Source organism: Nyctibius grandis, chromosome 2, assembly GCF_013368605.1.
Source record: "Nyctibius grandis isolate bNycGra1 chromosome 2, bNycGra1.pri, whole genome shotgun sequence".
In the NCBI taxonomy this organism is placed as follows: domain Eukaryota; kingdom Metazoa; phylum Chordata; class Aves; order Nyctibiiformes; family Nyctibiidae; genus Nyctibius; species Nyctibius grandis.
Window position 1 is genome coordinate 54,713,920 of NC_090659.1, and position 284,971 is coordinate 54,998,890.

General features: G+C 42.7%; 2 protein-coding genes across 3 annotated transcripts; one reads left to right on the plus strand and one right to left on the minus strand.

Moving 5' to 3' along the window:
- Positions 1–44,086: 44,086 nt before the first annotated feature.
- On the plus strand, positions 44,087–66,028 carry ECRG4 (ECRG4 augurin precursor). The gene is made up of 5 exons (XM_068395186.1): positions 44,087–44,227; positions 60,423–60,537; positions 61,234–61,281; positions 63,570–63,727; positions 65,678–66,028. Exons 2-5 carry the CDS (start codon positions 60,441–60,443, stop codon positions 65,837–65,839), a joined length of 465 nt encoding a protein of 154 aa, XP_068251287.1. The 5' UTR covers positions 44,087–44,227; positions 60,423–60,440; the 3' UTR covers positions 65,840–66,028.
- Positions 66,029–73,989: 7,961 nt separating this feature from the next.
- On the minus strand, positions 73,990–143,340 carry UXS1 (UDP-glucuronate decarboxylase 1). 2 transcript variants are annotated; one of them, XM_068425377.1, is made up of 15 exons: positions 143,190–143,340; positions 128,420–128,447; positions 125,604–125,652; positions 123,459–123,502; positions 119,026–119,086; positions 113,960–114,140; positions 98,907–99,011; positions 97,509–97,568; positions 95,225–95,346; positions 85,819–85,938; positions 81,496–81,539; positions 80,214–80,274; positions 78,638–78,695; positions 76,913–77,016; positions 73,990–74,829 (listed from the first exon to the last, which is right to left on the minus strand). In XM_068425377.1, the coding sequence occupies exons 1-15, from the start codon at positions 143,284–143,286 to the stop codon at positions 74,698–74,700; spliced, it is 1,266 nt and encodes a 421-aa protein (XP_068281478.1). In that variant the 5' UTR covers positions 143,287–143,340; the 3' UTR covers positions 73,990–74,697. The 2 variants fall into 2 exon arrangements, with proteins under 2 accessions (XP_068281478.1, XP_068281479.1); XM_068425378.1 differs by lacking the exons at positions 123,459–123,502; positions 125,604–125,652; positions 128,420–128,447; positions 143,190–143,340 and adding an exon at positions 122,827–122,919.
- Between the last annotated feature and the right edge of the window lie 141,631 nt (positions 143,341–284,971).

Below are 284,971 nucleotides of genomic sequence, written 5' to 3' on the forward strand. Positions count from 1 at the left end.
CTCTACTCTTCTACCTTCCCCACCACGCTGATTGCTTGGGGACGCATATCCCTTTGGCTTCTGTAATCTGTTTTGCAGCCCTAATACTTGTTCGAATTTATTCCAACTTTAGGTCTGATACTTGAAAAAAAAAAACCTTGAGCCTGCTTCCCCTCACACCAGCCTTTCCCATTGAATATGAAAAATGGCTGCACTTGTGTAGTTATACACATGCCAACCAGGGAACCTGTCTGTCCACTGCCATAACCAGATGAACATGTTGCCTGCCATCAGAATCCAGAAAAAGGATTGCTCCATCACTGGTGGAAGAGCAGTATGAGGGTCTATGTCAAGCCTATGTCATTCTACATCCACATGAATATGAGTTGGTTTGGGAGCTGGTAGAGTGTAAAACTTGATGAGGAAAGGTAAAATATGGTGTGTGTCACTTCTGAATTGGCTCTTTTCAATGCAGAGGTCTTAACGGCTGTGCTGGCCCTCCTCTAACCGTACAGTTGTAATAGCAGACTTACCAGTACACATATGTTAGGGCAATGCAAGGCGTGAAAAGCACTGAAATCCACTGTGGTACTTCTGTTCCTGAAGTAGGAGAACATAATTGTTGCAATAGCACTGAATCTGGACTAAAATACACCTTTCTTCTTAGTGGTATTGACTGACCCAGTCACTTTGGTGGTTCCCCATCAGTTCTTGTGGGGCCCTCTGACTTCTGGACAGGACCCATCTCCTCCCAGGTGGGATGAGAAGAAGTGAGTTATGAAGGTTTAGCATGGTGCTCTGAACTAATCCTTCCCTGGGCTTTGAAGTGCTGTGCTTCGTGGTGATGAAAACCACATCTATCATTTACTGACCTGAAAAAGAAAGCTGAGATATTTTCCCAAAAGCTTAGATCTGTGTCAGCAGAAATTAGGAAGAACAATCTTTTGAAATTAAGCTGTGATAAATTGTGATCTAGACAGCTAGAGATTTTCATGCACATCTAAGATGGCAGATAGCCAGGTACTGCAAAAATAGGGATAGTTAATGAAGATGCTTCTTTCTCTGAATGTCATTCACCCTTCCTGTAAGCCTTGGCCTTTCCAGACCATAGGAAAGCTTAACAACGCTTCCTCCCCTCCTAATTTCTTGCCCTAGAACTCAGCAAACTGAACAGTCTTGGTACTGTCTTCTGGTAAATGCTTACAATTTACACTCGCCACATGTCTTGAATGTACAGGCTTATTAACATACTTCAGCAAGATTCTTGTGTAATTATGCAAGCACAGACACAAATTGCTAATCCTTAGTGATGCTGCCTATACTGGTACGTGCACATGTACCTCTGCATATATATATTTTTTTTAACATTTTTATTTTAGGTGTTGGAACATGATAGCACTTACTTAAATTTTTATGTGTTTTTGTAGACTTATAGCTGGTCTTTTGTGTACATGGCTGCTTTCCATAACTAGATACTTCATGCAGATTCATAACCTTGATCTGGCACCCTGATTGTTACTTTGACAGTGTTTGGTTTTTAATGGGCAGTGGCCATGAACTGAGATGCAGAAAAATAAAATCATTTGCAAAGAGCCTTGCAACGTTACGCAATAACCACAAAGAGCATCAACGTTTCCTTTGCATGTTTTCGAAGGGCTTACACCAAGGCAGGCTGAAATTTAATGGAAAGATCAAAGCGACTAGACTTGACTTTGGATCAAACTCTAATACAATTCATTTCTTACTGACTTTTGTTTGATATCAGAAAGTATTAAGGCACTTACCCTTATGATTTTAAGAGGTCTAATTTTAGATGATAGAGGGGATCAGAAATGTTAACTTCTGTTCCAGAGCAGCTGACTGAATTATACATCTGTGTTTTCTAAACTATCATAGGCGAAGCATATTTACTTCACAAATGTTGCAAAAAGGATAAAAAGTGGAGGTGGTGCCAAATCTGCAAAGAAAATGGCATATGAAAGAGGATTTCGTGCTTACTTTGGTATCAGCTATTTCACTGTTCTTTAACTGAACCTGACTTCCTTGGTTTTCTGCTATAGAATTGCTATGGCTTTTCACAGATTTTCTGGTTATTAAAATTCAGCCCTCCAACTCCAGAGCTCCCTCTCCTAATGTTATTTTATCCGAGCTAGAGGAAGGTGGTTTAAGTCATAGATCTATTTTTAATGGACAAAACCTTCTTACTATTAAGAATTTAAAGAATATTATACTTCTTCTGGACTTAGAAACCTCAGGTTGGAGAAGAAAAGGATGCTACTGCTTTCTTGTTTTATTTGTTTTGTTTCACCTTTTAAATAATGTTCCAGCTCTCCAAGGAACACTACGATATTACTGTGCCCGTGCTCTTCGACCTTACATTCCCATCCCATAAAGATTTTGCACATTTTGTTCATCTATATAAGACAGCATTAAAAAATAAACTCTGGATGTAGAAACATACTTTCCCTCAGTCTTCCGGAATTACAGAGCAGACAGTCCCCTGGCATATTCCTGGTTTTGGGACTTGTTTTCAAGATGGTCACTGGTTGCATCATTGTAGTGAGAACTTTATCAATATGTGGATGAGCTCAAGGGGTAGATTATGAGTGGTTGTTTTCAATTCGTTCATCTCTTGGGTTTTGATGTTTAGCTTTGGGATGGTATAGTGATATATACACAAACCTTAGCTAAAGTTTGGCAGTTTGTTCCTCTTGGGTTCTCTTTGTTTCAGCTTCTCAGTCCTTGCTGCTTAGTGATTTTCCTTTTCTCTACTGGCTGGAGCTGGCTGGATTCACAAGCTTAATATTGCAGTAATTACTCTGGAATTCATTATAAGATGTTTAGTATCAGAGCTTGGCTACCTAAAGAAAACAGCAGCGAGTTTCCAGGCAGGGATCAGGTTCTGACAACTGCTTGCAGAAGGATTTAGCAAGGTTACACCTGTTTGTCTGCTGCAAGCTGGTCTCTTTTTCTTTCTCTCGCTGCCATTTTCCCACGTCTTTGGTGATTCACAGCCTCCTACACTGCGGTCCACTGGGACTGCCAGAGATGACTTTGTTATTAGATGATGTTTCTTGGATGACCCAAGTTTTCCTTGTAATCTGATTCCATCAAGGCCTCTGGGACTTTCGGGAATGGCTTGCATTGCACGCACTTAAGGGAGGCTTGTTCAAAGTGACCTATAAGTTTAAAAGTCTCAAAGCAGTCACGAGTTTTCGGTTCTGGGCCCCAAAACATGAATTACTGAAGTGCCCGAGCTGTTTTGGGTGAGTCCGCTTGCTCCATGCTCAGCTCTCCTGCTCACCTCTCCTCTAGTCCTAAGCTCCTGTGCAGAAGCAGGGTCAGGATCCTGCGTGGACGCAGGGCACCCGTGTCAAATGACCCCCAATGCTTATACTGCCCTGATGCTTTCACTGTTGTGCCCTTCTGTATCTGTGTGCCTAGTATGTGAGATTTCTAGGTCACGCACAGAGCTGAAAGCACAACCTTGGGGCCCGCTTACGAGACACCATTAAAAAGCCTCTACAGACTTCTGCTTGTCTTGGGTGTGTGAGTGTCCACCTTCTTGACAGTGTGGTATGTTTCCATTTTCTATTTATGAGAACAATAACAAATCACAAAATATTACTTATGTAATATCACAAAAGATTACTTCTGTATACTCTATACAGTCTTTGTAGACCCCCCAAAACCAGAGGGAATTAAGGAAGTAGGAAAAAAAAAAAGGTACTGTGTATTTTCTGCCACTGGCTTGTTAGAGCTCCCATTTCTTCCACACGCTTTGCAGCACTAAGAAATATACACAGCTAGCCTCTTCCTTTTCCAGCACTGCTTAGACTGTGTATCTCTCTGCTACTCAAATTCCTCGCCAGAGTTGCCAAGTGGCGAATCTCACTAGTGAATGGATGTTCATTCACTTGAAATTGCATTGATGCTGCAGAACTGTTTCCTATAGGTCACTGATTTGCCGTAATTCAGGTGATTAGCGATGTTACTAATCATGTATTTTTGCTGTTGATCTGAGCCACACTTCAGTCTGTGAAGAAGGGTGCAGAAGATATTCAGTATAAATCTGAACTGTGCAATTCTCTCTTAAGGTACATGTCGTAAAGATGTCAGGGAATTCATTTCCTCACTGCTTCTGCCACAAATGGAATTTAATATGAGCCAAGAAACCTCAGCTGATGTTCAGTGTTTTATTGTGTGTCAGGCAAACCCGGAAACTTTCTCCTTGAGTGCTGTGCATGCTGTTGACTGGTGAAATATTTCACCGACTTCAACAGTGGGAGGTTGTTTAATTAAAGAGAACAGGTAGCATATACTATATCAAACACTTGCTTTAGTTCTGAAAACTTGGAAATGAGAATTAATAGATTCATGAAGAAGCATGCTTACAGGGGATTAATGACTTTTGTTAAGCTGGTGATTATTCATTTCCATTTGAATACATTGCTCTGAGAATACACTTGGGATCCAAAAAATTAAAAAATGGGAATGTGGGGGCTTGAAGGTGGGAAGGCCAGGGCTGAAATGTGTTTCCCTCCAGTGAAATGGAATTAAAACCCCTTGGCTGATGCTTCAGGTAACTGTGACTGTCGTTTCAGCCCTGCACGTAGCCCTGCGACTTTCTGCTCAGTTTTCAAGCATGCCATAATACCGAGGATAGGGCTTAAAGACAGCAGTAAAAATAAAGGTGTGAAATATTAAGAAAAGCCCTATTTCATGCCAGCGGCTGGGGGGAAACACAGTGAAGGTTTGCACGATGTTCACATGGGCTTCGGTGTGAGCCAGCTCTCACTGACATCCAGAGTCCTCCTACAGGTTTGGAGACTTGGATCAGACCTAATTTACCTGGATTACCAGCGCAACCTCTTTTCTCGTGTCTTGCTTCATCCAGGATAAAAGAAACTGCCCCTCAGTTGCAGGACTGGGATTTAAAACAAGTGGGCAGTAATAAGAGATGTAAGCAAGCCCTCTTTAAGGAGGTGCCCTGTAGAGTGGTATTTGAAGAAAAACTGAGCGTGGAGCAGAACAAGAGAAAGCCGAGGTACCCATGTGTGGGTTTTTGATGGAGCAAGAAGGATAGCGGGGCGACAGGAAAGATCAGGAGGAGGAGTAAGTCTACACTGATACTCACACAGAAAGGGAAGAGAATTAAGTCAGATCTGTTGATTGACATCCGTACAAAAGTGATACTTTTCCCTTAAGCACAACTCTGCTGTCACAGCTGTTTGGTTACTAATGTCTCCTACCAACAAAAGACATTACCTTAACGCAGAGAGGTTGCTGTAAGCTGCAAGCATAACTGAGACTGTGCCATATTCTCACCCACAGTTACGCAGATTATTTTTCCTAGTGCATTTTTATGTCTTTATATTTTTGTCTCCTGAATGCTTCTGTTGATATTCAGACTTCCTCAGTAGTGAACTGCTCACCTTAAATGGTAAGAGGAGGGAAGAGTAAAAACCTGAATGATTATGATGGGAGGCTCCTTTCCCCCACTCGTGCAAAATCGTTATTGGCAACAACCGAGATCACCACTGGGGATAAGAGAAGCACAAAAAAAGTACGTGAGGGGTTAAAAAGACAACGTAAGTGGCTGTAGGAAAATATCTTTCTCACTCAAATAAAATGCTCTCATCCACTAACCATCTATCTCAGTCCTCATTAAAGTTAGTGGGAGCCTTTCCATTAACTTAAAAGGATATTGGATCAGCCCCAGATCCTCCGTGCTGGGTGTAACGGGCACAGTCTTTAAGCTCAGAGGTGAGCAGAAGGAATTTTATGACTGAAGAGTCTGTGTGAAATCCCAACCCTCTTGAATCCAATGGTGAAACTCCCATTAACTTCATTAGTGCTGGGATTTTGCCACTAGACTCAGCGTGAAGTGAAATCAATGCGTCGAGAGACAGCGGGATGTTTGACAACAGAGATGCTAGCTGTGTTTTTTCTACGGCTGGAATGCCTAAGTGTAAACTATTTTCACTGTTAAAAGTTTCATGCTGCCATTTCAGTGGCAATAGGAGTGAACTGAGCCTAAAAGCAGCTGCCCGTCTTGTATGGAGAGAAATTCTGGCATGGCACCTGGCACGGGCTTTCCTTCCCAAAATGCTCCTTCTGGAGTTTTCCATTTTATCCGGAGGTGGCTGTATCTAATATGCAGTGGATAACTGGAATATAGTATGCTTCCATCCAGCAGCAGAGACCATGCCCATGATCTGTACCCAGGTGGAAGAAAGCACAAAGCAAGAGTTAAAATAAAAATAAGGAATTTGGAAGAAGTTTCTAAAAAAGTAATGAGCTGTACCCATCCAGCTGTGCTATCTGCAGGAAGATGATATATTTTTGAATTGGAGAGGTGTGTGTGTATAAGAAGGAGGAAAAAATGATTGAAAACACATGTGAATGGAAAGGATTTTCACCAAACTCTCCCTCAATCTGGAAAGAAAGCTGTCCATTATAGTAATTGCAATGTAAGCCCCAGAAATATGCTGCAGTGTGAGGCCAGATCCCTCCCTGGAGGGCCTGCAGGCAGAGATGAATGTAAAAAGCAGGCACAGGAGTTCAGGGGTAGGTCAATACAATGATTTCAGTTTTTAAGCAACTAGTACAGGATTTTCTAGAAAGGGCTGAAAATCTATTTCCCTGAAGCGGTTGGAGTTGAACTCTGAAACTCAAGGGCTCTTAAAACCCCAGCTGCTTTCAAAAATGTTTGTGGTTATCAATATCTAATCCTGGCCTGCTTCCCAACCTTGGGCTGCCTTTGAAGTACCGCTACCGAGAGATGCTCTGCGCTCCTCCTCTGCCCTAGCTTGCTCCTTAAGCAGGCTCCAGAATGGAAGGGTTTGTTGTAAGTAAGTGATTCATCTTTTATTTCTACATGTTGTCAACTGGTACTAGCAGTACCTTCCTCGAAAGAGGTGGGGATGATAACAAGGTGACGCTTAACTGAGATCCCTAAAATAAGAGGCCACTGGCTTTAGGCTCCCTCTGTAGCCACCAAAGATCTTTGTCCTTGGGGAGAGCACGTAGACCTAGATGCTCCATTGCAGTGCCTGTGTTTAGATGGGCTGCCTGTGAGTCTGACTTCTGGGGTTAAATGGTTCATCCCTTCAAGTACTGTTTTATTGGTAATGCCAGCGTGTCATTCATGTAGAGAATCATTAAAAGGGGAACATTTTTTCCCCTCCTTTTCTGTGTGGTAGTGCTAAATGTGGTCCTCTGTGTCCCGTCCTTCCCCCTCCCCGCCCCAATCCATTCCTCTTTCTGGAGCATCCGGAGTGCATGACTTCATCTGCTTGATTATCTTGAGCCTGGGGAATGCTGGCTTTGTCTCCGAAACCGCCAGAATGTGCTGAGCAAACACCGCTCCTAGTCGGGCTGCATCAGGGCTGGCGGTTAAAACCTCCTATGCAAGAAAACTTCCTAGGACCTGCTTTTCGATGAGATCATCTTTAATGATACGGGGTTGTCTTATTTGGTGAACTGGATTGGACACGAGGGCAGTATTACAGCCAAACAAAAGAGCTGTTGTTTCCGAATGTTTTCGTAGCTTTCTAGGATTGCATTTTTGCACAAAAGTGGGCATTCATTCTTTGTTACGTTGCAGTTTCATCTTTCATACTGACAGCGTGGTTTCTGTCTTTGGAAGCTGTTCCAGTAAATTCTACTATGGATTTTTAAAATGTTATTGGGGAGGGGGTGTTTTTTCTCTGAGAGGGATGAAGAGCTGTATCTCTGATGATGCAAACTTTTCCTGAAGCAGAACTACGTTGTTCACTCCAGTCTGTCAGGCTATAGACAATTGCTGTTCTTGTGCATTGAGCAGCTGGAGTAAGCTGAAGCAGTGGAAAGAGGATTGCTAACAGGCATCTAATGGGGGCCTTTCCACAAAAACTCCTGGATGTGAGTGCAGGGACATTCTGTGCAACATCTCCAGCTTGATGAATGGTGTATTTGCTGCCACAGCTGTTCTGACGTGCTGTCTCCTGAAAGAAACAACAGGAAATTAGGATGGGTTAGATATTACTGGGATACTAAGAAGAGGTATTATGTTTCTATATAGTATCTAGGCTGATAGTATCTAGGCTATGCAAATGCAGTCTTTATGGTCTGCAAATATCTCCTTCTGCCCTCCACGAGGAAGATGATGAGTTTTTACAACTTGCGCAAAACTTCGCAGAAGATCAAGCTGCAGCGTTACATTGTCAGAAGTGATCCAACAGAGCTGGGGGGCAGGGGGTGTGTGGGGAAAAAAAAAATAACTTGAGTTGTGTACCCTGACCCCCAGCCTGTGAGGGGGAGGCACGTATTAACATCTTGAATTTCCACCTTGAATACTCGAGAAATGCAGGCCTGCCACTGTTTGTACACGCGGAGGCAAATAATGCAGATGGCAATTACAACTGCTGTTCCAATCTTAGTCAAGCATGTGCTTATTAGTCTGAAGAGTGTCAAGGTCCCAGCTTTCTCCCTGCCAGGCAGTCCAGCCCCTGCAGGTTGCATGTGAGGACATTTGCCGGTTTCTGTCGCTGTTCTTGTGATGTGTGTGAAGTTGAGCGTTACCCTGGTGTTAGGGTGACCGCTTCCAGCGCGGCTTTTTGGGGACAATAGATCAGTCTGGTCAAATTAGGAAGTGATCTAAGGTCTTGCTCATAACCCAAATTAAGTAGAAGAAAACTTGTATTTTATTCTAGTTTAGAAGAGGTTTAACTCTCCTTGGTGTGAAGCCCTCCATACTCCCTCCTAGTCCATCACACAAGTGTCAAAGAAATTATTATAGCTCAGCCAGAAATGCTGAAAGATGTTCTAGAAAAGATGTTATTCTCCCGCAGCTGAGAGGATGAGCTTGTGCAGAGCTGAAACTGGCTTCCAGGAGCTTTTCAGGTGGGAGCTTTGAATGTTCAACCTGGAGACTGGCTCGGTTTTGATGGTTTCTATTGAGATTGGTGTTCAAACCAGTGCTAATGCACAGAGTTTTGCATGGCCTAGCAGATAGAAGATGTAGCTCTTTCACAGAAGATGAAATTGAAGTATTTTCCATTGAGACAGCAGCTAGAGAAGGTTACGCAGGACAGCTGCTGACTGAACATTTTAGAATCATTAAATCCAAGAAATTCATATCTGAGAATTTTTAAAGACCTGGAGAGAGGAGCTCTGTTGACCTCTGTATGTTGCTTTTTAGTCAGTGAGTGGAAAAAAAGCATATTGCTCACATGCTGTGAAAATTGAGTGCTGGTGGTAAGTATAGGTCTGTCAGCTTGACATTGATCCAAAGCAAAATAATGGAACAACTGAAATAGGACTCCTTTAATAACGAATTAAGGGAGGACCGCTTTGTTAGCGTCTATCTACGTGAGCCTAAGGAAAACAGATCTTGTCAAATCAGCTTGATATATTTTACTTTACCAAGATTACAAGCTTGCCTGATAAAAGATGCAGTAGTCTTCTGAGTGGGCCTCCTTCACATCTTGATCCAGAGACAAAATGAACAGTGTCCAACAGAAAATGGTTTTGATGCTGACAGATCTCCAAATGGAGATGGATGGAGGGAATAATCTCTGAGCTGGTGTGTGTATAGCGGGGTTCCTCGGGGATCGTTTGCTGGCCTTTTGCTATTAACACTTGTATCAGTAGCTTGCTAGAAAACATAAAATCATTACTGATAGTGTTTGCAGATGTGCATGCGGACTGGCGACTGCTGAGGTGATGAATAAGTCAGCTCACTGGAAGAACCATCTGTGTTATTTGATAAACTGGGAGAATGTAAGAAACTCTCATTTATTATTTGCCCAGTACAGGGGCTTGTATTTAGAGCTCAAGGCAGCAGGTCCTGTGGGGGCCCGAGGCTTCAGTCCTGCAGAGCAGTGACTGAGAGGCCCCGGCGGATGGAAAAGGGAGTATAAATCCCAACACTCTGCCAGGGTGTGGGGTTTGATAAGGCACCGTTGTGGATGTGGAAGGAAACGTTAGAAAACTAAACTCAGTATTGGTAAAAGGAAGTGGGTTGTTTACAAAGTCACTGTATGTTGGATAAAATCCACTTTTGTGCAGAGGGCTAGCACAGATGATATCTTGGAATGAGATTTTCATCTCAGGCCGCATTTCAGTGCAGGGGTGGAGTTTACCCTTTAAGCTTCTGTATGTAATTGTGCTACATCAGGATTTAAATTCTGTATTTACTGTTTTTCTGGCAAACATTTAGGTAAATGTTGCATTAAGTGGACATTTATTTTTAATAGCATTGACATTTGTCTTGCTTTTCTCCTGACATTTTTAGCATCTTCACAGATCTCTGCATAGCTATTTCTGTTCTAAAATTTGCACTAGTTAATTGCTTTTCTGTGTATCTATGGGAGCAGCTATCAGCAAAGAGAAAGGGAAGCACTGCAGTTACACATCTTTTGATTAAAGATAAATTGAAATAATTAAAGAAGTGGTATTTAATGTAGATGCTTTAGGGCTGAAAACCAACATCCTGATACCTGCTGAGAAATACCTTACTTCACAAATAATCTCTGTTCTTGGAACTTCTGCAGTGACTAAGGCTAGCATTGGAATGTGGCCCATGGTAATTACTGTTTTGAGACAAAGGGGACGCTTTCTGATCACCCAGAAATAAATCACTTTGATTGCTCTCCTCCTATGGCAGAGCACCGTATGTATAATCTAAGATGTACAATGCAGCAGTGGAACCTTTTAGAACTGGATCATCCCAACAGTCAGCGGTGAGAAAGCTAATGGAAGTGATGGGTGAGCAGATAACCACCAAGGATTTTGGGTGCTGGCTGGTGTCAGGGATGCTACACGGTACTTGCGCAGCCGGGAGCACCATACATCTTTCAGTCACCGGTATCAAGCCTGCCAGAGGTGAGACCCAGTTGCCCAGGTGTGGCGGAGCTACAGGAGCATTTTGGGATTGCTTTTGGAGGATTGACTGAGTGGAGGTGCAGTTGTGTTGAGAAAACCAGTCTGTCATGTCAAATGCTAATAACAGGAATTAAGTCATTCTGTGAGCATGTTTTGGAGGTATAAACATGCATAATCAGTTTGGTGTCCTTTAGCAGGCCAGTATGTGATGACTGGAGAGCCTCAGAAAAGCTTTGGAGAGTGAGGCAAGGGAGAGCGTGCCCTTTGAGAGCGGGTTTGCTGAAAGCACGGGGCTTTCTCGTAGCCGTGCGTGGAGCCTCTCTGTGCACAGCTGGGGGTGACCTCGCGAACTCAGAGCTGATTGTTGAGTTAGTAACCAGCCGCTTGGGAAGGGTTTCTAAAAACAGCTCTTCTTTCTTATTTGGCAAGCACTCAAAACATACAGTCTAAGGTAGAAATTGATGATGTGCTTGTATCAATTTTCTTTCAATGGTTGTCTCCTTTCTTTAGTCTGGGGTCTGAGATGCTTTGGGAAGTCTGGGATCTTCCTCCCTCCATTCCCTGACTCCAGCTCCTCCCCAGGCTACAAACTCAGCCTCAATCTCTGTCTCTTATCCTACTCTAAAGCCTTTAAACCTTTAACCAATGCTGAAGCTAAACTGCACTTTCTCATGGTGCAGCGAAAGCACATCTCGCTCTGCATGCCCCAAGTTTCTGTACCGGAGGTGTAGCAAGAACTGGAGGAACTGCCTCTGCTGGCAGCCCACCCACTTCTTCCAGGGCTTTCCAACTGAGCAGGCAGCTGCTGGTGCTCCGTATCGTCCCTGCTCTGGCTGAGAGGAGAGGTGGACAGCGAGCACCGAGGTTCTCGTGTCGCGGAGCATCTGGCGAGGTGGCATCAGCCAAAGTTCGTGAACCTGGACTTGATACCATGTTTTCTCTTCTGGCTCAGCTGAAAGCCTGACTTCGGAAGTTTTGGTAAAATGTGTTAACTAGGCATCCAGCACCTAGCACGGATGAGATTGCTTCATTGTCTCCCATGTGTTCGTCTGAAAAAGCGAATACGTGTAGTTTGCATGTATAATGCAACTAGAAGAGCCAGAAAAAGACCAAAAAAGGGTGTCTTTCTGTTTAATTTCTAGAGCCATTCTACTTTTGTGTAAAACCAGCATTGTGATTGAGGCATTCTTATTATAATTTTGCAGATATGTGTTTCTAATGTGAGGCATCACCATGTGGCATTCTTACACCCTTGGGGTTTTTTTCCTTCTTTATAAAATTTTATGCTCTCAGTTCTGAAGTAAATTAAGGGTTTTGGATTGACAGTTCCAGATGTAGATGCTGTCTGTTCATAGAGCAGGTGTTGTACAGTAGCAGAACTAAACTGCCAGCTTAATTTCTCTTCAGCACCTCTGCTCTGATCCAAAGAAACCTTCATGCCAGGAGAGAAAGTTAGCAGTTGTGTTCTCAGTGCAAGCATGAACTTTTACGATGCGGAAGTTATGTGGCTGACTGAAATGAACTTGGTGGTGTTGCTGCTCTTCAGTGCCTGTCCTCACTTGCTGGGTATAAAAACCCTTTAGCCCTGTTCATAGCAAGTTTCCTACTTTCTGGATCTGCTGGGCTTCAGTAACATGTCTAATTCTAATTCTTAAGCCTTGTTCATTTTATGCATTTTCTTGTCATTTGCATTTAAAAAAAAAGGAAAAGGGAGGGGGAAAAAAGCTTGGATCCTAACAGAGAGGCTATTTAAGCGGTGAGTGCAACTTGGAGCCTAGACCAAACTTTCCTTTTGAATCACTCCATGGGCAGTGCTGCTTCTGTACAAGCACAAGGTGCCATTAGTACGTTTGTAATTCAAAATTATTTCCAGCAGTATGAGTGCAGATGAAGCCAATAATCAGTGCTTATTTCTAGGCTTGTTCCATCTTCTCATGGAGGAAAAAAGTCTTTCTGATGCCCATTTGAAGCTGAGCATGATGCAAAAATCAGGCAGACCTTTCGTCTTCCTCTATCCTGATGCTCACCATCTTCTCTGTTGAAACATGGGGACAGTGGCATATGTCTAGCATATGGATCGACACTTGTATGCACATGGCTGGAGACAGACCATGGCTGTCTCTTCTGTGCAGGAGCCTGAGAAATGGCTCATCCCAGCCCCAGCATGTGGGATGAGCCATTTCCATGAGGGTCTGTGCCCAGCCGTATGGCAGGGCTGGATCCCCCTCTCACACCAGTCCGAAGTGGGAGCTGGTATGGGCTGCTCCTCACACGGGGACAACAACAGGCAGCGCTGGGGCGAACAGCCCTCACCTGCGCCTGTTGCTATCAAAACCCAGGGGAGGTTTCTTTTCCAGAAGCCTAACGGGAGATGTTTCGATCTCTTCTAATTGCGTATTACTCCGAAACAAAATGGCATTTAAAAATCAATGTTAATCTGTACGCGGCTCTTCTCTCTCACCTCTTTCACAGTGATCAAGGCATGAAGCTGAAATTACAAGCCCTGCAACAGCTGGGTAACGACTGGCAGCAGGGCACATTTGCAAGGGGCCAAAATGTGGTCTAGACCGGGGTGGGTGGGGAAACCCATCTCCTTTAAGGAAATCTGGCAGCTCGAACAGACCAGCGCAGTTTCTCTGCCCTCCATCCCGAGTGCGGTTAGCCACCAGGCTGGCACACCGGTGGGACGCTCTCCATACCCATCCTCTCCCTGCCAGGCACGATCTGTCCCTCTGTGCCAGCTTCTGGAAATGCGTGTAGGGGTTATTGAAGAGAGGTCTGCCTGGTGGAGTGAGAAGCACTCGCTCTCAGATGGAAAGGACAACAGCTTTTTTTTTTTTTTTTTAACCAAATCATTTATTTGAGTAGATTAGACGGTAACAGTGTGCTGTCTTCAGACTCATTTTAAACCAAATTAATGAAGTGCGCTTGTAAGCCGAGGCATAGGGAGGCAAGTAAATCCTTCTTCCCAAGTCTCAGGGGAGTTGCTTTTTCCCTGCAGCATGTGAGAAGGACTCATGTGTACTTAAAATGTCACGTATTGGTTACAGAGCCCATGCTGCTGTTCAGATGACACCACTGGTAAGCACACAGTTTTCTTCCCTCTTGACCTAGTAATGTGTGTGCCCTCTTGTCATCATCCCCCATTTTATTTTAATAGGGACCAGGCTACGCCAGCAGCATAACAATTTGTTTCACAGAGGTTTCTCCTCATCTAAGAATGATCTTTAGAAAAAAGCTGGGGTTGGATTGACACATGGGAAATCACTGGAGTAAGGCTGGAGTGCATGGGGAGTCTGGCCTAGCCCATCTGCATTCAAAGCTAATGCTGCTCTTGCTTTTTAGGATTAATATCTGGCAGAAATTCAGGCTGGGTGCAGCAATGCAGCTGGAGGTGCGGGGAGAAGCTTGCTGCTGGAGAAGCTGACAAGTTGCTTCAAAGAATTGCCTGGTATGGGGTATTTTTGAGTAACTGCTGCTGGGATTGCCCTCAACCCAAAAGCCTGTTAAAGTCTGTGGTAGTCTGCTAAACAGTGATCTCTGCTCATTGGCATAAAGTCTAAAATGACTGGACAGAAAAAGCTGTTGGTTTCCACTTCTCCTTGAGCAGATGTTTCTGCCCAGGATAACTTCCCCCTCTGGGGGTGGGGATGAATGGAAATTAGTTATATGGGGTTCCAAGGGAAGGCAAAAATAAAGTAAGTGTTTATGTTGCAGAAATAACTAATGGCTTTTGAGCAATAGTGATTTTAGGATATAAAATAGAGAAATGAAATATTTTATGCAGGGAAAAGATTTTTGGTAGATTCTGAATACTGGGTTTTATGCTGCAGTAAATTTGTACCATTAATTCTGTCTAGAAAAATGAGATTTTTGTAATGGAAACAGTAGCAGGGCATTGTGTCTTAGAGGGATGTGATGAAAGAGGGACTTTCTCTCACCCTGCATTTACACCCAGGAAATTTTGTTTTTTCCTGTTAGTATCTTGACTAAAACCCCAAACATTTTTAATGCATACTCTGAATGCTGCTTTGCACTGTACAGCACAGAGTAGGGGCAGCTGACTGAAATAGACTGATGGGGAAAGCATAAGAATTATTGTACAAAGAGAGATTGTTTAGATATCTTTATTTAGCAAGTGAAGTATGTTGCCAATAGGAAGGAGAAAAATGGAGGCTCAGCTGTGTTTACAAAGGCAACAGAAATTTTCCTGGAGTGAGGCCAACATTGATATGAGCTATTAAGTTTGCTTGATTTTTGCAGGGCTAATTCTGAATAAGATTTTGAATGTCATGATTTTGAGCAAGGCCATAAACAACTTACCTTCAGTTCACGTTAGCTTTGCATCCGTGCTTCTAAAAACTGACGCTTGGTCTGGCGCTTTCAGACCTGTAACGTGGCTGAGATTGCAGCGCGACCTGAAACGGGTTGTGCCCTGAGCCCTGTACACTTTTGGGAAGAGCTGGGATCCTTGTGGCACCAAAACAGGTTCTTGATACTAGTGCCAAGTGCATTGTTTTGATCTTGTATTTTTGTCCTTCTCTTCTTCCATCCCAGCAAATGTTTTCCTCGTGGCCTTGATCCAACAAGCCCTTTAACTGCGTGCAGGTGCAAGCACATGATGGGACCTACTAGCACATCTCACTGTGTGCTAAACTGTATTTTTAATTAAAAACAAACTACAAGACAACCTTTGTGCCCACCTGCCCCTGTCAGCCCCAGCCTTTGTTAGTGATGAGTACAAATATCTTTCCAGTACACCAAGCTCAGGGTGGCAAACTACCTCAGATTAAGGTACAAGTCCCTACATTGCTCTGTCTGACCTCCAAAGACGTGTATAGCTGCTGGGAATTACCTGTGGCACTTTGGCTTTATCCATGAGAGCAGTTTTTCTGGGTGCTCGATGTGGCAGCTGGGCAGCACAGCAGGCTGTTCCTGGGTCTCATTGCTCCATAAACGCAGTTGTCTGAGCACAGGTTGGCTGGTCAGGCAAGGCCACCCACAACATTTGCACCATTAGTGATCTGCATTGTGCAAGTTGTCAGTGACAGGCGCAGGTGCTGGTGTCCTGGAGATTGCCATCCATGAAACGCTAGAGGAGGGTGAACATTTTTCCACAGGGTTTCCTATGAATCTCATTTGTTCCTGTTACCTAGGCACAGCTATTAGCTGATGGCTTCAATACCTGCAAACCTATGTGAGATGTCAAGTCTACTTCTGCCTCCATCCTGCCTCAGACAAGTGCCAGGCATGAGTACCATTACATGAGTGTCCTCTCTGATCCCTTTACTGTTGCAGATGTAGGTGAGAAGTAGCTCTGAAGGCTTTTCTGTATCTCATGCCTGCTCTAATCACTACCTTTTCCCCTTAACAGGAGCCCTTGTCCTTCTCTTTCCCCAATGATTCCTTTCCTCATAATTTCACCCTTCCTATTATTCCTCTATTTCTCCCTAATCCAAATTTTTTTGCCAGGAAGAATTTATTTAGATTCAACTGCTGTTTTGATTTCTTGCTGTACTCAAATTGCAGCACCTCAAAATGAGCCCTGCCCCTCCCCATCACCTTCTTAGCAGGGCCAGGTTGCAAGAGCACACCATTACTTTACTTCCTTCCACTCCCTGGTTGAAGAACACATTTAGTAGGTATTGTTCAGGTTTTGGGGCTAGTGAACCCTCCCACTGATTCTGTTGAGCAAAAGAGAAAATTGAAAGCCAGAAATTTTCTTGACCTGCCCAAGCATGGGTACTGTGACCCATTTGGTTGAACCTCTTGCACGTATGACTGCCCACTGAAGAGCTCAATTGTTGTGGCAATACAGTGTTGAATTGGCCGTGTCCCAGGACGGGCTGACTTGGTGCTACTTAACTGGAAATGTCAACAGGCTTGCAAGTGTGATGTTATGACCAGAATCTGCTCATGAGCAAGTTTTGGTAGACTTCTATCCACCTTAAGAAAATGATGGATTTGTCTGAAGATCATATCCTCTTGTTTGCACAGCCAAGAAGCTTCAGTTCCATGGAGTTATTTATGGTGTCTACCTCACATCAATGATATTTTCCTCCTTTGGAGCACTGTGAGCAATCATTGGGTACAGCCAAATTCGTGAGATTTGGGTGGGAGTTTTATTTCAAGTGACTTCTACGTAACATCTAAATAAGGTTTGATTTGAACCCTGAGGAGGAACATACACAAATGGGCATGATCCAACTCCCACTGGCTTAGAGAGAAAAACATCTGCTGACATCCCTTGACAAATGGACTTGATGGAGGCTTAACCAAGGCCACTAAGCTATGGGCCCAGATGAAGAAGTTCCCAGAGAAGTCTTTTTGCAACTTGTCCTTTCCTTTGGCAGCCCCAAGCTGATGGAAGCTCTAAACTTTGTTCCTCTCCCAACCCAAACCTTAACCCTAGGCATGAACTAAGCCCTTTTCCAAGGACAGCAAGCTATAGCAGAAATCAAAAAGCTATCAGGGAAGAAATATTTTTGCAGCCTCCCTTTTCAGCCACAACCTGACCAGAGTTCGAGGATTTTCCCTCTCCTAACCCTAACTCTACACACTGGCCTTGGCTGGACTATCACCAAGTAGCACAAGCCACACCAATGATGAAGTTTTCAGAGGCAAAATCCTAATGAAGCCAGTCCCTTCATCTGAGGGAGCTCCTTGGCAGCTCCCCATCGCACGGAGCTCTAGGCTTTGACATTCTTCCGAACCTAACCCTAAACCCTGTATGTGAGCTGAGCATTTGCCAGAGACCAAGCCATGGCCAAGATAAAGAAGCTGTGAGGGGAGAAAGCTCTTTGCAGCCTCTCCTTTCCTTTGGCAGGCCACTAACAACCCCATTGCAGCTGGAGCTATAGGACCTGTAAGTGTCCTCACTATGACCCTAAGCTGAGGTGTGGGCTGCTCTGTAGATAAGAACACTCAGCCGTGGCTGAGATGAAAAATTTAGCAGGGGGGGTAAGTTTTGTGCTGTTCATTCCAGCCTTTTCCAAACCCTTTGCAGACTTGTGCCAGCTGGTACTGTAGGCTTTGTCCCTCTTCCATCCTTAGCCCTAAAGCCTGAACACAGCTGATCCTTAGCCAGGAACCCAGAGCAGCAGTCCAGATGAAAAAGCGATCAGAGGAGAAATCTTTCTGTGGCCCGCACTTTCCTTCCAAAGCCTCTTACCAGTGCCATGCTAACTGGAGCTTTAGGCTTTGTCCCTTTCTCAACACTAAACCCAGCTCTAACACTGTGCATGGGATGAAGCCTTTGCCAAGGACCCAAAGCCCAAATCAAGCTGTTGTCAAAGGAATGATCTTTTAGGAGACTGCTACTTCTTTTGGCAGCCTGTGGGAAACGCAACTTCAACTGAAGCTTCAGGGCTTCTCTCCCTTCTAAACCAAAAGCGTGACCTTCAGTTAACTATAGCTAGAGACAACCAGACATGGTCCCAATGAAGATAATGGAGGGAACAATCTTTCAGGTAACCCATACCTTAATCCTAACATTAAGCATGGAATGAGCCCTGGACCAAGACCCCCAGCCATCACTTAAATGAAAAAGTTATTGGGGAGGAACATTTTTGCTGCCTCCTCATTACTTTGGAAGCCCCTTGGCAGCCTCATGCCAACCAGAGCTCCTCTCCCAACTCTCTCCCTGTTCCTGTCCCAACCCTAACCCTACCCCAGACTGTTACCTTAGCTCATTTACAGCCAAAGGCATGCATCTGTGGCCCAGAGGAAAAACTTGTCAGGGAATAAATTTTTTTTCAGCCTACACATTGCTTTGGCAGTCCCGTGCCACCTGGAGCTTTAGGCTTTGTCCCATTCCCAACCATTAATGTTACTGTAACCTGAATTTTAACTTTAACCCTATACCTAAACTGGGATATTCAAGTGATAACTGGGTTATTCCAGTGCTGAGATGTTGGCAATCTCTAACCTTCCTTCTAGCTATAGTGACTCACTTTTACTCTTTAAGGCCTGTGTTCCTTTTGACTCTTTTTTTAGTGCCACAGCTAGGCACAACACAATTAAAGATTATTAACAGAGCCATGTGTTGCTAGTGTGTTTGTGAGCACTATTTAGGGTTCTTTCTCTCTAATTAAAAAAAAAAATCCTCTGCCAGGTAGCACTGTTGTGTATGTGATTAATTATGAGGAAGATGGAAGACCAAACAACATCCTTATGAAATGAGTGCATTTGTCCCCTAGCCTATGTGGACTGGTACGGCTGTGTGATGAAGTGGTGAGAACATGGACTCCAGACACCAAGTATCTTCATGCCTGTTCTGGTGTAGGCCAAGCACCGTTTCGCACCGCTCTCAAAGACTCTCCACTGGCATCCAGCTGGGCAGAACAGAAGGACCAAACCAGCTCCCTGTTCTTCTGCATCCGGCTCTTGCTATTCCTGCCAATGAGCTGAGAGGAAGACCACGTGTATATTTTCACAGAGTGTCTCCCATCCATCAGCTGGGGCAAGCCGTGGATCCCTGCCATCTGAATTCTACAAGCAATTTCCCTTTCCCCCTCTTCAAATCTGTGTGCCCATGCTGGAAAGTAACTTAATAATAATAGTAAAATAAAAGGCTTCCCATATTAGGAGAGATTATTTTCTGTAGCTACTGGTATAACATGTTCCAATATGCTCAAGTCACAGGAGTCCAGCTGGGGGCCTCTAGATCTCCTCTGTTGTGCTTTAGTGCTGGGAAGGCTGGGGCGTCCACCCCCAGGGCATGCACAGAAACCTCAGCACCCATCTGCCCCAGAACTATGGCCACCATGTCCACATGAGAGAGCTCATAGCAGGTGGCACTAGTGGGTCATTCTTAAACATACACCGAAATCACCTCCATGCCCGTAGCTAACTGGGCTGTAGAGGAGTTTGGGCCTTTTTGAGGTGGAGCACGCTAGTAGGCAGGAGCTGTCAGCCCCAGAAGGTCTCCTTATGAGTTGTCATCCCTGCCAGCTTGTGAGACTGCTGCTTTCCTCCACGCTGTCCCCCGCAACCAGAGTGCTCCTCTCCTGTGCAAGCAAATTGCAAAATCTTATGCATCTCTGCAAGCAATGTCATATATTCACAGGCTCAAACTCTGGGGCCGTGAGGGGATACCTATCATCCTGAATAAAGAGACCCAGGGAGATGATGTTGGGTAGCCAGAAGGAGAAATCAAGCATTAAGAAAAATATTTTCCACCAGGAAAAGGAATGAGTCACATGTCTGGAAAGTGGAACAGCAAATGTTAACAGATCCTCACCCTATGGTGTGCCCTCTGGTGATTAGTATTTCAGATGGCCCCAAATGGGGGTTATCTCCTGTAGCTTCTCAGATCCTTAGCAAAACAAGGAAACCTGCTTCTTGAGATCAGCCCAGCTGCATCCAAGGCTGTGAGTCCCTAGTCTGAGTCACAACACAAAGCTCTAGGATTGTATCTAGACTAGTGCAATGGAAATCAAGATAAACCGGCAGCATGTGCAATTACTTTTTCAGAAGGCTTGAGGGTGTCAGGCCAGGAAGGGAGAATGACTCTGAAAGTTGGAGCGAAAATGGAAGAAGTCACTGACATGAAAGAAAATGGCTGTATTAAGGATTTCCATAGGCAAATACGAGGTCAAGTGTTGATGAATGGTGACTCATGGGTTATTGTGAGGTGGAAAGTAATAGACTACACTGAGCATCCTCATTCATCAGGGAGAGAGAGCCCTGCTGTACTTTCACGTGATGCACAAGGGCTTACCTAGATGGTTTTGGGAGGGCTTTGACTCCATCTGTAACAATTAAATCAGGACAGCCCTCTGGCATGGATGCAGGTACACTGACGGGACCTGATTCCCACATGTCTAGCAGAGAAAGCTACACGGACGCGAACAGCTCCAAGCTGATACAGCCACGACCCACCCAAAGGCTTGTACTGTTGGGATAACACCGGCAGTAAATCACAACTCTCCACCCAAAGGTAGTGTAAATCGCTAAAACGAACAAAACCAATCCATGTACCATAATTTAAAATAAAGATAAGCTTTGTTTCACTGCATGTTCATCTTTCCAGCTCCTTGGAGCCAAGAGCCAGAGGGATACACAGATCTGCAGGTAGCAGAAGAGGGGAAAGGCAGGGTGAGCTAAGGGTGGAAGAGCTGTGCTTGGCATAGCACACCGAAGCCGTGCCATGCTCGCTGCGGGGCTGTTGTCATGCAGTTTAACAGGCAGCACAAAAGGAGCAGGGTCTAAGGGAGGGTTTGATGAGGCCGGAGTTGCCAAAGGGCTCTCCAATTGTAGGAGATGGCGATGGGGAAGGTGCAGAGGGGAAGGAATGAATGATGGAGCAGGCGCATGGGTAAAGCAGTAGGCAGGGTATTGGAAAGCCATAAATCTTCAGCCCTGGCACATATGTGACCATTTCATTTGCTTCCTAGGTCAGTGACGGAAGGCTTGTTCATCAAACTGTTGTATCCTGAAATGTGCTGCATTTTAGTAGAAATAACACTTTGGAGCAAGATATATGATTTATTCCCTATCTTTTCGCCACAGCCAGAACAATTTTTCATGTGGTTTAAGTGAATTAACAAGTAGGCTGTGATCTGATGAAGCAGTGAATTCTGCAGCGGTGCTACAGGACAGAGTTCCCCTGTCTCTGTGGATGGGGCTGTGCCACCAGGTCAGTCCTTGAAAGAAGCAGCTAGGGGAAAAAATAAAAAATAAAAAGAGCATTTTTTAATGGGCGTTGAGGTGGTGTGAATGGGCAGGCTGGAGTGAGGTCTTCAGCTGTCATCAAACCTGAGTCAGCGGTCCTGCAGAGCAGAGAGAAATAGATGAGGAAGCAGCAGAAATAACAGTTTGCCAATAGTTGTCATGACATACTTTGGTTAACAGTGTTCACAAAACCTTACAAAAGATCACAACCTGCTCACAGGACCAAATTGAGCTGAGGAACATTTTTTCTAGAATAGAAAAGAGGCTGAGTGTGTAGGATTATGTATCCACAACGAGCAACATGCCCATTCTCAGTACAGAACTCAGGTGTATGTCCAGAGGAGCTGTTGCCTTGCTGCATTGCATTTAATTGTTAGGAAGCTTCTGAAGTGCACTTTCTGCAGGAGGCATGAAGGACTTGTATGACCACCACTCACGCAACAAACTGAAAACGTGCTTTTAAATGATGGTCCTCTCTGGTCAAGGCATTTGGGGTAACATTCAGAAAGCCCACAGAAAACTCATAAGCGTGGGAAATGGCTGGCTCCGTGGAAGATTTTATTCTCCTAGGAGTAAATGACCATTGCTTCCCGTGGTTTCTCTGAGCAGGATTTATGCTCGGTGTATGGGCAGCACCTTGTTGTGTGCCCTGTTCCCCAGCAGGACCAGGTGCTGGGTTCTCAGGGTCCCTCTGTGATGCCTGAGGCAGGGGATGCACTGGGTTAAATGCATTTACCAAGCCTTTCTCAAAGAGTACAGCTGGGGGAAGAAGAGGGCCCCCTCACCTCAGAAAGCGCCAGCATTCATGCAGGATGCGGTAGGTACGGGTTAGCTTCTTCCTCTCTCCCTCGGGCTCCCTGGGCGCATCTCTCACACCTTCCTGTTGAAGCTGCTCCCCTTTGCTTTAGTAGTCGTTTGGTTAGAGAAAAAAAGAGCAAACATAAAGCAATAATAATAATAATAATTATTAATGAGTTACTGTTGACAGCTGCATGGATCGCATTGGGATCTGACCACTTTTCTGATCAGTTTTTCCTCTTGCACATCTGAGAGGGCAGGAGGTTTGCTGGCCCTACTCTCCGCAGGTGAGGCAGAAGGACGCTGAAGAAGCAAATCTGGATCACCGCAGTCGCAGCCTTCTGTCCCTGCAAGACTCTTCCTCTTGCTCTTTGTCAGAACCAGAAATGAAGGGTTACAGCCTGTTCAGCTCTGCCTGGGAGAGAACGTGGCTGATGCTCAGAAATCAGTGTGAATAATTCCTTTTGCACAAAATAAATCTAAAATGTAGGGAAATGACCAGAAGGAAAGAATATGCAAAAGTGCTGAAAATGATCAGCATTTGCAGATGCAGAATTTGCCTAATCAGGAAGGTAAATGGCTGGGGCAAGACAGAGGCTGAGCTGGGAAAGTGAGTGTTTTTCCAACTTCGCACATCACTGCTCTGAATTTAAGGAGGCAGCAGATGGGGAAGAACTGGCAGTAGTGACTGTCATGTCCACAAGCAAACCCAAAAGAAACCTCTTACAAAAGCTAAATCTTGATCCTCATCTCCCCTTCGCCCCCGCTCTCAGATCACTGACCGTCGGTCACAGCTACTCCAGGCTCAAAGGGGAAAATGCTGAACTAGGGCAACTCTTCCTCCTCTGGGAGATTTATTAAACTAATGCCTTTATTATTCAAAATATTTGAACAAGCGGTAGCGCCATTACCTCCCTCTTTCAGAGATCTGCTGACGCCGGCCATAACACAGAAGAACAAAGCGGCGACTTTTGCTCAGCACACCATTTCTCCTCTCTCCCGTTCCCCCTGCGCCGAGTGACCCCTGATGAAGGGCAGGCAGAGGCCTGAGCTTTAGAACTGATTATTTTGTTCATCCTTGGAACTGAAAGTAAACACTCCTGAGTCTCCTTTGATACCAGCTGACCTGAATCAAAGCTCGCACACCCCTAGCTGATAAAGTTTACCAGATGCGGTGGTGAAGAAGGGTTTCCAATCTAGCTTCTCACTAGGTAGGCATCTATACCTATAAAATCAAGTTCATGGGTGTGAGTTTGGCATCTGACTGCTGGGAAAAAAAGCTTGCAGGAGAGAAAAAGCAAATAGAAAATGAAGAGATGATCTTTCTGCATAGCCCAATACCTTGAGGTACTTGACTAATAGCTTGTAATAATCCGGGTAAGTGCAAAAGGCCCCGTTACAGGTTCTGCAGCGCTGGGATTTGCTTGCAGCTGGATCTGTACTAACCTAGTTTGCCGTTTGGGGGAGTGGGGGGAGTCCTGTGTGGCAAATACACATTGGCAGGAAGGCAGAGCTGAGCAAAGGGAAGGAGCAGCAAAAGCAACGTTAATGTTTTTGCTGACAGAAGCAGAAGAAAATGGAAAGTGTCACCTGAGGGACTCTCAGTGACGGATACAGACACTGGCAAGGTCTGAAGGTGCTGGGGACACAGATACCTCTGTCATCTGCCACAGGGAGAGCAAGAGAGACGGTGACAGCTACCCAATCACCACGTGTCAAATAAAACAATGATGTGGTGCAGATATTACTTCATAACCTGTGATCATCGTCTCGGAGAGTCCAGTTCTGCCTGCAGCTCTGTAACGACAAAGCAGAGGCGCCTCGGTACAGGGGGAGGAATGAAGTTGTCTTAGGAGAAAAGCAAAGAAAGGCCCACAAACACCTGACTTCCAGAGGCACAATCTGTTATGTGAGCACTTCAGCCAAGCCTGTTGAGAAGGGGACAAGGAGAAGGAAGAGGGGAAAATATATGCATTCATATTTCAGAGTCCCAGCTGCCCAGACCAAACCCAGACAAAAGGTGCTGTTGTCCCATTGCTGGAAATAGCGGCAAGATCAGGCTTTTGGGGCAGGAGGAGAGAGCTAAGCAGTGCATGACAGGACACGTCCACCCTTGCGAGGGCCATAGTGCTGTATGTACAGCTTTGTATAAGATGATACGGAAAAATACTAAACAAAAGAAAAAAATCCAAGCCCCACAACTCGCCACATGTCCTTGTGCCGTGGGGTTGTGCCCATACCCCCAGGACACGGCAGCTCACCAGCCAAGCAGTCACATCAATTCTCCCATGGTGCTGGGAACGTGCCGGCCATCCTGGGGGACGGGCCCTCCTTTCAGAAACTGCCTTCAAAAGCAGCAGCGGGCTGGGTGCAGGGAAAGCAGACAAAGGACATAACGTTGTGACAAAATCCTCCAGGCTCCTGCAGCGAGCTGGGGAGCAGGAGGGAGCTGCTCATGTGAAACAAAGGCTGGTGAGCGTGGCCAGCCCAGGGGAGCGCAGCCCCCAGCTTGACCGGGGTTCAGGGCAGCAGCAGGAGATCTGCTATGGCTGCAAGTCCTGCATCTGCGGAGGAGGAACGTAAAACAGGGCTAGATCTGATTCCGCAGGGATGATCTCCCATCCCCCTTCGCCTCTGGCCTTTTTGTGTGTGTGAGGGTGACAATTACTGATTAATTGCCATCCCCTAGAGACGGTGTTAGGATAGTTTGACCTGGGCTAAGACCTCTCATCTATCTTTGCTTTTTAAAAAACTGGGGCATAACAACTTTGTGCAGCCAGAGGGCTTCACGTCGCCCTCCTTCACCCCAGGCTTCGCTGTCTTTGAAAAATCATTAGCTTGTTCTCAGCTCCGTAAGCCTCTCTAGGCATGGCAGCCAGGAGGCCAAAGAACACTGCGCAGGAGGTGGGCAGCCCTTCCAGAGGCTGAAGCAGCTACTGCATGGTAGCTGGTCTCTCCATCAACAGCCAGACCTGCATCAGCTGTGTTACAGCTGCTGGGGTACTCCTACCCCCCCCCCTCACGTATCACTGGCATACAGGGGCTGTAGGCTCTTCCTCGGCACTAGTCCCAGTTCAGTCCTACAGCCTTCTCCTAAAGATGTTTTTCCCTCTGTTACTCTGCAGTCCCTTTGTCTGAGCAGGACCCTGACACTTCGGGATTCAAGCAATAAATGACATGTTAATTAAAAAGCATATGTGACCTTGTCCATCGCATGCTGTTAGCCCATTCTTTGCAAGGAGTGAGTGGCAGAACCCGTCTATCTCTTCTCCACAGGTCTCATCCTTTGTCTCCCAGGAGCCTGCCTTATCGTGGTGCTGATAAAACATCAGTGTGATGCCCAAGCCAAAAGACCATGCAGGTCTGTTTTTGTTCCTTCCAGCTCCCTCGGTGCGTCCTGCTGCAGCTCTCCACATCCAAGGTGCAAACCAAAGGATGGAGTAAAAGGGACCCCGTGCAGTCAATGTACTGCCTGATGCCCGGTGTGTAGGTGGGAGAGAAGGTCGAGGCTCTCCCTGTCTGATCCTGAATCCTGGGATGCAGCCTGCCTGGCCTGTCTGTATTTTACTGTAAGAATTTCAGTCTCAAGCTCACTATAAGCCTGGCCCAAATCCCACCCCCCAACCCTTCCCAGTCTGCCCAGTGCCTTTTGTTCAGTCTTGGACTGGAGTCAGAAGTGACTCAACAGCTTTCCCAGCCAGGAAACTCGGGCTGGGGGCTGGTACAGGTTTTAGGTTTGGGCAGTGCAGGTGTGAGTGGCTGCACCTGCCTGGCCCCCGCTCCATGCCTGAGCAGTACCTGCAGCCTTTCTCTCCCTCTTTCTTCCCAAAGCACCTCAGGGAGGTCACCCCAGCACAGAGCTGCCTCCCAGCAACAGGGCTGGAACTAGATGATCTTTAAGGTCCCTTCCAACCCAAACCATTCTGTGATTCTATGATAACAGGGATGCTAAAGAAGACACACATTTAATTATTATTTAGCATGTGGTTTGCATGCTGTCTAGTCTTTGCTTGAAAGAGCAGTGTATAGGAAGAGAACTGACAAGTCACTTTTTTTTGAAGTCCTTGAAGAGCTATAAACCCGACCACTGAAAAGTAAACCAAATCTCTGATGAAAGGAAGAGCTGTGTGTCGTTGCCACAGGTAAGCAGCCAGGCATCTGCTTTAACAAGGAGTGTTTAAAGGCCCCCAGTGAGCAGACCCTTGCTCAAGTTCCTATCAAAAGGAAATTCAGTCTCAGGAGGATTTTTTTTTCCCTGAGAAGTTTTCCAGCCATATGGTGCAAGTCTCAAAAATTCATGTCTGAATCATTTAATTTTTAATAGGTAAAATATCTTCCTTCTGTCTCTCCCTTATTCAGGCTTCCTTAGCGTGACCAGAAGAAAATGATAAAAATATATTTCTTTTAAATAGAGAAAAGGCCTCCCTGTCTTGCTCCCTTGGATATGTGGAAGTTTTTCCTTGAGAAGTCTCCCCAGAAGAGGAAGGCGGCCACGCTTGTCCTGTCCCTCAGGGCAGCTTGAGGAAGCACCGCTCCTCACCACCTCATATGTAGCACAGAGCTGCTGGCAAACTTCCCTGCTGAAGTGGGGGGAAGTCCCTCTGGAATTGCGTTTATGCAATAATATACTTATGTTACAATATGTGTGTCCAGCTCCTCTTACAGAGTTCAGCGTGGTTTTCTTTCTGCTGGCTGTATTGCAACACCTTTGGAAAACACACTTCATCACTTCAGCGCTGCTGTTGTTCTCCAAGGTATCTGCAATCATCTCTTGCAAGCTGAAAATGAAACCGCACTTTGTATCTCTCCTTTTATCTCATGGAAGCCAATAATAAGACCTGGATGGATGTTGTTTAAAAAGTGTTGCCTGTTTGGTTGCTAAAGACTCAGCAAGCAGCTGAGCAAGAAAACCAGCACTGTGGCTGTCCTCCCCCTGCTCCTCTAGCTGGGCTCTGCCATTTTAGTGCTGAAATATCGTCCCAACAGAGGCCTGAAAGCAATGGTGGGAAGATGCTCTGCGTTCAACCTGGTGTACTCAATCTGGGCTACAAAAGTATCTGAATTACGTGCTGCAATTGGGTTGTTACCTGCAGTGATTAGATGTGCACTGGCATATGTAAGCAAGTGGACGCATCCAACCGTGGGAAAGATTTTAAATAGGCAGCTTAGGCAGTCCTCTCGATTTCTCTCAACATGAGGATTTTCTGCTTCACTGGTTTATTTTTGGACATGCAGACTGCAGAAAAAGAAATTTTGTTAACAGAGGCATGCAGTCTCATTTGTGAAAGTAACTTTTCAGAAGTGCGAGAGAACATTGTGCTGTTATACTTAAATCTATACATGTTTTGCTGACTTGGAAGTTGGTACCGCATTTCAAAGACTAACTTGCTAAGCCTGATTGGTGTCCTTTATCTTTTGATGTTTAAGAAGCTTTTCTTTCCAAAGTCTCCTTTTCTTTCAAGCACTTCAATGAAAGTCTTCTCTTGCCCACCTTCAGAACTGTACATAACATCCTTCTATTCTCCCTGATTTATCTTATGCATTCTCTTGACTAGAGGCAGATCATAAATTTGCCCTAATTTCATAGCTGGTGTTTTTCTTTTTCCTTTTCTTTCAGTTCTGCTTCTTTCTGAGACATTTATTTCACCCTAATGAAATAATGTACCTACTGGGGTACGCTCTGAAAGTAAACTGTGGTGGTCTACCACCGCAGTAAGGACATTAAATGCATCAACTGGAAGCAGAATCAACTGATTCCTTGCTGACATTTCATCAAGCATCTGGACCTTTTCCCCTTCAAGTACTGCTACTTACATGTTCAAATGCAAAAAAAAAAAAAAAAAAAAAAAAAGTGTGTTTAAAAATAAAGTGAAGGGTCAAACTCTGACCTTGCCTTCTGTGGGAACTGCACTGATGTGGTGCTTAAGACCGTGTTCTGGTCAGAATTCCACAGTAGAAAGAGTAACACTTATTTTGTTTTGGCTTTTTTGGGGGCAGCGATAGCTACAGGGTAAAAGACCCACTTATGTCTTGTTTGGAGGCTTTAAAATAAACCATAGTCTTCAGTGACAGTTCTGGGACTTGTATATCACTTCATTTTTGTATTTCTCTTCTTCTAGCTTTTTGTCACCAAAGGTGTTTGCAGGAAAAGAGGATTATTATTATTAATTTTAAAGAGGTCATCTGCTCCTGTTTCATCTCTCTCTCTCCTGGAATCATTATTTTCTGTTTGTGACATCAAAATTGTTGCTGTGGAAGTGTTTATGATCTCAAAAATAGAAGAACATGACATCATGCAGGAAAATAACAGCAGAAGCTGAGGAACTTTTAAAGGTGCACTGGTTTTTATTTTTATTTTCTTAAACACTGATTTGAACTGTGTTTCCCTGAATTAATTAATTTGGCAGGCAATAGGCCTCCTACCTACCATGGCCCTTGCTGGCATATATGACTTCCCAGAGCTTTCATGTTTCAATATGAGATGATCAGAAATGGCTTAAGACTTAAACTTCCAAATCAGGGTTAATCATGAAAATGCAACTAGATCCTCAGTCACAGATTATCTGGCAAAATGCTCCATTGATTGTGACTCCTGCCAAGCTAGGATAAAGATTAATTAATTCCATGCTCCTGATGGTGCTTTTTTAGGACCCAGGGCACATCATGTCTTCCCTTGATGCTCAGTTTAGCTGTGGGAAACAGGGAAGGTTTGGACAAGGTGCCATGCTTTGTGTTTCTCTTTTTGGAGGTCAGAGACTGGCTACAGCAGGAGGGGAGAAGGTGGATAGGAGGCCAAGCTTCTCTGTGTAGGACCAAGCAACCTCATGAGTGGCTGGGTCATCTCTCTGGTCCTCAGACTCAGAACTGAGATGATCACCAGTTTAGAAATAAGAATCAAATCAAGAACCAATGGGGATTTTGCCTCCCGAGGTAACACAGGGTGCAGTCCACCCTGAAAGATCATCTGGGCTTTTTACCCTGACAGACTTCTTACTCTAGCATAGTCCTAGGACATTAGGACCCTTTTTGGTACCTTTCTGTGGTCCTTTGAGGTGACTGTTGTGTGCTTCATTTCTGCACCAAAGTTCTTAAGTTTGTCACGGTTTAATGAAGTGTTTTGTGGCAAAGCAAAGAAGGGGCGTGGATCCTTCCATTATATGGTTGCCTGGGATTGCCAAAGACTGGATTTAATAACTCAACAGGCTTCTTCCATTCTTGCATTACTGATACTAGTTGTTCAGGCTGAGCCTGTAGAATAGTCTGGACTATTGCCCTGACAACGCTTTACTTGCATTCAGGCTTGGGTTGGGAGTAGGACTCTTGTAATGGGCTCTGAAAGCCGGTAGTTACCCTGAGGAAGGAGCCGAGGGGAGCAGCCTACTGCCTGAAGTCTGCAGCCTTCAGTTATTTGAAGCATTTGACTTTGAATCCCGTACTCTTCTTCTGAATTTCCTTTTTAGAGAAAGGCTTTCTCATTCTCCATGTAGCAATGGCATCCCTTTGCGTATTACAGCCCTAAACTTGCCTGAGGCCTTTGGATGCTTTAATCATGAAACAATAGTTCAAGAACCAACAGGAAAGACTTTGGGCAGCCACCACAATCCTGCAGACCAAGTCCCCTCCTTGTTCAGTGTACTGATTAGCTGCAGAATTTGGCTGAACTTGTTGTGGGACAACTCCTTTGCACCTGTTTTAATTCTGGGGCTTTGGAGGCCTCTGCACAGTTCTTCTTTCTTATCTCCACCACCTCACGCCTGCTCATCTATTTGTCATGTCTGTTTCATTGGATGGGATCGCACAGTCTCTCAGACAGTGGATGTGTAGAAGATGTGTGAGTAGCATCCTCACCCCACAGACATTTAACGAATCTGCATGTCTGCATTACTGTCCTGGCCAGGAGGCATTACCCTGGCATGGGAACTGGAGAGCAAACGATCAGGGTACACGCAGAGGTACCCAAGTGGCTCTTCAAGGCTTCATATGACCAAAGGGTCTGAATGCAGCATTAATCATGATAGACCAGGTGTACCTGTCACACTGCACCCCCAGCGCCTGTGAGCATCCTGGTGGCTTTTCTGAAACCAAGAGCACAGGGGAATGTGGTGCAGGCTTCTCAAGGTAGCTCCATGGAGGGTCTAGGGGAGACAGAAAGATCCACACTGGTCCCATGGTGATCAGCCCTGCTTGGCTTCTGGAATGAGTTATAAGCAAGGAAGCCGCCCCTGCCTACCAAACAAGAGAAGAAAATATGAGGCAAAATGTTGCCACAGCAATTTTAGAGACTTGCCTTATAGAAATCTTGATAGAAAAAGCAGCAACTAAATACAGCAGGATAATGGGAAAAGAAGATTTAGAAAATAACAATTGTTATGTGGAGATAAGGAGATGCTGGTAGATGTGATTTAACAACAGGAACTTTATCCTCATTTTTTGTTTAATAGAAAAGCTGATTACATTGTCTTTCATATGAAAATTAAAGCAAACAACTGTAAAGGAGGGAATGGTAAATTGTTAGCTCCCTATTTAAAAACACAGAAGCTGCAAAGAGTTATTCCAAAGGCATTTTCTTTGTCTTGCTCACTAACGCGTAACTCAAGTGGAATAGCTAATGAATTTGAGACATTCTGAAACGTGCAACTGCATTTCCCAGCATCTTCTGTAATTGATCACTCCACAGGGAGACGATTAATTTATCAAAATTAGAAAATCTTGATAGGGCTGTTTCACAGTTCTTCTAGCATTAGAGAGGAAACAAAACAATGAATTAAACAAAAAGGAGAATTTCTCCGAAAGGATGGATCCCCAGCCAAATAAGATTGAGCCTATCATGGTAATGGTTTTATTCTGTCCTTGGTGAGGAAGTTGGTGAGCTCAGAAGGTAAGCACCGTACATAGACACTAGCACCCTGAAACTCTATAAGCTCTCAATCTAGCGCATTGCTAAATTACCGGTGCCAGGTGTCAGCACTTCCTCCTAAGCCGTTCAGCAGCACTTTGAAGCACCGGCTTAATTTTAAACTTGTTGGCTCACTGATTAACTGCTGAGGTGCAGTTTCACTGAACATGTGTCTGCAGGTGTTGGACATCTGACCACCTGCCCCCTCTGCAGGTTGGTGTCACCCTCAGGAGGTGCTGGTGGTCCTGGCTCCCACAGCAGTCTCTGCTGGGAGACATGACTTTTCTTCTTGGCCCTGGCAGAGTGGAAGACATCAGGTCTGAGGCCATTGCGGATGGCTGTGGGGCTCTGCCATTTTACAGGCTTCATCAGCCATTAGGTGCATGTTCACTTACAAAACCTAATGTCTTCATAGATGCTTACCTGGAGCTCAGCACGATGGGACCCCAAGTTTGGGGCTTTTGAGTGCTACTACAATGCAAACATTAGATAACAATTCATAAAAGTAAGAATGGGAAAATAAACTAAACAAAAGCTTAGTTCAAACTCTATTGAAATCAGTGAAGCCTTTCTTTTGAGCCCATTAGGTCTTTGATTTGGCTCTTGGGAAAAATTATTCTTTCCCATGAAAGAAACACTAAAAGTATGTATGTTTGTTGTTCCTGTGTTCAACTATGGGACTCCTCCACGTTTTCTCTGCATAATGAAGAATTATAGGCTTCCTAATCAGTTAACAGCAAGGAGTAAAGAACAGATCCTACACACTAGGTGTTATCAGAGAGATAATGAAAGCCAGATGACATTTCAGGAAGAGCTTTGAAATCCTTTCTCCTTAGATAAGCTATCATCTGCTCTGTAAGCAAAATTGCTGTGTCTATGTTTTTTTTCCCTTGGTTTTCATTAACACAACCATTTGCATAAAACCCAAGACTCTTGTTTCTGAAAAGTTCATATTCTCCTGCTGCTTGTTCCCCCCTCACGAAGTTTTCATTCTCTGCTAGCAACCTGATAAATCACTTCCACTAAACTCAATTATGGTATCACCAACATGGCTTTATCACTTTGGTTGATAAGGAATAAGCAGCAAGTACAGCCACAAAACCTGCAGGAATACAGATTATGTTTCCATGTCATTTGCTCCTTTAACAGCTTGTATGGCATGTTTGCAAAAAAAAAGGAACAAAAAGAAGACATGATAGAAAGAGATTATATTCTTTGTGTACTTCAGATGCTTACAGCTGAGGTAATGCATAGATTATGAGCCTCAAGTAGGGCCTTCTGAGACCAATGGAAGGACTTTCATCAGCTTCGGTGAGTTTCAATAGGGCTACTCATTTAGAGTGAAGCAGAGTGACACTATGTAATCAACACTGACAAAAACTGGGGGCGGGGGGGAAGGAGAAAAGCAAGTGAGAAGAGAAGAAAGGCTGCAGGCACTTTTGCTGACTTGGATATGAAGGTTCACAGCAGACTCCGTTGAAGCTGAAACAGATCCGTATCTAAATGGAAATAAGGAAACCACTACATCTGAATGAGATTTTGCTGATCCTGTCTAATTGACCTGGTAAATGTTCAGGTACTTTAGTCATTAAACTTTAACTTTAGAAGCTAAATTGCTTCTAAATAAACTGCTGGGATTTACTTTTGGTGTAGAGATCAACAGTCTTCTTGTTTTCTACAGCAGAAGAGCCTGGAGCATCGTTATGACAGCCAGCATTATAGTCTAAGCCACCACCAGAAACAGATTTGAAGAGGAAGAGACCTATATTTAACTATAGTCAAGAAGATCTGTGGAAGAAACCCCAAACATATTCAAGAATTTTAACCAGCAAAATTTCATCTAATATTTAAATCATTAAGTGTTACAATCAACTTGTACTGTAAAATAAAATGCACTGTGGGAAAGTTAGTGGATGAAACTACGGTGATAATGACAGGTTACTGAAAAAGGATAATGTCTGGTTAATAATCACCATCCGAAACATGTTTAAATATTTCTAAAATAGAGGCAAATTGCAGCTTGGAAAATATGAGTACCGGTAAGACAGGAGAGTGTCTCAGGAAGGCTGTGAGAGTAGTTATGAATAACCTCCTCGACATGACTTCCCAGGGCAATGCTGCACAAGAAGAGGAGCATCAAACAGAAGCAGGCACGTTGCTGTGCCTCTATGCAGCATGGGTGAGTCCACTTCTGGAGTGAGATGTCCAGTTATGGGGTCCATGCTGTAAAGAGGATGAGGAAATACTGGGGAGAGTCCACAGGAGGACAGTCAGGGTGACCCTCAGCCTGGAGACCAAGCTTTCCCCAGGTTTGTCTTCAGGTAGACAGGCTGGCTTTCTTACTGAGGAGGAAGCTGAGCGGTGACTTATGTTCTTACACATAGAAAAATCTATCTGATAAGGGAATGGTGGGGTGGTATAAAGTTGCAGACAAGGGTATAACAAGATCCGGCGGGGGTAGAAATTGAAGTCAGACGAATTCAACCTTGACACAAGATGTTACTTCCTACTGCTGAAGTTAATAGGATGTCGGAGTGCCTGAATGGGGTAGGAGGTGGGCTCCATTCATGGCTACACTAGGCACCTCTGTCAGTTTGTGATAACTCAAGCCTTTTACAAAACGCTGCTCTCTTAAAATCAACTGCACATAATCTGTACAAAGTCATGGAGGGGCAAATAGGCAAGAGAGAGCAAGCTACAGGGGATCAGGTGCAGAGGGGAAACAGGGGCAGAGGAGATTCTGGCACACACGTGCATATTATTTGCACTGCTGTGGATGGCTGGACATGTGAAAATGTGATGATTCCTGTTTGTTGTCTCCTTGCTCCATGGAGAGGCTGGGGAGCGCTCTGTGGCTGGGTAGTGCTATAGCATGTGCTGCTAAGGCCATTAGTGCAACAAACCTCCTTCCATCCAGGCTTTGTGCAGCTGCCCAAGGGGCTCTGGGGGGATATTTTTGTCCTGTCCATGTATGACTACTAGATATGTATTTCAGATGAAGGCAGAAAGAAGAAATGTAACTCCAACTGGGCAAAATAAATCCAAACATGACAGATCACAGCACACCAAGGCAATCATTTGGTGCTGGGAGATGGTATCGAGACCCTTTTACATTTTATTTAGCCCATTACCAGATATGGAAATAGACCAGAAGGAACCTTCAGGTAACATCTGCCAGTGTTCACCACGTCGAGCACAGACCACCTGCTAGCATGGTGTCCCCAGGCCCTGGGACACACTGTCTCCTGCTGCCCACCCCTGCCTGGCAGGAACACAGCCTCCTCAGCTGCTGGAGTCCAGGCTTTGCTTGTGTCTCCAAAGAGGAGACGGCTGACGCGATGCAGTGCCCTGGAGCGTGTCAGCGTGGGCCTCCTGGCCTTGGGCTGCCTCAATGCTGAGCAGAAATGAAAAGCTGTTGGTTGAGGAGTGAGCTCCTCTGGCTTCCTGCTGAGCCTGGCTGCAGCCCTTTAATTAGGGGAAGCTAATTACATTTGACAGAGGAAAAGAGGCTGTCAGGTATTATGGGAGAAATTCTTTTTAGTTCAGCAGAAAGCTTTTTAACCTGAGGTGTCCTGTAGGCAGTAGGCGCAGAGAGGAAGCCAGCGTGTCTGCGAGCGGGATGTGTTGTCTTTTCAGCAGCATTTCCTCTTCACTGGGGACGTGTCCTATTTGGACAGTGGCCAAAAGACAGGAGATAAAAGACTGCTGAGGCTGAGGTTTCATATCAGCCAGCAACACTCCACCTTCCTGCTGCCTCGGAGGGGTGGCAGCAGCCAGCAAGGTGGGGGGGCTGGGGCACATTTAGGCTGGTGATGGACCTGAAGAAAGCTTAGGATGTGCAAAACCTCTTGACTTATTTGCTTATCAAAGGATTTAGGCTGAGCTTTCTAGAAGAAGCTGGCATGGGCTGAGCACAGCTCAGCCCCACTGACATCCAGGAGGAACCGGGCTCCTTAGTTCCTGGACCTGTTCCTTTGAAAATCCCAAACTTCCTCTTCCCTCCTGGCCCTGGGGGGCTGGGACGGGCCAGGGGTGCTTGCTTGTGGTTTATTTCATAATGTAGTTAAATAATTGCGATATCACAGAACTTAAACTCGCTAAACTCCAACGACCAGCGTAATGTGGAGTTTGAAGAGCTGGCGATTGCAAATGGTTAACTAACAAGTGTTTACAGCGCCTCATGATAGTTGCTGGCTCTAAGACAAGGGCAGTAAAAAGTGGATTAGATGAAGATAAATGTGAGACACAGGCAGAAACAAGCACTCCAGCAGATGTGTGTGGAAATTAATGGGGTGGTGATAATAACAAATTCTGATTCGCCACACAGTAAATGTGTCTCTTGATAATCAGTTTCCAGTAGGATACCAACCGGGCATGCAGGAGACAGAAACCTAAATGGGGTGACATCTCTGCATTGCCAATGCATTGAATAGACACTGAATAGCTCAAAAAAGAAAGATAGCTGGAAAGGTTGAGTTTGCTTTATCCCCTGCAGCATCCCCTCCTCAACATTTTATTTTCTGGATCTGTGACCCAGTCTCTTGACAAATAAATCTGCAGGGAAAGATATCTCCCAACTCGAGCATAAGGCTGGTGGTCAGAAGATCTTGGTCACATTCCAACTGCTGCTACAGATATCCTGTCTGACATGGAGCAGTGGGTCACTACCGACCCCACATGTCTGCTCGTCTGGCGAGCTGGGATGTGAAGGCTCCCACACAGCACAATGCTTCGCCAGATGTGTTGTTGAACTTCATGTGTTTATGTTTGTGAAGAGAACATAGGATGAAAGGCACTACAGAAATGCAAGATATGATTTGTTATGATTTAAAAGCTATTCTGTTTCAGCAGTGCTACTTTAAAATGTTTGCACCCTGCGGGCACTTCCAGACAAGGACTCCAGACCAGCTTTTCTTTTCTGGTCGCATTTTTTTTTTAAAGAAGCACAGTGGTTTCCAAGCCTTTTGAAAAATGGGTCATTGAGCTTGCCCGCTGCAGCCTGTGTGACCACAGGGACCAGACTGTGGCTCTGCAGACATGGAGGCATGAAAAGCAGTTCCTGCGCTCACCTCTCTCCCCCGTACCTAAGGACACACTTCCTCCCCTGGCTTCTATAGGTACATCAGTGATAAAAGGAAGACTAGGGAAAATGTGGGCCCTCTCCAGAAGGAAACGGGAGACCTGATTACCCAGGATATGGAGAAGGCTGAGATACTCAACGACTTTTTTGCCTCAGTCTTCACTGGCAAGTGCTCTAGCCACGCCGCCCAAGTCACAGAAGGTAAAGGCAGGGATTGGGAGAATGAAGAACTGCCCACTGTAGGAGAAGATCAGGTCTGAGATCGTCTAAGGAACCTGAAGGTGCACAAGTCCATGGGACCTGATGCATTGCATCCATGGGTCCTGAGGGAACTGTCAGATGAAGTTGCTAAGCTGCTATCCATCATTTTTGAGAAGTCTGGTGAAGGCCCCACTGACTGGAAAAGGGGAAACATAACCCCCAAGAGAAAAAAAAAGAAGACCCGGGGAGCTACAGGCCAGTCAGTCTCACCTCTGTGCCTGGCAAGATCATGGAGCAGATCCTCCTGGAAACTATGCTAAGGCACATGGAAAATAAGGAGGTGATTCATGACAGCCAACATGGCTTCACTAAGGGCAAATCGTGCCTGACAAATTTGGTGGCCTTCTACGTCGGGGTTACAGCAGTGGTGGATAAGGGAAGCACAACTGATGTCATCTACCTGGACTTTTGGAAAGCATTTGATACTGTCCCGCACGACATCCTTGTCTCTAAATTGGAGAGACATGGACTTGATGGATGGACCACTCAGTGGATAAGGAATTGGCTAGATGGTCACACTCAAAGAGTTGCGGCCAATGGCTCGATGTCCACTGATGAGTGGTGTTCCTCAGTGGTCAGTATGGGGACCGGTCCTGTTTAACGTCTTTGTCGGTGACATGGACAGTGGGATTGAGTGTGCCCTCAGCAAGTTTGCCAACAACACCAAGCTGTGTGGTGTGGTCGACACACTGGAGGGAAGGGATGCCATCCAGAAGGACCTTGACAGGCTTGAGAGCTGGGCCCATGCAAACTGCATGAAGTTCAACAAGGCCAAGTGCAAGGTCCTGCATGTGGGTCAGGGCAATCCCAAGCACAAATACAGGCTGGGCAGAGAATGGATTGAGAGCAGCCCTGAGGAGAAGGACTTGGGGGTGATGGTTGACGAGAAGCTCAACATGAGCCGGCAATGTGCGCTTGCAGCCCAGAAGGCCAACTGTATCCTGGGCTGCATCAAAACCAGCGTGGCCAGCAGGTCGAGGGAGATGATTCTCCTCCTCTACTCTGCTCTTGTGAGACCCCACCTGGAGTACTGCATCCAGCTCTGGGGCCCCCAACATAAGAAGGACATGGAGCTGTTGGAACGAATCCAGAGGAGGGTCGTGAAGATGATCAGAGGGCTGGAGCACCTCTCCTATGAAGACAGGCTGAGAGAGTTGGGACTGTTCAGCCTGGAGAAGAGAAGGCTCTGGGAAGACCTTCTAACAGCCTTCCAGTGCCTGAAGGGGTCTACAGGAAAGCGGGAGAGGGACTTTTTACAAGGACGAGGGAGAATGGTTTTAAACTGAAAGAGGATACATTTAGATGAGATATTAGGAAGAAATTCTTTTCTGTGAGGGTAGTGAGACACTGGCACAAGTTTCCCAGAGAAGCTGTAGATGTCCCCTCCTGGCAGTGTTCAAGGCCCGGCTGGATGGGGCTCTGAGCAATGTGGTCTAGTGGAAGGTGTCCCTGCCAATGGCAGGGGGGGTTGGAACGAGATGATCTTTAAGGTCCCTTCCAACCCAAACCATTCTATGATTCATCCCACACATCCATCCTTGTGGATGCATACTATGAAGGCAGTGCAAACCTGGCCAGGGCTTCAGCTGTGTCCATTCCCTGCTGCCTGGGAGGAACCAGGAGAGATGGAATGAGTGGCAGGGGCAGTCAAAGGGAGGGGGCTGTTTTGCAGTTCCAACGCTAGAAGCATAAGCTGCGTTCCTAGCGTGCAGTGTCAGAGTGTAGGTCTGCAATGCAATTTTCTTGGCAGGGAAATCATTCAGAAGAGTCTCATTTTCCATCCTCTACATCACAGTTTGCTGCTGCCTGAATTGTGTGAATAAAACTGGGCAGCAGCTCTGTCCACTGAGGCCTTGGGAAGCTCCAGCTTAACAATAGCAAATGGAGGATTTTCTTTGCTTTGCGGAAGGGTTGGGGTTTTTTTAGCTGAGGTCACTTTGATGAAGCTTTTCACAGAGCAGTGCTGTAACCATGTTTCCCAGCACAGTGGAGGTTGTGGAGATGAAATTCAGCTTGCAAAGGACCTGACCGGCCAAGCCAGGACTGCCATGGTGCCAGTGTCGCCAATGTGCGTGGAGCTCAGGCTGTAGCAGGGGAGGGCGGGGAGGAGGACAGGAAGCCGTAAGGCTGGCGACACCACCGGGGTAACTGTAAGAAGGACCCACCTCATCACTGGTACTCGCTATTTCTGCCCAGGTGCCTGGAGTGAGCTTGGGTGAGGGCGAGAATAAATCCTGTGGGACCTCTCTGTGCACCTGCTAAAATCTAGCGTAGCAGCCAAAGCCCCTGATAGCAACAAGTAGGGACCTGCCAGCTCCAGACTACTGACTGTTTAGCCCAACCGAATGCATCTAATTTCTCAGCCACCGCTTCTTGTGCACATGACCTGTTAAAAGGATTAAATTAAAAGAATTCCCAGAGCTAATCTAGTGATGATATGATGAGAGACAGGAGCCCAAGTGTATCCCAGAGGTGGCTGATCAGGTTTCCTAGGATGTATTATTTGTGGGGCCATCTGCTTTAGACAAGTATTGAAGTCTGAAGGGGAGGAGGGTTTTGATGGAATTCATTCATTTAACTGGGACAGGGGGTGTTGCAGGTTTTTCTTCTCCCCCCCCAAAAAATGCTGCTGTAGTTATTTATGGATTAAAGCTGGCAGCAGAGTACCTGTGTGCTGATGCCTTCCACAAAATGCTGCTCAGCTGTGAGAGCTCGCCTGTATCCTCACAGAAGGGGCCATTCATAGCGTGGTCCATTAGTGTAAGGGAAAGGTATAAATGCGTTCCAGTCTGAGTTATTGGTACTGTGAGATACAGCCTTATAAACAGAGCCGCGGCTGGAATGTGAGGATGCAGGGGCAGCAGCCAAAAGACGCTGAGTCTGCAGGAGAACAGGAAGAATTTCCCCAAAATAGCTGGTTTAGTTACTGTATAGCTCAGTAACTGCAGGATTTGTTTACTGCTATTATAGGCAACATGAAGCAAAATCGCAAATGTAAAAAAAGAAACTGTCTCTCTTTCTGATCTGGGCTGACGTGCTATTTAAATAATATGGGTCAAGAAATCTGAAATAAAATATCTTAACGAACAGGATTTGTGTTCTTTCCCTTGTTGCCCTTCTCCCCTGGTGCTACAAGCAGCCGCCTTCTGCTGACATTTCCCCATCACAGTTGCATCAGCAGATTTCTAAATATCTAAGCTTACCCGGGCTAATGTCTAAGCCTTTCTTAGTGATCAGGAATTAAATTCCTCTCAAAGCTTTAGTTGGGAAGGTTCTTCTAAACCTTTATGTAGAAATTTGCTGGAAGCTACCTGTCAGTTTGCTGCCCATTTTCCAGTAATTCAGACTAATGACTCGTCAAACCCTCTCCCCCCCTTTTTTTTTTCTCCCCTTTGCATCTGTCTAGAAGTAGCTTTCTGCTCCAGTTACCAGTTTAATAACACAAGGCTATCTACCGAGGCAAAATTCTCACCCAGTCTAACTTGATTTGTCTCATGACTGTTTTCATAATCCTTATTTTGTTAGTTATTAAAAAAAAAATAATCTGGGCAACTGCTTGCAGATTTGCACCTCTGAATTGGGGTATTGCTTAAGAGCTGTTCTCCTGGACACTGGACCTATGCAGGAAAGTCCCTGTGCAGGGAATTAGGTTTCTGTCTGATATGTGACTTGTGATAATGATCCACGTGCCAAATGTTCAGGCAGGGAAATGCAGCCCATGGAAGGAGCCTGGATCATGCCATACACCCAGATTGTTCTCACTCACAAGCTTCGCTGCAGTATCTTTCTGATGTAGCTGCCCCCCACAAGCCATCCCACCACCACCCCCCTGGCCATGACACACCAAGACACAATCGGGCTCTTCTGGCTGGGGGACAGTGCCGTGGGACGTGGTGGCCAGGAGAAGGAAGTAGAGAAGCTCCCACACGAGTGGCCTTCAGGCACATCAGCATAACCAGTTACCCTAGGCGAAGGGCTGGGTGCCCTCAGCATCCCCTGCTCTGTGGCACCTGGGCAATAAGGGTCAGGGCACTACGAGGGTGGGAGTGTCGATCTGCTGGAGGGTAGGAAGGCCCTACAGAGGGATCTGGACAGGTTAGATGGGCCGAGACCAACGGCATGAGGTTCAACAAGAACAAGTGCCGGGTCTTACACTTCGGCCACAACAACCCCATGCAGCTCTACAGGCTGGGGGAAGAGTGGTTAGAAAGCGGCCCGGTGGAAAGAGACTTGGGGGTGCTGATTGACAGCCGGCTAAACATGAGCCAGCAGTGTGCCCAGGTGGCCAAGAAGGCCAATGGCATCCTGGCCTCTATTAGGAATAGTATAGCCAGCCGGTCTAGGGAAGTGATCGTCCCCCTGTACTCGGCACTGGTGAGGCCGCACCTTGAATACTGTGTCCAGTTCTGGGCCCCGCACTTCAAGAAAGATGTTGAGGTGTTGGAGCGAGTCCAGAGGAGGGCAACCAAGCTGGTGAAGTGTCTGGAGGGTATGACCTATGAGGAACGGCTGAGGGAGCTGGGGTTGTTTAGTCTGGAGAAGAGGAGGCTCAGAGGTGACCTTATTGCAGTCTACAACTACCCGAAAAGAGGTTGTAGTGGAGTGGGAGCTGGCCCCTTCTTCCAGGCAACTAGCGATAGGACAAGAGGACACAGCCTCAAGCTTCACCAGGGGAGGTTCAGGTTAGACATTAGGAAGCATTTCTTCTCAGAAAGGGTCATTAGACATTGGAATGGGCTGCCCAGGGAGGTGGTGGAGTCACCATCTCTGGATGTGTTTAAGAAAAGACTGGACATGGCACTTAGTGCCATGGTCTAGTTGACATGGTGGTGTCAGGGCAATGGTTGGACTCGATGGTCCCAGAGGTCTCTTCTAACCTGATCGATTCTGTGATTCTGAGTTGGGTGCACATAGTACAGGATAGTCGCATGAAGCCCCAGCTGTGGGGCCATGTGGGAGCTTCTCCGTGCATGCTGCTGTAAGGCACCATGCGAGTAACCCCATGGCACATGCTGCAGTCTCTAAAGACCCAGCAAGGTGTGTGCAGTGCAGACCAGACACAAACCTGCATGAAGATTAGTACCTGGGGACATGCACTATCTTCTTGTTGCAATAGTCTGAGTTAGCAAGATGATAAAAAGCAATCAAGCCACTGGAGTCCCTTTTTGTTCCCCTTGCTGTAAGACTGATACCAGTGGCAGATGTGCCTCTCCTTCTCCCTGCCCAAAAGCCTCCCAAGGACTGGATTTCTCTCCTGAAACTGCTCTGGTTGGCAGTTCTTCACCTACTGCAGGGAAACGCCTCGCACAAGGGACAAGACTTTTAGGCAGGACAGAGGGCCGGGGATTTTAAATCCCTTGCAGGACAAAATACTGGAGGGGCTGGCATCAAGTGGCTTTTGAACAGGTGTCTCTGCAGAGGCTTCTTCATTTTCCAGCAAAAGAGGCAGAAGAGTATTGAGAGCTTCTTAAGGAATACCTACTAGCAAGTGGCATTGTGCCTCCATGTGTGTTTGTACAGACATTATCACAAAGCGTTTGGCTGTTGCCACTCCACAATTAAATCAGGATGAAATCCAGTCTGCCTGATTTCACTGTTGTTAGCAGCTGACGTGGCTACACCGCCACGTTGGGTGGCAATGCTTCCTAAGTCACCTCTGTTGCTTGGGATAACGTTCTGCCAGGTGGCTGGAACAATCCCACCCCTCACTGCTGTTCAAAGGAGAGCCCCGTCACTCAAGTTCAGCTGTCATTTCCATCTCCTCCCTGGTCTCGTGTCATATGCTTGCTGGGTGCATCACTGTGCTCGGCTCACGAAGCCAGCTAGGAGAGCAGACCACCTCCATTGCTGCTGGGTTAGTCTTCTGCTGGCTTAGTGAGCTAAACCGTCTGGGTGAATGTACACGCCATCAGAGTCAAGGTGGCTCCAGTGAGAGTGGCTCCAGGAAGGGATGAGGGGAGAAGAGAGGGTGTTCATCGTGGTGAGCCATCAGGGTGGTTTAGTCTCATCTAACTTGGTCCTCATCCCTGCCTGGTGCCCTCCTGTCCGTTGTGCTGCAGGTCATTCAGTCAGTGACAGGGTGGATCTGGAGATCAGCTGAAGTGATGGGGAGGTTGTTTTTCTTTTTTCCCTTGGGGTACTTGCAGACAAAGCCACTTTCCCGATCTGGATCACTGCATGGCTCTACAAAGAGCTGGGAGGGGGGGGCAGACACAACAGTGTGGGAAAAGGCAGGGATTGCTTAACCCATCTCTGCTGTTAAAAAAATGTTTGCTGCATTGCAGCCTCAGTGAACAGATTTGAACCTAAATTTTAATTTTCTAAGAGGGCAGATCTCTTCAAGAAAGCGCTGATATTTCCTGTGGAGTCAGTGAAGGACAAAAAAAAAGCTTTTGGAGGCTTCCAGGTCCTGTTCCTTTAGGTTTAGATGCCTGCACTAGGTGGATTGGGTTTTGCACAGTAAACAGCAGGCTGCAGTAGGGATATTTTTGAGGTGTGCACAATCATGTTACTTCCAAGTGACAGCAGTAAATACAGCCCTGCTTCTCAGTACTCCTACATGAATGTGGATGTGTGGCTGCTTCCCTTCAGGCGAGCCCCGTGTGGAGTGTCTGAGCGCTTATGGACTGCATACAGCTGTTTCGCCACTGTATGTCCAGATATGTGCCATGGCCACAAATATTCAGCTACATGTGGCCAGACATCCTGAGGTATGATCCAAAGGGTACATCCATTTCCACTGAACGCCTGGATATGTATCTTCTCTTAGCTGTTCTGGTGCTAAAAATACATAACGTGCTTCCAAAATACAGCTGTAACTGCATCAAAAGCTTCTTTAAACCGATTGTGATTTCCTTGGGCCTTTTGCAAAGTTACTGGGATGTCCCACTGAAAACCAGAGCTTTTTAATATGCAGATGCCACGCTCGCTGTCTGTCCCTGCCTAGTTACAGATTCAGAGAAATTATTTTGATTTTACTGATGCCCATCCTGCTTATTCCTCCTGCACTATCCATAACAAGAGGTAAAAAACACTGCGCCTGGAGTAAAACATAGTTTTGCTGCTGCAGCCTTGCGAGGTTTTGAGCATGGCTGGCTTTTACCAGGAGCATGAGTCTTTACAAGACGGAGCCTTGTTTCCTGCAGTAAGGTGAGCCTGCTGGTCACGCCTTCTCCCTCTGGCCCTCCTGCTGACCCTAGGTGTGCCATCCCTCCACACACCTCCTGCGTGCTGGGTCTCAGCTCTGCCGCACCGTCGGGTACTGGCTCCCAACACCTGCAAGAAATTAAAGCACTGAAATACTCCCAGGTGCCGGTCACTCATCCTACGGCCTACACAAAAGCCCAAATTCTTTTCACATGAGAACACGGGTACATCTGCTTGCAATCATCTTTCTCCGGGCAGCCGGCCTGATTTGAGCAGAAATGTGATTCTCCACACTTGGTCCGGGAAGCGCTCGGCAGACGCCTGCGGCTGGGGGGCTGGGATTTGGGAGAGGCAGAATAAACGCGCCTTTCACGCCCGGCATCCCTGGCAGGCAGGACTCTTACCTGCCCTGCTCGCAGGAGGCGAGACACGCTGAAATAAAAAGAAACTTGTTCTGTGGCAGGAAAAGTCATTTCTTCTGGCCAGGCATTTGGGAAGGAGACAGGAAGCATATTATTTTAAAGGTAAACCGATAAAATATTTGTTTGCTGGAGGAAGGGGAGGAATGTCTAAAAACATGTTAGCGTTCTTTAGAAAAAAATATTGTGGTGTCTTACTCCTGCCCTGACAACAACTGCGAGGTGTCATAAAGAAAAGTTTCAGCCTTCAGCGGTCTGTAGCCTCATGCAGGGTATTTTCCTTGCTGGAAGGATGCTCTTTGTCCGTCTGTGCACGCGTGTGTGTTTGCAGAGGGGTGTGAATCCACACTCCGTAGCGGAGGAAATGTCTGAAAATATTAGGAGTAAAGGGCAGTGAGTGGACACAGAGGAATATTAGCAGAGTCTCTGGTAATGCTATTGTTTGTTTCTTAATATTTTCTTTATTGCAGCTGACCAACAAGGAAACAACTAAAAATCGCTGCTTTAGTGAGAGCTGAAGTTTGTAGCGCAGTTCCATTATGGTGTAGGTACTTATGTAGATTTGTCAGATTGCATTTCAAAACTTGCCTTTCAAGCTGCTATAGAAGAGGACTGAAAAAGTAATTTATAGGTGCAATTAAGAATGCCATGTTTGGGGAATAAAGGGAAAGTATTTTTAACAAAAGCAAGCTTGACAATTGAGTAGCTCAGCTTCACTGTGATTGCTGAAAGCAAGCTGAAGGCAGCGGCCGCAGTATGCTTTTAATCCTCAAATCTGTTCATCAGTTAATATGTCTGTAAAGGGTAGGTTGCTCCCCCTCCTAAGACTGGTTTTTACCAGCTCATACTCCAGATAGCCTGAGTACTTAAGCCAGGTCTGCAGAAGGTGTACTTGGCCAGCACAGTGACGCAGTGGTAGCCGCAGTGCCCCCAGGGCATGCGTGTCCCAGCCCAGCTGCAGCATCCCTCTGGTTGGACTCATAAAAATGGGCAGAAGTGACAATTCGCCGCAGCCCTGACTAACGCAGCCGTACAGGAAAGTGCTGTGCTGGAAGGCTGGGCAGGGGACCTGGGGCAAGGCAGCCTGCTTTGTGTTTGCTGTTTGGAGGCACGTGGTTAAATCAGGCATGGATTTCTTCTAAACTCTTTGAACTGAACACTTACCAAGACCTGCCAAAGTCTTTTTTTAGGCCAAGCTCCATTCTTGACTAATATGACTAAAATGACTAATAGAGAGGAGAGCTCTCCTGTCTAAGTCTGATTCTGGGCATTTTTAGGAATCTAGCTAGTTTAGGGAATTTTTTAATATAAAGATAGGGTGGAAGAACATTATCCCTTAACAAATGCACGGAATGGTGATGGACAGACACTGTTTTAGAAAAAATTGCCATGCAGGGGTCTATTCACTTGTCTGCATGTTTGAACATTGCCATTTATTCACCTGCATTCATGTACACATGCATAATTTTAAGGTGATGATAGAATGACCTATGCTAGTGCATGAAGATTCAAAGGGAAACATCTGTCATTAAAAAACAACAGGAAAAAACATTTATGTAGCACAGGCTGAAATACAGAAATGTTTGCGTGCTGTGCTTGGCTTCACTTACTATAGGCAAGACTTAATGATGTGCAGAAAGGTCGTCTGAAGGAAACTGTGCAGGTTCTGATATTTTCTGGGCTTTCTTTCCTGAATGTTCATTTGGATGTTGGAACATGCTGACACTCTGTAGTAAATCCATTTGGGTATTATTTAGGGGTCTCATACTCAATGCCTTTTTTTAATATGGTCTCATTCCTGTGAGTGCTAATGCAGATATACGGAGATGAGAAGCTTTCTGATGATAGACACAGACAGGATGCCTTTAAGGCTGTGTCAACAACCTTTGAAAATATTGATCACCAACTGTGGTTACTGAGAAAAGATGCTGAAGCCTTTGGAACCGAACAGTTAACAGAGAGTGGATCAAACCTGGATTTTCAGTTATGGGATGGATAAACCCTTATGTCAGTCCGTCCCTGTGGCAGGTCAGCCAGTCTGATGGTTGGGTCTCAATGTAGCGATGGGAAAATGCATATCTTTGTTACTCTGCTTTGTGAAGTCTGTGCTTGCGGAGAATATTCTTCCTACTCACCACGCAGCTTTCATCTTCAGCAGGAGGCACAAGCACAAGTCTTTGACTTCTGGGAGTGAATATAATTTGTCAAGGCCTTGCAAAATCAGGTCCCACTCTTGCCTCTTGGTCTTTCTGATCTGTTATGCTACCACCCTTTGCCTGCTCTGCTGCTTACCTGCAGCCCCTCTGCTCCTTGTAGCTCTGCCATCAGCAGTCATCCTTTTTCGGGTATTGCCTGAAGCTACTGCCACACCATTAGTGGGAAAATGGTAACGGGTAGGTTGAAGGGAAGTTGGCTTCAGCTGACTTTTTTGTATAAATTTGGAGCAATCAGTTTCATAGGGGATTTGCAAATGTACAAACTCTATGCCACCACCTGTCTTTTCCTTCCTTTCACATCCAAGAGGGATGCATTGATTTTAAGGCTGGAAGACATCACTCTGGGCTGACCACCTGCATAATTCAGATCCTCTGACATCCCTGTGTAAACTCATGTTTCAGGATCAAGAAGAGTACTTGTGACAGAGACTGTCTTTTAGCAAGAAAAAAAAAAATCCTTGTTTAAGAAAGAGCCACATAGTTCAAGACAATCCTTCTGAAGTTGTTCCAGTGTTGTCCAAGAAAAATGTCTTATACCTTCCTCGTGCTTGTTAACACTCATCTGATATTTTTCCTCAGAAATTAAACTCTGAGCCCATTACACATCCAATTAGATTATAAGCACTCCAGAAGGGAGGCTGCTTTGCTCTCCGCACATGCATCACCTGTGCACAGAATTCAAATATTAGTAAACAAAATATGCATTTCATAACTGCAATTGTTCTTGTCACAAACTCAGCCTCAGATCATTTTCGATAATTTATTCCTGAAGCTACTCACATAGTCTGGGAAGGGAAAAGGCAGATACATTTTCCAATATACTGCTATGAAGAGAATGTGCTTAGATCTTTGAATAATACTCCTGGTTTGTATTGTTTGTTTACATATAAGAGTTTGGTTCTCTGTGTGTGAGAGCTTATTTTTAAATGAAAACATGTTTAAGCAGAAACCAGAGACGAATATGGGAGAGAAACCTCTGATGAAATCAGAAGAGGTGGAATTTGTCCATAATGAAACCAAAATGAAGGTATTCTGTCAGCCTTTGTTTTACTTTGTTTCTCTTTCAGCTTAGCCTGGAGTTGTCTGTGCGCTCGCAGGGAAATCGATCTGTGCCTTGGGCAGTGGGATCTCTCCCTGACTGGGGGAGACTGATTGATTGCTTCACATGTTGAGACTGTAGGTTTTATGAGAACTGTAGAGGAATGGTGACAGTTGTGGAGATTTGAGGGTTTTGGCTTCTTTACTAAAATATGTATCTCACAACATATGCTCCTTTCTTTCAGACAAAAAATCCTGTATCTGCTATGTGTTCCTCTCTTCTCTCTGCTGTGTATTTCTCTTCTCTTTCTTCTGTGTATTGCTCTCCTTCCTCTCGAAATGTTTCAGTACGGCTTGTTTTAAGTACAAAATAGTAAGTCATGTAAAAGATTAGTACTATGGAAAAGCTTTTCCATAGGCATATTTAGTGACTTTGTAACTATTCAGTGATTTGGTTATATTGGGTTGAGGCTTTTTTTTTTTAAGTGTAACACTATTTCTCATACAATGGCCAACCCAAACCCCAGGACAAAAATTTCATATGAAATGATCAAGGATAAAGTGTTGACTTTACTAAACCCAAGGACAAGTGTTGCATTTGAATCAACAGGATCAGGATGATTCTTGTCCAGGTGCCTAAAATTTGCTCAGCAGCAGGCCAGGCTAGGTCTCTGAAAAATGTGCTCCCACATTCAGTACTTCATGCTTCAAAGTATGACTGATCTGTGCTCCCTGAGTTTACTCTTTGTTAAAAAAAAAAAAGCAGAAAGCGTCCTCAATAGAGGAGCCTACAGAGGGTGGAAGCAAGGGCAGGCAGCCTGGGAAGAATACAGAGAAACTGCCCGAGCAGCCAGGGATCAGGTTAGGAAAGCTAAAGCCCTTATGAAATTGAATCTGGACAGGGACATCAAGGGCAACGAGAAAACCTTCTATAGGTACTTCAATGATAAAAGGAAGACTAGGGAAAATGTGGGCCCTCTCCAGAAGGAAACAGGAGACCTGGTTACCTAGTATATGGAGAAGGCTGAGATACTCAACGACTTTTTTGCCTCAGTCTTCACCAGCAAGTGCTCTAGCCACACAGCCCAAGTCACAGAAAGCAGAGGCAGGGACTGGGAGAATGAAGAACCACCCACTGTAGGAGAAGATCAGGTTTGAGATCATCTAAGAAACCTGAAGGTGCACAAGTCCCTGGGACCTGATGAGTTGTATCCATGGGTCCTGAGGGAACTGTCAGATGAAGTTGCTAAGCTGCTATCCATCATTTTTGAGAAGTTGTGGCAGACTGGTGAAGTTCCCACTGACTGGAAAAGGGCAAACATAACCCCCAAGGGAAAAAAAAGAAGACCCGGGGAACTACAGGCCAGTCAGTCTCATCTCTGTGCCTGGCAAGATCATGGAGCAGATCCTCTTGGAAACTATACTGAGGCACATGGAAAATAAGGAGGTGATTCATGACAGCCAACATGGCTTCACTAAGGGCAAATCATGCCTGACAAACTACGACGGGATTACAATGTTGTTGGATAAGGGAAGAGCAACGGATGTCGTCTACCTGGAATTCTGCAAAGCATTTGACACTGTCCTGCACAACATCCTTGTCTCTAAATTGGAGAGACATGGACTTGATGGGTGGACCACTTGGTGGATAAGGAATTGGCTGGATGGTCACACTCAAAAAGTTGCAGTCAACGGCTTGATGTCCAAGTGGAGACCAGTGACGAGTGGTGACCCTCAGGGGTCGGTATTGGGACCAGTCCTGTTTAACATCTTTGTCGGTGACATGGACAGTGGGATTGAGTGCGCCCTCAGCAAGTTTGCAGATGACACCAAGCTGTGCAGTGTGGTCGACATGCTGGAGGGAACAGATGCCATCCAGAGGGACCTTGACAGGCTTGAGAGCTGGGCCTGTGTGAACTGCATGAAGTTCAACAAGGCCAAGTGCAAGGTCCTGAATGTGCGTCGGGGCAATCCCAAGCACAAATACAGGCTGGGCAGAGAATGGACTGTGAGCAGCCCTGAGGAGAAGGACTTGGGGGTGATGGTTGACGAGAAGCTCAACATGAGCTGGCAATGTGCGCTTGCAGCCCAGAAGGCCAACCAAATCCTGGGCTGCATCAAAAGCAGCGTGGCCAGCAGGTCGAGGGAGGTGATTCTGCCCCTCTACTCCGCCCTCGTGAGACTCCACCTGGAGTACTGCATCCAGCTCTGGGGGCCCCCAATAGAATAAAGACATGGAGCTGTTGGAGCGAGTCCAGAGGAGGGCCACGAAGATGATCAGAGGGCTGGAGCACCTCTCCTGTGAAGACAGGCTGAAAGAGTTGGGGTTGTTCAGCCTGGAGAAGAGAAGGCTCTGGGGAGACCTTCTAGCAGCCTTCCAGTACCTGAAGGGGGCCTACAGGAAAGCAGGAGAGGGACTTTTTACAAGGGCATGTAGTGATTGATAGGACAAGGGGGAACAGTTTTAAACTGAAAGAGGGTAGACCTAGATGAGATATTAGGAAGAAATTCTTTACTGTGAGGGTGGTGAGACACTGGAACATGTTGCCCAGAGAAGTCGTGGATGCCCCCTCCCTGGAAGTGCTCTAGGCCAGGTTGGATGGGGCTTTGAGCAACCTGGTCTAGTGGAAGGTGTCCCTGCTAATGGCAGGGGGGGTTGGAACTAGATGATCTTTAAGGTCCCTTCCAACCCAAACCATTCTATGATTCTATGAATAGGCAGCAAAAGAGGCAGCAAGCCTCCTCTAGAGCTCCTTTTCAAACTGGCAACCTGTTTCAAGTGGGCTCCCCCAGGTGTCGAAATTGGGCCCTATGTTGTTTAATATCTTCATAAGTGATCTGGATGATGGGGTCAAGTGTACCCTGGTGAAGTTTGCCAATGATGCCAAACTGAGTGGGGAAGTGGACGCTTCGGAAGGGAGAGCCACCCTGCAGGAAGTCCTGGATAGACTGGAAGAGTGGGCTAACAAGAGCATTATGAAGTTCAACAGGGCAAGCATTAGGTCTTGCACCTGGGAAAACATAATCCAGGAGTGCAGCACAGGCTGGGATCTACCTGGCTGGAGAAGAGCTCTGTGGAAAGGGACCTGGGGGTCCTGGTGGGCAACAAGCTCAATATGAGTGAAGAGTGTGCTGCTGTGACAAAGAAAGCCAACAGGATGCTGAGTTGCACCAACAAGGACATCACCAGTAGAGGTAAAGAAGTCATTATCCCACTTTACTCAGCGCCTGTCAGGCCACACCTGGGATACTGTGTTCAGTTTTGGTCCCCGCTATGCAAAAAAAGATGTGGACAGGCTGAAGAGGGTCCAGAGAAGGGCCACAAAGATGATCAAAGGACTGGGAAGCCTGCCATATGAGGAAAAGCTGAGAGAATTGGGTTTGTTCAGCCTTGAGAAAGGAAGGCTTAAGGGAGACCTCATCACCATGTTCCAGTACTTAAAGGGTGGCTACAAAGAAGATGAAGACTCCCTTTTTACAAGGAGTCATATGGAAAAGATGAGGGGTAATGGGTACAAATTACTCCTGGGGAGATTCCGATTGGACACAAGAGGAAAATTTTACACAATGAGAACAATCAGCCATTGGAATAATCTCCCCAGGGAAGTGGTGGATTCCCCAGCACTGGACGCTTTTAAGATTCAGTTGGACAGGGTGCTGGGCCATCTTGTCTAGACCATGGTTGGAACAGATGATCCTTGAGGTCCCTTCCAACCTGGTATTCTATGATTCTATGATTTTGTCTTACTATCTCTGATTAACAAGTGATTACCAACAGCAAAGTTCTATTGCATGTCGCATGCTGTCACAACATCTGTATTCATCAGCATGAAAAATAAAAATTTAAATTACCGTCTTTAAGAAGGCATTCCTAATCCAGTTATTAATTGAATGAAAAATAAATAATCTTATGCTACTGCGTGGCCTCTCCTGCTCTATCATATAGTCATTACTGTCCTTGTCCTGTTTCTGTAGGGTACAAGAAGTCCTCAAAGGTTTGCCTGTGTGTTAACTCACTCCTGTATAGTGAAACACTAACCTGGACACATACGGGAGAAAAAGAGATCAGTGTCACCAGAGCGTCACTGTACAATTACCCTGCCCAGGTCCTCCCCAGCTCCAAATATGTATTAGACTTATAGCCACTGTATCATTACTAATAATTACCAGGTGAAAGCATCTTTCCATTGTGGCCATTAGGTGGTAACATTACCTAATAGAAAGGCAGTCACCGTCCTTTGCTTAGGAAGAGTACTACAGGTCTGCTGTGCAGGGTGTGAAGAGATGTTAAACCAGGAAGATGGTTTTTAAAGCAAAAATAAACTGCAGTTTTGTGGAAGAGGCAGTCTTCATTAAAAAAAAATAAAGAGAAGATGACAAAGGTTTATATGGGCAGATCTAGAGCAAGAAGGAGGTGAAAGACTTTTGTGTTGGTTTTGGTAGCAAAGCGAATAAATTGCTCACCTGACCTTGAAGAAGTGCAGCCTCAGAATTCCCATTTCTGAAGCAAATTGGCTTTCTGGTTAGACTGTATATCTGGTCTGGCCCAAACCTGAGTGATCTGGCCTAAAACAGGGCTGTCTTGCCTACCAGGACGTTCTTGATGGAGAGGAAACAACATGCTGGAGATGGATGGCAGCATATTAGCTCTTCTGTGCCACAGCCATCCCCAATGGCAGGACCTCCAGGGTGTAAGAGCAATTATGCTGATGCCTAGAGGAGCTAGCAGGGACTTCAGAGGCCTGTCTACATGGATAAATGTTGGGAGATTCTTCTGCTTGGGTGAAGGAGAGCCAGCTTGAGTTCAGAAGTTGTGCAGCCCTGTTAGCACAGACAGAGCTAATGTGCCCTGCTGTGAGCTGGGTCAGGTCAGGCCCCGTGCTGGGCTTCAGGATCAGAGTCCAGTGGCATTCCCCTCTGCCACCCACCAAACACAACCCCAGGAGGGCAAAGAGCTGGGGATGAAATGCCTACCTTTCTGTGGGAGCCACGTTTCTGTGCAACGGCATTTTACAACACCCAGCCATAGAGCAGCAGACTGGGATTTAATCTTTCTGAGATAAATGGGATTCCATAGGGCTGTTATGATGAAAAATACATGTGTGCAGGATGAACACCTAAATGATGACAACCGGCAAAAAATCTCCCCTCAAATTTCCATACCCCACAGGGGTGCAGCGTTGCACTGCCGGGTGGGCACAGGCGCCCTTGGAAGTCGCTGGCATCCAAGTGCAGGCAGGTGAAGCAGGGCTTCACGCGGGAAGATTAAAGGTGTCACTATCTCTTACTCAGCAGCAGCACGGAGAGACCACAAAAAGTGCATTCTCCTGGAAACAAACCGAACTGTAAATCAGAAAGGTAACCTGACATCAGATGAACAGAGGCACAGGCTTGTTCACGGGCAGGGCTTGGGCAGGGCATTGAAACTGGAAAGTGCAGGTACAGAGCAAAGCCAGTGAAAATGGCCACAAAGCAGATCAAGAGAGGTGTGAAGTCACACGTGATAACGTCAGGAAGATAAAAGTGAGGTTTCTGCTCTGATAACCTGAGAATTGTGTTCTGAGCTGGGATGTGCTGCCTGTTATTAAGGCTCCCAAAGGCTTGTGTTTGACCTGAGGAGAGAGTGGTCACCTGTCCTCTGCTGCGGATGACTTTTTGCCATATTTTGACCATTTGTGCAGACATTTTCCATGCCGGGGGCCTGTCTCAGGTAGGCTGGTGATGCTGCTGAGAATTTCAGCCCATGTGATTCCTACCTGCCTGAGAAGGAAGGCAGGGGAAAGCAGATTGTATTGTTTATGCTAAAGCACTGGACCAGGCTGCCCAGGGAAGTGGTGGAGTCACCATCCTTGGAGGTATTTAAAAGACGAGTAGATGTGGTGCTGAGGGACATGGTTTAGTGGTGGACTGGGTAGTGCTAGGTTAATGGCTGGACTAGATGATTTTAAATGTCCTTTCCAACCAAAACGATTCTATGATTCTAAGAACACCTGGCAGGCTTCAGGGAATGTTCCAGCTCCTGTGCTTTGAAACAGAGGCTTCAAACTGAGCAAGGGGTGGCAGCAGCTGTCTGGGATGTGCCCCTTTTCCTTCCCCATGAAAATACACCCACTGTGTCCCATTTCAAATTAAAAAAAAATAGTTTTAAAGAACATGCTCAGTAGGCATGTGCTGCGTCCCTGCAGATCTCTGAGTCTTACGTCCACACTGGTGAGGTTGCAGTGGAGATGTGTAGGGCTTGCCCTGCCACCCAGCCTGTCGTGCATTGCTGCAGGCTATGGGGGCTGAGGGGACGGAGGCACAGGCGAGGAAGTCTTGGGTGGAGCTAACCCATCACTGTCTCAAGCCCTTTGCTCCTCAGCAAGTAAACTTGTTCTGCTACTAAACTTCCATTTGCAGGCAGAAATCCACTCGAGCGTGCCCAAATTTAACAGGCAAACAAGTCATAGCTAAGAGGTCACAAAGACACCAATTTGGCCTGCAGAGACCAGTTTTAGGCATTGCTAAAGGCTCAAACACAACACAGGAGGAGGAAGCAATCTGACTGGGGCACTCAGGTGGAATGGGATCAGTGTGGACTCAGATCACCCCCCTCTCCACAGTGACCTGCTCCTGGGCCAGCGCTTACCAAACATTGCGTGAGCCTGACCCCTGGCTCTTCCTCGGGGTGGGTTAGACATACTACCTGCCTCCAGCAACATGGAGAAGTTCTGTTTCATCACTTTCACCCCAGTCCCACTTCTGGCCATGCTCTCCCATCACTTGTTACTTGGCCCCAGCTCTTGCAAACCACCTACCTGAGCCATCACAGCTCACTAGTCCTGAAGGTAACTAACCCAGCCAAAATAAAGCGAGTCTGCTGGGTTAGCGCACTGAATGGACTCCAGAAAGTACTAGAGCTGGTGCTGCTAAGAGAGGGGAGGACCAGGTAGCAGGGGGCAGGGAGGCTTCTGTCTCTTGGTGGTAGCAAGCCACCACATTGACTTAAGCTCTTAAGGGTAAGGCAACTGCCTTGGGAAGCACAACCTGGTTTCCAGCCACCCTCCAGTTTGTGCTGGATTCATTATAAGGTAGTGAACTGTGTGTTGGAAAGGCTGGCTCCTCTGATGATGCTCTTTCTTTACAATGGAAGATACTCACGTGCACTGTTCTGCAAAGGGGTTTAGGGCTGCAGGTGGAGAGGGGAGGCATAGTCCTTCAGCCACAATGGAGGCATCCAAGTGTCTGAAGGTGGCTGGGCTTACAAGAAACTCGTCTTCTTGCAGCTTCCCTGGTCTTGCCATTGCTGACACAATGGTGCTGTGTCCCCAGACCAGCTTTCTGGTGATGCAAGAGGGAGGAAATAATGATTTTATGATGAGGATTTGGTTGGGGGCTGGGAAGACAGGGAAACTGTGGCAGCTGGGACAGGGCATCTGGCAGTGGTGTGGGGCACTCTTCAGGGAAAGGCTTGACCACTGTGAATAGTGCCTGGTCACTGGCAACATGATGTAGCACAATGTCAAATAGCTCTTTTTACATGGGTACCACCCACCCCATGAGTAAGTCCAGAGTTTTAGGGAAAGAATAGAAATGTGTACAAACCATCAAGACAGCAATAATGTGTAGGAAGAGGGATGCTAAAACCAAATTGCTAAAATTAAGATTTTTAAGACTTTGCATTTACTAATCTTTGCAGTATTTGCAGGGGTTTTTTGTTTTTTTTTTTTAAAGAGTGTGCGTGCATTCTGGATGTGAATAATAAAAAAGGGAATGAAAACAAGTCAAAAATAGCTCAGAAATAAGTTCAGAAAAAATGTTTTGAAGTATAAAAAGAAGAGACCCTAGAGACAGCAGTGAAAGAAAGATGAGTCAAATGAAATCAAGCTGTGGTAAAAAGAGACATCTTAATGTACTACTGTTCCTCTCTGTCTCCCTTCCTGTGAGACCTGACTCACAGACTTGCCATATACTTCCAGGCTTATCCTAAAAATACAGTGGAGGCAGTGGAAGAGAAAAGGGAAAAGGATTTCTTAGAGAGAGAATTTTTTGTATCCCTCTACAGAAAGGAAGCAGCCATGATCAGATAACGTTGCTGAACAAACCTGCTTCTCACTGTGCTTAGTGTGAGAGCAATAAGGTTAATTCTGTATTGAGGGCAGCAAAGTACTGTTAGTTAGTGAAGGGAGGAGGATGAACAGACCAACAGACACCATTTCTTATCTGAGAGGGTCAGCCAGAAGCTGCAACAAATATCAGCAGTAGCCAAGCACGGGAAAAAAAAATAAGGTATTTTAAGCTATTTTCCATGGAAAATATAAACACTAATGTTTATTAATAACATGGACCAAAGTAATGGTGCTACCAGGTGAAACACAATGGATGAAATGTTTCCCAAAGCATGCATTGAAGCCAATGAGACTCAGCCAGTGACAAATCAACATTCCCTAATGCAAAGGTGTTTGACCTGGGATTTGGGGCTGGTATGATCACTATCAATCAGGAGGACTCCGGAGCAGTGGAAAAATAGCATGAAACTCAAAATTTTTTGGAAGGAACTGACTGATGACTGAAATGTTCTTCTGTTTGGAAGAAAAATACGACTCCTGCGGTTTTCTTGGAACAGTCTGCAGAAAACAATCTGGAGTGCCAAGTGCCTCTGTCCTAAGGCTAGCAACCAGGGCAATATGGTTGGGAGACTTTGTAAAAACCTCATTAATAGAAAATAATGATTTTCTGGGTGTTGGGGACACTGATTTTCAATGCTGCCACATTCTTGATCAAATGGAAGGTTTTAGTGGATCATTAAAATCTTCATGGTGCTTCTTTGCAAAAGATCAAGTGGCATCTCTTGCAATCCCTGGACAATTTCCAACTTACCTATTTGCCTGCTAACTTAGTAAGCTGATGCCTGGCCTCACTATTTTATCATAAGTCTCGTTATAGTTGGTGGTGGTTTTTTTTATTGAAAATCCAGTTTTGGGAGTCCTGTGATTATATAAGCATTTAATCTACACTATAGTTAAGAACGTTATTGTGTTGAAATGCTTGAACACATGAAGTCTAATAAAGGAAGAAGCAAAGAAACCAAAATCAATCTTTTCAATAGGATTTTTTTGTGCTTTGAATTACTGAATATCCTTGAGTGGCCATTACTGATACTCTCTCTTACATTTTAACGACTGCAACACAGTTGTCTCAACAGCTACTGTGATGAGATGCAAAAGCAGAGGTGTCTCTCTGCTATTCAGGAATGTCTCTGTACTTCATTTTAGGCAAAATGTACAACAATAATAAAGGAATTCAGACACATAAAATTCAGTGATGCTTCAGGGCCAAGATTTTTCCCCTGGTTTAGTTCAGATCAGTTAAGCAGCCACACATGCCCATGCCACTTTAGTTAGTTTTAGAAGCCACTGGGCTTAAAACCACTATGTGTAAACACGGAGATCACACAGGGAAAATGGGGTCACCTGAGCAGTCGACAAACATGCAGCAAGTTGCAGAACTGTTTAAAAAAATCAGCTAGAAACTTATCTGCTTGCCTCAGAAAATCTACACAAAGTCCCACAGGCTCTGAAGACAACACTGGCCGGCAGCAGGCTCAGCGATGGGGATTTCTCTGCCTCCAGCAAGCTCCTTGCCTGGCTCCTGCCCATTGTTTCTCAAGGTCAGGCTCAGAGTGGCTTTCTGTTGGATTGCTCCCAAATTTCTGCCTCAATACGCAGGCTTGCAAGACCATAGCCCAGCCCTGTGCTGGAGAAGTGGCAGAACCCACCATCTTCACCCTGCTATCCTGCCGTGGGCATCCCTCCAATGAGTGGTCCCCATTACTCTGAGGGGCTTGACGGAGTTTTACACAGTGCGTGAAAGGGACCCTGCTCATTGCTTTTCATCCCGGAGCTGTCTGGGGAGCAGTCCTGCTGGCAACATTAATTATCATCTTTCAACAAAGTTTCCTCACCAAGAGTCTACCATTGCCACCAGCAGTGACGAAAGACATTTAACTGAATGATGTCATTAGTGCAGACTTGCTTACCTAGAGTCCTTGGGGATGCTGCACAACCGTGGCAGCAGAGAGGTCCCAGCACTGGCATGCCAGTGGAGGCAAACCAAGCCCTAAGACAAGCCTTAAACTTCTTCATGCTGAAGAAAGGGATGTTTTAAAGAGGGTGATGTCACTGCTGATGGAGAGATCCCAGGGAAACACTGCAGTGTCCAAGTTGCACGCACAGCGGTTGTGGTTTTACATGGCAAATGGCAGAAAGGGGTACCTCAGGCATGTCAATAAACATGGATACTGATTTGAAGGTCAATACTTCTAATAATGATGCAGTAATTGCAAGCTCAGCAGAAAAAAAAAAATGTGTCTTACTACAACACCTAGGCAACACTGCCTTAGTCCTTAAAACAACCTGGAACAGAAATAAAGATTGCTACTTGGAAAACACCAGTCACATTTCACCGCTGCCTTTGAAAAGAAGTGGTGTTATACATCTAAACAACTTTTTTACTTTATGTCAAGAACTTCTGTCCCCTGAACTGAGAAAGTGACCTCTTCTGGGAAGATACTGCACTCAGTTTAACCCGGAGCATTTTATTCTTCTGTCAATCACTTCTTCCACCACTAGAGCAATGACTTTCTACAATAACCTTGCACTTGAGTCAATCCATTCTCTGGGTTTCACCAGACACCATTTTATCTCAGCAGTTTCTTGAGTCATCGTGATTTATTTGGTATCCGGAGGAGGTTTTGTGCTTTGTATTCCCTTGGCCCAGAGGCACCAAGTACCTGAAGTTCTGCAGAGCCCCAGCTCCCATGCAAGGCTTGTTACAAACCCACCGGTTGAACAAAACATGCTTTGCCATTACCAATATAGCAGCAGGCCATAAATATTCATGAGTTATTGCCCTAGTTTTATAAATTATCTACATCACGGCTGTTTCATGTAGCCTTACACATGTACTCTTCACTACTGTCTCTTCTAGATGTGTTCTGCAACTAGCTATGCAAAAAGCTCAGGTGGTTTCAGTAAAGAGGCTGTCAGCGTTCAGCTCATGAAAGGGCACATTGATTCTGAAGAACAGGCGTTTGCTGCAACACACCGTGTTAAATCTGCTGACAGATGAAACATGGGGCTATAGGGAAAAAAACACTCAAAACAGTGACAGAAAGGACAAACTAATTTTGGTTCTCAGTTGCGTGGGAGCTGAGCTGCGACACTGGCCTCCTGTGGGAGTGCTTCCATCACAGGGGTGTGGAAGGTGCTGCTCCATCCTGCTCTGCCCCCTGAAGCCGTGGCTCCTGCAGAGAGCAAGGGGCTCTTTGACTGGAGTGACCACATGCTGCTGCCACTGCCCTTTCAATTGGGATGAGCAGATAGACCTGAGTGTTACCTTGAGGGCAGCTGGGGATGGAGGGAGGCAGGGGAAAGGCTTTGGGTGCAGCTCCAAGTACTTTTTTCACACATGGAAGGATGTGTGGGGCAATCAGAAGCAGTCACCTGAAGTGACAATTCAGGCCAGGGCTGAGGGACCAGCCTGTGCTGGTGCTGCTTCTGCATTTTACAGCGAGTGGTAAAGCCAGCCATAGGGCCTTGTCATCCCTCCCCTCTCCCCCCATTACCTGTGCCTGAAATAGCACTGACGGGTTCCACATCGCATCGCAGGGAGTTGCCGCACCACTGCATGGCTTCCTTGCCATACACATGTGTATATCTATATGTACACATATGTATTCACTATATATATATTTATATACAATATATACAGTGTGTGTGTATATATTCATCTCCAACCAATCTGGAAACAATCCTTGGATCGGGCAGATGAAGCCCTGGCGCTTGCCAGATTTCTCACAAATAGGTTACAGAGCGAGCCGGGCTCTCCCTTGCTCACCCCCGCCTCACCCTAAATCCCTCCTGCGCTCCTCGCTGTACCCTGGCACAGCTTCAGCAGGAGGCGAGATGCCTGTGATGGTCTCCTGAGTGTTGTGGGTCTGTGCTGCAAGGGAAGAGAGAGGTTTGTGCCAGAGGATGGGCAAGGATTTCACTGGCCTTCATCTGGGGCGTTTCTGGCGTTTGCAGGGGAAGAAGCTGAGAGCAGCTGAATTCACTGAGGGGAGCTTAAACACAAATTACGAAAAGGTATCAAAGTTTAAAAAAAAGTTTTAAAAGCTTTAAACTGAAGTTTAGGCACCATTACAGTTATGATTCTGCTGAGCAAGGACTTTTAGTTTGCGAGTTTGGCTTTTGGTTCCTGAGTTCTTGCTATAAGCTAAACCTGTCTATATGTAGAAACAGAAATCTGAATTCTTTTTTAAAGCTGATCGGTTAAAATGCATTGTGGTTTTCTGTGGACTTGGGGTGTAGGAGGGAGGGAGAGGGAGAAAAAAACCCCTGAATTAAGTCATTTTTGGTTGATTCTGATCTGTTTTTTCACCAAGACAATCCCTCAATTTCATAAAATCACAGAATGGTTTGGGTTGGAAGGGACCTTAAAGATCACCTAGTTCCAACCCCCCTGCCACAGGCAGGGACACCTTTCCACTAGACCAGGTTGCTCTAAGCCTCATCCAACCTCGCCTTAAACACAGCCAGGGAGGGGACATCCACAGCCTGTCTGGGCAACCTGTGCCAGTGTCTCACTACCCTCACAGGAAAGAATTTCTTCCTGATATCAAATCTAAATCTACCCTCTTTCAGTTTAAAACCGTTAACCCTCGTCCTGTCACTACTTGCCCTTGTAAAAAGTCCCTCTCCCGCTTTCCTGTAGGCAAAGGACATCTGCTCTTACAGACAATGGACAAAGTCCCACCCAAACGCATCTCATCGCTCCACGCTCCAGCCCCAAGGGCACAAGGCCAGGGAAGCCCACAGTTACCGGGGGGCACAGGGGCTGGGGTATCCCCCCCGGCCCCCAGCGCACCTCGCCTGCCCTCGCCCCCTCCCGCGGCGCCTCCCCGCCCCTCCCCGCGGCGGCGGGCCGGGCGCGCCCCTGCCCTCCCCTGCTCTCCCCTCCCCTCCCCTCCGTCTCCGTCTCCATCCTCTCCGTCTCCTCCCGCCCAGGTGGGTCTCCGCTCCGCCATGCCGCCGCCGTGCCCCCGCGGGGCCCTGCCCGGGGCCGCCCTCCTCCTCCTCCTCTTCCTCCTCCTCCTCCTCCCGCTGCTCTGCGCGGCCCCCGGTGAGTGAGCGCCCGGGACGGGGTGCGGGGTGGGGAAACCTGACAGCGGGCAACAGCCTTCCCCTGGCATCACGCGTGGGGGAACGCTTTTGGTCACTCCAAAACTTGCGCAAGTTGAGCATCTTTATTTTAACGAGCTTGTTTTGGAGCGAATGAAGCATTTGGGAGCAGCCAAGCGCTCGCAGGTCTGTTTCACTGCCTGGCCGTGAGCTAAAGCCTTGGATCCCTTCTGGGAAAGGGCTTCAGCAGGGCGACAGCTTTGATGTGCTTTGGGACAGGCTGCAAGGAAAAATCGTGAAGCTGCCCGGTTGTTAACGTGGCCCTTGCTCAGTGACAAGGGTTTTCTAAAGTTATCGTGCCACCCTGAGTGCTGTGTCATGATACTGGCACCAGCTGTGGTCTTCTGCTGCAAAATATTATAATTTAATTGGTGAAGAAGGCCAGTTTCAGGGTTCCCTTGCCAAGAAGAGCTGGGGAGAGGATGCTGGAGTGTCAAAAGCTTCCCTGTAGCGTATGTTGCGCTCGAGCGTGGAAACGGGAGCAAAGGGAGGCACTGGGAGAAACTTGCTGCAGAGTTTTGCCTAGTGGTCTGGAGCTGTGACAAAAATACTAATGGTATTGTGCAAGATACGATCTTTTTTGGTTTTTATTCTTTCCTTCTTAGTAAATGTATGTGTTTTATTTTTACTTGTCTAGATGTTTCAAGGGGAAATAAGCTTAAACTGATGCTGCAGAAACGTGAAGGTAAGTAAAGAGACAGCAATGTGCTTTCCCTTATTTTTCCTTTGAGTCAGTTGCTCTCAGTCACAGCTGCCAACGCGTTGTCACTCTGTCTCCAGCTCAAAAAGGGCAGGCAGAGGAGCAGCGTACCAAGCACATTGTTCAAAGCTGGGAGTGCGCAGCCACTCTCTCTCTGTACCATACCAAAACCTCCTGTGCATACGGAGCCTGTGCCTGCAGGTCCATTTGGAACTTGCTGCTGGCAAGGCTGGAGGCTCTGCTTATCACAGCCCCCTCTGAAAGCCACCGTGCCCAGCCTCAGGCAATATGCCTGCGTTTTGCTCCACACCATGTATAGCACCTACCTTTTCCAGTGTGTCCATGTCAGACGTGGCATTTATCTGGTTTATTCTGGGAAGTCACAAGGTTTTCCATGGAATTATAATGCATGGAAATACTGCTGGCTCAGGTGCAGAGGAAAACGTGCAAACCGGCTTGCTCGTGCTGCCTTGACTTGTTCCTTTTGTCCTCTTGGCCCCACGTGTGCTTCCTTCTTGGAAGACTGCTCTATCTAAGGGAGAGATGATGGCCGAGGGCCCAGCGGGCAGATGCACCAAATGGCTGGCTGGTTTGAGGGAAGGGGATGGAAATGGAGCTGGCCAGGGACAAGCAGTACTGCAGCAGATGGGGGGGCAGGCTGAAACACCCCAGAAATTTTGGTTGCCTTCCCTCAGCCTGCTCTATGGCTGAGGCAAAGAATTTACAGTCCCCACAGAGGGGATTCCCACTTTCTGCAAGCCTGCCTAACTTCCCACTAGGTTTTTTCTGGCGTCACGCACCACCTCTTGCCAGCCCTAAAATGTGTGCCCCATCCACGGCTGTTTCCTTGTGTGTGGGTTCCCTCCTTCACCATTCTGCAGCACTGCAATGTGATAGCAGTGACCACATGCACCAGCCACTCTCTCTGCACCCCAGCAGTGGTCAACATCTTTTTTCAGGTCCCCTGGTGAGAGGGGCCACCTGAGGGGAGGCTTCCTGAGCATGCAGACAATGTGGCCTAGACCAGGAAGAACTGCAAAGCCTTGAATTGATGACGGAGGGAATACGCTGCCCCTTAATTCCAGCCTCACTTCCCTTTTCCAGTTGTGTGCTACAGCGAGCAGGCTAAGTACACAGCACTGGTTCCCTTGCTGGCAGTGTCCCTTGTGCGAGGCTCATTCACGTGACACTTGCTCAGCTGTCCCGCTGCCCAGTAATAACACCCAGCTCGAGCGCAGGGTGGGTTATCAGTTTCCAGCTCATCACCACAGGGCAGCCTGCTGTTTTCTGCTCTTTTGCAACAACTCAGGTATCATTTTTACCTCTTGAATCTCCTTCCCGCTCCAGTCCTTTGCCTCCCCCTGCGAGTCTGTCCAGCTCCTGCTTCAAGGGTTTTCACCTTCTGCCCTCGCCTCTTCCCTCGCATCCTCCAAAAATCCCCATCCACACCCATGTTCCAGATCTCTCTCTCATTGCAATGAACCCTCTGAAGCCAAGACGTTCCTCCTACTCCTACACGTGCTTCTTGTTTCACAGGAAGACCCAACATCGTACCGTGTTGTATCATACAAGAGAAAATCATTTACGTGCCTAGCAGGGTGCTTGCCAGTCCTCCCAGCTGTATCTTTCGGAGGCACATGAATTCCTCTAGCAGCTGCAGCAAACTGCCTGCCTCTTAGGCACGGGACAGGCTGCGTGGCACATCTGGGTCTGGCAGGTCAAGGGCATTCCCCTGCACCCACCAAGCTGTGTGCTATAAAACCATGATAGGCTTTTGTTTTCAGGCATACACAGCATTTAGTAGTGCTCATTATTTAAAAGCTACATTTTTACGCAACAAATTAAAAAATCTGTCTTTTTATGTGTGCCTCCCCTCACCCTCGTAAGTTAGCAGTGTTTCTCCAGCTTCTTCAGGCTTTCTAACGTCACCTCTCATCTTCATTCCATTTCTGCAACAGCAGCACACAGAGGCCAGCCTCCTCTCCTCAAAGCACACAGTGTGTTTATTCTCTTTCAGTTTGGGTTTATTTATTTCAATTCCTTACTTAGCTTATGTCTTTAAGCTCAGAACAGCTTTTATAAAATCCAAGAGAATGAGGGAACTGAGAAATCCTATTACATCGATGGTTCCTGGTTTACTGCTGCGGCACACATCATGCCGCCAAGCACAACGGTAACGGCATGACGCGAGAAGCATTTTTCGGTGCGGTGTGCTTCAGGCTGACTAAATATTTCCTGGCATGCCTTTTGGGGCGGGGGGGAATTAATTTCAGCCCCTGTTGCCACGAAGCCCGAGGTGTCAGTGAAAGAAACGGCGGCCAAGGAGTTCCTGAGCAGCTTGAGACGCCAGAGGCGCCAGCTGTGGGACCGAAGCCAGCCCGACGTCCAGCAGTGGTACCAGCAGTTCCTGTACCTGGGATTCGATGAGGCGGTGAGTGTAAGGCTCCCGAGGGTTGGTAGGGCTTCAGCATGAGTGGCCGAGAGCGTGGATGCACAGCCACGGGTCACCCAGGGAGAAGCCGCCCTCCTTCTGTTCACAGAGGCTGTGATTTCTGTTTTTAAAGTAGCAAATGTTGCACAGAAATATAAGCTCCATATTTGTTAGAGATTTCTGCATTATTTTGTTCATAGAGAAAAATGACATTAAAATCTTGCGTGGAGCTCTTGCCTGCTACTGAACTTAAGCTTAATAAATTGCAACCAGACACAGTTTGCTTTGAGAAACAGGCAGCCAGACCCAAAGCAATCAATCATATTTCAGGAAATTAATTTGGCAGCTTCAACCTAATCAATTTGGTTTTTTTAACATGCTGAGAAATCCACACCAAGGTGGCTGGGCTTGGCATTCCTCAATGAAACTGCACTAACGTTACGTACCTAACGCATGCGTGTGCCTCCATGGTGCGGCAGCTCCTGACCATCGCGAGCGCCAGCAGCTGTGCCTCGACTCTAAATGTTGAAGAAAAACCATTTGATAGCGTGCAATGGACCTCCCTTCAAATGAGAAGGATACTTTTTTTTAAAAACAGTTAACGTGTAAAAACACTGGAGTGGAATCAAAAGAGTTCCCAGCTCTGCACAAAGCTCTACTAAATAAATGCTGAAATAGAGCGGAAAAAGTGTGTTTAGTTGCAGTCCCACATGTAGAATAATTTCTACATTAATAAGAGGTAAAAATAGTTATAGATGTTGAATTCTTGGCTTGTGTCAGCTGCATGAATACGTTTAATGAGATTGCATTGGCACAGGCAAGCTGGAGTACCTTTTGGACCTTCATGCTATGTGGATTGCTTAGAAGATGGATGCACTCATTTTCAAAGCTGGAACAATTAAAAAAATAATCCTTTGCTTGGACTGAAAGAATGAAGGATACATTTTTTTGTTGCTCCTGGACATTATGCAGATAAAAATGACTTTTTAACAGCATGGCTATATCCCCCTCCCTTCCCCCAGTAGCAATAGGAACAATAGGAAAAGTAGGTTTTTTGCATCAGAAACTGAAGGCTGGAGGCAAACACTAGGAGGTAACAAGGACAAACCCTGCAGATAAGATGAATTCTCCACTGAGTTCCTGTGTGCATTTCAAAAACTGAAACGAGGCCTGTTGGGGGATACAATGAATCCACTTAGTAGGTTTTCTTGAGTATAAGACACAGTTTTAACAATGAAACAACTGTTTGTTCCAGCAAAGGACTTGGGCCATACTTACCCATTGTGTATTTTGCAAAACTTTTTTTTTCAAATCTCAGCCAAAAGTATTTCCAAAGAGTCATTCAGATGGAAAGGCTTTGACTTGGCAAGTATTTGATACCCTTGCACACTGTTTTTCCTCTGCTGTTGTGAGCAGAATTGAACTGCTTACTGCATTTCCGTAGCTAGAAAGCTGTGCTGTACGTTCGTTTTTACCCACGCAAAATGGGAATGAAAGATCACAGGCATAAAGCAAAAGCCTGTGGCACCCACTTTGACTCAGGGACATCAGGGCACCGTAGAACCAAACCTTTAGATTTTTAAGTACAAAATGTTGAACTGGTCTTATAGCCCACCACTGAAAAGGTAATAGAAATATTAAAGGTACCCAAGTGCATGTTTCAGTTGCAGGCGCTCTCAGTTAAAGTACTTTACAGTGGGCAGAGCGTGCAGGGGTGGGTCCCAGGTGGGGCTGGGCAGGACAGTTCCTGCACTCGGGGCCCTGAAAATCCCATAGAGAAGGTAGGGACAGGTCACAAAACCCCTTAGATATAAAGATTTCGTTTTGACAAATACGCAAAGGATCTGAATCTCTGAAAGAGACAAAAGGTACCTCTGGCACCACTTCTATTTCACTCTCTTCGTTGTGAAGTTTCAGACTTGGAAAGCAAGTATTTCCTTTTTTCGGCAGAAATTTGAAGATGACATCTCCTACTGGACAAGCTTAGGGCGTGCTCGTAACGAATACTATGGTGGATACTACCAACACCACTACGATGAAGATTCACCAATTGGCCCACGAAATCCACACACCTTCAGGCACGGAGCAGGTGTCAACTATGATGATTACTAACGCCATTTATCCTGCTATAGCTGGTGCCTCTAGGGCTGCGCTGGGGGAGGCTGAGTCCTCCCTCTGTCAGAATGACCCTGCTTTCCTCCTGGTCATGTAAAACAGCAAGAGTAAAGGAACTGCCAGACTTTTAAGAAGGCAACATGTCTTTTTTTTTTTTTTTAACTATCATTACTTAGTAGTACACTATATAGAAAGTGTTATAGAAATAAAGCTTTTTTGATAAAATAAACGGGTTGCTATTATTTAGTAGAGTTTGTAGCAGCAAATTTCATTCCAATTACTACAGATTCCTTTTTAACGGGCTTTTTAATTTGCTTTCCTACAATCAATTTCGAAATTACATTGTATCATCTAGTTTGGCATATAGAATACATAATATAAGCCAATACCTTTCTGATGTGCCTGCTCATTCAGATTTGTGTCAACAAATAAATCCAATTATTCTCAGGGGAAAAGAAAAAAAAAACATTCCTCTCAACAGAAGTGCTGCCTTGTTGCCTCCTCTGCTGTTTCCATACCTGCTGTGCACAGCCCTCCAAACTTGCATGATATGGCACTTCTACAGTTCCTGTTCAGGCAAGAACACAGATGTTCACAACAGCTAAATTCAGTGCAGAGGAGCTCGCCTACCTGCAAATCCTGTAAAAGGAAAGGATTCTCCTGGGAAAGGGCTCAAAGCAGGAACCTGACTTCAGAAGTAATTGTTGAGACGCAGAGCATCTAACCCGAGTAGCCCCAACCCCTTCCAGGCACGATAACCCAAAGGTTATCTTTGATGAGTACTCCCCTTTGTGTCCTTTCCACTTAGCTGCAAGCTTTCAGTCTAGCTCGAAACAGGGAATAAAACAGGAAAATAAGCTATTTAAAATGAAGTTAGTATCAGATAGCATCCAACACAGTCCCTAGATGTATGTTCCTACCACGAAGTTGCCTCTATCCGCAGTTCAAACTGGCATCTATACACATCAGGCTAAGCACCAAAATATATCAGAGACTAGTTACTGTAAAGTCCTCACACAGACCTAAGCCGAGGAGGGAGATTTCAGCTGTCAGGGGCTTCAGAAGGAGCTTGGTGGGGAAGGCACTGCCTAAGCTTGACAAGTGTAGAGGATTGGGAAGGGGCAGGTGAGGAAGGCTGGCTGGCTCCATGACTTCAGGAGCTGAAGAATCAGGATAAAGAGAGATGAAATGTATACTGCAAACTATAGCAGTCAGAGAAGACAGCATGGATGCTTTTGGGATTGTTTAGTCTGGAGAAAAGCAGGCTGAGGGGAGACCTTATTGCTCTCTACCACTACCTGAAAGGAGGTTGTAGCGAGGCGGATGTTGGCCTCTTCTCCCAAGTAACAAGTGATAGGAGAAGAAACGACCTCAAGTTGTGCCAAGGGAGGTTTAGATTGGATATCAGGAAAAATGTCTTTACTGAAAGGGTTGTCAGGCATTGGAACAGGCTGTCCAGGGAAGTGGTGGAGTCACCATCCCTGGAGGTATTTAAAAGACAAATAGACGTGGTGCTTAGGGACATGGTTCAGTGGTGGACTTAGCAGTGCGAGGTTAACGGTTGGACTCGATGATCTTAAAGGTCCTTTCCAACCAAAACGACTGTATGATTCTTCAGCTGTCTTTCTAAAGCTTACAAAAAATTTCCAAGGCATGGATCATGGTAACACCATTCTTTACACTTCACTTACTTATTTCTTAACTCTGAGTGTATTTCCTAATCTTTCACTTAAAGCCACCGTTGCATGATGGATGGGTGTCTAGGAGAGGCAGCCCCGCACTATCCAGCTCCCTGCAGGAACGCTTCCAGGGAGACAGCTCTTTGCTGAGGGAGCCAAACTGAACAAACATGTTAGTCACTTCTCCTCTGCATGCACGGATATGCACTACCCTAACATGCTCCAAAAACGCAGCTGTCCCCTATGTGTTAGAGGGCTTGCTCTTAGCAGAACCCTTTCCAGTTTAATCAGTTTAAACTGGCGTGTTTCCTCAGTAGAAGACCCTTTATTCCAAATACAGAAGGATCATATTCTGAGTCAAGCACACGCTCTTTTGCACAGTTGGAAAACACCTATTCCTAGAAGAGTACTTCCATTTTGTGTCCTATCAAAAATGTGCACCGAATTTGGCAACGTTTCAACCATGCTGATAATTTCCATCATTTCCCAGAATTTACAACAACTGGGAATTCAGACCTGCTGAATAAGGAAGAATGAAAAAAGTGCTGTAAATAAATACCATCCCTCCCTAGGCCTTTGCAAGCTGTGTCCATTCCTACAGGCTGACTCAGTCCAGCGGCTCTCTGTGCCTTCCAGGCTCACAACCAAGACTACGATCTCTCTCTTCTGGATTCTCTAAGGAAAAAGAAAAAAAAAATATCTTTTCCATCACATTGTGTTGCATGCTGAAGTTTCCCACCACATACTGGGGTCTGGCTGGGACAGAGTTAGATTTCTTCATAACACATATGATGCCACGTTTCAGATTTGTGACTAAAGCAGTGTTGATAACACACCAATGTTTTTGCTATAGTTGAACAGTGCTTCTGCAGCATCAAGACCACCTGTTTTCCACGCTGTCCCCCAGCAGGTAGGCTAGGGGTGGGTGAGAAGTTGGGAGTGGACACAGGTGGGGCACCTGACCCAAACAGACCGATTCCATACCATATAATGACTTGCTCAACACTAAAAGCTGGGAATAGGAACAAGGGGGTGGGGGTTTTGTCTTCCAGGGCAGCCATTGCTCAAGAGACTGGTGGGGCAGCAGTCTTGCTTAGGGGAGATGGTGAGCGGCCTTTGCATCACTTGGGGTTTTTTCATTCTTTCCTTCACTTATTAAACTGCTCTTATCTCAACCTTCAAGTTTGCTCACTTCTGCTTTTCTTATTCTCCCCCCTGTCCCACTGGGGCAGGGGGAGTGAATGGCTGTGAGGGTACTTAGCTGCTGGCTGGGGTCAACCCGCTACAAGGCAATAGCTCTGAGGAGAGGGGACCCTCCAGAGGGGTGCACCTGCCTTGAACTGCAGCAGTTGCAATGATGCAAAAGTACATGCAATAAGCTACAAAGAAAGCAAGCAAGTATGAGCCATCACAGGTTTGGGCAAAAGGAGGAAGACTATTAAAAAAAGAAGTTCATTGGATACGCATGGAGTGCTTCAAAGGTAACTACATTAACAAAGTTAATTTCCTCTATTTCTGTCCCAAAACACAGACAAAAACTGTGCACCCCCTTCCAGCATTTCTCTTCTGCTGTGCAGACAGCACAGAGCACTTCACATCATCACCATCCCCAGCCACCCCGGCACTGACATCACGTCACCTCCCCACCAAGACAGAAGAGTGGCCATTGTTCATTGTGGATCCCTACAGAACAGGAACAGCTTGGCCGTGGTCCAGCGCTTCATGTTTCAAGACCCAATGCTGCCACATCCCCCAGTTTGTGGGTGTCAGCCAGGGAAGTCCCGTCAGTCGGACTGACAGGGCAGTCCCACCTCCTTTGCTGATAATCCCTGCCAGGTAACCCTTCTGTGAAAGCGTGGAAGTACTACTGCTGTGCCCCCACAGCCACCCTCACATACTCCCTGAAGTCTAGGCAGAGATCTTTCTCTCCAAATCCAGTGTCTTCACCACCAGCCTTAAATACATATTTTCTTTTTTTCTTGGGCCTTCATTCTCTTTAAGCTCCTACTTGTAACACAAACACGTTGGGGATGGGGGATTGGGCACTTTTATCCCAGGACTGTTTGTTTCCCAGGTAGAAGATGTAGGTTTCCTTGATCAAAACAGCTTTCCCTGCAGTGAGGTGGACAGAGCCCAGATTGCCATGCTTGGCTCTGATAGCACTTAAGGCCACCCCAGAGTTCCCTGTGGCTTCATCTTTCAGAACTTCCAGCTGCTTCAGCCACGGCAAGGACCAAAGCATTCAGAGCATCCCCCTCCTTGCTGAAGAGCATGTCTGAAACTAGGGAAAACACAGCAAGAATGAACTAGACGTTGCTTGTTCCAGGCTGTAAATGGCAACAAAACAAGGTGGACAAAAAAGTTGTTGCCATGTTTGCTATTATGGAATAGGCAAGTGAGAGAAGGAAAGGGACTGGGAAAAGGAACAGAGAACCAGAGACTGTTTTTTGCACGAAATATGAACTGTTATTTCAGCAAAACCTCCCTGTTGATATGGATGCGCATTCAGGAACCTCTTGCCATACAAAAGGAGCCTTGCTTTTCTCCAGATCTATTGCTGCTGTTCCTGGTAGCTCTAAGGAGTCAGAGCTGCAAATAAAGCACTCCCTTCTCCTGCCACTTGTGATCCAAGCACAGGAAGACGTTCACAACAGAGCAACTACGGATTTATGGTGGGTACACTCCCACTGGTGTCAGGGAAGGGTTGTACAGATGTTAGGGCCAGCCATGTTGAGTAAACACTTCCCTTGCTATTAACAAAGCATCTTCTTCCTGTGAACAGATCTTCTCTGGTCAGCCTCTAAAAACCTTCAAGGACTTCTTGGCCTCACGTAGCATTAAACTCAATCCTAATAAGGCTGGGGACTAGCTCAATCCATCACACTAATCAAAGCCCTGTTTTGCCCTCTGTAGCCTGTTCTCTAAAGCTAATGAAATTATGCAATTGTGTTTGTGTCTTCCCCCTCCTCCCTTGCCTCTTTTTCTCAACTTTGAAACTCAATTCCAACCCTATCTGACAAAAGTGGAAGTTTTTTCAAATACATTACATTTCTAAAAATTCATTGAAATAATAGATGACCGAGAGACATTCATAAATGCTCGGAGGGTGGTGAGCTCACTGGCTACTAAACCTGCCAGTCTATATAGGTTAAGAGAAGCTGCAAGCACCCTAGACACAGGAAAACTGTCAGATCATGATTTCCTCATGTAGCAAAAAATCTAACCTAAAGATAGATGTGAGGCTTCTCTAGACTATACATTCATGGAACTACTTAAAATAAATTAGGTCTGCAAGCCCCATTGTAGCTTATCTGTAGACCAGCAATGTGGTTTAAAAAGCTTCTGAGCAGCCTACATACAGAAATCAAGCAAAAGCACATCATGTTGGAACAAGTCCAGAGGAGGGCCACGAAGATGATCGGAGGGGCTGGAGCACCTCTCCTATGAAGACAGGCTGAGAGAGTGGGGCTGTTCAGCCTGGAAAAGAGAAGGTTCCGGGGACACCTTATAGCAGCCTTCCAGTAGCTGAAGGGGGCCTACAGGAAAGCGGGAGAGGGACTTTTTACAAGGGCATGTAGTGATAGGATGAGGGGGAACGGTTTTAAACTGAAAGAGAGATTTAGATGAGATATTAGGAAGAAATTCTTCACTGTGAGGGTGGTGAGACACTGGAACAGGTTGCCCACAGAAGCTGTGGATGCCCCCTCCCTGGCAGTGTTTAAGGCCAGGTTGGATGGGGCCTTGAGCAACCTGGTCTACTGGAATGGTGTCCCTGCCCATAGCAGGGGGGTTGGAACTAGATGATCTTTAAGGTCCCTTCCAACCCAAACCGTTATATGATTCTATAATTCTATGTTTAAAAAAAAAAATAAAATCCATCTGTGCATGTGATAACTTCCAGCTGCAGGAGTGGTCCTCCTTGTGAGGTTCAAGGAATCCAAAGCAGTGGATGCCCCGCACACCTCTCCTTCTAGAAGGCTGATCTCACTCACCAGCACCACACTGGCCAGTTCACCACAGACCTCTGCTACATTGCGTATTCCCTGCTGAGAGAGGAGGACTTGCATCCAACACCAGCTGAGCTGCCTCTTCGTGCAGATCACTGTGACTATATAGGCACCCTCAGGGCTCGTCACATGCCTGCCTGACCAGGTGACAGCAGAATATCCCAATTCTCAAATTTCCTGAAAAAAAAAAATTACAATACATTGTGTTTGGGCATGGAAATGAGAACACATCACTGCTTCACTGACTCCCAAGTCCTACGTTTCCAAGCTTACAGTGCGTATACCACTGCCCCCCATCAAAAGTGGCTCTTCTGGAGATGCGGCAGCCGTTTGTTACCTGTGGTTCCCTGTAAACTTGATGCTTCTTTCTCCTACTGAGATGTGTAACCCCAGATGGAAGCAGAGGGCACCAACATGCAAACCCTCATCTGCCTTCTCAAAGACTCAGTTCAGACAAGACCAAACCTGAAATTACCCCAGACTTTCAGTCTTAAGCACCAGCAGACTGTTTTAACACCCATGATTCATGACTTTCCAATCAGCTAGAAGGCCAATCACCAGCTTCAAACACAAAAGGCAACAGCTGCCTCGGCTGCTGTTTCTGGAAGGCACTGTTTAGAAAGAATATAGGAACTGAACCAGGAACCTCTGAAACAAAAGCTAGAAACAGTACAAGGAAAGTAGCAAATCAGTACAGTCTGTCACTCAGGCCCAGTGGGAGACATGCCACATACCCACAGACAGGTTGCATTGATACCAGCCATTTGCCCTCTCTCTGATTTGCTCAGAAATGAAAGAGGTCAGACTATGAAGTAACCTAAAAAGCTTTTAAATCCATATCTGTAGCATCCAAACATCCAGACTTCCTGAGGGATTTTTTTTTTTTTTTTTTTTTTTGGAAAATGCACATTTTGTGCTGGTCTCCATCAGCATGCTTGTTCCAGTACAGTTTACGTATTTTGCACTGAAGTCATTGGATTAAATGAAAAACAGCCCTGGAAGTAACAGCTGGCACCCACAGCTCCCATTTATTCTCAATGGCTACTCTAAATGCTGGACTAGGGTTGCACCCTTGTGCACTACCTCTTCATAGACACTTCGGCATCCAATGGCACAATTTGCATGAGAAGTAAAATGTAAGGAGAAAGAGCACGTTCCCCCAAACATAATCTAGAGCTCAATGGTCAAAAACATGGTGCTGGGAGCTGATTAACAGTTCTCACCGCAGAACTACTAACGCAGCGGACACTGCTTTCACATACATCCAGCTGTGGTTTTGAGTACAGAGAGGCGCTGTGCTTTGTGAGTGTATCAGTAATGACAGGTTACAGGCACATTCGGAGCACGCACACTACAGTACACTTTTCAGGCAACTTAATATGGAATAAATGTCCAGATCACATACCTAGAAAAACGCTTCAAACAAAAAGCAGACCTCAAGCTGCTCAGCTGTGAAAAGATGGAGGCAATGTGTAATACCTAAATTCTACCTCTGAGTCCAGACACGAAAATGCTCCCTGGCTACCCATCTTAGTTGCATGGCAGATTTCCACTGGAAGAAAACCTGTGCATGTGAGCAGGGAAGAAACCATTTTGTCTTCAAGGATCACTGCAGACCCTGGTCAGACAGGGCACACAAATGAGCACAGCAGCCCCATCACTGCTGGAGTCCAAGGGAACTTCACCCTCAGGTGTAAACTGGCCAGGTGGGACAGATGGGGTGGGACTCCAAGCCTTGCAAGCACCGTGAGGCTCTGGCAGATGGCATGCTCAGACAAGGGGGCCTAAATACCACACTGCTCCCAGAGTCATTCCCGGGTCCGGGCATCAAGTCATCACTACAGGTAACTCCCACTTTGCCCATCAACCTAAAGATACTTGAAAGCTAGTAAGACATCAAGCTTTAACGAGATAAAGTCAAATCACATTGCTTGATGAGATTTACGATTTTCAGTTTTTGGTGGCACTAAGGCAAAATACCTTTTAAAAACTCTCTGTTGATCTCCCCTCCTAGGTATCCAGTCTTAGGTATTAAAAATAAAGGGGAATTCTTAAAAATAAGGTGAATTTGATTTTTTTTGTTTGGTTGGTTGTTTTTGTTTTTGTTAAGATGACACACATAGTTATCAAAGTTGAAAGCATTTACTGGCCATTCAATAACTGCCTAAAATAGAAACATTTCCTCAGCTAGGGAGACTGAAGTTAAACTCTACAGCTGAAAGAAAATCTTACACTCCTGCATCACTGTCAACTACCTGAACTGGAATAAATCATGATGTTTTTGTCCAATCTATTTCAACAGACATTCTGCAGCCCTTCCTATATATCTATTGAGACAAGCAATGAAAGACCACAGTTACTGACTTTGAGCCAATTATTTAGACTGTTACCTTCTAATTAATATACAATAAATGTACAGATGCATAATGCCAGAGAAGTGCCCACAGTGAAACCCTGAAACTAGTAAACAGAAGTTTCAATATTTTATTAAAATAGCATATTCAACCACTGTAACCAATAATACATTAACTTTATTCCCAGAGTACGCACAACACAGTAGTGATTCAAAATACCCTTATCCATGATAATCAATGAAAATATCTCAAATTCAAGTGTACAACTAAAACTAAACCTTTGAAAAAAACTCTCCTTTAAAGAATACATAAAGCTCTCATACAGAATTCTTTTAAACTCCTCTATACTTAGATGTCAGTGTCTCTCACCTGACAATACCACTAGCTTTTTTTTTTATGCATAGTAGAACGTCTCATATTTTATAGTACCCATTTTATAAATAAATTGGCATTTTCCATCCCATTTGTGTTTATCTTCAGCTTCACAAAGAAACCAGTAAATAAAACTGTCAAGGACAGTCACAACAAAATGATCTCACAGCAAGATATAAAACTAGAAGATACTAAAAGATGCTTCTACTCTATTTTACATAAAAAGACAGATTTAAAAAGTGCAAGGCAAGATTTGCAGGGCAAAGGGAATATTTGTTATTTTTAGGCACATCCACTTCTTTAAAGCAAGCTTCAGAATGAAATTCCAGTTTGTTCTTCATGACACCTGTTTCAAAGTCTCTCTCAAAAAAAAAAACCAAGAAGAAAAAAAAATTACATCTGTCAAATGTCAAGCAGGGAACTTCCTGTCCAACTAACAGTCTTCAGTTATGTCTTGTTCTTCCTTTCTTCATCCTTGCGGGTTTTGGTTTGGGAATATACTGGTTGTTTGCCTGATACTCAAGTTCTTTATGGAAGTAATGAATTGCTTTATTCAAACCTTCTTCCAATGGGACCTGTTCCCAAAAGCAAGGAGAGAACCATATCACTCTTAAGTTCACATCAGCTCTTTTCATAACAGTATCTTTTTTAATACAGCTATCAGAAGACTGCTAGAAGTCTAATTCTTCGCCAATATAAGTATTAACAGCACCACATACTGGTTACATCTCTGCACTGCTAATGCATGTTAGCTTTTAAACATCAGATATGTTTTCTGACGTAGCAAAGTAAAAAAACCCAACAGATGTAAATCTCAGATGGTTATGATTGGTCTGCTTAGTGTCAAAAGATACTGACAATTTTATTTTAAATTCATAATACATTGAAAGAAATAAGCACACAGAAATTTAAGCCCCTTCTGTTTTTAATTATTCAAGATCCTCTTTTGCAGAATGTCACAGAATGGTACATACCATAGAAAGGTATAAAGGTGGTAGGGTTTGGTTTTTTTTTTAGCTTTTATGTCTTCGGTGCTCCACTGATATACAGAAAAATGGATTCAAATTATCATCCAGTATCTCATTTGATATTCTTAAATCCTATACAAATAATTGTAATTCTTCATATTCTATGCCTATATTTACACACTATGATTTGTAGACAGAAACAACAGAAATACTGCCCACTTTTCTCAGGAGCCATATGCTCTGACATGCTTGCTGATACCATCATCAATACAGGGGGATAAAATAGCAGCACAAAAACTACTTGCCTTGATGTACCAACACTGTATTGCTACTTCAGCGTACGTTTTGGTACTGACTGTGCCAAACAGAGATGGTCAGAAGTATAAAAGTTAACTCTTTTAAACCTTTTGTGATTGTAACACTTGCCATCGTCCTTATGCTTTCAGGCATAGTCTATTAATATCTGGTGCCTCTGTGAATCCTTTCAGAATTGTTTGGAGTTACCTTTTTCTACTAATAGGCTCACATTTACTAGACAGGTTACATGTTTCCTGGAAAGACTTTTCTCTGCAAATCTAAAAGAGCTTACAAACCACTGTGCTAGCTAGAATGGGGATCCGGCTAAGGAAGTCACACCCTTTCTGGGGATTAAGTGGACCTTACCTTGCCAAACCAACCAGCTCTTACCATCAGCTATGCCTGGTTATACACTTGCACAGTTAACTTCACCAAAAAGGCTGAGAAAGTTAAAAAACAGCAACCACAGACATTTTGCATTTCTTGCATATTACCTGTGCCAAACAAGCACAATCTTGACATCACCTCAGATGGCTGGTAACTAAGCTTTAGAGGTGGACAGACGTTATACTGTGGGTGGTGAGACGTTACACTAACTCTGAGCATGTTTCAAGCTTATCAACACACAGAACAAGCCCTGAACATCTCCACTTATGACACCTGTAGTCCAAAATAAGGGCTGCTTATTCTGGTTTACTTCAGTACACCAGAATTAAAAAAAAAAAAACAAAACAAAAAAAACCCCTGTCATCTCTCTCTGGCTAGCTTCCGTTTTGCCCGAGTTTCACATATTTCCCTTTAAACAAACTCTAAAAACCAGAACACTTGTCTGGTGCTCATATTTCTCCTTATTAATCCAAACAAACTTTTTGGTTACAATGATGTTACGGATAATCTTAAAAACAGTCTTACTGCAAAGATTTTCTAAAAATATTTTAATTAAATAAAAGCTATTTTTTCCTTCCATAATGCATGTTTACCACAGCAAAACAGGAATGAGGACTGCAGCAACAACACCAAACTCATTACCATAACCGTGTACCACATAATTCAAAGGATTCATCGGGCTTATAGAAAGGCAAACACTTCATAACAAGCATGTGAAAAAGTTAAAATGTCTATCCTAACAATGTTTTTTTCTACTTAAGTCTATTACAAATGCTAATGCTAATCTGCTCTTCTGCACAGCACAGGCCACACAGTCTTACCCAGCAGTTCTTGAACTGTAAGCTAGGGCAACATACGAGAGACAGCCTTTTAAACAACTGTCCTGGAGATCGTGTTAAGTAGATATTCAGGTAACTGAAACGTATTGTTATTATGTGGCCCTCCCTTATCCCCCTCTGCCTCCCTGTGTTTTTGCACACAGCAACAGTAACACAGCTGTACATACCACAGGTTCCCAGCCAAGCAATAACTTGGCTTTTCTGATGTCAGGTTTTCGTTTCTGAGGGTCATCCTGGGCTTCTGAGAGAAACTGGATTTCACTCTCACTGCCTGTTAAACAAGAGACTGTGCATTATCATCCGCAATTCACTATGCTTTGCATTTAAGTCTTTCTTACCTATTGTAGCATCAGGTCTTTCTGCAGCTTTCTGCTTCATATTTCTACCACTGAAATGCTTTCCACAGACAGAGCTGCACTGTGTGCAACAGCTGGGTCAACCAGCTGTCCCACAGCAACATGGATTGAGAAAGCATTTCACAAAGATTTCAGCACGGATTCACAAAAAGGAAGTTACGCTTGACCAGTCTAATAACCTCCTACGATGAAATGACTGCCTCAGTAGCCAAGGGCAGAGCAGTGGATATCATCTACCTCGACTTCAGTTAGGCTTTTCACACTGTCTCCTGTAACACCCTTATTGAGGGCTGGATGAGCAGTGAGGTGGATTGAAAACTGGCCAGGCCCAGAGGTGGTGATCACTGGCACAAAGTCCAGTAACTAGTGGCGAACCCCAGGGCTCAACACTGGGTCAATACTGAGTTGTTGATACATCAGATGGCTGTGCTGCCATCCAGAGGGACCTCAAGAAAGGAGGCTGGAGAAAAGGGCTGACAGGAACCTCAGGAAGTTCAACAAGGAGAAGTGTAAAGTCCTGCACCTGGAGATGAACAACCCCAAGGCACCCGTACAGGCTGGGGGCCAACCAGCTGGAAAGCAGCTTGGCAGGAAAGGACCTGGGGTCCTGGTGGACACCAAATTGAATATGAGCCAGCAATGTGCCTCTGCCACAAAGAAGGCAAGTGGCATCCTGGGCTGCAGTAGGAGGAATGCTGCCAGCAGGCTGAGGGAAATTATCTTTCCCTTCTCTTCACCACTGGTGAGATGTATCTGGAGGGCTAGGTCCAGTTCTGGGCTCCCCAGTGCAAGAGAAGCATGAAGAGAGTCCAACAAAGGGCCATGGAGATGATGAAGGGACTGGAACATCTCTCCTACAAGGACAGGCTGAGACAGCTGGGACTGTTTGGCCTGGAGAAGAGACGGCTCAGAGGGATTTCATCCATGTGTATAAATAGCTCATGGGGGGAGTAAAGAAGAGGGAGCCAGGCAAGTATCAGAGCAAGAATGAAAGCCAAGAGAAAGCTACAGTGTTTTCTTCCCAGGCACGTACAAGGGAGGTGCTGACAGCCCTTGCAAGAGTCACTGGTAGATGAGCGAAAAGCAGAGAAACACTGTCACCACAGCATGAGGTTTTTAATGGTAGCTGAATCGTGAAGAACCACCTTGCTGAAGTATCCGTATTTCAGCTAAAATGTTATGCAAGGCATTTTCATTCATGTGTTCTACATTTATGTATTGTCCTTGTGCCAAAACAAAGCTAAAAAAAAAGGCATAACATTATACAAAATAATGGGCATAGATTGCACAGATACACAGACAGAATGTATTCATTCTACTGTTCATGCAATACTTTACATACGATTGAGAGGATTTGAATTATCTTATTAATATTTAATTATATGATCAGGACACAATTAAAAGCCTTTGATAAGTTATTAAAAAATCCAAAGACCAATTAAATTATCCGAATATTACACACACTAATCAAGTAACAATCATCTAATGACAATAAGTACTTCATAAGCTTTACTAAGAATTACTTATCATACTCACCAACAAGTTTTTTAATTAACTGGGCAAACTCTAGGATAGTGTGCTCTTCTGGGTTTCCCTAGAAACAGAAGGGATATTCATTACAATAACAATTAAACACACTACAACATGCTAGTTTTCTGAGATGAGAGGATTCTAACAGGGTCATGTTAAACTCTGAAAAAGCTAAACATTTTTTTTTTTCATCAGAGTAGGAATGAGACATAAAGTAACTTTGACAAGCTCCATACTCATTAGAAAAGTTGCCCTCCATTACATCTGCCTTGGTAATTCAATGTATATAGGGGAATGCCCTCCCCACCTCCCCCCCCCCCCCCCCCAAAAAATCAGTCTGTAAAGAATGAGCAAATGCACCTCAATCACAGTAAAGGCATACGCCCCTCGGCAGCCCACATAACCACATCATCAGTTTGAAATCTGGATTCAAGGACTTTGCTGAGTTGAGGAGAGACAATATAATTAAGTAGTATGCTAAATTCTCAGTTCATCCAAAGTTAGGAAACCAAACTAATTGAGCTGCAAACAATTGCTTCTACATTTACTACAGCTCACATATCAATATGAGGAAGGGCTACTTGCTCTCCTATACAATATTCCTTTTCTTAACTCTCTTTTTTAACTAACTTGTATGTGAACTCCTGATCAACATTTCAGAACAAAATGCTGAAAGCTTCGTGTTAGCATTAGCTCACCTTCATCAGACTCAACTCCCTCCATCCCTGGCTTTCCTTGTTGCAAAACTCTTCTTTACTACATCTTGTTTGACCTAAAGCTGAACATTTAGCTACATATAGATTTAAACACTGAGTTTTCTGGAGATAGAACATGTCATGGGGTTTAAAAATACCAGCATTTGGACAGAAACATGGAAATGAATTCATGGTCACAGTAAAGAAAGGAAAATCTAGCGAACAACTGCCCTGCAGAGTTGAATCTCTGATTTGGCAAAAGTCTGCATACACAGAAATGACCTGGCATATGCATCCTTCTTCTATTCTTATATCCATTGCTGAGAATAAGGTGACAACAAACGGGACAGAACAAAAATCTTATTAGAAAAGTTCTAAGCAGCCTTAATCAATATTAGAAAATTATACAATCAAATACTATCCCATTTCCCTCTAATCAAGGCTAGCATGAAGTGATTTCTAATTATTTAAAGCTAAGTATTCCTTCAGTGCTTTTTCTCATTAAAGCCAGACTTCAATCATTTCCTTGGTGTGTTTTGCACGTCATTCCCCTCCCCTGCTCATATTTTATTTTTGGTTTTTTTTTTTCCCCCCATATTTTTTCATATTCTAATTACATAAAACTTTTTGCTAAAACAAATGAAAAACTCTATAGAAAATTTATCCTGTTCTTGGAACTACAAGATCTCAACAGCTAGGAGCTTAATCTTTTTACTTATAAAGCAAATACATGGAAGAATACATTATTCATAATGGAAAGAGCTTTTTTACTCCATTTATTTCTTCTACAAATCAGCATCAGTGACGAGGAGGAAAACAGAGGTGATGTTGGCCACTGCACAGTAAACACAGTGGAGTGTGCAGTAGAGTGGAGCTCTCATACTCACCAAGTTGACAGGACTGCTGACATTGCTGTTCATCAATGCCACCAAGCCATTCACAAGATCACTATAAAAAGAGAAGAACAGATTGAGGCAGTTTGCACTTCCCTATAAATAATATTCTTGTCTAAAGAGACCTGCCTCCTCAGAGCTCCAGTAAAGCAGATCAGGCAGCTGAGAAATGCTGAAATCAGATTTACAGTGTATACTTCAATGGCATTTTTTCTCGGCTGTTTGTTCCACAGTCAATATTGTCAGATATACTGAACAGGAGGTTAGTCTGAAAAGGTGATTATCTTTGTGATACACCGGCTATCATTCAGCTGAGCATATGTAAGAACATACAAAAATACCAAGTTACTAAAAAACAATTAGTAATTCCTCTTCCCTCTAGCACCCAAGCATATTTAGAGGCCCATTTTCAACACATTTCAAACAGAACAGAGTAAGTTGTAATACAGATGCACATGACACCACCACCACCTGCTTTGCAGTTCTTGTTTGAATTGTCTTCTCGCTTTCAGAAATTCTTAAACAAAGTTTGTTAAAAAACAGTATTTTGGTGTTACCACCCCCCCCAGTAAAATAACCCAAAGTTATTCTGGATTATCAGCAAACTTAGCAGCTTGGCCCTGGACATACAACCCAGATCCCTTTCATTATGACTCATAATCAGGAAAGGAGTGGCTAATTTGAACTGATGGGGTTTCCGTAGCATCTGTCACTGCTGTTATTACTTTCAGCAGAGGGAAAGAACATTTCCAAGCAGAGAATGATTAAAACAACCCTGAAGCCTGGCACAGAAGTTCAGCTAGCACAACAGAACAAAAGAGGAACAGACTCGCTTTTTCTTAGCGAAAGTACATTCTGGCCTTGCTTACACTGCAAATATTAGCTACAGCAATACCCCCTTCAACTGATTCCTTCCCCCTGCAGGGAACACAAGTATGTACAGTACACATGCTGACCACAGCAGCCCCAACGACACAAGGTGGCAGCATGGCATCAAAATACAAAGACTGACAAACTGCTCAGCATTAAAAACTTACCTACCCGTTACTTGCTGTCCCTTGAAGGGAAGAACACATTGATATCTCAGTGCAAAGTTCTAAATCAACTAACGTTTTGTTTCTTGGTACTTTTAAAACTTCAGCGTCTCCCTTTTGAAAGTAAAGCTCATCTAAGAATGAACATAATTTCTTTGACTAAAATGCACACACATACAGAGTTGGCCAAGCTCAAAGAACCATCAAGTGAATAAGTATCAGATGGTACAAACAAGGCTTACCTGACATACTGGAAAGCTCTCGTCTGAGTTCCAGGTCCATAGACCTAAAGACAGATGCAAATTAGAAAAGGTACATAAATATAAAAGTCCCAAGGAGAAACACCTGAGACGCAAGCTCAATGTTACAAGAATGGAAAAAGATGTGCTTGCAGAGCCTTTGGCAAAGTATCAGTTCTTTGAAGATCTTTTTCCTCTTGGACTTCTCTCCAGTAAACATATCCTTAGGCATTTTGTTAACCAGAACTCTGCATGCAGGAAACATTCTTGAGGATGCAGGACAGTGTGATGCTTTGTCCTCTCCTGGAACACTGAAAGAGGCTGCAGCATGCACTCAGCCAGAAAAGAGCACCAAATATTTAAAGCAAAGCACAGACTACTAAGATGTGGTCATGACAAGTAATTTTCATTTGCTTATTAACAAAAGCCAACTTCAAAGAGACCACCAAATGTTAGTGGTCTCTAAAAAAAAAAAAAAAAAAAGTCAAGAAAAATAGCACTAAGCATTGAAAGCAATCAGGACAAAAAAAAAAAAATTATGTGGCTCTAAATATCACTATCTTGCAAAATGGAAGGTAGGATAATTTCAAGAGGATATGACTCCCAAAGTCACCTGTACAGATTTGTATCAAAATCTTAAGAGGGGAAAAATAAAACGTTTTCTCAGGTTACGTGCTGTCACTTTGGAGCAAGTAAGTTGCTTAAGTTCAAACAGATGTTAAAGTATACTTAAAGTGTACGTAATAGTACCAGATAGCATTATTTTTTTCAGAGTTTAATTGCGCACAGTACTGAAGTCCCTAGAACATGAATACTTAGATTCTGAAAGCTATCAGTAGGCATATGTAAGTGGTGAAAACACTTAAGTTTAACTGGGGACACACACATCTCACCCTCAACCTGCTACAACAGAAAAGCTTTTTGGAGGACAGAACAGAAAGCACGTTTGTTTTCCTTGGGACACGAAAGACAATACAACTGGTATACGTGCCATCATCTGTCACTTGGTAAGCCTACTGCTCTCTGAGGCAGATTCAGCCAAAAGAGTTCACATTTCAGTAGGCATTGGGTAAGATCAGGGGTTTAAGAGTTTACCTATTAACTCATTCTGAGACGAATGCACCAAGAGAGCACACAACAGCCTGATGGACTCCCTAAGCAAACAGGAAGCAGATTTTATGTACATCTATAGAGCTTCCTGCTTGTTTTAGTTTAGCTTGTAGGATAAGTTTTACAGAACTAAGTCATTTGTGCATGATAACTCTGAAGTCATTCATGTGGCTACGTTTCCTACGTGCAGGCGGTGGCTGGAAAATACAATGTAGTTTCCTCCTCCCAATTTCTCTTAATACCTCCCAATTTCTCTTAATAAATCCTTCCTTTACAGTAATACAAAGCAACAACGGTCATGTTTGCATAGGCTATAATTTCTTCAAATTAAAGAGATTGTTTTCTCAAGAGATTATTTACTCCATTTGAACAACTACTTTGAACCAAGAAATTGAATACATTCAGTTCAACACTTGGTATTCCTGTCAGCCAAATTCTGTGAGGATATAAGGGTGAAATTTTGTTTGGTCTCAGCTACTGCTTAATGCTGATAATTCATTTTATTTGACCTGGTCAGCTAAACAACTCTCCGCTTAGTTCTTTTCTCATATTCAGTAATTTTCTATGTCAGACAGTTACTCCCTACAGAACAGTGATGTTGGGCAAAATGTTCCATTTTATCCTCTTTTACATTCTTGATAAAATCTAGACAGCATGGCAGTTACAAAAATTAAAAAAGAAAAAAAGCTTTCAATATTCCCTCCCACAGAATAGCACTGACTCCAGACTTCTCCTATTGATGCTCTGAAACATCCTATGGATTGTATGTTTTAAAACAAGACAACTGCTTCATATTTAGTAAGGCTTCACAAAACTTCCAGTTAGTGTTCTCACTCTGTTCTTGTTATAAAAGATTAAAGCACTACTTTCAACAGAACTTGAGAAACTAAGCATGAATGAAAAAAACATTCGAGAGGCCAAATATGGCAACAGCTCACTACATGCCCTGGGTAACAAACTTGAAAAATGGAAGTACCTTCTGACCCTCTGTAGGCTAGATAAGCTTTCTAAGGAGCATTTAGAGGCTCTGACTTTATGCCCCAGGATGCCATCCTGGGAACATACAATACTGAGAAACCAGTATATTGTTACACTCATATTTTGATACAAGTCCTACAATGATCTAAAGTCTCAAAGAAAGAAACTCCATCTTCTTGACTGCTTCTGTTTGCTTACTGTCTTGCAACAAATAGAACCAGCCTCAATCTGCAGCTTTGGGGAGATGGCTGGGAAAGAAAATGAAACTCTTTCTGCAGGAATTTGAGTGCTTTTTTTGTTTTGATGGTTTGAAAGGAAAGAAAGTACTGAACCCATGTGGCTGTGCAATTAGCCTGTTCAGTGCTGAAGAGACTCCTATCAGTAGAGACTAGGCAAGCTGGGCTCACTGGTTTTGTCAGCTACCCAAGGCTAAGCCCTGATATCTGCAGTCTTAACGTTGACTTATATGACACACTAAATGTCATATCTCCTAGTAAACACTGGCCATTAAGTCACAGTCAGCACCACACAATTGCTACCACACTCTGAGCTTTGACAGAGCTTTGCAGAAGAAAAGTAAATCTCTGGGGAAGAAGCAAATCTTTAGGAGTCGCAGTGAACATTGTATTCAAATTACTACAGGCTTGTTACTCCAAAATAACCACAAGCCTAAACCAGAAATTTAGCAATGATTGAGAACAACAGAGTAGCCAAGATGCATCACTGATAACATTAAAAAATATTAACAAATTGCCTAAGTTAACAATCACTGAAAAACAGCAAGCAAGTAAGCAAATGCTGACCTCCAGAGAAGACCAATCTTTCAAAAATTATCAGTGTACTTAAGTCAAGTGATGTGCATTGCTTTGCAGAACAAACACAATTTGAACTTTTTTAATTTTATTTTTTATAAGAGTTCTAGATTTCACCCTCTCAGTAGGGTAGTGTCTACTACCCAAGTTTTGCAGAGGGTACCCATATTTTGGCATATTATTTGAAAAAGATTAAAGTTAGGGGAGATCTATCACAGGACACCAAGCTTCATCTTGTCTGGGCATGACTTATTCCTTGGTCTAGACTCTTCAATGCTCTGTCCAGTTTCAGATTTTGCTCTATAAGAATCATGGTAGTGGGAGTTGCCACAATACTTTCATCCTTTTTCCCCTTGGATTGTCTGCTCCCTCCTAGAGGAATTTCTGGCTGAACTCTGGATTTTAGAGTCTCCAATAGAAGGAATGCTGCCTCAATCTCAAGACAGTTGTCCCGTGGAGATACTTAGCAACATTTTTAGTCATTTAGCAGAAGCCGTTGAGTGATTTCCTGCCACTCCACTCCTCTAATCTAGGTGATATTAAATATCTATATGAAACTTCTGTTGTATGTCACATAAACCATAAATGTTTCCATAAGCTCACAACTGATCTCAGATTCCAAACTGCTTATCCCTGTTTCAGGATGTCTCCTCATTTATTTTACATATCCTTATTATTTTGTAACAGTAAACTAAACAGGAGCAGGGCGTAGGTCAGGCACTGTCTGTATTGCTGTACCAGCAGCATCTTTGATGGAGTATTGGCCTGTGCCAGCTCTTGCCCTCCCAGACAATGTTGTGACATTGCTTAAGCATTATTAAGAACCAAGGACCATTCACAGCAAACAGTTTGTATGTGGCAACTTGTTTTGGCAGGAAAATCTACCTGTATAGATGTGGGTCATGTCACACCAGTTTATCAACAGTAACAAAAAGCAGTCCTGGCCGGCTTTATTTACTAATATGTGATGTAGCCTGAAGGCCTTTAATGTTAAATTATACATGGAAAATTAAGGTTGATCTCCAGGCTTGCAAAAAGACATGTAGATGCCTAAATCCCAAAAAGGGTTCAGAGAAAGCTCCTAAACAGGAATAAGTACCAAAACATGATTCTGTAAGCCTTGTCATTCTGTGTCCCCATAGAAGAGTTGTGACAGACAGAGATTCTGGTTCAGTATGACTAAAATACTTTCTCAGATCACAACTGGTAGCCTCCTTTCTCTCTGGGAAAGGAACCAATACCATCAACAGAGCACATCTTTGGATATATAATTCTATACATTTGAGCTTGATATACTGAAAGATTTGATTTTTAGAGGTAGGGGGAGAAACCTCAGTGTTTTCTAAAATTCATCCTCTTTTATAGCACATGGGGATAGGCTATAAAGACAAATGGTTCTTCACCTCACTAAGAGGTCATTACTTACTGTTAGTGGTTCTCCCTGGAGAGCTTGTAGGATAAAATTACTGACAACTCTACCGTCATTCATATGCATTCGAGGACCAAAGGTATTGAATATTCTGGCAACCCTCACTTCAACTCCTTCCTGTAGGCAAAGAAAAAATAATTGTTACTACCTTAATAAGAGTGTATTTCTTCCTAAAAGTGCAAATTAACTCTCCCCTGACCAAAAGCTTTCTTAAGACTCCCTCTTACAGCTTTAACAAGCATTGTTTTCTCACCATGAAATACCTCCCACCTTTCCTCAATGCTACTGGAAACTGTAGTGCATCCAACAAGGCAATTTATACTACTTCTCAGTATTTGTAATGCAAATTTTAAATTAGCGCTAGAACAGCTGATGATTTCAGCACACACATTTTCTTCCAACAAGGATTTTAAGATTTTTCAATATGTATCCTTCCAACAACAACTTATTTCACCTGGGACTTATTCACATTTTTTGCATGTAAGTGAAGCCTCACAATCATCAGATATACTACCAAGGTAGCATTTCCAAAGATTAGAAAAGTTGAACACTTGAGATAAGTATCTTTACTAATGCTATAAAGTAAGTGGCTTTGTAACCACAGCCACAATGTTTCTTAGCTCCCCGCTACTTATTAGGCTGTGTAAATTCATGCATTACAATACACGTCTCTTCAATGGCTTATTTTTTTCCAAGAAACATTTCTATCATTCCCAGAAGTACTTTCTGCAGGTCATTTCACAAATCTTCAAAGCAAAATGCAACAAATATGTGAAACTGGACAAAACATTTTAACACTGGGAGACTGCAGACTGAACTAATCTCTCTCTAGGTATTTTCTGTTTATTGATACTCATTTGGACAAGCCACAGTTCATGATAAAGCCTACAAGAAGGATGTTTGGCCTTTGTGAGCTGAGACATCCACTTGGCTCCTGAGGAGTTCAGAGAAGTGTGGTATGTTGTAAACAGATGTTACCATGTGACAGTGATAGCCACAAGGCAGGGAGGAAAGTGTCAACTTCAGCCCAGGCCTATCCACCCTCCTCATACTCCCTTGTCCTCCCCGCTTCCAGAAAAAGCCATCCCTGTATCAGTCACAAGAAACACTTTTAGTCTGAAGCAAACTTTGTGCTGCCGATTCAACTGAAGCAACTGAAGTCACAAGCACAATGTTCTCAAGTTGCAAACATTCAGTTACTCCTTCAGAGGATACACAGAACATCTTGTATTTTCAATGCCTTTTACTAAGGCTTAGACCAATGCTTGCTATTTTCTTGGAAGACAAGAATGTTTGTGGAAGAAGTGTACTGCAGGTACATCTGTGGCTGAAGGCTGCAGCTCACACACACTTCACTCAGGAGAGACCTGGAAACACATTTTTATTGGAAATAAAGGTAGCTTCATGTACAAGAGAAACTTGCAGGAAAATCTGATCTTCTCTCTTGGGTCTCCAAGTGATTCATAAACAAATGAATCCTCAAAGAAGTTTTGTGAAAGCAATAGCATTAGCTTTTTATGGATGAGAGAGAGAGGCAAAATGCACATTTAACATTTTAGCTATTACTTGGTGTTGAGAAATGGGAAACACCAAGTAGTATAGGTAAAGCCCAACACTCCCTGGTATGGAGAAGGCCAAACAACATCCACTTCTATTTAACTGCAGGTAAGGTTTCAGTCACCATGATCAAACATTGTTTATATTTGCAACTAAACTGTAAGCTAACAGTAAGCAGGGAGGTAACTATTGTGGCATAGGAAAAGCTATGGTCTTGGGTCTCTGTCACACAACAAGCTTGCATCCGCAACAGAGCCAAAAACATAACCTCACGACATCCACTTGGCCCTGCTCAGAGACCCTGGCAAGAGCAGAAGTCCCTTCCCATGCAAAATGCATCAGCTGGGAACATATTCTTTATTTCCTGTTAGCTAAAAAAGCACGGCAGTGTAACAGGTCAAACATATACTTCCAGCAGCATACTACAGAGACATTCCTAATGCCTTCACTGTAGCTGGAAATATATACTCTGATAGAGTTTCTCGTTCTTTTGTTTTGCCCAGCATTCTATCTTGAAAAGGACACTGACTCCTTCAGGGAGGGACTGTATTTCATGTGGGCTTTCCAGATACTGCCATTAATAGCAAGTACAGAAAGTAAGATGCTTGGAAGCTAGTACTCGAGGTAAAAATAATTCATTAAACAATGCTGACCAAAAAGCCTCTCTTGTACTGCACAAGCTACAGCAGCAGCCTTGTTTTCCAGTACTGGCTGGAAACTAGCAAGGGATGTAGAAAAAAAACCCAACACATTCTCTATAGGCACTTACTCATAGCCACGGTGAATCCAGTATTTTTTCTCCCTTCTATTTATTCACCTCCCCCCACTGCAATGTTGTCTGTTAAAACGAGTAGTTTTTTATTTAAAATGTCAACTAGCAAAGCTTTTCTCTGCAGCCTACTGCTTTGAAAATCTATTTTTTATGCAGTTGAATTTTCATTTGTGCCTGTAGAACTGGGATCTATCTTCTCAAAAGAAACTCTTCCACAGACAAAGATATTTTGGAGCCAGTAACTTAAAAATTGTCCTAAGTTTTCTTTCGCCATTTCATGAACATCTCCTTTGAAGTGATCCTTTTTGCATGTTGAGTAACTCTCTACTCCTTTTTGTATTAACTACCTACAAATACTTACGGTACACTCTCAGCTATGTCCTGTTACTTTGAATATCAACAAGAATGTGTAGATTATGATTGACTACCTCTGCTGTATTCCCACTAGCAAAGCCAATTACTTCCCCAGATTTGTGGCGGTAAGTCATGTACAATATTTTATTATATCCTAAAGAGAAAATCTTTGGCCCACATTTATACTGCTAAACAAAAGAGCTTGAGACTAATCCCTGACACTAAGGTCAAATGGGATCAACTGGCTTCTGTTCTCATGGTTTAAGACTATGTCTTCTCATAGCAGATTAATCAGAGAGAAAGTTCCTTGAGAAATCCAAAAAAGAGCCTGGAAGCAAGCTAATAAAATGCAGCATTGTGGGCTCACTCTATTATTTACCAGGTATGGACACGTTCACAGAGACCATGCCTGTACAGATGAAGAAGGAAGACAGAAAAGATGCAAGAAAAATTGTTACGGCTTACAGAGATACCTCCTCTGAATAAATACTCAGACAATTCTATAGCTGTCAGTCAAAAAGTAGCATTAGTTATCCAGCCTCCCCTGCAAAACAACCCTGTCCATGGTCTTCAGCACGTGTCTTTGCCACTTAGTTCTAGAGATCCTTGCTCCAGAAAGTATCAAGGTATCAAGGATGCTGTGATAACATCTTAATTTAAAAAGACATATTTTAGTTTTATAAGCTTTTAAAGAAAAGACATCTCCTTGTTTTGCCTGCCTCAGAAAATAGATCCAATACAGAATACAACTCAAATGTCAAGAGGTTCTTTTAACTGAAACAGCGTGAACATATGCTGTGGCTGTGATTCATAAGGATATCAGGCAAGCCTGTCGTACTAATTAACAGTGCTTCCTTCTTTGTGAAGTCTGTGGATCTACAGAACAGTAAGCATGAATTAGACTTCCCTGCATACAAAATGAGGAAAGGGAAAGCTGCTCTCCAGAAGATACCAACAAAACAAAAAATCTGCCAGGGAAAGCCCGGACAGTTGCATGGATATTACTGTGACCTGATACAAGTCTTTATCAATGTTTCAGCTAAAATTACTAAGATTTTTGCCTGCATCCCTTGCTTTATTAGTCACTTTCTTACTGATTCATATTCTTTTCCATGCGTTTCAGAGATCATTAACTAACTCTCAAAACTGTTCCCAAAACCCTGAATTGTAATCACAGCAGAATTACTATCACAGTGTTCACCAGGATCCGTGATGTCTTTAAGCTACAATACTCTACACTGAGGCTTTGCTAATCACTGAAATAGTCTTCTAACCTTGTCTACATCATAAAGTTATTTTGCAATTGTTAACAGCACAGAGCACATAGAAACAGTAAAGATACTAGAGCATTAGCAAAACCACTGTTTCTGACTATGGGCCAGAAGACCTCAGTTTTTTCCTGGTGTTGCTCCACTGACAGAAAACAGCCTCCTATTATATCCACGCTATGTGTGTATTAGGAAGTTCTGACAAGTCATATAAAAAAAATACAATTTAGAAACAGATACATAAATAATGAAATTCTCCACTTACAAATGGGCTCCTATTACTAATGACCCAGTGAAACAACAGGTTGCATTTTTATAGTACTGCCTCAGTTACTGCAGTGTTCTCCACTTTTCACCTCACTTCCTCCAATTCAATGTTAGCAACAGAACGCTTCAGAAAACTAAATGACACTTCTGCATTCGTACAGGAACAAACACAACATTTTGGTTCATGTGCAGAGCTCCTAAAGGGCAAAAAAAAAATTATTACAAACAGTTCTAACAACTCATTAGAAAATGTGCAGATCCATTAATCCAATAGTGCAGAGAATACATACCAGCAGGTTTTAGAAAATGGCAGGACTATCAGGACTGTACGAGGGTAACTGGAACAAACCAGTTTCAAAACCTTAGCATTATTTAATCTCTAAATTATTACAGTCTGCAGGACTTGACTTTATTGAACTATGAGGAAGGATTTTTATCTGTGGTTTCTCTTTTCCAAAGTATAAAAGCCCATTTGTGAACCATGCAGTTACAATGGTGGAAAGCAGCACTGTTTCCTCTTTTGAAGTGGCACCAGTTAATCAAGAAGATAAAAGTGACTAACAACAAACAGTACTTGAAATCTTCAATGGAACTGCCACATTTATTGAGAATATTAATATAACTTGGAGTGTGTGACCTCTCAGACTTTGCAGAGGAAAGGAATTGTGGATGATTTTTTTCTTTTCTTTCTGAGTTTCACTGACTTGGTACATAATAACTCAGATGGGACGCTAGTTGCGGTGCTGACACCTGCACTTCAGGGGTACCAATGTCCTCTCAGTCAGCAGTGAGAGGGGCTGTAGCATCTCACCTCAACCCTGCAGGCAGTGCCCAAGGTGGCTGCCTGCCTGTAGCATCTTACAGACTCCCCTCTCCAACCTTCACCTCGCTAATATTCCTGGATGTGAACTCCCCTGCATGGCTTCTAAAAAGCTAAAGGGATCCATGATAGCTCTTATGACTACAATTTAACTTTGGCCTGGTACATATTCAACAATAACCACTGTCTGAGTCATTAAAGGACTGTTGTCTGGGCTTTTGACTATTGCTCTGAGGAGATGCAATGCTGCTTCTTCTCCCCCTGTGCTGTCAGAACCACAAACAATTCAACTTCATTATTCCACAAAAAAGCATCAATTCTGCATCTTTCCCTAAGCAAACTGCTAGCAAACTTCATGTGACAACACCAAAAAAGAATGCTGCATGCTTAAAAATAATCTATATTGAATATCAAGGAAACAAAAACAACATGCAAGAATTAGAGAATACAGGATAAATTCCCAAAAGACAGTAAAGCAAACTGCTTTAATTTAAAATAGCTATTTCTTTTCTATCTAATTACTCAATAACTACCTGGTTATTCACTATTCAATGCCTTTTCAGTTGCAATTCAATCAACAGTTTTTATTACCTCTACATTTTACGTCAAGGCTGTTTATGATTACTGAAACCACCTCAATTTATGAATTAAAGATTAGGAGGAAAGTACAACTCAATATAAAACAGAAAATCACCTTCATGTTGCAATTGCAATATACTTCTATATTTAACAAATTTCAACATCAGTTTGCATGTGCTATTCTCTCACATTAATACAATAAACTTCACCTCTAGCATGTCTTCCCTTTCTTCTGTTATCTATTAAGATTTTTTGGCACCTTGAGTCTTCACAGCCCTGGTTAGAGAATATTCTATAATGCAGAGCATAACACTTGTCCACTTGAAGAAGGTTATACTTAATATTTGATTATGATAACTCAATTCACTCCTACATGCTTAGAAAGGCATCCAATGGAATTCTTAATCGGAAGATCTAAGCTATTCTAAGGCAATGTGAAAACTATTACATCATATCATGTACAGCTAAGCCCATTTGCTACCACTGAAACTTGCAGAGTCACAGAGTTGGTATGAAAAAAAGGATGAAGCAAGTGAAAGGAGACGAAAAATTTCCCTGCAGCATTCCATGGTGACCTGAAGTGTTGCTTCAGCTCTGGAGAATTTTCTTACAGACCACTGGTATAAGAGGAGAAATTAAATCTAGTTCACAAAATACCCTTAATATGCTAAGCATTTAAAATGCTGTGTATTTGTATTTATGACATGCCTATGCAAATGTACCAGATTCGTACCACAAAGGTAGTGTCAGATTCTGACTAGTATTTAAATTAACCCAGAGTCGAAGTGTACACGAATATTTGGATTTCCAGGTAGCTCTGTAATTCCAACTGCAATTTTTTTGAGAAGTTAAATGCATACTGAATGGCAACTCCTAAACAAAGCACAAAATTCACATTACAGTACTATGTGCTGAAATTTCCCTCCCACCTCATTATTCCCCTCCAGCACATATACGTTTTCTTCACCTATATATGCCCAGGAAGATCTTACTTGCATTTGGAAAATGCTGTTCATTTTGGAAAATGGTGGTATTACCTTATCTAGTAAAACAGAAGTTTTGTGGAGGAGGAAAATTACTGCTGTGCAATCATATCACATCTATAGCAAGTCACACACCTGTATATGAAGTTTATGCAAGAAAGCACTTTGGAAGGACAGGGAAGGATAGGCAGAATGGAGAAAGCAAACAGATCGACAAGCTGTTATTGTAAGAGAGTTTCAGAACTATGCCTTGCATCTTGTTACAGCAATTGAGTGAATGGGAAAAGGCTTTCCAGGAGGGAGTGCTAGCAAGCACTGAAAGAGATGAAAAGAAGGGAATTCTGAAGGAGTCTGAATCAGAACATGCAACTTAGTTCCCAGATGAACAGGGCAAGGAACTAAAGCTTCCTGTGGCTTGAGAAGAGTTCCAGAAGCGGGTACTTCCACTCACACTAAGAAGCATGGCTGACCTATGCTCCCACATGAATATATGGAGGGAGAGCTGCTCCCAGAAGCCTATAGCAAATATCTGCCCAAACCACACACTCAGGTACCTCACATAGGATGAGATGAACTGGTCTATGTGTTTTGAATTTGTGAGCCCTGCATTTCTCCAGCAAATATTTCACTCCTCACCTCCTTTCAAGCAGATGCTTATTTATTACTGAATGCTACTACTGCCCTTGGACTCTTTGATATGGAAGTACTGCTGGGCTTGTTTAAAGACAGTAGTTGTAAAGAGGAGATAAAGTCAAGAAATGCTTAACTCATAGGATCAAAATAAGTGAACAAAACAACGTTGCCAGCAGAAAAGAGTGTACCAAAAAGGTCTTGGTCAGGACGGGCTACTGAGGAACTCTGACAACTGTGAATAAAGAATCATCTTTGACTAGATTCAAGAACTGTTCTGATTCAAACAGCCTGTCTGGAAGTATAATGTAGAAGTTAATTTTTATTTTATATTTTTTGGAAATATGACTAGGTATTTAAGATACCTAACAGTGTGCATGATCATGGAAATCTTTGGAAGAAATGACAAAAAAATGCAGAAATAAGTTTGCTTGTTTCTTCTTTTTACTGAAGCTGAGAAGATTCTGGAAATATTTAGCCCGAAATCCTGTAAATCTAATTGTTTTGGGCTAGGTCACTCCTGTCTGAAAATCCTCTTAAAAGCATACTTAAATACTTATTTTCATAGCAGAAGTCAGACCTTTCCACTACCAAAAGATAATGTTTCCTCCACTAATAATAGCATATCATCTAAACTCTGAAAAAAACCCATCTGAACAGTGTTTCAGAATATACCTGAATGTGGGACAAGCTTGGGCAGACTTCACTAGCCCATAATAAACCACAAAAAATATCTCACAGAACTGCCCTTAGGACAGAGAGCTCATTTACATCATGAGTTTTCACTTAATGTATGTGTGCATTGCAGTTCCACCTTACAAACCTTTACTATCCTTTGTAAATCCTGCATAAAATTTATGGAATAGTATCACGACTCATCCTGTGGTTTTAAGATACAGTCCATGATTTTCAAAACGACCTACAGTCTTGCCCTTCTAAAAGAATACTGCAGTGTGTACCACGAACTTGCAAAAAAAATTCAATACCCTACAGCACAAGAATTTCTCATAAAAACTACAATATTCAACTGCAAATGGATTTCCAGACCCACAAGGAATATTTTGCTACAGTGAAGTATAGAATACATCATCCTGAACAACAGTAGTAGCCCCAACATGTTGTACCTTAAATGATTTAAAAGAGAACAAAGGAGACACAAACCTCTGCCTTCTCTGTCTGGCAGAAGAGATAAGAGAAAATTGCTACAACTTCTGTACAAAAATACCATCCCTAAAGTCTTACCACTTAAGTTTAATTCTGTTTTAAAGGTTTTTAAAAGCCCTTAGTATTTTACCATTTAAAGGTTTAAAATTCTACAGAATATATATTTGATTGATTTATACCTTTGTACATTAAGGCTGAAAACACCACGGAACAGTGATATGATTTTCTTTAGTGTGCCACGTTTTCTAATCGAATAGTCTCCCCAGAGACTAACTGAACAGCAATTAATAAGATACGATTCACATACAGGTAAAGAGTCGATGCTGGGTTAGTCAGTGATGAGTTTCTACTTGTTGATTATAAAACCCACAGAAAATGGCATGTATCATTTCATAAACATATTTTAAATTGCATTTTTATCCTCATGTCACTGTATTTGTCTGAAAAAGTGCATTACATAGCTGAGTATTTGTACCTTTTGTTAAGGGCTGTATTTATACCTACATAATTTTAAAACATTTCTGAAGTGATTTAAAATACACTGCTCGTATATGGGTACTTATTAAATAACTTCCTAATTTTTACTTGTGCATTCTGATTTCAATTACTTTCATTAAATATTCCACATTTATCAGTAATGGCCCCATTCAGCAAAGCACTTCTCAGCACACAACTTAAACCAACTCTGTTATCTGGCTCCCAAATTAGCAAGGTCACCTCAGTTTAATGTGTCTAAAAGCTATTTACGATACTGAAAGACATAATATGTCTATCAAGAAGACTAAAGCACATTTTCTGGAAGAACACTGCTCATCTGAAAAAACACAACAGATGGGAGCAATAAAACTTCTGTGTTAAAGAAAACAGATTTTGCAGCTACAGTATGAACATTCCTACTCAAGACATTCTCTTTTGCCCTCCTACCCCTAAATACACATATTCCAGTTTTGCCACACATTTGGCCTTCATAATTACAGAAAATCCATTTAATCTAATACAAGTTTAATACCTGCTTCATGTATGCATAGCACATGGTCTCTGCAACCCGCTTTCCTTCATCATAGCAGGCTCTTGGACCTATTGGATTCACATGGCCCCAGTAGTCTTCATTTTGAGGGTGAACTTCAGGATCTACAGGGGAAAAAAAAAACCACCTTAAATGATCTTCTATCAAAAATAGACTATACACAAGGAATCTTTCAGTAGATCACTGGCGTTACACAGTTTAACAGATTCTCTCTGAACTAGGCATTTAAAAGATACTAAGTTTCAACACTATTCCTTAAAAGCCTATTCACTAGAACCATGAAAATGACAAGTTACGGAAGATGTGAGACTCTAGTAAGGTAACTGAGTACAAGCGAAAAACAGCCATCATCTGCTTTCCCCTAAAAGTGTGTGAACAAAGAGTTAAATTCAACTCTTCTCTGCAAAGACAGACTACCTCAAGGGAACAAGTAAGACTCTCATCTAATGTAATTCAGAGGAAATATTATAGGTTAAGTAGGCAGCATTTTTACTGTATTTGGAAAAAAAGAAAGTAAAGCATCTTCAAGTTTTATAAAATAAGAAACAAGGAAATAAAAATGGACAAAATGGAGAAGTACTGCATTTCTCAAAGAAGAAAGAGTAGAGCGATGCACCACAATGTACTTGCTGTGTTTCTTCTGTTTTATCCTAAGCATTTTTACTAGCTATCACTGGGCACAAACAATCAGGTTAGACAATCCTTTGATTTGATCCAGTACAGAAGCTCTTGATTACAAAATAAACTAACCAACCAAAAATCTCTTAGGAAGCTCTGGGTGCATGTGTTTGCTCTAGATGCTTGAAACAATACAATCACTTTGGTACATTTCCCCAGTTTGCTATCTGTGCTGCCTTATCCTCCTTACTGCGTTTCAAGGTTGCATACATTAATACTAAACTTCCAAGTGTTACAGTTTAATTTTTGAAATAACGTTGATGGTCAGTTCTGATTAACCCTTCCCGTTTTCACGCTGCTCACTGACAGGACTACAGATTAATTCCTGACACATGAGAGCCACAGAGCACTGATAAATGCAGAGAGGTTTTACACCATTACAAAAGCCTATAGCATTCTTAAACGGGCTCCAGAAGGTGCTGTGATCTGGAAGGCTGCTTCAGTTTCTGTCTCCTTTCTGGCAGAGGCAGCCTTACAAAGCACTGGGTAGCTCTCTGTACAACACTGCTTTGGTAACTCCTGTGGAAACAGCTAACAGGTATTTTCTGTTTTCTGTCCTTTATTTTTCAGCAAAATGGTTATGTTTAGTCTGAGTATGATATGTGTAGACCCCCTCCACTGGCTTTACTGCCACAAGAAAGCCTGATAATGGGAGTTTCAAGTTTTCCACTTTAGCAGGCAGACTGCAGCAGAACAATGAAGCTCCAAAACTTGGGGTTTTTTTTTGCCTGTTTGTCCCCTGTTCCAGAATGGAGTTTCTTCAATTACAGAAAAGTCCTTGGGGCTACCTTTTTTCTCTGTGGAGCCTGCCTGTGGATAATCAAAGGCAAGGCAGGCAGCAGGAATGCTGCACATGCTCAAGCCGCTTATTTGGCCGCCTGGTCATCTTCGTGGATCTCGTGCTTGGGTATTTCCTTTGAATCTTCTTGACTGAATTATTCCACCAAAAGTGTACTCCTTGAGGTATGTTTCTTGCCCTTCCTCACAAAGCTTTGCATCTTGTTACAGAGATGAGCATTTTTTCATCCAGCTAGCAGTTCTATTAGTCATTCTCTCGCTACTTCATTTCTTAATAACAGCAAAAGTAAAAAAGGAGAGATATGGCACCACTGCTCAATACTATGTTTTAAGAGACACCACAATGGCATGCATACACAATCACTGTTTTCTTAGCTTGCAGGTTATGTCCTTCTCTTGCACTGTGCTGCATTAGGGCGATTGCTAAACCGTAACAATACAATTGGAGAAGACAGAAGCAGATTTGCTACTGAAATTATCTTTCTTCACAGGTTTTCATTATGGCACCTGGATTTTAAGAGTTCAACATGCAAAATTTCCCCACAAGCCTTTTTTCAAAGAGCCATAAACTAAGACACAGGAAAGTTACAAAGTCTGAGCCTCCTTCCACCACTCTACCTAGAGATTTAAAGCAAGTACTAATGCCAACATTTTAAGCTGTAAGAAGTACATCTGATAAAGAAATCAAGCTAAGTGCTGAAAATCTATCAATCATCCAACAAAAGGTTTGTAAATACTCTTTTACACAGTCACATCTTAAGAGCTCTAAACACTGTTTTATCCTTCTTACCTCCATATACCTCTGATGTAGAGGCCAGCAGCAGCCGTGCTCCAACACGTTTGGCTAACCCTAAATTTTGGGCAAGGAAAGAAGAATATAATTAGATCAAGTTCAAGAAACTTTCAGTTACATTAACTGCTTCAGTGTGATCCCATTTTAAATGTTTTTAGAGAAAATTCTATTTCTCTCACTAGATAAATCTACCTGTAAATGATATCCATAGCTGCCACTCCCAAGCTAGAAGACTTGAGAAACAGCAAAGCAGCACCCAACATGTGTGATGTGTTTACTTCTGGGACTAAAAGTTACACTGAACCAAGATCCAAGAACTTAACATATTACATCCTAAAAAAAAGCCAAGTAAGCATAAACCATTTCAGTTATGAAATCAGGATCTTGAAACAACACACCAAGCTACATAAAGAAACTGATACAGAATAACATGTTATAGGACAAAATCAATCATTTTCCCTTCATTATGCCCCTTTAAACAGCCTGGATGATCCTACCCATCACTCGAGACTATTCTCTAATCCACTTCAATGACTTTCTGGCCTTCAAGTTGGCACGGCCAATCAAAGAAACCTCTCATCTATGCCGTACAACCGTCTGGTACCTCAATAGCTTCTAAATCACTTCATTCTCTGAATTGTACTCACTAGAGTATCACTCAAATGAGAAACTCAGCTGAGCTAATGCCTGGTAGTTTTTTTGCCTCCTAATAACTCTTAGGATCACTGACACCCAGTTCAAGCTGCAGCATATGCCAAATGGATCAAAGATGAGAGGTAAAAGTAGTGAAGGCTTGAGGCCTTCTTTTCATAGGCCCATTCCCAGCACCAAAACCAATAGACAAAAGTGGAAAATGCTGCCTTGTAATTATCTAGCATGAGGCTAGATATTAAACATTCTTGCAGAATTTGCTAGCCAAGGCATGCACAAGAGGGTGCAGTGCTCTTGACGTTTGGGGTTTACAGAGCCAATGCAGTTCCACCTAGTTCAATGTTTGCTGCGGTGGAAAGGAACAGTCAAACGTGGGAATGTTCCACAGTCACCAAGGTGAGAAGTGCAGTCATGGACACAACTCTGCTATAAAAATCCCATGCTCTTAATTGTTCCTACAACTTCTATAATTACTGCATGGTTATTATTCCATAGCCAAGTTACAGGCATGAAGTTCCTGGGCTTTGATAGCTGAGCTTGCATGTTGTCAGAGTTCATCTACAGATACATTTAAAGTAAAAGTTAAAAAAAAAAAAAAAAAAAAAAATCTTCAAAGAGGGGAAAACAACCCTTATTTTTCTTAAAGAATCAACTGATCTGGTCCATCCTCCTCTCCCTCCAGTAACTCTGTCCAGGTTACATTATGTCTAAGAAAGTTAAGTAAGAAAAAAGATTTTCACTTACCCAGCATGTTTAATGTCCCAATAGTGTTGGTCTTTAATGTTTTTATAGGATTATACATGTAATTCGGAGGAGAAGCAGGAGATGCTAGATGATAGATCTGGTCCACTACAGAAAACCAGAAGGGGAGAAAGAAAGCATTACTATTTTCCCATGTAACATATTAAATGAGAAAACATTAGAGTCAAGAAACAAGTACTTCCTTCCACATTTCCTAACACTGGAACTCAGCACTTCTTATACTGCTACCAACAGGTAATATATATGCATGCAAACCTGTTGTAACCCAAAGCAAAACTTAATTTTTAATAAAACAAAAAATAAAGTATAGTATATATCAACACTACTGATATAGATCATAGAATCATAGAATGGTTTGTGTTGGAAGGGACCTTAAAGATCATCTAGTTCCAACCCCCCTGCCATGGACAGGGACACCTTTCCTCTAGACCAGGTTGCTCAAAGCCCCATCCAACCTGGCCTTAAACACGGCCAGGGAGGGGGCATCCACAACTTCTCTGGGCAACCTGTTTCAGTGTCTCACCACCCTCACAGGAAAGAATTTCTTCCTAATATCTAATCTAAATCCACCCTCTTTCAGTTTAAAACCATTCCCCCTTGTCCTGTCACTACTTGTCCTTGTAAAAAGTCCCTCTCCCGCTTTCCTGTAGGCCCCCTTCAGGTACTGGAAGGCTGCTAGAAGGTCTCCCCAGAGCCTTCTCTTCTCTGGGCTGAACAGCCACAACTCTCTCAGCCTGTATCCATAGGAGAGGGGCTCCAGCCCTCTCATCATCTTCATGGCCCTCCTCTGGACTTGCTCCAACAGCTCCATGTCCTTCTTATGTTGGGGGCCCCAGAGCTGAACGCAGTACTCCAGGTGGGGTCTAACGAGAGCGGAATAGAGGGGCAGAATCACCTCCCTCGACCTGCTGGCCACGCTGCTTTTGATGCAGCCCAGGATGTGGTTGGCCTTCTGGGCTGCAGGCGCACACTGCCAGCTCATGTTGAGCTTCTCATCAACCATCACAGAATCACAGAATCACAGAATGTTAGGGATTGGAAGGGACCTCGAAAGATCATCTAGTCCAATCCCCCTGCCGGAGCAGGATTGCCTAGACCACATCACACAGGAACGCGTCCAGGCGGGTTTTGAATGTCTCCAGAGAAGGAGACTCCACAACCTCTCTGGGCAGCCTGTTCCAGTGTTCGGTCACCCTCACTGTAAAGAAGTTTTTCCTCATATTTAAGTGGAACCTCCTGTGTTCCAGCTTGCACCCATTGCCCCTTGTCCTGTCAAGGGATGTCACTGAGAAGAGCCTGGCTCCATCCTCATGACACTTGCCCTTTCCATATTTATAAACATTAATGAGGTCACCCCTCAGTCTCCTCTTCTCTAAGCTAAAGAGACCCAGCTCCCTCAGCCTCTCCTCATAAGGGAGATGTTCCACTCCCTTAATCATCTTCGTGGCTCTGCGCTGGACTCTCTCTAGCAGTTCCCTGTCCTTCTTGAACTGAGGGGCCCAGAACTGGACACAATATTCCAGATGCGGCCTCACCAGGGCAGAGTAGAGGGGGAGGAGAACCTCTCTCGACCTGCTAACCACACCCCTTCTAATACACCCCAGGATGCCATTGGCCTTCTTGGCCACAAGGGCACACTGCTGGCTCATGGTCATCCTGTTGTCCACTAGGACCCCCAGGTCCCTTTCCCCTACGCTGCTCTCCAACAGGTCTGCCCCCAACTTGTACTGGTACATGGGGTTGTTCTTGCCCAGATGCAGGACTCTACACTTGCCCTTGTTATATCTCATTAAATTTCTCCCCGCCCAACTCTCCAGCCTGTCCAGGTCTCTCTGAATGGCTGCGCAGCCTTCCGGTGTGTCAGCCACTCCTCCCAGTTTTGTGTCATCAGCGAACTTGCTGACAGTGCACTCTATTCCCTCATCCAAGTCATTAATGAATATATTGAATAGTACTGGTCCCAGTACCGACCCTTGAGGGACTCCGCTAGACACAGGCCTCCAACTGGACTCAGTCCCATTGACCACCACTCTCTGGCTTCTTTCCTTCAGCCAGTTCACAATCCACCTCACTACCCGATCATCCAGACCACACTTCCTCAGTTTAGCTGCGAGGATGCTGTGGGAGACCGTGTCAAACGCTTTACTGAAATCGAGATAGACCACATCCACTGCTTTACCATCATCTATCCACCGGGTTACGTCCTCATAAAAGGCTATCAAGTTGGTTAAGCATGACTTCCCCTTGGTGAAGCCATGCTGAGTGCCCCTAATGATCCCCCTATCTTTGATGTGCCTAGAGACAGCACCAAGAACAAGTTGTTCCATCGCCTTTCCGGGGATGGAGGTGAGGCTGACCGGTCTATAGTTACCCAGGTCCTCCTTCTTGCCCTTTTTCAAGACTGGAGTGACATTCGCTTTCCTCCAGTCCTCAGGCACCTCTCCCGTTGCCCATGACTTAGCAAAGATGATGGAGAGTGGCCTAGCAATGACTTCCGCCAGCTCCCTCAGCACCCACGGGTGCATCCCATCAGGGCTCATGGATTTATGGATGTCCAGATTGCTTAATTGGTCCCTGACCCAGCCCTCATCTACCAAGACAGATTCCTCCTCTATCCTGACTTCTTCTGGGGCCTCAGGGGTCTGGGGCTCCTCAGGACAGCCTCCAGCAGTATAGACAGAGGCAAAGAAGGCATTCAGTAACTCCGCCTTCTTTTTATCCTCTGTCTCCAGGGCCCCCACCTCATTCATCAGTGGGCCTACATTGCCTCTAGTGTTGGCTTTACCTGCAATGTATTTGAAGAAGCCCTTTCTGTTGTCCATGACCTCTCTTGCAAGGTTTAATTCCAAGGAGGCCTTATCTTTCCTAGTTGCCTCCCTACATCCTCTGACAACAGACTTATATTCCTCCCAAGTGGCCAGCCCCTCCTTCCATGATCTGTACACCCTCTTCTTCCACTTGAGTTTGCCCAGCAGTTCCCTGTTTAACCATGCAGGTCTCCTGGTACCCTTCCTTGACTTCCTACCTGCTGGGATGCTCTGATCTTGAGCTCGGAAGAAGCAGTCCTTGAATGCTAACCAACTATCTTGGGCCCCCTTACCTTCTAGTACCCTGACCCATGGGATTTCCCCTAGCAATTGCTTGAAAAGGCCAAAGTTGGCCCTCCTGAAGTCCAGGGTTGCGATTCTGCTAGCTATTCTGGTCCTGCCACATGACATCCTGAACTCTACCATCTCATGGTCACTACAACCAAGGCTGCCCTCAACCTTCACCTCTTCAACCAGACCCTCCTTGTTAGTGAGGATCAGATCCAGCAGCACTCCTCTCCTAGTTGGCTCATCCACCATTTGCATCAGAAAGTTATCATCAATGCACTGGAGGAACCTCCTGGACTGAGGATGGCTGGCTGAGTAGGCCTCCCAGCAAATATCAGGGTAGTTCAAATCCCCCACGACAACCAGACCCTGTAATTGAGAGACTGCTCTCAGCTGCCTGTAGAAGGCCTCATCACCCTCCTCATCCTGATCCGGTGGCCTGTAATAGACACCCACAACAGTATCACCCCTGCCAGCCTGCCCCTTAATTCGCACCCACAAACTCTCAACTCGCTCCTGATCCGCCCCTGGACAGAACTCAATACATTCTAGCTGCTCACTCACATAAAGAGCAACTCCACCACCTCTCCTTAGTGGCCTGTCTTTCCTGAACAGGACATAGCCATCCATGACCACATTCCAGTCATGCGAGGCATCCCACCAAGTCTCTGTAATTGCCACTAGATCATAGCCCCCCGACCGAACACGGATTTCCAGCTCCTCCTGTTTATTCCCCATGCTGCGTGCATTGGTGTACAGGCATTTCAAGGAGCGAGCTGAGCACACCGATTTCACCCCAGGGGGATGGGAGGCCTCCTGCCCTCCAGACTAGTCCCTGCCCTCCAGTCCTTCTCCTCAGGGCTGCTCTCAATCCATTCTCCACCCAGGCTGTATAGATACAGAAGTCTGTCTGGGTGTACACATTGTTCACTTGTAAAAATTTTAGCTATGAGTACTTCAGAGATATTTAGAAGCTGCAAAAGTATATGCAACATTCTATTACCCTCAAGTTTTTAAGTGACTACCAGTTTCAGAATATTTTTCTCAAATGGAATGCCAAGCAAAGATGGCAGAAACATCTTTTAATAACAGGAGGAATCTTTTGGGAAAAACAAATATTGTATTTTTATTTATAAGCCACTTGTCAATGAAATATTAATGGGATCAGTACCTTATTTTAAATATATATGCCAAGATATGGGCATTCCACTTTTGTCCTTTCTCCACCTATTGATTGCCTTTATTCCACTGGTGTTCTATGCGTCACTTGGCATAATACAGCATTTTAGCTTTATTAAAAAAACCCAAAACCTCCCCAATACAAACATTCCAGCCTCCCCACTTACGAAATACAACTAACCAACACACTAGATAATACCTTGCAATCAATGAAGGTGTACTGATGCCTAACCTAGTTTAAAATAAGGTAGTTTGGGTAGTGGCAACAGAATGTACTGGCAACAGATTGCCCAGGTAATGCAAGTGCCAATCTTAAGTAATTAAATTTGCTGCATTTCTGTGATTGCAGTGAAAACAAATCTAAAGATTCAAATCACCCATAGGAAACACATATTCCACATAACAGAAAAATAGAGCCTAGTACAAAAAAACTCAATAGTTACACCACTGTCATGAGTATAGACCAGGGCCCATATGAACCTCATCAAATTCAACAAGGCCAAGTCCAAGGTCCTGTACCTGGGTTGAGGCAATCCCAAGCACAAATACAGGATCGGCAGAGAATGGACTGAGAGCAGCCCTGAGGAAAAGGACTTGGAGGTGATGGTTGACGAGAAGCTCAACATGAGCTGGCAATGTGCGCTTGCAGCCCAGAAGGCCAACTGTATCCTGGGCTGCATCAAAAGCAGCATGGCCAGCAGGTCAAGGGAGGTGATTCTGCCCCTCTACTCCGCTCTCGTTAGACCCCACCTGCAGTACTGCATTCAGATCTGGGGGCCCCCACCACAAGAAGGACATGGAGCTGTTCGAGCTAGTCCAGAGGAGGGCCACAAAGATGATGAGAGGGCTGGAGCACCTCTCCTATGGATACAGGATGAGAGTGTTGGGGCTGTTCAGCCTCGAGAAGAGAAGGCTCTGGGGAGACCTTATAGCAGCCTTCCAGTACCTGAAGGGGGCCTACAGGAAAGCGGGAGAGGGACTTTTTCAGGGAGTGTAGTGATAGGACAAGGGGTAATAGTTCCAAACTGAAAGAGGGTAGATTTAGATTAGATATTAGGAAGAAATTCTTTCCTGTGAGGGTGGTGAGACACTGGCACAGGTTGCCCAGAGAAGCTGTGGATGCCCCCTCCCTGGCAGTGTTCAAGGCCAGGTTGGATGGGGCTTTGAGCAACCTGGTCTAGTGGAAAGGTGTCCCTGTCCATGGCAGGGGGGGTTGGAACTAGATGATCTTTACAGTCCCTTCCAACCCAAACCATTCTATGATTCTACGATTCTGAATTTAACAACTACTCCTAGCACAACAGAATAGAGGAAGAAAAGAGAATAAAGGCTGTAACAGATTTTAAGTTCAAAGGCCAAATTATCATCAATCAGGACTTCCTTCTCTTTCCAACTTCTTCTACTCTGGCTTGTTTCTGTTTTGAACTAAAAAAATCATGCTTTGTTGTCTGTTCATCCAGTAGTAAGGCTTACTTGTTTATTTTCAACTATTTACCCATTTTCATAAAATGGTCTATTTCCAGAACAAGCATGGCAGTCATTTCTATCAAGGTAGTTCAGAAGACATGTATAGGTATCATAAATGGTATCCGATACAAGAAAAACAAGCACACAGGAACTTCACTCAACTTTTTGTTAAGAGGCCATCAGAAAAGTTGCTATCTCTGTACTTCAGAACCTCAAAGAGCTCAGCTCACCCCAGCAGATTTCAAGAACTAAAAAAAAACCTCAATAAGCTGTGCAGTACACTAGAATCAGTCTTAAATATGAAACCTAAAAGAATCCCAAGATACTAGTTGACTAACATTGGTAATCATTAAAATCTTAGGCAAATCCTAATTTGAGACCAGCTTCAGCACATAAGGGTTGCAAAATGCGTTGCATAAGGTAAGAATGCAAAGGAGGGAGGTACTACAGGGGAAAAAAAATTTTTTTTGTTAAATTATAATAAAAACAAACCAACAAAAACTGTACTCTTTCACAAGCAGTATCCAACACTCAAAGCTCAGCCTACAAGCCTTTCCTAATACAACTATTGTAAACATAAAAATGTCTTTCTGTCTTCTATGTAACATGAATCACAGTTAGTCAGAACTACTTAAAAAAAAAAAAGAACATGGATAAGTGAATGCCAAAAAAAAATAAACATAAGGTCAAATGAGAGACAGTGATGCTTAAGAAAGAAAAAGAACAAATCCCCTACCAAGGTCATCCAAGAAAAGTAGTCAAAAGGTGATGTAAGTATTAGAATGGCAGGATGGAAGAAGAGAAAGTAATTCCTTCCTTGTGTTACAAAAGGAAAGTTTGTTTTTTTAAGATGACTCGGCACTGAAACCTGATAGAACCTGGAAAAGTCAAGGCTAGCTGCTGTTGTGACAGAACACAATATTGCATGGTATAAGGTATAAGGCTGTCTTGCCCTAGAACAGAACACTTGGTTAAATGATACACTCAAACATTTTCTTTTAACTATTTTCTCAGGTGTTTTATAATTAACAAGTGGCAGCAAATGACAGCAACATAAAATAAAGCTGTATTTTGACAATGTATTAATTACCATTAGCCCTCTGTTGGGTTTAACCTCACAGTATCTGTGACATAATTAACATTTTCTCCAGTTTTAAATTAATTCTTTTACCAAAAACAGGGTAGAAGCATCCTTGACTTTCAAATTTAAAAAAAAAAAAATCCAAACTTGCCCCATTTTTTCTTTTTTTCCATCTGAATATAACCATACTTGCTTAAACAGCACAGGCTGTATATAAGGTACAACTAGTAGGAAAAAATATGAAATATGAAGTTATCACCTACTTTCAATTATCTGAGAACACTGAAATGTTAGAGGAATGTGTTTCCTGTTGAAGACTTCCTTTCTTCCCTGATTCTCAAATTTCATTTGACAAAGCAAGCACACAATCCTTTGTTTCCTGACCTCTCTCTCATGTAAAAAAGCAGAGAGGTCAGGGTGACAGTGTATGTAAGTGGCTTGATTTATGCATGTGGAATGCACCTATTACTTTTCAACAATCCTTTAAGGAATGAAAAAACTAAAAGCAGTTAAAAGCCTTCAAAACACAAGCATCTCTTCATAGTAAAACATTACCTCCTTTTTAAGATAAGCATGTGTTCTGATAATAAAACTTTAAAAATACTGGCAAAATTGTCAAGGTAAAATATTTAATCTGCTTTCTTTCCAAATCCTTAGTGGAGTGTGATTGCACATATAGTCACATTTTTCTAGATTAACTGTTGTTCTTAAGTCTACTGGGCAAGCTCATAGTTCCTGTGAGAGCATGCTGCCTCATCTGTAGGAGGCATGTCGAAGTCTACCCCGTGCTGCATCTTTGCATTACTGCCCCAACACAAGAAATCCTGCAAAACAATGTATGATTAATTTTTATTCACTGCTCAAGCTTACAATGTCAACAGTGACCAACATAAGGAGAAATACTCTAAAGATTCCTTGTAGGCAAGGGGGGAAGGTTCTGTAGCTGCATGACTGCCTGTCCCTTTGATCTAGAAGATGGCCATCTGACACTTGGCAAATGCTCCATCTTCCATCCATCTGCTAGTGCTGCTCTTGATGAACCTTTTCATCACAGGGGTCTATTTTTGCCTTTGTGCCTTTCCTCCCATATGCTACAGAACCTTCGCCCCTTGCCTAGGAAGGAATCTTTAGAGTATCAAGCTTTAGACCAATTTAAAACATCGCTTATTTTCCAAAACATTTAGAGAGCGTTGGACATTTCAGAAAGGTGGAAAGGCAAGTTTCTTCCCCAAACGGGTCACATTTGAGACATCAAACTGAGGATGTTGAGACAAGTACAGTTATCTGTCCTCCCACCTTCTCTTAACTGTCAGGTCTAAAACACGAATGTTTTTTTGTCTCACAATTTCAGCAGGCCAGCAAGACGTGTCAGACAAAGCCATCTACCTAGCTGTGCTGACAACCTTGTGTACTCTAGCATGAAGCTGGCAGTTATTTAATGCAGCAGGCAACTTAAACTCTCCTCAGGCCAGAACTGTGGAAAGCTATTCTAGAGGATTAACTGTTTGGGCAACTGGGACAGCATCTATTAGAGGATGGGAACAAATGCATCTTGCAATTGACCTCCACGCCTCTTCCTTTTGTATGAGGTAAAGAAAAAAAGTTTTATAACATTTAATTGTGCCTGCTAAGAAGCCTTGAGCTAGCTTTGCAACTAAGCCACAGTGCAATTAATTGAAAATGACTGTGTGAAAGGTTGTGCAAAGCTTTACGTATATAGGTAAGGACCATAAAAGAAGAACAAATGATAATGATAAAATTCTGCAAGTTTTGTATGGAACTCATATCAGGGGCTAGAACTCTGTAAGCCACTGTGAACACAGCAGCAAGAACTAGTTTACCAAGCACAGGATGGTAAGACTAGTGATAAAAGAAAGAAACATCAAATAAATTTTTCATGTTACAATTTTGCTGAGAAAAAAGCAAAAAATTAAATCCATTTCAAAATAGCACAGACATAGAAGTCGGCATAAACATTCAACCCATCAGGTACCCAGTGACAAATATAGAAATCTACAATCAATATAAATAAAGTTTTAGTAACATATTGCAAGGTCAACAGCAACTAAAATTTGTCAGTTGTGCCCTTTTCTATGTGAAAAGCTCAAAAAATCCCTATAATTTTGTATACCTGGACTCCGTAATACCCAAATCCAGACACAAACATTGGGTCTTGTTTTTCCTCCATGCTAAACAAGTATGATCAATATAACCACTCTTTTTTACAAAATATCGCAATAAAACTACCTTCCTTAATATAATCTATCTTTATTTTCCAGCCATATCACTCCATGTGTTCTGTGTGTTTCCTAACGGAACAGTAAGGGTAGAATCTACCACCTTTCCTATGATACGAAACAGCATTTCTTCCTATGAGGGATGACCTTCATCTTCAATTTCTGCCTTCAACATGTGTCACGGTACCAGAAAGGACTAAACGGGTCACTAACTCCACTAAGTGCCTGCATCCATCACTGTACTTGCTAGTCAGGAAGTACTAGGCAGAAAAGCTTTGATCAGAAGCATACAAACAAGCTTCTACAGCTTAAACATATGGACTTTTCTTGCAAAGAACAGCTACGCCAATTCCATTACTGTAGGTCAGGCCAGAGAAGCTGACACAGTGAAGCAAGACATTTCTATTGCACTTGACTAAAAAAGACTACAAATACTAATTCATTTTCCTAATGTTAAAAATGTTGCTTGTAACTTAAGGCAAACTAGAATAACTTTATAAATATTTGCTCGTACTGGAGCAGTTTTGGAGAGCTTCACCAGAGATCCAGGTGCCACTGCACTTGGCTCTGGACAAACAAAATCAAGTGGCATATGTTATCTTCTGCCTTGTCATGACTTTCCATAATTGTAAAATTTAAAACCATCAAGTTGAATGTACTAAGTATCTGGCAGAGGGAATGAAGACTATGGGGAGAAAAATCTGGGATGCAAGCACTGAAGCAAAAAAATGCAACGTATTGAAGGCACTCAGATAAAAAATTAAAAGCTGTATTTGTATGTGCCTTAAGTTATCTGTGAAATGACTTGGAGAGAGGACAACTCTGTGATACTGTAGAACAGTGTTTAGTAAAATGTTATCATCTTGCCTTCTGGAAGGCTGTTATTCACAAGAAGGCTATAGCCTGTTCTTTTGGCCAATTTTGTGAGACTTGGTTTTAGCCTTAAAGTCAACTCAGACCCCCAAGCCAGCAAAGTCCTTAAGAATAAAAGCATTTTTATTCCCAGTCAAGCCAATAATCTATTAAAGTCCTATAAATAATCTTATTTTATATACTTACATGCATGATACTAACACCTTCATATCTTCTGAAAACTCTAAAAGCCAATCTCTGTGTCACTATGTATGTTAAGTGCTTACAGTACTTCTCTCAACTTACAAAATGTTTTTATTCTATCATTTTGAAAGTTCTTCAGTGAAAGTCAGAAGAGCCCAATACAAGACCCAAACTACCTTTGCATTCACAACAGTCACTAAAAACAGAGCCGACATTTAAGAAACGTTTTGACAGAAACCAGATTGGTGGTATCAAGAATAATAAAACGAAAACAAAACAAAACAAAAAATCAGCTTTATTTAACTGATCTTCACATCAACTATTTCAATTAATCTCAGGAAGCAAGGGATGAAATAGTTCATCCTTACCTACCACTTACAAACTCCTCACTTCATGTTACATTAGTTAGGCAGTGCACTTGCATTTGTTTTAAAAGTCTGTCTTTGAGCATCAGAATGGAACTGCTCTTCACTACCCTGACCAAAAAGAAAGAACCTATTTCACCTTCAGCTGCCATAGACCTCAGTTTTAGAAGTATCATACCAACATTTTACCAAGAGCTCCTGTTTAAGCAGTGAAGCATTGGACGCCATCAGCAAAATTTCTACTCTGCAACTGTGCTCCTGTGGTTCAAAACCGAAGCGGGCAGTGTGCTCTGGATCAGAGTCCAAAGAAGGGCAATGAAGCTGGTGAAGGACCTAGAGAACAAGTTGTATGAAGAGCAGCTGAGGGAACTGGGGTTGTTTAGCCTGGAGAAAAGGAGGTTCAGGGGAGACCTTGTTGCTGTATAGAAGTACCTGAAAGGAGGTTGTAGCGAGGAGGATGTTAGTCTCTTCTCCCAGGTAACAAGTGACAGAATGAGAGGAAATGGCCTCATGTTGCGCCAGGGAAGGTTTAGATTGGATATTAGGAAAAATTTCTTCACCGAAAGGGTTGTCAAACATTGGAACAGGCTGCCCAGGGAAGTGGTGGAGTCGCCCTCCCTGGAGGTATTTAAAAGACGAGTAGATGTGGTGCTTAGGGATATTGTTTAGTGGTTGACTTGGTAGTGTTGGGTTGATGGTTGGACTCGATGATCCTAAAGGTCCTTTCCAACCAAGACAATTCCGTGATTCTGTGATCTAATTAAGTTAGAAAGAAATATCTCTAAAAAGCATAACCCTTGAGGACTACTGTGAACATCTTTCCATGAGAAGAGGATCTTTAAGCTACATCATTTTTTGATATAATGATAAAGCATTCAAAACATATTATGCATTTGTAATTAGGGAAATGAAATCAGTTCAACTGATTTCACTGTTAAAGCATTGGAAATCTGTGGCATTTTCAGGCCTGTTTTTGTTTCAAATTTGTGAAAGGAGTGGTGAAAACAAAAAACAAACCAAACAAAAAACCCCACAACCAACCAAAAAGAAACCAAAGGCCTAAATGTGTTCATGTGAACTGTGAAACAGTTCAGCTGAGGACATCTTTCAGATTCAAGAGGTGGCTGGGTGCAAAGGGAATGTGCATAGATCACCTTATAAAAGATTGTTTTAAGACTTCTAAAGGTTGCTGAAGAAGCAGGAAGAAGAAATGCCAGTGGGAGAAGGACAGGGGCTGTGCATACCTGTCTGACATTTTCTTCCAGTTTTATTCAACTGCTGTAGCTACTGTGGACAAGGACGTGTGCGCACCTAATGGCAGTTGATAACCAGACCTCAAGGCTGGAAGGTATTAACTTGCTTTTCAGGAGTCCAGTTTGTGGCTGGACACAAGACTGCCATCTTACGATGTCACCTTGAAATTGGCTTATCTTTTTTTCTGTGTGTTTTTTTGGGAGTTTGGTGGGGTGTACGGTTTGGGGTTATTTTAGGGGGTAGGTTGATTTCGTTGTGGGGTTTTCTTGGTTTTGGGGTTTTTTTTGGGGTTTTTTTCTTTTTTGTTTTTTGTTTTTTTTTCACACATATTCAAGTACAACAATAATTCACAGCAGACATACAGACTTTGGTGGCTTAGAAGTATTTAAAAACAAAAACTTTTTTTTCTGCACACGCATAGTCAACTCTATTGCAAAGGTGGGTATAAACAAGACTGCACGAATCCTCAAGTCACTATGCAAACTAAGTATGTTACCTCTGTCCTACATTTATTTAATCTAAAACTTCATTTGGTAGTTTTTAATGCAATTCTATCTATTACCACGAAGTGGGGTAGATCACAGTAGCACCAGATCAAGCATTCATTCTCATTTGTTCTCCAACTAATATCTCTGTGTCTTTACACTAAGGTTTGCAGGAACATGAGCCACAATGCTCTCAAGTAACCATCTTACGTTGCTTGTAATCTTAAAGAATGCAGAGAATGAGAGGCAGAAAATAAGCAGAGGCAGATTTCTATACTTTTTTACTGATAATACAGAAAAGAGTAATAAGAGATTCTTTTCTTTATACACCACCCTTCAGAAAAGAAAATTGTATTCCTGTACCAAAAAAAACCCCCATTTATTAGTGGATTAAAACTCAACATGAGGGATAGGCTGAAATGAAAATATCTTTAAAATTCCCAAGTACTTTAAAAACACAGAACTCAACTACAATAAAAAAAAACCTATTACGCAAAGTTCGGAAAATTTTCTTTTCAGACTTTTTTTTTTTTTTTTTAAACCATTTTCTGTCTTTCAAGATTCCTAAACTACTTTCATTCCATTAAAGAATTCAGGGTGTTTTTCTGCTTGAAAAAACCTAAGTGAAAGCTCTGTTCTTCTGAGTTTTCTACTGACATCTTCTCCAAATGCTAAAGCAAAGGAAATCCTAGTAGAAGAGGAGAAAGTCATTCAGCACTACAGTTAACTATAGGCATCTCAAATCTGAGAAATAACACGTGTGTTTAGGTGATTTGTTACTGTTTCTGGCCAATCCAGATCAAGCTCCAAGAATGCTGAGTGTCACTTCATGTCATGGAACAAAGATAATGACTCAGACGGGGCAGATTTTAGCTTCACAGAGATGCCTACGCACAAAAAAATGCATCAAGAGATTTAGTGAAAGCTACACATCTTGAGACTAAACCCACTTTCCATATCAAAAGTGCAAACACTGTTCTTTCTAGATCAGAAATGAGGTCGTCTTCAGAAATAAAGTACTGATTACTCTCTCTGGAATTTAAGTGTCAAACATTCTTCTATGACCTTGTTTAAACAGAACAGCAAATAATCAGGAATTCTTTAGATATGAAACTTCTTTTGTCATGACTTCACAGTCATTCCAATTTCTATTTACAAGTAAGAAGGAGAAACTGGGACTAAGAAAATAAGTATTGATCCATATGCCAAACTGTTAATCTGTTACAGTAACTATCCCTTATTGCCTCATCTGTCATTTTCTTTTTCCCCTTTCCTATGTTGGAATATAAACTCTGAACTGAAATGAAATTTTATCATATTCCTAAACCAGTATATTGAAGTTAATTTTATTTTAACATTTAGTCACACCAGTTTTAAATTATGCTGTTGGAGGATGAGAAGACATTCAATAAACTGCCCACTGAATAACACGTTATAATTTGTTGTCAGTACAAAATGGGGAATTGGTGACTTAATTACATATGGGAGAGGTAGCTGAAGGATCTCAGAACTCCCACTCATTAGTGCCTAGTAACTGGGCAAGAGTATTAGCAACGATGATAATTCTCTGAGAAGGTCTCAAGTGTAATCAGTCAGGAAGAAGGTAACGCAGTGGAAAGATCAGGAAAGCCGACAAACTGAACTGGGTGAGGTGTAAGCTACCAGGACCTGGAGTCAACAAGATGCTAGTCCCATTATCCTGTCAGTGGAAGCAGAAGTTTGAAGTAAAATAACAGGCAGTAACTGAACCAGTGCATTGTCTGAGCAGAGAAGGAGCATGTTTGCAGGACTGTTTCAGTAGTGTTGTTAGGAATTTACCACAAGCAATAATACAAGAGATGTAATTCCTAGAGATTATCCCTGTGAAATTCCATCCATGAGAATTCAGCAAGAATAAAAAATATAACCTCAGATTCATTTTTTTGTTTAAAAAAAGCCAACTACATTGCTACGAAGTTTTAAAGTGATGAAGCAAACCCACCAGAACTGCAGTGTCATTTGAGTAACATTTTCATAGATATACTATATACTTATACACTCCAAAGAAGTATATAAATGCATATATCTCTCAAATATGGCTATGTCAATACTGTCCCACAATTTGGCACATTAGTTTGAGGTTTATGATAGTTTAGATGTTGAGTTACTTCCACTTCTTTGAAGCGGATTGTTTTTTTTGTTTCGTTCTTTGTTAAGGGTTTTGTTTTGTTTTTTGTTGAAAACTTGGGAAATTCAGTCCTGCCATTTTCCTACTCTACAGGCTGTGGAATGCTTGTACCTAAAGTAGGAGCAATGTTTTCCACAGAAGACACATAAGGCAACTAAGGAAAGTGAGCTGACTTGCCCTCTGAAAGAGCTTACTCTCTTCTCACCTGACCACACACAGCTGCAGGATGTATTCTGTCTAGTGTAACTGCAGCCCTGAACTGAACTTCTCAGTTCATGACATATCTAGACCATGGACTCTGTGTGTGTAGTAAGCCTGTGCAGGCACACAGGGACATGAAACAACAGATGGGAAAGAGAGACTGGCCCATTGCCATCTTGCCTTCTCACAGAATCAGTCACATTAGGAAGTTTTTAAGATTTCCTTCCTCCTATCCACTCAGAAAGGAAGAATTGATTTAAAAGACAAAAGCGCTCTGAACCTCTCACTCCACACTGGTCACAGAAATTAGGCTAATAATAAACAAAGCATACAGCTATTAGATAGATCAATCCAGGAGACAGTGCATAAATTTAACTTCCTTACAGACATACATACTTACGAGGGTAAAGCACAATAAAGTGCAGATACCAAAGCAGAGACTACTCACCTTCAATGTACAGGGGTTCGACGACATCATGATTTATCAGTTCGAAGTTCTCATGACCAATCCAGTGCTCCACATTTCTTTTCCTGCCCGTAAAGAAGTTGTCCACAACTGTAACCTCATGGCCATCCATCATTAGTTTGTCAGTAAGATGAGAACCCACAAACCCTGCTCCTCCAGTTATCTGCGTTAGGACAGTTGGTATAAATTTCTTTTTCTTTTTACAGAAACACCAGACAAAGTCTACAAACATCAAGACAGAAGAACAGTAGCTTTCAGGTCTTTGCTTACCCCAGGGGAAACAACTCCATTTCCATGCTTATTTTTTTTTTCTCCAATATTCAGAGCATTTAAAATTTCAAGAGAGATGCTTGACATGTTTCATCACTATCAGGCTAGAAGTTCAGTTAACCATTCACATCAACAAAATCTCTTTTTCAGATTAGGATTTTTTTTCCTTTTTTCCTTCAAATTGGATTGTGCCCTTTTATGCGACAGCAAAGCCTAAAAAGACCCAAAAAGTAAGAGAAGTCTCTGCAATTCTCATTTCTCAGAAAAGAGACGACAGAATGCCAGGTTATTTTTGGGTTTTTTTTTGATTTATAATATCAGAAATGTCAAATCTAGGTTTTGTCCAGTTTAAATGGAAGACATGTTAGGTGTTCTAAGTAAGTACTACAAATTCTTTCAACCTTCATAGGAGGAAGGAAGTGTATTCTTAGACAAAAGCAAGTGTTTCAAGATCTCTCATTTGAAATATCTGCTAAAACCAAAATTATCCCTTTTGTGTTTTAATGCATCCATAACCCACATCCTATCATTCTGTTTTCAGCCTCTCATACCATTAGCTCCAACACCCAGCATTTGCCTGTCTTGGAACTTTATGATGTTTTACTGCAAAGAAACAAGCAGAAATGACATATTTAAAAACTTGTACTCTTGTTCCATTGAAGATGTAGAAGCAAGGAAGTTCTTTATTTTTTTTCCTTTTTGCACCTCAGTCTTTAACAGTAAACAAACAAAAAAATAAAATCACTAACTCAGTACTGAAGCAGTCAACACAGGAAGCAGCAGAACTGCAAGTTGTGTGACACAACCAGACAGACCTATCTATGGAAGTAATTCTTTTCTCAGCACTTCCTAAGCTGTTTTCAAGAACACAGAGACATGACAGATCACCACTCTCAAAGAATGAAGGGACTTGTAAAAGCCCCGTGTGGCATCAGCTATATTATACGACGGCATGATCAAATTCCCATTTTGAAAGTGATTCAGCTGTTGATCTCCATTCTTCAGCTGCAGTGACAACTAACCAAACAACAAAAGGACATGGTGAAACTGTCAATCAGGAATCTAATAAATGGATGATGTGCTGTAACAACAAAATGCTGCGTGGAGAAGGACGCAGATGCCTGACGTTCTTTCCCTTTGTGCTAGTCAAAGCCTAAACGTTTATCCTGCCCACACACTCCCCATCCACCATTGAAAAAAGCCAGACTAGCAGAAATCTTCTTTTTTTAAAAAAAAACCCAAAACCAAACACAAAAAAACAGGAAAGACACAAAGGCAAATAGAAAACTATCAAAAACTGAAAAGGAAAAAGATAACTACATCTGTTCTCTTCTGTAAAAACTTGAATGTCCACTTCTTGTATTCTCACACTTGCTTTTCTTCTTAAAAATTCAAGGCCATCAGTGTGTCATACACATCCTAAGTACCAGTTAATAAAATAATCACTTAGTTGGTCTATCTAGTATTCTTTTGGGTTTATCAGGGCTTCCTTGTAGCAGATTCAATTTGCAGTTCAGTTCCCTGACAAACTTGAAGGAGAAAGAGAATTTAGAAGCAGCCCTCTCTGGGAAAAAAAAAAAAAAAAACAACAACCAAAAAAAACCCCAAAACCTCTCAGGGCTCCCACTATCCCAGAACAGACAGAAGGGAAGACCAAGTTTCTGGCAGAATACTGTGAACAAGGAAAGAAGGGTACTAACTGAGGGAGAACAGCCCTGTGCCAGGTGTCACCACTTACCAAGGGAAAAACAATATGCATGGGAAACCTACTGCCATAAGCTTATCCTGACCTGGAAGCAAGCTGCAGCCTTGCTGAATGTTCCAAGGGTTTTGCCTTTTTCTGGTGACCAGGACAAAAGTTTTCTGTAGATGACCCGAACCTATTCATTCAACTGAGGGCCAAGGAAACCCCCTGCTGCTACTTCTATTTCCAGGATTCCAGAGAAGACAAACTCGATGCTCGCAGTATGTCTTTGGTGCAGTAAAAGAAGGTGTCTTCTTCCCCATCTCCCTTTTGGAAAACAATATAAACCAAACCAAGCACTGCTTCCAGCAGTCTTCTATGCTATATGCAAGCAAAAAAAAGAAAAAAAAAAGCACAAACCAATTTTGTCTGGAAAGAAGTTTCCAATCACTTTAAATCTGTAAGTAGTATTTATGATAAATCTATGCTAGCTTTATTATCATATCACTGCGCTAGGTATTAGATAAAGAACTACTTGGAAAAGGAGCTGAATTTCCCCTGGAAAAGTAAACAACTGTATAAGTTAATTTTATCATTACTTGAGGCTACATTAAAAAAAGAAAAAGATGATTTATCACTGAAGCTCTCTGTATAACCTTCCTGTAATCAGTCATAAAAGCAAGGTCAATATACTTCATTTCTAAATATGACTTCCCGCAAATCACAATGACGTATTGATCTACAAAATCATATACTGTATGTGAATCATTTTCATACCAGAATTGAAGCACCAGCACCTGGGCCTAAATAGGCATTCTTTAATAAGACATCATTAATAAAAATATTTAATTACTTGGTAATGTCAATATGTTTGGTAACTTCAGCGTCTACTAAAAGGCACAAATATTACTGGTAATTTCCTCCACTAGAGGCACTTAAAAGTTTGTGTATTTGCTAGACGGGTTCATTTCTGCTGTCTGCAGTCAGATTCAAAACATCTAATGTCCCACATGGAAACTGTGGGATTTTTTTTATTTTATGCTTTAATTGGTCTACCACATTCATTCAGAAAAAACCCACACAACAGATTGATTCAATGTCAACCCTATCATCCCTAATATTAACAGAATTCCTTCTCTTGTATATGAAAGCCTGCGGACTAGTCACTTCAAAGAACTGAGCAAGTAGATAAATCACGCACAACAGGACGAAGACTAAAGCTCTTTTGAATGAAAGCGTCAGAGTATCGCGTCTCAGCTGAAATACCACCCCTACTAGCAATCACCTCCAAATAGATGTAGTATAATAAAAAATAACTAATAGAACTGTTGTCTGATCAGGTCAGCGCTGTGGAGACTGCGTTCAGAGAAAAATCAGAACTTAGAACAGATTCCAGAGAAGATGCAGTATCAACAAACTATGAAGCAAACCATCTACCAAAGTTCACTTGGCTTGCTGATTCTTGTGTTTACTCCTGAGAAACTTCCAAGTGTCATGCAAGGTCCACACGAGTCCTCAATAAGCTGACTTCAGCTACTCAAAAGAACATTTTTCCTGTAGGATTACGACAGCAACATTCTAACAGAATGAAACTGCCCACATGGGCAGAAGGCTTGTGAAAACCCATCTGAGTTACCACTGAACTAGTCCCCAACCACGATAGAGAAGAAATGACCGAACAACTCACTGATCCTTTTGGCCAGCTTTCTCTTTAGTAATTTAAAATCTACAAAATACACAGACACCAAAAAGTTATTCACCTCCAGGTCACCATAAAACACTCCTACTCCAGCTACTTGCCATCACTGTTGAAGCAACAGACTTCATCAAAATATCCAGTATCTTTAATAAGCACGGTTTAAAAGTTAATATTAAGAGCTCCATAGCCTTTTAACAGCTTGCACCGATACTTTTCTTGAAAGTACCTTCTTGCTTACGCAAAAAACCTGACACTAAGGCAACCTGATTACACTTCGACACATGAGCACACGATTTAGGATTTTTCAGAATTAAGCCTCTCTGATGTTTTCCTCGGTGTACCTTCCACATTCAACAAGGGAACAGGGAGCCTACTGGTCTGCCTCCTTCAGACTATCATAAAAGTGACAGAATAACGCTGAAGAACTGAACTAATTTGATAACACTTATTGTTTATGAAGTTTTGCAATAGCAGTGAAGACTATTGTCTAATAAAGCAGTAAAAACAAAATTTGTTTTTAATTGCATCTTTTCAGTGTTTTTCTTCAAAATTTTGAAGAGTCAAAGCAAAGGAGAATATCAAATAAGTTAGGCACTTTAGCAGGCATTTGTCCCAGAAACTGTTCTCTACTACAGAGGCAGAAATTCATACTTCTATATTTACACATCTTAAGTAGCTATACTTTCTCTGCATCTTCAAAATGTGGAGACAATTTTTTTCCCCAGGACAGACAGAAACAAGAAAAAAAATTAGGACACAGCTAACTTCAAATGTGTTTGTAGACAAAAATGGAAAGCCAACGTCGCAGCACAATTTGCTGGGTTTAAGAATGCCTTGGACAACTATTTGTCCTGCCTTAAGCTGCTTTCCTCTTCCACCCTAGAACACCTGTGATGCTTCAAAGTATCAGAAACAACACAGAAGATAACAGAGAGATTAATAATATCTCAGTCTAATTAACTAGTCCTTCTTAACAGTGCTGCAGAGTAGCTACTTTTCTAGCCCTATGACTAGATTTTGTCCAATTCAGTCACACAAGCTTTCGTCAAGATGCGCCTAAAAAATTTCCCAGTCTCTGCAAGTTTAAGCCATCTGGGAGCACAAGATGAAAGACCCTTTGGCAATGCAGTCCTGAGATGTTACCAGCAGAGAACAGTAGCTTAGTTGGCAAGACAAACCTTTAAACCAGAGCCCAAGCGTATTATCCACACGCTGAGTTTGACAACATCAACACAGAGTGAAGTACTACTCCAAACCCTGTGCAGCACATATGACATACAAGGTAATTTACTTTACTCCTGTTCATGTCTTTAATCAATCGTACAAGACTAATCACATTCCACAGAATTTTTTTTTATTTCCCAAAAAAACCCCCCTGAGTAAATACCAACTTACCAGGATTCTTTTACGATCCTTTTCTGATAAAAATTTCACCGGTGGGTATTTCTGGGTGAAACTACAGAACATTTCAAAACAAAGAAGAAAAACTAAGTAAGTTTCAGCCTTGCTGCTTCTTTCACATTTCTGTCCTTGAAATACAAAAAACTACTCTGACAGCCTCCCATTCTTAAAGTTCTCCTACGGGTATGTTTAGTCCTTTTTTCTAAAGGAGGATCTGGGCCAACATGAGAAAATGTGTATTCTTTGTAAAAGCACTGTGAGAAATATAAAAATTGATCTGCAAAAAGTGCTTTTAAAATTGCTGCTTAACTGATTTTCTAGAATGAATCACTTGACTTCTATATTTTGAGAGCAGAACTGGTGCCAGGCATGACATCACAAGAGAATAAAACAATAAAACACAAGCAGCAATGGGACTTTTGTTTTTTTTTTTAAAGTTTTAAAAAGCAAACAACCTTCTTAGAAGTTTTGGAAAAGAAAGCAAGTTGTTTTGACTTACTGTATTGATTTCAAACATTTCTCCTTAAAGTTTCAATGTGAAGTTTACAATATAAAGTTTGAATTCTCCTTAAAGTTTCACAGTAATCAATGTAAAATTTACAATCAGAATGTCAAAGAAACTCTTAAGATACTTCAACAATTATTACCAGAGAGCTTATTCAGTATGAAAGCTAATCCTAATTTTCTTCTCAGAAATAGCTAGACTGCCATTGTTTTGATGGTCTTCAAGCTGTTTCACTTTAATTTTTTTGCACCTTCTTCTTTACAGGAATTTAATCAAACCTAAAACATCCTAAAATAAAATTATGTGACATACAAATCTTGGGTGCTCTCCCAAGCTTAAAATTGATGCTCGGAACCTTAGGTAATTTCATGAACATGGAATTATATCACTTCTTTCTCCCCCCACTAGCATGCATTCTGCATACAGCAACAAACTCCTCCAAAGGAAGGTGTGAATTTTGTTTTATTTATTTATTTCAGTAATTAGCATTGTAGTCTTGGCAATATTTTAATAGCTCAGGTTTTTCTTAGTATCAGTGTGACTCTGGACAGAAATCAAACTGTGATTACTGTTCTCCTCCAGTAAGTTCACATGCTAGAGATGCAATTGGATATAGCATGCAGGAGGTATATATGCCAAGACTTCCCACTGAGATTACATTTTCATCTGCTCACAAATAGACTCTGACTGATCTGACCCTACACCTCTGATCTTGAAGCACCTCCTCTGCTTCTAACCTGCAGTACTGCCTCAACAGGAGTGCTTCAGAGGCAAAACACAGATGCTTCTGTATTTGTGTCAACTTTTCATCCCAGAGTGAAAGCCATTTTTCAGTTTCCTGGATAGGGGAAATACGGCAGTAGAATTCTCCAATGTTACCCATACGGGAAGACTGAAACAAGCAGCTACCTACACTTGCCTTATATGACCACATGGGTCACTAACTGTAACCCTATTTCTTTGATTTAAGATGAGAAGCAATGAGAAACAGCAGTGCATAAGCATAATGCAGACATGTAAAACAAAGCCTTCCTGAGAGAGAAAGGCAAATACGTCAATAACTAGAGGATTATGGAGTTGAAACAAAAGTGAAGTGCCAAATAACTTGATGCAAGGTAAAAGTCAGTCTCCTCCATTTTTAAGACCACTATTTTAAGGTCATATTAATCCAGCATGGAGTAATATTGCTGCCAAAGGGATCTTCCAACCATTTTTGCTCCTTCCATTACAGCAGTACTAGCTTAGAGGCAGTGGGCAGGAGCCTGAAACTGATCCAGCTGAATGTTCATCTTTTGGCAACAATGTTGAGTTTATCTTGACCTAATACTTTCTTTGATGACTACGTGGCAATGCTTTTGCTGTGCAAATTATTAATAAAAACTTTCCAACTGTAGCTTCAGTTAAACACCTCTGGTCATGAGACTAGCATTAACGAATTCTTGTCTTTTCTGCTTCCCAGAAGCATGACAATGGCTTGCTTTCAGCTTTTATCAGCTTATGAGGTTAAAAACAACATTGACACTAGAGAGTAAGCTTTGCAAGCAGGATTAGCCTTCAGGTATCAGACAGTGAGTAGTTATTTACTGTCACTTTATATAGCTATAAAATTCAAAAATTATTAATTGCAACAACCCACATGCAGCTGAACTAGCAGAGATAAATGGCTAGACTATTTGGAAAACCCAACAACAATAAGAGCCCATACTTTGATATGGGCCATAAGAGCCCATAAGCCCACATTTTGTGAAAGTGTAATTCCCAGAGCGGCTCATACAGAGGAAAAAAAAAAAATCTTTATTCTTTTCATTGCTAGACATTTGAAACAAGACTCATCAATACACTGCAAACACTACTCAAAGAGAAAAAAGCATTTAGATGGCTCCTGGGAGAAGTTTTAACTTAATGGTTCCACCTGACAACTCATTGCTCAACTGGAAAAAAATAACAAGTATAAAAAAAGAGCCAATCAGGATACTCTCCCACAAAGGTTCTCTGTGGATGGCAGAAGGAAATCACCTTCAGTTGTTGGCAGTTCAGGTTAAGATATACTGGACTACCAATAATGATTAAACAAGTCTAAACAGAGGCAGTACATCAAAAATTTCATCTCAACATAAAAACTTTACTCTAATTTGACCATCATAATTGGCATGGTAGTATCACGTGCAACTACTACCATTCACGCAGTCTGCAATTTGTTTCATGTTGCCAATACATCATAGTTCAACCCATGAAGTTCATGCTTATATTAAGACATGAGCAATCAGATCAGTATTCTCACTGAAATAAACCACATGTGGCCGGTCACTGAATCTTTCAAATCAATTGTAAAAAAACAGAACTGACAACTTTTTTTTTTGCTTTTCTTTTTTCTTTTTTTTTTTCTTAAAGCACAGGAGGGGTGGGAGGAGGAGGGGCAACTGCTCACTGGCAAGACAAAACTCAAAACACCAAAACACTGCAGGTGTCAAGCATACCTCTGGCCAAGAGTAAAGGGGTTCTGCCCCCTCTCCAGAGGAACAGCACACAACCACCAGTATGCCATACATAACCATCCAGGCTTACTGATACTGTTTGGATAAGTCCAGGCTTGGCCCTTTGTAACGCAGCATTCTTGGCCAGCTGTTTGCTTGGGACATCAACAGTACAAGCTGTGAAACAGCACCACTGTCAAAAGCAGCAGCGTCCTTGCCAGAGCTGACAATTCCCACCCCTATTCCAGGCCTTATTTTGTGATGAAAAGTATCTGTCCATGAGGACACTCAGATAGGAGAACTGATCTGACAGAAAGGCAACCAGTCTGGGGAGTGAGGGAGTTATCTGGAAAGAGAGACTGAAATGCCTCGTTTCCCAATCCAGTTTACTATCAGCACTCAAGTGGTTCTGCTGGCATAAAAGCGAGGAAACAATGCTGCAGGGTGGACACAAGCAGCCAGGAAGAAATGGATCAGGCTTGGGTTTTGTTTTTTTATCAACTATGTCAATTTAAGGTGCTTGGGGAACTACAGCACATATTTAATATCTGCAGCTCATCAAAAAGCTTGTGTGCTTTTCCTCAATCGCATTATCCTGTTTAATCCAAGATATCATATTCCCTTACAAATCCTGAGAGAAACTAGTGAGTGGGGCTCATAGAAAGCACACGCACAGACTAAGATTCACAAGCAAATCACTGTACGTTAGCTGAACCATGGTAACTAATCGTAAGTGTGGGAAATGAGAGGTAAAACACATTTTCAGTCTCTTGAAGTTGAAACCAATATGTTTAAGCACACCTGAGTTGGACTTACCAAACCATGGTAATCTGTTCACCAGCTGGACTCAAACCAGCAAATTCCTCCACAGGACTTGAAATTTACAAAAATCCCGCACTCCCAGTTTAGTGGGATTAATCAACTTGAATATCTTAAGAATTAATGTCTTCCAGCATTCAAGGCCTCATCCTCACTTAGATATGATAACAATCCAAAGGTACTGTGGGTATACGCAAAACACAGAATCACCGAATGGTTGGTGTTGGAAGGGACCTCTGGAGATCATCTAGTCCAACCCCCTGCCAAAGCAGCTTCCCCTAGAGCATGTTGCACAGGGTCGTGTCCAGGCGGGTTTTGAATATCTCCAGAGAAGGAGACTCCACAACCTCCCTGGGCAGCCTGTCCCAGTGCTCTGTCACTCTCAAAGTAAAGAAGTTTTTCCTCATTTTCAGATGGAACTTCCCATGTTTCAGTTTGTGCCTGTTGCCCCTTGTCCTGTCACTGAGCACCACTGAGAAGAGTCTGGCCCCATCCTCTTGACACCCACCCCTAAGGTATTTGTAAGTATATAAAAACATTTATCTCAAGCCTACAACTACAGAACTGACTGCTACAGAACAGAAACTGTGATTTTTAACTGCTTCCCAAATTCAGCAAAAAAGACATACCTTTTTTCTAGATCTTTGATTTTCTCCCTTAGAGGTGCAACAGCCTAAAATAAAGGAATAATATTTAATCTTTGAAAAACAGAACAAGATTCACATCACAAAACATGTGCATATAGGAAGTTACGTTAGAGCAAAAATCATGGCAAACAGTCTCCTATGAAGAGCTTCATGAAGACACTCTAAGAAACCTGCATCTTAAAGCATCCTTTATGTCAAAAAATCCTTGAACCTTTTTCTTCAAAAATCAAATCACCTAGTACGGTGTGAAATCCCTTAGCTTATAATTGAAAACAGAACACCTCGAGGCTATGAGTACCATAGCCTTGTTGATCAAAATCATAACATTGGATGTTCTTATTTGGCAAAGTGAAGTTATAAGTGACTTCTCTGAGGTCGTCAAAGGCAATCTATATTCAGTAACAGCACAATAGGACAGTCAGTAAAACCTCAACTCTTTAATGGACAGCAGATATACATACTTAAAGAGTACACAGACATAGAGGCATCAGCTCCAGTGCTAAGGCTATAATTCTCTCAGAACATGGTATGTGAATTTAAAGAAATACCATGTTTAAAAATCCAAGATACATTTTACATCATGATTTGAGGGTATATCTAGGCTTTGAAAAAATATTAAAAGGAAATTTTCTAGAAAATAAAGTTCACCTACCAAGACTTCTGTTTGCATTTTCACTGCTTTAAAAGAGAGGTTCACTTAAGCTGACATCAGTTTCAGGTTCTTTATCCCAGGACCCAAATTTCTAACAGTCTTGCCAAATTTCAACAATACCTGAACTCTTGTCTTTAAGTTTACTAAAACCTTGTCACAAAATTTACCATCTAGGGTCATATGTAAGTTGAAAGCTATCAGAAGGTTACCACTTGAAATAGTACTATAGAGCAACACATCACCAACCATCATTAATCTGTTTTGTACAAATATTGCTGGTTAGAGCTAGACAATTCAGGAACTTCATGAACTGAAATAAGCTGCATATTAATGTTAACAGGAAATACAGTATTGTCATTTATATTCATTAAATATCCAACTTTTTGGACCAGCAAATAATTCTACTTATTCTGATGGCTCAAGATACTATATAACTAAAGCTTTAAAAACAAGATCCAGAAATGCTCAACTTTTCAGACCTTACAGTAACTCTGATCTACCCATTGAATTTCAAGCATTTGACAATTCTTAAACAAGTGGGATTTTCAGAATGTTTGTTGCAATGTTTACGAGAATTTTAAGAAAAAAAAATTTTAAAAAGAGAGGTGAATGCAAAAGACAAACTGAGAAAACAATCTTTCCATTGATTTTAAGCAATTTCAGTGGGCTTCTCTCGCTGTCCAGAGGAACAATTGCTATATAAACCTGCTGGAATACAAGACACTAGGCAGACCAGACTCCACTAGTATGGTCACACACACCCACACAAGGGGTAGAGGGTACTGACCTTGAAGACTTTTGTATCTATTAAATTCTTCGGTTTATTGTTATTAGACTGGAAGTCTAAAAACATCTGGAGAAAGATCTGTTGCACACATTCTTAATATTTCACAACAAACTGAGCTTGAAATGGAAATTCAGAAGTATTGGTACAGAAGTTCAGAACCACAGGTGTGTTCAATACCCACATTTACTCCAGAAACTGCCAGGACTTGTGCTTAAAGCATTGGTACTGCACACCATCCCTGACCACAAACATCGTTACCTTTGTTCATTAGTTAAGAGCAAAGCAAAGCATTTTTGGGAGGTTTCAAATTTCTAATGAAACTTGCATACACTTAACATTCTGTAAGGGTGAAAGAGGAAAGAATTTGTGTATATCCTTCATTCAGTAACAAAAAACAGTTCTCAGGAGGACTCTACCACAGTCTCTGCAGCAAATGAGACAGTGGAGCTATTACTTTCAAGAAACATTTAGAGGAAAAAAAATAATAGAAAGATGAAAGTAACAGATCTATGTTAGAAACTCCACTACAGTGAAGAACAGTTCAAAAACTTATGTACAGATACAAATCCAATGCTTTGAATATTTTTAGTGAAATGGAGATGAATGAGATAGAAGTAAATACACAATTTCAATATGAAACGAGTAAAACTGAGTCCTCAAAACAGACTACAACTATTAGCAAACTAACCTCCTCTATTTTACTTTCCACCTTCTGATCCCCATTTTCTTGAAGAGACCTGTTGGCAAGAAAAGAAAAACCATAATCCATACCAAAGCAACAGTTGCTCTACTGCACCTGCATCATGCCTTCCCTGTTAAAACAGTATCTTCAAAGCACCCCAAGTTAGTATTATTTCAAAGAGATACTCAGAGCAAATGAAAGCAGATGGTCCAATTCCCATCGACAACAGCTAGTCTTGTCACCAAGTTTGGCAGAAACTGAACCAAGCCCACAAGAAAGAGTAATAACAACAAAGATGACATTCATTTTACAGAGAGAATTAACTTCATTGTAGAAAAGTGTCTAATCACTGCGCTAAGGTAGGGTCAGTAGAAATGTTTTTGAATGTAGCTTCACTATGCAAATGCCTAAGATGTCTTTTTGAGGGTCTCTGTTTACTGTGTGCTACAAGTATGCTAACAAAACATTTTCCCTTAATGCCACAACTGTAACTGTAATTTCAATCAGAAAGAGAGAAGGGCAAACGTGTCTAGCTTTGACTTCGAACTTTTACGAAAACAAGGAAAAAAAAAACTACACCAAAACTTGTGTTAAGTGACAATCTGATAGGCCATACTGACTTAGCACACAAATGCTACTTGTCTGAAATGAAGCCAAGCTTATACACTGAAGGATGAAGGATGTCAAGGTAACTTATGAAAACAGAGTACTGTCTAAGAAGTTGGTGTCTTGTACAAATCCATGTGGTCTTATTTAGCATCTAATTGTGTGAAGTATCTCAATTAGTTGTGTTCATTCTTCAAGTAAACTTCTACAAGTGTACAATATGTATTTTTAAATTTTACTTCTTGCACCTAGTCTATGCAATTTTCCTTAAGTTTGCATAATTCTTTTTTTTTTTTTTTTTCAATTAAAGGGAATTATTTATCTTACAGTAGTAAGTTTTTGCATACTAGAGGATTCATGGGTATCCAACATAAAATGGAGTTCTTTCAAATAAAACACAGCTCCTTTACTCGGGACCTGAAGTCATTACACCTCGGGAAACAGAAGATCCTTTGTTAAGCAGATATACATATGCCACACTGTTAGAAGTTAGATCAATGATTCCCTTCATGTCCCTCTGTAAAACTTTGTTACTAAAAAGTCAGTTCAATCTATTTCTGAGGCAAAAAACTTATTGACCAGATTTGTTCTGTCGTATCAGCAGAGAGTGGAGTAAATTCCTACACTAAGACACACAGACCCTGAACCATCTTTTCAAAACAAACTGTAATTTATTGTAACAGTGGCAAATAAAAACCCTCCAGTTCACATAGTATGAATTTACTACAGGGAAGCAATATTAAGTAATTCTTGTGAATTTTTCAAATGTTTTCCGATATAACAGAAATCTACAAAAGGCTACACGAACAGTCTGTGGAATACATAGCTTTTCTTCTCTGCTAAGTGAGCAAGGAAAATTTGGAAAATCTCTCAGAATATAAGAAGGTTCCCTCAAAAATGCTTCCTACTATTGTTTATTCACAAATCCTGGAACTTTAGGACTGGCACTCTGCAGTTTCGTTTTTATTGAGCTCTTCCTCCTAACAAAGACAATCTTATAGGCTGAGGACCAACATCAGACCTTCAGAAAAAGTTTTCCCCCTCGATAGCTCTATAATGGACACGTCAAATAAGAAGTCAGATGCAGCTAATGGTAGAATTTGTAGGAACAGCTTATCAGGGAATGCACACACTGGATCCCACGCCCACCTGCCCTCCTCAAACCCTTCTCTGAGGTTCTTGTCCTTCCTTTGGAAATGCTCAGCTGCCACAGTTTGCTGGTCATGCTAACATGCTAATCTAAATGACATCTCTATCTACAAGCTGCAGCAGCTCAGCAGCTGTTTGCCTAACAGCTGAACACTTTGTAGCAAGGGTGGGAAACTTGAAGAGAAGTGGACAGCTTGGGACAGGAACAGATCCCAGGGTAAGCTGTCCTGGGTGAATCAGAGCCCACAGAAAATCCATTAATTTTCTTACTTTGCCTCAAACTTTCTTTACTCTGTGCTGCTAAGCTGGCAACAGAGGACCAAAACCCTTTACTAGCAAAACAACATGGTGAAATATTTTGTCCTCTACGCACAGACTTTGTTGTAGGGAAGAGACTGTCCCCATATTCTTTTCACCTTCTTTCTCAGTTGTGACCTCCTGGTGAATTTTCCCATTTCTGCAAGCAGAAATGCTGTGAAAATCTGTATGTTTTGCATGTATATGCTATGCCTTCCTATTTCTAAGGGCAAAATTCTGGTGGACAGTGCAGGATTTTTTTTGCTTTTCAGCAGTTAAACCATCAGATTCTCTCCCAATTAAGGAGAAGGAGGAAAAACCCTCAAAACAACATTTCTAATTCTGTGTACAGAAACATAATTATGGCACGCAGCAGAGAATCTGCGGCTCTTCAATGTTTAAGCCTGTATTGTCCCTGAGATATGGTCAGATTTGGGCTGAGGAAAAGAAGAATCCAAGCCTATGTGCCCAGCTAAGCCAACCAACTTGCCTGAAAACATCTCCAAAATCAGAAGATGAATTTGTGTAAAGAAAGGCAGATGCTGAAGTGAGAATAAGATCCTGGGCGAGATTTGCAGCAGACACACAACCCTTTCTGAGACTGAACACCTTGTATTTAAAAAATGGTATCAGCTGCTTAGCAACCACCCAAAAAACACTGTAAGCTGCTGTTCTATATTCTCCCTACTTGATATACAGTGATACATGTTGATGTTAAAGTTAATTTTATTTCAGATAAGGATATTCAATACAAAAATTATATACATTACCTCATATTGACAAAGTTTCCCCATACAGCTGGAAAACAAGAAAAAAAGAGAACATTACAGTGTCATGTAACAGTACATGATGTGATCTTTTTCCTTTTATCATGAGAAGGAATTTAAAACAATATTAAGTACGTTAATCACAAATTACCTAAATAAGTTACATACATGATATATATACACACACACAAGTCACTAGAACACAGTTTAAGAGTATGGGAGAAATTCTGATGAAATTAAATGAGACTATAAAAAAAAGTAGGAAAATACAATAGTTCAATACAAAAGGACTAGACTATTCCAGTGCACACCTGGAATTATCTGACCAGTAAACCAGCAGATATACTTATCTGATCATTATCCCCACACTATATTACATAAACAAAATGTGCAAGAATTCTCTGAACTATAATTTGACACCACACACAGATTAAACAAACCAGAGCTCTGGATTTGTTTATTAGGGATATTGAAAAAAAAAATGGCAAGAGCAAGAAAGGAGTCCTGTAGACCTGAACCATACGAACTGGAAACTGCAGACTGACCAGGGTAAAAAGACTGGCCACTACAGGCGATAGCTGAACCAGTCCAAAGTAATGCCACAACAGTCCTGCATTACAGGCAGCAAGGGCTTGAGTGCATGTGTATTTTCTCTCTAAATATGCATATATCGCGATGCAGACACAAAAGGTACCTAAGCAATGTAACTGAATGGCTCACTAAGCAAACAAAGATCATTTATTACACTCTTGGTATGGAAAAATGTTCTAAGGAAGACAAACTGCAGTATAAAATAGCACAGCAAACACGTATAAGCTGTTCCTCTGTGTTCACAAAAAGATTCATCTGCCCAGTTTATTTTCTACTAGAAAAAAAAAATCTGAAACTGTTCAGGGTTTAAGCGATTACACGAGGACTATCAGAGCACTGATTTTACTTTTAGCTTTCAGCTAGGACACAGAACGTAATTTAAAGTGAAAAAATGAGAAGCCACAAACCATGTTACACTAAGAGTCGACAACTTCACATCCTCAAGACAAGGTTAATACGAACAGTTACATAAGGGGCTCGACAACAATAAACAACACAGGAAACAGACCCAGAATACTGCCAGAAAATCATTCTGTGATTGCTCTTTAAGAGACAAGGCTCAACCTAAGGATCTAAATTACACTGGGTCTTAAGAAGGACGAGTAGCCTATACATAGTATTAACATACATATAGAAAGCTTCTGAGTGTCCTCAGTTTTTGTAAGCTGTCCTTCAGGTCTCAAATAGCAGCTAATGAAGTGTTTCACATAGATTCAGGCTTTGCATATACATTTTCATGATTATTATTTATGATCTCAAGCAGATGATTAGGTGCTACAGCAACAAGAAAAGAAAAAATGCTGCTACAGTCACACGCACCTTCCAGGCAAGAAAAGAAAGGGAACATACCCAGGACAGAGAAGCCAGGAGGACAGGAGTGAGGATGCAGTAATGCAGTCGCTATTCCACCCTTTAGAGGACTGCAAAGCTACTGAACTGTTTTTAACTCCTGAGTACTGCTGAGTAATTCAAAGAGTAACTCAAATGAATTCCTGACAGACTATCAAATAAACTGTAGGAGGGCACTGTGATATCTGTGGTGGTATCATAAAACCTCTAATGTCTTCTGGGGAAACGATAAGGAAGCTTTAAATTAGAACAGAGGATCGATAAAATCCAACTGAATTTAAAAAACACTGTGGATTTTATGTTAATTAGATAAATTAAATTATCGGGGGGGAAAAACGGATACAGTTAAGGATACCGAGCACTAAGTTAAATTCAAGTTATTTACCCTCTGGCTAGGATTTTAGAATTATTTACAATAACATTAATGGAAAAACTACTGGGTCTTTTTTTTTTTTTTGCAGTGAATGATGACCATCTGGCAACTACAGGTACAGAATTCTCAAGTTATACATTACACAGCTATACTTACAATCAGTTACTTTTCTGAGCTACAGAAACTAGCACAAATAACGTAATGTATTGTTTATGCAGTGGCAGGAAACATCTGGGCTCAGTTGTTGAAGCAGGAATTGATGAAAAACTGAGTTGCCAGCTGGACCACAAATACCACCTTGCCAGTTTTGTTGCAAAGACAGTGCAACTACATTGCATACAAAAAACTGGCTTCCTAAAGAAAACACGCTAATTGTGTGTGCTCGTGTCCACAGCAGGGAAGGGAAGCTCAGGAAGGCATTCACGTACTTCCAGAAACACTATGCTTGATATCCCAGTTCTGTAGGGGCAAATGACCTTCTGTTAAACTTCTAGGAAGAGTATTTTTGTACCACTGCAAAAAAAGAATGAAACTGCAAAATGAACCACATAGGAAATACCATATGGAGGGATGTGAAGAACCCTGAAGTCTCTCTCACATGCAGAAAGGTGCCACAGAAACTTGCTTGAACATACTGCCCTCACAAAGGATTCTGAATGCACAGTTCTACGGAGGATCTCTTTGGCTACTGTGTGTTCACATACAGCTTACGTCACGGTTGAAGGGATCAGAGGTAAGGTTTTGCACTACAGTGGAATTAAGGTTTTGTTGAGTTTTTTCTAAATGTACATCACAATTGTTTATGTAACAGGCTTACACAGCTGCAGAACCAGCAGTATGACTATGGCTTACAGAGAATTTCCTTGATTTGTCGCTTCCTTGCCCTAGAGGTTATGCCAAGGCCAGTTTAACATTCAGGCAAGAACGACTGAAACATTAAGGTAAGCGGGCCCAAATCCACAAGCAGAATGATGCAGAATTACAAGCCTAAATCTAAGACAAAAGCCCTCACAGGCACCATAAAACCCCTTGACAGGCCCACTAAGTTCAGGCACCAAAAGCTACAGACATGTGGATGGTTAAAAAAAGCTTCCATACCAGCAAGGTCATGAATCAGGCACTACACAAAAACCCAGTTTTCAAAAGCATCAGACTCCTAAATGGACCCAGTTTGAGCAAACACTAACATAACTGAGCACCTCGCTGTAAAAGCTAGTCTTAAAATACAATTAAAAAAAAAATCCAACCCTAAAGCCGAATCTTTTAAGTCAAGAGGTATTCATCCAGTATAATAATCCTATGCCAATTCTCAAACCTTAGAGATTTAACACCCTTACCCCTCATCCCCCCCCGCCCCAGCCACACACTGTATGTACTCTACGAATCATAGAATGGTTTGGGTTGGAAGAGACCTTAAAGATCATCTACTTCCAACCCCCCTGCCATGGGCAGGGACACCTTCCACTAGACCAGGTTGCTCAAAGCCCCATCCAGCCTGGCCTTGAACACTGCCAGGGAGGGCACATCCACAGCTTCTCTGGGCAACCTGTGCCAGTGTCTCACTACCCTCCCAGTAAAGAATTTCTTCTTGATATCTAATCTAAATCTACCCTCTTTCAGTTTAAAACCATTCCCCCTTGTCTTATCACTACATGCCCCTCTCCCACTTTCCTGTAAGCCCCCTTCAGGTACTGGAAGGCTGCTAGAAGGTCTCCCCAGAGCCTTCTCTTCTCCAGGCTGAACAGCCCCAACTCTCTCAGCCTCTCTTCATAGGAGAAGTGCTCCAGCCTTCTGATCATCTTTGTGGAACTTCCTATTCATCCAACTAGACAGCATTCATGGACAGAGAGTCTTCCTGCCATCTGCTGAAACTCTGTGCAAGGGAAGAATTCATGATTAATTGGACTAGACAGACAGAAGCATGACTTGTAACCAAACAATTAAGATGATCACCTACAAGAGAAAAGAAATAGAGGTTCTGCTTATTCTCTCAAAGACTATTTATAAACCTCACCCAATGACTGATTAAGGTAATAATAAGTTCCCATTAGGGAAGAGGTCACAATACCTGAATTGTACTGAGATACACAAAATCCTGGTTTAATAGCCTGTAGTAGAAAGGTGTAGTCCTATTTTGATTCTATCTGTTCCACTCTGGATCCCTTCCATAAATAATGAGAACAATCATTTTTATTGTAGCATTTTTGCAAGGATTAATTGCAAGTACCATGAAGATTAAAAATACATCAGAGGCATTAATCACTCCCACAGACATTACACTTTAAAGTGACAGCTTCCAGAGAAGAATGACATGCCTTGGATGAAGCGATAAAGAGCTGTACTTTTAGAAAAGAGGAGATTTGTTTCTTAAAGCCTTAATCACAGTATTGTTATTAAAGACGTATTTACATTTTGCCAACCAAACATTAATCACTCACAGTTTTCAGAAAACACCAATCCTCCTTTTTTGTTTGGTTTGTTGTTTGTTTTTTTTTTCCCCTCCAGCCTCTGACAGATGAAGTTATAACTATTTGGCAAGCACAGCCTTACAGTAAAATTGTCGCAGACTTCCAAGACTTCTCAAAAATACCTTAAGCAAAAGCCAGTTACAGATGAGGAAAGAATGGTTTTCTTTCTACTGAATACATTTCTGTTCCTGGAAATTTAAAGGTTTGTTTAGTTTTCCTAGAGGAAACCCTTTCTGAAATTATGCCAGATGCAGAGCAGTACCATGACTGGGCTACTTTTAGGAAAGGAATATTCCAAGAACTACCCTTTGAATACAAGCCACCCTGCCTGCATGAAGTAAAAAAAAAACAAACACAGAATCTGTTCAGTCACACTCGAAAAAGTACAACAGAAATCCCAAGCAATTTGCTGTTGAGCATCCACTATTAAATGGACGCTTCCCCATCTACGATAGTCAGACTTCTAGCTCTGACCAGCTGCACTTCACAGAAGGCAAGAGTTATTCTTCTAGATCCTCAGAATATAGGAACAGGATGTATGTTTTCAGCTGAATGTCCTTCGAATCTGTCATCTGCAATAATACTTACTGTAGAGGTTTCTATAAAACACAGATTACTACTCTGAGAACCTTGCATGCCTTAATTAACTCATCCACAATATGCTGGGGAACCAGAAAAATAACACTATCACAATCTGAAGGTGGGAAAAAACAGAATCTCAAGGGACGCCTGTGCCTTTGCCCCAGGATGATCCCTCTTCTCTGAGTCTCTTTAAATGACATTAAAATCAAGCCATCGACTATCACAAGGCATCAAAGGTAGTAAACACCCATAATCTGAAAGTATTAGTGACAATGTAAGTTTCAGCATCACACACATTTTAAAACAGATGTCTTAAAAAGTGAGACCGTGATGCCCATAGAGATCCAACTGTACCAAAAATGGATGTAATCTCTTTTAAAATAATTTTCTTTCCCAATTGCATTTTCAAGACACTCAGTTAAAGAAACTTTTACACAGACTTTCGTTTAAGTAGATGTAGCTGAAAACACAAGGCATTTTTCCCTGTATCACCCTCCTTACCACCTCTGCTCCTCAGAATAAAAAGAGTACAAGATTATGTTCGTTTCAAACAGATCTCACTATCAACAGAAAGAGCATGCAGGAACAATATGAACTGATATACGGTCATAACCTGAATTTCTAGAGCAAAATTGTAATCTCTGAATGTCCAGAGCTAATTCCTTCAGGCAAACTTTCTATTTCAGAGAGATGCAATGACATTCAAAAGGGTTTTTTTTTTCCTTAATTCTGACTCTCCATAGTCACTCAGCAGCTTCAGTCTCCTGGTAGAAAGAAGCTTTTTGAGAACTTGACAAAAAGGAAAAGTAGGCAAAGGGAGCTCATACAATGCTTATTATTACAGATGCATTGAAGTCTTACTTTCACCCTTTTGCAGATCTCAATTAGATATGTAATAATGTAAAGAAAACTATTATTTCCTTTAGGAAACTATTATTTCCCACACAACAGCCTTGCTGCTAAACTGGAGAGATATGAGTTTGATGGATGGACTACCCAAAGGATAAAGAACTGGCTGGGTGGCTGCAACCAGAGTTGCGGTCAATGGCTCAATGTCCAAAGGGAGATCAGTAACAAGTGGTGTCCCTCAGGGGTCTGCATTGTAACCAGTACCATCCAGTATCTTTATTAATGACACAGACAGTGGGATTGAGCACACCCTTCGCAAGTTTGCAGACGATACCGAGCTGAGTAGTGTCATTGAGGGAAGGGATACCATTCAGAGCGACCTTGCCAGGCATAACAAGCGGGCAGATATGAACCTCATGAAGTAAAACAAGGTCAAATGCAAGTTTCCGCACCTGGGTCGGGGCAATCACCAGTGTCAACACAGACTGGGTTACAAATGGACTGACAGCAGCCCTGCAGAAAAGGACTTGGGGATACTGGTGGAGGAAAAATTGGACATGAGCCAGCAATGTGCGCTTGCAGCCCAGAAAGCCAACCATATTCTGGGCCACATCAAAACCAGCGTGGCCAGCAGGTCAAGGGAGGTGAATCTCCCCCTCTACTCCGCTCTCATGAGACCCCCACCTGGAGTACCGTGTTCAGCTCTGGGGTCCCCAACATAAGAAGGACATGGACCTGCTCGAGCTGGTCCAGAGGAGGGCCACAAAGATGACCAGAGGGATGGAGCACCTCTCCTATGGAGAAAGGCTGAGAGAGTTGGGTTTGTTCAGCCTGGAGAAGGCTCCAGGAAGACCTCATTGCAGCCTTTCAGTACTTAAAGGGGGCTTACAAGAACGATGAAGAGAAACCTTTTACCAGGGCCTGTAGTGACAGGACGAGGGGCCACAGTGTTAACCAGAGAGTAGGTTTAAATTAGATACAACTAAGCAATTCTTTACTATAGAGCGGTGAGACACTGGCACAGGTTGCCCAGAGAAGCTGTGGATGCCCCCTCCCTGGAAGTGTTCAAGGCCAGGTTGGCCGGGGCTCTGAGCAACCTGATCCAGTGAAAGATGTCGCTGCCCATGGCAGGGGGGCTGGACTAGATGATTTTTTAAAGGTCCCTTCCAACATAAACCATTCTATGATTTGGCCAAAGCATTTCAAACTGCACTTTATAGTCTATATTCCATAACAATTAAAAAACCTCAATTGTATCCTATCTGTAATTCCAGTAGTTTGTTAATTTGCTTTAGAAAATTATTATACTCATGAGAGTATGTTGCAATATTAGTGGAGACGATAACATACAATTACTAATCACAACTCTGAATGTCACTTTCCTGAGTGAAGTTTACGATTATGCCTTTGGGTAACGTACAATAATTTGAATATTAACAAAACTAAAAAAATCTACTCCTCTGGTACGTCTGCACAGATTTCTGTATGGTAAGTACTTCTTCCTGTTATATTTCCTGAACTGATGTCTTGTTCAACAGTACAGTTCCTGCCCCAAATCAAAGACAGCAGATAGGAACTGTAGCTTTTCCCACACGGGAAGTACCCTAGACACCAGGATACAGGGTTTGCTGAAGGGGAAGATGTTCGCTCTTCAACTTGGATAACACCACCACTCTATGTCAATCCCTCAGCTAGTCATCACCTAGCAAAACAAAGACAACATACCCACCAGGACAGTGCTTTTGTATCTTCTCTTAAGACTGAATACTTAAACTCTGGCACACTCATACACTCCTACAGCTGTGGGACATAACATTATGCACGTTTTATTTCTTTACAAGAGTTAATGGAGCTTCATACTGGATGGGAAGCTAACCATGAATACTTATTCTAACATTTCAGTTAGCATCACCACTTTACGACTGAATTCTGTTCTTTGTTTCCCAGACATCAAATTCTTTCCAACTCTTCTGTTAAGTCCTTTTTCCAGTTCTCTATTCAGTGTTTCTACTACTTCCTATCTCGTATCTTTAGCATATCATTCTTTACCATTAATCATCCATTTTTGTCTATCCTTTGTATTTTGCCACAAGTAAGGTAATGCACTCCAATTGTCAGCTACTACAAACAGAAAAAGACATCCAATATTTACAATAAAAAAACAGAATGCATAGAACTCATCACAGTTACGAAGTTCCAAACAGGATCCTCTGTTTTCATCACCACATATGCTTGAGTGTGCCTAGACATCATAAAGCTTTCTAGCTTTGAATTTACTGGCTTGAAACAACAAAGTGGTTTGTAAATATGTCGACTGCCTACAAAAGGTTTGAATTCCCAAGGAAGACAACAGAAGCACTTTGACCTATACCTAACTGAAGTACTACATAATAATTACATTCTGAATCAAGTCAAAATTATCTTGGCAATGTGAAAGCTAAGCAATCTAAACTGCTAACATCCCTGTGTCCCCTTTTCACTTAATAATAGAGAAAAAACCTGAAAACTCTTAAGTGTCTTTCCTTAAACAGCAGCAGATGATGTAAAGGGCAAGTGTCATGAGGATGGAGCCAGGCTCTTCTCAGTGACATCCCTTGACAGGACAAGGGGCAATGGGTGCAAGCTGGAACACAGGACGTTCCACATAAATATGAGGAAAAACTGCTTTACGGTGAGGGTGACCGAACACTGGAACAGGCTGCCCAGAGAGGTTGTGGAGTCTCCTTCTCTGGAGACATTCAAAACCCGCCTGGACGCGTTCCTGTGTGATATGGTCTAGGTAATCCTGCTCTGGCAGGGGGATTGGACTAGATGATCTTTCGAGGTCCCTTCCAATCCCTAACATTCTGTGATTCTGTGACATCTATCTCCAGATAAATCTGGTCCACACAATTCAGATGCACAAAATTTGTTGAGAAAAGGATTTTCTCCCTTTCCTTTAAAGGAACACAGCAGGTTAAAGAAAGCAACAGAAACCTTCTAAGCCAACAGACCTGTACGTGCTGCTGTTAGGGCCACACATCTCCCTATTTCAAGTGAAAGAAACAGAAAGCAGCAGAACTATTATCTCAACAATTGGAATATATCATATGTAGCTGTACGCAAATCATGCTTTCCTCAATCTAGACAGCAGCCCTGATTTTTCAAATGCCTTTTTTAAAAAAAAAGCGGGGTGCCACTGTCATCTTTAATTTAGGCCTTGATCTTCCCTTTGTTTCCCAGACATGACTAGCAGAACTGTGGGACATTTTTCAAGAAATTCAAAGAGGCAGAGAATATTCCATACTCCCAAGATAACAATGATACACCAGCATGCATGTCAAACCCCAGAAACTGAGCAGCCACCCAAGGTAACATGACTCAAATTAGCGTTGCAATCAAATGAGGGTTTATTACTCAAATTGATTATTTTTAGCATTTTATTTTAAGTTTGTTGACTGCTAAGATTGTTTTCAGCAGACTCACAGCATGCTCCAACGTTCAGCACTGTAACTAAAGCAAACTCACTTCTCCCAGCTACCTTTTACAACCCCCTTCAGGTAAGCTGGTGCAGTATCCACCACCTCTTCCTCCCTAGGGTCCACAAACGAGAAGTTGAAAACTACCAGTTTCAATTAAACTCTGCTTTGGTCAACCAACCTCACAGAAAAGAAATAAGCAATATAAATGATAGGGAAACATCTCTTTGCAAAAACACAGGGGGGAAAGAAGATGAAAGCTCTACCAGTGTTTGTCCTTGAGTAGAATGATAACAGTACCGCCTCCTGCACAAGCCACAGAAAAGACAAATACTAGCTGGATATAAAATATTAAAGACAAATACTAAAGGCAAATATTAAATGGAGATAAGCTGGGAACTGTAAGGGTGAATTTCTACAGGATGCCAAAAAATTGGTTTAAAACACCATGGCTAGTAAAGTGGAGCTGGAGTCCATCTATTCCTGACATGAATGAACATGAACAAATTTTCATAAGCAGCACAGCTACAGCTGTGTGGAAGCCTGATGAGCAGGGAACTGGAAGCTGTTGTAGACAGTAAACTTATTTGCATAAACCCACAGATGAAAGGCAGCTCTACAGGACATTAAGCCAGCAAACAAATGGTTTTGGTTTGGTTTTTTTTTTGGTGAAGAATCCATGGCATGCTGACACAAAAAGCAGACCAGCCTGGTGTCACATCAGACCATTTCTAACTCTTCCATGGCCAGTCAATCCTGCTGTCTAGTTGTAAAACATTTGTGGAACAAAGATTCCTGGTACTCTCCACAGCAGTGCTGAATAACTTTCAAACAGCTCGCCTGAAGCAATAGGACAGGACCAAGTTCACAGCTACTTTTTCTATTATGAAAAGCGAAAGTAAACACTTATCAGAACACAACATTAAGTAGCACTTAACCTTTGTTTTGAACACATGCAAGACATGCAACATGCAAGGGGCTGGTAAGATTCAAACTGAACAGCTTACTCACACCTTGATATTCTGAGAAGAGCACACTACCTTCTTCCTAGCTGATGGAAATCTGACAAAAATAAATGGCTAACCTTGTAAAACAAAGGATAACAACCATGGAAACTAACAATGCTGGGAGAAGTCAAGCCACTATGCTGCAGGATGTACTTCCCTCACATTATTTTGACATTTTAAGTTGTTTCAGTAGCTGTGCTGCAATTTATCTTATAAAGGTAACAAGGTCTTAAGCTTGGATCTCATGACAGCACCCTATTATTCCTTCTTTTTTCCCTTGGAAAAGGAATAAGGCTACTGACATAATTCCTGAGAACTATCTGACCTACAAAGGAGCAGAGAGAACTGTTCTACTTTACCAGAAATAGAGCTCTTTATTTTCATTAAGAACACGCAACTCCCTTGTTATACCAAGACATCAGTAACTTATTTACAGCAGCATGAAGACTGCAAACCATGCAGATTGATAAACTATGGTCTTTAAATCCTGGCTACAAGATTTTACAGTGTATTTCCAACAACTTATTTAAGGTCCTGATTCTACAAAGACACCCTCACTGAAGCATCTCAGTATGTCCCTACAAAGTTCAATAAACATTTAAAACTTCAAAGGGAATGAGTTTAAGGTGTCTATGTATTGACATACCAACCCACAAACAGGTGGGCTTTTTAAAAACAAAACAAAACTCTCAGCCTGCATATAAGTTACTCATATTGTGGTGACACTGCATTTTTTTAACGATATCTATTTAATTGGTTTCTCTTATGATCTGTCTACACTTCTCATTACAGACAACAAAAATCAATTAAATCCACTTCACTTGTGTTTATAATCTTGTCAGGTTCTTAAGCTGTGGTTTCACAATGGCTTCAAGATGATGCAAGTATAGCCCATGACTGAAAGGATTTGTTTCCAGTCCACCTCCACATGCGGCCCACCCCCCCCAAACACTTTGGTTACCACTCCTATAGTATCTTGCTGGGGGTTAAATCAGAGAAAAGCTGCAGCAGAAGACTTTGTCCCTTTAAAAGTGCAATGAAAATTCAACCTTTGTGCAAGGCCTCCCATTACATGTAGCACAGTGTAGCCGTGCAATGTTCACAGAAGGAGACAGCACTGCAAGTGAGGCAACTAAGTTAATTCTGAAGAACATTTAAAAAAAAAATTATTAGCATTCTTCCAGATTACAGAGTCATTTTGACAGCTCACTAGCTGCACTATCTCCAGATTCATCACTTGGGTGATGAGGAACAAAATCACCCCCTTCACCTATGGCCTACAGATAAAGTATATGTAACTGTTAATTAAACTCTGTTCACTTCAGTTTTGTCAGGGAACAGTCGCTTAAGTTACAACAGCTTTTAACTGCCTGCTGCACAGAAATGGGGCACTTCTATTTTGGGGTTCTATTTTTATATACACAAACTAAGCATAGCACACTGTTTAAAGCGAATAACTATTTTTTAAATTAATAGAAATTAGATTTACAGAAATGAGACTTCAAATATTACTTTTAATTCAAACCCAGACGTACTGGGTTTGAGTACTTTTTACTCTAAGTGCCACTAGGGAAACCAGAGAAGTCCATAAAAAGAGTTCTAGGTATCTTTTAAGACGAACCTGACTGCGCACCTCATGTCACGGTGGTACTTTAACCGACCACAACAAGACTCCTCAGGTGAGACACTAACTGTAGACTTGCAAAGCACACGATGGCAACGCTGCCCGCAGTGCTCCCAGTTGCCCATTTCACCACTGCATGGTCTCCTCAGTTGGGCCAAACAGTTGCCCGAATACCCACATTGCCAAAGGTTTATAACCTGAAAAGGTGATCTTAGTCCAGACCAGTTTCTTTACCTGGAGCACAGCACAGAAATTTTAAGTCCTTGTACATGGTGGATGCTGGTGGGAAATGGCAGATGTGGAGCAGGAATACCTAACCCAGACTTGCCATCCAACACCTTGCGCTGTGAAACTACCAAGAGAGCCACTCAATGATTCTTGAGAGCGAGACAGATGAGAGCTTTTCAACTGCCTGTAATAAGCTCTTCCTCTAGTTTACAAACTCCCATGAAGAAGTTCTTCAGGCACATTTGTAACAAATTTGCATTCAAAGGCAGAAGCTTTTTATGAAATAAGACACTTTTAGAAAAGATACTCCCTAAACATTCTCTCAGGGTTTCACACACAAACTGACAAAATGGCACTATCAAAAAAGTCATATCTTCTAGTTCATAAAAAAATAATGTACTTGCCAAGTATTTCATTCCCTGCAACATAATGTGCTCCAAATCTGATTCCCCGTATACTAACACTGAATGGAAATTCACGGAAAGGAGGTGCACAGCCTGAAAACAGTCACTTGGAGAGCACTTGAGAAAGAAGGAATGTAAGAAGTGCCAGCACATACACCCACACCAGCAGCTCAGTTTTCTCAGATTCTATGCTATTTTAGTCTGACATTATCTGACTGCAACCAGAGCACAGTGATGATTCAGTAATGTTGCAAGGAGTGCACTTTTAGCATACGGGGATGGGATCACAATCACTTCCATAGAAAAGAAAACAAAAAACAGTTTCTCTAGAATCTATTAGACCAGTGGCACCTGCTAGCATATCCTATTATATTGAAGACACCAGAGCCATAACTAATGATTCCACTACTTTTGACCACTAGTCAAAAGACTGAAAAGCACAGCAACCTGACACGTTGGATTTGCAAAAAACATATTCCCATCAGACATCAACTTATTCCCTTTTTAAGCTACTTTTCTGCCACATTGACCTGCAGTCCCTCTCCTTCTCTATTTTTTTCTGAATCTCAAAGAACAACCAGAAACAAGCGGTGAGAAGGCTTCTATAAATTACAGCCCAGACAGCAAAAATCATGCGGCAGTTTTTCACTTCCTTAAGGCTAACTTTTACCCACAAAGCTAGACAGCTAACACCAACTACTGTCCATAGAATGCAACCAGTAGCCAGGTCTCAATGACCATGTTAATTGCCACTCAATTACAGTATTTTAACATCAGCCTAGTAACTTTGTTTTCAAAATTAAGTATCATTTTTGGCAAAACACCAAGCCCTTTCAAAATAAGAATAGACATTAATTTGTCCCTGTTTCAGTACGCATGGAACCTGAGGTCACTTGGACAAACAAACCAAGTGTCAGAGCTGGCACAATAACTTCAATGACAACAGCAGTATCTCAATAATGAGGTCCTGCAAACACAGTAACATATGGTAGTAAAGGGAATTCCAGTGTTGTGTTTCTGGGGTAGGAAACACCACCCCTTCCGCCAAAATACTTGAGTTGTACCTCTCCACCCTCCCAAATGCAAAGGGAGGATCCTAAATCTGGTGCACACACCCATCCCCGAAGCGACCTCGCCTATGTGTGTTTTGGAGCATCAAGAGAATCACTTGTCCCTGGCTAAGCTGACAAGGCTTCAAAGACCCTTCCTCAGCTGCAGCTACATAAAATCTACCTAAGTCTACAAACAGAACAGGCTAATACAAAATAAACTGAGTATGAAACATGCAACAGAAAAATCTAGACAAGAAAGGGAAGAGAGCTGACAGGACAGCGTTATAAACCCGAGACTATTCAACTCACGCCTAACAACTGAAGTCATAAATACCCCTGTCAGTGGTTATTCTAAGATCTTCCCAAATACCTTCGTGCCTCTCCTCAGGCTCTTAAGACTCCAGCTACGTGCTGAGCTAATAAACAAACAAACAAACATTTATTTAGCCCCCAAAGGACACCAGAGGATTGTACAACAACCAGACACGAGGCCTGCCCTGGAAAACTTCCTTGCAGCCTCACCTCACACAGCTACCAGCTTAAGACCAACGCGGACAAAGAGCGGTGTGAGCAGCGGCTGCGGAAATACTTTACTCCGTGCGCCACGTCTCGCTCACGCCGCTCCCCCTCAGCCTCTCTGCCCCGGCAGCCCACCCCACCGCCCCGGCAGCCCACCCCACCGCCCCGGCAGCCCACCCCACCGCCCAGGGAGCCCACCCCACCGCCCAGGCGCCTCCGCAGCACGCCCGGCTGCCTGCCGCACGGCGCCGGCGAGGCCCCAGGGCTCCTTCCCGCGGGGCACCGAGGGGAAGCGCGGCCGCCTGCCCCCGGAGGAAGCCGCCCGCAGTGCGAACAGCCCCGCAACGCCGCCGAGGGGGCACGGCGGAGTCCTCATCGCGCAGCCCTCGCGGCGGGGCAGGGGAAAGACGCCTGACAGGGACCCCCGGCACGGCTCGCCCGGCGGCCCCGCGGGGCGCCCTCCGCCACGGCCTAGCCGGCTGCCCGCCGGGCTTGGGAAAGTTTCAGCGGGTCGGGGAGGCGGGCGAAGGAGGGAACACCTCGGCCCCACCGCCCAGAGACGCGGGGAGCCGCGCGGAGCCCCCTTCTCCGCCGGGGCCGGAGCAGCCGCGCTGCGGCGCCTCGCAACCGGGCAGCGCAACGGGGCGCGGGAGGAGCCGCCGCCACCGTCTCCTCCCCCGCGGTGACGGCGGGCACTGGGGGCTGGGGGCGCCCGGTCAGCGGGCAATGAATGGCCGTGCCAGACCCGCGCCCACCCCCGCTCACTCACAGGCGACATAGGCGACGAAGGCGAGCCCCATGAGCAGCTTCATCCTCCTCCGGTTGATGGCGGTCAGTAGGCGCAGCAGCGGCCCCTGGCTCACCATGCCCCGCGGCAGCGGCACGCAGCGCCGGGCGCCTGCACAGCCGGCCACGCCACCGAGCTCGCACGCGCGCGCGCGCGCGCGGCCACCCACGGCTCAGCTCGGCTGGGCTCGGCTCCCCCCGCCCGGGCTGCCCGGGAACGGCCCGCGCAGGCGCAGCGGCGCCCGCCCGCTCCCCCTCCCTCCCCTTCCCCCGCTGGGAATGCGGTCGGCGACCGGAGCGGGGGTGGCGCATGCGCGGGCCGCCACTGGCGGGCGGCCTGAGTCTACTCCGGCGCACGGGGCGGGCAGTGAGGTGCGGCGGTGCTGCCGCGGGGCCGGTCCGTCCGTCCTTGGTAACAAGCGACGGGCTCCTGGCTAGAGGCTGCCTGGAGGGCGCCCGCCTCCCGCAGAGCGTGCCTGAGGGAAAGGAAGGGCGCCCGCAGCCTCTCCGTGCCCCTGGCCTGGCCTTTCAGGGTGCTTCAGCGTCGGCGGGCTTGGTCACCTGTCTGTCGCCTCCCGCCGTGGTGGCCCTTGGGTGTTGACCTGACGGGACGGACGGACAGAGAGACGTGGGCACACACATAGACCAAGTGTGTGTCACGCTGGCTCCGTCAGTGCCCAGTATTTCGAAAGCACCATTTGCCTGATCCCAAATGTACGTTCACTGTCTGCACACACCTCTGCCATGGTAAATGAAAAATTCTGGGATTATTTTTTTCCCCTAAAGTAATAGTTTATGAATTTGCCTCTGTTCAGGATAATGAGATTGGAGTTACTTTAAAATGGTTTACATTCCCACTGCAGCTTCCATCCGAAGTCCTTGTGGCATGTTGCAAACTGCAGATTCGTATTTGCCTGGAATGGTAGGCACATTCCTCACGTGTCAAAACATGTTTTCCTGCCAGTGAAATACACCCAGTTAATCTGAAGAGAAATATCCCTCCACAACTCAACCTTCCCCCTGAGTAGTATGGCCTTCACACGGCTTCTAAGGGATATTCTTTCTCACGTTCATCTTCCATGGGAGAAGAATGTGAGCACAAGTGTTCTTGAATTAAATTACTAGATTCAATCATTTAATTTCAGTATAGATATACAGCTTGTTTACACCAAAGAAACTGCAACTTCAGTCAAACAGAGACCCACACAGTTAACAAGAGTTACCCCTCCTTATTACGAGGAGTAAAGTCAGTCAAATATGTGAGTGTTGGAAGGATAAGTGCAGTGTAAGATGCTGTTTAGAGTGATTAAGAATATCCCCCTGCGGCCCAGAGAGGCAAAGTGACTTTATTCAGGAAGCCTTGAGAACCGAAATTTCCTAACTCCTAACACTATGCTTTGATTGTAAGGCCACTCCTTTCCTCTTCACTTTTGTTTCCTTTGATTTGTATTTGTTACACTTTACTTGCCTGTTAATTCAAGTGCTTGTAGCTATGTGGAGAAAGGGAATAAAAATATCACCATTTAAAACACAATCTATCACCAAATTTGTCTGCATAGTAATCACTCAAATAGTAACACAGTTTTATACCAGGAGTAAATTTGGCCATCAAAAAGCTATAGCTGAACAGCACTGCTTGAAAGCTAGAGAATATTACAGGAGTATTATTCCCTCCCTGCACCTCGAACTCCCATTGTTTTCAGTCAGGATTTCCCATAATGGTATCTGCATGCACAATACCCGTCCCAAAGTCCTTTAGGGGTAGGCAAGACGCTTTTAACAGTTGCCTTGCCCTGAGCTAGGCTGCACAATCCATGACTTGATCAAGCTGCCTGCGTAAGGCACTTTGCTTGGCACCACACTCAGTGTTCAGGCCAATTTTGCTGCAGAAACATGTTGAGATAGGCTGCAATCCATGAGGATGGGAAAAGGAGAGCAAAGGAGCAGGATGCTTTATGGAACTTCATGGTGAGGGAGACTCGAACCCCGTGGGAGGCAGCCTGACAGTGCTTTCTACAGGGCCAGCTGTTTGTCATGCATGACACCAGGGCCAGCTGCATCCATGTCACTCTCCAAGTGGGCCAGAACACGTCTAACTTAACTGCAGGGGGGTGAGCATAAGTCCGTCATATCTCAACTATAAGTATAGGCATGTACCTTATAAGTGCTGTAAACTTCTCCAGGCACATGATGGCCAACAGCAGGGATACTTACTTCAGGATACAGCTGGTCACATTCACAACCTTGTGCCAAGGACTGGCACCAGTAGCAGGGATTCTGGTATGTAATGGCTGCTAAATGTGCCAAGAGGAAGACTGAGGGATGATACAGTGTTGAGTGCTGACTCTTACGAGTGCACTATAGATCAGGAAGCAGGCATCCATCTGCCTTCAGGTCATTATCTTAATCAGGCTGATAGCATGACCTCAGCTAATGGCAAGCCTCTCTGGGCTGGTTTGCAGGCAATATACCCTATCTCCTGTGCTGCAGTTTTCAACTTTAGTTCTCAAAGTGCTTTCCGAGAGCACTTTGATTTTTTTTTCACTGAACCACAGCCTGTAAAATGATGGGGGGTTTTAAATGATGGAATTTTTTTTAATGACTTCTTTTAATGATTAAAAATGTGAATGTACAGGTGTATCTACCTGAACGACCAGTATGAACTTAGAATTCACAGCACCGCTGCAACGTACTTTTCCTTGATACCAGATCAGAACCAGGCAATTACCCAGCTGTGGTTCCAGAATTAGGAAAAAAAAACCCCACAGCTGCCACAGTTTGCACAATTTCCACATGATGCCGCATGAGGGAGACTCTTTTGCCATGTGGAAATACAGGAAAGATCTTGTCTTTCTGTCCCAGTCATGTTTCTGCAAGAGATGACATTCTACCGTATGATCTGGGAGATAGAAGTGGACCCTGGGCACTGAGATCCAAGCAGAGAGAACTGCTGCGTGTGAGATAAGGAAATGAGTCGCAAAGCCCTGAAAAAATGCAAAAATAAAACCAAGCCATTACCACCACACTACTGTCATCTCTTGTAACTTTTCTCTTAAGTTAATTAAGGCTGAATGTAGCCAAGAAAGTAACGCAGAGTTGCACAGCTACACATGCCCTTCCTCACTGTTCAGGTGCATCCCGTAGCTAGTGATACTTACTGGGGAGGAATTGTTCTGGTACCCTTGTCCTCCTCTAGTAAATCTACAGATGATTCTATGGAGTAACACTGTTGTACTGCATATAACACTGAATCAGGCATACAAAGCGCTAGATAATCTTGAAAAACTTGGCATTCATGTACGCACAGATAGTAAAAATATGTGTTTTTTTCTGAAAAATATTGGAATATGATTTTTTTTGTTAATTCTACTTTTAATGACAGATCGTAGTGGGGAGGGGAACTCAGAAAAAATGAGTTAAAACTAGCAGTGTTTCTTTGTAGTGAAAGTTAGAAGTTTGAGGGTTTGCGTGTTTTTTATAAGACTAATGAAAAGAGAACATGCAGTTCTGGGAACAGAGTCAATTCTTTTAATAATGCACATCTCAAAAGAAAAAGAAAGCCGCTAAGTGCTTCAGACAGTTATTATTTATTATTTGGATGGCGATGGCAAGAAACAGTTTCAAACAGAACTGGATCACAACTGCCCTAAGTATTACGTGAATGCGGAATTGAGACAATCCCAGACCTTGAAAACATACAAATTAAGAGATCATCCAGTGAATGCGAACAAACAAAACAAGCAGGTGTCAAGGCATAATATGAAAATGGCTGCTTAAATACAGATTTGCAGAAATTAGGTGAATCATTCCATGATTTAGACAGCTATTTGCAAAGAATAAATTATAACATATAAGAAAATAATTGTATTTCAAACTACAGTGCAGTCCATCTATTTTGTTAACCAGTTTCATTAGGTGTCATGTGGGAGTAGTCCCAAGATTTCATTCTGTAGAAGTTGAGGCTCCTTTTTACATCAAGCGTGTAGAAACCCAATACACAATGCTACTCAGAAAAGTTGCTTCAGGCTCCAGGCTTGAAATTCATATACTGACTAGATTAAAAAAAAAGTCAAACAACATTCCTAAATTGACTGGTAGCATTACCTACAGAAAGTACTTGTTCTTCATGATGCATTTTTCCCCCCAGGTAACTGAAGACAGCCCTGTACATTTTCAAAGTTGGAAAAAGATTTTAAGGTGCTATATCTATTCTGAAAGTACAGAAGGCCACAAGCAAGATTCTCTGGTAATTGGGTCGGAATTAAATAGCAGAGATAGTGGATAAATTACTGATTATAAAATCTTGTGAGCAGTTAAAACCACTGTTCCTCAAAGTTCTTTTATCATCCATCAAAGCAGCTAGTTTATTAGGCTAGGTCAGCAAGTTATTCGTTCACTGCTGGTTTACATTTCATAATTTCCCCAAGCCCTTTGGAGCTTTTTAATTGGCATCGTTCTACCCTACAGCACTTGGGAAGTAGTGACTTTGAACAGAACTATTTTGGGTTGGATTCAGTCCAGATCATGCTGGAATTAGTACCAAAGCAGCCCATAGCTTTTTTTTTGTGTGATGGTACAGAGCAGTTGTAACTATATGTCTCTGTTCCCCAGTATATCACTGCCCCAGAAAGCGAACAAGAATAAACCTATCTTGGGGCGAACCAAGGATGTATATGCACATAATATGCATGTGATGTAGTGGCTGAGGAATGGTCTCTGTTAAGAACACCCACTTGGAGCTTATGCTGGAAGTCTGTGTGGCCACTGCAGCACTAGGAATAGGGAAGCCATTTTTCTTCTGCATTTTTACTCGCAGTAATGCTAGCTGGATGTGACTTTAGCGGTACGCTATATAAAAGGTCTGCTTCTCCTTTCCTTGTGCAAGCCTCAGGCAGATGGTTTACAAGCCCCCTCAGTGATAGTGTTTCTGTGTTACACCAATGTGAGGGTTATCAGCTTAACTGTGAATAAGGGGCTGATGCTCTGAGTAACTGAAGGAGCAGGACTGCAAGGTGCTGGAGAGCACATCTGCTCTGCAGTCTAGATATATCTATTGGTGTTTCTTCCTCTGAGGCAGAAAAGATTCTTAGTGCTGTCCAAAGTCACTACTGAGCACAGAATCACAGAATCAATCACAGCCCAGGTGAAATGTATTTGGAGTGCACAAATTCCTACTGATGTTTGATATCATTCCACAAATTTCCCTAGCTGTAGTGTTGGAGAGATTACATGAATGACAGAGAGAACAGATACACTCACACATTGCTGGAAATGTAACATAGAAGCATTATTAAGTTTATGTGGTCCATAGCTATAATGGTCTGTGGCCTTATGAAGAGGGATCTGGGACAGCTGCAAACAGAAGAGCCTCACATAGCAGGCTTATCTGAATGATGGGGCAGAGTGTACCTTCAGCAAGTTTGCAGATGACACAAAACTGGGAGGAGTGGCTGATATGACAGAGAGCTCTTCTGCCATTCAAAGGGACCTGAACAGGCTGGAGAAATGGGCTGACAGGAATCCCACAAAGTTCAAGACGGAGAAGTGCAGAGCCCTGCACCTGTGGAGGAACAACCCTGAGGCACCAGTACATGCTGGGGGCCAAACAGAGAAAGGACTTGGAGGTCCTGGACATCAAGCTGAACAAAAGCCAACCATGTGCCCTTATGGCGAAGATGACTAATGGTATCTTGAGCTGCATTGGGAAGAGTGCTGCTAGCAGGTGAGGGAGGTGATTATTCCCCTCTACTCAGCACTGGTGAGGCCACACCTGGAGGGCTGGGTCCAGTTCTGGGCTCCCTGCTACAAGAGACACATAGACATACCAGAGAGAGTACAGTGAAAGGCTCCTAAGATGATTAAGGGACTGGAGCATCTCTCCTATGAGACAGGCTGAGACAGCTGTGACTGTTCTGCCTGGAGAAGAGAAGTTTCAGGAGGGATCTCATCCATGTGTATAAATACTTGAAGGGAGGGTGTGAAGAAGATGGAGCCAGGCTTTTTTCAGTGGTGCCCCGTGACAGGACCAGAGGCAGTGGGCACAAACTGAAACACAGGAGGTTCCTTCTGAACATCAGCAAACACCTTTTCCCGGTGGGGGTGACCCAGCACTGGCACAGGTTGCCCAGAGAAGTTGTGGAGTCTCCATCCCTGGAGATACTCAAAAGTCATCTGAAATGGTCCTGGGCAACTGGCTCAAGGTGACCCTGCTTGAGCAGGAGGGTTGAACCAGATGACCTCCAGAGGTGCCTGCCAACCTCAACCAGTCTGTGATTCTGTGTTTACAAAGCAAACAAAAGCACAGATACACATATTTTACTTAGCTTTGTTCTTTTCCTGGATACAGCTGAGTAGACACAAAACCAGGCGCGTGCAAGTACCTTCATATAAACTGGCTTTAGTTATCTCAATAGAAATATTCATGTGAGTAAAGACTCTAATGAACAGCCTTCTGTGTAACCTTGCTCTCTTTTGCAGTTACAGGCTTTAGAATTATAACCTATGGTCAAGGTAATTTACAGTATCAATTTTCTGTTTTGAAGTAAGGAGGATTAGGAATCTCCAGAAAAGTTTTCCAGTAGCTAATGAGATCTAACCACATAAACTTTCATTGCTGCCTTCCAAAGTTAAATTCTGGTCTTACATAAACAGTAAATTCCCCCAGGGAATACCTGTTAAATGAATTTGGAACTTGGGTTGCAGCCCAACAACCAGCCAACCAAACCTAACAAAAGAACTCTTGAATTTTCTTGTTATACAGAGTATAAATTCACTGCTGGTGAAAGCAATACCCCGTAGATTTTCAAATCATGTAAAAGCAACGTGAACTTCTGAGTGAAACTTATTTGTAGAAAAAATTGTTACAGTTCTTATGTGCACACTTTTACCTTGTGCCTCTCATTGGCACTGAAGATTTATTGCTGCAGTGCTTGTTAAAAGCAACCAACAAAAGACAGTGAAGGTCTAATGCATACAGCATTTGCATTATTAAATCAAAAATAATTATCTGAAATTTATCTTTTCATGTTATGCCAATGCTTCCATGGGAAGGTTTTATAAATGAGCAAGTTTATATTTATCATGGGCTTCACACTAGGCAGTTAAGCTAAGTTGATTAGGCAAGGCCTGGACAATAACATATGACCTTAGTGGCTCATGCAACCTTCTCATTTTAGCTATGGAAACAATACTGCAACGTGAATGGTGCATTGAGGAAGGAATGCTATGAAGACAAAGCTGGAACATACACCTGAACTACACCTGGGAAGTATTCCTAGATCTCAAAGTTTCAACACATGGACTGCTTTGAAGCGTTCTGCAAAAGGTTCTGGAAAAAAAGTAATCCTGTTATCAGGAGACTTACATCTGAAATCTGGGGGAGGCTGTAGATCAAAAAGGTTTGGAAACCTTTCTTCTATGCCCACGTGATAGGCTGACTAGATAGGAACAGGATCTCAAACTCCAGAGCCCATTAAAAGGAAAATCATTGTGTTGATTCAAGTTATTGGTAATTTCAATAACCGGATGTCTCAGAAGCTTGTCTACTGTATGTACTGAAGCATTTCCCAACCTAGTTGTACTGCATTCACTTCCAGGTAACTAGTACCCTGAAAAGAATCAAGCAATATCAGTAAGATGAGTTGTTACTAGACATTTTGCCCTAATGGCTGTGATTTTTTTAGGCTGGGTACATACCTATATAAATGTATGTACACATTCCTCTGTCGCTTTATGTCTCTCTCCCTGCTATCCTATCTCTCTGGTCCCTCAGTAATTTTTTAGTCACCAGCTTGTTTCATCTGAAATAGCATAGGTCTCAAAGATATTAATTCCCTATACATTTACTGGTGGTAAGTAGATGGAAAATACATAGGTTATGCTTAAGTCTTATTAAGCAGGAAAGAGTCCATGCAGGAGAAAGACATGAATACTGTGACTATGAGAATTTCAAGCAGAGCTCACAATTTATTAGATATGAAACAATCCAACTAGAAGACACAAATTCTTTGGAAACCAGGCTTCATTATCTCTTCTGTTCCTGGAGTTATTAGTTGTTGTAGCAAAACTTAAGAGCAAAGCCTGCAGTGCCAGCTTCCTGGGAGAAATGAATGAGGCCCCAGGAGCAGAGAAATCTACAGGAGAAGATGAAAAGTAGTATGGAAAGGGGAAAGGAAAATAAAGTAGTCTGTTGAAACTAAGAAGCTGTGCCCAAATATCTTGAAGCAGAAGCTTTAATTATCCATATTTCTCTCAAAAAGTTAGAGAACTATGCCAGGTGATAACAATCTAAAGTAGATTTCTGATCCCTTTTTCTCCCCACACCCAGTACTCCATGGCATTTACAAAAAGAAAAGGTTGTTTTTATGAGGAGAGAAGGAAGGGTGTCATCCACCTGAATGGCACTTGGGTAGTGAGCTCAGCTCCCCCACTCTCACCCAAAATGAACTTGGCTGTAGAGACTCTGATTACTCAGGCACCTCATGCAGCCTTCATTTGCTAAATCCAGCCAACGGGAGAGCAAGTTCAAGTAAAACCAGTTTTGTACTCCATCTGTCAGGCCATTCATTTGTCTTCTGTATGGTTTTGTCACATGTCAATGAACATTTCAAAAGAAAATGCATTTGAAAGACATGGTTTTCCACTTTAGTTTTTTAAAGGAAATTACTATATTGAAAGAATACATCAGTAAGCTTTATCTAGAGATTAGTGTGCTCTTCTACAGAAGTTCCAACAAGAAATTCTGGACTACCTTTATTATTTATTTCAATGTTTACAGCCATGTAGACTTATGGTTTTTAGCACCTAAATTAATCTTGTGAGACTATAAAATCTGTAATACTCTTACAGATGGCACCCTTCATATTTGTCTAGCTTTAGTAAAGGCTATGCTCATACGTTCATGGGCCAAGGTACTCTGTGTGGTTGCTGAGTAGAAATATCTATGGCTGAGTAAAAACTCTATTAAAAACCTATCTGTTAAGGACCCCTGATGCCCTTCAACATGGTCATGCACTTTGGGAAATAATTACAGTTTATTACCAGGGACAAAGAAACCTCTCTTTTTAGCAGTAGTTGCTATCTATATTGCATCCTGCAATTAAGTTAAGATGCTATCTATAGGACCATTGTCCTTCACTGGGAGCTGAAGGACACCCCAATACCAAATTCCTGTTGTTCCTCACTGTTTTGGTCTTAGACCACACATAAAAGCGCCATTAGAGTGCAACAGCTGATACGACAACACAAAAATATTTGTATTTCCCAGCTTTCACGTGCCATCTAGTACATCCCACTGCCAATCTTTATGACTCCTTGTAAGTTCAAATGCTCACAGCTCCAGCTGGGGGCTGCAAAGTGCAGGTCCTGGGAATGCCACAGTCAAGCAGGAGGGAATGGCAATAGTCCAGAGATGTGGACACCTGGCCTAAATTTTCATCCTCCCAACATATGGCTAAGCTAAGATGGTGGACAAAGGTGAGTAAAAAGGAAGGCTTTTTATGTAAGAGAGATATACAGAGCTGGTGTGTTGTTGTGAGTTAATCCCAGCAGGCAGCTCAGCCCCATGCAGCCACTCACTCACTCCCCACCAGTGGGAAGGGGGAGAGAATCAGAAAGGTAAAAGTGGGAAAACTTGCGGGTTGAGATAAAGTCACTTTAACGGGTAAAGCAAAAGCTGCGTGTGCAAGCAAAGCAAAGTAAGGAATTCATTCACTGCTTCCAATCGGCAGGCAGGTGTTCAACCATCCCCAAGAAAGCAGGGCTCCATCATGCGTACTGGTTACTTGGGAAGACAAAAGCCATCACTTCGAATGTCCCCCCCCTTCCTTCTTCTTCCCCCAGCTTTTATTGCTGAGCATGGCGTCATATGGTGTGGAACTCGCCATACTCTGGTCAGTTAGGGTCAGCTGTCCCAGCTGTGTCTCCTCCCAACTTCTTGTGCACCCCGAGCCTACTCGCTGGTGGGGCAGTGTGAGAAAGAGAGTCTTGATGCTGTGCAAGCACCGCTCAGCAATAGTCAGTACATCCCTGTCTTATTAACACTGTTTTGGTCACAAATCCAAAACACAGCCCCATACCAGCTACTGCGAAGAAAATTAACTCTATCCCAGGCAAAACAAATACACATGCGCAAACAAGTGAGGAGACAAGGGCCCTGGAAAGGTGTGGGATATTAGTTGGGTTTGCAGTTTAGGCATCATGTCCCAGCATGTTCCATGCTGTGTGTGGATGTGAGTAGACCACCAAGAGAAAGGAACTGCAAAAGCATGCTCTGTGGTCTTGAATGGGGCTTTCCAGCTGGGGCTTGTATGCAGACATGCGCTTCAGACACGGCTACAACGTCCAGCTAGAGGTAGGGGTCTGGTCAGGCTTTCCGTACACTTAGGTGAAATGGCTCACTGCTCTTGCAAATGCTTCCTTCCCAGCTGTTGTTCCACTTGGCTTAGAAACTCAGAAGGCCATTGATATTCATTAGTCAAATAGCAAAAATGGAGGCTGAAAGGAGAGGGAGAGGGTGCTAGGAGGTGTTTCGGTGTAATGGCTTTTTATACTGTCTAATTTGTATTTTCAATGACTTTGTCTGCAAAATACTGCTTTCAGCACTGAGCCTGTCCTTGGGTATGGTTTCTGCTTGAGATGATTTTTATTTTTTTTACTCTTCAGCCTTTCAAGAGTTAATTTTCCCACAAACACACAGACACTTCCTTCCTCAAATGCCTTTCCTTTTTATACCCCCTGGACAGTGTGGAAAGGTAGAGCACTGAATATAGTGAAGTAACCAGTGCAGAATTTATGCATCCCTGCAGTAAAGCCAGAGCATGCACTCGCTCTACAGCTCAGATCTTTGATTTACCCATTGAAATACTTTGCCTTGAAGCTGCTCAGGTTTATTATTTGAAATCAATCACTAGAAGTGAGGCAGTTAGGGGATTTTTTTCATCCTTTTGATGTATATTGTACTTCCATTAGCACCATGCAAAAGAAGGTCTTCCCAGTTTACAGATCAGACAATTTCAAGAAGGTAAGTAAAGCCTTTAGAACAATTAATGCAAGTCACTGAAAAAGTGTTCATGTCTGCATTTTTTTTAGACTTCAGTGGTTTAATTGCCTCTTCAGCCTGATGAGGTGTTGATCTCTGCTAGATTGCAATAGCTGAACCTCCTCTGGCAATAACTTAGAAATGGAAATAGGGTAATTATCATCTGGCCATCCAGTTTTCCAAATAAGACCTGGAGAAATGTTACTTAAAAATCTATTCCATCAGCAGAAGTGATCATATAGTTTATATAATTCTACTTCAATCTGATAAAATTAAGGTCTTATTTATAATCTACCTACTCACTGCTTAGTTTGGATAGAGAAATAAATTTTTTATTTATGTTAGCACTGTCTCCCTCCAGTCCTGCAGGAGCAAACTAGCTCAGGAAGAGGGAAGACAGGAAATAAGGGGCTGTTGTTCAGTCAGACACTTCAATATTTAATATGTTGCCCTTCTTCCAGAATACACTTTTTAACACTCTTCGTATTGTCCATGAATTTATTGGGAGCTGCACATACAAAAACATACCTTTTATGAATGTGAGTCACTGCCAAGTCAGTGAAGAGTCTCATACAAGAAATCAGGTGAATTCCTTGAGGTACAAGTTAAAAGCAAGGAAAGTAAGGAAAGTAAATTTCAAAACAGTGAATCCCTAAGAGTGATTTGCTATAAACAGTGTTAAGCCACAGGTTTAATGACCAGATGAACCAGTGTAGGTCCCAAACTAAACTCTGGATTGGGGGTTGAGAGTGAAGGGTCCATGAATGCTAAAGCAGAATTTTGCCTGGCTGTTTTGAGGGAAACTGCATCCCTTCTGTGCAGCCTTTTTCCTGTTGTTCAAAATAAACATTAAAACACTAATTTCAGACGCTAATCAAATTCCAGAAACACCTAGTCTTCTGTACTTTCCACTGAAGAATGTATTTGCTGAATGCTAGTTGTATCCTATTTGCAAAAAGCTGTATCTGCAATTCATATGTAGGCACATCTCAAAATAGTGTTATATCCTTTGTGACCCCACTTTAGCTATAACTGTTTGTGTTGCAGGATGGAGTGACATCTAATAAATTGAAAAGTGTGAGTGGAATCTTCACCCACCCTACAGCTTTATACCAAAACAGTTGGTATGTTATAGTGGGACCCCTTGAAAGTCCTGAATCCACTGTGAACATGACAAGCTGTCCCCATTTAGCCCACACCCAGGGCTAAACAATAACCAGTTGTTCTCTCACCCAATATCCCTTCCCCAACCAAGGGAACTGGGAAAAAGAGGGAGACTCATCGGTCAAAATTAAACAGATTTAATAAAATAAAGAAACCAATATAAATTATAATACAAAACACACAAAATTATACTTAGCTACAAAGTTGCAGCAAGTTGCTCTAGGAATAGCAATCATCAGGAATGAGAAAGACATAGTAGATGAGAGAGGAAAAAAAAAACAAAACCAAAAACCAAAAAAACCCACCCCACCCAAAAAAACACCACCACAACACAACAACACAACAACAACACAACAACAACACAACAACAACACAACAACAACACAACAACAACACAACAACAACACAACAACAACACAACAACAACAACACAACAACAACACAACAACAACACAACAACACCAACACCACCAACACCACCAACACCAACACCAACCACCAACACCAACCACCAACACCAACCACCAACACCAACACCAACACCAACCACCAACCACCAACACCAACCACCAACACCAACCACCAACACCAACACCAACCACCAACCACCAACCACCAACCACCAACACCACCACCCCACAAGCAAACAAAAAAAACCCAATACACCACTCCTCCCTACCAAGTTTTGCCTTTTGTAGTGAACTTGATGTTAATGATATAGAATACACCTGTGGGCCAGCCTGGGTCAGCTGCCCTTGATCACCATGGCTGGCCACAAACTGAAACAAAATCTAGCAGAAACTTGCTTCTATAGATTTTATCCCATGAAACCAGGATACTTTCCTGATGCCAAGACCACGGGGGACACTTTATAGTTCACTGTTCAGATGGATTTTACCCTGAGCTAGCTGATTCTTCTCATATATTATGTAAAGAACTTGAGGCACAGGGGTGTATCTTCAACTTTGGGGTCAGATGTCTAAGTACTAGACTCTGTGGGCTTCAATTTTGAGGTGATTAAGTCCTTCATGAACTCTAGCTCAAAATGCCTACCAGGTTCCCACAAGAACTAGTTCTCTTTTGAACATTCTTCATTCCCGCTAGCACTTCCCTCTCTTGCACCAGTTATCACCATGGGACTAGATCAAAACTATCTTCCCCCTTGTTTCATGAAAAAGAGGAAGATAATGGAGCAACCTAAAATACGCTGGTGTTGCAGGTTGGAGTGTTTGCACAACAGCTAGCAAAATAAGTGTTACATGATTTAAATAACAACAGTGGTCTCTGTAAGCTTGGAGGAATGACTACTTTATAGGTTCATGGAGATTTTATAAAGACTTCATAACAGGGCTCTTATCCAGTCTTTCACTAATTTTTGCATCAAAATTAATTTGGTAGTTCAGCTGTTATTCTCTATTACCACAAAGCATGTCCATCTAACTAGCTAGGTAGCTATATCTCACATTCTGATTCAATGTTTTTCATTGACAAAGAGTCCGTTTGGTTTCAACACCAGGAATAAAGGCTTGTCTGGTTTTGATTGTGTGAATAGATATTCTTTTTCCATCTGTCAGTGAGAAATAGGATGGATGTCACCTAAACTGCAACAATCTCTATCCATTTTTAAACACAACCAGATGGCAGTTTATTTTACTGTTTTTCTTAGATGGAGTATCCTATGTGGTTTACAAGACTCCTTACAGCCACTTGCCTTTTTTGACCATAGAGCAAAGGAAACACTCAGATTCATCATCACTCTTAAAGTATATTACAGCCTTCCTGAAAATACATAATTCCACTTGTAAGTACAGCTCTGTTCTCATTTCTTCCAGGAGCTCATCAACATCATCATCATGTTGAGTGCTGATGTTGGAAGTCCAGAGGGTATCAGCACATCCCACTCTCTCCTCCTGGGAGTTTGCCTGCCTGGGCTTAGGGACAAGAACTTAGCTGGCTGCATTCAAGGTCAGCTCATTGAGAAGTGCTCCTATGAAGAAAGAGTTGGAAGATGCCTTGGCTTGGGGTCCCCACTCCTTCCCTTCAGAGCTGCTTTTAAGCTGAGGCTCTTGCCATTGGCCCCACCTGAGCTATCTTGCAGTTGTGCCACAGTCATGCCCATCCCCGGCCATGGACACTGTTGATCCAGACCCTGATCCTGACTCGTTGGCTTGACTCCATGACTTGATCTCAGTCCTGCTTTGTCTCTTTGGTCTTATCTGCTGACCTGGACTCTCAGCATAACCTGACTGCTGTCACCGGACCTTCTCTGGTCACTTCACTCAGGTACCATGGGACATGACCCTTGCTGGCATGCCCCCTTTGTCTGCCAGCTGCTTCATCATGCTTGGCTCCCCACTGCCTTTTTCTTATGGAGCAGCTGGACCTTGCTGCTCCCTGACAGGGAGATTCATGGCAGCAGGCATGGTTTGTTAGCGGTAGCCTGGGTATCATACCGTGCAATGACTGCCTGAAGAAAGAAAAGACATTTGAAAGGTACAGAGTGTCCCCTCACAGGATAAAGAATAGTCATGCTAAGCTTGTCTATACATGACAATTTTTCCTTTTGTAATTGTGCCAGAAATAAAGTTGCTGTCTTCCCCCATCACCCACCCACTGAGATACACTCACAGTCACAGTGATGTTACTGTTGGGCTGATTATGAAAAGCTGAGGGATGTATTCTGGACTGTGTGAAATACATGGCACCTATAACTAACTAACCTGGCAAAAAAATCATACACCCTCTCACCACCAGTATTAAAAGTACTAAAACTTTGAATATATGTTAAGCTCCAATTTGTAATTTTGATGTAGTTTTGCTGCTGTTTGAGTTACCAAAGCAATGTTATTGTGCTCTTTTCCAGTAAAGTCAAATCCTGGGAGGTGTAAAAGTTTGTCCTATATACATTATGGAAAGGTGTTTGGAGGTGCGTGCAGGATCTCTTCTTTTTGTTTCTAAGCAGTTTTCAGTCCTGCTTGTCTTTACGCTCCATGAATACAACTACCTAATAGGTAGGTGATAGAATCACACGGAGCCAATGTGCTAGGGGGCCAAGTGTGTGTTACATATCTGGGGGTACGTAAATACTTGTGGCTTCACTTCAGCTAGCAGGGCTCTTTTCTACCGTTTTGCACAACTACTGTATGACCTTGACTACCGCATGTTGAGCTTGACATTTTCTCCTTTTAGAAGTTTGCAGGCTTCCCCTATAGCTTTTCTCCCCTTTAAATTCTCATTACCACTACATGGTTTTTCCGCTTTTTAAGACTTGTTCTTGGTAATACCTTGTTACAGCTGAGAAGGACTCTAATACGTGCTACGCAGTGCTCACTCTTAAAAGCCTAGATTGCTGTTTTCAAAAACAATTTCGCCACCTAGAACTAAATCTGCATCTGACCTTATCTGGAAAAGACATATTAGTGATCCATCAACAGTTACTGGATTATACTTACACAAAAGATTATTCACAAAGAGAGAGTTTTACTGATAGGAACTTTCCAGCAGTATCCAGAACTCACACAGACTATGTCATCACAGTAACAAATTACTGCAAGAAAATCAGCTCCACGGTAGAAATTTCGCTGTCAGCCATTCACTCTAAGTTACGTATTCTCTATATGTTCTGCATACAGAGCTGGTGTTGACCAGGGGGAAATAAAAACTGCAATACATTTGAGACAAAAGCAGAAAGGTAGAAACTGCAGCATGTGGAAGGAAAGAGACATCTTCCTTTGGTTTATTTGTTCTGGAAACAGTGTAATTTTTGCAAGATTTTACAAGACTACCCAGAAAGCTCACTTATGTGTTGTAACCCTTCTCCATCCGCCGAGCAACTTCTGCCTCTGGGAACATATTACACGAGGACATTGGCTTACTCAGTGTGTTTACATTTGTCTGGAGGGTCTTCCACAACTACCTTGGCTCACTGCTCTTGTAACTCCTACTAATGGCCTGTCTTCACAGCAGAATTAACCCAATTGCAAACATAGTGAAAGTACGATACCAGAGTGCTCAGATGAAGAGTACGTTAGGACTAGAGATCTTCATCCTTAAGGTGCTGTAGTCCAGACCAATGTGACTCTGTCACGGTTTAAAGCTGGTCTGGCTATTAAACCAGTGACAGATGCTCTCTGTTAACTCTTGCCCCCACCCCAGAACTATATTATATTATATATTATGAACTATAATAATAAAACAAAGTCTAATAATAATAATAATGGAAATAATTAGATATATACATATATATACAAAACCGAGATCGAGCTCCCCTGATGACAGTCACACCACCACTAGCACTGCAGGGCAGGGTCCAGGAAGGCCCAGGCTGGACTCAGCAATGGACAGGAACTGGGACTCAGGAACACATGGATTGGGATTGAGGGCAGGAGAAAAACAGACAGAGTCCTCTTGGGACACCAGCCATAGAAGAAGAGAGCGAGACCCTCGTGATCCCCCTGACTTATACTGAGAATGACGTGTATGGGATGGAATACCTCGTTAGTCAATTTTGGGTCACCTGTCCTGTCTGCTCCTCCCTGGAGGTGTGACCCTTCTACAGCTCTTCACTCGTAATTAGTGAGGAATTTAGCAGTGACCTTGGTTTCTCTAGGAATAAGTACAGCAAGAGCCTTTCTGCTTAACATCCCTACTAATACCTCAGTGATAACTATAAATTTTGAGTGTTATCAGTCCTAGAAGCAGACACTGTCTGCAAAACATGCAGTTACTTTCTGAAAGTGCAGTTACTTAGTAGAAGCTTAGCTGAAAGTAAAAATCACTGAAAGGAAAATTGGTCTGGTTTAGTCCAAAGCAAGACAGACTGTGTCCATAGAAACGCTGTCCCAGCCTAAGTGCTTTAAAAAGGACTATTCGATGAACTCATTCACAAGGTGCTCAGTTCTCTGCCCAGAGATGCTGTCTATGGCAGTGACATGAAAACAATGCTTTATGTAAGTAGCTTCCAAGCAGTTACTCATTATTAATGAAGACAGTTCTGACAGCAAAAGCAAACAGCATTTGGCAGCAAGAACTTAATAAGAATGTCATTACGGAATTCAGTCTGCCAACCAGCAAGTGCTTTGTAGTGCAGTGAGCTGACTTCCCTGTCTCTTTGCCACTTTTTTTGGCTGCTAAACATAAAAATGTCATTGTAAGTATATTTGCCCTCTTGATGTGTTTTACTGGTACCATACCACAGCTTACCAGAAGATCGACGTCAGCTCCTGGCAATCTGTATTCACTGTCGGTGTCATGGAGATGGAACAGAAATATATGAAAAATGCGGAACACAGGAGAAATTCAGCAAGTACAAGCCTGGTAATACAGAGGTTGGAACTGGAGGACTAACAGTATCAATGTTTAGTTTTTCCCTTCATGTTCCTTGAACGTATTTGCAAACGGCCATTTGTGTAGGCCATTACTTGTGTAGGTGCTTTGCAGAGTATTAACAGGTGGCAAAGAATAGCCAATAAGCATGATCTCTGATGAAAACACCTGGTATTTCCTTTGCTCGCACTAATTCTATTCTATGTCACAGAAATTAAATGTGTTTAAGATTAAGGAAACTAAGCAATTCTTAAAACCTCATGGCTTTAATTTGACCTGAACACAGTAAAACATTTTTTATCAAATAGCTGGAAAGAATTGATATATCAGTTGCTTCAGAAAGGTTAATCAACAAAATTGGCATGTGGGACTTGGTCTTGGCATGCCAAATACCATCCTGTGTGGCTGTACAGAGAGAAAATAATGTAGTGCTCTGGTCTTGGTCCAGACCCAGCTAGCGTTGGATCAGCAAGTCAGCATGTACCTACTATTTCACTACAGGTGATCTGCAAAGGAGAATAATGTTTATCTGTTCTCTTTAAAAAAAAAACCAAGAGAACAAAGTGCAGAACTATAAAACCCTCATGTTTGGAGAATAAGCAGCTTTTTCCTGCTTCACTGTCTAATGTTAGAAATATCAGGAACAGAAATCTTGTCTTTTATACCTTTGCCGAAAGATTTATTCAGCATTTAGATAAAAGAGCAAAAGTGTTGAGTGATTCACACAGGGAGTATTTCTTGCAGATAGTTTAATTGAAAGAATGTAAACTAATTCTAATCAAACAACAACAAATTGCACAACTGAGGTGTTTCAAACAGTCTGAATAATTTTCTCATTTGCTTTACTTGATCAGTCTGAGTTCCTTGGTATGTGTCATATCATAGCCCTGCCATTTCTCTGTCTCTCCGTTGAGACTCTTGGAGAAAACAAGCCCTGAAAGTGTTTCTTTTTTACAACCCAAATGTTTAAAACTAAAGTCCTTTTTCTTTTTATTTTCCAGAGGAAGTCTTTCAGATCATCAACCTCACTATAATTTAACCTTTCCCTCCAGAAATTATGCCAACTTGTGTTCACAGGATCATCAGAAGATAATTCACAAGAGCAGAAATTGGGAGCTTTTTCACAACCACCCTTTCTGATCAGTACATGTGCAATCAAGGTAAAGGAGCTGGGATCAGTAAACATGGCACATGGAACAACTAGAGAGTCACTGTATCCAGAGCGTGAGTGTCTCTCAGAGTATTCTTGAACATTAAACAGGTAATTGCTCCTGTTATGTTTTGTATTCTCCTGAGACTGAAGGTTTTTTTCATAGTTACAGAAAGAAGAATCAGTAGTACTTTGACCCTGAGAAAATTTAGTGTTTGGTGGTGATGATGTGTGTGCTTCTGCATTTTACTAGATGGAGAATTCAACTCTATTTGACACCACCTTATACCACAGGATATATGTTTTGGAATGTGACCTGTCCTGGCTAACGATGTTTTTACACAAGCACAAAATCTACTCTTTTCAGGGAGTCACTATCTGTAAAGATCCCTACCTAGATCAAGTATGCACAGGAATAAATATTAGTAGGCATCTCTTTCAAGGTGATTGTGGCGTAGCAGAGTTCCTCTTAAAACAATATCCAAATGTCTGTTTGTGTTTGTCCTGCATGCTTCCCTTTATCAAGCCATCAGGCTTGGCTGCACTCATTTTGCACTGGTCCCAATGATTTTACAAGCTACCTCAGACGCTGAATGCCCCACAGATGCTGGCAACTTACAGTAAGCCCCACAGAACAGGGAACTGTTCTTATTCCAATTTTACAAGTAAGGGACTGAAGCAAAAAGGACAAAGGCAGCCATAACCTACTTCTCTGTGCAGGTTACCGAGTACTTCCTTCCATGACGGCTCTCCCTGACTACTCACCAGGTACTTAGCTCAAGTAAGGGAGGCAGAGCATGGGTGTAAGTGGCATACCTAGATTTGGAGAGCTGAGTTGTTTTATGTTTGTTGTGCACTGTAAGGCACCATACATGTGCTGAAAGAAGCAATCCTGCCTTTCACGCAGCTGCAGTGAACCAGACTGGGAACTGATCTGGTGAAAACACACTTTTTTTTTAGTGTGTTATAATGTCTGGGGATTGGCAGAGAGCTGGGGTGATTATTTTGCTGGAGGGGCTGCCTTATGCAGGCTTCACCAGTTAAACTGTGGCCTCAGTTTCAGGATATTGTAACATCTTCCAGGACAGCCACAACCAGAAAAATACCAGTTGTGCTGATTCATCTGCTTTCTATTCTTATTCTTCTAAATAGTATTTCAGGAAACAGTCTATATTTATAAAAATATCTTGTTTAAAAACTATGGGTGCATCAGAATTGTGAACTTTCACAGTTCCATGATTTTAGTTCTATTTATGTTTCTATGTCTACATATTTGACAATCAGAATTAATAAATTACCAGCTAACCATGGCAAACCTCAGTTTAGATGACCAATGTTCAATTGGTCCACGGAAGATATATGTTTTCTTCTGGATTATCCTGCCTATGCTGCTGCTTTAGACGTTTTAATTGAGCTAACTAGTTTATTTTGTACTTATTTCAAGGATTCCTTATGGTCAACTAGATTCTAACAAAGCTAATTAGAAGCTTCAGAAGTGATCCCTGCCCGTACCTTTGGCACTCTGCAGATTTACACATCATCTCCGACTTTTTTTTCCTATTGCTGAGAAAGTAAGGTACATACTATTAAACTCTCTATTTTTTTTTTTTTTGTCTATAGTCCTTCCTTCACTGAATTTCCCATCTTTGGAATTAGTGTAGTTTGAAGTATTGTCATTTATTAACCCAGTTCCAATCCCACTGAAAAGCAGAGTGACTCTGTAGGAAAGCAGTGCTATCCATACTAATAAGCAGTGACACTTGGGAAAACGGAGGCTTCTGAGTAGGCTCTGTGTAGTACGGGGAAAACCGGGGGAGGCGCGCTCACGGGTGCTGGGGGACAGTCCGGAATAAGCTACGCGATCTCAATGTGAGTATGGAAGCTTCTCGTTTATTAACAAAGAAAGCAGTGGTTATATAGACTATGCATATGTTAATCACGCGCCCCGATCGCACTTGTGATTGGTCCATAGGTTTACATATTCAGAGCCGTGACCGCCCCCTCCCCTCCCGGATGTAGTTTTGCTTCCCGCGAAGCAGGCACCACGGGGTTCTTTGTTCTGCACCGTGCAAGGGGAGTGCAAGGTCGCTAGCTCTGGGCTTAACCCTTGCTCAAAGCCTGGGTTGCTCAGACTGCTCAGTGACTGACACAGGATCGTGCCCCTTCTCACTCAACCAAACCTCTACAGCTCTGCATGTTGCCAGTTCTCTCTACCATTCAGCACTCATGAAAGAGTTGATGACCTTGCTGCAGCTAACAGCTGCTGCAGGAAAGGTTGCAAGGCTATTAAATTAGGAACGCAAATAAGGTACATTAAGACTAATTGAGCATGCCGATTCCTATTGTGACTGTGATGTTGCTGGTTTGATAATGACACCTCTGCTGAGAGTTTCTGAAGCATTCCAGAGTTCTGGCATAGGAGCAGATGAAGATTTCAGAATAGCAGCAAATTCTGAAGTAATGTTGATGGCGGCACCGACAGTTCCGGTGACAATCAAACATGGAAGAAAAGTTTGCTAAAGATTACCAAAATCTCCAGGTCTACTCTGCTATGGAGAATGCTGGATTGCATCAGAGTAGCGTGGCAAAGTGGGTTGAAAGGAACCTTCAGGACTGACCTACCCACTTCCCTTACCCTGCATTGCTGGGAATTACTTGCTGAGCAGCTAATGGGGACTCTTTGAGCTCTTAGGCAATCTACTGAAGTGCTGCACTAGTCCCATTCCTCCAACAGAAGGGGAAATATATATCTCCAGTACGTTTGGTTCTTTAAAGCACTTTTTATTTCCAGACCATATTAAGTCAGGATAACCATTGTTTCCCTTGAACCAGCTGCTTTCCATCCAAGTTTGCTTTTGGGCAGGAAGGATTGATTCAGAAGCTTCAGGAATGGCAGGGATTCCATCAGCAGAGAATGAGCCACACTATGACAGCATAGTTAAGCTCACAGCAGCTTGCAGTCTTACGCTTTTGGAAAGAAGAAGGAAAAATAACAAACCCTACAAGTCTCTAGTGGCAAGAATTTCAGAGAGGAAGAACTCTTCTCTTTCAAACCTATTTGAGTTCTGCTGCAGAGAAAGGAATGAAAACTGTTGCTGGGTCCTCTCTTCATCCTCTTATGGGCAAGTTAGAAATACTCAATTGCTGAGAAGTACTCAGTTGCTGAGAAGCCCAGCAAGGTGGACACAGAGATCCAGAGGACCATGGAAAAAATGACTTAGTGCACCATGACTTCTGTCTGCCCTCACCTGAGCCCTAAGATGTCCAGAACTTAAGCAGCTGTTGCATATAATTAGGGCTTGGCAATTATTTCTTATTTAGTGACTTTGTCCAGGTATTACAGTCTGGAGAAAAACTCATAGCTGGGTGGCACTTGAGTAAGCCTTGTCTTTTTCAGAATGAGGTGATGTACAGCAATTTTTTATCAGTTTGATATTTCAATTTCTCTACCAAAGGCATTTACTAGCTCTTTAAAAAGTGAATAAAGGTTATTTTTAAACAAATTTTACCAGCACAGGGAAGCATACATCTGTTTCACAGGTTGCAGCTCTGCATTTCTCAATACTTTTCAAATTTTAGCACGAGTGAATGGACAAGTTCAGTCAAAAATGATGGAGAGGATAACATTCAAATGTTGAATAGCCACATCCTTTTACAGATTGTCCACTGCCTCTTCTCCATCATGAGGCACTTCCCACAGCAGATGTCTTCTCCTTTGGCCATAATTGACAAGAAATGTAGCATACGTTTCAACAAATACAGGTCTTGTAGCATTTGGTCTCAAGGCTCTGGAATTTACCAGAATCTAAGATACTTCCCTCACAACAGCAGGGAGGGGAATATTTGTCAAAGAAAATGGTTCTCATGCTGCAGAACTTCCACATTGTTCATTTGTCTCTTTTAAACTCCATTATGAAACTGCACCACTGAAAACTAAAAAACATGGTAGATTAACTTCTGTGGAATTGGTGTGTGTCTACTTGATACCATGAACTGAATGACTGCTTGACAGCCTTCAACTTTATTTTCTATTATTTTATGCCAATGTTTCTATTAGGGAATTGTTTTACTTATGGAGGAATTAGAAGAAAATTCTGAAATTAAAAAAATGCTAGAGATAAAAGATCTAAGATTACCTCAGAGATACTCACAGGAACTGTTGTTTGGGTTCCTCATGGCATACTTTCCTGTATAAGTGAGGGTTCTTGATTCAAATAAAGCCCCAGCTGAGTTTTATGGTCTCCCATGTTGATGTATCATTTAAGGTTACACTGGGAGTACCCACATGAAATCCATACCGGGAAATGGAATCATGTTTGGGATTCTGACACAAGGAAAACAAGGAATCATAGACTCATAGAATCATAAAATTGTTTTGGTTGGAAAGGAACTTTAAGATCATCAAGTCCAACCGTTAACCTAGCACTGCCAAGTCTACCTCTAAAGGACACTTGAGACAATGAATTCTCATGAGGTTTTACATTAGGGCTTCTTAAATAAGATCCTTTTGATTACTGAAATATTTAATTTCTCCAAAAATAAATTCTTTTTTGCTTTTCAAGATTGTTTTTCAGAAAAAAATGTGAGATTCACTGCTGTTCATGATTTTGACTGAAAACTTTGAATTGAAAACTTTTTAAATTGTTTTTGTTCAAAATTTTCAGTCAGTTCTTTTAGCCAGCATGATGTAGCTATGATGATTAGAGCACTGACTTTTAAATGTTTCCTAGAATATTGTCCTCCCTGCTTTTATGCTGTTAATACAAGAGTGTGATGGTAAGTGATACTGACTCTGTGTAGTCTGTTAGTTAAAATGAAAGGCTATCTTACATTCATAGATTACATTCATAGTTGGAGAACATGTTGACCAAGAATAACACCTAATTTTTCACCTGATAAGTGGTAAGAAAAAATTAATATTGAAGCAAAGACTTGCTGCTTAGTCATTATTTTCCACTTTCCACCTCGGCCTTGTTTGATTTGGCATCAGTTGCTCAGCACATTTGACCATGCTGAATCAGGGAGGAAACAGGAAGCAATGAATTCCACTTGCTGAGGCATCTTTCCTGCTGATGCCAGGGGACAGATAAAATCTGATGTGGAGTAAAAACCCTGTACCATCTTGTATAACTATATAAGACAAGAATTGATTGCTTCCATGCTGAGCCACTTCTCTTACACCCAAGTACTTGCTAAAGTAGACATTATCTCTGATTCTTCACTTTCTATTAAGTATTTTAATGTCCTTATTTTAACCTCTTACATGCCTCTTTGTTTCCATTTTTTTATTAATACATACACTCACACTCTGCCATAATAGGACATATTTTTTTTGATCTGTTCTTGTAAACAAAGCAGTGGCCCGAACAAGTTATCCAGTTTCTAGTTTACATGTGCTATCTAAACATAATTTATCACTTTCCTTTTTTTTTTTATCCTTCCTGGAAGATTTTGCTTATCACTTTTGTGTCTTTGAAATGCCCATTTCCCTGCTAAGTGGAGTGGCATGAAATGAGGAAGCCACTTGCTTATAAATTACTTTCTTCCCTTGACTTAGATTTCTAACAAATTTTGCAATAGCTGATGTTCAAAAATTCTTTGAGAACATTATTACGGGGGACTCTCGGTGGATTACTCACAGAGCTTAACACATTACATATTATAGTATAGCAAAAACATATCAAAGGTATAATTCAGGAAATGCTATTAAATGTTAATGTGCTTGAAGTAAAATTGCAGCAAGCCTTCATCTCTGCCCTTGACTGGATTTTGTTTATATGTCACTCATACATGGCTATAGTTTGTATAAGAAGTTTGTTCTTAGACCTTTTGTACTGGTTTTGCTTCAATCTCCTTCCCACACTATCTTTTTAGATTATCGGACAGTGTAATTAGGTGTTAAAACTTCACATGGGTTCAAGAGAGGGCTGGACAAATCACCAGAAGACAAATGTAAAATGCAGGATGTGGAGTGATAGTTGGGAGAGGTATTATACCTGCGCAGCCTGCTCTTACCTCCTCTCAGGAATCTGCTTCTCATCACCCAGGACCACTTCAGGCGCCTTTGCCATCCTGCAGATGCCCTAGTTGCCTTGACAGCAGTGATTATCAGCTGCAGCTCCAGCCCTCTAAGCTTGTGCTTCCTCACGAAGTGAGCCAGTGACTTTTTTACTCCCTTTCCATCCTTCAGTGTATCTCTAGGGAAACCTTACCCTTTCTCCTGCATCTTTAGAAGCAGATAAACAAATCCCTTTAGGGAAGAGGGACAGGAGGAGGTGGCCTACATTTAGCAGTGGATGACAAATTTTTTAATTATGTGTTGTATGGCTACTTTTTAATTTCTTGTCACCATTTTTCCCTCAGATGCTCTGAAGCTTTTGTATTTTTTGAGTACGCTAAAGTTGCAGTTTTGTGTCTAGTGGTTATATAGTGGTACCAGCTATAGCACATTCAGGTACTGATACAATGACACACAGGTTGCACCTGGTACTGTTAAAGTTGCTTTGCAAGTTTTAGATTGCTCTTACAGCAATAACTGGAAAGAGAGGAGTTTATTTTCAGATGTGCTGGGGCCTCCCTCTCTAGGAATTTAAAAATGTGCTGAAGTTGAAAGAAAACTCTTCCCCGCTGCTGTGTTTGAGTGCAGAAAAAAGAAAGAAAGAAACAAAGCTAAAAACCCCCAAAGCCCTCACTATATTTAGTGCAGGAGCAAGCTGAGAATGCTGGCTACAAAGCCATACAGAATTTTTGAAGGGGAGCTTGTGTCCTTTCCATTGTTTTGTCCTTGGGGCTTTTCTTGTGGGGAAATGGGAACCTGCAGCCCTGAGTGCAGATGTTGGGATGTCAGCAGTCAGTCAGTTGCCTGCTGTGTCCCTGAGCACCAGCAAGGAAAAACAGGAACTCCCAAGGGCATTGCCTGCCTCTGCCGAGTATGCTGATCTGACACCAGTCTGCTCATAATATGAGTTAGAAGAATCACATTAGACCCAGTTAGACCCACAAAGTGGTAATCTTCTTAGCTAACTTTAGCAATCCACAAGTGAAATGTCTAGTCTTTTTTCCAAGTTCCCCTTGTAGGCCAGGGAACAAGATCATCACCTCCAGCCGGGGATGTGTTCCACCTGCGAGTGCCTGTTTCCCTCTGCTTGCACAAAAGGGACCTGAAGGACAGCCTTCCATGCTTCAGAAATACCCACCAATGCCAAAGATGGGATAAATGCTCACCCTCACAAAGTTGGGAGGGTCAATACTTTAAGTCAACCATGTTCTAGAGGTGTCTAGGACAATCTTGACATTATTGGGGTGGTGGCTGTGTACTGCAGTCACATCCCCTGCTATGGTGCCAATTCAAGAGCCTGAGACCTGTCCAATCCCTGCTGTCTGGCACTGCCAGGCCCTGCCTTTCTGTGAAGAGAATCAGCAGCTAATGTGAATATTTGGAAACAGCAATTTCTGTCATCTCAGCAGCACCAGACATTATTTCAGGATTTCTTTGAAAAAATAGTTGAGTTCAGTGATACAACATCCACATGAAAATAAAACACTGTCAAGAGTTCTGGGGCTCAGCTTTGTGGCAGATTGAGTAACTTGTCCTCATGTAAGCAAAACGCCTCAGAAAGAACTTGAAACCCATGGGATTTCCCAACCTAGCAAGTGCTTTGCTAAATTAGTGCAATACCTTCATATATTGACAGCTTGTTCAGGTATTTAGTATTCCAATTATCTACAACAACATTACCATAATCTCTGAGACAGAAGCAGATAATTTCATCATAGTGTTTTAAGAACACACTTTCAATAACCAGACTGATTCAGAGTGAGCGCAATAATTTAGGATTTACTTAGTTGGTTATTGCTGAACCAAGTCCGCGTGACATATTTATTCCCTTTAATCATATCAGTGTTATGTTGACAATTAACCTTTGATGATTCAAAAGCATTTTGAAATAACTAGTGGCACTATAATGCTGTATTTAGATCTAATTAAAACTTTTGTTCTGAACATGATTTTCCCTTTAATGCCAACTGCATTCCTATACGTGTTACAAATGCAATCATATAATTGAATGGATTTGAAGTAGTAGCTTAAAAAGAACAAATGGACAATCTGAACGGGAAAACACTTCAGGAAAAAAAGAAATGGTAATTAGCTGACTAGCAAAGCATTTTTGTATTATTTTATGAGAAGCAGAATGTTGCTGTATTTTGTATTTTATTTTCATGATGTCACCTCTGGCTTTTCCTATTTATACACCTTTGCTCCTTGGACTAATCTAAATCTAAATCTAATCTAAATCTAAATCTAAATCTAAATCTAAATCTAAATCTAAATCATCCAAATATATTTTTTTTACAAAAGGAGATTTTTTAAATGCATATGACTGCTAATCTCCTTGGACTGCAAATGACTGGTGAGTTGGAGCCAGTTCTCATTGAAAGCAATCAAATGGTCAATTTGGCATCAGTGTTTTCAAGATATGCAGAAGGCTTAGCTATTATTCTAAATCGTTACAATTTTTAATTGTTTCTTGAGTTCTAATCTTATCAATTCACATTTTTTCTGAAATGAAACAAATCCAATTCAATTACTAAATTGGACAATATAGTTCATTTACATATTGTTTTTACTTATACATATTTAAAAGCCACACATATACCCATATATACACCTTCCCTCCCATAATCTACATCGTGAGGAGGATGCAAAGTATGTTTAGAGAAGGGCCACGAAGATGATCAGAGGGCTGGAGCACCTCTCCTATGAAGACAGGCTGGGGCTCTTTAGCCTGGAGAAGCGAATGTTCCGGGGAGACCTTATAGCAGCCTTCCAGTACCTGAAGGGGGCCTACAGGAAAGCTGGAGAGGGACTTTTTACAAGGGCGTGTAGTGATAGGACAAGGGGTAATGGTTTTAAACTGAAAGAGGGTAGATTTAGATGAGATCTTAGGAAGAAATTCTTTACTGTGAGGGTGGTGAGATGCTGGCCCAGGTTGCCCAAAGAAGCTGTGGCTGCCCCCTCCCTGGAAGTGTTTAAGGCCAGGTTGGATGGGCCCTTGAGCAACCTGGTCTAGGGGAAGATGTCCCTGCCCATGCAGGGGCGTTGGAACTAGATGATCTTTAAGGTCTCCTCCACCCCAAACCATTCTGTGATAAATTCTATGATATGTTCATGAACAAATGAATGCTTTATCTGGTAACTACAAATCAATAGTGACTGTAGGATATTTTTTTTAATGTACATTCATTAGCAAATATTAGCAAAAATAATTTTTGAATGTGCATTTGTTAGCAAATATCAGCACCCACATTTCATTTAACAGAGCTAGGATAACAACAAATCAATGGAGCGGTCGCTTCAATTTAATTGCTTCCCTCTCTCAGCAGTTTGACCACAGGGGTCAGTAAGCAAGCTGTGTGTTCCTTATAATGCAGTACGAGGTGGAGGTGGCTTGATTTGAGTGCCTTCCTTTACCAAAGCTAATGGCACCTGAGTCAAAAGGGGAGATAAGTGAGAAAGAAAATAGGGCTGAGAGGTGATGTGCTGAAAGGATGTTTCTTTTCATTGCAACAGGCAAGGGACTGAGTCAAAGTTACCATAAAGATGAGGGCATCATTTATCGCTTCTTTATAGGTAGTATGTGACTTTTCCCATATTGATGCTGTCCCATTTGCCTTTCTGTGTCTTCTGTACAGATTTGGTGCTTGCAGATAGGGAATTACTGCCTGGGAACGGTACCCCAAAGAGCGACTGAGTAATTCTCACATTTTTGAGTGGGGGTTTGTTGGAGTTTGCAACAGCTGCTGTGCAACTGGAAGCGGGCAATTGTTCCTGGCATTGGTGGGAAGGCTGCCCAGCTGTGTTTCTAAGTGGACTACAATGAGTTTGTTTCATTAGTAACTCTGTTTTTCTGAGGGAGGCAGAGTGATTGTAGAGCAGAGGAATGAGGAGAACTATTTTTGAGCCACCATCTTAAGAAACTGTCTTTCACTCAAAGATACTAGTTGTGTAGGTCTTTCGTGGTCTAAAAACATCCATTTGAAGGCCTCCCAGATTTTTCCTCTAACAGGAGGCACCGCTGCGTCTGCTTGGAAGGCGGGGAGCATGCCTGGTGAATGGTGCCATGTGAGGAGACAGATCTAAGCACCTACTGACCAGCTGTATGTGGCATGCCAGGTGGCAGCAGGGGAGTCTGCAGCACTGCATTGCCTAGCCATAGCAGGCCTGTCTCTCTGTGAGGCAGAGGAGGGAAAAGCCTGTCTTTCCCCTACTCAGCAGGAATCTTGATAGGCATGGTGTGCCTGGAAGCCTCTCTTCAGACTGTCTGGAGAGTGGCATGAGAGAGTATCTATTTGTCTTTAGTGCTGTAGATGTCCTGCTCAGTGCCCGCAGCTCAGGGGTCCCCTTGCTGGGAATGAATGGGGTGCAGTCGTGCAAGTAGTCGGTGTTTTTAAAGGAAGTACCTCTGTGTCTCTGCAGTCACTCAGAGAGGCCATTGCAAAAGCAAGAAATACAGGTCCTTCTCAGACAGGCAACACTGTTGTAATGGTGGTTTAGGCAGTGAAAACTGTCATACAAACCAGCAAGAAATAAATCTCTCCCTGCTGCCTCACGGTGAAATAAGTATTTGCTCCCGGAGTGGGATCTTTCTGCCAGTGACTGGCAGCAGCAAAGGTGCTGTGAATACAGGGCCCTGGTATATCAGTGATAAGCATTGTAGAAAGTGTAGCTGCTAAGGACTGTGCTAAGTATACTCTTACTGCACAAGGAGAGATAAGTGTGGGTTGTGAGGTAGCACATAGCACAGCTGTCACATAGTATTCTGAGGAAACCCCAGGGGGCTTGGACCATGACAGAGGGTAAGAGAGGACTAAAGAGTGTGTCTTTTTTCAGTGAACTATACTTTGAATAAAACTAGTGACTGATTGAATAAACAAGCTGTGTAAAAAGATGAGTACACAAATGCGACGTGAAGTTTGAATAATTCTCTTATGGGAGGTTCAAGCTTTCATAGGACATCAACCATTCCAGGCAGATTTGGGGGGGACAGCCTGATAGAAGGGCAGCCACTTGTCCCCTAAATTGCACATAATGATTTGTTTCCCTGCGGTGTCAGAAATCAATTTAGGGGACTAGATAGTCTTGCTTTGACTTGCACTGTGGTGACTCTTGCTTCACCTCAGCTTGTAATTTCTGGAGAACGTAGCAGCTTCAGGATGATTTGGAGGTGTGGAAAGCCTCAGGGAGAGAAGCCCAGGGACATGGTCCAAAGGCAGCCCTAGCCGTTCAGTTCCCGAAGGGACACAAGAGAAGGTATTTTTCGATGATGTAGTTCTAATTAACTCTTCAAGTTAACTCATTCAGGATGAAAACTGTGTCTTATAAGACCATCTGTCAATGAAAACAGGAGAAGCAGGTAATTCTGTGCATAGCAGAACTGAAGTAGCCCAGTTTCCAGTGTCTGTTTCTCCGCGTCTATTCCCTGCTTCCTCACCCCTACTAGGGGAATTTTTGGTGTCTAATGGAGAGTAAAACTGCCCCTTAATGGGCGCACCAAACACAAAACATGACTCCACAAGCTTTATTTCCTTATACCACCACACTAAAAATAGGCCCTTTCCTATTTCAAACAGCTGATTACATGCTATTACCAAGGGGAGCAGTGGGGGAGGAAGAAATACTGCAGAAACATTAATCTTTGTCTATATGCAACAGTGGAAGGGATCTTCAGATGGGAGTTTACCTGCCTAAAGACCTTAGAGTTTATCTCATTGTACATTTCATTTTGGTTTGGTTTGGTTCTTGCTGGGACTGGATCATTAGGTGCTAAACCCAGTGCCCACAGGGAGCCTAAAATGAACAGAGCTTTGCCCACACAGCCTTGGTTACAGAATTCTAACCCTCTAATGCAATAAGGCATCTCAGAGCCATGTCACAGCAATCTGTTCTGGTTTTATCTACGCTTACGATACAAAATTTAAACTCTTAAAAGATGCAGTTGCAGTATTTCTTTCTCCCTGTGAAAAACTTTATGTATGGTGAAACCATGAATATCTAAATGTGAAGGCAAATAGAATTTGCAATTCCACGTTTCTCAGCATCAGTCAGGAAGGAAATGTGTGAACCCATTCAGTGTGCTGAAAGAATTTGTTTTAATTTGTTTTCCATCTTATTCACTTCACATAGTTTAGTAATGTCAAAATCCTTGTGCTTCACTGGAGCTGCAGTTTTAGCATGATCTTTGTACAGTATCTTGTATTGCAAGCTTTGCATAGTATCTACTGCTAGACAAGGGTCCAAAGGGAGAAGGGGAGAGAAGAGATCATTTTCTAAAAGACCAGAGACAAAATGTTTGTGATTATGCTTTATGAGATTTACTCTTTCACCTCACTTAACGTCATCTCCAGTGTTAGTGCTCTGGTATTTTGCTGTACATTGCTGTATTTTGTTACATGAGACTTTTGCACTCCTTGCAAAGTCACTGCTCGTGCTGTTATCCTAACTAAAGTTTTTTGTGAACCATGGGAGGAAATCTGTATTATTTCATTCACAAATGTAAGTCCAAAGCCTGTCTTTCAGCCCAAGTATTAGCATAGTACAGTCCATTTCCTATCCAGTCCCTTTTGCCAACAGAGAGAATGCAGATCAAAGTGGCAGAAATTTTGGTTCAGACTTGGACCAGAATTTCCATTATGTGTATAAAAGTGCAGAGTGGATGAAAAGCAGCACATGCTTTGAAGCCAGAATATGCCAACGAGTATGGGGAATGGAGGTCCTGTACCAGCTGTTCCCAAGATACTGTTCAGCCTTCAGCATCAGCCACCAAAATCTGCCTGATACATATAGTAATTCACACTGCACTGGAGTTATTTAGATCAATCTTATGAAATTCTGTTGCATAAGAAGTGCCAGAGTGAATTCTGGATAAAGGTTTTGGTTTTCTCCTAATGATAATTTTTAATTTATTTACTTTTTCAAATGAATCCACTTAATATCTGTAGGGTGAACCTTAAATATTGCTTGAGTATTTATGGCTGATTTGAATGTGTTTTATTCTAAGGTATTTGCACAGCACCCTGAAAGCTGTGACAAGTACTTTATAAATCAGCAGTGTATCATCAAAATCTATTTTTGACTGAGCTCTTGAGCGCATTTTCAAAATCCCTACCTGAATCAATCAGCTGCAATCACCCAGAGTACACATGAATGATTGATTTTGACATCTGGAATGGTAAGATTATTATAATACAGAATAAAGCACCTGTGCCTTTTCTGTCTTCAATGGCTGTTAGGATAACATCATGAAGTAAAGTACTGTCTAGCACAAATAGTTAATGAGAACAGTTAAGCTTTCACAGTCAAAGCAGAATGCTTTGTGAGGAGCAAGATTTATAAAAAGTTTGTCTCACAATGCATAGAATCATAGAATCATAGAGTCACTGATTCTCACTTTCAGCTCACAGTACCCAGCACTGTATTTTGCATAATTAAGGTAGCGTAGGCTGTTATTTAATGTTGCTCAGCTGGCATACACACTAGTTACAGAAAGGCTTGCTGTAGTCAGAGTTCCAATGATTGATATTTTTGTAAATAAAAAAAGAAAGTGGTCCAAATCTTTGAACATAAATAGTTCTGGTCAGGTCAGTGGAGCTGTACCCCATTGGTATCAGCTCAGCATATAGCCCATCACATTAGAACTCCTGATAAATATCAGTAAAGTAGCAATTAAGGTTTTCTGAAAAGTTTGTCAGTCTTTGTAGCAACTGAATCGAGCATTTTCAGAGTCTTTTTTTCTTTTTCTTGGCTTACTAGGAAACGATATATTTCTTACTGGTTTTGCAAATCTCTATCTTATGGTTGGGGAAAATCAGTCCTAGCCTTTATAATGGTTGTGCCTGTTCATTTATAGTTCCCCAGATTCCTGGAGTAAATCTGGAGATACAAAAGCACTATACTCTATCTGATTAATTTCACTTGTTTCCCTTGTTGTCTTCACCCTTAGGTGCTAGAGCACCATCTTGTTGAGCTTATATTTACAATCAACTGCAACTTAATTCTTCACATCCCTGCATGGTGCTTCCACGTGTGAGAGAAAGAGCTGCTTTTCATGATGAGGCTTTTCAATAGAAAAATGTCTAATAACAATAGCAATATTCTATAAAGTCCAGTCAAAAGGATATTTTAAAAACAACAGCACTCACCTAAGAGTAAGCCCCAAAACTGCAGCCATAAAACATTGGAATACTGTAAGCCTGAAGAAGTTGATAGTGTTTGAATCAGATCATGATTTTCTTGCTGCTTCAGCCAGTTTTGCCTGTTGCAAGTTATGTTCTTCAGAACGGCTAAAACATCGGATACTTTTGTTTAATCCATTTTGCTAGCTGTGCCGCAATCTTCAGGCTGTACCCAGACATTTCAGAGAGGAAGAAATAATTAAAGTTTTAATAATACTACTCAAACAAATAATAGAACAAGGAGGCATTTACACATAAGCAAGAGTTGCTTAAAGTTGTAGAATCTTGGATCTGCAGAACCAACTGGAAAGTTTGTCATGTAATCCCTCTAACAAAACACTTCCAACCAAGACTGCTTAATACATCAGAGCTCCCTATAAAGACAGCACCTTAATTACCATTTGTTTGTTCAGAGATTGAATGGAAACAATATGGATGCAAACAATGGTACAACACTGGCAGGCTTCTTTTTTGAGTTTTCTAGCTTCACTTCCAATTCCACCAGTCTGTGTACTCTGGATCCATACAAAAGAGAGTGTTTTGTTTTGGGAGCTCCAGACACAATTGTTTTGAGGCTTAAAATCTCGATAATACCTTGAAGTACGGATGTTGCTAGGACCATCTGTGCTTAAAATTGAGTATATGCTCACTGATGGGTCATTGCCCAAAGATAGTTCCAGATAGAGAGGAAAATATGTAAAAAACTTGTTATTTATCTTTGTGAGTCTCCGTTGTGAGTTTCACATACTAAGAGAGTGAAAAAAAATCTGCTTTGGGGGTTTGCAAAGAATGTGTGGGTGTGAATATTCGTGTATGCCTGTGTTTGTGTGTGAAAGAACAAGACATTTCTCTGAAGAGTTAAACTGTGAACCCTGGTCATCTGTTGTGAAGAAAGCCAGAAGCAAGGACCTGCCCCTCCTTTCCCTTGGGACCTGCTTTTAAGCTGAGGCTTTACTGCTGGCACTTGTGCTACTGTGACAGCTGTGTAGCTGCTGTGTCTGTGCCTGGTCTCAGATCAACATGCTTCTGACCCAGACCTGCTGGCTTGGCTTCCTGGCCTCTCCTTGGACCTGCCTCATCACTGTGGACTTGCTGGATGATCACTGGACTGTGTCTGACACTGGTCAGTGTCTCCTGACCTGATCCCAGCCCTGACTTGCTGGCTCGGCTTCCTGGCTCCTTGCTGGCCAGGTCGCTGCTCTTGCTGACTTGCTGTCACGCTGGGGTCATGACTCACCTTCCTCTGTGGAGATGCTGGCCCTTGCTGCTCCCTGACACTGACCAAGTCCTCCAAATGGAAATTCAGGATTTACCACCCAAGAGGAAAAGAAATCTTATTTGGAAGAAGAGCAAGATTCAGATGAGCTGGAAGTGACCACACCAGAACGTGCTGGGTTTCACCCCAGCTGAGGGCAGGTGGGGGCCTGCCAGGAGGGAGCTGCCCCTCACCAGTTACCTTGTCTGGACTTTTTTTCCCCCAGAAAAAAGCAGCACATCAAGTTATCTGTGTAACTGGATATAATCTCTCCTCACTGAACTCAGTGTTCGCAGGGCCTAGCCTGACTGTGCCAGGGTCTGTCTTTCTGCTGTAAGTAAAACCAGAACAAACATGGGCCACAGTTTTACCTGGCCTTGTCTCTGCATGGGCTGACTGGCGTTTTACATTCTCTGTGCAGGGTTTCTCGCCTACCCCTCTCATACTGAAGGCAGCCTTTTGCTTCTCATGAGGCCCCTCTGACCTGCTGACAGGCAGACTGAGCAAAATTCCCTTTGCATCTTCATCTAATACTCTTCTCGCAGTTTGTTAAAACACCACCAACACAGTAAAGCACTCATTGTCAAGTGGGAGTTTTCATTTTAACAGGCTATTTGCTTGTCAGAGTGATTCTTGCAGGAGATCACGCATCTGGGGGAGCTGTTGTCATTTTCTTTCCTCAGACAGCAGGGACCGCACAAAAGTGTTATCTCAGTAGACAAGTGCTTGGCAGGAAGCTCCAAACTCCATGGAGAGGCTGTCTGGCAAGGCTGCCCTGCCAGCACCTATTGCAGAGTGTAACCACGAAGCTTCCTCTCCTGTTTCAGTGCATGAAAACAGGAGGGATCCATCTCAGCTGGACTTGGGCAGCTAATCTTACTTAGTCGTTACAGCAGTTCTTAACATCTCAAGACAATTACCTAAAATCACTAGAAGGAGTTGCCCTGTGGAGGTGCCAGTTGCTCTCTCTTGACTAGAGAAAATGTTTAGGCTGCCAGCTCAGACTGGACACCTATTTTTTAGACAAGGAAGTCAAGTGATAGCCCACTAATAGCTTCTTGTATCATCCCCTATTTGGTTTCTTCAGCCGCTTCGCTGTATTTTAGTCCTCCATGGCCTTCTTCAGCAAGTGATCTCGGCTTCTGAGTCCCCCTGCACCTGCCCATGGCTGCAAATGCCTGGTCTTGCCATCAGTGTTATCCTCACAGTTGTTCTTGAGCATCACAAGGAATGAGCAGCAAAGGCCTGCAGGATGCCATCTTGTGAACCACATTAACCATTGTGCTGTTCTCTGCCACAAAAAAGGGGAGTTACTGAAGATCTATACTGCACAGCAACCTCTCAGATGTGGAGCCACTCATCTCCTGACAAAGACTGCTGAATCTGTTGCTTTCTTCATTGGATATCAAACTCTTTTTTTTCTCTGTGACCCCACCTCCAAAAAGGAAAGCAGCAGCTTCTAATATGTAACAGAAAACATGACATCTCAGGTACCATTAGGCACGATGAAAGGTAATTCATACTCGGGTGACAGGAAGGTGGTGGGAGAACCTATACTTCTAAATTGGCTTCAGTTATGAAAACATTATCTACCAACGTGCACTGCTGGCACTGCACAACTGTCGTCACACACAAGGCTTGACACAAGAAGGTTCTGCCAAGCTATAAATGAATTGTCTCCGTAAACATTATATTTTTCCAAGCTTTCTTTTTTTCTGGACCACTCAACTCTGCCACAACTGCAAAATATAAAAAGATTATGTAAGCCAGAGTGGACTAATCTCAGTGATGGCTGGACATAAATATGGGGAATATTAGCAATGGATTAAGCAAAAAAAGCACAGAATTTTTTTGCTATTGCTTTTGTAAACTCTTTCAGTGCTTCAGCTTTCTATTATTTTCATTTGAATAATTTTCATTTGAAATTACTTTTATTGTTTCTTCTCCATTCCTAACATCTCTGGCCAATGTGCTGTGCAATTATTGAAGGGTCACTGGGAGCTGGTCCACTTTTATGGTAGCTATCCCAAGCCCCACCTCTAGTTTGTTTTTCTGCAAAAGACACAGAACTTCTAAAAAGTGAGGTGGGGATTTTCAAGAGTTCTGAAGGGATTTGCATGCTGAATACTCTGAAATACTGTGTTAGTTGGGCATCTAGCTTCTGTAATATTTGCAGGCCACTCTCCCCATCACTTAGTGGTAAAGAGCAGGTACTGCAGGAGGCACATCTGTCCTATTCTCTTTATTAGATACCATACTTTTAAATGTTACCTACATATATATTTATCCTTGTTCAGAGGTGTGCAGGAGAATTGTCATCTGCTTCATGATAGAGTGCAAAAAGATGTTAAAGAGAATCATTTCATCATTCATCTGAAAGGAAATGGAATGTCGTATTTCAAGATAATGTTTTTAAAACAGGATGACTGAATAGATTTTGTCAGCAGCAATGTGATAAAGGGCTGTCAAATTTGTGTTGCTGCCACTTCATAAATATTAGTATGTTTACATTTTTATTTACTGAAAAATCATCTTTTAGAGAAGAGACAGGTGTATGTTATTAAACTCATTTTTTACAGGTCTTGCTTTGCCAAAAATATACTGCTAGCTGAAAGTTGCAGAACTCAGTTGTGCTGTTGTACAAAACAATTTAATGTCATTAATTCCAGGGCCTTTGTAAATAGGTTTTCTTTAAAAGAAGACATGTATCTCAAAAGGGGCACATCTTCGATCAATTTTTGATAAGAACTGATTTTAGTTATGACTAGAAACATTCTTCGTTTTATTTCTCATGTCTTAGGTTTCTGTTTCCCTTTTCCATCACTTACAATTTTGTTTTGGTTCGATTTTATATGTTAACATTAGACATACTCCTATTCATAGTTTTTTATGAGAGCAATTTATTTTTATTTTATTTTATTTTATTTTTAAAATATGCAAAAAGTTGGTGTTTCCAGTACTGGGACAGAAGCTAAAGAAAATCTTGACCAATATGGTGGTCAATTAAAAGAAAAATCTTTTCTTCATTTATCTGTGTTCAGTTTCTCTCTGATGTATTACTACAAGTCTTGTGTTTCTCTGCTGTGTAGAACACTTGCTTGTTTGTATTCCCTCTCCAACACTTTTCAGGCATGACAGAGTTGTGTTTCCAGCATTTACCTTGCATAGTAGCTGGAGATTTTCCAGATCCTCTTCTTGTTTTCCTGTGTATGGAAGCTTTCACAGAAACACAGAGCCACCAAATATTTTCATTTGGAAGGGACCTCTGGAGGTCATCTAGTCCAACCCCCTTCTCAGAGGTTTACTCAGATGAGGTTGCTCTGGTCTGTGTCCAGTTGAGTGTTGAACGCCTCCAAGGATGGAGATCCTGTAGCCTCTCTGGGCACCTGTTCCAGTATTTTACTACTTTCACAGAAGTTTTTTCCCCTAATATCTATTCAGAATTTCCCATGTTCCAACTTGTGCCTCTTGTCTTTCATCCTATCACTGCGCACCTCTGAGAAGAGTTTGACTCCATCTTCTCTGTCTTCTGATCAGGTAGTTGCAGACAACAATAAAGTCTCCCCTGAGCCATCTTTTCTGTAGGCTGAGCAGAGCCAGCTGTCTTAGCATCTTCCTATATGTCCAGTGCTGCAGCCCCTGATGAGCTTGATGGTCTCCACTGGACCTGCTCTAGGACATCCGTGTCCTTGTATTGCATAATCCAAAACTGGACACAGTACTGCAGTGCAATCTCACAAGTGCTGAATACAGGAAGCATCAGTTCCCTGGTGTGCTAATACAGCTAGGGATGTGGCTGGCCTTCTTCACCACAAGGGCACAGTGCTGGCTCATGTTCAACTTGTTGTCCACCAGGACCCAGGCATCCTTTTGTGCAGAGTTGCTCCCCAGACAGTTGGCTTCCAGTCTGCGGTGGTGCATGGGGCTGTTCCATCCCAGATGCAAGACCTTGCATTTGGTCCTGTTGAACTTCATAAGATTCCAGTCAGCCCATTTCTTCATCCTGTCCAGGTAGGTGAAGGATGGTTTCCCTTCCAATCTGCACTCTACAAGAGGCTGAAAGAGATCTTTGGCTATTTGATACTTAGCTACAGAAAGTTTGAAAGGGATCTGGAAGACGTTACCAAGAGTTACGGTTAGATTTATGACACATAATTTAACCTAGGCATGAAGTCTAACATTGCTTATGTGCACTGTACATGCTAGATGCCTGTAGGGGATTCCTCTTGTCTTCCCATCCAAAAACATGCATATTGTCCTCTGGAAATATCTCTTTCAATCTCTTCCGCTTTCCACTTACTGCAGAGGGAAGCTCAGTAACAAGCCTCATCATTAGTTTGTGTTCGGTGACCTCAGGTCTTACTTATGTAGGTCATGCTGGACTTCCAATGGACTCATTCCATCTGTAGTCAATCAACAGATATTAAGTGTCTGGTACTAGACTCTGCCATTGATCCTACCTCTATCCGCACAAGAGTTTTAATAGTAGCTTCCCTCCTTTTTTCCCCTCCAGCAAGAAGAAAGATGGGGATCAATGCACTGAGAAGAAAGGGCTGTGTGGCTAGCTATTGAGGAAGAGGCAATTCTTATACAGCGGGGCATTCCTTCTGCTATGTCTGCTTTCACTTCTGCCAACTTGCTTTGATTTAAATTTTCCAAATAACGAGAATTTGATCCTGCTGAAATTTTTATTTCTACTACTTTCTTTCCCTGGAGGCAGCATAACTAATAATATACTGTCCTGACAGCCTACTGGTGCATGCAACTACATGACACAAAGAGCTATGTGATAAATAAATCCTGAAGAAACAAGAGAAAAGGGTAGGAAATACCAAAGGAGCATTCCAGCCTAATGTACTGAGCTGGGCTTTTCTAGGTGGAGAAGAAAGCACATCCCTTATGGTTACACATTTTGCTGTACTCTGGTTTAACACGTGACAGAACATACTGCCTGAAATAAAGCCCCTCAGAGGTTCCTAACAATTTGCCAGTCAAGTTTGCCTTGAGAGTGCAAAGTGTTTGCCTTGAGAGTGCAATGTATTTACCTAAGGATTCAAGCAAAAGAGGCATCGCAGTTATTGTGCTCTGGGTAGCAGCTGGTTACATTGCTGTTTTTTTGTGTTAACTTCCACCTGTTTGCACAAGCAAGATACAGACTCTTACCAGTTAAAAAATGTATCCAGTAGTCAACCTCCGAGCTGCCTCCCCCCCAGCCCTCTCCTACAGGCCCCCGAAGCCCACCACCAAAACCCCCTGGTGACACCCCATACAGGGAGCCAGGCACAACGGCTGTCACGTACTCATCAATGTCTCCTGTGCTGTACTGCTTGGTGGTGTAGGTTGTAGCTCTGCAGATACATTAAAAAAATAATACAATTTTGCTTTAATGCTTCTCAATTAGAGTTGCCTCTGGCCAGTATCTTCATATATGCATGCCTGTATACTACTGCTTTCTATTTCTACCCCGATTGCTTTTTCACTGCTAAACCTACATACTAGTCTACCAGTGAATAAATAATACATTGCATATGACTGAGGCTTGACTTTTCCTACCAACACCCTGTCACTGAGGTGAGGCAATATAATAGGAGTTTCCCTTTTACTACCACTGGATTTCATTGTGATCATCTCCACCACCACCCCCAAGAAAACCCCAAATCCCTACATCTTTGCTATTGTAAGATACACATTCTTGGGCCTATATACAATTACTTAATGGATTAGAAAGGGCATATGAACAATCTTTCTCATGAATCTACATGTAGTGAGAATGAAGGAGCAGTATGTAGCCGTATTGGATGAGGTGACCGATGGGTGCTTTCCTCAGAGGTAGTGGTATCCTGAAACTCATCTGTTTGGTGTATACAAAGCTGGGCAGTGAGAATGGATTAAATTCCATTTTACACAGATTGTATGTAGGTAAACTTCACATGCCTGGATTTCTTCCAGCCACAATGTAGGATTTCCTGCTTGACTCTGAGGTCTTTTTCTGTTTAATAGCTGGTGCAACAAAAGGAGTGACCAGGTTAAACTTTGTGTTTTAATTTGCAGTAATCTTATTCATTTTGCTTTGAGCCACTGACCACAGGTTTTTTTCTTACCTGTTTAAATTGTGCTGGAGAAAATGCTGAGAGAATATCTAGCACATCCTATAAGGTTCAGTTCTGAAAGAAATCACTCCAAGATATTTTAGAATGGAGCTTAGAGGACTTTTAAAGCTCTATTATTTATAAAGCCATACTAGAGCCCCACTACAGAGCTTTATAAAGCTCTGGCTCAGATTCTGAAAACAAAACTGGACTGCAAACTTCTTTTAGATTGTAAAGTGTTAAGAAAAGTCTCACTGCTGACTTCATTGCTGCAAACAGACAAAACCAAGACCAATCCCTTGGCAGCTAATGGAGATCGTAGGCAAAGTTGGCGGTTTCCTTTGGTATCTGCTCTAAACTCCTGATTGCAGCTATACTCAGGTATCCTCTTTCAAGTTAAAAGCCAATTACACAAGATTTGTTAATTTGTTCTTTCACAGAAGAACTACTGATCTTCACAATATGACTTGTAACACTAAATCCCAAGTGAAGCCAAGCTATCAGTGGGACACAGTTCTCCTTAAGATTGGTAAGAGCGTGGTGCCACATCAAGAGAAGAGCAGACCTTTCTAGATTCAGCTTTTGTCCTGTTTAATAGGTTCTTTGAGCACTGTGATAAAAGTTCATTGATAGACTTAATTCTGTTCTTCAGAGAGATAAAATTTTTCTATTGCTTATAACAGATGAATTGATACAGCAGAGATGGCATATTAATTGGGCTACTGCCACACTCATGTAGTTCAGAGTATAGATTTTATTTCCTTTTAAAAAATGTGTAGATTGCTAATACTCCTGCTTTTTGAAACAAGATGAGAAATGGCAAATCAGCTACTGACTCGTTTGGTTTCATCTTATCCACAGTGACTCTGTGCCCTAGATTCTTGTTCCTCATCCTGCTGTTCTCTTTTCGCTGATGAAAACTATTCATGATCAGCTTCCTTACAGAGCAGTAATGCCACATACAGTGAAAAGCAGAAGAGCTGAATGCCATAAAGAACATAGCTGTTGAGCTGTTTCTTAGCTGGGCTGGTAGGCCCTTGATTTTATTAAGAGTATTCATTTTGTAGGTGCAGGGGGACTGAATTTATCAGAGGATAGATTCCTGTAGCCATAGCTGCGTTCAACTTGACCCATGTGTGTTCACCCTCCATAGTTCATTCGGATTTTTAAAAATGTTTGAGCACCTCCTGTGACTGCCAGGGTGTCTATTTGGGCTGCATTAGCCACTGATGTGCTTTTGAATATCTGTGCTTCAGAGGCATGGAATATGAAATAAAAGAGGTGTTCCAGCATAACTCCCCTCTTATCCCAGTGCTAGAAGAGCTAAGCTGAAAAGAGCGTGGCACAGTCCTGAAAACAATAACTATCTACCTGAGGGTTCCCAAAGCTGCTAGCAGAGATGGAGTTTAAAGAACGGTAACAACAAAGGGCAACTTTTGGCCCATTTCTCCCCAGGGTGACCAAGGTCACTGTGAGAACTCATCAAAAACAAACATAAAAGCCATGTCTGGGCTTTTCTGTCTGACACTTCGGTACCAGGAAGGTCACACAGGCTGAGCACTGCTGCAGCACAGGGAACATAATTAAAATGTAAAATGACAGCAGATGGTATTATTGTCAGTGGAAAGTTCATCTGACTGCTGCCTGCAAGTTGCTCTGAATCACTTCAGAAATGGTGACATCAATGTGAATGCTCCCAGAAGCAAGAGCCACTGTAGAAACTGTTTATATCTTTGCTTAATATCTGACAGTTAATGAGACCTACAGGGAATATTCACAGGGCAAAAAGCACCTTGTTTTGGCTTGTTTGCTTTCTAATGCAGAATATTTATTGGTCTCCAGTCACCCCCTAATGACACTTCCCTCTTTCGGTATTTGGCCTCTGCCATTCCAGATATAAATAAATAAGAAGAGAGAGACTTTGCAAACTGTTTTTAAAAACTGCTTTTAAAAATGGCTTCTTTGCACTTCCCCTGTGGGACCTGTTTGTTCCTGTTTGTTAAGTATTTGGAGCTGTTCACCTCCCTGCTCTCTGGCACAGGAAAGCCAGGGGCTTGAGTCCTGAGCCAGCTTCTCCCGCTTCCATGCAGGAAAGGCCTTAGGTCTGTGGCCTCGCTGGTACACTCCGACACGTACATGGACTGTTGTCCTAAGGCAGCATTGTGGTGCCTGGGGCAGGATGTCAGGGTGATGGCTCTGCCTCGTAAGCTTATTGGAAAGAAAGACTGTGTTTGACGAAAGGTCATATGGAGAATCCTCCCTGCCGAGCCCCTTGTGCAAACACAGATTAAGGAGGAAGATTTTGTTCTGTAAATAAGTTTGCCCTCTTGTGCTATCTTCTTGGCACAGACATCCTTCTCAGGCTGCCCTGGCTGTGGCACGTACACACAGACACTGCCTGTGGCATAAACACCAACACACACACGGCTACCACACAAACTGGGGGTCTCACAGGGTAGCATGAGCACCCACATGCTCAGAAATAAGGACGATAGCTCTGAGGAGGCATGCAAGGCTGAATCTCTCCTCGTTCATCAAGCAGTGAATGCAATAGCAGCTGTTTCACTTAGACGTCCCATTGTTTCCCTTGGTCAGAGGCCTGACAATGACATGCCAGCAGGTAAATGTACTTTGTCTTAAAGTGTCCACAGATAAACCTGTCAAAAGGCTAAGTGGTACATATGAAATACTTCTGTCTGCCTACAATACTGCAGCTAGCGAGCACTAGTGCTCAATGTCACTTCCATTGCTTCACAGTAAGAGGAGAGGAACCACTCTGTTGTAATGAAGATCATAAATGCTAATGTAGATTATTGGCTTGAATAGTGGAAATATATGCAGAGGTCAATGTGGCTTCACCTGCCTGCTACTAACTTCAATTTTCACAGCTGGTTGTGAGGGTTTGAGCATACAAAAAAATGAGGTATAGCATTAGCTGGCTTTTATAATAGACATATTTAAGCTGCTGAAAAAGGACCATGTTGGACACAGTCTTATTTTAATGAGAAAGCAGATGATTACTTCAGTTAAGAAGGATTGTTGGGGAATGATTGGGAAATGAGATAAATAGGAGTTACAAGGTTTGGGTTCTTGTCTGCAGGAAGAAGGAGTGTGAGAGAATGAAAAGAGTTGTGTTGAGCTGACAGTGGCGGCAGCAGCGACTTGAGGTTAGTGCGGGGGCGAGGGCGACATTGGGCTGTAACCGGGCAGTTTTCATACTCTGGGCCCCCCCCCGAGCAGCAGCCCCGAGCTGCTTCTCCCCCCACCCCGGACCCGGAGGTTCCCAGCAATGAATCAGGAGAGGAGGGGGCGTAGCTGGAGGCACCGCGGGCGATTTAAATGCACCACCCCCTGTTGATTGGGTGATAAAAAGCCTCCTGGAGGGCAGGGACTAGTCCCTGGCCAGAGGGGAGAGGGAGACTCAGCAGTGACTGTGTGAGTCAGCAGTGACTGGGTGTGTCCCAGGGCAGGAGAGGCCGCAGCAGTTTGCAGCTCATTGGGGAGGGCGCTGACTCCCTCCCAGTGCACAAGGCGAGGAAGGTGCCAAGGAGCTGTGAACCAGGGGTGTCACCAACAGGTATTTCCCAGCTCAGTGAAAGAACAATGGTATCTACCCGGCGGAAGAAGACCAAAATGGATGTGGGAACCCAGACAGAGCTCCCACGGAAGGAGGCGATGGTGCAGGTCACAGGCTGCAGGGAATGCTACACCGTTTCTGTGGTGACAGGGGGCTGTGTGCGCTGTGAGCAGGTAGATGATCTGCTCGACCGAGCGGCACAGCTGCAAAGCCAGGTTAAAAGGCTTCAAGCCGAAGTAGAAAGGCTTAGGGGCATTCGGGAGGCTGAAATGGAGATAGACTGGTGGAGCCAGGCTCTGCCTTCCCTGCAACAAAAATGGGAGCACCTGCCGGAGAGCTCCCAGGATCGAGGGACCCCTGTACTCTGCCCCTCTCAGGTGGAAAACAATAACCTAGAGGAGAGGAGTGAGTGGAGGCAAGTCTATGACCGTGGCAAAAGGTGAGTGCCCTCCTTGCCTACCTTGCCTCCACAGGTGCCTCTGAGCAATAGATATGAAGCCCTAGTGGAATACAGCCGGTCCAATGGGGATGTGGTGGAGAGGCAACCTATATCAGAGGTCCCACCACAGTCAGAAAAACCTGACAGGCGTATAGCTACCTCTTCCACAAGGAAGAAGAGAAGAGTTTTAGTGGTTGGAGACTCCTTCCTAAAGGGATCTGAGGGCCCAATATGCAGAGCTGACCCCCATCACAGGGAGGTCTGCAGTCTGCCTGGAGCCCGAATCAGGGATATCACCAGCAAACTCCCCAACCTGGTGAAGGCCACAGACTACTACCCCCTGCTGATCTTCCAGACAGGTGGGGAAGAAGCTGCATCCCGTAGTCTGAGGGGGATGAAGAAAGACTACAAGGCCCTAGGACGGTTGGTGAAAGAGTCTGGGGCACAAGTTGTTTTCTCCTCCCTCCTTCCATTTTCAGGTGATGACGTGGGATGGAATAGTAGGATTGTCTCTATAAATGCCTGACTACGAGACTGGTGCTACAGGCAGGGCTTTGGGTTCTTTGATAATGGCTGGTTTTATAAGACATCAGGCGTGACCGTAATACATGGGAAAGGTTTATGTCGTAGGGGCAAAAGGGTTCTGGGACAGGAAGGGCTCATTCGGAGAGCTTTAAACTAGATTTGAAGGGGAATGGGGTAGTAGCTGGGCTTGCACCACTGGGGCAACGCTCTAGTGTTGAGGTAGACCAGGAGGCCTCCCATCCCCCTGGGGTGAAATTGGTGTGCTCAGCTCGCTCCCTGAAATGCCTGTACACCAATGCGCGCAGCATGGGGAATAAACAGGAGGAGTTAGAAATCCGTGTTCGGTCGGGGGGCTATGATCTAGTGGCAATCACAGAGACTTGGTGGGACGCCTCGCATGACTGGAATGTGGCCATGGATGGCTATGTCCTGTTCAGGAAAGACAGGCCACTAAGGAGAGGTGGTGGAGTTGCTCTTTATGTGAGTGAGCAGCTAGAATGTATTGAGTTCTGTCCAGAGGCGGATCAGGAGCGTGTTGAGAGTTTGTGGGTGTGAAATAAGGGGCAGGCTGGCAGGGGTGATACTGTTGTGGGTGTCTATTACAGGCCACCGGATCAGGATGAGGACGGTGATGAGGCCTTCTACAGGCAGCTGAGAGCAGTCTCTCAATTACAGGGCCTGGTTGTTGTGGGGGATTTCAACTACCCTGATATATGCTGGGAGGCCTACTCAGCCAGCCATCCCCAGTCCAGGAGGTTCCTCCAGTGCATTGATGATAACTTTCTGATGCAAATGGTGGATGAGCCAACTAGGAGAGGAGTGCTGCTGGATCTGATCCTCACTAACAAGGAGGGTCTGGTTGAAGAGGTGAAGGTTGAGGGCAGCCTTGGTTGTAGTGACCATGAGATGGTAGAGTTCAGGATGTCATGTGGCAGGAACAGAATAGCTAGCAGAATCACAACCCTGAACTTCAGGAGGGCCAACTTTGGCCTTTTCAAGCAATTGCTAGGGGAAATCCCATGGGACAGGGTACTAGAAGGTAAGGGGGCCCAAGATAGTTGGTTAACATTCAAGGACTGCTTCTTCCGAGCTCAAGATCAGAGCATCCCAGCAGGTAGGAAGTCAAGGAAGGGTAGCAGGAGACCTGCATGGTTAAACAGGGAACTGCTGGGCAAACTCAAGTGGAAGAAGAGGGTGTACAGATCATGGAAGGAGGGGCTGGCCACTTGGGAGGAATATAAGTCTGTTGTCAGAGGATGTAGGGAGGCAACTAGGAAAGCTAAGGCCTCCTTGGAATTAAACCTTGCAAGAGAGGTCAAGGACAACAGAAAGGGCTTCTTCAAATACATTGCAGGTAAAGCCAACACTAGAGGCAATGTAGGCCCACTGATGAATGAGGTGGGTGCCCTGGAGACAGAGGATAAAAAGAAGGCAGAGTTACTGAATGCCTTCTTTGCCTCTGTCTATACTGCTGGAGGCTGTCCTGAGGAGCCCCGGACCCCTGAGGCCCCAGAAGAAGTCAGGATAGAGGAGGAATCTGTCTTGGTAGATGAGGGCTGGGTCAGGGACCAATTAAGCAATCTGGACGTCCATAAATCCATGGGCCCTGATGGGATGCATCCGCGGGTGCTGAGGGAGCTGGCAGAAGCCACTCTCCATCATCTTTGCTAAGTCGTGGGCAACAGGAGAGGTGCCTGAGGACTGGAGGAAAGCGAATGTCACTCCAGTCTTGAAAAAGGGCAAGAAGGAGGACCCGGGTAACTATAGACCGGTCAGCCTCACCTCCATCCCCGGAAAGGTGATGGAACAACTTGTCCTTGGTGCTGTCTCTAGGCACATCAAGGATAGGGGGATCATTAGGGGCACTCAGCATGGCTTCACCAAGGGGAAGTCATGCTTAACCAACTTGATAGCCTTTTATGAGGACGTAACCCGGTGGATAGATGATGGTAAAGCTGTGGATGTGGTCTATCTCGATTTCAGTAAAGCGTTTGACACAGTCTCCCACAGCATCCTCGCAGCTAAACAGAGGAAGTGTGGTCTGGATGATCGGGTAGTGAGGTGGATTGTGAACTGGCTGAAGGAAAGAAGCCAGAGAGTGGTGGTCAATGGGACAGAGTCCAGTTGGAGGCCTGTGTCTAGCGGAGTCCCTCAAGGGTCGGTACTGGGACCAGTTCTATTCAATATATTCATTAATGACTTGGATGAGAGAATAGAGTGCACTGTCAGCAAGTTCGCTGATGACACAAAACTGGGAGGAGTAGCTGATGTGCCGGAAGGCTGCGCAGCCATTCAGAGGGACCTGGACAGGCTGGAGATTTGGGAGGGGAGAAATTTAATGAAATATAACAAGGGCAAGTGTAGAGTCCTGCATCTGGGCAAGAACAACCCCATGTACCAGTACAAGTTGGGGACAGAGCTGTTGGAGAGCAGCGTAGGGGAAAGGGACCTGGGGGTCCTAGTGGACAACAGGATGACCATGAGCCAGCAGTGTGCCCTTGTGGCCAAGAAGGCCAATGGCATCCTGGGGTGTATTAGAAGGGGTGTGGTTAGCAGGTCAAGAGAGGTTCTCCTCCCCCTCTACTCTGCCCTGGTGAGGCCGCATCTGGAATATTGTGTCCAGTTCTGGGCCCCTCAGTTCAAGAAGGACAGGGAACGACTAGAGAGAGTCCAGTGCAGAACCACGAAGATGATTAAGGGAGTGGAACATCTCCCTTATGAGGAGAGGCTGAGGGAGCTGGGTCTCTTTAGCTTAGAGGAGACTGAGGGGTGACCTCATTAATGTTTATAAATATGTAAAGGGCAAGTGTCCATGAGGATGGAGCCAGGCTCTTCTCAGTGACATCCCTTGACAGGACAAGGGGCAATGGGTGCAAGCTGGAACACAGGAGGTTCCACATAAATATGAGGAAAAACTTCTTTACGGTGAGGGTGACCGAACACTGGAACAGGCTGCCCAGAGAGGCTGTGGAGTCTCCTTCTCTGGAGACATTCAAAACCCGCCTGGACGCGTTCCTGTGTGATATGGTCTAGGCAATCCTGCTCCGGCAGGGGGATTGGACTAGATGATCTTTCGAGGTCCCTTCCAATCCCTAACATTCTGTGATTCTGTGGAGCTGGGGGTTATAGTACAAGATCAGTACTATATGTGTACTGATCTTCTACTATATCTTTCAACTTTCCCCAACTGTATCTTTCAACTTTCTCCATTTGTTTGAAATTTTTGTAGTTTTCAAGTTGAGTTTCATACTTCCTTTTGAATTAGTCCTGCTATGCCTAAATTCACTCCTTAAACTATATTGTTGTTATTCACTTTTTTGTTTATTTTGCAGACCAGATACTTAGCAAATCTTAAAGAAAACAGTGTGGTGCTCTAGGGATACTAGATCAATATGCCTTCACAGACAAAGCTGTGTGAAGTTTAGCAGTTTCAGCTGTCTAGAATTTCTTGAATTTTTTTTTCTTCCTTATCTAAAGGATTTAAATTAGAAAACAGCTTATTTCCCAATGGAGAATTTCAGAGGAAAGTCCTTTGCAAATTTCACTTTTGACAGAGTTAGTTAAAAATTTGATTAAAACAGTGATGGCATTTTGATTCCAAACCAAATTTCTGGAGTTTTCATCCCAAGGTTACTCTGTACTGAACTTCTTTTTCTATTTTTAAAGCTCTGCAAAACACTTGGGAGGAAAGACTGAAGTCAAGTTTGAAGTGAAGTGGATGTTGTTCGGATTTGGATTGCATCATAAAAGCTTTTCTTATCCTGTAACACCTTCTACTCCTTAGAGAATAGCTTCCTTTTCCACCCAATTGTTAAAAGCTTTTAAGTTGTGTTTGCTTCACAAAATCTTTAGTATAATATGAAATTCCATCTTTGTGGAATTATTATCCAGAAAGCAAGCATATTCAAGGAAGCACATGTGTTTTAAGCTAAAGAGGTACCTCTCTTTCTGGAGCTATCCCATATCTATCTTACTTCGGGGGTGCAGGGGAAGATGAACCTAATTCTTTGAGTACCAAAGGCTGCAGAGAAAATCAGTGGGAATGGGACTAGTTCTGTGACACACAGAGGACATTCAGATCCTATAGGATAAGGCTTTGATACATTTTCCCATCTCCCATTTTGGCAGGTTGCAAAAATTGAAAATCTCATCAGATGGTCATACTATATTTTATTCATCTTTTGCTGACGCTCTTGAGGAAAACAAGAAATTATTTATAATATAAATAACATAAATTAATTTTCTGAGTGCACTTCCAATTTCAAATGAGAGTATTTCTTGCTCCTTTGGATTCAGCAGAGTTACAGATAAAGTAAGAAATGTACAACAAAGCTGCAAAAAGACCTTCTTTTCAATATGGGAATCCATAGCCTTTCAGGTCTCCAAACACTATGTATATTGCAAGAGAAGAAATCTAATCATCTGAACATTTGAATCATGGAATTATTCAGGTTGCAAGAAAGCTTGGGGGGTTGCTAGTCCACACACTTGTTCAAAGCAGAGTCAGCCATCTGATAAAACCAGATTTGTTAGGACTCAGTTCAGTCAGGTCTTGAAAACCTTTAAGGACAGATATTTTCAGCCTCTGCCACTCTCTAGGGCATTTCTCCATTGCAAATTGCAGTAGAAATACCCAAGAAAGCATATAGAAAGCATTTCCATATATCATGGAAGATGATTATTCCCTTTTACTTAATACATGTTGTACCGTATCTGCATCTAGTTTTGGGCCTCCAGTGAAAGAGAGAAGTTTCTGATCATATTTACAGTTTTATTATTTTATTTCAACTAATTAAATTTATTTGGCCTATCTAGATCAAACGACTTCAGAAATACACTGGGGAAACTGAGCAGAATTTTGTTTCTTGATAACTGACTTTTTTCTTAAGTTGTATAATCCTAGGTACTATAAATAGCTTAGACTATCAGGTTTGATTTTTATGAGATACTGTTGTGTAAAGATAACTGTTGTGTAAAGATAACTGGGGCTTGTGTGTTTTCCTAGTTGCTCCAAGACAAAGGATTTTTGTTTTTAAGGAGACTGGATTTTTCTTTAAGCTGTTCATTCTTGATCAGAAGTCTTCTTTTGTTTGGATTCTGTTGTATAACAGTTGTGTATGTAAACAGTTGTTTTTCCTGTATAAAAAGTCAAATGCATGTGAAGACACTGACTTTTTGAACAGCTTCTGTAAGATGTTAATGTTGTAAATATTAGAAAGTTGTGTGATAGTTCCAGCATCCTGGGCTGCATTGGAAAGGGCATTGCCAGCAGATTTAGGGAGGTGATCCTTTCCCTCTACTCAGCACTGGTGAGACACGTCTGGAGTTCCGGGCTCCGCAGTTCAAGAGAGACATGGACATACTGGAATGAGTCCAGTGAAGGGCCATTAAGATGGTTAAGGTACTGGAGCATCTCTTGTATGAGGAGAGGCTGAGAGAGCTGGGACCGTGCAGTCTAGAGAAGAGAAGGCTCAGGGAGATCTTATTCAAGTGTATAAATATCTGAGGTGGGGAGTAAAGCAGTCAGAGCCAGACTCTTCTCAGTGGTGGCCAGTGGCAGGACAAAAGGCAATGGACAAAAACTGAAATACAGGAAATTCCATTTAAACATAAGACAAACTTTTTTCTGTGAAGATTATCAAACATTGGCACAAGTTGCTCTGAGAGGTTCTGGAACCTCCATCCTTGGAGATATTCAAACTCTTCCTGGTCAAGGTTCAGAGCAACTTGCTTTAGTTGACCCTGCTTTGAGCAGGGGGTTGGACTAGACTGTCTCCAGTAGTGCCTTCCAACCTCAACAATTCTGTGATTCTGTATTCAGATCTTTAACCTAACTCATTATTATAAATCACTACATTTCATATTTGCTATAAAAGAGACATTTCCTGTGATTAGACTATACTTCTAAGCATTGCTCTGTCTAAGGGTGTTTAGCACATCTGTGGATATGGATCTATGGATGTGATGAATAAGATAAAGCAGTGTTGGTGTGTGCATAGGCTAAAGCCATGAAACTACCTCTATTCATCTGCACACTTAAGAACAAGTCTATCTTCAAGTGTTGTCCAACACATTGTATTGAACTGGGCTCAAAGAACATTATTTGGAGTAAGAGTGTGGAACTTCCATCAACATTAAGAGAGAAAGAACAAACGCTCGATTATCAGATTGCTATTTTGCAGTTTATGGCATTCCGTCTTGGTTTCAGTCCAACAACAGATTGCTTTAGAAAAACATGACTAACTCTCAATTTATTTTTTTTTTAATTAAGAGGGGAGTGGAAAAATTAATTTCCCCTTCTAACATAACAATATTGGTTTTGCTGTCTTTTGGAAGCCATAAATGAAAGACAGCCAAATTTTGAAGATGAAACTTGATATGTCATTTCCCTGTTGACCTGAGTAAAACTCTTTGAATCATGGGAAACAGGATTGTGAAATAAATCCACGTACGTGTCAGTAAGTTTGTCCAAGAGAAAATTTCTATCTATCTCCTTTTATGTGATAGGAGAACTTGTGATAGTACAACTTGTACCTTATTTCTTTTGTAGCTGGACAAAACAGCTTTACAATGAAGTCTAAAAAACAAGACAAGTTTGAGATTCTTTCTCTAATAGACATAGAAATACAGTCATGGCTAGATCAGTAATCATGAGAACTACCACAGATGCAAAATCATAAGTCTCTCATCGCAACTTTTGCATAAACTTGGTTTTCTCCTGGCCGATTGCTTCCTGTTGTAAAGTTTCTGTTCATTTTTAATATACCAGCTTTTGATATTTATAGGTGGAAACATATGACTGGGAGGTATCTGGACCATTGCACAGACAAATCTGAATATGACTCATTTATAGCCTTTCACTTTCCAGCAATGAGCTCTGGGCTGTGAGGAAGTCTAAGTATTTCCTGGTGCCTGCTGGCACTAAGAGCAGTGTAAACTCCATACAAGGGGAAAAAAAAGAACCAAGGAAAAAAAAAAGGAAAGAAACAAGATCCTAGTTCCTAGGATTAAAAACTACCAAATACTGGATTTGCAGCTGAACTTTCATCCTGAGTATGCCACAGATCTCCCCCAGCCTCAGCTCTGCTCAGAACAGCTAACAGCCAGGCATCTAGGTCAGATGGCAAGTGACATACTGAAGTACAATGTTAGAAGTGGACTCTCAGTCTGGTCTTCTGGGTACTACCAGTACAGAAAAGAAGGTTCTGGCATTTTATGAAATGATGTCCAATGCCTTCTTTCAGACAGTTTGACACATAGACCAGGAATCCTGTTCTTATGCATGTGCCTGCCTGCAGCCTGGACTCAGGTGCACGTGTAAGTGTGTAAACTGTAGGAGATTTCGGACAGGGTTTCCTGTTCTCAAGCTGTGGTAGCTCCTGGCTCTGTACCCGACTGATGTGATACCATGTGAGATCCAGGACCTGGCTTAGAGCCAGCTAGAGACAGGTAGCCAAGGGTTTGCTATTAATCTGTTCAGCACAGCAGTAACAATGGATAAGAAATCACAACTCTTTCTTGAGGATCCTGTCTTCATTTTTATTTTGGATTTCTTTGGGTTCTTCCTTTCTTTATACTGAGATTCTACCGCTAGCCTCAACTACACCTTGAGACAGGGTGGATGCTGTCAAGCTGCTGAGACCAAGTAGCTCAGGTCACCAAGCTGTTCATTTAAGAAATCAGTGAGCCCTTTAAATCTTCAACCATAAAAGACGTAGCTGTCTCATTTTTTATATGCATGTATGTTTATATGTATGTATAGACCTACATATATACAAAATATATGTATCTATAATTTCCTTCAATATTCTGAGGAGAAGGAACACGCCTCCACACAATCCAATGTGAATCAAAGTGAAGACGCTTTATTAAGCATAAGCTGTCCCTTTTATACATTTTGTACTTTCCCTGGCTGTAAGCATGTGCATTGCTATTGGTTAATATTACTAAACATACTCTTCTTTGATGTGTTGATTGGTCACTGCTCTGCCACTGGTCTTTTCTTAATTGGCTCCATCAGTTCTTGTTTCTTCTCCTCCGTGTACGGCTCCCACCGGCTACTCCCTCAATTCTTGTTTGCTCAACTGCTGTTTTTCCTCATCTCTTCTCTCCAAGGTTGGCTTGTTGACACTAGCTACATGAATCTTGTCACGCAGCTAGGCCCTCACTCCATACTCTCATACTTCTGGCTCATTACATGACCATTCTGCTCCAAAAACCCCTCTACAATATTCTAACAAAATTCTGGATGCCTAATTATTGTGTGCTACTGATACACCAGTGGAAATTGCTGACACCAGAGTTTCCAGGGTTTTATTCTTCTGTTAACAACCCTATATTCTACAATCCTAGAATGTAGTGTATAAATATTATTAGTGTGTAAATAGTGTATAAACATGACTAGTCTTTTATTACCTGATTTATGCAGACGTTTAAATATACCCTCAAGTCTGCAACCTTAAATGAGATTTGCAACATTGGCCTGAATGAAAATACTTCCCTGAATTGGTAGCACAGCAATTTAAATTATCACCACTTCTGCATTTTAAATCCCTCTCCTCTATTTTTTTTTCCATAGCCTTTGTAGTAGCAAGTAAAAAATGACTTACACTTTGCAAGTCAATTCATATCTCAAAGCATCTATCAATCAGCGGAGTTGGAAACATCCTTTGTATTTGGATCAATCTATAAACTTTAAGGGTAAGTCCTCCTCTTTTAGGAAACGAAGATTTTGAGTACATCCACACAATTTTTGTGAGCTGGCAGCCCTGCCCCTTCAGGCTAATTAATGAGATATGGTCCACAACCTTTCGGCTGGAGGTGAATCCTCAGTGGGAGGATGGAGTGGAGCTTGGTGGAAGCTTGGTGTTCAAGGGCTGGTATGGACACAGTATGGGCAGCTAGAGTACCAGGACCAAAGACTGAAACAGGGATCAAGCCAAAATGGTGGTGTATATGCACCCTCTGATGGTTGTTTCACTGCATCTTTTACTTTTTATATTTTAGAGAGAAAGGATAAGAAGCGCGCTGTGGTAGTGAGTACTTCCGCTCTCTTTATTATATCCTTGAAAACAGAACTAAAATGTTTCCAAGCATAGCTATCCTTGAAAATGAGTTTAAATTAACTTTTTTCTTTCAAGGGTGAATTCAATGCACTGCAGTTATTGCTGATTAGCTGTACATGGGGACACACTTTCCCAGAGTAATATGCCTGTTCGTGTTTATCTTAATTCATTCCGAAAAGAAAAGGTCAGAAAAGAAGAGAATCCAGCGTAGAGGAGTGGAATTGATTTGGAATGGCAACATGAAATGTTGTGATAGGAAAAGTGCTAAAACCAGCAAAAACAGCTAAAAGGGTTGAGGCATTTGTAAAAGCATAATGTGCAAAGTGTGAAAAGAGACAAAAGAAACCATGGCTGGCTGGTTCCTGTCATGGTGCTTTTATGGTCACCTGTGTCTGTGTTGTACACTGGTTGTGACCACTCCACAGCATCATGTGGGAGAACTCGCAATGATCCTTCTGGTGGGGTAGGGCTTTGTCTTGATGACCTCAGCTGTTAGTTTCTTTCTGCCCACCAATACACGTCATTTTTACATGTTTTTATTCTTCTGGGATATTCTAGATTGAGAATAATAATTTCTTCAGTAAAAATTAGTTAAAATAAGGAAATTATAGTTTCCTTTGTAAACTGTCTCTATAAAATGAATCTACTCTTGATATGGGCGGCCAAACCACACCTGTCCTGAATTCAACTTTCCCATTAGTTTTGATAAAAAATAAACAAATTCTGCTTGCCTGTTTTTGTTGACTAAAATATTTAAGAACTTCAGTGCTAAAAGTTACACTGAAGATAGTAATTAATAATTATAGCCTGCAAGCAATAATTATAGCAATTACTGCATTCAAATTGCTGCTCCAGCTGTTGGGACTGACTTGAGCAGTGATGTCTTTGATGAGAGCCTTCACCAGTCTTGCAGTATGTCTTCTGTCTTGTAGTGCCTTAACTCAGGAATTTCTAGCAGACAGCACTTAGTTTCTGTGTCATATCAGAATTTCCCTAAACTTGGCAAAGCTAATGCAAAAGTAACATTGCTAGACCAAAACGCTCACCTGAGTTCAGCCCTTTGGTAATGAGTTAAAGAGGTTTGCTCATATCCCCACTGGAAGCCAAAGCACTGTTAGGTCTCCTTCCTGCATGGAAAACCTGCAGCTGCTTCTGTCCTTTTCTCTGCAGTCTTGCTTGGTAACTCCCACGTAGCTGGTTTCAGCTTGTGGCTGTGGCCGTCATCTTTAGGAAATACATCTTATTTCAGCCATGTCTCCATGTCAGTGGGGAACATGTACCTGGTGGGGAAAAATTCCTTATGAGTTAGGATTGCAAGGTGTGTAAAACTATTTATATGCTGGTATGTAACATGTAGTTGGTATGTAAAATGGAGTTTTGGAAAGGGCAAATCTGCTCAATGAATCAAGCAGATGATAACCAGGGTAAAATGACCCTCATGATCTGTAAATAGGCAGACTCTGTCTCTTGAGGGAAGGAGGTGGGGTGCGGGTGGCGGGCTGTTTATATTCATTTAGCCTGGCAAATACATAGCAATTTTAATTAGTTAAATGAGTAATACAGGAATTGTAAGCATTTTCTACACGCTATGAGCATTCACTTTTGGGCAGTCACCACAAGTCAGCTAAAAAGTGGAAATTTGTTAAAGTTAGTTGATCACAGATCAAGACCCCCAGCATTCTTCATGGTGTAGCTCATCGCAGAATCACAGAATGGCTGAGGCTGGAAGAGACCCCTGGAGGTCATCTAATCCAACCCCCTTGCTCCAGCAGGGTCACCTACATCTGGTGGACCAAGACCATACAGAATCACAGAATCAGTCAGGTTAGAAGAGACCTCTGGGATCATCGAGTCCAACCATTGCCCTGACACCACCACGTCAACTAGACCATGGCACTAAGTGCCATGTTCAGTCTTTTCTTAAACACATCCAGAGATGGTGACTCCACCACCTCCCTGGGCAGCCCATTCTCAGAAGAAATTCTTCCTAATGTCCAACCTGAACGTCCCCTGGAGAAGCTTGAGGCTGTGTCCTCTTGTCCTATCGCTAGTTGCCCGGGAGAAGAGGCCGACTCCCACTCCACTACAACCTCCCTTCAGGTAGTTGTAGATTGCAATAAGGTCTCCTCTGAGCCTCCTCTTCTCCAGGCTAAACAACCCCAGCTCCCTCAGCCGTTCCTCATAGGTCAGACCCTCCAGACACTTCACCAGCTTGGTTGCCCTCCTCTGGACTCGCTCCAACACCTCAACATCTTTCTTGAAGTGCGGGGCCCAGAACTGGACACAGTATTCAAGGTGCGGCCTCACCAGTGCCGAGTACAGAGGGACAATCACTTCCCTAGACCGGCTGGCTACACTATTCCTAATAGAGGCCAGGATGCCATTGGCCTTCTTGGCCACCTGGGCACACTGCTGGCTCATGTTTAACCAGCTGTCAATCAGCACCCCCAGGTCTCTTTCACAGAATCACAGAATGGTTAAGGGTTGGAAGGGACCTCTGGAGATCATCTAGTCCAACCCCCTGTCAAAGCAGGTTCCCCTAGAGCAGGTTGCACAGGGTTGCGTCCAGGCGGTTTTTTAATATCTCCAGAGAAGGAGACTCCACAGCCTCCCTGGGCAGCCTGTTCCAGTGCTCTGCCACCCTCAAAGTAAAGAAATTCCTCCTCATATTCAGATGGAACTTCCCACGTTTCAGCTTGTGCCCATTGCCCCTTGTCCTGTCACTGGGCACCACTGAGAAGAGTCTGGTCCCCTCTTCTCAACACACACCCCTAAGGTATTTGTAAGTGTTGATAAGATCCCCTCTCAGTCTTCTCTTCTCCAGGCTGAACAGACCCAGCTCTCTCAGCCTCTCCTCATAAGAGAGGTGCTCCAGTCCTTTGATCATCTTTGTAGCCCTTTGCTGTACTCTCTCCAGTAATTCCTTATCTTTCTTGAACTGGGGGGCCCAGAACTACACACAGTACTCCAGATGTGGCCTCACCAGGGCCGTGTAGAGGGGCAGGATAACCTCCCTTGACCTGTTGGCCACACTTTTCCTAATGCACCGCAGGATACCATTGGCCTTCCTGGCCACAAGGGCACACTGCTGGCTCATGGTGAACTTCTTGTCCACCAGAACAGCCAGGTCCTTCTCTGCAGAGCTGCTCTCCAGTAGATCAGCCCCCAACCTGTACCGGTGCATGGGGCTATTCCTCCCAAGGTGCGGGACTCTACACTTGCCTTTGTTGAACTTCATGAGCTTCCTCTCCACCCAGCTTTCCAGCCTGTCCAGGTCTCACTGAATGGCAGCACAGCCTTCTGGTGTATCGGCCACCCCTCCCAGTTTTGTGTCATCAGCAAATTTGCTGAGTGTACACTCAGTTCCTTCATCCAGGTCATAGATGAATAAGTTAAACAGGACCGGGCCCAGTACTGACCCCTGGAGAACACCACTAGCCACAGGCCTCCAACTAGACTGAGCACCACTGATCCAACCCTCTGGGCTCTGTCGTTCAGCCAGTTCTCGATCCACCTCACTGTCCTCTCATCTAAGCCACAGTTCTTGAGCTTTCCTATGAGGATGTCTTTCCGCCAGGCCGCTTTCTAACCACTCTTCCCCCAGCCTGTAGAGCTGCATGGGGTTGTTGTGGCAGAAGTGTAAGACCCGGCACTTGTTCTTGTTGAACCTCATGCCGTTGGTCTCAGCCCATCTATCACCTAACCTGTCCAGATCCCTCTGTAGGGCCTTCCTACCCTCCAGCAGATCGACACTCCCACCCAGCTTGGTGTCATCTGCAAATTTACTGAGGATGCACTCAATCCCTACGTCTAGATCATCTATAAAGATACTGAACAGCACCGGCCCCAGAACTGAGCCCTGGGGAACACCGCAAGTGACCGGCCGCCAGTTGGACTTTGCCCCATTCACCACCACTCTCTGGGCTCGGCCATCCAGCCACTTTTTAACCCATCGAAGAGTCCACCCATCCAAGCCCCGGGCAGCCAGTTTGTCTAGGAGGATGTTGTGAGAGACAGTGTCGAATGCCTTACTGAAGTCTAGATAGACTACATCCACAGCCCTGCCCTCATCTACTAAGCGTGTCACTTTGTCATAGAAGGAGATCAGGTTGGTCAAGCAGGACCTGCCTTTCATGAATCCATGTTGGCTGGCCCCGATGCCCCGATTGTCCTGCATGTGCCGTGTAATGGCACTCAGGATGATCTGTTCCATCACCTTGCCTGGCACCGAGGTCAGGCTGACAGGCCTATAGTTCCCTGGATCATCCTTCTGACCCTTCTTGTAGATGGGCATTACATTTGCTAATTTCCAGTCAGCTGGAACTTCTCCAGTTAACCAGGACTGCCGGCAGATAATAGAGAGTGGTTTTGCAGGTTCATCTGCCAGTTCCTTCATTACTCTGGGGTGAATCCCATCCGGGCCCATAGCCTTGTGAGTGTCCAACTGGCACAGCAGGTCACTAACCGTCTCCTCCTGGATTACCATGTCAAGACAGTTTTCAAATATCTCCAGGGATGGAGAATCCACAACCTCCACAGGCAACCTGTTCCAGTGCTGGGTCACCCTCACACAGAAAAAGTGTCCCCTGATGTTCAGAGGGAACCTCCTGTGTTTAAGGTTGTGCCCATTGCCTCTGGTCCTGTCACTGGGCACCACTGCAAAGAGCCTTGCTCCATCCTCTTTGCACCCTCCCCTCAGGTATTTACACACATGGTTGAGATCCCTCCCAAGCCTTCTCTTCTCTAGGCAGAACAGTCCCAGCTCTCTCAGCCTGTCTCATAGGAGAGATAGTCCAGTCCCTTAATCATCTTAGCAGCCATTCACTGTACTCAGGAGCAGATCTGGACATGGCACTCCAGATGTGGCCTCACCAGTGCTGAGTAGAGAGGAAGGATCACCTCCCTTGACCTACTGGCAATACTTTGTCTAATGCAGCCCAGGATACCATTTACCTCCTTTGTGGGAAGGGCACATGGCTGGCTCATGTTCAACTCGGTGTCCACCAGGACATCCAGGTCCTTTTCTGCAAATCTGCTTTCCAGCACTGGATGGCCCCCAGCATGCACTGGTGCCTGGGGTTGTTCCTCCCCAGGTAAATGGCAGATTTAACCTAGATACACTAACCCTTTTACGTGTATTCTTTTCTATTTCAGCTGCATTCATCTTTTTTTTTTTGAATGAATGTCATTATCCTGCGGGTGTTTCAGACAGAGAAGAAAATATCTCTGTGAGTCACAGCAGAGATCTCATCTGACTGCTCCATGGGAAAGGCCTCCAGCTTGGGGCTGTGCCTCATTGGCTGGTCCAGAGAACAGGGAGAGGCTTGAGCACCAAAGAGTGCTGGACTGATGCATCATGAGCCAATCCCAGCTTTAGTAACACAAGTTACCAATAAAATGCATGACAGCTTATCAACATGCAAGTTGTTTAAGAGTGTGTTGGAAGTCAACTAAATTTTGAAAGGGGAATAATGTGTAATCCAAATTAAGATTTTTATTATACACTAACAGGAATGAATAACAAAATCACAGATAGTCTGTTGGAGCATTCTGTGTTCTGTGTCTCCTAAGTTTTACTTGGCTTCAAGCAAATGTACAGCATGAAATATGCTATAGCGTACTATTGACTGCTGCATGATCCATCTGGGAAGTAGGGGTCAGTTCTGGACCACGCTCAACTCTGTGTCGCTGAAACCTGGATTTGTTGTGGCCAGTAGTAGTGCCAAAACCATTAGGAAACTCCAGTATCCTTGTCAAAGATTGGCACTTACACTTTACCTTCGTGTATTGCTTCAGACATTCCTGTGCAGCAGCTTGGATGCTAGCCCATAGTAACCACAGTCACTGGGGACAGAAGGTGAGCTCTCTGAGCACTGGGCTTAGCTGCACAAGGAGGCAGTTTGTCAACATGTCGTATATCACAGGAGGATTCGGCTCTCAGGGACGTGTATGAGGCACACTGCATCAGGACAAGTCTAGTGCAGAGGTGGGCTGGCAGAGGTTTTCGTCCTCTCTTGATAAAATGCGGTTGTCAATTAACATTTTAAATTAACAGTTTTTACAGTTCACTTGTGTCTTCTGTTGCACAACGACAGCACCTTTTATTTATTCCTTCTGTTGCTACTGCAACTACTTAATTTATGTAGTTTGCTGAGTCACTCACAGTGTGTCATGCATTGCAAACAAAAATCTCTTTTCCTCTCACATTTTATCATCAATTATTTCCTGCCAGTAGAGGTCACACGACGACCGCAGCTTTCCATCGCCGCTGCTGCCCTGGTCACTGATGCCAGCACATCATTTCTGGGTAAGAGGCATTTGGAAATGCCTCTCAGAGTTATAGAAAAGAGAGCTGGGAATGACCATCTTATTACACAAATATTTTGTGGGAAAAATCCCATTGTATCTGTAGCATTATTTTTTTTGGAAGCTCAAATATTTTTTTTTAATGGTCATATTATTAATATTAAGTGTTGCAATAGTTGCAATAGTTCAGATAAATATACCCATTCTGCACTTCACTGTGTTTGCAGGCTGTTATTGCTCTCCCAGTGATAAACTTGACTCACCAATCTCTGCTACAAATGAGTATAAAACTTCTGCAACGAAAGGAAAAAGAAGCAGTTGACTGTTGGAACCTCACTAGGAAAAGCAAATTGACAGTCAGGAATGGAAATAAAAACATTAATATTTTATGCTTTCATATCTGATATGCCTGTTAGAATTGTCTCCTTAGTGAATTTTGCTTCAAGGAAAAGAAGTTTGCAATGAAGACAGAGCAGCTAAAGAATGAAAGGCTGTTCACAGAATCAGCCAGATTGGAACAGACCTCCGGGATCATCGAGTCCATCCGTTGCCCTGACACCACCCTGTCAACTAGACCATGGCACTAAGTGCCATGTCCAGTCTTTTCTTAAACACATCCAGAGATGGTGACTCCACCACCTCCCTGGGCAGCCCATTCCAATGTCTAATAACGCGTTCTGAAAAGAAATTCTTCCTAATGTCCAACCTGAACCTCCCCTGGCGAAGCCTGAGGCTATGTCCTCTTGTCCTATCGCTAGTTGCCCGGGAGAAGAGGCCGACTCCCACTCCACTACAACCTCCCTTCAGATGCTGTTACAGCATCTGAAAAAAACACTAGTGGGATGTAGTGTGAAACCGTTAGCTCACTTGTGCATCGTGTTGGTATTTCAACTGCAAAAAAAATTAAGGATTCCACTGAGGGACCAGGGCTCCCTTGCACTAGGCACTGCACACACAAATACCAGAGATATTTTTTTTTTCCAGGGCAACCAGAATCCTGGACGGATAGACAGAAATAGTGATGAAAAAATCTTTTTCCTGTCACTGTTAGCTATTTAAGAGATTCATAGCTGACTCCCTTACAAAGATATTTGAATGTTGATACCCTTGAATGTTACCTGCAGGCTGACTAACAATGCATAATCTCCAGAGAACCCAAAGTGCTGTTCTCACATCGCTCTATATCTTGCATCATGAAATCTATAAGAACAGCACATTTGACAACTGTGCTGAACTTTGGGTTTAAATTTGCAGGGAGAAATAGTTCAAGCAGCCTTCCAGTACCTGAAGGGGGCCTACAGGAAAGCGGAAGAGGGACTTTTTACAAGGGCATGTAGTGATAGGATGAGGGAGAATGGTTTTAAACTGAAAGAGCTTAGATTTAGATTAGATATGAGGAAGAAATTCTTTACTGTGAGGGTGGTGAGACACTGGCACAGGTTGCCCAGAGGAGCTTTGGTTGCCCCCTCCCTGGCAGTGTTCAAGGCCAGGCCGGATGGGGCTTTGAGCAACCTGGTCTAGTGGAAGGAGTCCCTGCCCATGGCAGGGGGGTTGAAACTAGATGATCTTTAAGGTCCCTTCCAACCCAAACCATTCTATGATTCTATGATTCTATAAGCTGTGGCTGCGGCAATACTGTGGAGAAGGGCAAGGCTTGCATGGAAGGCATTATCCTGCCGTCCTAGGAGAGCTCCATGGCTCCATCCTCCAGCTTCAGTCAGGAAATCTGGACTCACATGCAGGTCTGAGTTACATGTGGCTTGGTGGCACTGGGAATGGCCTGTGCTCCTGTCAAAACATTTCTGCAGGCTGCTGGATGTGTCTGAAGGCAATTTCCAGCCCTTAGCTGCATGAGAACTTTCTCAGATTTAGTTTCAAATAAACAGCATGGAAATATCTTACAAAGGAAAAGGGAGAGGAGAAAAAATATTCCAGTCTATGACTGTGAAGATACTCTAAACTGTAATTTCTACTATTTGATTGCCCATTAATGCTTGTTCATCTTATTTCTTATAGTGAACTGAAGTGATTAAGATAAAAAAATGCCAGGAGAAGAAAAATCAGAATTGTCGAAGGGTCAGAGTCTTTTAGCCAACTTTGAAAAGAGACAAGAAATGAGAGGATGAGTCTGCAGAGCTGAAAAGAAAGAATAGAAGAGGGGTCAGTAGCACCATGAGATAGACATGCTCAGTAATTAACTATAATGACAGAACTAAGCAGAGATGCAGCAACCCATCTGTAATGAAGCGAATGGGCTCACTAACTGAAGGTAAGGCTAAAACCTGCCTTACTTTATCTGCATACAACCCTACTTCTTTAAAAGAATTACAAATGGGTAAATCATTACTGTATTAGACCAAGAGTTTTGAATCAGATATTAAAATTCACATTGTAGTCGTAGTTTGTTCATTTCTGTGGAAGTTTTCATAACCTTCAATTATTCCCATACAAATGTCCTGAGAGCTATTAAAACAGATGTAGAGATGCACTCAGCATCTCTTGTTTTAAGACTCTGAAGTTCCATGTATTAACTTTTACGAACACTGAGACATTGAAGTGAGACCAACCCGTGAGCTTTAAACATTAGACAAGGAATTGTAAGATGAATGTAACTGAAGAGCTGATATCTAGAGAGCTCATTATCTAACTTCCTAGGATCTTATTGATGTTATTAATTTCTTTCTGTCAAATAGGCAAAGATAATGTGAGATGCTGAATAACCAGGTCATTCCAAGAGGAAATAATTAAATATTTCCAGCTGCAAATGCTTCTTTATATGACAAACGATGTCCTTTTCATGGTACAAAATTACACTACAAATCATGATGTTAATATGTGAGATGTGTTCTAATTCTGTCCTAAGCTGCAGGATCACAGAATCACAGAATCACAGAATCACAGAATGTTAGGGATTGGAAGGGACCTCGAAAGATCATCTAGTCCAATCCCCCTGCCGGGGCAGGATTGCCTAGACCATATCACACAGGAACGCGTCCAGGCGGGTTTTGAATGTCTCCAGAGAAGGAGACTCCACAACCTCTCTGGGCAGCCTGTTCCAGTGTTCAGTCACCCTTACAGTAAAGAAGTTTTTCCTCAAATTTAAGTGGAACCTCCTGTGCTCCAGCTTGCACCCATTGCCCCTTGTCCTGTCAAGGGATGTCACTGAGAAGAGCCTGGCTCCATCCTCTTGACACTTGCCCTTTACATATTTATAAACATTAATGAGGTCACCCCTCAGTCTCCTCTTCTCTAAGCTAAAGAGACCCAGCTCCCTCAGCCTCTCCTCATAAGGGAGATGTTCCACCCCCTTAATCATCTTCGTGGCTCTGCGCTGGACTCTCTCTAGTCGTTCCCTGTCCTTCTTGAACTGAGGGGCCCAGAACTGGACACAATATTCCAGATGCGGCCTCACCAGGGCAGAGTAGAGGGGGAGGAGAACCTCTCTCGATCTGCTGACCACACCCCTTCTAATACACCCCAGGATGCCATTGGCCTTCTTGGCCACAAGGGCACACTGCTGGCTCATGGTCATCCTGTTGTCCACTAGGACCCCCAGGTCCCTTTCCCCTACGCTGCTCTCCAACAGCTCTGTCCCCAATTTGTACTGGTACATGGGGTTGTTCTTGCCCAGATGCAGGACTCTACACTTGCCCTTGTTATATTTCATTAAATTTCTCCCCGCCCAACTCTCCAGCCTGTCCAGGTCTCTCTGAATGGCTGCGCAGCCTTCCGGCATCTCAGCCACTCCTCCCAGTTTTGTGTCATCAGCGAACTTGCTGACAGCGCACTCTAATCCCTCATCCAAGTCATTAATGAATATATTGAATAGAACTGGTCCCAGAACCGACCCTTGCGGAACTCTGCTAGTCACAGACCTCCAACTGGACTCTGTCCCGCTGACCACTACTCTCTGGCTTCTTTCCTTCAGCCAGTTCACAATCCACCTCACTACCCGATCATCCAGACCACACTTCCCCAGTTTAGCTGCGAGGATGCTGTGGGAGACCGTGTCAAACGCTTTACTGAAATCGAGATAGACCACATCCACAGCTTTACCATCATCTATCCACCGGGTTGCGTCCTCATAAAAGGCTATCAAGTTGGTTGAGCAAGACTTCCCGTTGGTGAAGCCATGTTGACTGCCCCTAATGATCCCCCTATCCTTGATGTGCCTAGAGACAGCACCAAGAACAAGTTGCTCCATCACCTTTCCGGGGATGGAGGTGAGGCTGACCGGTCTATAGTTACCCGGGTCCTCCTTCCTGCCCTTTTTGAAGACAGGAGTGACATTCGCTTTCCTCCAGTCCTCAGGCACCTCTCCTGTTGCCCATGACTTAGCAAAGATGATGGAGAGTGGCCTAGCAATGACTTCCGCCAGCTCCCTCAGCACCCGTGGATGCATCCCATCAGGGCCCATGGATTTATGGACATCCAGGTTGCTTAATTGGTCCCTGACCCAGCCCTCATCAACTAAGACAGATTCCTCCTCTATCCTGACTTCTTCTGAGGCCGCAGGGGTCCAGGGCTCCTCAGGACAGCTTCCAACAGTATAGACAGAGGCAAAGAAGGCATTCAGTAACTCTGCCTTCTTTTTATCCTCTGTCTCCAGGGCACCCACCTCATTCATCAGTGGGCCTACATTGCCTCTAGTGTTGGCTTTACCTGCAATGTATTTGAAGAAGCCCTTTCTGTTGTCCTTGACCTCTCTTGCAAGGTTTAATTCCAAGGAGGCCTTAGCTTTCCTAGTTGCCTCCCTACATCCTCTGACAACAGACTTATATTCCTCCCAAGTGGCCAGCCCCTCCTTCCACGATCTGTACACCTTCTTCTTCCACTTGAGTTTGCCCAGCAGTTCCCTGTTCAACCATGCAGGTCTCCTGGTACCCTTCCTTGACTTCCTACCTGTTGGGATGCTCTGATCTTGAGCTCGGAAGAAGCAGTCCTTGAACGCTAACCAACTATCTTGGGCCCCCTTACCTTCTAGTACCCTGTCCCATGGGATTTCCCCTAGCAATTGCCTGAAAAGGCCAAAGTTGGCCCTCCTGAAGTTCAGGGTTGTGATTCTGCTAGCTATTCTGTTCCTGCCACATGAGATCCTGAACTCTACCATCTCATGGTCGCTACAACCAAGGCTGCCCTCAACCTTCACCTCTTCCACCAGACCCTCCTTGTTAGTGAGGATCAGATCCAGCAGCGCTCCTCTCCTAGTTGGCTCATCCACCATTTGCATCAGAAAGTTATCATCAATGCACTGGAGGAACCTCCTGGACTGGGGATGGCTGGCTGAGTAGGCCTCCCAGCAAATATCAGGGTAGTTGAAATCCCCCACAACAACCAGGCCCTGTAATTGCGAGACTGCTCTCAGCTGCCTGTAGAAGGCCTCATCACCCTCCTCATCCTGATCCGGTGGCCTGTAATAGACACCCACAACAGTATCACCCCTGCCAGCCTGCCCCTTAATTCGCACCCACAAACTCTCAACTCGCTCCTGATCTGCCTCTGGACAGAACTCAATACATTCTAGCTGCTCACTCACATAAAGAGCAACTCCACCACCTCTCCTTAGTGGCCTGTCTTTCCTGAACAGGACATAGCCATCCATGACCACATTCCAGTCATGCGAGGCGTCCCACCAAGTCTCTGTAATTGCCACTAGATCATAGCCCCCCGACCGAACACGGATTTCTAACTCCTCCTGCTTATTCCCCATGCTGCGTGCATTGGTGTACAGGCAATGTACATGGATACCCATGTTGGAAAAATTATCCATTCACCCAGAAAGATTACTCAGTACATAGCCTAAAAAAAAAGTAGTCAAACACCCTCCTAATGGGTACCTACCCAAGGGAGGTACCCATTAGTGTTGTGAATCTTCTTCTACCTCATGAGAACTCTCAAGCAGGAGGTCTGTCAAGACGAGGTTGTGAGAAAAACCTCATAAAGACCATAAGTGTAGTACATCAGAAGACATTAGGAAGGGATCAATGCAAGGGATCAAAGGACGCTGGGTGGCAAGTCTCAGAGAAATGTTTTCTACTGGTTGTGCCCTTACTCAGATTCACATGGAGATAAAACTACTCCTCTTGCAGGAAGCCTCAATGTGGCAACACCTCAGAGATGCTGAGCAATACAAAGTTAACATGAAGGACAAATGATCTCATCTCTTCACCAGTGTTCATAAGGCAGGACCCTTAAACTAAAAGGACTTTTGCAAAAAAGCATAAATAGGCTTTGTTCTTTAAATGCTCTGAAAGAAGCTATGTCACCATTTCTGGAGACAAGCTCGAACTGGTAACATGGTTCAGCACTGTGCAGCAGCATGAGTTTATAATCTAACATCAATCAGTATCACACCTCAGTTCATATGAAAACCAGCTTCTCAGATTCTGGTTCTCAAGCTGTCTCTTGGAGCCTCTGCATCTACTGCATTACACTATGAATATCTGCCCCCACTCTCCTGCACTCTTTTGACCTTCTAGTAAGACCTCTAGAGAAGCTGATATGAAGTTAGGTATGCAACAGACATCTTCAGATATCTGGTGTCCATGAGTCTCTGAGAACATGAGTCTCTGAGACCAGCCAGCCCCCTGAAAGGTTTTGTGGCTGCTTTGTCGGTGTGAAATTTCCATATTCTTGCTGTAGAGCTGTGAAAGCAGAGACTAAAAAACACTCTGTGCCCCAGAAACTGTGAGTGAGTTTTCCTCTTTCCTTTCTTTAGAACATTTCTTCTGGACACAATGGATCTTGAGTACTACTCAAACATCTTTTAGAGGCTAAGTGGGTGGTGGTAAGAGCCTGTAAAGGTTTTGTGAGTGCCTATTCTTAACAGATTATTAGTGTTTAACCACCACTTGAGGGAATGCTTTATGTGTCTGTAAACATCATTCTATCCAGAAGACGCTGAGAAGATAGTACTTGCAGGCAAATTCTTTGAGAACATGGGTGAAGTTGCCTGGGGAATTGTGTTTTGGCACAACGATGTTAATCTTACTAGGCACAATACTGTCTTTGGTGCTTATATGTCATTTTGCAAAAGGAGGTCTTCAGACCTCTGCTTTTTTTCCCCCCTCTATTTTCCTTTTTCTATTCTGAGAAGGAAAATAACCCCAACCCCTTGTGTTGAATAGATCTTCTTAACTGGCATAAATGCTGACCCAGACTGACAATGCTCATTACTAAGTTTGAAAATTGATTATTTTTTCATTTGCTGTTGTAAAAGTAGTCATATTTACAACGCAGTCTTTTAAACATCTGACAGACAAATGCTCTGCAAGCTTTCCACAATAGCAACATCTTTTGGGAAGATTTATTGGCTGCCAATGGGAAAAGGATCGAGTCCGTGTTTACTGCTGAAATGGACAGTGCATCTGAAAGGTTATAGCCTAAAGAAGGTAACGGAAAAGTATACCGCTCAGGTCTTCATAATGTAGGTCCACAATCAAGCATCTTGACTAATTTATGGTACACAGCAGAGTAGAATTATAATTCCTTTATCACCATGACTGTAATTCAGTGAAATGCAAGGCATTTTTTTGGCATATCAAGTATACATTTTTATAATTCTTGTGAATGTTTATAGAAAAACAGGACTGTGAAAACAGTGCAGAGAGAAGATTTCAGAATACAGTGTGCACCTTCTAGTGCTGCTCATTGTACTGTGTGTACACCAGGAAAAATCAGAACATTACAGTGGGTACAGCTTGGCCTTTTGTGCTTGTTTATAGGTATTAACAGCATGTTTTTAAGAAATCTAATAGCATCAGTTCTCATTTTATTAAGAGAAATGAACAATTGATAGTTACCGAAAAGAATCTCTCTTAATTTCTGAAAAGTTCGTTATATTCCAGAAAAAAAAAGCCAACCACCTAAAATTAAGTCACCCTCCTCCTCAGGTTTGAAATATCAGCTTTCACAGATATACATGCTCTGGCAAGAAGAAAACATTAAGTGCATCTGATGAATTAAAAACCAGCAGGTGGGAACAAGTTATATGACACAACAGGTGAATTAGATGAGTGATAGTTCACAGACTAGTAGCACAGGACGAAAACAAACTGTGGTTGAAAAAATCCCTGTAAGTATCTAAAATGGCACCGCTGCAAAGTTTTATCTGCATAAACAAAGTTAACACCACTGGTTTAGGACAGTGAATATATTTGTATGTACTTAATATACACCTGACATTACTGGCACCAAACCCACTTTATGGAAAAAAATAAGACACTTGGCATTTTGCTGTAGAGCCATAAAGTCACGTACAAGCAGTGTCCAGCCCCGCAGCTTGTAGCATCATGAAGTGTCTTGTACTGAGAATTGACAGAGGAGGAAAAGGATATTACATTGAGTTAGTCAACCCAATCAATCTTTTGCTCCCCCCCCCCCTTTGAGTCCAGTGTTAGGTTTTATCTCACAGTTTATTAAACACCAGGCAGTGAAGCTTTAAGGAAGATTCAGACCATGATTTAATTGTATGGTGGTTTTGGCATGAGTACCACCATCTTGATTCCTACTCCTTCTGCCCACCCACCGAGCCCGAAAATTGACTTTGGGGAGAATGATAACGGTATATGTACCACATATGGTAATTACCGTTTTGGAACAAAAGGGGGGTCGTTGGTTATCCCCTAGCAGAATGATGAAATACCGAGTGACCTTAACCGAACAGGATGATGTAATTCTAAAAACCACTAACCTTACCAATACTGCAGTCTTTTTGAGTTCTGTACAGGAAGAAGGACAACTGGAACATGACTGTCTGACCACCATTGAGTATGTATACTCCAGTCGGGAAGATTTACAGGATACACCTTTGGAGGATCCTGACTGGGAGTTGTATACAGATGGCAGCAGCTTCGTGGAGAGTGGAATTCGATACGCAGGATATGCGGTGACAACTGAAAACACTGTTGTAGAAGCAGATTCCTTACCTTGCACAACCTCTGCTCAAAAGGCAGAATTAATAGCTCTAACAAGAGCATTGGAATTGAGCAAAGAAAAGAAAGTAAATATCTGGACTGATTCAGAATATGCTTTTGGTGTAGTACACGTTCATGGAATTCTGTGGAAAGAAAGAGGATTACTATCCTCCCAGGGAACAAACATAAAATACAAAGAAGAAATTTTGAAACTAATACAAGCAGTCCAGAAACCAACTAAGGTTGCAATCATGCACTGTAAAGCCCACCAAACCAGAAATTCAAAAGAAATAACAGGAAATAAATTGGCTGACAGAATGGCTAAAAGAGTAGCAAAGAAAGATGCCTTTCTGATGGCAATAGTTCCTACTAAAACTATTACCTTACCCAGAGAAAAACCTAGGTATTCACAGGAGGATGAAAAATTAGCAAATTTACTGAAGGTAAAGAAAAATTTAGCTGGATGGTGGGTAACCACGACAGGTCAAATAGTGATTCCTCCACTTTTAATGAGGGAAATAATACAGACGAAACACAAGGAATCTCATTGGGGAGCAGAAGCCTTAGTAACTTACTTAAAGAGACACCTAGTATCAGTAAAAATGCTAGAAATGGCAAAAATGGTGATCGCTAAATGCGAAATCTGTCTGAAGAACAATCCATTGATAAAAAAGAAACTTCCAATGGGGATATTAAAATCGGGAATGGAACCAGGAGACTATTGGCAAATTGATTTTTCAGAATTACCTAGACAAAATGGGTATCGGTACATTCTGGTAGGGGTTGATACTTTTTCAGGATGGCCAGAAGCCTTTCCCTGTCGGACTAATCAAGCCAAAGAGGTAATTAAATGGCTGTTACAGGAAGTTATTCCAAGATTTGGGGTACCAATTGGAATTTCTTCAGACAGAGGTCCACATTTTATTGCAGAGGTAGTGCAAAATGTCAGTAAGGTGTTAGGAATCACTTGGGATTTACACACACCCTGGAGACCACAATCTAGTGGAAAAGTAGAAAGAATGAATCAGACAATAAAAAGACAAATCAGTAAAATATGTCAGGGAACCAATCTGAAATGGCCTCAGGCACTCCCGTTAGCCTTGTTACGGATACGGGTTCAACCAAAAGGTGAAACATTAATCAGTCCATATGAACTGTTGTATGGGAAACCTTATGAATCCCCTGAACCAAACGCAAACATGCATTTAAAAGGGAAACAGGATGTCTGTAATTATCTGCTTTCTCTAGGAAAAACTCTAACCGCACTTCGGAGCGTGATAGTGTGGAACAGACCATTGTCTTTGGAAAATCCTGTTCATGATTTCCAACCAGGAGATTACGTATACGTAAAGACCTGGACCTCTGAACCTCTGAAGGAACGTTGGAAAGGACCTTTCCAGGTGTTGCTGACCACATTTACTGCTATAAAGATTGCAGAAGCAGATGCGTGGATACATTAGACCAGAGTGAAGAAAGCCCCACCAGTTTGGAAAATTGTAAACAGGGATGATAAAACATCAAAATTGATTCTGAAACATGTCTAATTTCCAGTATCAGTTTTTAATAATATTGATTCAGGAATTTTTGTTAGTGGGAGCCGGGTTAGGGACAAAAATTGGAAATGGTGTGACAACGGGATATGGGAACACAGACCCTCAACCAGGAGCAGATCAGGTGATTTATCTTCCAAGAAAAACTCCAGAAGAAAATTGAATGATAGGATTGATCAAGGAATTTGCCAATTTGCAAAATGTGTCACAGATTACAGCTTGTTTACCAATACCAAGGGCAGTGGGTGAGCCAATTCCATGGGGAATCTTAACCTTGAATTTGACTAACTTGGAATTCAATAATGGGACAATGAGGTGTAAACAGGAACTTAAAGAATCATGGGAATTGGAGAATGTTAAAACTGGGGAAGGAATGCCAGTATATACAACCAGTTGGGAATGTAAGGGACGATTCGTGGCCCAGCCTGGATTATATGAAGGTCCAGGACATAAGGGATGGTGTTATTACCCTAAAATAGAACAGAAAAACACCACCACATGGATAGCAAAAAACAAAATGTGAAAAAATTAACCAAACACAAACACAACAAGGGAAAGGAATGTCCATGACCATACTATCCCAATTCCAATATATGGCAAATACCTCCTGGTGTTTTGTTTGGGACGGAACAATTTTTACAGCATGGCCCTCAATAGATAATAGGGGAAGCTCAATTCGGGAAAAGGAAAATTCTGTACCCTGGTGGAACTGCAAAAAGATTTACAATTGTAACACGATAGATTGGGCAATCCAGAAAGTTCCCCCGTTGGCAGCAGCCTTAAAATATGGATGTCTGTGTCGAGGCCTTAAGAATGACCTCCCACTGACTGACAGATATACTATACCAAGGGGCAAACGATTCAATTGTGGAAAAGAGACAATTCAAAGTCCAGGACATTTAGTCTGGGCAATGAGCGATGGAACTTGGACCACTCACTTACCTATGGATGGAAAAGTGAAACAGATAACATTAGGTATGCCAACATTATGCCCAATTTGGAAAAAATCTCCTTTTAGAGGAGAATTTGAAACTCTGAAGCTAAAACGTGTAAAAAGATCAGAAGATGATGATGAATGGAACGAACCCTCAGCCGGGGTACGAGTGAGCTGGTTCTTAGAATCCCTGTTAACTCCTCTATCATCCTACACGAATAGAGATTGGATATATCGATTAACAGGACAAGTTGAGAGGTTGGCAAATGTGACCAGGAAAGGGTTCAGAGACTTGAATCTTCAACTACAGGCAACACCTAGAATTACTTTGCAGAATAGGCTGGCATTAGATATGATTTTACTTAAAGAACATGGGGTCTGTGGATTCCTGAAAGACAGGGTGGATCATTGCTACATACATATTCCTAACGTAACTCAGGATGTGGAACATGATTTAGATTTACTGGAGAAAATAAAAACTGATACTCATGAACTTCAAGAAGACATGAAAGAAAGTTGGTTGGACAAAATTTTCAGTGTATTAGGATGGAACTTGAGTTCATAGGTCAAATTGTTGATAAACACAGCATTAGTTTTGCTAATAGTCTTGATCACTATTTTTCTGGTCTATTATTGTCTGAAGAGACAAATAAACAGCAGAACTGCTTTCAGCCAGATGATCATTCAGGCAGTAACCAGACCACAAAATCCGCAAGATGAAAATTATGAAAGTATGTTCTAAGGCTCCCACCAACAACATGAAATAAGTTGTATTACTAGATAAATTTCAGAAATAGAGGTGAAAGTCTTGAAGTGATTTTCAAAACTTTCAAAGGGGGAAAATGTTACCAATACTTAAAAATCAAATGAAAATCTAATCACAAAACGATAAGTTTGTGTTCTGTATTAGGTTTGTAACCTAGTTAAAGGATTGTTAAGTTTGAAACAAGTAACCATAGGCACTGTTAGGTTTGAAGTAGGTAGCCATAGAAACCCCACTAGGTAAGATGCTGGACTTTTTTTGTGTTGTTAGAGACTGTCATGGGCGCTAGTTTAATACAATAGAGTTACTTACTGGACAAACGAGTTACAACATGTTAGAGAGCCAAGATGCTACCACGCCTGTTCAAGAAGGAAAGGTGAAAAATGCACAGCGAGGAAGACATACGGCCTTCATCTCACAGACCCCGGCCCACGACCACCAGAGGAAACTACGCGTGCGCAACCGGGAGGAGTTAAAGGCGGAGACTATGGAAATGAACTCCCGGAACTCATTATAATAAAGACCACCTTTTTCGGGATAGGTTATGAATATGTATAGGCGTCCTTGGATACATGATAAATGTGTAATTAACTTACCATATAAATACGAAATGAACTACTGATGTGGCGCGCGTGCGTTTTGGAGGGCTACCTCCCGTGCCGCCCAGCTGCAATAAAGGTGTGCCTGCTTCTTAATGCTACACTGGTGTTAAGAGGTTTTATTCCCAATTTCGGTGACACATGGGCAGCTTTTTCTCTTCACAGAGGCTGAGAGGGCAGTTTCTTATGGCAAGAATAAATAGCAGTGGTAGATTGGTGGGAGTCTTTACCCAGCCTTTCTGCCCTGATGGATGCAATAATAGAAAACAGTTTTGCAGGTTTTCCATTTGGAAGTGGCATAAACAAATGGGGTTTCCTGGGAACAATATTTTCCATTTCTAAGGGGTGTCCATTATTGGAAATCTTTCTCTCTTCCTGAACGGAAGAAAGCCATTCCTTAATGTTCTGTGTGAGAAAAACTTCTTTATAGGTCATTGAAACATATTGTATTCTTTCAACTCTTTTGAGCTTTTTAAAGTTTCTTTCAGTGGCCTCAAATGCAAGTGATTCTGAAGAGGTCCTTCTTGTTTTTTTTTTTCCATTCAGATTTTCTGCTGGAAAACATCCGTTGGTCATTCATAAATTTAGACTTTCCAATGGACAATATATAACAAACAAAACACAATTATTTCCCTAGTTTGATAAGACTTGGTGTATCAGGAGGAGAAAATATGTTAGACTAAATAGCTGGAGAGAGTGGCAAGAGATCATTATTATTTCACTGTTTGTTGTGGCACTCAAAGTAAAGAAAAGTGCTTAGCAAAGCACTTTTCAAGAAAAAAACAGGCATAATCTTTGTTGTCTGCAGTTCACAGCATCTGTTGTCCGATACAGAAGAAAAGGGCTTTATATAATGTATGTGATGGTATGCTAACTGTAGAGAAACCATGAAGCCCATTGTCTAGTGCATTTTAGATCAGAAACACAGAAGCTAAATAGCCATATTCAAATGTGCATATTCTAAACTACTGTACCTAATTAAAGTGAAGCAATGATTGTTGAGGTGAATAAGAAAAGGATAGATATGAAAATCTGGAAAAAGAAGTGTGCTTATGCCATTTTCATCCATCATCCCGGTTTTCTTGTGATATGGTTTTCCTTTCTTTTCAATGTACTATGAATTTCAAAAAGGAAGACATCTAACGAATAGTCTCAAAAAATAGAGATAGCAAGAGTCTGCCAAAGGGAAATCAGATGTGTGACATTGAAACTACACTGAGAGAAGATCACTGACTTCCTGAGAATTCTGTTAGTAAAAAAATACATGCATGGAAGAAGCCTGACAAAAAAAAAAAAAAGGAGAGAAAAAGACCTCTCTTAAAAATAGAGACTTACCTGGAAGATGTTTGCTCAACTAAGGTAAAAAGAGAGAGAAGAAAGAAGGACCCTGAAATGTTATGAAAAGGGTCTCTCTCCATAGCGGTAGGTCAGGTAGACCTGCTTTCAATGACAGGAAGAGCTATAAGTCATAAATTCTTCAGAGTAAACCCATCTAAAAAGCTCATGCTCCACCTTCTGTATGAAGGAGTGATTATCTTTTCTCTTTAAAAGTCAGACACTTCAGATGAGAGAGCCAGGGGAACACAGAGGTAGAATGGCAGAAGTTACAGTTCAGCAGTAACAACGCTTTGAAAGTATGTTTTGTGTGAGGATAGACTATAGACTAAGATAGAAATGTGAATGCGTCTCTCTCCTCTTTCCCCAAAAACCTAGCTTTTGTGCAAATGAATGACAGTTACAGTGATTCATGTTTGTCTGACCCCTTGAATATCAGAGTACTTAAGTGCCTCATGGGCTTACTTCAGGCTGTTGACAGATTGGTGGCAGAAGCAGACTTGCAGGAGGCAAATGCCTTGCTTTTCGCCAAATTCTGGCCAGCTGTCAGCTCACCTATGGCCAGGAGATTTTCTTGGTATTCTACATTGTTACAGATTATCTGTATCTGTTAAATCTACTTAGAGAATGAGTCTACTAGTGGCTATACGACATTACAGGTTTTAGTCCCCAGCCTTGTCCTTTTGTTGACATTTGTAACTAGCAATCTGAACTCTTCCTTAAGGAATCTTAGTACACTAGACAAGACAGCTTTCTGAATGTAAAGAAAACACCAAAATCTTTAAAACGTCTAGCTTTAAAAGTTAAATTGAAACACACTGCAGCACTTCTATGCTTTTCTGGCTTATTAACATACATTTTCAGCTCTCATTATTGCTGGATAAATTCAGCCTCCGTGTAACTTATTTTGACTTAAAGGGATCTTTCCCAGGAATGCATTTAACCCTACATGTCTCTGCTGTGGCTGAGTTTTTCTGCAGGAAGCTTGAGATTGATTCAGTGATTATATCTGTGAATATGTTGTGCTTACACCAGAAAGAAATCAGTTATTCTCGGAAGGAAGCTATTTGGGAGAAGAAAAGATGGATGGGTAAACAATAAGGGGAAGCCTGGAGGAATGAGAGGAATAATGGAATTTGAGAAGGTTATGGAGAAAGAATGATGGGTCTTTTTCTCCTAGAGACTTCCTTGATGTTAAGTTATTGTGGTGCCCTTAAATCAAGTGAGACAACCTTCAGGATGACCTGCTTTGGAATATGGCAGCCTGACTGTGGTGTAAAGTGTCTCAGCAGGAGCATGTGAGACTCACATTTTCTGCCAGGTGGGAGCTGAAATTCAGAATATCACCTTCTCACGTCTGAAGAAAATCTTCAGTGTTTTGGATAGTGCTCCTGCCATTTTGTAAACCCGCTGCAAGATTAAGCATTCATCTGAAGTGCCCAACCTCAGTGCAAACAGAAGGGGCAGGTGGACGTATACTTTCAGGCAGGGGTCTGCAGAATATGTTCTGCATCATGGTTCAGGATCTTCACCATTTATTGTCCTACGCTGTGTTTTGAAGCATGGAAATTCGATCGCCTATGGATTTAATTATCATGTCTTCACTTATTGTATACTCAGCCATATGTACCCCCATTACATAGACATCTGTAAGAAGGCCCCCATCTCTGTAGCTTGTGTTCATTACATATTCTTATGTAAAATTGTTTCCTCCTGTTGACAATTCACAACTGATTTTCTAATCTTCCCTTAAGGTAACCCTCACCCTTTCCATTCACCTAGCAGTAAGAGACACGTAGGTGTTGGAAGACTAAGCCACAGTGATAAAACCTGATAAAGGTGATTTTATGAAGCTCTGAATTAAAGAAGATTGAATTTTGTGCTTCCCCATGTGGGTATATGTTTTTCCCTACGCTTCCTTGTAATACCTAGAGTTGCATTCAGTTGAATTACAATTGTGTTCAGAAAACTATAATGAAGGCATTGGAACTGAATGACAATTCATCACATTTTCTTGAAAAGAGCAAAGATTTTCTGCCTTGAAAAAGCTGTAAAGTCTTCATATAGCTCCTTGTATTCAGGAAGAGAGAGTCTCTGCTCTGGATTTCTCCACTGATATTGGATCAATCTCCTTTCCCCTGTCTGGCTTCTCTGGTGGAACAGGGAGGATGGTTTGCAGAACGTATCCAGTATGACAGTAGGTTGTAAGCCATGTACAGAGATACCATTATGACTTCTCTAATTTTTATCATCAACACTGTGAGGTAGAAAAATGAACCTTTTCTTCGAAAAAACAATTCCTTTCCTCAGTTACTACCCCTAATCCCAGTTTTTTGGAGGAGCTGTGGTTCAGCTAGAATTGGTGTTTTCAAACTGAGCATTGGGTCAGCTGTGATGGGAAACGGTCAGGGAAGGGACGGGGAGCTGGGTGGTGAATGTAGTGACGTGGTAGGCAGGGTGAGGGCTCACCACTTAGGAAGCTATAATCACTTCTGCTGGCACAGTGCATCCTTTACAGCTGTGAGCCAGATGTGCCCGAAAGCTGGACCCTGGACAATCTGCCAGGGTGTGTGTGCGGGGGGGGACATAACTGAGTGAGAAAGGGGAGCCTTGTTACCACTTGTCCCAGGAAGGGACCAGGGGTGACAGTGTGTTGTGGAAAAGTGGCAGTCTTGGCTCCTGTTGATTATTTTCTCTCTGTGCTTGCCCTGGTCTCTTCTCTTGAGATCCCTTTGTGCAAACTTGTTGCTTGTGAACAGGGAGGAACTTCTCAAACACCTTAATGCTGTCATTCATATTCTCAGCTATCATCCTCTCTTCCTTGGCCAGTCCAGCTCCATCATGGCCCTTGAGCTGTGCTGGCACCAATATTTGTATTGTTGGTCAGTGGGCTGGGTCAAGAAGCTCATCTGTTGGAGAGGGGGAATAAAGCCTTCTTTCTGCAGAGCCTTTCTTCAACTTAGCCATTCTCCTGTTCTAGTTCATCACACAGAGCAGGAGATGTCATGGGGCTGTGGAGAAGGGTGATGGTGAATATGCTTGTGACATCACAGCTGTGGTATTTTTGTTAGGAATCTGTAAAAGTGGAACTTATTCTTTCAGTTGCCAGACAGCATCTAACACAGTAACTGCACACACAAGATCTCTGCAGGACATCGTGGACTGAGCACCGAGGGTCCTTGCAGTCCTGGTTCCCATGGGCCTCCCAGCGCTGCAGCTGGAAATGTGACTGCTGCCCAGAAATGTGCACTTGGTCTCTTTCTAATGCAGTGAGCACTGGCTGGCAGTGGTGCTGTGGGCCTAATGCACTGCTGACTTACTTAGCCAAAGCTGAAGTCTATGCAGATATGATTTCGTTCCTAGTGAGGTCTAAGCTAACTTGACTAAAACAAGGTTATATGCATTTTCAGATCTTCCTTTGGAGTCATGCCTGTTTTCCCCCTTTGTGGGAAATATGATAAGGAGTGTTTTTGTGCTTCTTCAGAGCAGAAAGTGGTTTCAGGCCACCCTAAATGCTAAATATAATGAAGGCCACATGCAAAAGAAAGCAATTGAATGGATAATATTAGCATAAGTGTAATGAGGGTCTAAGGTAAGGAGGGGCTGGAAGTGGTATCCTATTGGGAGCAGAAGGGTCAACAAACCTTGCTCGTTTTAATGAGATCCTGTTCAGTGAGTGACTCTGATAGCTTGCAAAAGCAGGGAGTGGATAAGATCCTTTCTGGAGCTCAGTGCAGGGAGACTGATCCACCTCCCTGGCTGTAATGTGCACATAAAGTAAGAGTGAGTCCAGAGCAAAGCCAGAGGAGCAGCCTGGGGTAATTCTTTTTTATTAGGACAGGCACCAAAGGCAAATGTTTCTGTAGTTAAGGGGACAGAACAACTTTTATTTTGCTTTCACATCCTCATAAGCCTTTTAGGCTTAAATTCACTGCACTCACATAGCTCCTATATGAAATGATTGCCATTTTTAAAGCTTAGAAGAAGGTTTGCTGAGCCATCTCTGGGTGTCAGGAAATTTTCTCCACCCCAACAGGCTAAATTTGCAGAACCAACTGTATTATCATATTGGTGTGAGCAATGGTCATGGCTGGTTCCTTTCTCCTTCCCCCCAGTTTTGCTTTCATAAATTAGGCCCCTAATCTTACTCACTGGTAATCTCTTGATTATTCTTGAGAGAGGAAAAACAACTAGTATGCATATTCAGCCATTACATTGTGTACCCTATAGTACTGACAAACAATATGGTCAATGATTAGACTACTGTGTGGCAAACAAGCAACCTTTGTGCTACTGCTTCTGAGTGGAATTCATTGTTATTATGCTCTTTTGTGAGGAGAAAAAGAAAATTCAGAAACCTCCAGCTTTCTCAAAATCTTTTAGATCACAATTCTAAATGTGAATGCAAAATCCATTTACAAATGTATATTGATAAATGAAGTGTTTATGTTACTCTGTGTGTGTAAACCTTCATGTTTATGTTACTGTGTGTGAATTACAGTACTATAACAAAATCAGTGAAAAAAGATGTAGTCCTAATTATGAATAATATAGCAACATCTGGGAAGCTTGGGTAGGTGCCAACACGAGAGCCGATGTCATTTTGTTTTAAAAGCTGGAACAGTCGTTTCTGAATACAGAACATCTTTCTTGCATATTTTATAGCTCTGGGAACTAGCTATGTCAAACCCATTCAAAGCTTATGACTTGCATAAATGTTCATGGCGTGAATTGGAAGGTAATATTTTTAAGAACATGTTTAAAGTTAATTGCTTTAGGTTAGATATCTCTGTACAGGACATTTAGCAATAAAAGGGTAGAGATGTTTCAGTGGCAGAAGGAGCATAATCACAAAAGACAGACTGTTGTCAGAGTGGTGGATCAGTTATGCAAAGCGATTCTGAACAGTCATATCAACTAGCTCGGTCTTTGGCAGGCAAAAATGCAAATTTTGATCATAGCAAAACCAGAGTAATCTAACACTATTCTAATTGCACAAAAGGCTACATCTACTCATGAAAGATCTTTGAATGTCTTTTTTTGCAACCTAGTCTGAAAGAAATAATAAAAAAGAAGAATTTTCAAGGAAGTAAATACAGTTTAATACTGTCTTTGTTGAAATAACTACCCACTAGCCTCATCATGCATTATCCATTTCATAAAACTTACATAGTTTTCTTAGTCATATGAATTTCCAGGTGTAAGCACAGAAGTTGTAACTCTTTAATAGTTAAAAAAAATGCCTAGACATAGAGATTAGAAGTTCCAACAACCTGTATGTCTGTGCAGTTTTGAAATAGTAAGGGAAAGCAAAACACAGTGCAGAATATGTAACTTGGTTAGAGATCATGATGTGAAACAGTGAAAGCCAAGTCAAACTGTTTTTCATGCTTCCTTTAAATAAGAGATGTGGCTTCCCTTCTGTGCACTTAATGGAAAACAGTGATCTGTTAATGATGATTACTTCAGGGGAAGTTCCACCCCTCCATGTCCTTCCTCAGCCTTCATCTCTCAGATCAGCTATGTTAAATCTGTGCCTGAAAAGTACTCAGAGAATGTGCACCCCTCTCATCTGGCACTTTCTCCAGAGGAGAAAAGATATTTCCTTTCCAGCCAGGGTGTGATGGCAACGGCAAAGGAAGGAAAGCACACAGCTCCTGTTCACACCCAAGAGCACAGCCACGTGGTCCTGGAAGGGTTTGTGCTGACCGAGGGGCACATAGGGGCTGGTATCGCTCGGGGAGCAGCACGATAGGGCAAACCCAAGGCACCATCGGGGGCAGTGCCCGCTGTCCTTCCAAGCTGCAGCCTGTGCAGCGAAAACAGGAGATTTGGATGGGCATTATGCTATTTGTCTGTGCCTCAGCAGTGCTGACTGTTTTCACTATAGTGGACGTTGGTTTGTATCAACAGTGCTAGATGTACCTGTTAATAACAAAAATAGTTTTAAAAAATTGCATGAGAAAGGGTAAATACAAGTTCTGAGGGCTTTACAAACAGATTAAAATGCAGCATCAACAATGGCATTTTAGTCCTTTTAGTATTACCAAGCCAGCAGCACCATAGAGCCAAAAAATCATGTTGGATTTTTGGAGGTGCTGATCTGTGCAAGAATGCAAAATATCAATTTACTTTACATAATTTTACTCCTGACAGAATATCGGCCAAAAATACCATAGCTTGACTTTCTAATCCTGTACTGAGTTTGTAGGGTTGGTCGTTAGCAGATTTCAACTTGTAAATTGTGTAGAGTTGTTAAGAAATTATTGAGAATATTCAAAGAACATGAGGAATGTTTTGGCTTGCACTTTTCTGGCTAGAAACCTATTTTTATTCAACTCTCTTATTATGATCTGTCCATAAAATTAAGCTAACTCCTCTCTGTGTCTCCATACCAGTAGACATCCTTTTTTGGATCTACTCAAACTATTTTGGCCATGTTTATCACATTTCATCTTCACACAGAATAAATGCAGCACTCTATAAACTTGAACTATGGTCTTTTTATTAGCCAAGAAAAACAGGAAATGCTATTCAAAAAAAAGGAAAAACATAACTGGAAGATAATTATAATGATTAACTAAATCAAGTATGAGGAGTACTTAGCTCTGACTTTTGGTAGTAGACATCTCAGGCTAGAACATATTCCTGCAGAGAATCTCATTCTAATAAAATTAGCTCTAAGTTCCTTTCCCTCCAACTCAATTATAGAGAGTCCTTCTGAATTCTGGCTGTGTTATTGCTGAAGAGGAGCACAGGGCTTCTGCTCACAGTAAAGGGGATTTCAGAGACACAGCTAAGATAAATTTAGTTTTCAAAAAATTTGAAAATTCTATATTGTTGATTGAAAAAGTTATTAATTTGTAGCTGCTGACAAATGTAACACAGTGAAATGAGGAAATTTATTTGGTTAGGTACAGGACAGATGAAGTATAGAGTACAACTGACCCAACTGACAGGTAATACCTATTTTTTAATATTGATAAAAATATGAAATTGACTCTAAACCCCTCACCATGTTCCCTCTTCTTTTTCCTACCGCCAGAAAGGCTAGATGCAGTATGTGGATACTAGTAAAACTGCATATCTTATTATGAAATATGATTATATGTATAGGATTATATGTATGTCATACAGAAGTCTGCATAGAACATAGGATAAAGAATCTTATTGAAGAAAATTAATAGGATTATTAATTATGATAAATTTTGTATCTGCAAACAAAATAATCTTCTAAATAATTTTTACCTAATCAAGAAGAAATTGACCAAATACTTCTGATGACAATGGAGTTTCTTAGATACTCCATTGCACCCTTTACCGTAAGATGCAGTCCATTCAAAAGAAAGCTTCACTATCCTTTATTTTTTGATTATTGAGACATCTAATGTATATTTCATTATGAAACAACAATAAAGGCAGCCATTCTTGAAAAATAAATCTAGTTTTGCCATGATTTTCTGACATTGGTGAAGGAGTTCTGCCTTTCTCTTCTTTAAGTAAATGTTTATATTATTTTTAGTTTGTATGTGTCTGTGTATGTGTGTGTGTTTGTGTGTGTAACAGCAATATTACTCTCACTTACTCCTTGCATAGAATTTCCTCCTTACTTCAGGAACAACAGCTGCTGAATTACCATCATTCTTACTGTGTTTATGTCCAAGAGATTAAAAATCTCTGTGGTTCAGTGATGGTACAGAGCTATACGCAAGCATGAGAAATGAAATCAATGTGCAGAGATTGAAGTTATTTTAATTCCTAGAGGCTTTGAATGTCTTTTCAAATATAAAATAATTTCTGTGTAGAAGCATGACATTTCATGACTAATTAAAATGCATTCTGCAGGCCCCTACAGAGTTTATCTGTCAGTTTACTTACCTATCCTCAAATTAAAAAAGCCTTTAAAAACATGACCTCCTAATGGATTTTAAAAGCCAAGGATATTAAAGATTTATGTTTTTCAGATGTGTAACATCTGATCAACTTAAAAAGCCCCTGACATCTCTTACAAAACCAGGAACTGTGTAATACACAGTCACGAATCTCTTATAACATTCTTATAGCTTGGGTAAAGCACCCAGTGAACACACCTGTAACATGAAGAGAAGATTAAAGATCTAATTATTTGTATTTGAGCTTGCAAGGGAAAAAAAAACCAAGTCACATCATACCTTGTTAAATAATGTGTACATATATTAATTCATACAGTGGCTTTAAATGCTACAGATATTATATATGTATTTATGTATTTACGTAACATAAAAGCACAGTTGGATAAATTAAACTCCTAGTCAAACTGAGGAGAGACAGGAAGGATGGGAAGGAGGCAGAAACAAGAGAGAGGAAAACAACACTTGGGTACTCTTGTAAGAAACTGTCCTGCTCTCAGAGTGTGATGGATCAGCTCGTCAGGGAAGTCCTGCTGCTCTGCTATTGCCAACCAGGGTGGCGGGAGCAGCCACCTGCTGGAGCCCTGACTCAGATTCAAGCTCAGATTTGGGACCTAATGCACAGGCTGGACGTGGGAGAATTGCTCCTGTGTGACCACCATCAGGTTATTGGGCTGGAAAGAGGATCCTGAAGACAAGAAGAGGTTTATCCCAGGTGTGAACATTGCTCATGGTGGGGGGCTGAGGCACACTGGAGAGGGAGAATGTAGGAATGGGAGGTCTTTGCTGAAGGGCAGCTTGCGCATCCCTCCTGTCCCTGGCACGTGTCACGCTCACTGTGTCCTCTTGCATCCTTAGACAACTGCTGTCTTACAGGACCTCAGAAAGTGGGATGCACACATTTTACCTGTGGGAGAGGTGAATGCAGTCCCCAGATGAGTTGGCCAAATGCTATTTTGGTTCTTTGCAGTCAGAGGAGGAAAAAATTGCATGTATTTTGTAAGAGTGTCTGTTTATATTGCTTCTCTCTTCCCTTCTTGGAGACGTCTCAATGCTGTATTTGGAGACAGCAGAGCTGTCTTCTCAGGGTGTTGAAATGATTTATGGGAATGCCACCACTCAGCCCAGCAACCATGTGACCGCAGAGGATGCCTGCAGAGGGAGCAGAACACAGTGGATCTTTAGTGAAGGAAAAACCAGATTCAGCTTAGATTTTATCTTCTTCAGTGAATAAATAGCCCTTTCAGGAGCAAAATTTTACCAGTTCATGGAGCATCTCCAGGAACAGGCTTCCACTGTAGCACAAGACACAGAGGTGACCCTAGGGAAGGATTTTTTCACTTGATACCTGATTCATGTTATTTTCAATTCTCCTGCTTACCATTATGACCATTTCCCACCAGCCCATGGCTTTAGTATCAACTCTTAAATATGTAAGAATAATTTTGCTCTACATTGGTACTTTTAAGCCAGAAAGGATTTTTTCAGATATTTGGGTGGTGGAGCAGCCCTCACTGATATCCACAGAAGGTCTTCTGTCGGCAACAACAGACTCAGCTGTTGACATTTTAGGTGGAATTCATTCCACTCACCTGAAAAACAGGCCACTCTTATAAGCTAGTCATCTAGAGAAAGGCTGCTTTGCAGACTAATTCATCCCATCTTAAGATGAGTAGCTGAACCTGGAGGTATTGCCTTCCCCAACGACTATGAAGGTAGCTGTATTGCTAATTGGAGCTGAGCATGTAACTTGGATGGTTGAAGACAACTGAAATAAAAGCCTTCCCTTAAGTGCAAAAATGTCCAGATACAGATACGCGGGTAGGATGCTGAAACTCAACCTCCTTCTGAATCAAATTTATCATGCTCTGTGTTTTTATGTCTTTTCCTGTAACCACAAAACCCCTACAACCTCACTGTGTTAAAGTATCAGATCAAAAGACATCCGACTCCCTAAAGAATTAAGATGAACAATGCAATGACTGGCACATCTGCTGAATTTCACAGATCTACACTAGTTTCCACTTACAGCTTCTTAGTGCAAGCTGCACAAGATGAAGATGTTTAATCACCCATCTGCAGCAGAGAAGCAACTCAAATGAAATTATGCTGTTTTATATTCCCCAGGATAAAAGTCACCATCCTGCCTCCTTTGAAAACCATTAGCATAGCTCTTGTAATCATCTCAGCATGAACAATATCTCACGAATTCAGCAGCTCCCCCTTTTTACCCCCCACTTTGTGCCATCAGTATCTGATCCTGTGCACACAGAGACTGGAGGGAGGTTACTTGAGAAAAAAGAAAACACTGCAACTTCCCCAGACTTCATCTAAATTGCTCAGAGGAGCAGAGTGAACAGGAACTGGTAAATTCTTCTGGAAACTCTTTTTTGGAAGGAAGTTTCAGATATTTCATGCCTCTGCCTTCCTACAACGTTCCTGGCTCTGGGCCAGTGCAGGGGGTGCCTCTGACTCTCTTGGGTAGCTCCTTAAAGAAGAAAGCAGCCCCCTCTGCTCTGCATCACCCTTGGTGAGGATGAGGTCGATCCTCCTGTTGTCCCAGATGTTCTCCTCTGCTGCCCACCTGCCCTGTGCTTGCCTGTTCTCCTCCTGGCCATGTGAAAGATTTCATAACCCCTGAGGCAATGCTCGCTGGACCTCTCTCTACCAGGGTCTTCCTGCAGAAGGGCCAGCCATTGTTTCTTTGCTCCTCTGAAGGTGGGAGCACCTCATCCCCACCCAGCCCTTCGGGGACTCTCAGGGACGGCAGTGTTGCAGTTAGCATCATTTCCAGGAACCGGGCAAACTGTAATGATCTTTACCTGTGATGGAGAGGTGAGCACGGAGAGTGCAGGCTCTGAAGGAATGTCTCATCTCTGATCTCGCGCCCCGCTCTGATGCTAAGCGTGATGTAATTTGAAGCTCAGGCAAGGAAGGCAGAGCTGTTTGAGGACAAGGTGGACTGCTTCTGAAAGAGCCTGTAGAGCAGGAAATAGAGTGTTACTTAGGATGGGAACAATAAGAAGTTTGTTTAATCAGGCAGGAGTTTAATTATACCTCAGGTAATGGTAATAACTTGAACAAAATAATATTGTTCCTGTTTGGTGGATTGTGTTAATATTGGTTATGTTTTCTCACTGATATGTAAAAAATAGCTTATTTGTATTGAAATGGTGATATGCTTTCTCTTGTGAAATGAAATGTATTTTCATGTTTATTGTCCAATATTTTTTTTCACATATGGAAAACATTTCTAAGAATTCATATACCAACAAGGCACAAGAAACCACCACCATATGCTTGAATGAGGAACAGACGGAAAACAAGCTGAGTCTTTTGGGAAGAATTTCATGTCAGAGACTGTATTTCTGCTAGTTAGGATTATTAGTTGCTTGGATAAGTAAATTAACCTGAGATCGTGTCGAGGAGGTTTGTATTTGTTTTTGGAAGACAGGTTTACTTCAGAGCAAATGAAAGAATCAAAGTGATTACAGTAGGAACTATATATGTGTGGCTATTCATACAGCAAAGCCTGAAGGATCACTGAGCCAGAGGGATCCATGGTTAGATAAGGTAATATTTAGATCCCAAACCTCAAAAAGAAAGTTTCTAAACCAAAATATGTTCTGTACTGTTTGAATACTATTACAAATGAAGACCAGAGCTCTTATTTCAACAGCAAAGAGTTTGCTGAGTTTTTGATTTAGACTTAGCTGTCTTTCCATAGCACCCAGGCACTCCAATGAAGACAGATGCCTCATTATTTGGTGTTGTGCACACACAGACCAAGAGTGAGGTTGAAAACTGATGAGGAATTGGGCACCCAGGGAAAACCGGGTGTTGGCTCAAGGGTGTCCTCACACCAAATTTGGTAATTTGGATTGCTATCTCATACATTTTTGTTTCTTGCATGGGACACTGTTTTCGGTATTGATCTTAATTGATTTTTGCTGTCCTGTTGCATCCTGCTAGCTATTGTTACTGCTACAGAGGTATGTTCTCACTTCATGGGCCATTGACAAGGCCAAATAGTCAGAAACTGCTGCCTGTATACACATGGCAGGGCTGACAGTGCATGTATGAAGGATCCCCCATCCTCAGGGGCTGGATTGGCTGCCCAGGAGGTTGTTCTTTGTACAGTTACCTACACAGGAGGTGAACCCAGGGCTGTTTGATCTCTTGAGATGACCCAGAGCTGTGGAGCACTGAATATAATCATTACTACATGGGCTTGTATTGTTTCTTGGTAAAGTCCCAATAACTTCCTGCATACTATGATCCCTATCAGCCTTAAGATGCTGATAGTGATTGTTTCCATGGAAAACCATGTCCAAAAGATTTGATAATTTTGTGAAAAGTGAAATATGGGAATATTACATTTGGATACTAATGCCAAAATGCTCTTCTGGTGGAGACATTAGTCCTTTACTAGACTAAAATCCATTTGCAATTAGAATGACCAGTCAGAAATACAAAGCATGTTGCTAAACTCAGCATCCTTCTAGCATGACTGAAATATATTCTGTATATATGCCATCTTGTGGTTCTGGATCAAAAAGTCTTACATAAATTAAGCCTTAGAGTATCAACATCACATGGCTGGGCAAAAGTGTTATGGGCTTATCCCATCAAATGTAGGTCCCCAAAGCAGGGGGATTATAGGCAATATTTTTATGAGTGCTATTAGACAGAGAGGAAATAAATCCTGTCATTGTTAAAGTGTACAGCACTGTTTCATTGCTGCATGTTATACAAATTTTTTTCTTAGCTTCACAGATTTGCAATTTGCAATTGAAATATGCTTGACAGCACTTGTACTGATAGTTCAAAGGAAGACCATCACCAAAGTTGTTCATGTTTCTAATACGTTTCATGGAGGACTTTTGTTTGTGGTCTTGATTGCATGAAAATACTGTACCATAAAGGAAACTCATTGTCATGGGCTGACTTTCTATTCATTTAGTTCATTATTCACAGTGTATAAAAATTCACTTTTAATATTTTTATAAAATGTAATAACGTCTGGTGTTGATGGTGGCAGTTTGTCATCCTGAAACTCCTGAAAACTAATCTAAGATTTGATGTTTTATTTCACTAAGTGCCATTATGATTATATTTAAAATCATACTATTGCTCTGCATTGTATAAAATAGCATCTATGTTCCAGAAACATCATGCATAAAAACTCTGAAAACAGAAATCACATGCACTAAACAAAATCAAGACCTTATTGTGTATTTGGAGGCCAGTGACAATATGCTGATGATCACTTATTATCTTTTGTTAGTCCTCCACAAGGCAAGACTTCTCCATGTAAAAATAGTAAACAATATTTTAAACATCCATTTAAGTGATATTTTTTAGTCTGTGAGTTCTCTCAGACATATATTGTAGACAGGAAGATTAAAAAGCAGTATGTCCACCACCAACAACTCAATAGAGTCATTGCACTGTATTATAACTTAGTTCGGGGGCCGTAATTAAACCATCTAAGTTCTCTGCCATGCTGTTCTTTGGATCATTAGCTACTTGGTACTGATTGTAAGATTGTGGTCTCACTGAATGCCATTGCAAAACTATATCAGCTTGGTTGCGAGCAAGAAGACAGGACTTCCCACCTAATGTCATCTCAATAAATACATTTATTTGATAAATGTTATTTCTAAACAAGATCAAATTACATTTACGACAGTTTAAAACACGTCAAAACTCCATGGATTTCAATAGGCTTTTTCTTAGACTGTACTATTAACTCCAGATGAATGTTCTTACATTTGGATAGTGGTATTTAAAGTTGATTTGAACCACTTAGATAAAGACTGGGAAGTTAGAGAATATTTGTGTGGAAGGCAGGGCTGAAAATACTGAAAAGAAAATGGCTCTAAAGGTTTCTAAATCTTTCTTCTCTCTGGAAAAATTGCATGTCAACAGTCGGTGGCCCTACACTGCTTCTGCTTTCCCCACTTGATATTTGGAGCAAGTCACTAGAACCTTTAAAGGCGTTTTATGCTGAGAGTGCTTATGGTCCCTACAAACGCCTACAATGGAGCAGCCTTAGATGGGGACAGAGAGATGGGGTTGTGCATTCGGGGCAGCATACATGCCCCATAAGAATGAGCAACATAGTAGACACTACAGGAGGATTCAGAGGGTGAACTGGGGCTGACGTGAGCCTTGCATGTCCGTATGTGAGGGAACAGAAGCACTGCTCTCCCATAGCTGATGGTAGTGCATATTCAACCTAGGAAACGATGTGCTCAGTAATATACATTGCTCCCCATTTGCCGAAAACTACTTCCTCTTTGTCCTGAAAAACTATCAATGCTCTATAAAGCTTAAAAGATAATGAGAGGCAATAAAATCTTAAAATATTGCTTGTTGCATCTGAGTAGCCAGTTAAATCACACATTTAGTTTTAAGACTGAAAGCCAGTGGTGGCTTTAGCAGATTAAAGATATGCATATGAAGATGTATGGCATTAAGGATTGTTTTCCCTGACAAATAACCTCTGAAACAAATGAACCATGAGATAATGCCACATTGTTGGTCTGATACTGGTATTTGCATCAAAACAATTAGCACTTAAGTAAATAAATCTCTTTTGCTATACAGATGTCCTCTACATGATAGGCTTTCAAATGTATAAAACTGGACTAACCATTTATTATAAACTGTGGTGTAATAGCAATAATCACTGCAATGTTTTTTGCAGTTGCAATCATTGTAGATGACAGATGTGTTACAGCAGCGCCATTCTGAGAGTTATACGTTACCCATTTGTTGCTGTGCAGGAAATTGCTCAGGTAATTATTGTCTAGCTAATTAATCCAGCCTTTGTGGGGAGGTGGGGGGAGAACAAAAAAACCACAAAAACCAAAGGGCAAAACACAGTGCTGTTGTGACAGGGAAAATTGTATTACATTCTTGGATATTGAGTTTTCCTCCAGCACTCCCTAGTGGCTCATTATAATGTGTCCCTGCTTTCAGCTGCTGCATACCAATGAAAGAAGCATTTACTCTTTCTGAGTACTTCCCTGATACAACTGTGTATCGTTAGGAAGCATGGGGCAATGTATAGCCATGGCATGTCTGTTTCCTCTTCTTCCCGGTCCTCTCCTCCTGACAAGACCTCCTGGATACACTTTTAGATTTAATTCACTTCACAGTATCTGAGAGTTGAAATTACAAGGCATAAACTTTTCTAATTCCATTAAGTTATAAGGAATGTTACAAAGGACCAAGCATGGGCAATAAAAAATGCAGCCTTATTTTGAAAGTTACAGAGGATTTTTTTACATAATATCCATCAAATACAGCTGGCTTTATGTAAGCAGTTTTAAGCAGAATTGCCTCCAAATGTGCCATAAGAGCACATGAGCAGTAACAACAGATTAAATTTTCTGTGCCTTAGAGAACGCATATGCATTTAGATTAGCTCTTACAAGCAAGCAGCTATCAGAGCAGGGGAGTGACCAACATAACAACCGTTCTGCCCCCAGATCTTGCTGCAAATCACGCTGAGCTGGCACCTTTCTTCTCATCTCCCGTAATCCCAGTTATGAGAAGAGCTGGCTCCAGGCTGTGCTCTGCTCCCGTGAGCTGCCTTGACCTTTGCAGGCAGGAACATCCAGCCCCTGCTGTGCCACCCTCTTCTGCTTGGTCACCTACGTGAAAAGAATTAAAATATTTGTGCTTGTCGTTATCTTTTTTAAATGTACGAGTCACTGAGAGCTGGAAAGCAGAACTGGCCAGCTGGCGAATTCAACTACTTCCTTCTTTCTAGAACCGGAGGAGGAGGGGAGCAAACCAACCAAACCATGTTTGAAGAGCTCAGACAGGGCAGTACAAGGGAAGAGGGAAAATCTGCCTTTGAGGAAAAGATATCCCAGTTTCTTTAAAAAATAAGAAAGGCTGCATTGTGCCATTTTAGGTGTGACAATTATTAAGGGAAGTGTGGATGTGTGTAACAGCGATAACCAGGAGAGCAATGGAGATGGGTGCTCTACAGAGCCCAGAGCTGTCAGATTCATTATACTGTGCATCCCTTTGGGAACCTGCCTTCAATTCCAGTCTGTCCATGGTCAAATCTATTTCCCCATGTCAGTATCTGGGGACAGAGTCAGGGCTCCATCACATACTTACCACTTTGCACAGACAGGGAATGCTTCTTATGACCTGCCCAGTTCCAGGATTACTATTTTAGGATAAGCATTATGGAGATTTGGCAATGAGAGCATGCAACGAAGATTTTTTTCAAGCACCACCTTATCTTCAGTTGCTTGGACCTAATGAAGCTCCTGCTATGACTTCAGCACTAAAATGCCAGGTTTCCTACAGGAGGTTGGAGGCCCAGTTAGTGCCTCGATTTTCAGTACTACTGGGTTCTTCTCTGTTTTCTTCACGTTGCTGCATTTCTTGTCTGAGGAAATTAGTGCATTTTTAAGGATGATTTCTTGTCCTGTTATACTGATGCTCTACCAAGAGCTGGTTCAAGAAAGAACAGGCTTTCAAGAAGTGGAAACTATTCATTCAATGACATTTCAGGCAGCCCACAGAAGCACTAAACACTGTAGTATTTGGCAGTGCAGAGGTGGCCAAAGTGGCAGCTTTGGTTCCTGGTTGTGTATTTCTCAGATATCCATCCCTCCATCTGTGGTACATGCTGATTGACAACATTTTAGGGACATGCCTTCTGATGCAGTCGCTAGGTATCAAAGGTCTTCAGCCTCTTTCTTTATCTCCAATTCACTTCACATATTTTAAGGCATAACATGTGTTTGAGACCATCTAAGGAACCTGAAGGTACACAAGTCTGTGTACCTGTTGATTCTGTGATTCTGTAATTAAGTCCATGGGACCTGATGAGGTGCATCCACAGGTCCTGAGGGAACTGGCGGATGAAGTTGCTAAGCCGCTATCCATCATTTTTGAGAAGTTGTGGCAGTCTGGTGAAGTTCACACTGACTGGAAAAGAGGAAACATAACCCCCATCTTCAAGAAGGGGAAAAAGGAAGACCTGGGGAACTACAGGCCAGTCAGTCTCATCTCTGTGCCTGGCAAGATCATGGAGCAGATCCTTTTGGAAACTATACTGAGGCACATGGAAATCAAGGAGGTGACTGGTGACTGCCAAAATGGCTTCACTAAGGGCAAATCGTGCCTGACAAATTTGGTGGCCTTCTACGACGGGGTTACAGTGCTGGTGGATAGGGGAAGAGCAACTGATGTCATCTACCTGGACTTGTGCAAAGCATTTGACACTGTCCCGCACGACATCCTTGTCTCTAAATTGGAGAGACATGGACTTGATGGATGGACCACTCAGTGGATAAGGAATTGGCTGGATGATCACACTCAAAGAGTTGAGGTCAACGGCTCAATGTCCAAGTGGACACCAGTGACAAGTGGCGTTCCTCAGTGGTCAGTATGGGGACTGGTCCTGTTTAACATCTTTGTTGGCGACACGGACAGTGGGATTGAGTGTGCCCTCAGCAAATTTGCCAATGACACCACGCTGTGCGGTGTGGTCGACACGCTGGAGGGAAGGGATGCCATCCAGAGGGACCTTGACACGCTTGAGAGCTGGGCCTGTGAGAACTGCATGAAGTTCAACAAGGCCAAGTGCAAGGTCCTGCACGTGGGTCGGGGCAATCCGAAGCACAAATACAGGCTGGGCAGAGCATGGATTGAGAGCAGCCCTGAGGAGAAGGACTTGGGGGTGATGGTTGACAAGAAGCTCAACATGAGCTGGCAATGTGTGCTTGCAGCCCAGAAGGCCAACCGTATCCTGGGCTGCATTAAAAGCAGTGTGGCCAGCAGGTCGAGGGAGGTGATTCTGCCCCTTTACTCTGCTTTCGTGAGACCCCACCTGGAGTACTGCGTCCAACTCTGGGGCCCCCAACATAAGAAGGACATGGAGCTGTTGGAACAAGTCCAGAGGAGGGCCACGAAGATGATCAGAGGGCTGGAGCACCTCTCCTATGAAGACAGGCTGAGAGAGTTGGGACTGTTCAGCCTGGAGAAGAGAAGGCTCTAGGGAGACCTTCTAGCAGCCTTCCAGTACCTGAAGGGGGCCTACAAGAAAGCAGGAGAGGGACTTTTTGCAAGGGCATGCAGTGACAGGACGAGGGGGAATGGTTTTAAACTGAAAGAGGGTAAATTTAGATTAGATATTAGGAAGAAATTCTTTACTGTGAGGGTGGTGAGACACTGCAACAAGTTGCCCAGAGAAGCTGTGGCTGCCCCCTCCCTGGCAGTGTTTAAGGCCAGGTTGGATGGGGCTTTGAGCAACCTGGTCTAGAGGAAAGGTGTCCCTGCCTGTGGCAGGGCGGTTAGAACTAGATGATCTTTAAGGTCTCTTCCAACTCCAACCATTCTGTGATTCTGTGATAATGAGTATATCCCTTGCATCATATTCCTAAATTAAACAAGCACACACATGCAAACAACCCCCTTGCAGATATTTATCTCTAGTCCTTGATGAGATGCCTTGCCATTGACAAGTTTTTTCAGGCATTGTGTCCATCGTCAGGTTGCATCACATTATGTCTGCCTATGAAAAAATAAAGCCTGGAAAATGTGTGACAGGACTTGAAAATATATTAGTTGTGGATCTTTTTTAAAGCAAAAGGGCACTGAAGTTGGTGAGATTTGGTCTCAACTTTTTATAATTTTCTTCAATTGCTTTCCAGGTTTCATCAATGAGAGACAATTCTCTATGCAGTCTGTTAGTCCTTTATCTTTATGTCTGTGGTTTATCTGGTATGACTCATTAATTCCCTTGTAATAATGACATTTCCTTGGTTCAGTTCATTTTAGGAGCCTTATTTTTTTCTAGAAGAGAAAAAATCTGTCTTGTCTCTGCATTAGTTCCTGTATATTTAAAATGAATTAGTGTTCAGAGGCAAAATAGCTCTTTAAGTGAAGTCTGATGTAATTGACATCTTTATATTAATTCAGCAGAAATTAAATGCACAGACTAGGTCCTGCCTAACAACTGGAGAGGATATAAAATAAGCACATCAGCTCCTGCCTGAAGTATCTGTTGCATACATATAAAAAATCTTCCTGTCCTCCGGTTATGGTAGATCATAAATCATCTAGCAAACAACCTGAGTCACCAGTCTCTTTTATAGGATGCAGATTAAGTTATTTATAGTTTTTCTTGGGCCTTTTGATCTCAGACAGATGATTTTCATCTGACCGGTGGCTAGATCCAGAGACTGGGCCATTTTCACAATCACGAGACAGGTAACCTCACAGTAAACTGCAAAGGTTTTTGAACCTAGTGTGGATTATGCTATTTTATGGCAGACTATATCCCAATAATCTTGCCAGAATGCATTGGGAAATTGAGGCTTACATATTTTGAGGTGTTGTCAGATTCAGGGTGCTTACGAGAGAATCTGAACCCCCTGTGAGTGGGCGCTGGAATGACAACAGCCACATGCAAATGCCAAGACACAGTCAGCTTCTTTCTTCAGAGTAGCAGAGGCTGCTTGCAGAATTACTGGTTGTTGCTCCTTCTGATTTGCTTTTCCTCACCATCCTTCTGTAACTCTTAGAATAGGTATTCTCCATATATCAGTAGTATTTCCTTAACTGTGTCCTGCTCTTTCCTTCCCTCCTGAAACTGCCAACGAGTATCCCAGAGTCTACCAAATCAGCTGGATCGCAAAAGCACAGGGAGTGGGACTGGCGTTATTTAGCTTTAGGCATTTGCAACATAGACGTTAAATGGCTGTTGAAAAGAGTGTCTGTTGCCTACATCATAGCTCCTCAGCCTAGGCTCCCTTCATTGCCAGTGCACAGGAGAGACACTCAGACCCATTTTAGATGCCTACCTTAGGATAAGAAGATTTGTGTCCCAGAAGGGCCTCCTTCTTTCCATGAGTGTAAAGGGAATCTACAATGAACGAATATAATGTTGATGTCTCAATAGACATTTGTTTCACCAGCAGCTTTAATAAGTGGTATCTCCAGCCATGATAATTACTGATGAAGCTTCATTGTTTTTAATCCCAGTGCGAGTCCCCCACTGAATCGTACTCAGTCTTGGAATTCACTATTCTGTTGATTTCTTGTCATTTAGCAATTTTCACATTATTTGGTCAATCAAGATAATCTTTGGCGACATCTGATGATCTGTTTGCCTGGTGTTCCAGTTTGGCAGATTTCTTCGTAACAGTGATAGAAACAGTGCCATGCTACTAAATGTTCACTGCTGCCCATACTTCTGCCAGTCTCTGGGCAAGGTGTTTGATGGTCCATTGCCACAAATCACTTAGGGCATTGGATCAAAATACCATCTCTGCTGGTTTGCTTCCTGCACTATGCGGAGACTGCAGCATGCTGGTCCTCTCTCTAGGGATGACAACACAGTATTTTGCTGGTCAGGCTTTGGTAGCTGAGCATTCCCAGAAGCTGCCAAGCCTAGGCAAGGAGTAGTGTCTTAACTAACCTCCTCCCTGCTCAGTTTGCCTTGTTGGTCACAAAGTATTAGTTCAGCCACTCAATTAGTTGGATTTTGTTATAATTTCTGGTGGGAACGTACCTTTAGGAAAGATTTTTCCTCTCATTTCATCTTATATCTCTCATACTGACCTGTAGCTCATCATCACACCTTGTATCTTAATATTAAGTGATTCTGCACAGTGTAACCTGCACTGAAACATCAACCAAAATGCAGCTATGGAGCGCCTACATTTAATTACATTAACAATGTTCATTGCTGGCTACAGAAACAACAATCTCAGCACAGGTGACTGTTTCTTATTATATTATTTAGTTCAGCAGTAAAACACTGAAATATGCTTGACAACAATCTTCATGTCTCATTCCAAGTTTTAAGACTATAGGTGTAGAATCAAACAGCAGAGTACATGTTAAGGTTGTGTTTTTAGAAGTACATAAAATAGAGCATGGCTTGTATTCATCTTATTGAACTGTTTCCTCCATACTGTCCACTGGGAACAGATGGTGGTCCACGCTCTCCCCAAGACCAGCTAATTTATTAATTCCTTCTACATTAAATGTAAGCAGGTATCCCACATTATACTCAAGGGATTTTATTCTTTTGTTAGAACAGGTGATGTGAATCATCACCTCTATATGAACAGCAGCTCTATGGTCATAATAATATCAGAATCTGACTGAATCAGTATGTTAAAAATATTGACATCAAAGTTACCTGGTCTCATAGATGCCTTTTCAGGATGCTTGGTGATAGGAGAAGTCTGTTATCTTTTCCACACACACCTTCCAACAAAACCGAGTATTGCTAAGTTATGCTTTTATTGCTAATTAATAACTGTAGTAATAAAAAGTGTCTTATTTTATATCCAAGAATATTTATTAATCTTATTCATATTTCTCTCACAAGAAAGCTGCTATTTTTTATAGTCTTGAGGACAGAAATACTTCCCTATTTCCACACAAATCGTTATACATGCTATCCAAGGTATATTTCTATAACTGCAACTTACAAAGCCACTGATGAGGCAGATCACTCAGCCACTAACCTGCATCTACTTCCATGTTTAACAGTGCTTAAAAACTTCACAAATCCAATGGGGACCTTTTCCTTTTCACACATGTTACTTGATTTTTTATCTCCCCAGAGCCTGTTCTCAAATAGTAACTGTATTCATTCCCCCTTTGGGTATGATCCTCAGACTCCACAGAAACTGATAAACATCCTCAAATGTCTACAATTGTTCTCCTAGGGCACAAATATCACTTTTTCTGACATCTTATGCCCTTGCTGCCGCTTTCTAGCGTATTGATAAGTCTGTTTTCAGTGACAGCAAAACAAGGTCTTGAAGGGACTTCAACTTCTAACCTGTAGGCCTTGCCTTCAGCTTGAATTTGCATACTGGATAGTTTAACAGAATGTTACTCTCAACTGCAGATCTTGATTCACATCTGTTTCTCCCTCTGCCTTTCTCTCCTTTCAGTAATCTTTCTCCCATTTCTCTTGCAAGAAAGCTGCTATTGGTTATATTCTTCTGAATTTAAATACTTTCCAATTTTCACACAAAGCATGATTACATTTGCTGAGTATATTTTAACAAGATTCTTTATTTCCATGAGAAAGTTCCCAATGCTCTTGTTTTAGATAAGCTCACATATTACATTTTTGTTTCCAGAACTAGTTCAGACACATTGCTTTATAAAACATACTTAATGGTGAAATGGGCCAGGGTGAAAACAAATTTCAACTGAGGCAGTTATGTCTTTCTTAATTCCTTTCCCAAGTGCCATATAGTTCCGTAGTAGCATTAGGCAGTACATAATCTTTATTGTACCTATAGTATAAATAAATCATACAGCTGCCTACCTCTCTAAAAACACATCATCTTTAGCGTGAATCCTTGCAACGTATGATAACAGCGGAGCAAGTGAAATAAGTATGTCAAGAGCAGAAATATATCCATGCAAGTTTGTGATGGAGATAAGCTTATACCTGGTAAACACCTTTTCTTGCACCTTTTTGGCCAATGAATGAGTAAATTGCTCTGCTTCTACTGACAAGGCCCAGCCCAAGGTCCCTCACTACGGTTTAAAATGTTCAGGGTCTTCTCTTTCTTTTTGGCATGAGCACTGACAAAGAATCAAGTAGAAATCCTTGATTTGTACCAGAAAAGGTTCTGCCTTTTACCATCAGGTTTGTACGTTGGACTCAATGGACAGAACTCTGGTCTAGCTTAAAATTTTTATTGATCCTTTTTTAAAATAAACATTTTATACCAGCAGAAAAAAAACGAAAGGTTTTACAGAATAAAGATAGCAGTCATTTGGGAGAAAAATCTCGTAAGAGCACATCTTGAATAGCCAATATTAGTTATCTTGCAATTATCTTTTAATAGCCTCAGTACAAGGGACCTGGAAAGTCATGGTGGCCACATGTGACAATCAACATAAAACAATCCACAGAAACACATTTAAAGCACTTTATTTCCATTTCCAGAGGAACACACGGAAGAGTGTGTTCATCCCTCAGATTGTTTATATAGCAGAGGTAAATCTTCCCTAAATATTCAAAGACGTGTTCTACTAGAAGGAAGAAGGCTTGTTTTTTTTTCCCAGACGGGAGCCTGGAGTCCCTTTGACAACCAGGCTCCAGAATAAATGTGCAGAAGTTGATGGACACGTTTGCATGCAACAGTTGTGCCACCCATGCCAGCAGAGCTGTGTAACGTCTTTCTGTGTTAGCACACGCAGGACATGATAGGAACTGTCTCTGCTTACTTTTGCAACTGAATTCACTGTCAGAAAGTGGTTGCAAAGCTCGCCCAGCTGGATTCTGTTAAAAGTAATAATTTCTGCCTCACTTAGCCTGGGCTGATTGATCTGATGTTGAGAAAAGGCTGGGCAGAAAAAGGAAACAGTGGCTGCTTATGAGTGGTTGCTGAGAATATTCCTCCAGGTTATCCATTGAATTCAGTTTTTAACCAAGTGATGAACTAAGTGTATTTCTGGGAAGTGCTTCAGGCTCAGATTTTACCTTTTCTTGGGGAACCACTGTGTCAGAGTTCAAACTGCATTTGCTTGCAGGGACTGCTGTTGCTGGGCTCATTTCTCGTTGTCTCCAGAGCCTTTATCACACAAGGATGAACTTTAGATACTAACATAAACTGTGGCTATAGCCTGCTTATGCCTCAGTCAACACCTAAGCTGCCACTTAATGTCTAATTTGAGACAGCAGGTACCAACCTCTTGTTTAAACCAAAATCTTTCCATGTTAAAAAATTGCTCTCCTGAGAAGCCAGGTTGTAACTTAAATAGATGTGCCTGGGTGGTTTTGTGTGCTCTGTGGTTATGAGTTCCTCTGAGGAGCACTCAGGAGTGTTGTTGACTGTGATCCAAGTGGCTCAAATAATGTGTTCCTTTTACAGTTTCTTATCACACCAATTTTCAAATTATTCACTGAACCTACTGATCCTTTAAAACCATGTTCCACTTTCAGTTTTAAATGAGGTAGCTAGACAGCAGCAGAGATCAGCAGTGTAAGGATGCAATTTGGATGCTGTGAATGCACTCCTTTGTGCTTTCAAGATCATGTGCCGAGGTGTAGCTGAATTCTGTGTTTAAAAGCAATTTAAATTAAAAGTACATTTTTCATTCTGAGTTTCTTCAAAAATCTAGCATTCATGTCAGCCCTTCTTTAGATTTCTTTGAACTGAGCACTGTGAAACCTCATCACTATGAATGTGCTACATACTTTCCATAATTATGAACACTTACCATAATAAATTTCAGCACATAGCACATTTATAAACTCTATATTTTGACTGTGTTCATTGTTCATTGTGTACAGTTGCTCAGAAAAATAATGTGAAGTAAAATCTGAATTCTGCAACCAGTTAAATACAGATCTAACAGAAAACAAACTCCTTCATGAGGTGTTCTGATATGTCCCCAGAACACTGAATAAGGCAAGGCTTCTGCAATGAAAACAATATAGAAAGATACAGTTAAGATTTTCTTCACAGTACAAGGGGCTCAAAATGAGTTTGCATGGGTGACATTCATTGTATCGTAATGTTACACAAAGGTATTTGTCATAATAACAGTGTTATCAGAAAACAATCAGTAATTTTTACTTCCTTCTAAGTTTTTCTACTCATGCCATCAACACAGTTTTGAGCCTTCAGATTGACAACACAGACTTTGGCCATTTGAACTTACAGAGGCTGCATTTAAACTGTGGATCTGGGAATACTTCCAAATACCTGGATCCAGGTGTTCACCTAGCTAAGCTGTAACCTCCTGTTGGACATGGCTTTGCCTCGATTTCTCCTTCACATCTTGGCTTCCAGTGAAGAGAACCCACATGCACTCACGAGACAGGAGACAGGACATGCTCTAGTCATAGCCAAGCTCTAGATTTTTTCTGATGGTGCTCTGGTGTCCAGGTAATCCTCTGCTGATTTCTTGCTATCCTTCGGACCTGGTATTTCCTTCTATTAATCTGTGGTCTTTTCCTTGCCCCTCTCTCCGCATTACCACACTGCTTTTCTCATCCATCTAGCTCCAGTCTTATCTTCTCTAGCTCTCCTACTCTTCTCCTTCCAACTGTGGTCTCCTCCTGTAGACAGTTCCTTTCCAGGTGTCCTATCACCTCTCAGGCTCTTTCATCTCCCTCTATTTCTCCCAGTCCCATTTTCCTATTTCACTCTTTCTTCCTTTCCCCCACACCTTCAGAAGCTGTCTCACCCTCCTTCCTTTTCTCTCCTTGTCTAGATTGTTGTCTCAGTCAGTCCCATTTCTTCCTGATGTCTGCTCTTCAGCCCCTCATCACTCTTGTTCCCCACCTATTCTCCCTCTTTGGCAGTCCCAGCTTTTTCCTCTCTCCATTTAACCTCTGTAGGTCCACAGTTCTCTCACTGGGACTGGTCTGACCTCCCAGTTCTCGCTTCCTTGTCCAACTAGTCTGTCTCCCTTTTCCACCTCCATTCTGTAACTACATGATACATCTTTTGTCTCTGTGGACAGTGATCCTGCCTTCTCCAGGATAAGTCTTCTCCTTTAATGAGCAAAGTGTAGCTCCCTTCTCAACCTTGCCCATGTACTAGCAAGGAGCTGCTGAAGACCCATTCCCCTGGTCTCTGGTTTTCTTCCAGCCATGAGAGCTATCAATCAGTCCTGCCTCTAAGAGAGGAATGTGCTAACAGTTCTTTAACTTTCCTTTATACTTGAATAGTCTGTCCACGCAAGAACAATTGCAGTTTTTGGCAACTCATATAAAGGCTTCATTTCCCTAGCAAATGGATGGGTAACATTCTTTTCTTTTTAATGTTGAAGAAGACTCTCTGTAATGTTTCTGTTTACTGGCATAATTCCTGTAGCTGTTTCTTCAATAAATACTACACTATGAAAAATAAAATGGCAGTTTTCTAGCTACTGCTTGACTTTTAGCCAAATAGGTCCAAGATGTGCCCCAAGGACTTCAGAAATTTGTCTGAATCTCTTGTTTTGCTCATCTTTCTTCCAAACTGAAATCTTAAATTGAAAGTTGCCCATGACAAGGAGAGGCCAGTATCTGCTATTGCCTCAAGTTATTCATTGAAGTCAGTGGACATAAAGGTAGAAAGATATAATTCACTCAGGAAAAAAAAAAAAAGCAAATCTGATAATATTATTCCATGATGCTGAGACAGTAAAGAAGATAAGATCAGTGTTTCCGTGTTAAAGAGAAGTCCTATTTGGTGAACACAGTCAGGGCAGGATGGACACAGTGATCCCACTGACCCTTCTGGGGTCCTTAAGCTTTTTAAGTGTTGGAGCCATCTTCTACTTCGTTATTTTAAGCATAGCCCATTCTAGGTCATAGTTTCAGGGAACATTCCGGTGGCATTGTATCCATTAAGTCCTTTGTTAGCAGTTGTAAGAATACCAGGAAAGAGGGCTGCAGAGTGCTCCCTTTCGGACATGAAAAGGGTTTTGTTTTTTTTTTTTTTTGACAATTATTTCCTAGTGAGTGCTCTTTGTTTTAAGAGTACTAGATCTCCAAGGACCTTGCCAAATTAAATACTGTGAAATTCTCTCCAAATTAGACACAGAGGTGTGCAGTATAAATTTAATAGTTCAAGCCAAGATACTAATTTCATAAAAACCACAGCAAGACTACTAGCTTGCAACATTTTGCAACCTGAGTTCTAAAGTTTGTGTCAACAGCAGAGGATGAAAGAGAAATATGAATTAAAGATTGTACCAGTGTTTTGCAAGTACACAGGAATGAATTTAAGATGAGCTCAGCACAAATGGCTGATCAAATGTCATACTCTACAACTCCAAAGATAAGTTTTAAAGACTTACTTAAAGGTCAACATATCTTTAGATGCTGCAAAAAGCACTTCATGTGACAGCAAATTTTCTTGTGATGTACAGCAGAATTATACAAATATGTGATACAACTTTATTTGTCTGGCATATTGAGATAGCATGTCAAGTTTACAGCTTAGTTGAAACTGAGAGGGGATTGGGAAGCACATCTTATTCCTGAGGGTAAAATGTAATTTTCTAACAAATAAGGAGTGAGGATGGATGAAAATGTAAATCCTTCAGACATTCTGAATTCCATCATGACTTTGATATATAATTGTTTAATGATTTCCTGAGGGAAAAATGTCACCTTGTATTTAGGGAATAGTAGTCTGGAAGATTTGGTGAAGGAGATGTCCTAGAAAATATTTGTAGGAATGTAGTGATTCTTCAGAAGATGCAGCTGCTTTTTGTAAGGTAGCCTGTCTCTCAGGTTCCCTCTTTTATTTCAGGAATAATGCAGCCTTCACCATTCAACATTAGTATACCATAGGTTTTTGAGCTGTTAAATCTATATAGCACTAGGGAAAAAATACTTAGGGAACCGGAATCTACTAGAATACATCTAAGCAGTGCTAGATAGCTGTTGTTACAGCCCAGCTAAAACGGAAACACTGACCCAGATTCTCCTCTGAGAGGCACCGTTGTTCCTCGGTGCCTCCACAGAAGTCGGTGTAAAGTTATTCCACATGCCTATTGATGAAAATGAAAGGTATGTAAGAGGATTCATAATACTTGCCTTGTTTTTCCTCTTCTGATTTTTTTTTCAAAATCAACCATGAAGTTGAGAAGGTATCACATATAGAATGTGTTGCAAAAGCAATCAGGCTGTTTATTTTGTTCCATATTGTCACGGTTTAAAGCTGGGCCAGTTATTAAACCTGTGGCAGATGCCCTCTGTTATCCCTCCCCCTCCCCCCAAAGGGAAAGGGAAAGGGAAAAGGGAGAGAGACTTCCGGGTTGGAAAGTTAAAACAGTTTTAATAAACTATAATAATGAAAAAGAGTATAATAATATTAATAGAAATAATCAAATATATACAAATATATATACAAAACCAAGACTGAGCTCCCCTGAAGTCAGCCACGTCACCACCGGCACTGCAGGGCAGGCTCCGGGAAGGCCCAGGCTGGGCCTAGCGACGGTCGAGAGCTGGATTCAGGGATGCACGGATCGGGATCGGGGGCAGCAGGAAAACAGACGGAGTCCTCCTTGGACACCGGCCATAGCAGAAAAAGAGCGAGACCCTCGTGATCCCCCCCTTCATACCGAGAATGACGTGTATGGGATGGAATACCCTCGTTGGTCAATTTTGGGTCACCTGCCCTGTCTGCTCCCCACTGCAGCTGCAACCCCCCTTCGGCTCTTCACTTGTAAGCAGTGAGGAATTCAGCAGTGACCTTGGTTTCTCTAAGAATAAGTACAGCAAGAGCCTTACTGCACAACATCCCTACCGGTGCCTCAGCGATAACTACAAACTTCGGGCGTTATCAGTCTTGGAGGCAGACACTGTCTGCAAACATGCAGTTAGTTTCAGAAAGTGCAGTTACTTAGAGGAGACTTAGCTGAAAGCAAAAATCACTGAAAGGAAAATCGGCCTGGTTTAGGCCAAACCAGGACATTCCACCCCTTATTCCATACCATTCACATCATACTCAGATCACCACTAACTTTTCATTTTAAAATATATACAGATAACATTAGTTTATGATTCATCTCTATACAGGAAAAAAAAAAGTTCATCAAGTTCATTTAGTTCAGGATTGTGGGTTTCCATCTGGCTAGGAGTCTCCCAGGGTAGGAAAGATGGTATGAGCTTTGTCACAGTTCGTGCCCACGGGTTGCAGGTTAAAGATGTCAGTCTCGAGGAGGTTACTGGACGCCACTTGCAGCTAGCTCCGGTCTCATCACCACTGCTTCAACCTGAAAGACACTTATGAACACTGTTAGTATTATGCAGCAATTAACATCATGCAGTTCAGAATTAAGTATTCTCACCCAAGATCAGATCACCTTCAGGGACACATTGGACTCCACCATCCTGCAGCATCACCCACCAAGTACATCCAGGTCCTTGAGCAAAAGCAATCCCACGAATGGGTTTACCTTTGCCCGTAGCAGGAAGAACCCAGACAGTTTTTCCCAACAGATTCCTTTCATGCACCACAGGGACTTTATCCCCTTCTACTGTATGTAAAAGGTCTGACTGAGCAGGGCCAGCTCAGTTGATAGATCCTCTGGTGTTGACTAGCCAGGTAGCTTGTGCCAAATGCTTATCCCAGTTTTTAAAGGTTCCACCTCCCATTGCTTTTAGGGTAGTTTTTAACAGCCCATTATACCGTTCAACTTTCCCAGATGCTGGTGCATGATAGGGGATGTGATATACCCATTCGATGCCATGCTCTTTGGCCCAGTTATCTATGAGACTGTTTTTGAAATGAGTACCATTGTCCGACTCAATTCTCTCTGGTGTGCCACGTTGCCATAAGATTTGCTTTTCAAGGCCCAGAATAGTGTTCCGGGCAGTGGCATGGGGCACAGAGTATGTTTCCAACCATCCAGTGGTCGCCTCCACCATGGTAAGCACATAGTGTTTACCCTGGCGGGTTTGAGGGAGTGTGATGTAGTCAATTTGCCAGGCCTCCCCATATTTATATTTCAACCACCGTCCCCCATACCACAAAGGTTTTAACCGTTTGGCTTGCTTAATTGCGGCGCATGTTTCACAATCATGGATAACCTGTGCAATAGAGTCCATAGTTAAGTCCACCCCTCGGTCACGAGCCCATCTGTATGTTGCATCTCTCCCTTGATGACCTGAAGTGTCATGAGCCCACCGAGCTAAAAATAGTTCACCTTTATGTTCCCAGTCCAAATCTATTTGGAACACTTTAGCAGCCTGATCTGCTTGTTGGTTGTTTTGATGTTCCTCAGTTGCCCGACTTTTAGGTACGTGAGCATCTACATGACGTACCTTCACGACTAGTTTCTCTAGCCGAGCAGCAATATCTTGCCACAGTTCAACAGCCCAAATAGGTTTACCTTTACGCTGCCAGTTGCTTCGCTTCCACTGTTTTAACCACCCCCACAAGGCATTTGCCACCATCCATGAGTCAGTATAAAGATACAGCCTTGGCCACTTTTCTCGTTCAGCAATGTCTAAAGCCAGCTGGATGGCTTTTACCTCTGCGAATTGACTTGATTCACCTTGTCCTTCTGTGGCTTCTGTGACTCGTCGTATGGGACTCCATACAGCAGCTTTCCACTTCCGATGCTTTCCTACAAGACGGCAGGATCCATCGGTGAACAGGACATACTGCTTCTCATCCTCTGGTAGTTCATTATACGGTGGGGCTTCTTCAGCACGTGTCACCTCCTTTTCTGGTGGCATTCCGAAGTCTTTGCCTTCTGGCCAGTCCATAATCACTTCTAAGATTCCTGGGCGATTAGGGTTTCCTATTCGAGCCCTCTGTGTAATTAATGCAATCCATTTACTCCATGTAGCATCAGTTGCATGATGAGTAGTAGGAACCTTACCCTTGAACATCCAGCCTAGTACTGGTAATCGAGGTGCCAGGAGAAGCTGTGCTTCAGTACCAATTACCTCTGAAGCAGCTCTAACTCCTTCATATGCTGCCAGTATCTCTTTTTCTGTTGGGGTGTAATTGGCCTCAGAGCCCTTATATCCTCGACTCCAAAATCCTAGGGGTCGACCTCGAGTCTCCCCTGGCACTTTCTGCCAGAGGCTCCAGGTAGGACCATTGTCCCCAGCTGAGGTGTAGAGCACATTTTTAACATCTTGTCCCATACGGACTGGTCCAAGGGCTACTGCATGCACAATTTCTTGTTTAATCTGTTCAAAAGCCTGTTGTTGTTCAGGGCCCCACTGAAAATCATTTTTCTTTCTGGTCACCTGATAAAGAGGGCATACAATCTGGCTGTAATCTGGAATATGCATTCTCCAGAAACCCACAAAGCCTAAGAAGGCTTGTGTTTCCTTTTTGTTAGTTGGTGGGGACATAGCTGTTATTTTGTTGATCACCTCTATCGGGATCTGGCGACGCCCATCTTGCCATTTAATCCCTAAAAACTGGATCTCCCGGGCAGGCCCCTTGACCTTGCCTCTTTTTATGGCAAAACCAGCTTGCAGAAGAATTTGAATTATTTTCTCCCCTTTGTCAGAAACTTCTGCTGCTGTATCACCCCATACAATGATGTCATCAATGTATTGCAAATGTTCTGGAGCTCCACCCTCTTCTAGTGCAGTCTGGATCAGTCCGTGGCAAATAGTAGGACTGTGTTTCCACCCCTGGGGCAGTCGATTCCAGGTGTACTGGATACCTCTCCAGGTAAAAGCAAACTGTGGCCTGCACTTTGGTGCCAAGGGAATAGAGAAAAATGCATTAGCAATGTCTATAGTGGCGTACGACTTGGCTGCCTTTGACTCCAGTTCGTATTGAAGTTCTAGCATGTCTGGCACAGCAGCACTCAGAGGTGGTGTAACTTCATTTAGGCCACGATAGTCCACAGTTAATCTCCATTCTCCATTAGACTTTTGCACTGGCCATATAGGACTATTAAAGGGTGAGCGAGTCTTGCTAATCACTCCTTGATTTTCTAATTGTCTAATCAGTTTATGAATGGGGATCAGGGAGTCTCGATTGGTGCGATATTGTCGTCGGTGCACCATGGTAGTAGCAATTGGCACCTGTTGTTCTTCAACTTTCAGCAACCCCACAACAGAAGGATCCTCTGAGAGGCCAGGCAAGGTAGACAGCTGTTTAATGTCCTCAGTCTCTACAGCTGCTACACCAAAGGCCCATCTATATCCTTTTGGGTCCTTAAAATACCCTTTCTTAAGGTAGTCTATGCCAAGGATGCACGGAGCATCTGGACCAGTCACAATGGGGTGCTTTTTCCATTCATTTTCAGTTAGGCTCACTTCGGCCTCCAATACAGATAACTCTTGAGATCCCCCTGTTATTCCCGAGATACTGACAGATTCTGTCCCTTTATGATTCGATGGCATGAGGGTGCACTGTGCACCAGTGTCTACCAGGGCTCGATACTTTTGTGGTTCTAATGTGCCAGGCCATCGAATCCACACAGTCCAATAAACTCGGTTGTCCCTCTCCTCCTCCTGGCTGGAGGCAGGGCCCCTCTAATTAAAGACTGGATTCGTGCAGCTCATGGGGACTGGACCTTCATTTCCCCTATTCACTCTTGGAAAAAAGGGATTTGGGGCCCATCTCCCCTGACTGGGGTCCTGCTCATTGGTAACTGGAGCAGCCATCCTCCTAGGAAAATTCCCTCTGGTATTTCTGTTAGCTTGCAACTCACGTACTCGTGCCTGTAGGGTACTGGTAGGTTGTCCATGCCATCTGTTCATGTCCTCCCCATAATCACGCAGGATAAACCACAGGATACCTCGTGATGTGTCCCGTTTCCTTTGAGCCGGTCCTGTAGGAGGGCGTTTCCTCCTAAAGGCTGCAACACGGGCCTGTGTAGGTAGAGAGTCAAGTTTATTCTCGATCCTGGACAGTTTGTCTGACAGTTGTTTAAATGAGTCTTTGTTTTCCTTAGTCAGTTTTTCCACAGCCGAGACACGGGCCTGCAGTGGGGAAGAAATACTATCTTCATACTGTCGCATATAGTTAGCCATTTTGCCCACACTAGGTCGTGCCATAGCATCTTCTCCCCAGACTAATATTGACAATGTATGGGTATGTGTTGGTGGAGCACTCTTCACAACCTTCCGGAACATGGATCGGTTGCATTCCACTTCATCAGGATTTACAGGATCTACAATGTCCTGAGGGTGTTTATAAGTGATCTCTTGCACAGCTAGTTCTCTAAGGTAGTTAATACCTTTTTCTATAGTGGTCCATTTGCTTAGGTGGCTCATAACATCATCTTTATAGGGATACCTGCTCTTTACAGCTGACAAGAGTCGCCTCCAGAGACTGATAGTGTTCGACCTTCTTGGAAGCATCTTATCAATACCACCATCTCTGGACAGGGATCCCAACTGTCTGGCTTCTCTACCATCCAATTCTATGCTATCTGCCCCATTATCCCAGCATCGGAGCAATCAGGTAATAATTGGCTCACCGTCATAACGACTAAAGTCTTTTCTTATATTTCGCAGTTCTTTCAGGGATAAGGAGTGGTAGGTTATTTCTACTTCCGAGTCCGAGTCCTCCTGTGATTGTTCTGCTTTAGAAGGACCTTTCTTGTCCTTCTTGTGTAATGGGTCTGCTTTAAAAAGACGATCAAGGAAACCCTCATCTGTGTCAGGCCCTGACTCTGACTGAGAAGGGCCCTCACCTGGGTCCTGTGCTGGCTCTGCCTTAGAAGGCTCTGAGTCATCATCCTTCACTTTACTAGCTGATTTCTTTCGGTGTTTTCTCCTGGTTACAGGGGCAGCATGATACCTACCGCTGTTGCTGCACTGACATCTAATCACATACCACACCAGAAACACATTCAGGACAACCGAAAATAAAAGCATGCCACCTAGACAGCACCATCCTAATTTCGCAAAATCTAGTGGAATCACCTTGGCAGAAAAGGAGAAGGTACTATTTCCCAAAGTAAAATTGGAAGTATAATCATTAACAGAATCAGCTAAAGGACTCCCAGAGTGCGCAGATAAAATCTCTGCTACCGAGGTCAGAGCAGTAACAACCCAGTTTATCACGACATAAATCCGTACGAAACGCCATAACAAAACAATGCATGTTGACCAGTACCCAGCAATGATAAACTGCACATAAACACTAACAAACAACGGCAAGTAAGGTATTATTACACTTAACTCTGTAAAAGGCTTAATAAAGAGACGAGATAGCACAGCGATCAAAAATGACATTACCATCTTCGCTATCTGTTTTAATTTCCAACCCCTCGTAAATCTCAAAGGAAGAAATCTGATACTCTCTCAGCTGAGCTCTCCGGGTCTCCTCCCACTGGAGCTGAGATTCGACTTATCAGAGCAACCTGTCGGAGCTCCTTTCGTGCCCCACGTTGGGCGCCAATAAATCTGTCACGGTTTAAAGCTGGGCCAGTTATTAAACCTGTGGCAGATGCCCTCTGTTATCCCCCCCCCTCCCCCCAAAGGGAAAGGGAAAGGGAAAAGGGAGAGAGACTTCCGGGTTGGAAAGTTAAAACAGTTTTAATAAACTATAATAATGAAAAAGAGTATAATAATAATAATAGAAATAATCAAATATATACAAATATATATACAAAACCAAGATTGAGCTCCCCTGAAGTCAGCCACGTCACCACCGGCACTGCAGGGCAGGCTCCGGGAAGGCCCAGGCTGGGCCTAGCAACGGTCGAGAGCTGGATTCAGGAACACACGGATCGGGATCGGGGGCAGCAGGAAAACAGACGGAGTCCTCCTTGGACACCGGCCATAGCAGAAAAAGAGCGAGACCCTCGTGATCCCCCCCTTCATACCGAGAATGACGTGTATGGGATGGAATACCCTCGTTGGTCAATTTTGGGTCACCTGCCCTGTCTGCTCCCCACTGCAGCTGCAACCCCCCTTCGGCTCTTCACTTGTAAGCAGTGAGGAATTCAGCAGTGACCTTGGTTTCTCTAAGAATAAGTACAGCAAGAGCCTTACTGCACAACATCCCTACCGGTGCCTCAGCGATAACTACAAACTTCGGGCGTTATCAGTCTTGGAGGCAGACACTGTCTGCAAACATGCAGTTAGTTTCAGAAAGTGCAGTTACTTAGAGGAGACTTAGCTGAAAGCAAAAATCACTGAAAGGAAAATCGGCCTGGTTTAGGCCAAACCAGGACACATATGTTTTAATCAGCAATATCAGCATGAGATGGCCATGTCTGTTTGCTAGGGTTGTGAACCCCAGTGTGCTGAATGTGAGTCAGTAATAATCTGAATATTTTGCACTGGAAGTGGCACACGATTATCATATGGATATCTGTTGACTTTTTGAGGCTTTGCTGTGCTAAATGCCCTCCTTGCTGTGGCTTGGTTCCTCTTGCGGACTGACCTCAGTGTGTACGACATGGGTCCCTTTTCAGCCAAGATAAGATGCAAATGTCCTCCATGAGACAGCCCATAACAAACTGCAGCTGCGGATGGGTGTTCAGTTCCCCGGCTCAGATGAGCACAAGTTGAAAGTGAACTCCCCGGAGCACGTATCATGCCGATGCTGTGTGCTCTGCACCTGACGTTTTGATCTATGGACCCATTCCCATCACGCTCCACTACGTGCTAAGGGAGGAATAAGAGGGCACTCAGCAGGTTACCAACTGGAGGTGTGTTCTGAAGTGATAACTTACCAGGGTTCAGGCAGTTATTCACTCTTCCACCTCCCACTAAGTCACCCCTGGCTTCAGGTTTTCATTAACCAATCTGAATTTCTTCCTCAAATGGCAGAGGGGGGTAAAAAGGAATACCCACGAGACTATCTGAAAATAAAGCGTATAAGTACTTTTAAATGAAAGTATACAGTACTCTTTCTACCAGAAACTACAAGGGAAAAGCAAAACCTTCACATACGTCATTTTACTCATTCTAAGGCTAGCAGGCTTTGGCATGCAAATAAATGGGAGGAAAAGAATGGGAAACAGATGTACCCAGAAGGTACTGAAGTTTCTTGGGAGACTGGAAAAGGATACCATACTAGACTTTTTTAGAAGAAAAAAACATAAGAGAAACATTCAAATGAAAGCTAATAAATATTAGTAATAGGAGAGTTATTTTCTTTGAAATGAATTGATAGAAAGTGTTAAATTGAAAAGATTATAGTAGGGCTATGGTTTCCATGTGGGATGTTTCAGGATTCTAGCAGGAAGGGTGAAATATAATACTGTGTTTTGAATAAGTGAACTCCACATCAAGGGTTTTGGGTTTACTGAGTAGAACAGAAACCACACTGGTATTATGTTGCCACAGCACCTCTGGGTAGTGCTTAGAAGGCTGGCTTCTGGGCAGGAGCAGTTCTGGACTTCATGTCATGCTCTCTTCTTTCCTCTGATGGTACAGGATGGGAAATGTAGGTGATTCAGGCAGCATGCTCTGTAGGAACGTAAAAATGAAGACTTCTATGTCTAAGCTTTGCTTTCACAATGCTCACCATGTTTTCTTTCGTGAGAGTGTCATACCATTGTTGGTAAGAGAAAAATTTTAACTATTTAAATTTAAAATGTTGGCTAAAACTCAGATTGTATTTAATTTTTATTGTCAGAATTTTCAAAACTGAAGTTCTAAATTTCAGTCAAGACTAATCATGAATGTATGGCAAAGCACCACGTGAAAACACTTGGTACTGTCAAGACAAGAGTCTGACAGCCTCAGATTACATGTGTCCATAGCAGATCTGGCACGGGTAGTGGCAACGAAGCATATCATGCTTGCTCTTCTTTGCTGTCATTCTGGAGAGTGACAGCCGTGAAAGGCAGCCCAAGCTTATTTCTTAGCCCTTCTCAGATGTTGCCATTAAGACATCAACTTCTCAGAAGGGAGGTGGTGCAAACTCCTTGCACAAAGCACTGTTAGGAAGACTCTTACATGTTTCACACTTCTCAGTGAAGAATTACAGAACAGCAACTTCTAGCTGCTTATGTACAAGCTATTGACATTAGCTGGTACAAGCTAATGAATTAATCCAGCCCCACAAATCATAATTAAAGTGTCCTGGGAACCACAGCACAGGAGCTAGGACACATGAGTAGTACCAGAGAGGAGTGAGAGTGGGTTGTTCTCAATAGTAAAATATTAAGAAAAAACATCATCCTGAATTTGGGCTCTTGCAGTTGATTGATGGATACTTACCAACGTTGGCCACTCTCTGCCTGTAACTCAATTCCTCCATTTTAAATAAGGAAAAATATAATTGAAACAAGATTAAGACTTATGACACACTCAGTGAGTATGGTGGGAACATCACAGGTTCATCAAGTACAATCTTTTGTGTCCAGTTTGGGTGAAATGTGCTAAAGTAGGCCCCTCTGAATGACAGGAAGAGAAACACTGAATATCCAGCTACTGCCCAAGACAAGGTTCAGTGCAAAACAGCATGTGAGAATGTAATTAAAGTTTTATAGCTGTTCACATGTAGAAGGGGCCATAAGGGCACTTTAGAGATTTCTTAAGTGTGCAGCTTTGCAACTTGCACATTTTTAATACAGCTCTTTTTTTTTTTTTCAAGTCATCTTGAATTTCAGCACAGTAGGAGAGAAAGACAATGAGCAAATACTGCTCCTGACAAGATTGTCCACCTGGCATAGTTTTTCCATGTAATAGTGTTAGGAAATGTCAGCTGTCACTTGCAAGTGAATGTACGCAGGTTCAGCTGCCTAAATTTATCATAGAGGGTGAGACCTAGAGAAATTGGTCCAAGGCTTTGTTTCCAACAGCTGCTACAGCTTAGGATGCAGCATCTATCCTCAGTGTGACTCACTCACCATCCAAAGCATAGTTAGGCAGATGCTAAATTTTAGCCAGCCCCACTGCTGTGGTACAGCTCTCCCCAGCCAGCTAGGCAATGCCCCTTTGTACCCATGGGGCCACTTCTACGTGGGGAAGTTTGCACCCCAGCTGAAACTAATGGATTTTGGCCTAGCCTGGACAGTAATGCAGCCTCATGACAAACAGCCATTTACAGCACACGTCCAGTGCCATGTCCTTCTTTTTCTCTGCTGCTGTGCAGGCGACTCAAGGTTGGGGTGGTGGAAAAAACTCTCTGACCTCCTGGGACAGGGGATGAGAGGGCTAGTGGTGGCAGTCACACAATGCTGCCTGCTCTCTCACATCTCTGTTTTTAACAGGCACAGGGGTACAGCAACATCTTCAGCTGCATGAAGACAGTTCCACTCCTCACAGCCGTGGAGCAGCCACTGATGTGAGCATGGGCTCTGCTGTGCACGGAGGAGGCTCCCCGGTCCTGATGATGCCTCTGGGCTGTAGTGCCGTCCTGCCCGGCCCATGCTTCAGCTCCTGGGGGATGACCATCATCCTCGGTGCCACTCTCGTCTTTCTCTCATCTTTTCTGACAGCTGAGAGTGGCAAGTGTGAGCTTTCTTTTCCTGAAGGGCTCCACTAACGAAGAGTAGGCTGCTTCCTGGGACCAGCCCATGTGCACTGGACAGGATTGGGCTAGAGGAGAGCTGCCCAGCCTGGACCAAATCCAGGCAGCGTCTGCACCACAGGAGTAGGGGCTTGCAGGACTGCCCCAGTTCATACCACGGCACTGCTTATTTTACCAGCACAGCTGGTGAGGCTGCTGCTGGCAGGCAGGGTGAGCTGTCTCTTTGGGAGGAGGGAGGCAGGGATGCTCACCCAGAAGACAGCCATCATTCTAGTTCATGTCCTGAAGAAGCAACACATGCTGACCTAGAGCCAAGTGCTGGAATTGTATTTAATAAGTTGTTAAATAAGAAAAAAATGGACCAAAACCAACCAGTTCGCAGAGGACTCCAAATCTATTTAAACACAATGCATGAATGCACAGCCTTAAGTTTGGTACAAAAACTTAATCACAACAAGCCTGGAAACAAGGTCTGAAGAAATTAAGTACATAAGCATGAAGAAAAGGAACAAAAGAAAAGTGATATCCACCTCAGAATATGTTTTATTACTGCTTCAAATTAAAATCTGCAACCCTTTGGGGGTACTGACATCTGTCATTCTGAGAAATATCTTCCTTATTGAGTCCACGGTTAAATCTAATAGCAAATTCAACAGCATGATAATTCCTGTATTCCACAGCATCAGTAAGAATTTATTGCAGTATTTGACAGAATTTCTGCCCCTGAGGGCCATTGCAGGCATTTATTGAACGACATCCTGCTTTGCTTAATGGCTCACACAAAGCAAGATGAATTACAGCATTTCTGAGGCGGGAGCTGTGGGAGTTAAGGTGTGATGCAAACAAATCAAAAAGGAAACCCCTGGCTTCTTCATAACAGTTTGCACAAGTGCCACTGGCAGGGAAGTAGAAAATCAGCTATTGTTTAAAAATATCACCTAAACATACATGTCAATCATATCACAGAAATACTCAGACAAAAAGACCTCAAGGGTATTCCCACAGGAAGGCTTCTTGCTGCACAGGTGTGATGGAAGGAGTCAGCATACTTTTGGAACTGGGCTTTTAATTGCAAATTTAATTTAATTCACATGGAGCTAAGAATAGTCAACAATTTAAAGCTACTGGGAAAACAAAGCTCTAATGGAATAAGTTGATGTTTAGCTATTTCAACCAGAGCAGTCTGAAAAGCAGAATCTAGCATAGAAATTTGGGATTTCAGCATAGGAGTGCTGTAAGCCTGTTACTTCCTTAGCTGCAACTAATTTTTCTCCAAAAAGAAAAGACGTGGATATCCCAGAGGAGTGCTGGAGAAGCAGCAAAAGCTGGTAACATGGAGGAATTTTCAGTTCTGGATGTATCTGATAGTGAAATAATAAATATTAAACAAGAACTCTCAAAGAAATCTTGGAATATTAAATAAATAGCTAATGAATAAAAATATGAAAACTGAACAGAGACACCAGCCCTTTGAAGTCCCTACCGTATCAGATAGCATTCCTAACTTGGATGATGGCTCACTGTGCATTGTTTCATTTAGAGCTGCTTAGGAGTTTTCCATTAGAACAATTTTCTGGAAGAAAAGTAAAATTTACCTTGGAGGATTTTCTGTTTGCCATTTGAAAACAGCATAAACAAAATTAATTTTCCAATTGGAAAGCAGCTTCTCCCTCATAGTAGCCATGCACTTTTTACTAAAAGCTAGTAAAATGGGTAAATTGATTTTTTTTGCTAAAATCTTCCACAAAAATTAGCAAAATCTTTCCAATCATGTAGCTCACAAACCCCAAAAGTTCCAGTTCAGGACTGAACCATGCTTTTTAAATGTGTAGACTTTCAATGGGATGAATTTCCATTTTTCCAGAAGCTCTAGACAGAACAAAGCATTGTCAACACTTTGCAGAGTAGGAAAGCAATTCTCACATCAGCTTCATGAATGCCACCACCTCTAAACTGCTTCTTGTACTTCTGTGGTGCTGCAGCACACATTGCAGGATGCAGAGAATTAGCTTTCCATTTAAATGTGTGAGAAAGCCAAAGATTTCAAAGCTTTTTTTAGCAACTGAGTGGTACTTTAAGTAAGAAGGAAGAAGTAAGAAGACTGAGGGGGGATCTTATCAACACTTACAAATACTTTAGGGGCGGGTGTCAAGAGGATGGGGCCAGACTATTCTCAGTGGTGCCCAGTGACAAGACAAGGGGCAATGGGCACAAACTGAAACATGGGAAGTTCCATCTGAATATGAGGAGGAACTTCTTTACTTTGAGGGTGGCAGAGCACTGGAACAGTCTGCCTAGTGAGGTTGTGGAGTCTCCTTCTCTGAAGGTATTCAAAACCCGCCTGGACACAACCCTGTGCAATGTGCTCTAGGTGAACCTGCTTTGGCAGTGGGTTGGACTAGATGATCTCTAGAGGTCCCTTCCAACCCCAACCATTCTGTGATTCTGTGATTCTGTGTGATTCTGTAACTTTGAAAAGTACATCTTACTTTTCAAAAAAGATTTTTAATGTAGCAAAAGATTAAATCTACTTATTATCAGCCTTGCCTGCAGTGAAAAAGTGTGCATTGAGCCAAATATGGTTGCTTACTCAGCTGTTTCAAATAATTAGAAACCAGGCCGCTGACTTTTGGTTTAATTGCATTTAATTAATTGGCTCACGTTCACCCTGATATAAATCAAAAGTACCTTCACAACCATCAGATGGAAAGTAGTACAGACTGCTAAGTAAGGGTTCTGCAAGGCTGGTGGCTGAAGCTACTCCGGAATTCATATCAGCCTAAAAGACTGAAGGCTATGTGAGATCAAACTTAAAATGAGAACAAGACAGTTCCAGAAGAAAATCAGCAAGAATAATCACATGTCTAGACAAAACAGATAAGGACTGAAAATATTAGACTTGAGAGGAGTTGGTGGACATGTGGGATGGGACTCACATCTGCTGTGTCGATGTCCTCACATGAGCATATTCCCCATTATAAATGGAGAGAAATAGGCTTTTCTGGAACATAATTTTTCCATTGTAGATAAATCTCAGACTGAAATGAACCTAAACTACATCTGTTACTACTGCTTTTTTTTTGTAGATATCTAAAGTGAGATGAGATATGCCCTACCCTGTGTATTCACATTAGAGTAAAGGTGGTTTATAGAAGAAACAGAAAACACTTTTTGTTCAAATAGTACAAAGAGTACCAGGCTATTTATCAGTATAGGAGTTTCTCAAGATACTTTGTTGAGCTTGGCAGGATTACTTGTAAGACATTTTCTTAGACTTCCCTGTAAAAGTTTTCATCAGATGAGGTGCGCCACCATCTCTGGGTACTCTTGTGTAGATCACCATGTTGATAACACCAAAATTCCAAATTAAAGTGATGGTTTTTAGGTGCTGCAAGCAAAGTAGCCAGGGTAGGGGACACCACAGGGTGTGAGCATAAATAGCCAATATGCGTATGTTCAATCTGAGCCCCATGTGGTCCCAGCTACACTATGAAGCAACAAAGACAAATATACTTGAAGGAGAAGAAGAGGATACAAATAGCCTTTAGAATATGCTCTCTTGACGCCAGTGTTTACATGTGAGTTAGCATCTGTTTTCCTTTATTTCAGCTGAACATAAATCCCTTAGGCTATGAGCATACAGATGAATTACAAAGTATGACTTTTCTGATGTTTGACACAAAGAGTAGCCTGAACTTAACAGTGCTTTATAGGCTTTGACTTTCTATTTTACATTGCTGAAATTGTCTCTACAAGTTATTTTTCATCCTTCTCTCTCTTTCTTCTATGTGTTCCTCTTAATATAGTATCAGAAAGCACAACTTTGCAGAAAGGTCTTTGCAACAGGTGACACCAATGAATGATCTTACCTTTCATGAGATTTCATACACTGACTTTGCTCTGACAGATGACAAAGTCTGAATATCCACTAGCTTTTGACTGCCCTAATGAACCTTCCTAATGAGCTTACCCTGTGAAAAGAGGACTGGAGAGGGAAGAAAAGTAAAATAATGAAAAAAAATGAGTAAAAAGGAAAGAAGACAAGATATTATCAAAAAAGGTAAAATATTTTAAAAAATATTCCTGAATTTATTCTGAATTCTTTTTGCCTCAAAATTTCTTCTTTCCTTTTTTGCCTATGCCACTTTGCATTTTTGTGGCCTCTTGCATGTTTGTCCAAAGTTCTGCAAAAGGTAATCTCATGGGATGGATATTCAAGCGGCTTCCCAGATTTGTTTATACAATAAAGCTACCCAAAGTTCCAGACTCACACAGCTCCCTCTTACCTGGGGTTGTGTCGCTAACATAAGATCCCGAATAATGACTGATGCATATTTGTGCCAGACTCTGCAATATGCCTCAGCCGGGTTCATGGCTTTGTTTATTGCTGCTCAAAACTCGATCAATATGCAGCTTACAGCTGTTAGATAACAAAATATGCACTGCGACCTCCTCCCTCTTTCCTGACTCCAGGCTTTTATAACTCTCATAAAAATGACTTCCAAGTAATCTCTTCTCCAGTCACCATTTGCTATATTCTCAACTGTATAGGGTCCTCTTAGAGCTTATAAGCTACAGTTTCATGAGTTCCGTGTGCCTTTCTACTAAGGAAAGACAGTTTTTCCTCTGTTCCTTTCCCTTCTTCCCTAGGGAGACAAAAACCTGAATATTTCAGTCTCTCACCTCATGCAAGGTCCTATCTACAGGCTTTCTTCTACAATGCTTCATTGTTGGAAAAAGACAAACATTGCAGAACCTGACCACAACTGATGCTCATACAAAGAAGTCATGACTGTTTTTCTATATTTAAGACTTCTTTTTCACTTTTCTACAATGTGGGAACTATTCTCTTTGGTATGTTTATTGGAGTTACAAATTTTGGTGTTGCATTTGCATGTTAATTGAGTTGTCTTGAAGGAAGCTACCTAAGGAAGCTACTCTAAACAGAGAGAGCTAATTAAAATAATACACTCAATTTCATGTGTATGTATTCATCTGAGAGAAAGAGAGAAGAAATGGTACAGAAAGATGTTTTTTTTGTGAAAACAGCTGACAATCAGAAGGGGACTTGCTGTGAATTTCAGGCATCAACTCCCTGCTGTCGATATCCGCATGGACAGACCCTGCCCTCTCAAGAGCCACGGCACACCACACACCCCAGTGCAAAGCGGCGGACTTTGTAATAACACTGAGAGCCCAAGTCTGCTCTCCGAGATGGCAATCTTCCAACCTACATCAGTAACAAGGCAAAATGGAACAAGACAGCTTTATTTATAGAGGTTAGTAAAGACTTCTTATGTGTGTTAACTTTCCTATAGGAACAGCTTTTGAGATAGCTGCCAAATGCAAATTGAATGCCATGATACCATGTTTATTTATGCATCTGTTATCACTGCTCTTATTTACATGATCCTGGTAAATTTTTATGTGTTTTACAGTGCAGATACTTTTTATTGCACGTTTGAAGCATTAAGTTCATATTGATGGAGCTAAGTGGTAAAAAAGCCTTCTGTTCAGCCTTTTTGAACAGAATATGTGTGTTCACACATTTCCTACAGGAGATGAGAGTTCACACAACTTCGGAAGCTCTGGGTGCTCTCCTAGTCTCATTTCAGAGATCATATTCATGAAAGCCCATCCTGAGACCCACACGTATCTGCAGCCATATTCCACCTCCAGATGGTGCCAGGAAAGTGAACAGGAGTGAGATATCAAAGCTATCATGTCAATACTGCAAATTGTTAATGAGGAAAATTTAAAAACTCTTTGAAAGATGTTATGTCATAAGAACATGGCAGAAATTAATCTGGCAAGGGTGATAGTGCCAGCTGTGAGACTTACTAGGTCAGGCACAGCAGTCCATGAATGCGTCTATACTGCTCTTAGGTTCCAGCAGTTCAGTCTTGGTCCTAAACAGTTTGTGCATTTACTTACTGCGATCGGCACTAAAAGTCATCCATGATAGGCTACACTGAAGGGACAGATATCCCTCGAATATTCGTAGTTGATATAGCCTAGCAAAGAAAAACTGAGGAAGGATATGATTGCTCTGTTAAACTACTTCAATGAAGTAGATACGATGGGAAGATGAAATATTTATGTAAAAGTGGAAAGCTAGCATAAAATCAAATGCACAGACTCCTAGTCATGAAGTGGGTATCTGTTAGGACTTTTGAATGGGGCAGAACAATCAATTGGAAGATAGAGTTATACCAGATTATGAGAGAGGCTAAAATAATAGATTTTCTGAGGAAAGCAGGGAACAGACTCAACAACCTAATAGGTTCCTCCCAGACTGATGTTTTTAGATGGTTCTGGTGCTGGTAATTAATTTTCTCTGTCTCTCTAGCATTATTTGTCTTCTTGTGTTCTAAATGGTTTCCCACAGCTTAGTGGAAAATATCATGATTCAATTAAGGGAGGCTTATTTTGGACAAATGATATTAACAACAATATTGCATTGGTTAAAAAAAAGAAATCCTTTTGGCTACTACATAGAAGAGAGAGAAAAAATATCTACAGTCTGTCAGATTTTCAAAGATGCGTGTTCTTTTTCCTGTGTTTTAGAACCAAAAGACGTAAGTGTATATTATTTCAACAAGTAACTATGAGATTGGCTATTTAGATTAAAAGAAACTCTAAAAGTAAAGATCAAACAGGTTTCCTAAACAGATGTTTGCCTTTTCTGTACAAGCATAGAAAATCCTGTTACATAGATTATGGATAAAACTTTGGCTGCTGAAGTGCTGTGTGCATCAGATGACTGCTGCCTACATGGATTGTAACCCATACAGAGCTCCTGCCTGATTTGGGAATTTTCCAGAATTTTTTAGTATGAAAGAATTTGTAACATTTATTTTTATTTTATTTTAAGGGCTCTAAATGGTCATCATGCAGGGCTAGCTCCAGCAGAATCCAAGTGTGAAGTCCCCATCCAGTATGTGTTTCGCACACAGAATGGGGCAGAGCTGGCTGGAGGGAAAGGCTGAGCCCAGGGGTGGATGAGGATTCATGTCCCCTTCACAATTCAGGTGCCCAGGTCAGGGCTGGAAGCAGGTGTGTTAGCAAGGACAAGGTATGGCACAATGAGAAGAGTCCTGCAGAAGGAAACAGCTGGGTTTGAGTATCCCGTATTCACACCATTTGCATTTTGGGGAGCTACAATGGACTAGGCATGCTAGGTGTGCTCTGGCAGTGTGTCTTTTGGCTTTGTGTCATCTGAAAGAGTCTGTTTTGAGAGATCCCTCTGTGAGGCAAACTGAAGTGTAGTGAAGTAGTGACAGTTGAAATATTTACTCAAAAAGCACACTCCTGATGTGAAATGAAGCACAAACGTGTGCCACTCCTTGCCTGCTTTGGCTTCAGTCAGACCTCCTGCAGGCTGGTGCCTATTGCTGTCATTTAAAGGAACTGAGGAATGTCTAAAGTTTTCTTTTCAAATTCAGAAAAGAGAAAGTGCTGGTATCTTATTTCTCTTTGCACCATATTCTCCATCTTATCCATATTCTGAATGTCCATATTAGGCCAGAGGTGAGGAAGTGTGCAAGCAGTGGCCCACGTTTCTCTGCTGTCCCTTAGAGTAAGCATCAAGCATATAGGAAAGCACCTGACAGGATTTGCTTTTTCACAGTGGCAGGATGCTGCCAAATGGGTGATATTGCCAGCAAAGTGGGAAGTGGTATGGAAGGAAGATGCCAATATGCCTCTACCCAAGGCAACACCTCCATCCCATGCAAGAAAAGGTAGTGGTACAGACTTAGAAACCATTCCCTTTTTCACCTGCTTCAGACATGACCTCATTCAATTGTATTTATTTAACAAAAAGGAATCATAGGGAAGAAGGTGTGAGAAACTCCATCTTAACACTTAAAGCACTTGGAGTTGAGCCCTCCACCACCAAGGAGGGTGGCAATAACTACCACACCATACACCTCCTCCTACCCACGTAAGCTCTGCCTCTGCGTGAAGGGAATACAAGGTGCATGCCATGTGAAGAGAGGGCATTTCATGGAGGAGGGGTTCGAGATTTTGTTTTTGTTTTAAACCACGCTCCATTCAATGTAAAAGACAAAGATGCCCTCAAGGATGAATCCAGGAATCCAAGGATGGATCCAGCATGAATGAAGACTCCTCCAGCTAAGTGTGTTGAGGTGGGTTCCACTGTCTCATGCTGAGGCAAATGGGATTTAGCTTCTATGTGATGGTCTCCAGAGCAGTGAGGTGTTAATAAGGCTAACTAGCTCAGTGGTGCTGGTATGGCTATAGTAGCATTACTGGTATGAGAACTAGCTCGGGTATCTCTGCCCTGCTCTTCACTGCACTGTGTGAAGTGACTGCTAGCTTCTGAGATACCAGCCATTGTGGGATACTCACTGCTTAGTCTGGCACCTTTCTGGACAGATGCAGAAACAAAGCCACACAGGGCTCGAGAAACTTCCCACCAAGCACAGATGTCTAAGATCCTGTTTGGAAACCTTTTGATTTTAGTGGATATGGAGCAAAAGTCTCTGGTTCATGCATTTGGATGTTGTAGCCAATGCCCTTCCAGGCCTTTATTTGGGTGGAAATCTTATTTTTTAAAGCATACTCAACTGCCCCTGTCCAGTTCAATGGAAGTGGTAGCACTGACTCCAACAGAGGCTTGGAGTAGCGAAGTGCTTCTGGAGGAGAACATGAATTGTCACAGGTGACATGAGGTCACCCTGCTCTGCTGGCCAGCACCACTTTTAATTAGCAGCTGGAGTCACACAAAATCATCAAGACTACATCTGACTAATTTATAGAAAATTTGTCTTAATAGAAATGTATGAGTGAAGCGTATAATTGGGTTTAGTGGCTGTTTTAACTGTACTACTAATGAAAGTACTGGGAGGAAAGCTATATGCAGAGAGACAGCAAAAAAAAAAAATCTGCTAATCAGATGGGATTTAGCAATCTGTGGTAGGTTTTACCAGTTTTTACTTCTCAGCTGCTTAACTGGAGCAGTATTCTTTCACTTTTTATTAGGAACTGCAGACATCTTTCTGACAGTCCTCTTGAGAAGACCAAGAGAAAGCAACTATTATTCTTCATGATAAATGGAGATCTTGGAAATCTTATCCTTGACTGATAATCAAGGCTGCTCATGAAGTCAGTAGAACTTTCAGGTAGAATTTTAAGACTTTTTTTTGTAGCCCAATATAGTTAAGGGTGAAGTCATGGAGAAATGAGCACAAACAGTGAAGTTCTCTAACACATACAACACCCTGTACACTGATTTTCACGCAAATAAAGGATGGCTTGCCTTCTGTTCTAGTGGTGACAACACTCCAGATGCAATAGGCCGCAAGTGAGGAATGAACTATGCAAGCATTGAAAATCTTAGATTAAATCTACTGAACTTCATGTACTCTCAAAACTGTTACTTTTCTCCAGTAGTTCTGAGACTATATATAGGTCTATATAAAATGGAAACATTTATGACAAAATGACCAATTGGAACATATGCTATAAAACTTTGGGAATGAGAAAAACTGCATCAACCTAGTTTCTTTTTCCAGATGGAAGAAAATTAGGATCTTAAATGAACACCTGAGTAACACAAAAGCTGGGAAAGGAGAAGTTAATGCATTAATTTTTCTGCCCAGTTGCCTTGGTGTCAGACTTGGAATTGTACCTAAAAATACCAAGTTTTATGGATAAATGACATTTTTTAGGACTTTGGGTCCCAAGCAAAGTGATACAACTCAGTAGAAATATACAAGCACAAAACTGTGACATAGAAAAATGTTTCAGAATAATTTTATTTTCCATTTTTTACCTTCTCAGATTGCCGCCTGGCCAATGGATCCAAGGGGAAGGCTCCCAATAACTATGGGTGTAGAAACATGGAGGCGAATTGCATCCAGCACATATGCGTTCGCCATCAACTCTGGTGTGATCCATATTCAGGCCAGGGTGGAATGACGTTATGAGTAGAAGAAAAAACACATTGGAGAAGAAACATTCTGCAGTCTCCAGCAAGAATAATGTGTGTCTTCAAATCAGCTTTGCAGAAAGAGGTGGATCCACAGCTTTGCTTTCTTTCCAACCATTTGTGGCTGGAGCTCTAACGATCGTAATCCACAGCTTCATTTCCGTTCCCAGTGGAGGCTGTGGCTGGCAGAATGGACAGGCTTTATACGCTTACTGGCCATAAACTAATCTCTAGACAATATTTCCTGTGTTGAGGATTATTTTCAAATGGATTAACTCACTCTGTGTGCCAAGACCTTATTTCATGATACTGTGATTTCAGTGTAACTTACAGACACAGCTACTCTCAGCTTTATTTTGACAGTTAGAAATAATGAAACTAAAAGCAATGGATGGCTTAGAAAACTGCCTAACATCTGTTTGTTTGAGTTTGATTTATTAACCCTTTTGGAACTCATAACCTTGCTTATTTTCCCAGGCATCGCCTCAGCAGCACACGGCTTGACTACTTAACCTCACATGGCCAAAGCTCCATACACCAGTGACGCTATTCTCCATTGCCTCAAAGATAAGTGAGGGTGCAGCCAGTTCCCCAAGGACTGAAGAGCAGACAATTATCTCCTCTTGGCTAGGTCACAGAGTAAGGGATGAGGACTTGCAGATCCCCCTTATTTTATCTGCGCCACACGGCAGCGATTGCTCACACCATGAGTCCATCTGCCTTGATGCCAGATACCTGTTTTCAGTTTCCCTGTAGCAAAGATGTAAAGATCATGCAAACTAGAGCAAGTTTTATCATATTATAAGGGTTGAGCAGCCTCTTAAACATGATACTAATTTTCAGTGAAGTTCAGCCATAAATAAAGTATGAAGAACCTTTTTGGTAGGGTGAGCTCTCTTTGTAATGTCTTGTGAAATGATTTCCTGAAAAGCTTGAAACACATTGCTAGCGTCAGCAACTTTGGCTGGTCTCTCACACTCAAGCTGGATTAGCTGACCATCTTTAAACTTCTGCACAATAATTTTGTTCTCTGCTACAAAACAGTCATTTGTTTAAAGCTGAAAACATTTTTTTCCCAGCTATGATGTTAAAAGATCATGAAAACCAGCAAACAAAGACTTACTGCAGAGTGCTGGTGACAGCATTTTACCCATGGCACCCGTGGCAACTCTGTAGTGATAGTGATGGATAACCTATGGTTCCCAGGCTCCTTGAACAGTTTTCATCTGAGTGCCATTGCTGCAAGTGCACACACACGCTCACATGTGCTGAGAGCAGGCACTGGTGCCTTGAGCCAACAGCAGCAAGTGTGGACATCTACCAGGCATCAGAGATGAAGTATTCAGTACACGTTACCCAGATTGCATTTACAAATTGAAATTTCAACCCTACTAATTAGGCTGATAGTCCTCAAAATGTCAACCAGTACCCAGGAGGCTTTTTGAGCCTAAAGACAAACAGACAATAGATTTAAGAAGAGTGTTTTCTGTCCCTTCATCTGAACTAGCTGAGTGACTGGGAAACGTTTTAAGATAAAGTGTTAAGGTTACCGCTATTGCACACTAGTACTCTTAAATACAGGTACACTTAATCAAGTGCACGTATTCCAGGCCCTGATTAGCTATTTCACCTACATGAGGTTGCAAGATAACATCTGACTGGAAATTAACTGCAAGCACTTTAACAAATACATTAGTGTTTGTAAACTTTGGGGGAAAATCCTAAAAAAAAAAATCATTATTAAAAAAAAAAAAAAAGATAGAAATAACCTGATATTTTTCATAGTGTCAGCTAAGCTACATATTTTTTTTAAAGCTATTTGCAAGGTTTTGAGAGCTGCCTTTATAATGCTGTCCAGAAGCAAAGGCAATTATGTACATAAACTTTTTGTACAGCATCATGAGTCACTTCAGGCTGGATTTTCAAATGTATTTTGCACCTACAGATGCGGAGGTGCTTTGTGGCATTTGTCAAAGTGTCTGCAGATACCCAAGAAGAAGGGTGACAAGAAGGCACCTGTTAAGAAGCCAGGTAACTCTATTTGCCTCACTTTCTACACACCTGTGACTGAAATAATGCTGATCTTCATCTCACAGGAATGGAGAGTTTGCTGGAAGTGGTAAGTATTAAATAAAAAAATCTTTCTAGGTTTCACTGCAGAGAAAGCTCTTATGGAGTTGTCAAAATTTCCCATGTCTCTCCTTTCACACATCCAAAATTAACAAAACTGAGTTTCAGGTCTGACTACAGCTGGGAGTTGGTGGGAAACACAAAGGTGGGCAGAAAATAAACCTGACCACACTAAAAAAACCCTCATAGTGTTCCAAATCTCCCAAAGCAATGGTTAAACGGTTTTAAGTAAAATTATTTAAAAAAATATATTTCCAGTATAGTAATTATTCTTACTTAAGGTATAATCGCATTTTGGAATTATTTATATTTAGTAGGGATGGTTTATATTTAGTAGGGATCATAACGAAATCCTGTCTACTCAATTAGACAGAGAGGGTGTAGAGTTGCAGCTGGTAAACAGTTGCAAGTCTCACACATCGATGCTGAGTAAAATGCTGCCATCTTTTGGTTGTACTCAACAGAAACAGGTAGAAAAGATTTACAAGCAGCAGTTGCTCCTAAGACTGTAGTCATTGGCTATAACCCCATTATCCTTGTCCTCAGTCATGGACTGTAACTCCATAGGTGCTGTATAAACCCTGAACAAATAATGAAAAAAAAAAAAAAAACAAAAACCCCAACAACAAAACCAAAAAAACGAGAGAGCGAGAGAGATACAGACAGACAAATGTGGAAGCACAGCAAACCTGTGAAGCAAACCTATAGGGATAACAGGCAGTGGTTTCAGCATACCTGCAGCATTGAGGAAAGGTTTCTATACACTAAATGGGTTCTGTTGGCTTTAAAATTAAGATTCATAGAGCTTGTTTTTTCATGGCCTTTAAAAAAAATGCCCACATTAAATAATTGGTGGAAGGAGCATGACTTATTTTAATAGGAATCATTTTGAGGAAAGTATAACTTGAAATTCTAAATACTACTACTGTTAGATTAATTTTTTTCCCCCCAGCTTCTTACTGGTTGCTCTACAGGTAAAGCAAGACTACTACAGACATGGACCTTACCTTGGAAATGAACTTCACTGAAAACAGATTTTTTTCTTCCCCTCCTGAAGCCAACAGGAAGACTGAACCATGGAGCCACTTAAGAGAGCTCCCTGCCCAGGCTGTCCCTGCGGCTGCCTCTGCAGGTGAAGTCACTCGTGCAGTTGTAGAATAAGTCATTAACAGTTTAACAAATTTCCTGCTTCAGGAAATTACCTTCTGCTACTTCAATTTAAATGATATGATAATACCTTTCACAGGAGAAGCCATGCAATGACACAAAACCCTAGGACACAAGCAAAAACGCGAGGGTGTTTTTTTCTCTCCTTCCATTTTGGAATTCAACATTTTTGTCTTTTATGTTAAGTATGGCCCCAGGCCCTTCCCCTTTCCTACTGTACATAAATGACACCTCTCACATGCAAAGATCTACAGCATGCTACAGCAAAAATACCTGTTTTCAAAACAATAATCCATAAATCCAGCTGGTGATTAAGCACTACTGTTCAAATATTTGTTATCCTTTTGCACAGTAATGAATAAAAAAAATTAATTGCCTGTTCTTTTGTTACAATTTAATTGCCAGTTGTACACCTAGCAGCAGTTAGCATATGCCTAGCACATAAATATTTCTCAACTCTCCTTTTACAGAATCACAGAATCACAGAATGGTTGGGGTTGGAAGGGACCTCTGGAGATCATCTAGTCCAACCCCCTGTCAAAGCAGGTTCCCCTAGAGCAGGTTGCACAGGGTCGTGTCCAGGTGGGTTTTGAATATCTCCAGAGAAGGAGACTCCACAACCTCCCTGGGCAGCCTGTTCCAGTGCTCTGTCACCCTCAAAGTGAAGAAGTTTTTCCTCATATTGAGATGGAACTTCCCATGTTACAGTTTGTGCCTGTTGCCCCTTGTCCTGCCACTGAGTACCACTGAGAAGAGTCTGGCCCCCTTCTCTTGACATCTGCCCCTAAGGTATTTGTAAGTATTGATAAGATCCCCTCTCAGTCTTCTCCAGACTAAACAGACCCAGCTCCCGCAGCCTTTCCTCATAAGAGAGATGCTCCAGTCCTCTGATCATCTTGGTAGCTCTCTGCTGGACTCTCTCCAGTGGTTCCTTGTCTTTCTTGAACTGGGGAGACCAGAACTGGACACAATACTCCAGATGTGGCCTCACTAGGGCAGTGTAGAGGGGGAGGATAACCTCCCTTGACCTGTTGGCCACACTCTTCCTAATGCACCCCAGGATACCATTGGCCTTCTTGGCCACAAGGGCACATTGTTGGCTCATGGTGAACTTGTTGCCCACCAGAATTCCCAGGTCTTCTCTGCAGATCTGCTTTCCAGCAGGTCAACCCCCAGCCTCTACTGGTGCATGGGGTTATTCCTCCCTAGGTGCAGGACTCTACACTTGCCTTTGTTGAACTTCATGAGGTTCCTCTCTGCCCAACTCTCCAGCCTGTCCAGGTCTCACTGAATGGCAGCATCGCCTTCTAGTGTATCGGCCACTCCTCCCAGTTTTGTGTCATCAGCAAACTTGCTAAGGGTACATTCAGTCCCTTTGCCCAGATCATTGATGAATAAGTTAAACAGGACTGGACCCAGTACTGACCCCTGGGGAACACCACTAGCTACAGGCCTCCAACTAGACTCAGCACTGCTGACCACAACCCTCCTAGCTCTGCCATTCAGCGAGTTCTCAATCCACCTCACTGTCCACTCATCTAACCCGCACTTCCTGAGCTTCCCTATGAAGATGTTGTGGGAGACACTGTCAAAAGCCTTGCTGAAGTCAAGGTTACATTCTAATACTGTCCAGGGCCTCACCCTGTCAGAAAAACTAATGGCTATGCTTTGCCAGGATTAGTGTTTATTAGGCCAAGGATTATTCCTGAATGCATACACCTGTATTTGAGGCTTTTGTATAATTTAGCTTGGTAGTAGTTGGGGTGTATGCATTAGGCATTGGAAAATTAACACTGATTGACCTCCTGCAAGCATTCAGGGATCCTGTAAGGTAGGCTGGTATTTTTTGAGACAGACTCAAAACAACATCCACCTAGAAAATGTACTCATGTCAAATGTACATAGCTCAGATTAGATATGTGAATTGTTAACACAAGTATTATTCCACAGGTATATATTTGTCTTGTCCATATTTTTACCAAACTCAGCCTAATCTGAATCATAAAGGCTAAAGATTAACTTTCCCACCGTTAATCTGTAAATCAGAGACAGATGTGCCCTCTCAGCCCATGGGAGCAGCTGCATCCCAGGAAAGACCTATTCCAGGGGGAAATAGCTACTGTGCTGTGGTCCTGGCAGAAACCCTGCTGAGAGAAGCTCTTCTTCCTCTGAGCCCTGGAGCCTCATCCCATTTACCTCCCTGAGCACAGCTCAGTTTCTAGGGTAACAGCAAAGAGGAGATAAACCCAGTTCTGGGAGCATGATTCTAAATCAAAACCCAAGGAAGTCTTTTGTCTTTGACTCTCAAGAACCAAACACATCAATATTCTAATGCTCTGCTGCTCTGAAGTCCTATAATTGAAATGAATCACAGAAGCTGTAGTGGTTTGCACAGCAGTAATACCTCTCCCTTGCATAGTCCTGTTCTCTCAGTCTCTGTAGCCCATTGACCAGCAGGAGTTAAGACACATGAATTTCTATTACAGGTGGGACACAAGAAAGCAATATAAGCAGAGCTGACTTTCAGAAGCCCCTGAGTCCCAAACCCAGGTGCCTGAGCACCCATTTAATGCTTGCAATCTGGATCATGACTCTGGATTAGGAGTCGAACCTGTGCCTGAGGACACATCCTGAAACATCACGGCAATCCTATCACCACAACTTCCAGCAGATTCCAGTACAAGGACAGTGTACTAATTCATTGAGGAGAAAAGGAAGGAAACACTGGACATTTGCAATTTTCACACATACCCCCTTAAAACAAACTTCTGCATAATAAAAGTAAACACCTCAGTAGCCCTCGCTCTATTGCTGACCTCAGTCATTGAGTTTGGCACAGAACTCTTCACCTGGTGTTTCCCACATGGGTATTCAGGTGGCTGGTTTCCTATCAGCCAGCCAATTCTCCTATGGATTTGCTGGTTGCTGTTAAAATTACGACACATGCCCAGCAGCCATTTGACTGAGTTGTCTGTTCTTGTTTTCAGAAGGTGGTAATGCTAACTACGGAACATGACAAGTATTCGGCAAATTGGTTTTTGCAGAATGTGAATGTCGATCTCCTCATTCAATTACATTTTTGGCCAGGATTGTCATAAAGACTTCAAAGTGTTCTCTTAGGGATTTGCAATCACCAATGCCAAGAAAAAACAGCTGTCATCTTGCTAAAAAATCCACTGAATTTTGTAAAAAACCTTGCTCTTGTATAACATGGCTGCTCTTGTTGGCAGCATGTATTACACCTGCTGCAAAATCTTGTTCTACAACTAGATCTAAAATAGGAAATAGAAAACAAATATATATTTTACAAATGATTCCTGGTTAAAACATGCTTCTGAATTTGTAACACTCTAAAATCCCTGTAATACCTGAAACATAATTATTCGAAATTTTGTTTTCTATAATTCAAGAACAAATCTTGCCTTGGGTACATCTGAGTGGCAGACGTGAACTGTGTGGGCAAATGTTGATGGGGAATTCATGTCAAAAGATGAACTTGATGCATGGATACATTGTTCATGAAGAATGTTAGTGAAAGACAATGTTAGTTTTTGTAGATATTTAATGAAATTTTAGGAGACTATAGATTCCTAATTCTGGAATCAAAGAAACGATAGCTCTCTAAATTTCCCATAGAACAAAATCCATGCTTAGCATTGACTTTTAACTTAATTAAAATAAAGAGACCATCAGTTTCACTACTCAGCCTGTCTCCACAGACCAGCTGCACAGCCGTCATCTACTACAGTTCACAAACAGGTAATTCAGAAGTACAGCAAACGTTGCATTTCCTGAGTGGTGAAAAATGTCATGGAGCTGATATTTTTGTGGGACATCACCTGATACATTTTTCTGAGATAAAAATTCTCAGAATTAAACTATCTTCCTCCTCCATTTGCACCAACTTTCTTTTTTAACCATTAAACTTTTAGTGAAAAAAGCTTCAAAAGATTTAGTGTTAACTAAGCTTAAATAAAAGCTTAACCTGAAAATCAAAAGTCATATTTTAGTCCCACTCCATCATGACAGGCTTAGAAGATGTGAGATTTACCTGAAGAAGGGTTAAACAGGAAGGCTTAAGAAAAAGGAAGTTCGTGAAAGACCCTAGGGGAAAAAAGTGGAGCTAAAGCAACAGAAAGACATATGAGAGACGCATTATCCATCTTCCACCTATATTTTTGACAAAAATGGAATCTGTCTCCAACTAGCACACAACATAATTTCTAGCAGAGAAGCATTTTGCTGGAGGGACTTGTGAGCAAGGGAGAAAGATGGTCTTCTTTTTCCATAATGATAGGCTGGAGTGCTAAGTATGTGGATTGATAGTGCTCAGAATAATTACAGCTGTGGTGTTAAAAATATGCTTTTTAAATTCTCTGAGATGCCTGCTTTTAAGAAGTTCAGTTTGTGTTACATGGGAAATCTTGTTACTATGCTTTGACAGACTGTGCTTTGCTTTAAAATGGATGGAAATAACTTTAATTCTCCAGAAAACAGAATATGTTCATGAAAAAACTACCCCTCCAGGACCAATTGCTAAAAAAGAGGCAAGAATGGGACAGCACTTTAGGAATATAGATTCTGCTCCTAACTTATATAGACACAAAAAAATCACTAGCTAGTAATTTTGAGTCCCTAGCCAGGTTCTTTGAATATTAATGAAATTCTCAGAATGACACAAAATGTTTCTTTTTTATGTGGTTATAAATCAAACAAGTAAATCCACTGTTGGGCTTGTTGCATATTACTCCATTTTAAAACCTATAGTTACTTCAACTTCATTTAACTTCTGAGTCTTCCAGATTTACTTACATTATTTGATTTTTTTTAGTTACCTTTTTAGAAAAAAAGCACAGTATATAAAACCAGTGATTTTGAAGTTCTTTTTCTGTACTTTTCATGGGTCAGTTTTAACTGGGGTCATGTTTGAAACATCTTTAACTACGTGAAAGCTTTTAAAAACGAAAGTTTTGATTCTCACAGAACCAAATTAAACTAGATACTAGAGATTTAGGTAAGCAAAAAAAGAAGCCCAACAATACTCCTCTCCTTTTACTAAGGAAATCATGATTAAAAAAATGCTACTCATCATCAAGAACATTATGAACATAAGGGAAAAAGTTGTACCTCTGCTCCAATTTAAGTCCTGATCATGGACATGACCCTTTATATTACCCAGAACCTAAGCAATAACAGCAGCTGGTAAATTACAGAATCACAGAATCACAGAATCAATCAGGTTGGAAGAGACCTCTGGGATCACTGAGGTCATGAGATCATCATCTTCTTGTCCTATCGCTAGCTGCCTGGGAGAAGAGGCCGACTCCCACTTCACTACAACCTCCCTTCAGGTAGTTGTAGACTGCAATAAGGTCACCCCTGAGCCTCCTCTTCTCCAGGCTAAACAACCCCAGCTCCCTCAGCCGTTCCTCATAGGTCATACCCTCCAGACCCTTCACCAGCTTGGTCGCCCTCCTCTGGACTTGCTCCAACACCTCAACATCTTTCTTGAAGTGTGGGGCCCAGAACTGGACACAGGATTCAAGATGCGGCCTCACCAGTGCCGAGTACAGAGGGACGATCACTTCCCTAGACCGGCTGGCTACACTATTCTTAGTAGAGGCCAGGATGCCATTGGCCTTCTTGGCCACCTGGGCACACTGCTGGCTCATGTTTAGCCAGCTGTCGATCAGCACCCCTGAGTCTCTTTCCGCCGGGCCACTTTCTAACCACTCTTCCCCCAGCCTGTAACGCTGCATGGGGTTGTTGTGGCAGAAGTGTAAGACCCGGCACTTGTTCTTGTTGAACCTCATGCCGTTGGTCTTGGCCCATCTATCTAACCTGTCCAGATCCCTCTGTAGGGCCTTCCTACCCTCCAGCAGATCGACACTCCCACCCAGCTTGGTGTCATCTGCAAATTTGCTGAGGAGGCACTCAATCCCTACGTCTAGATCATCTATAAAGATACTGAACAGCACCAGCCCCAGAACTGAGCCCTGGGGAACACCGCTAGCGACCAGCCACCAGTTGGACTTTGCCCCATTCACCACCACTCTCTGGGCTCGGCCATCCAGCCAGTTTTTAATCCATCGAAAAGTCCACCCATCCAAGCCCCGGGCAGCCAGTTTGTCTAGGAGGATGCTGTGGGAGACAGTGTCGAATGCCTTACTGAAGTCTAGATAGACTACATCCACAGCTCTGATTCTTAAGGACAGAATCCAAACCCCTTGTACCCCTGTTCCCACCATCTCTACTATGCAAGTACTACTCAGTCATGGTGTTGACATGCATCAGCCTGCATCTCAGCTGATTATTGGTTGCCTTGTGGCTCCTGGTTGTCCAGCTCAGGGATGTGGATGGGATAATTCAGGACAAGCGGCTGATATATATGCTCAGTTCTCCTCTAAAACCAAGGTACAGGAGAAGTCAGAAGAGCTGTGGGCTGAGTCTCACCCTCAAGTGGAACTGGGACTTGAACAAGGTTTACTTTTGGACCTGAGAGCCTGGAAAGTCTCTGTGGCTCTGTAGCTTAGACAAACCCAGAGAGTCCTCTACATGTGAGAAAACCTAGAGAAATCAAAGTGGCAGCCGTCTGCTGTAAGATGTACCTGACCTGTTATCTCCGTTTAGCCTGCATCTGGGGCTAAACAATAACCAGCCGTTCTATCACCCAATGACCCCTCCCCAGCCCAGAAAGGGAATCGGGAAAAGGAAAGGAGACCCATGGGCTGAAATGGAAACAGATTTAATAAAATGAGAAGACCAATACCAACACTAGTGCTAATACAAAATACACAGAGTTATACTCAGCCCATGTAGTGGTCGCAAGCTGTACGCTCCCATCGGTGAGTGCCCAATGTCAAACACTGAGAGCGCCACAGGTCCAGTGACAGCGCGACGGCCACAACGAAGGGGAGAGCAGGCCTTGGGAGCAGAATGATGGGTGAGACCCTCCAGGGATGGCGACCAGTGAGAAGAGAGACCATCCCCAGCAAACTTTCCAGTTTATAGTGAGCGTGATATTTATGGTATAGAATAACTGTGTTGGCCAGTCTGGGTCAGCTGCCCTGGCTTTCGCTCCTCCTAGCTTTAGCACCTAGCTAACTCGAAACTGCTAACAGCCTTGATTTTCTCAAGAATGCAGTTTTCCTGAATAGAAAATTGATTCTATGATTCTAAGATGACAGGATGTCCTGGTTTCATGGGATAAAATTTATAGAATCAAGTTTCTCAGATTTTGTTTCAACTTGCGGCCAGCTGTGGTGATCAAGGGCAGCTGACCCAGGCTGGCCCACAGGTGTATTCTATATCATTAACATCAAGTTCACTATAAAAGGGACGGCTTGCTAAGGAGGAATGGGGCTCTTTTTGTTCTCCTTTCTTTTTACCATTCTTCTTTCTCATTCCCAATGATTGCTCTTCCTGGAGCAACTTACTGCAACTCTGTAGCTAAGTACAATTTTGAATGTTCTGTATTATCATTTATATTGTTTTCTTTATTTTATTAAATCGTTCAACTTTAACCCATGAGTCTCCCTCCTTTTCCCAGTTCCCTTCCTTGGTCGGGGAAGGGACATTGGGTGAGAGAACAACTGCTTATTGTTAGCCCCGGGTGCGGGCTAAACAAAGAGGAACAAAAGTAAGTGTTCACAGGTTACAACTAAATTTCCCACTGTAGTATAGACACAACCTTCTAACTAGTAGATAATCTCCATTCTGCAAAACAAATTTAAGACTCATGCTAATCTTTTAGGACATATAATTTCATCCTCCTCTGATCCTTTTCTTCACCCTAGTCCCTTCTTCTGTACATCTAATTTGGATTTTGGTGGGCTCTACAGCTGCCTCTCTCCTTTTGCTGAAAACAGATTGTTGGTTGAAGGAAGCATAAGTCTCACATCCAGTATGAAATGTAGCTGCTGCTGCTGCAAAAAAAATCATCTTTGATTCAAAGGAACTGTTAAGTGGTTGCTAAGAAAAGTAAGATGTAGTACTTGCACATTCAGAAATATGAAACAGCTCGGTGCCCTACCTTCTCCCCATGGCAGATCTGACATTTGTGTGCATTGCTAGCCCATACTGACAAATTACTCAGTACTTTCCATTAACATCCATGCTGCCAGGTCTTATAATAAGTAAGGAGATACCAGATTACAGCTGAGCTGGAGACAGTGTCAGAAAGCAAACTACCCCAGCCATCTACCAAATTACAGAGAAGCTCTGACTGTTACCCAGTTGTCTCAGCCACTGGTGGCGAGGCAGAATGGCTAGACAGGGCAAAGCTAGAGAAAAATAATTCTTCCCCTTCCTCATCCCAAGAGATGGTCTCTGAATAGGAATCAGGAAACTCACTAGTTTTGTTCCCTTTATACTGCCCGGGAGAAAAACCTTTCCTCAAAGAAACATCAGATCTGAAAATGATGAAAAGGTGAAGAGATCTGGGTCTGCAGCCCCAAGGACTTTGATAAGGTGGATGAAAAACTCCTTGAAGTGCAAGAGGGACTGACATGAGAATCTCAGAAGCACACGTGGTTGATGAGGCGAACTGTTGGGTTGTAGGATCACTCTGAAGAAGCAGCAGTGGTAGAGGCTGTTAGGGAGGCTCTTTAGGGATAGCATTAATTACTGGGTACACAGTGAACAGATGTGCTTGCTGGAGCTAAATATGGAACAGTGAGCATCACAAATATTCCCCTCTGTCTGTCGCTTGCATGCATACACAGGTACCGACCTGTCTCCAGAAGGGCAATGCAAGCTGAGGGCTCAAGTAACCAAGCCTTTGTTTAAAAAGTCCTTTTTGTCAGAGGGAGTCTGATGTGATTTTTGAGCCTTTGTAATTTGGCATACTGCAAAATAACAATCCAAAACCCTGCTCATCTCTGAGCCACCTTTATTGTGGCCAGGTAGCAAGGGAAACAGAAGGTGCCTCTGGGTGAGGCTTTGATTTCCAGTGACCCATCTGATTTCCAGTGATCCATCTGATTTCCAGTGGTAGCACTAGGAGTGATGGAGCTGACAGAGTGTGGAAAGAGAGAGAAATGCCTCTAATCTGTTTTTCTAGGGTACACTCTGTCAATGAAGCAGGATGGAGAATATCTCCAAGGGACTTCTGCTGGGGAAAGGCTCTGCCAACCAAATGCAAATATGTAGAGTGCCTGACCTGTCTTCTGTAGTCCTTTGATCTTTTATTCTCTGCTGTCTTTTATCTTCAATCTTCAGCAGCACTGAACATCTGTCTTCCTGGGACCAATGTCAGCAATCCATGCATTGCCCTCCCTTGGCTACCCAAGGGAAAGAGTGACAGTGATGCCACTAGTGGTTTGGAGGATGAAACTTGGGCTATACACCCAGGATCAGCTGTGCAGCTTTCCCACCCCTGGTTTGGTTCTGGTCAGCCCTCTTCTTTCTGAGTGACAGCAGGTCAGAGAAACATATGCCCCGCAAAGGGAACAGGAAAATAAGCTAACTCCAATCTTGCATAAAAGCAAGGGAAGTTGGATAAAGCTCAAATAACAATCTGAGCTTCCTCCATTGTCCCCACTCTGCCTTTTTGAACAAAAAGTTCCTTCTGTTGCTTTGAACAAAAAGTTCCTTCTGCTGCAGTCACCAGTGGTGTTCCCCAGGGCTCAGTATTGGGGCCAGTTCTGTGTAATATCTTTATCAATGATGTGGACAAGGGGATCGAGTGCACCCTCAGTAAGTTTGCAGATGACACTAAGATGGGTGGGAGTGTTGATCTCCTTGAGGGTAGGAAGGCTCTGCAGAGGGATCTGGACAGGCTGGATCGATGGGCCAAGGCCAGCTGTATGAGGTTCAACAAGGCCAAGTGTCGGGTCCTGCACTCAGGGCACAACAACCCCATGCACCGCTACAGGCTTGGGGAAGAGTGGCTGGAAAGCTGCCTGGTGGAAAAGAACTTGGGGGTGTTGGTCTATGGCCGGCTGAATATGAGCCACCAGTGTGCCCAGGTGGCCAAGGTGGCCAACAGCATCCTGGCTTGTATCAGAAAGAGTGTGGCCAGCAGGACCAGGGAAGTGATCGTCCCCCTGTACTGCTGCACTGGGGGAACACAACAGCAAGTGTCCTCAGTATTGCTCCCCACTTGGTTCCTTTACTGCCCCTTCTTCTGTATGATATTAGAGCCTTTACTAAAACTCACAACATTTGTTTGGAAGCAGGAGGTAAGCAGGAAATTCATGGGAGATGCTGGAATTCCCTAGCAACTTTTATTTTTTTGTTAAACGAAATCTGGTCTAGTGGAAAGGTGTCCCTGTCTGTGGCAGAGGGGTTGGAACTACATGATCTTTAAGGTCTCTTCCAACCGAAACCATTCTATGATTCTGTGATTCTATGAAACAAGGAATTAAAATCAAATGCTCCAGTTTGATTTCTGAAGCACCACCAGGACCTCAGAATTACGTCCCCAAATGGATACTGTCCAGAGCATGGCAGCCTGCCTGCTGTTCACTGACACACACTGGCAATTAGTGACGCTGCCAAACTGCTCTGAATCATGATCTGTGAAACAAAAGGAGATTCAATGAATCAGGTATGTAAACTGCCTGACAATTTGTTTGTGTTGACAATTTTTTTTGCTGGTACAACCCACTTTTTGAATACTTCCAGGTTCATAACAGGTAAGTGAATTTCAAACCATTTTTTAACCCATCTACCTTTAGTAAGTGGTTTCATCTGACTTTGCACCAGGTAACGATGTACAATTTAACACCTATAGAAGCACATTTTCATGCTCCTGGAAAATTATTAGAAGTATGCGCGTTTGGTAACTGTGGTTGGTTTTGTAACTAGATGCCATAATGGAGAATTTCAGAGGTACATTGAAAAAATGACCCTTTATATTTTTAGTTTTAGTTAGACATCTCTGAAGGAGGTACACTCCTGCTCTCTCTCTGAATGTGACATTATTTTTGGTTTTGGTTTTGTATTCCGGGAGAAGCAGTTCTTAGTTTACAGTGGAGGTCTAATCAGCAAAATTGTGATATTGTGTATTTTCTGAAGATGATGGTATTAGGTGTATTCCTGATTTATTCATTCAGAAAATTCTTACTTTATTTAATGAAATTGTTTTACCTAAGCTGAATTTTGGAACAAAATCTTGTTATTAGTATAACAAATAATACCTAGGAGGTCTGCCCTTAGACTTCCACTGGGAAAGAGATTTTGTGAAGAGACTCCACACCATCTTCTTTGCTGAGCTGTTTTTCTGTAGGTGCATCGGTTTGTCTGTCTTTAAGCCAGAGAAGGTGAAAAAGCTGACAAGTGTGATCAGATAAAAGGTTAAATCTAGCTGAGGTCGAATAATATGACTATGATGATCACTTTACAGGCTTTAACTGCGATCTACAAATTTAAAAGACTTTTTAGAAGTTCAGCAAGAACCAGAGCTAAGAGGTGCTCAACAGAGCAAGGTATACTTGGGAATAATTTTTTTCTAGTGTTTTTATCCAGCAGTTCATTCCCCATGAGCTTTTTTTCTCCTGTAGAAAGACCAGAGCAGTAGAAATGTAGAGTAGTAGTAGGTGGTAGCAGGAACAGAAAGACACAGTCTTACGTAGTTTTCAAGCCATATGCTATTTCTGTGATACATGTATTTCTGAAAACACGGATTTCAGCACACAGTAACCATAGCGCTTGTTCGATCTGTAAACGCTTGAAATGTAAAGACACACGTGGAAAATACAGACAAAGCAGACGACCGATAAATTACACACAAGACATGCCTGTTAAGTTTTTGACGCATTTTAAATTGCATTCCTGATCTGCTGCTGAACAGGTATTTATACCTGCTTGCTTACAAAAACAAGCCTTTCATAGCAGTAAGAGTGCGAAGAGCGTATGGCCCAGCCTTTCCGTGCAGCCGTGCCCCACCACCAGAGATGCCCCGGCAGACCCTGGGGGAGCGCAGGAGGGGAGCACCCCTGCAGCAGGGAGGGGGGCAGCCGGAGGGGCTCCCACAATGCGGGGCACTGAGTGCCCCACACTGCCCCCTCCTCTCCGGTGCCCCCTGTCCCGGGCGGGGGGCGGCTCCGCGGAATGCGGCACCGCCCCGGCGCGGGCGGAGCGCGGGGGCTGCGCGGGGACTCCGCAGGCGGGAGCGGAGCAAGCCGTGCCTCGGCATTCTTATTTTTATTTTTAATTTATTTTAAAAAACCTATTTATTCTCCCCCGCCATCCCGAAGCTGAATGTCTTCTAAGCCCGCCTGGGAGGGGAGAAGGAGAAAGCAGCGGGCGGGCAGAGCAAGTCCACCGCATCCATCCCGCGGAAAGTAAGCGCCCTGCCGGCAGGCAGCCCGGGGAGCTGCTGCTGCTCGAGCGCGGAGGGGAGGGAGGGGAAGGCGCGGGAGCTCCGCGGTGCGGGGGACACTTTCGTCCCGGACGGGCTCCGCTCCTCGCTGCCTCCGGCCATCGCCCTCCGCCGCGGCGGAGCCCGGCCGCGCCTTCCCGCGGGGCAGCCCGAGGGGTGCCGAAGCCGGGGGGCTCCTGCGCGTCGCCGCTCAGGACGCCTTTGCCGGAGGCTTCGGTGGCTGTTTTACCTTGGGTTGCTGTGGATGATAGAAGCAGGTGGGTTTTTCCTCCAGTTTTCTATGCCACCCCCCCTCCCAAATAAGTGTAAAAAAGTTTGTGAAGGAGAAATCACAAACGGGGGTTGGCGGGAGAGGCTTTTGCTTGATGCGGTCTTTAAAAGCTCGAGGAGAGCCGGGGCGCTGGGAAGGTGCTCTCGGTTCCCTCTGCTGCAGCCATCCCGGCTGAGTCTCTGAGAGACGCTTCTCATCGCTTCAGCGCAGCCCAGGAATGGCTATGTCTCACCTACTGTTAGCATAGACCTTTCTGTGCAAAAAAAAAAATTCCTCTTTTCACGTAGGAGGGGTTGCCTTAACTTTTAAAATACTAAATAAAAGTAGCCTTTATTTCAAAGGCAATAGTTCAAGGTTTTACCTTACGTTGTTAAAATTTTCCTTCAAGCGAATAGTATGGCTTGCAAACGTGATGGACTTCATAGCATGTATTCTGCACTTACATTGTTTTCATTTTCATGTCTGCCTTTTTCATGAATGGGAATTCCCAAAAAGTAAGTCTAAGTCTGCATGCAAGAAGTTCTCCCACAGACAGCAGATTTTGGGAGCTGGGAGATACGTAAACATCTGGATGACAGAGCCTCCTCTCTGTCTTCTAGATTACTTCTAAAGACCTACCTCTGGGTTTCTTGACATCTTACAGTGTGACTTAGGGCATGGAAAAAATAGTCCAGAACAGACAGGAATTTTGTTCCAGTGTTGTGAAGTCCCACATAGTCTCCCATCTTTCAACTGTGTTTGAAAGAATTGTTTCAGGTGATACCTCTGGTTGTGGATGCTTCCTGTTAAAAATAATTCAATTTCTCATCTGGAAGACCATGTTTAGTATATAGAAACTTAAAAAAATATTGTATTCCTAACACAATTCTAGCATCGGGTCAAAAAATTGATTCCTCCTTCATAAAATTTCATCTGGGATTGTCTTTGAAATATTATGTTTTTTAAAAATTTTAACTTTTCAGTAGAAAGCTAAGTTCATCAATGAAGGAAAGTCACTATTTAAAAATTGATTTTAATGTGAACTGAAGAACAGGTTGACTAAGGCTGTGTGGATATGTAAATATAAGGGTTTTTTTAATAGCTTGTCGTATCACGAGAGAATAATGTAAATATAATGTAAGAGAGTAATAAAGTTTTTTAGCAATATGATTTTGAGGTTTGATTTTATTTATTTTATGCAATTTCATCAGCTGTTAAAGTGAATAAAGCATCATCTTCGGCATGTTGCAAACTTTGCAAGGGAAGATGGTAAAGAATCTGCCAATTAGAAATAACGAATGAGTTCATTTAAGAAAAAAACAAAACAATCCTAAACCCTTAAAGCTAATACGTTCAATAAGTTAGTACTTATTTTGGGGCAAAGTGAGAAAGAAAAAACAGCTTCACAGGTGTAGGGTACTGCTCAAACTAATGCATGATGGCAAGTGCAAAAAGAAGCCTTATACCTCACTATTAATGCCTGTGTTCCCAGAAGCTGATATAACATCTTTTGAAACCTTTTTTTCCAACAGACTGCTTCAGAGGAAAGTGCAAGCAGTGATGGGTGTCTGTTTTGCTGCATCTTTAGATTACTACTGTCAGAACCGGTTAACAGATGAAGCATTTAATAACTGGTGACATTAAATGACCTTTTGGCCTGTTTCACCTGGCCATATGTTTTGTATCATTTTGGGTATGTTTTCTTTTCCACATCAACTCAAACAAATTCAAGGAGACAAACTGGATGTTCATTTATTTGCTTTGAATGCAATTGTAGGTTTCATTGGGTTTTTGTTAACATTTTTTGAGAAGTAGAATTGGCAGAATTAGATAGAGTTTGGTCCTGCAAGCTCCTGAGGCTGCTAGAAATTAGGAGGGTTCAGGATGTTCTGCTAGACCATGGAGACTTGGGGAGCGCAGAGTGTCACCTGTAAGACAGGGTTGTCAGAGCTGCAAAGTAACCTCTATTAAACCAAGCTCTCTGGAGAAAAAAATAATCAAGTGAACCTTTGAGCACACAAGCCCACCTTCGGGTGTTTTTCAGCAATAATGTGTATTATTGAGCTAAATGCTAACATTAAGTAAGAATTAGACCCATTCTTTCAAAGGATTTATATGGGAGTTTAGAAGCCTTATTGAAATCTGAATTTGGCCTGTAATTCATCCAAAGGTATAAAAAACTTAGCACTTTATACATGAGCTGCTAATAAGAGACTTACTCCTACACAGCCCAGATCTTCAGATGTTTTCCTCTGCAGACTCCTGTCTTTTAAGTTCACCCCAAACTTTTCAAAGCACATCTTTGTGCATCCTTTTTGTCATCTTTTGATTTCAAGTGGCCACATGGCTTGACCTTCACAGTGTGTGTACTAACTTTTAAAAATGTATCTTACACAGAATTTCCAGGGCTGGCTCCTCTTGACTGGGTGTTAAGGGATCCTTCCCCAGTACACTGGGGCAGAATTCATCCCACTGAAGCTGGATGGGTTCTGGTCAGTGGATAAACAACCTGGGCACTGGTCTGTGCCTGCACACCTGGTGTCAGACTGCTAAATTTTAGTCAGCAGAGTCCCATCCAGAGAGTAAACGTCCTTTTACAAGCACTGTAAATATGAACTCTTAATATGTCTTTAAGAATGCAGGATGTATGTGACTGTGTATAAAAGATGTACATTTTATTGTTTATATTTTGAGCTTAGTAGAGAAACATATATAAAATTAGTCATATTTCCTAAGGGGATTATAATCTTTGGCTTTGTCTAACACCAAGGCTGTGATGCTTTAACAATAATATTATTCAGACCCTTTGCCTGTGATTATTCTGGTGAAGTTAATTCCTATATACAAACATTTATGATGGCATACTATAATGTTTGCTACAGGTTATCTAGGTGTAGCCAGTTCAGCTTGGCAAAAAAAAAAATTGCATCTGTAACTGAAATTAATCTGCATGTAAATCAGACTTCGGTCTCTTCAGATTTTGAAGCCAGATTCTTCAATATTCTTTGCAGAAGGGAGGAGCAGACAGGACTGACCTTAGTTGCATTCCTCAATAAACAGTCATGTGTAAACAGATTAGACAAAACTGTGTTCGAAGTGATGGAAAAAGAATAATTAGTTTGGTAGAAGCTAGGGTATATGCAGAATTATTTAAAAAATCTACCAATGATTACTTATTGAGTTTATTTCACTGTACATTCTCATTTTCCTGTGAATTCTTCCTTCTGAAGCTCTCCAGCACAATGCTACCATGCTTTTTTTCCTACCAAAAAAAAAAATGCAGCTGTTTGCCTTTTCAGTCATACAATTAGTGACTGAGAAACACCCAGCATCATATTTTTTAATCAATTGTTCTTTCATTTGTGTTTTGTTCCACTAAATGTTCCTTTAAACACAATTATGAGAAAATTTGAAGTATATTGATGGTTAATCCCAGTTAGTTGCCTTCTATAACCTGCAACCAGAATTGGACAAGGGATAATTTTTTTTCAAAATGGTAGAAAGAGGATTTCAAATGTTCTTTCTCTTAGATATGCCACTTGAGACTCTTACCAATCTAATCTAAATTACCATGTACCTCCTAAGTGGGGGAAAAAAGCAGAAAGCATCAGCATTTCTGATTGTCAATAACCAAAATGTAGAAGGTCTGCAAAGTGTGCATAATTTACTCGTCACAAGAGAAAGTAAAGACAGACTGTACACATTAGAGTTCAAAACCACTGCAATAATGAGACATATTTAGCACAGTGACTTTGTGAAAGTAGGGAAATAGTAAGAAGAAATACTTGCTATAAACGTTCATCATGACACAAAGATATGATAAAAGAAAAAAAACAAACAATCTCTCTGTCTTCAGTAAACTCTGAACTTTCATCTTTCCAGTTGGTTAACACA

Bases quoted from the DNA above. Each gene is read 5' to 3' on its own strand.
- UXS1 (XM_068425377.1), bottom strand. From the start codon at position 143,286: ATGGTGAGCCAGGGGCCGCTGCTGCGCCTACTGACCGCCATCAACCGG. The intron at 119,087-123,458 runs GTATGTCTTTTT...AATGTTCTGTAG, and splicing joins ATCAAAGATCTAGAAAAAAG to TTTCACCCAGAAATACCCAC. The intron at 95,347-97,508 runs GTAAGAAGGATA...TTTCCCCTGTAG, and splicing joins TACATCAGAGGTATATGGAG to ATCCTGAAGTTCACCCTCAA.
- ECRG4 (XM_068395186.1), top strand. From the start codon at position 60,441: ATGCCGCCGCCGTGCCCCCGCGGGGCCCTGCCCGGGGCCGCCCTCCTC. The intron at 61,282-63,569 runs GTAAGTAAAGAG...AATTAATTTCAG, and splicing joins GATGCTGCAGAAACGTGAAG to CCCCTGTTGCCACGAAGCCC. The intron at 63,728-65,677 runs GTGAGTGTAAGG...TTTTTTCGGCAG, and splicing joins ACCTGGGATTCGATGAGGCG to AAATTTGAAGATGACATCTC.